A 288358-nucleotide genomic window follows, 5' to 3' on the forward strand; every position below is an offset into this window, starting at 1 on the left:
TTACACTTTTACTTATGACATCAATGAGACCTCTGATGATAGATTGATAATATATGGTATTTTTACAATGATTTTTTTATAGAAAAAGTATTAACACTGACCCTTCGCAACATTCGTACGTACGTATTTTACGAGGTGGCTAATTGCGGTTTTGGTAACATTTTTGCTAAATATTACGGATTTGACGAGTTGCCTAATTCGTATGATTTTGCAACACGGTCTCACTCCTATTCATCACATATTGACGCTTGGTCAGGACCCCTCTGCGTCACTTTTTAACGCACAGGGTACCCCTTTAGCGTCATTTTCTGACTCGCAGGGAACTCCGTTGACTTCACTGGTTAGCCCAATGCGTCAGATCAAAACGCATTTAATTCTTTGCATTTGTAAAAGTAGACATGGTTTTATGAATATTTATAGGCTACTTTTATATTTTGGAGCTACTAACCCCACTCCTACCTTAAACCTACCCACTTCCCAACAATAAAAAACACATAACAGGTACAGTCACAGGTATTTATTGCAAAAACTGACCAAAAACTGTATAAAAGTATGCAAAAGTCTTCTGAAGTCATACAATATCTTATGAAGTCAAACGTGTCTGAATAGCATAAATAAAAAAATTATGTAAATAAAATTGTGCTGGCTGATTAAATTGAGAATCACACTCCGGGCCCTATTTTAACGATCTGAAACGCAAGTGTCAACGCGCGAAGCGCAAGTAACTTTGTGGGCGGGTCTCGGCGCTGTTGCTATTTTCCCGGCGGGATAAATGGCTCTTGCGCCCGGCGCAAATCTAAAATGGGTTGGTCTGAAGTAGCTTCATTATTCATAGGTGTGGTTTGGGCGTAACGTGAATAAACCAATCCGAGCGTCATCCAACATTCCCTTTAAAAGCAGGTGCGCAAGTTCCATTATGGATTGCTATTATTATGGCGTATTTACCAGGCGCACGCCAGGAGCGGTTCACAGCCGAGGAGACTGATGCTCTTGTAAGAGCAGTGAAAGACAGAGAAGTGAAGTTGTAATGTTGTACATTATGGTAAAGGTGATTTCACAGTCTTTTTTTTTTCAGTCTTTCAGTTTTGTCAGTTTTTCAGTCGATTTTTTTTCCTGGTTCTTGACGGACAAACCAATTTGTCAGATGTCCTTATATACATATATGTCTTGCCACTATTGGGCAAACAGGTCTTATCCTTAATTATTACAATTAGCCTGAATCATTTGTAAGCTAGATTTATGCCTATTTTTTCACATCTTCGTGGCACACCACAATGATTTCCGTCATCTCATGTGTTAATATTTTTTTAGTGTAACAATTTATGATTTGCAAAAATAACTGTTTCATCTGTGTAGGTTACATGAGCAAAGTGTATGCGCGTTGTGCAGAATGTGCACGCTATACATTATGGTCAAGCATGCGCCCTTAAAATAGCATAATGAACAACGCGCAACGCGCCACTGACTTTAGACTAGGTTTTTTCTGGTCAGTGGCGTAATTGTTTAATGGAACAGCAAAATAGCACCAGGGATTGTTTGCGCCGGAACACGCCTCCTTTTTTGCGCTGAACCGCCCAGGTAGCGCAAGTTCATTCACTAGTTTAGCGACGTGATTCTGTGGAGGGAAAAGCGCGCTTTGCGCGGGTGCAAAATAGGAATGACACATGCGTCGGTGTACAAAGTCAATTGCGCTGGGTGCAAGATAGGGCCCTCCATGTCATAATGGCAAAATCATAACCCAAAATATAGTTTCATCATGACGATAACCATGCCCAACGCGTCTGTATATGACGCCAAAGGTTTCTCATTGAAATCAATGGAGCACCTGCAAGTCGAAAAATTACGCTATGGGGTACCTTTAGCATCTTCATTGTGATGCGGAAAGCAAGTGCTTCAGATTTCGACGCCTTTGGAGAAATCAATGGAGTACCCTGCGCGTCGAAAAATTACGCTAAAGGGGTACCCTGTGCGTTAAAAAGTGGGGGGAACTGATAAAGCGTCAATACGTGACGAGTTGAGTGTGAGACCGTGTTGGATTTTGTACGAATGACCTAACCTCAAACGCCGCCCCTAAACCTACCCATCACTGCGGTTTAGACAAATAAAAAATGTGTACGTATTTGTACGAGGTGGCTAATTCGTACGAATTAGCCACCTCGTACAAATACGTACAAATTGGTCGTGAGATAGCGTTGGATAATCACAGTTGCGAGAAACATTGAATCACACCCTTTGAAAGTCGATTGTTGTTTCTCGAGCACAGAAGAAAACAAGAAGCGCTCATTGTCATGGTAAACACAATGCGTTTCTGATACTTCTAATGTGCTAATTAAATATCTTATCTAATGTGCTAATTCAATATTTTATTTTAGCTTTACGCTTTCAGCAACCAATAAACGTGTAGTACTCTCTGCTAGTGTTGTAGTACTCGAGACCGGTCTTGAGACCATTTTTTGAAGGTCTTGTCTCAGTCTCAGACTAGGAGGACTCAGGATTTTATCTCAAGACCACTGAATTACTGGTACAGGTTTGAATGTACCAATCAAATTAGCTAGTACTACACCTCAACGCAAAAATCATGCGTGTTGTGGATGGTTGCCTTATGGTGCGTTCACACCGGACGCGATTCGTGTGAGTGATTTACATGTTAAGTCAATGCAGAGACGCGAAATGGCATTCTGCGGCGCGATTCGAGCGATTGAGGCGGCGCGAAGGACGCGAATTGAGTGTTTTGAACGCGCGATTCGCTCAAGTTGAAAAATCTGAGGCGGATATTTCGCGCCGCGTTAACCAATCAGGAGCTTGCTCTAGTAGTGACAACAATGAGGAGAAAATCTGTATATTAATATCTGGTTCAGACAATATGATTATCACTGTGATAACATTAAATGACATGAAACACAACCCAGTCTCTTTTTGTTAAATGCAAGTTTATGTATGATCAATAATACAAAAGTATAAGTAATGTATAACAAGCTATAAATGAAATAAAGCAAACAATGCAGTCAAACATTCAAAGTCAGTGCTAGTCGGCTAACGTTACAACTGCAACGTACAGTTATAGCCTAAAAATATAAAGTAATGAAACTTATCTTTGCCCTCAGCCTAAACGATTTGCCACGGAACAAATTATAGATCCATGAGACCAAAGATCGGCCGTTACAAGACGAATTATAGCTCGAGACACACCACAGAGCCATCAGCGGCAGACGGCAGAAGCACTGGCCGAGGAAAGGTTGCCCTCGCCGGCTTTGACGTGCGCTGAGCGCCGCTGTCCGCTGGAGCTCACAACTCCGACAACGGCAGATAAAATGTTCAAATAGGCACTCTTTATATAAATAAACCACAGATTTGAGCTTTAAACAACTACATTATCGACTGAAAAAGTCTTAAAACTACGTTTTGTCACACATTAACAGTAGATTTTAACAGAAAAAAGACATGTAAACACAGCCCATGTCAGCCATTTCTCAACGAGACGAGCTGCTGGCGGAAGCCCCGCCCATGACGCGAATTCACGTCTGTTGTGCAGAGAATTATTCGCGCAAATCGCGTCCGGTGTGAATGCCACATTAGAGTTGCTAGGGTATACTGGGGGGCTTGGCTACCAGCCCAAGTCAAATAAACCATTCCCAAACCTTTAAATATAGCTGGGATTGTTGGAAGCCTGTTTCTGCTTCAGAGTGAAACATGCTAATTGCAGAGGTGGACAAAGTACACAACTCCATTACTTGAGTGAAAGTAAAAGTACTACTAGTCAAATATTACTCTGTTACAAGTGAAAGTTGTTAAAAACTATTTTGACTTAAGTAAAAGTACAGAAGTACTTGCTTTTAAAAGTACTTAAGTATCAAAAGTAAATTTCCTTTTTTATGTCAATGCATTATTTTATTATTATTGCATTGTTGTATAAATGCACGATATGCCATGGTGGTTTAAGCCAGTCAGTGCTGCTCCATCTGACATGCTAGCATACAACCACCTTGAACTAATTTAAATACTTAAAAGTTAGAAAGCTTTTTACAAAGCTGCTGTCACTTTAAGGCAGAATGCACAAATCCTACACACTGATACACATCTGATATTCCCCCAACTGTTTACGTTCACTTAAGACATAATCAACTTTGTTTACGTGAATACTTCCCAAAATGAAAATTTTGACATTTTGTGTGTATTGGTCTGTTTGAGTGCGAAAAAAACACAAAATAAAGCTCTATTCAGTACTCGTGCTCTGGCATCTGAGAGGCACAAAAAAACTGACTGAACTGAGCTCTTTCATCATGCTTTTTCAGATTCATCCATATGTCTATGCTTCTCTTTCTCCCAGACATTTACATTTAGCAAAAAAGATCATCCACTGACTTGCAAAGCTGCTACAGAAACGACTTTTGACTTCGAGGACCTTGATAGAAATGTAGTGGAGTAAAAAGTACGATATTTGTCTTTCAAATGTAGTGAAGTTAAAGTAAAAGTTTCCCTAAAAAATAATACTTCAGTAAAGTACAGATACTCAAAAAGTGTACTTAAGTACAGTACTCAAGTAAATGTACTTCGTTACTGTCCACCTCTGGCTAATTGTGACTTTATTTCATTTAAATTGATTTATTCTGGGTCAACTGGTAATGGAGTGACTAATTCTCACAGTTGCGCCTTTGTTTTTTGTAATTTTGACATTTATTTGTATAGTGCTTTTCACAATACATACAGTTTCAAAGCAGCTTTACAGAAAATGCACGTATATCTCACAGTGTGCTTTATAATCTGCTATCTATCTCAATGTCTCACCATTGTGTTTGCATAAATCACAGTATGACTTCTTACAATGTGACTTAATTTCTAATAATTGTGACATTTAACTTAATGTATTGCTTTATGATTATTCTCAAAATGACATCTTATTATGTTTTACTCTAAGGCAAAACCAAGCTACAATATGGATCCCTTCTTCAATGCAAATCTTTTTTGTCCACCAATCACAATTACAGAATTTTTTGCAGCCCTTTATTTTACATTCCTGTTTAACGTGTACATACTATAATGAATTACAATAACTGGGTAATAACTAGGTACTAACAACCCTGAACCTACACCTAAACCTAACCCACCTTATATCACTGGGTACTTTCTTAGGTAAGTGCACTGTAAGTACTTTAAAATGCAACAATTTTTACATGATTCTTTGTTTTTGTTTTTTATAATTCATATATGTAATTTATGTTGTGTAATGATGTATTTTACCAACATATGACTGGTGTTCATTTCTTACTCTGAGTCTACTGGATTGTTTCCCTTGCTTTATTGTTCACCAAACAAAAACTGCACGTCCAAACCACAGCTCATGATTTGAGAGATATAGCACAAAATGATGCAGGGCAAGTGATGCACACAATCTTAAAATTTAGGGATCGGGGTTGTTCAAATAAACAAGAGCAATGCTCTAAAAGATTTTCATCTGTTAGTAACTCAGCAACATGTGACATGTCTCCAAAAGGCCATTACCTTCACCATTATATAAGTACTCTTGTCCTATTGGACTACAAGAGGGCTGTTTGAAAGTTGAGCACATGTTCCTCGGCTTTGTGGTCATCAGCAATTGATCCAAGCAATGCGCTTCTCCAAGCTTTTTGTTGACGTGTCAGTTGCACACTCCGGTGTCTCGTGAGAGTGGGGCACATACGCTGCGGATGATAGTCCTCTTTGTCTGCTGTCACAAGGCCTGCTTCCATCTCAATGGCCTCTGAATGGGTCTCGCCAGCTGTCATGCAAAATGAGTGCATTTCATTACAAATTAATTTATCTGATCTTGATGCTATTACTTTTGGTTTCCCCCCTTCTTTTCACGTCCCGCCCCTCCCTAATCATAATTATTTAACGCTCCAGGCAACAATCTATAGCTCACCAAAAACAAATAAACAGTGGGTGTTCTCGATCATTTGTGAGAGGGCAGAGATGTTTTAATAGAAACATTAATATCATGCATTTCTTATGCAGGATTTAATGTAGTTAGAGAAGTCTGTCTAACCATCTAAAATGTAAAAGGATACACTTGATTACCTGTCATTATATGACAACTGGAAATTTGATTACAGAAGGAATTATATATTTAACAGCCGTATGAAGACCCCATCCGGATTCTGCTTGCGGAAAAAATGTGCAATATCATTTTCATCTTTTAATCAAGCCTTCGGATCGTTTGTTTGTCTGTCTCCGTCAATGAATGTGACGCTTTGAATGAAAGCCTTCTAATAAATCGCAATTGACAACTTCACTATTTTCTGCCAGTGACGTACAGAATTCTTTTCGCTTTATGTAAGATTTCAGCCCCAAATATAGTTGAAGCCACAATCAACCTAAATGACTTTGTACGTGGCGGCAACATTAGCACGCCCTTTCTTCAAATGATCTTTGATTTTCAGGTGTACCAGGCAGGCGCACTACACAAAGTAAGGTCGCTATTTACGCCCACAGAAGTCTGTTCTTTAAGAGTCTTACTTAAAGAGTACTTCAACATCTCAGCAGCCAAAAAGGGCAACCTGAAGTGGAGCTCAATGCAGATCACACCGTTCAAGAGCTAAGACTCCTCTCAACACTGTGAGCACACTATTGTCTGTTTCAAATCCTACATAAAATGGTAAGAAGCCTGCCAACGATCCAAATCTGCTAAGGAGATCAAATATTACTTTTAATTTTGCCTGTGGTACGCAGAAAATTAAAGTATTAACAAAAGCTCTGGCTAATACAAACATTAGTGCACTTTTGTACAAACATGCTACAATCAAATATTTCACAGTAGATCTTTCCGCAAGCGTCTTCTATTAATGCGGTCCAGATTAAGCGCTCTCATGGTTCGCTAGGGCCCTCGTCACTTTAAAGCTGCTAATCTCTGGTTCCCAACTGCAGCAAATCCTATTAAAATCACCTTCAGTTTAACACTCACATTGTTACAAAATGCAAAACACGCAGCTTTCGCCTTACTCTGTTAATTGAGGGTAGCGCATCCCTGTAAAAGCGTGCCTGCGAGTGTGTTAAATAAGTCGTGTGAATTTCCGAACGTCTGTCAGGAGGACCTAGCACATCTCTGAGTCTGGCAATGCAGATCTCCGTCGAGTTCTCCCTTGGGTTCTCCCTAGGGTCCCGATCGAGGGAATGGAAGTCTCGTCAGCCCTTCAGTGTGAAAGTGTCAGCATTTGAGGATTTGACTGATTAGGTAATATTCCGACATGTTCTTGTGTAAGCAACATTTGAAAAACTCATTTGAAGGAATCTATCCCTACATAATTCTCCTTCCATCCGTCACTCCTTTTCACAAAACTTTCATCTCTAAGACCTCTTGTCACCGCTTAAGAGTCACCGGCGTTGATGGCGTTGGCAGGCGTCAGCTTTAGCAAAGCCACTTACTGAAGGGAGCGCGCCCCCGGTGGATGTGATGATGCTTAAATTGCCTGCACCTCTGCCATAGCAACCGAGCATCAGTTATAGAGCATGTCCTTGACAGGGCTACTCTGTCAATCACGAGGTAAAAACACCCTAAGAACTACTGTCACACTAATGACACAATATACTGGAGTTCATTGCCATTTTAACCTTAGTAACAGCCATACATTTGGAAAATGGTTGATGCAGACTCGGGTTGTGTTATAAAATTCTGCGTAATCATTTTCTTGACTAAATTCTAAAGCTGTCCAAAATTATAGTTTTGGCGATCACTTGCGAAGGAAATTGAGTAAATTTGTTGGCCATGAAAATTTCTGGTAACACTTTACTTAAAGCCTTTATATATAATGCATTATATTCAGGGTTGGGGAGTAACGAAATACATGTAACTTAGTTAAGTACTTAAAATACAAAATTTGAGTGAATGTAACAGTTACATTTTAAATGGGTGGTACAAAAATATTTTAAATTACCAAAGTGATTACTTAAAATGTTTATGTAATTTATCTAAATTATACATTAATGTAAACTGTAACAGACAATTCATGTAAACAGCAATGGTTGATTCTCAGACTCTGACAGTCTGCAAAAGCATCCAACGGTATAATTCTGCTCATAAATTTCATAACGCTTGCAGAATATACAACCTTTGAATAATTTTAACAAAATAAGAGGGATCTGGAATCATAAAAATCTGTTACCTGGAGGATCCACTACTGTTTTCATGTTTCATGTTAAGTAATTTGTTTAGGTAATTGCGAATTTTTCATCTCACAATTCTGACCTTTTTTCTTGCAATTGTTCTGATTTCTTTTCTGAGAATTGAGATATGAACTCGCAATTGCCAATTATTAATAATGTCCAATTATGAGGGGGAAAAAGACTTTAATAAAAATAAAAAAAGGTAATTGCGACTGACTTTATAACACGCAATTGCAAGAGAAAAAAGTCAGAATTGTGAGATAAAAAAGTCCCAATAACCTTTTAAATTTGTATATTTAATGGCGGAAACAAGCTTCCATGAAACACAATGAATTAAGAGCAGGGGGTGAAAACTTTTGAACAGGGTGTTGTGTAAATTTGTCTTATTTTGTCAAAAGATCATATTAATAACTACAAGTTTTCCAGAAGACAGCATAAGTATGATTACCCTGTTAATCCAATTTAAAGTTTACACACCCCAGATCTTAATGCATTGTGTTGCCTTTTTGAGCATCATATTTTTTCTTCATTCTAATATTGTCTGGATTTTTTTGCTTCAAGAAATATTGTGGAAAACTGATGTTGTTTAAGATAATATGCAGAGGAAAACCAAGCCCTATGTTTGGTGGTCCATTTGTGTTACATACCTTATTAGTTTTCCAAAGTATTCTAAAGTATTTAGATTAAGTTACAAAACTTGTGTAATCTAACAAAATACATTACAAATTACTTTTTAAAGCATGTATTTTGTAATCTGTAGTGAACTACATTTTAAAAGTAACCTTCTCAACCCTGATTATATTTCTGGATTATGGCCCGGTTTCACAGACAAGACTTAGATTAGGGCATTTAAGTAGCTTTTATAAACGTGTCTTAGAATAAAAACATTACTGGTGTGTATCTTGAGACAAAACAATGGCACTGCCATATTTTAAGATATGCATGCGCAAGTTGCTTTCAGTTAAAACAGCTCAAACATGCTTTTTAGTCTAGGACTAGTTTAAACCTTGTCTGTGAAACCGTTTATCTTAAAGTTGAAATGCTTTTCCAGATTCCTTGTTGGATTTGAAATGGGTTGTTTTTCATGTGTTTTAATGCATTATACTTTCTAAAGGTGAATATATAAGTATTATAATGTGGTAACACTTATTAATGAGATCATACAATGCATTATAAGGTGCATTACAAGGCATTAAAAATACTTTATATATGAAGGCTTTAAGTAAAGTGTTACCATTTTTCTTACTGGCCGAGAAACAGTATTTTGCATTTTTATATTCAAGTAAAAGTTGTTGTAGTATTATAGTTACGTAAGTTAAAATTGAGATGGGTAAACATGTAAAATGTTACTACATTGCAGTTTTTAATAAAGCAATTGGTCAGTTGCAATGAAGTCCCAAAGCCAATATTTTGGGGCTTATCGAGTATTAATTGAGTATTAAAACTGTCTTTTCATTGGTAAAAAGCTTTGAACAATTAGTGCCGCTGGTCTTGTGAAAACACAGGCTCATAAAAGCAGTAAAAAATTAATGACCACTTCACACAACATCAAACAAGTTCCCTCCCCTCCACTTTGATGGCCCCTGACAACCTTTTGATGGCAATTTCTAGCCAAGTATCCCAGTCTTCTTAAATAAATATGGATCGAAAGATTATATGAGCTCTCTATAACCGGCCTCCACCCCCATCATCTACCTCCCAAGACACAGTTTTATTAAGGTAGAATTACACGCCCCATCTCATATGCAATACCCAATCCACTTTCCCCTGCCATTCACCCACTGCCTGCCACTATCAAAATTAGATCATTTTTTGATGACTGTACATGTGAATGCTAAATCTGTGGGGATTTATAGACCAGTGAGCCTTCATAATTGAACAATAATCAGATTAGTAGATTATCTGTACTGTATTCTTGTGATGTGCGAATAACGTTACAGAAACATTATGTAAAGAAGCAGGTTGCAGACATGGGTATTATGAAAAGAGGCTTTAGATTCCCGCCCATGGGCTCACTGGAAGGCAAGTGCTTTGTTAACCTATACAAGCGGTTGCTTTTTTATTTCCGATGATTTGCAATTCATCGGTTTCAAGAGAGGAATCGTCCGACAGCGAAACGCTCTTTCAAATGAGCGTGTGTTGACATAAACAGCACAGTGGTCAACCATCTGTTTTAAAGATAAACGACTGATCAAAGGGCATAACCAAACGTGTAAGGGCTCTCTCCCTACTGTCTCTCGCTACCCTTTCTCTTTTTTTCTCCTTTTTTTTTTTTTGAAGGGGAGTTTAAAGAATGCAGAGCGGTTTCCAGGGGATACGAATGAAAAGCTCTCGGAAATGCGGGGAGGAATTGAGCTGAAGGGGTAGGTTCTGAGAGAAATTCCCCCATAGCGTTGGGACCCATGCTAGGAATCACCGGGGTTCTTCTGATCACAAAAAGGAAGGAAGAGACAGAGGAATTACCTGTCAGGAGGTTCCAGGAGACCCGTTTAATGAATTTTGTTTATTAAAAAAAAGAGAGCAAGCCAGAGTTAGACTGAGAGGCAGCGAGCAACAAAAGCCTGACGCCTCCATCTGACCTCTAACCTTAAAAAGCCCTCTCTCTGTGACTCTGGTGTTGTCTCAGTCTGCTCTAATAAACTCTGACACGTTGTTTGGATGTCTGGAGGGATTTCAGGTTAACGCTTTGCTTTAAAATGTATTTTCTATCCCTTGTTGGGGCCTGACAAAACTGAAACAGCTTACTTCATGAATTGCACAAAAGTAACTAGAGCTGTTCACAATGACAAACAATGCTGCAAACAGTCTTGCTATGTTGCATGAATCTGTACCAAAACCTAGTGAACTGGCATAAGGCTCTGATATACTTCATGCAAAACTTTGATCAAAATCTGACCAAAACGAGTGCATTACAGGATTGCTTTCACTGCAATGCTGAGTTTATATGGATTTTTGATGTGATTTATTTACTGCAACCAAGTTGATCAGTATGACACTGTGTCCTAACTACACATGGCACGATAAGATTCCAGCGACAGACAAGCAACTTGTCTGTCCACACCAGACGCGACACGACTACGAGATGCGCCAAATCAATTAAAAATCACAGCCGATCAGAACTGCGTGTGGGCGGGCTCTAGCGGCAAGTGTACGGCACCAGAGATTTATCCTGATGGCACTCGCAAGGAAATGGATAAGTACATAATCAAATTCACAAATATTACACCATTTAAACATTACTAAAATACACTCACCTAAAGGATTATTAGGAACACCTGTTCAATTTCTCATTAATGCAATTATCTAATCAACCAATCACATGGCAGTTGCTTTAATGCATTTAGGGGTGTGGTCCTGGTCAAGACAATCTCCAGAACTCCAAACTGAATGTCAGAATGGGAAAGAAAGGTGATTTAAGCAATTTTGAGCGTGGCATGGTTGTTGGTGCCAGACGGGCCAGTCTGAGTATTTCACAATCTGCTCAGTTACTGGGATTTTCACGCACAACCATTTCTAGGGTTTACAAAGAATGGTGTGAAAAGGGAAAAACATCCAGTCCTGTGGGCGAAAATGCCTTGTTGATGCTAGCGGTCAGAGGAGAATGGGCCGACTGATTCAAGCTGATAGAAGAGCAACTTTGACTGAAATAACCACTCGTTACAACCGAGGTATGCAGCAAAGCATTTGTGAAGCCACAACACGCAGAACCTTGAGGCGGATGGGCTACAACAGCAGAAGATCCCACCGGGTACCACAAATCTCCACTACAAATAGGAAAAAGAGGCTACAATTTGCACGAGCTCACCAAAATTGGACAGTTGAAGACTGGAAAGATGTTGCCTGGTCTGATGAGACTCGATTTCTGTTGAGACATTCAGATGGTAGAGTCAGAATTTGGCGTAAACAGAATGAGAACATGGATCCATCATGCCTTGTTACCACTGTGCAGGCTGGTGGTGGTGGTGTAATGGTGTGGGGGATGTTTTCTTGGCACACTTTAGGCCCCTTAGTGCCAATTGGGCATCGTTTAAATGCCACGGGCTACCTGAGCATTGTTTCTGACCATGTCCATCCCTTTATGACCACCATGTACCCATCCTCTGATGGCTACTTCCAGCAGGATAATGCACCATGTCACAAAGCTCGAATAATTTAAAATTGGTTTCTTGAACATGACAATGAGTTCACTGTACTAAAATGGCCCCCACAGTCACCAGATCTCAACCTAATAGAGCATCTTTGGGATGTGGTGGAACGGGAGCTTCGTGCCCTGGGTGTGCATCCCACAAATCTCCATCAACTGCAAGATGCTATTCTATCAATATGGGCCAACATTTCTAAAGAATGCTTTCAGCCCCTTGTTGAATCAATGCCACGTAGAATTAAGGCAGTTCTGAAGGCGAAAGGGGGTCAAACACAGTATTAGTATGGTGTTCCTAACAATCCTTTAGGTGAGTGTACATAATGAGTCACTAAAACAATCTTTATCATAGATTATACTTGTTTGTTTACAGTTTGAATGTTCTTGTTTCCATTTGTTTAATTTCAAGATCTGAGGTTAATTATCCATTGTTGCTTTTAGTACAACTACGTTACAAAGCTGAGAGCACTAAATGATATTCAAAGTCACATTACACGCTTTTAACATTAAATCAAGCTTAAAACTTAATTAACATGGAAAAGATGCCTTTTATCGTATGAAGTTAGGACACGGTGTGACACTACTGTACAATGGTAGAAATGTCACCATATTTTTTTCAGGTATATAAAAAAGCAGTAGAGCATGGTCATAAATTGCTGCGTTAATACAGAATTACACACAAATGAAGTATACTGTTATATACTATGGGCCAGATTTACTAAAAGCTTGCGCCAGTCTTGATTTACTAAAGACATGCAGTGAAAAATTGTCGCTGAAAACTCGTGGACAGGGTTATTTTCACAGCTGACCTTGCTGCATATGCATTTGTAGGAGTTTCCTATTCAGATGCAAAATTCATGGGAGGAAAGTATAGACCCTTTTCACACATCCAGGTTTCTCAGAGCGGAAGTCGTCATAGTTGAGTTAGTCTTAAACCAGATTTGCATGTCGTCAGTAGATCATTCGTAGATCTTTCCACTCACATCGGCACTTTTATGGGATTGCGCTCTCACACTAATATGCCCTGTTTAGGAAATCTGACCCTATTAGAAGCCCACTGTGTAATAATTAGAAGGATCTATTGACAGAGCGCTAGTCACTCTCTGCTGACTCAGACGACGACATCTTTGTCCTGTATCTGCTACCGTAGCATCTCTATGTGCTTCGAAAGGGAGGGGTGAGTGGTGGACGGTTGCAATTCACAACCTCACCACTAGATGCCGCTAAAATTTACACATTGAACCTTTAGGGCCCTATCATACACCCGCTGCAATGCGACGCCAGGCCCGACGCAAGTGTTTTTTGCTAGTTTCAGCCCGACGTAGTAATCATTTTCACGTCCTGTGCCACGTTGTTTAAATAGAAAATGCACTCGCGCCCATCTGTTCACACATGGGTCTGAAAAGAGGTTTGTTCAGGCGCATTGTTGGCGCATTGCTATTGAGGCAACAGAAAAGGACTGTGCCATTGATCAACAAAAACCTGGTCTAAAGTCAATAGCGCAGTGTTATTTAAAGGGTGCGTTAGTAATATGCGCCTATAGGGTGCACAATGCACATACACTCTGCTTATTACACACACAGGAACGTGTAGAACTAAACATTTTAAATATTAATAATAAAAGGATTCCTCTCTGGAGAAGCGTTCAGTCTTTCCTCTTGCAAATTCTACCATGTAAATAGCGAATCTGCCATGGCACAAGCACAACTGGCTTTTAAAGGGAATGGGAGATGAGACTCTGATTGGTTTAATGCATGTTATGCATAATACACACCCATTACTAATTAGGAGACTAGGTACAACCCTTTTAGATCATGCGCCTGGCACGCCAACCCTTTTTTTTCCATCGTTAAACTAGCAAAAGTGGATTCGGACAGGCCCTAAGTGCACCTGCGCCATGCGCTTCAGACCATGCGCTCAGATCATTAAAATAGGGCCCTTAATGTTATAGAAAATACTAATACATATTATTAGTAATACAATTTGATCATACCACCAAGCTCTAATCATCACATTGTGCAAAGATGACCAGGAAATGTATAAGCCATTAAAATAAATGTATTCGAAAAAGCGTTTACTTTTCAGTCCACAGGTCAGATATTAAAAACGACGTCTTAATATTACTAATGATTACACTGTAAAATAACAAGTATGAATACTGCAAGACAAGCAACAAAGAAAAGCAACAAAACAGCCATGAGATGGGTAAATGTGTAATTTTGCTCAACTCTTGCTTGAGTGGCCATAAATGCACTTATGATGCTTCTGCTAAAATAGTCTCCTCTTTTCTCTTCAAGAAAAGAAGGAGCTATTTTTCTCAGTTCTGTGCTCTGGGTAAACTTAGTCATTACTCAGTGCTGTAAAAGGCTTCTGAAGTAAAAAGTAAATGGAATAGCTTTGTGCCTGGCAGACATACAGATGAGGATAATGCACTTTTCCTTACCCTTTAGTATATAAAGACTAACAAATTCACTGAAACACACGACAGGTCGTTTTGCACCTTCAAGAAACTGTTCACTAAGATTTTATGACTGTTTATTACATTTGTTGAGGAAATGTATTTAATTCAGGTGTTTATGTGAAAGAAATTAAAAGAAGGATACATTCAATTCATCAAAGGTAAGTGAACAAAAAAAAAAATGTATCGCACAAAATAAAAAAATAAACTATACTGTTTTCAACATTGATAATAATGTTTCTAGAGCATCACCATATAGAATGATTTCTGAAGGATCATGTGAGACTGAAGACTGGAGTAATGATGCTGAAAATTCAGCTTTGATCACAGGAATAAATTATATTTTTCATACTAGAAAACTGTTATTTTAAATTGTGATAATATTCCACAATACTACTGGTTTTACTGTATTTTGGTCAAACATATACAGCCTTGGTCATCATAAGAGCCTTTTTTCAAAAACATAAAAATATCCAGAACTAGTTTCTATTAGTTAAATATGAACAAATATTAAAATGTAACAACTTGTATTGGGGTATAGACTAATAGAATTTAGAGTCTTTGTGCTGCATGTAGCCACTCAACTGCATCTGCTGTACACCTTTATATCACATAAACACCACTGACATCACTGAAGAGTGAAAAATGGGGCATTAATGGGCCTTTTCCCGCCGCCCCTGTTTTAATGCAACACATGGCAATGGCTTGAGCACATTTGGCCATCCATTTTTCGCCTCTAGTTTTCTTTCGAGACCTGATGAAATGGCGGTGCCATTATTGTTTGAGCAGCGAATTTGGTGAACCATTCAAACGCGATTGCCTCATGAGGCTATGATTGCGTGAGATGGTTTCAGAGAGGATTCTCTTCCCTGCGCTCGGAGAACATTCAGCATGTGAAGTGCATCTGACGAAGGCCGGATCCATTTGCGCCCGTGTGAAAATCTACGGCCGAACCGAAACGACCCTTTCTTCTGCCAGCTAATACAAAGGATATAACCTAAACAAAGTAGAAGACATTTCTCATCATTAGGTCAGATGGTGTGAAAAGAAGAGACCTGGAAATAACGTCCGAAACAGGAAATAATTGGCAGCTTGTGACACCCTCATTATTGGTATGCTGATAATTCTGTGCCTGCTGCCCTCATTAAAGCTGACAAGTCACGCAGCGAGTATAAATCGGAATGCTGCAACAACAGTGTAAGCATTAGGATCAGTGACTGCTTTAACTCCCAGTGACAAGGAAAGCCTGGCCAACGACTCCTCTCCAGTCAGTGGGGAAGCTTCAGCCTCACTGCGTAGCAGCGATCTAAACTGACAGCTCTCTCAAATCTGAGAAAGAGGGGCCGCGGGTCCGGCGAAGGGTTGTGGGGGCCAGGGGGTGCATCTCTGTGTCCATGCTATCATTTTGGCCTGGTCTGATCCTACCGCTTGGAGAAGAAGGAGGGGGTCGGCGGAAAAGAAAAGCGATTTGGCAAGCGAGGCTACATACCCTACTGAAGGACGCCATACCGACAACCTTGAGTGGAAAATACGAATATTTATGCCATATGTTGTTTTCTCAATCTGCTTCTTAACAAATATTAATGTAGACAGTGGAAAACAAGCCAGAAACAGCTTGGGAACATCACAGTTTCCTAAGCACCACCAGCTCTGCCTGGCAAAGTCACGGAAAAGAGACATTAAGGGTTTAGTGAAGTGATAAATGTCCAAGAAGAAAGAACTTGAATTAATCATCTTTGAAGGTGACGTGGTCTGGAAAGCATAAAGGATGCGAAAAATCTTTGCGGCGGTTGTAAATTCAAATGCTTAGCGAAGAAAACCAATCCAATTACTATTAAACGCCCCCAAAAAAAGCCTGTCACAACACTCAGAAAATCCAAAAGTGGCAAATGAAATATATCAACGGTGACTTAGTCGCTACGTGACAGCCTGGGTATTTCTTTTTTGTGTTTGTTTTTCGTGAGATGATAAACCGAGGGCTCGTCTCCTCTTTCCCCGTCACTCACAGTAAATCCTGATGGATCGGAGTCAGCGTGGCGCCAGGGTTGGCGTGCTGGGCACGTGGACCGAGGTGATGGATGGCTGGGGGAGCGCCAGTGGAGAGCAATCTCTCTGCCCATATGGGCCGGTGGCGGTAGCAGGAGGCGACAGGGCGATGGCACTTCGAACGCCAGCCGTGCTTTGGCCGGCCACCAGGCCCTGTCATCACCCTCGCACACTGAGCCTCATAAACCTTCACACCCGCTAGAGAAAAAGAGCAACCAACTGCCATCCTCCACTAACAAGGGCAATCAGTTCTGTTCTAAAAATATGAAACATGCTTAAAAAATAAATTGACTCATAGATACATACAGCACAGTGTTTATACAAAGATTTATACTATCTCTTTCTCCTGTCTGGGCAAACAGCACATATTTAAGCAGAGGCCAGAGGGTCTTGCGTCAGTTTGACGCGCTACTCAGGTCTGATATAACGTGAAACAAAAATAGAATGACGGCTTGGCTCTTTTTTGTTAAGAGATTTATGATTCCAGGCGCAACTCAGAGTTGCTTGTGCACAGATGATTCATTAGTTCACTTTACATCTGTGTTCACAGGAAGGCACTGGCAATCAGACTGAAAAACAGACCAGACCGATATGAAATTTCGACATGTTTAATATATCACAATATCAGCCATTGGCTTTGATGATATGGATGCCTCAGTCCTAAAGACACCACTACATCATCACAGCCCTTATATTCAAAGCGATTTGGAGAAGGACTGAGTCTTATGACTTGAGGACTTAGCGCTGAAGTGTGAAATTTCTGTGCCACTAGCATTGCCAAAAGAAATCATGACTGAACACTCACACTGTCTGCCATTGGCTGGGCAAACCGATAGCTCCTCCCCAAACTCAAGTCATTAGTTAAAACTAGGAATGCACCGAATCCAGGATTCGGTTTCAGATTTGGCCGAAAATTGGGCTTTTTGACGGGGTTTGGTTTCTGCCAAATCTTAGAATTTTTTTTCACCGAACCGAACCCTAGGCTTGCGCTACGCTGCTCGAAGTAATGACGCCGGCGTTGATTATGGGAAGGTGTTTACTAGTGTTTACCTTGCGAGCAGAGACTTTCAGAGGTGGAAATATTTACCCGGTACTTCATTTAGACCCTAGTTCCTGGGGTCGAAACACACCAAGTACCAGCCCAAAGTCCCTAGTTCCTGGGGAAGGTTCCTGCGGTGGAAACGGGGCTTGTTCAATTTGCAATGCCGATTTATCTCGTGTTGGCAAGGACCCTAAACAATAGCCACTGTTAAAACATTTGCGTATGAAACATCAAAACGAATACGAGTTGTGAATGAGGGAATCTACAGACAGCAGCCAAAATGCAGCAACTTCAGGTACGTCAAAGAAAGGACAGTCATCCTGGCATAATGTTGCCTATTCTTTGTTTTTCTTTTTTTTACAGTTAATTCTTTCCATTTGTAAAAGCAGACATGAATTTATGAAAACTTATAGGCTACTTTTATATTTTGGAGCAACTAACCCCACTCCTACCCTAAACCCACCCACTTCTAAACAATATAAAACACGTAACGGGCAAATAAAAGTACAGTCACAGGTATTTATTGCAAAAACTGACCAAAAACAGTATAAAAGTATTAACTCATGTTGCATTCCAAGTCTTCTGAAGTCATAAAGAACAGAGTTGATCTTAATGTTTTAATCGCTGAAATGATGATCCCGCCGCTCCGTGAACAGTTCATATCTCATTCAAATGATACACACGACTCTTTAGCATGACGTAATCAGTCAGAAGACACACAAGAGCCAATTACATTTTACAATCAAAGCTGACGTAATGACGCAATTGGTCACGAGTCATCTGAGAGCCAATGCAATTTCACTATGAAATCTGATGTAACGTTTCTTCGGGGCGGCAATTTTTTTAATTTGAATGTGTGCATGATCTTCGGTGGATGGAGACGCTGATCGCTTTTAGGGATTTTCTTCACACAAATCAATCGTTTGGCCTCGGAACACTTTCGGAATATTTCTACTTTTTGAATAAATTGTTCATGCAGTCATATCTGCCTGTTATATCCTGTGTTTTATATCATATAATACACAAATGGGTAGGTTAAGGGATGGGATGGCGTCGGGAAGTCAATGAAAAATGCTGTGAAGTGTTATGGCATAACAATTCCCAGTCTCTACATTATTACAGAGATTCTATAGGGACACTTTGCATTATTTTTGCTCTCCATGTCATCATTTTTAATTATATTTTGGGCAGAGCTCAAGATCTAATGAAATTGGTGGATTTCATTTTGACAGTTTGAGAGATAGCTAACTGTCAGTTCTCTTGTGTAGGTTATTATACATTTTATGCTTTATAATCCTGTGATTTTAAGTTCATTTCCCAAAGCACAGATTCCACTTCCCAACAAGATGTTCCTTGTCTCAGCTTTGCCACAGTAAATAGCAGAGGAGGGCTGCAGTTTAAAAGACAAAATGATGCACCAAGGTTCCCTAGAAAACTACCATTTGGTGTTGTATTTTCTCTTCCCCAGGGGTAGTGCTCAGCTGGAGTAAGGTGTGCTGTATTCCCTAATTATATTCAGTGAGTCTGTCAACAACAAAGTACTGTAAATTAAAGTATAAACAAAATATTATGTGTATGGGACATATTTTACAGTAAACCACAAAGGAGTGCAAAGGGGGAAAATAAGAGAAAAAGCAATTAAAAGAATCAAAGCAGATCCCACAACATCTGTCTGCCCTTATTAGAGCGTTTAGCAGCTTTGGACTTGAGGGACTGCCGGAGATTAAAGGGTTCAACTCATCAGGCCAAATTGAGTGTTCACCCTGAAATGACTGAGCACATTCAACAGCAAATTAGTTCACCTGGTATCGGCAGTGAGCATTGATTCGCTATGGCTGACTAGACTGTCGTAACAATGCATTTCCTCAGTCTTGAACCAGACCAAGCAATCGAAGTCCTAATCATGATACCTTGCGAGAGCCTTGTTATAAGTGGCTGTGATTTGTAATTAAAGATTACCTCTACAATTGCACATTCGGAGAGCATGTTTGGTTCCAATAGGGAATATTCACAAAACAAACAAAAAAATCTGAAGTGTCATTCCTTCTATACAATACATTTCCATGCACCAATTCTATATATTAATATGTGGGATAATTTTTAATTGAGACAACGACACATTGCAAAAAATTTAAATACAGTTAAAAGAAAGCACATTTATGATATATAAAGTTTCAATTATGAAGAAAAAAAGAGGCTGTTTGTTTCGAAGTATTCCAGATATATCTTCAGTTTATCCCTTCTCTTACAAAAATAATTGTTATATTGTTATATCTAGTAATCGTTTTAATATAATAATAGTCTTTTAACTGTGTCCTAAATTCCACTTTTTATTTGATTTGCCTTTTGTAAAATCAAAAGGCCAAAAGCCATTTCCTTAATGACATGTTCCAGAAAATGACATCATTTTGGAGGGAAAACAGCAGCACAGAAGTCGGAGAGTGTTAGCAGTGGCTTTTTGTGAATTATTTTGTGGTTATTAGTTATTAGTTATTATGAAATTACAGTATTATGAATGATAACTTACATACTTATAGAACTTAAATTTCACATCCCGCACTAAGCAATGACAATTTGTCAAACGCTACGTCTGGATTGGATTTAGAACGATGATCAAAACACAGATGGAGTAGACCGAGTCCATCAACACCCCAAAGCTTCACAGTCCTATAGCTCCACATTTCATTCAGTAACATTAGGCAGTTTTTTCAAAAGTTTCTATCAGAATCTTGTCAAATATATGCTTTGGATCACGCCAATTAATGAATTAATTTCTATGAAAGAGGACCTATTATGGCCCTTTTTACAAGATCTAATATAAGTCTGAGGTGTCCCCAGATTGCGTCTGTGAAGTTTTAGTTAAAAAATACCCCACAGATATGTTATTATATCCCACAGATCATTTATTATACCAGGTTGTAAATGCCCATTTTTGAGTGCAGGGAAAAACATGCTGTTTTCGTGCATGTATCTTTAAATGCAAATGAGCTGCTGCTCCCCACCCTGTTTTCCAGAAGGGGGTGGAGCCTTTACAGCTAGTGTCTCAAATACTCAAACAAAACCAAACCAATGTTTTAGTTTTTGTCAATCATCTCTATCGCGATCACACTCTTGCAGTTCATCAACATGAAAGTGTATTGTCTACATGCTTTTTAAACAAGCGGCAACCTCCCCCAGTTTCTCTTGAAGCCAATACGGAGGTGACTTAAACTGCAATTTATCGACTGGCCGCTAGAGACAAAAAAGAGAAAGGGAAAAGGGGGCAGAATCTCATTAAGCCCCATGTTAAAATGCCCAACTTTTAAAAAAACATGTTTACAGCCTGGTACAAATTGTGGTTTTGGTCTATATAGCTAATTTTGCCCTTCATGACAACTGTGAAGGGGGTGAATTTTTTTATAACTCATTCTTTGACATTATACAAAACCTTAAAGTTCTGCCTAATTAAGGTGGATTGTCATTTGTCTGCTGTCTGTTAGTCATCACGTCACTTCAGCTCCACCCACGTTTTTTTTTTTCTGCAGTAAAATTGGGCATTTTACAAGCGGTAAAAATTATGGTTTTGGTCTATACGGCTAATTTTGCCCTTCATCACATCTGTGACGGGGGTGCGTTTTTTTTTTATAACTTAACCTTAAAGTTCTGCATAATTAAGGGCATGTGGATAGCCATTTATCTGCTGTCTGTTAGTCATCGCGTCACGTCAGCTCCACCCACGTCCCGCCTCTTAGCCCAATTTCTATTACCCGGGAGTGACACGCTGCCAAGATGGCAACGGCCAGCTCAATCCTGCTCTTCAGAATCCTATAGGTGACGTCACGGACACTACGTCCATATTTTTTTTACAGTCTATGGCATTTTAGTATGGGGCTCAATGAGATTTTGCTCCCTTCTGGAGCCTGTAGCGGCCAGTCGATGAATTGCAGTTTAAGTCACTTCCGTATTGCCTTCAAGAGAAACTGCGGGAGGTTGCTGCTTGGAATAAACATGGCGGACTGTGTACAGTTCACTCAGGGCGTGGTCTTTGCTAACAGGGCAGAGTCTGTCAGCAGTCGTGGGTAGGGTCTATGCACATGTGACGTCACATTGCATAGAAACTGCAAACACTTGTTCTGAGAATTAAAAAAAAAGGATTGGGTTTTCTCACAAATAACGAACAATTCCGTGTTTGGTGGGGAAAGAGTTAAAGGTTTCTGAGTGATCTTTTAGTGTGTACTGATAGTTTGAAGGCTGTCAAGGAATCTCTACTTGAAATGTCAAAGGGAACCTATAAACCAGATCTTTCTTATGAGCACTTGTGAGACTGTTCATCTGGAAGTGGACCAATGTTTCTGTTTCTGGAAAGAGTATCGATAGAGAAGAGTCATTACTCACTTGTGCCAGTACTTCAAGGTTTTTGTGAAAGCATCCGACGCCGCAGTCAAAGATAGGAGATTAACTATTTCTAGTGCTTTGCAATAAAGTAGAAACTGCAGTGCAACCTGCTGTTTCTTGGATTTGAATAGGTCCTATCTCCAAGAGAGCAACTCCAATAACAATGTACCACAGTGCACTTTATAATCCCATAAACATTATTCTATCTGCACATGATATGGCACACAAAAGATGAGAGAAGAGCGATCCTGAATATCATGTCTTTGTATTCACTGCATTAATGAAATTCATTAGTAACAGTTAGCTAGCACTAATCTACTGAAATTGAAATATGAGGCCAGTATTGAGGGCAGAACGTAAGTAAAATGACAACTTCATTAGCATAACTACAACCGTGCATCATAAAAGTCTTATTAAAAATTGCTCCCTAAATTGCCATATTAGTTTCTTTATGAGGTAATTTCTACATACGGTAATAGAATCTTTCCTTTAGCCTCCAGTGCGTATTAAACTCACTCATCTTCTGCTACAAACTTATTTTAATCCACTCAAACTATAATGAGCAAATATGGCTAGTTCAACCATTTGCCAAATTGCAGAGACTTTTTTTTTCTTCAGTAGACATATTAAGCAAACAATAAAAAAGATTATTAAATAAATGAAAAAAAAAAACGTTTTATTTTTTTCCTCTTGACCACAGATGGCACACGATCTCAACACATTTAATAAATAGTTATGCTTATCTAAATTTTTTATTTTTTATTAGAAAACAAGCATTCGTGAGGTTTAGTTAGATGAAAAAGTTGTGAGGTTAACTGATATATTTTCTCTGAAAAAAATAGGGATTTATGTTATTGTATTATGTTGTATATCAAGGTTTTTTTGTGTCTATTAGTTAATGAGGGATTTGTGGACATATTCATGGTTTTATATATGTGTAAAGTAAAAATAAGATATTGCTTTTTGAAATTAATGAATATTGCTCTTAAAGGGTTAGTCCACCCAAAAATTTGAATTCTGTCATTAATTGCTCACCCTTATGTAGTTCAAAACCCATAAGACTTTCATTCATTTTCGGAACACAAATTAAGATAGTTTTGTTGAAATTTTTGAGAAATTTCTGACCCCTCCATAGACAACTATTTAATTAAAGGTCCCGTTTTTCCGCGTTTTTTTGAAGCTTTGATTGTGTTTACAGTGTGCAATATAACATGTGTTCATGTTTCACGTGTAAAAAAACACAGTATTTTTCACACAATTTACTTATCTGTATACTACTGTCCTCAAAACGGCTTGAAAGATTTCCCTGTTCTATGAAGTCCCTCCTTCAGAAATACGTAATGAGTTCTGATTGTGCCAGCGGTTCCCGTCTTGTGATTCGACAGCAGCTTAGCGCACGTTACCGGAAAGGTCACGCCTCTTACCGTAACGGCGATGCATGCCCTCAATGATCTCTAAGTACAGCGTCCCTGGGAAAGCCAAACAAAGGTGATTTGACTCCGGGATGAAAATAACAGCGTCTCGACGACATTTCGAAAACACTATACAAACGCAACAATTCCTCTTCTCCACGCGGGAGCAACAAGACCACGCCCCCTTTTTTTGCGTATTCTTGTGGGCGGAGGTTAGTCAACAAACTGATCTACTGACGTAATTAAAGCAGGGAGTACAGAGATGTAGTCCAAACCGGCCGTTCGCTGTAGGCTTTGAAAGGGAACTTCTGTTAAATAAAATATCTCGCTTGGCATTGAACTTTGAGCTTTATAATTTTACAGGTATTATTAATGCTCTAACAGCAACATTACACACTAACTAAAGTTTGAAAAATGGGATCACGAAGAACAGGACCTTTAACACTTTCAAGGCCCAGAAAGGTAGGAAAGACATTGTTAAAATAGTCCCTGGGTAAAGGGTTAGTTCCCCCAAAAAAGAAAATTAGACCATGATTTACTCACCCTCAAGTCATCCTAGGTGTATATGACATTCTTCTTTCAGACGAATACAATCTGAGTTGTATTAAAAAAGTCCTGGCTCTTCCAAGCTTTATAATGGCATTGACTTGTTGGGTCATTTTTGAAATCCATTAAAGTGCATCTGTCCATCATAAAACTGCTCCACACGGCTCTGGGGGGTTAATAAAGGCCTTTTGAAATGAAGTGGCGCATTTGTGTAAGAAAAATATCCATATTTAAGAGAATAGGAGCTTGAGTTTGTTGCCCAGCACTATCCACAAGAGGCGTCAAAGCTTGTAATGCTCCTGTACATTGCATCAAGGGTTACTCTTTTAGCGCAAGTCGACTTGCGTACCGCTGACCGCCGGAAGCTAGCTATTTTAGTCTATAAAGTTTTAAATAAGGATATTTTTCTTACTCAAACGCGCCACTTCGTTTCAAAAGGCCTTTATTACCCCCCCCGGAGCCGTGTGGAGCCCCGTGGATAATGGATAGATGCACTTTTATGGACTTCAAAAACGAAACAACAAAGTCACTGCCATTATAAAGCTTGGAAGAGCCAGGACTTTTTAAATATAACTCCAGTTGTATTTGTCTGAAAGAAGAATGTCATATACACCTAGGATGACTTGAGAGTGAGTAAATCATGGGCTAATTTTAATTTTTGGGTGAACCTTTGATGTTATAAAGCGACAAGAATACTTTTTGTGTGCAAAAACAAACACAAATAATGACTTTATTCAACAATTTCATAGTCTCCTACGCAGTTTACCCTGTAAAAACAGTGCAGGTCCCGCATCATCATCCCACGCATGCGTGGTGGTGCTCACATGAACAGCATCGGCTGCCGTAGAACTCGAAAGCGCTGCAATGTTTACAACAGAAACTGCAGCAGGGAATTCACACTGAACTGTCGCAACTCTGCCTATTTGAAAGATTTGTTGATTTGTCTGCCAAAGTACCCGGAACCACCACACCTCTGCCGTCATAATGTTAAGCCCGCCCACCGACTCTATACACGATGTGATTGGCCTGACTACAGTTTTTTTTTTCCAGCTCACAAGCCAACGGAGAGTTGCTAGACGCCCTGGCTGCAAATTATATTTGCTGCCGCTAGGGTGCGTATAGATTTCTAGGCTATTTGGAAACAGTATCCAAAATGAAAAACATAAAAGCGTTTATCATTGTAGTTATACTGATCCGAGTGCTGAGTCAAGTCTTGTCTTATTTGTTCATTCTGTTGCATATAATAATAATGCAACAAAATGCGTGGTTAAATAAAAAAAATGGTAACACTTTAGTTCTGGGTCAAATTCTCACTATTAACTAGCTGCTTATTAGCATGCAAAGGATATTGGCTGTTTATTAGTACTTATAACGCACACATTAATGCCTTATTCTGCATGACAAAATTCCACATCCCTTAATCCTACACAATACCTAAACTTAACAACTACCTTACTAACTATTAATAAGCAGTAATTAGGAGTTTGAGGCAAAGTCGTAGTTAATAGTTAGTTAGCACCCTAATCTAATGTGTGATGAAAAAACTAATTAAACCTCAGTAAATTGGACCAACATAAGGAAATTTAGTTAAACCAACTAAATTGTGTTAACCAAATTAAACCAACTTAGTTAGAAATAACTAACTTAAATGATGTGTAAAAACTTTATCCAATATTTTTTTTTATGAATCTACTAACTGACTAGCTGGCATAAATCCTCAACTAGTCAAAGTGATATACAGTGGTATAGACTGTATAGAGGTCATAGATCACAAAACTCACAACTTTCAAAACTGTTTTGCGGATTTTGTTTACTGAAAGTTTTTGGAAAGATGTTTCATCAGCTGAACAATCGGTATGCTGTGAAACAACAGTACAGCTCTGAACAGTCTGTCAGCCTTCAGTACGTCTATCCCTCTTCGTTTAATGTCCTGTCAAAAAATGAAATTCTGCAACCCTGACTAAAGTCTTTGCCCAAACTGGGATTCCTGAGTTGATGAAAAGCTAATAAATAAGTAATAAAAATGAAAAATGAAAATAAATCAATTTCAAAATAAAACAATTTAAATAAGATAAAATGTGTTTCATGAAAGGGGGTTGGTGGCAAAAAAAGTTTGAGAACCAGACTGTTACGGAACAGAGACAGAATCAATGATCGTTTCTTTATTAACACAGATGAGCAACCAGTAAATGCAGGTGAGTTTTTGCAGACAGACATGACATTTGGCAGATGATATATGATAATAGGAAGATACTGACAGTCTTTGTGTTGCAGGTGGATTGGAGAACATCGAAGAGAGATGATGGAGCACACACCTCGGTGAAGGAACAGGTAAGTAACAGATTTGCAGGAACAGGAGATGATGGAAACAACGAGGAACTTGAAGATGATGGAGGAACACAGGAGAGCAGTACAAAGGCCAGACAATAGCTAAATCCGAAATCGCCCCCTATACCCTCAAATAGGACATTTTTTGAGGGGACAGCCATTTGTAGTGGTGTCCGAAACCATAGTGGACATTATTAAGTGCCACATTAAACCGCAATAACGAGTGCACAGCCGATGTACACTCAACTGCTGTCCGAATTCACGCACTCGTTTTCATTCACTCCTTCAAGTGTACTATATTAGTGGTGGTTCAATCCCCAGTTCCACCTGACCAATGTTGAGGTGTCCATGAGCAAGACACCTAACCCCAGCTGCTCCCGACGAGCTGGATGGCGCTTTGCATGGCTGACACCACCGTCAGTGTCTGAATGGGTGAATGTGAGGCAATATGTGAAGCACTTTGGATGGCCATAGGTCTGTTGAAAGCGCTATATAAATGCCGTCCATTTACCATTTACCATAGTGGACTAACACAGAGAATAGTGAATGAGGGTTTAGGGGCAATTTCGGATTCAGCCAATGTGAGTGTTCGAAGTGTGTGCTTATATGCAGTGGCGATTGGTGAGGGAATGAGCTGCAAGTGCGAGTGATCAGTAGTCTGGTGATTGTGAGCATTGTGATTGGCTGACGGTGGAGCATGGCTGATCTGTGATATGCACTCAATGCATGTTATTGATGGATGTATTTATTTATTTATTTATTTATTTATCTTCTCTTAAAGTTAGTATTACGTTAAAATTCATCTACTTTTTAAATGCATGTTATATAGCTTATTGTGAACAAATCATTCATGCTATATTTCTTTGTTTTATGTTTTGACTGTTATGTTAAATCAAAATGTCAAAACTGGCACATATGCCATATACATCTGGTAACTAATTCTGGAGTTCTCCAATCATTTAGTCCGCTTAAACCCACCCCTGCAAGCTCACATATCTTCTTGAGATTAATGTCCACATCTCAAATTCCAATCAACAACCGATGCATTGAACCAAGTACCCGTCCTACTTTTTTTTTTCAATAATCCACTACAATCAGATGTGTCACAAATAGGGGAAATTATCTGTTGCTACTTCCAGTGGCCTTCTGGAGCGAAGCGATGCTTTTGTGTAAGAAAAATATCCATATTTAACACGTTATATAGTCAAATATCTAGCTTCTGTCAGACCGCCTTCCATATTCAACTTATGGAAAAAGTGTAACTGATGCAACGATGACGTCGGACGTAGCATAAGCTTTTCGAACTGCGAGAGGCGTTACACTTTCTTCATAAGTTGAATATGGAAGGCGGTTTTAAATATGGATACTTTTCTTACACAAACACATCACTTTGCCCCAGACGACCTTTATTAACCCCCCGGAGCCTTGTGGGTTACATTTATAATGGATATAATCACTTTTCTGGGCTTCAAATTTTGGGCAGGACATTTTTGAATATAACTTATTGTATTTGTCTGAAAGAAGAATGTCATATACACCTAGGAAGGCTTGAGGGTAAGTAAATTATTGGGTAATTTTCATTTTGGGTGAACTATCCCTTTAAGGCTTGTTAGTAACCAAGTGCAAGTGTTTTGAAAACATTATGCGTATAAAACCACCATTTACAGACAAAGATAAAACTGTTTACTTATGATTTGTGATGTACTGCTGTCAGATCCAAAAGAGCTGCCTGCTTCATCTGTCAACAAAGGCTTCTTTCGGAACTCTCCATTACATGGTGCCTCATTTACAAAACAATCTGCAGTCAAATTCTCTCAAACATATAATCCTACATATAATCATCTGATGTAGGCAAGTGTCAGCCGTTAAGGCCTACGGTACGCTGATGTAAAACTGCTTGTCGATGCCTTGCTCTGAAGGCAGGCATATTCAAATGAATCTGCCAGTGTGACGTCACAGATCCCACAATATCCAACCGAGCTGTTTTGGGGCTTCATTAAATAAATGCTTTGTTTATAATGATGATGATGTTTTAAAGACCTTGTATGTGTCAAAAGATCAAGGCCAATTTGATTTCTCATGTCATGACCCCTTTAATAGTTGATATTAATATAATATATGGATATTAATATACAGTAGATATTTGAAAAGGTATATCACAACATGACTGGAATGCTGTATTGACCAATCAGCATCTAGGATTGGAACCATCCATTAAAAAAGTAAATAAAAATGTGCATGACACATAAAATCTGCACTAAGTTGTAGATGCTATTTACTAATTGATAGCAGGTAGCATGTAAAAGTAGCAGTTCTTTGCAATAATGTGTAAATATGTGATGGGAAAAGGGAGAAAAGCGAGCTCTGCAAAAGGCAAATTCGAACCTGGGTCGATCGCTTATGGATTACTGACTACGCCACTTAAGTCTTTGAACTATGTGCACCTTTTTTAAATCTTGTTTGGCCCAACCAGGCATTGTTATGGTGCGTTCACACCGGACGTGAGTGATTTACATGTTAAAGGGGGGGTGAAATGCTGTTTCATGCATACTGATCTTTTTGCACTGTTAAAGACTTGGATTCCCATGCTAAACATGGACACAGTTTCAAAAGCTAAGGTGGACGTTTGATGGGAGTATTTCTTTGCCAAAATTAGTACTTCCTGTTAGTCATAAGTTTCGGAAAGTTTTTTTCGATCATGGGTCCGCTTGACGTCAACAGGGCGGAATTTCCTTGTATGGGCCGTACGGACAATTCTACCGGAAGAGCGCACGCGAGAGAGAGAGAGCACGTGAAAGCAATAGGCTACGCCCATCAAATCGCTGGCTCGTAGGCTGCGCTGCACAGGTGATGTGACTTCAAGTAATTAACAATGTCACCAAAAAAGTGTGTTTTTGGTTGCCAGGCCAAGACAGTCCTATACAGATTGCCAAATAACCCCGCGTTAAGGCAAAAGTGGATGGAATTTGCTTTTCCGGATCAGCAACTGAGTTGCGCAAATATTTATGTCTGTTCCCTGCATTTCGGTGCCGATTGTTTTATAAACAAGGCCCAGTTCGACGCCGGATTTTCAGATCGCCTAATACTGAAGGATGGAGCGGTCCCAACGATAAAGGTCCCAACGTTGGAACCGCAGGCGGTGAGTAAGACTGCTTCAAATGTCTGTTTTTGCCTATGCCCATCAAGTAGCCCAAACATGATCACGTATTGATCAATGGAGCATGCGATGTATAGTGTGTACATTTGTTTAGCTGGCCACTATATGTGTATGTTTGTGTATTGTAAAAGCACTCCAAACAACAATACACAAACAGTGGGGAAATATGTTGAACTAAATAAGCGCGCTTCTTCATTCAAATGCGGTACTTTTCCATGTCTTTCTATGTAAACACTAGCCTGACGCGCACACACACACGCATAAACACACACACACACGATATAATTAAAGTATAAATGTGTAAATAACACAAGCCGCTAAGCATATTATATAGTTAGTGTAACTTATACCACATAGAGATGTCCTGCTCTAGTCGTTTTTGCTGCTGCTCCTGTTAAACTTCAGCCTCTGGGTCTGATTCCGGATCATAGATGTATGGCTGTATCTGATTAAAAGCCATTTTTTATGTTGAATAAAGTTTTTTCCCGCTTTTAGGGATGACGCAGCTTTCAGACGCACTCAACACAGTAACAGCGGCGTGCGCTCGACATTCTTTAGCTCCGCCCATACGATACGCCCCCAGCCGCACAGCTTTTTTCGGAAAGACTCGGAACAGCGCATCTTCCTTTTATAATTATAATAAAAATAAAGACTTTTCGGAGATATGCAGGATGCAATGCTACTCTATAGGTACTTAAGATTGACATGAGACAGACTGAAACTGAGTGTTTCCCCCCCCCTTTAAGTCAATGCAAAGACGCGAATAGACATTTTGTGGTGTGATTCGCGCAAATCGCCCGAGTTGAAAAATCTGAACTTTGGCGGATATTCATGCCGTGTTAACCAATCAGGAGCTTGCTCTAGTAGTGACAACAATGAGGAGAAAATCTGTATATTAATATCTGGTTCAGACAATATGATTATCACTGTGATAACATTAAATGACATGAAACACAACCCAGTCTGTTTTTGTTAAATGCAAGTTTATGTTTGATCAATAATACAAAAGTATAAGTAAAAGGTATAATAAGCTATACATGAAATAAAGCAAACAATTCAGTCAAACATTCAAAGTCAGTGCTAATCGGCTACCACGGTAACGTAAAGTTATAGCCTAAAAATAAAAAAGTAATGAAACTTCACTTTGCCCTCAGCCTAAACGATTTGCCAGGGAACAAATTATAGATCCATGAGACCAAAGATCGGCAGTTACATATACACAAGACAAATTATAGCTCGAGACACCACAGAGACATCAGAGCCAGTGGCAGACGTCAGAAGGACTAGCCGAGGAAAGGCTGCTTTCGCCAGGGTAAACGAGCGCAGAGCGCCACTGATCCACTGGAGCTCACAACTCCAAAACGCCAGATAAAATGTTCAAATATACACTCTTTTTATAAATAAACCACAGATTTGAGCTTTAAACAACTACATTATCGCCTGAAAAAGTCTTAAAACTACGTTTTGTCACACATTAACAGTGGATTTTAACAAAAAATACATGGAAACACAGCCCATGTCAGCCATTTCTCAACGAGATGAGTCGGACTGGCAGAAGCCCCTCCCATGACACGAATTCGCATCTGTTGTGAAGTGAATGTTATTCACGTCATTAGCGTCTGGTGTGAACGCTACATTAGAATGAGCTAGTGCAAATAGCACTTGCCAACAAGTCACACTATTTGCTTTTGGTGTAAATAGACAACACTCCGAAAATGTAAAGAAAAAATATCATATTTCATAGCATGCTTAACAATGCATCCTGAACTATTCACTGACTCACGTTTTTATCCATTTACTTGTCCCATCTTAAACTGCAAAAATGGGGCTGGACAGGGTCATGACCTTCAGATTAATAATTAAAGCTGAACTTTAATAGACTTTGGTAAGAGTGAGAGGAGAGCAGAGGGATTGAAGCATCAATCTCTGCAGGATTTGGTTTCAGGGTGGCGTGAAAGTCAGGAAGAAGGAAAAGGTAGACACAAAGGGCATGTTCCGAAATGCCAATAAATGAATGATGAACGATTTTACCCTGATTAGAAATATTGCGATTTTTCACCGCTGTCACTGGAATAAAGGCATCAGCAACATTGCACTAGTTACTGGCTTTTTCATAATTGAGACTTTAGCTGCTAGCTGTGCCCACAGCTCATCATTAATCAAATGGGCTAAAGCTACGACACCGTGACAGCTTCAGACGGCATTAGATGAAGAAAGTGCTTTTCAGGTAGCCAGGCAAACATTACAAGTCATTTATCCACCACTGAAGTACTTAATTGTTTTCCCTCAGCATTATTATCTATTTATCTATTTCTACTTTTTTTCTTTCCTGGCTTCAGCATAGTTAATATTACCTTTCATCCAGTTCCATTAGGCAGAATCAAGTCGCCTGGATCATTTATATTCCCAAGACTGAATTTGTGTTGATGAAAAGCCTGGCTATTTAGCTTGCTTTGATAAGTATAAATGGCATTTTATTTCATGGAAGCTCAGAGGAAAATTCTATTCTATTGCTAAGAGGTTGTTTGATCCGTATAAAAGAGCTTGTTTCATTTAAGTATCAACTTTGTCTTTCTTAAAATTCTTTAGGAAACAATGTCCTTTCATCTTTTTCGTGGGTTTAAGTTCATAAAATGAGCAGATTTTTGTTAGTTTTCTTGGTTATGTAAATGTGCACTATATCTCGAAGAAACAATGAATAACCCTCATGTTCTATTTAGATGAATGTACACTATGTTTGGGTTCCCAGAGACCCGAATGCTTTGTGTGTTCATAATTAATTATTTGACCTTCAAGTTGTCTTAATATGTCCATCTGACCTAATCAATTCCCAGTATGTACATATCATTTTAGCTTTTTTTATTATACTGAAGTTTAATACAACAATCTTATCAGTTCTCATAAGATAAGTATCAAACTGATACTTTGGTATCTTTTTGGAGCTAGGACTTTATTTTCAGTTATGGAAACTATTTTTCATGTCCCAGACTTTAGTGTTTATGAGTAATACCATCTGGTCTCCCATAGGTCCTTGCTATACTGTGACGTACCACGGAGAGAGACTAAACATTTATGTTGTATCATTGCTGGTGTTCTAAACACCTGTCTGTTTCATTAATCATATATGATCTTACATATTCCACTGTAAACCCGAATACGTAAGTAAGTAAGTTAGCACTTGCAGATTTGTATTTTGTACTCATTAATTTGAATTGCTCTTAACTTCCAATATTTGAGTAAGCTAATTCATACATTTACCTTAAAATTATCAAATTTAATATTTAACAGTGGAAACTTGGCTATCTCTAACTAGGTAATTCAATAAATGCTACCTTGCATTTCGGTAACACAATGCTTTGATAGCATTAGCATAGCAATATAACACATTTAACATATATCTGTTCTTAAACTATCCAAAAAAACCAACATAGCATATCAAAACATTAAATACTAATAAATCTTGCTAAATAAACATTGTATAACACTTAATCTTAGCATTTACTCTCCCTTTTAAGTCTCAAAGCATGCTGGGAAATAGAAATTCCAGCCCAGTTTCAGTTAAAAAAAAAAATTCTAAATTAAAAGAAACAAATTCATAAAACTAAAAAAAAAATGAAACAATTCAGATTACTTAAAATGTGTCAGTTTTGTGAATTCAAAAGATAAAGAAAGTTCTAAATACTCAAAAAAGTTAATTTGATTGAACTAATTTGTTTAATTTGAGTTGGCTCTACTCAAACCAATTATTTATTTTGAGCGTTAGGGTTTACAGGAGATTTTATTATACTGTAATAAAAAAGCGTTTACACAACATAAGGTCTTTGCAAAGTTGTTGACCATCAAAAATTTATGGGCGGAATAGCTTGAATGGCAAATCCCATTATCGAAGTTAAGGATGTTCATTAATTATCTAGTTTAATTGGATGGATGCAGGCGTAGAGCATCTTGTCGAGTGGTCATTGCCGGTAGAGGACCAGCCTTGTGTTTCAGTGTTCCATTAGAAAGCAGCATGTCCCCCAAGTCCCTGTATTACACTGTGCTTTATTGATTAATGACTATAATTTATTATAGAGAGGAGGGCTGTGCATCCACTTAAATGTACAATTAATCAATGCTCTGTCATATTATGTGCTGAGGTAAAGGTATAGCAGCCACTACGGAAAAGGAGACGTCAAAACGTGCGGTTATATGGCCCGCGCTACTTCACAGTGACTTAACAGTGACTTAAGACTCTTTCATTGTGTTAATGCTACCTGTCCCATGTGACAAATGCTCTCCTCAGAAATTGAATATAACTGCTGTTGATGGACTCACCGCCATATCGTGGGTCTATCACTCAGTCAAGCCCACCAGAATAATGTAGCACCCTGTGCACCCTGCAAAACCATCTATTAAATGAAAATGTGCCCAAAGGTTCAAATAAATCATTGTTAAATCAACAGCATTATATTAAGCAGGGAACGGATGTAAGGAACCCAGGGCAATAGGAGGATAAATTTCAACTTTCTGAAATCCATTCAAAGTCATTATTTCCCAGAGAAGCGTGACATATATGACATGTTAAATCCAGCTTTAGAAAAGCCATAATTGATCATAAATTTTAGTGGCATGCCTCAAGAGTACCACGGCTGTTTCCATAGCTGACTTTCTGAAGAGTCAGGAGAGAATAGATAAGTATGAAATCTTTTTAAATTAATTTAGGCCTGTCGCGATTATTGATTAATCGCCTGATCGTGGTTATTCAATGTACTCATAATTATTTTAGATAACCATAATAATTAGGCAGTTTAAATTTAAATCACATTTGCCATCCAAAATTTAGGCGCTTCAATAAATGCCATCAAATGCGCAATATCGTCTTTCTTTTCCGGTGTGGTAGAGAGAAGCAGGAGAGTGAATCTTGCAGGGAGTAAAGAATAACAATTATATTATATTATATTATATTATATTATATTATATTATATTATATTATATTATATTATATTATATTAATTATATTATATTATATTATATTATATTATATTATATTATATTATATTATATTATATTATATTATATTAATTATATTATATTATATTATATTATATTATATTAATACTTTTTACAGTGTTAAGGTTTATCATATGGGCTTATTTTATTATAATGTATATTATTTCATACAATTTCAGGTTTAAAAAAAGTGTTAATTTACACTGTGAGTGACGAACAAAACAGGGTTAAATCGTTAATCGCAATTATTTGTATGTCAATTAATCATCAGCACAAATTAACATGATTTACTACAGATTCTAACAAAATGTTAATTGCTGCAGTCCATTTAAAATGTTTATTTTTTATCGATTTTTAATGAATGATTTAAATGCACAATATGTAAATATATATATATATATATATATTTTTTTTTTTTTTTTTTTTTTTTTTACATACATTATCCCAAATGTTTCCAATAATGTTTAAATCCAGAGAAATAAGCAAATTTAACTAGGACACAAACCGTGCGTCGCCTATCAATGACATCATACCCCTGTTTATTTTGTAGAAACTATGGAAACACTAAAGACGTTTTAATATAGTATGTGTTTTATTAGACAGGTAAGCAACTGTTTGCATACATTCATTGACATAAAATGTATCATTGTTATATAGCTCAACACAGTTAATCTTATTAATTATTCAATCTTGAGCGGTTGACCATAATAAAAGCTCTGCGAAACCCAGGCGTCATCAAGCTACGCCTTAGTTTTGAATGAGCGACCTCTAGCGGAATAATCCACTTTTTTGAACAAATCTCTTGAATTAATGAATCAATGACGCATTTTTTTTGCACCACCTACTGGTGTAATGATGTAATTGATACAATCGTTATTTGTAGAGTCAAGTTGCGTGCAAATGGTGATTTAGTCGCTTTCGTTTATATTCAAACTATTACCTTTTATCCAGTACTTCTGTGATAATTTAAATGATGGTATAATATTACTGTGTGGTTGAAAAGACTGTTTGTGAAGCGGTTTCATACATGTACATGACAACTGCTCTCTCTGCGTCAGAACGCAGATCTGGATGTCCATGGGTGTTTGAATCCAGATCACAATCTTTTAGCAATTAATCATGCAGCTCTAGTAGTAACTGTAACTGGATTTGTGTTTGTGTTTTTGTGTCTTTGGTTGACAATGTATTATTTGAAGTAGTGTACCTCAGTCTTTTGCCATTTTAAATCAATGAATATTCAAAAGCCTTTATCATAATGACATCATCGTTCTTTCTAGACTAGCTGTTAAAGTCTCTATCTTACGTTTTGTGTTTTTTAGCAAAAAGGGGGATAAAAAATGTCAGAAATTAAACTCAGGATGACCCAATTTTTAACACTGAAACACATTATTTGCCGTAAGTCTTTAAAGTCTTAAAAAAAAAAAAAAAAATTCATTGTTTTTTGCCCGAAACCCAAATCCCCTTGTCAAGCTGGAAAAAGCACCTGTTTCATACAATGACCCTTAAAATGATACATGCTACAGACCAGCGACTCTGCAGTCTACAAGCTGCAAGCAAGACCCATGTCACTCAAACATGCATGCCTGAAAACAATTAGTCCTGTTGTGGGGTGAGAGGTCTTTAAGAGAGATCTAAAGGGACATTCCCTGTGGGACCTTCAGAGCAGTGACATGGGGGCAGTGGGAACAGGCACAGAAATCACAGGGGAGTTGGAACTTCTCACCAAACTCTTTCTCGTACAAGATATTGTAGAACATAGTTTGCCCACTTACCCACAGAAAATGATGATAGAGGCATTCAGCAGTTTTTCACCATTGATTACCTTTATTTTCTGATTCTTATATTTGTCCAAAAATTGTGTAAGTCTGGACACTGGGTGATTATGAATAATCAATACTGCCATGAACACCCGGGACCCTGGTTGTCCAGACCACCATAGTTTCATATCGTAATTGGTATTTAGGGTCCAATTCTCACTAGTTGCTTATTGGCATGCATATTACTAGAATATTGGCTGTTTATTAGTACTTATAAAACACATATTAATGCCTTGCTCTGCATGACCATATTCTACATCCCTCATCCCTACCCAATTCCTCAACTTAACAACTACCTTACTAACTATTAATAAGCAGCAATGAGTTTATTGAGGCAAAAGTCGTAGGTAATATTTATAGTCAAACCAAAAAGTATTCAGACATCTTCAACATTTCTCACAGTTTATTCTCTATGTGTTGGGAAGGTTACTTTGGGAATGTAACAGGTTACAGATTACAAGTTACCCTATTTAAAATGTAATAGTGTAACTATTTCAATTTCGTTATTAAAGTAATGTAACTGATTACATTTGATTACTTCTTGATTACTTTTCTAAATTTCCAGCACTGAATGCATTTTTATCACTCGCCATGGTGGCAACTCTCAGAGAGTTGTAGCCTAAAGGGTTGTAGCCATGATGTGGATTGATGTGATTGGCAGATGGGTCGCTGCAAATTCAAGAGAGCCAATCGAAAGCATCAGAATAGCATCGCTTTACTAAACAGACTTTAAATGGCAGGAGTCATTGTACACATCAAAAACAGGAAAATCAACAAATTAATATTATTCAACATATCCTAGCTTTTTACAGAAAATATTCAGATGTAATCGTTAACATTTTCACAAGTAACTGTAATTTAATTGCACATTTTTTTAACTTTAATTACAGTTGCATTTATTTTGTAATTAGATTACGTAATCTAGGTACATGTAACTAGTTGTGTACATGTAACCCAAAACTGGCTATAGTTTAGAAAATGGTAATAAAATATGACAAGAACTCAGAGTTAAACTATGTCAGAACAAATTCATTTTGATAATGTCAGATAACTTTGATAGAAAGGTATGTAATGGATTACAATTAACCAATCATCTGTTAAATTTAAGCACACAATTAGATAATACTAATTTAGGTCAACCAATTACCAAGCAATTTTTTATGTTGTTCAGTCTGTTGTGTAAAAGGTCCCATTATCAATTTAAGAAAAATCACAAGCAAAACATGGTCAGGTCAAAGTGTCTGAATAATTTTGGTATATATTTTACTGACAGTCCACTGTATGAAGAATTTTTGGGTATAATATGTTACAGTTTATTTTATTTTGCTATCCTTACTTACATAAATGAATTATAGTGTCCTTCACCCACTAGTAAAAATTATATCTGGTGTCTGAATAATTTTTGGTTTGACTGTATGTAAACTGTATATTTCAGAACTTAAATCTTACATAGAACAAAGAAATTGATCATTCCAAAATGTATGATTTTCACAATGGGGAATTTACAATGAGGTATAGATTTTCCTAAACACCAGAAGATTGGACTATGATTCTAATTTTCAGGCCCTGTAGCAGCACCAAACAGAATTGCAAAAGCACAAATAAACATGTATGACTTTCTTCGATGCAACACAAAAGTAAATGTTAGGAGTAATGTACTAGTCCCTTTTTCATGTAATTATTATTTTACATTCATTGTTTAAAAAAAGGGTTGAACTTATTCTTCAAAATATGACTAATAATGCATGACCCCTGTAAGTGAATAACGCACCAGTTCTGTCTTTATGGTTCATGGCTTTCCTTTATTTTTACATTCAAAGAGCGTCAGTGTTTTTGGACTTTATGGTGGAAGAGTTTACAGCCGAAAAGCACTGCTCTGAGATCATCAGGGGCATCTTCAATCGTCCGCAATAGTCTGGCAGGACTGGTGGATACCTTGTTAGATTGAGGTGCTCAATCAAGGCAGCTGTAGAGTGCCAAGTCGGTGCAGAGAGAAAGAGTGGTGATTACAAGGCTATGGGAGCGCAGAGCAGGGGAAACGGACTAGCTCTCCGCAGGTGGCCCTCTGACATTCAAGCCTGCATTTTCTGAATCAGTCTTGAGTGATTAGGGCAGCGACAGGCAAAGGACAGATCAAACAATTATTTCCTCTCTTCCACCTTTTTTTTTTCTTGGCCTCATGAAAGCGGCAGGTCATTTTTTCCTCTCCCTTCACTCTGTGTCTTTTTCCACACATGACTTCTGCTTTTCTCTAAAAGTCAAAAGAAATATTTGGTGGTTAATGCTGCCATGTTGATCGTTTTGTAGCCAAACAATTTAATAAGATCAAGACAAGAGTGTATAATTAAAATCACACATTTGAGGAAAAATTTAGACACCGTTAAAGGAACAGTTCATTCAAAAATATAATTTACAAATATATTTTGATTATATATGAAAATGTAGACATGCTTTTTTTGTTGTTATGTTCTTTAATGCACTAATCAATGCATCAAGAAAGAGTGAAACATATTCTGAGCTAAAAGGAGAAACAAGCCATTTCGATTCCGTAGCATTATGTAAGCCAAAAGACACTGGATTAAATGCAGAGCATTATGCAATGTTGAAATTTCTACATGTTGTAAACATAATTTCACAACCCATAACACAGGCAGTGTAGAATCCAGCACAAGAGGGCAGCATTCAAACCCACAGCTGCTTTAGCCACGATCTCCACCTGAAACAACAACCATAAAACAGCAGCCAGTCTGTAGGCTTCACTCTCTCTCCATGGCTCCATGTGGAGCTGTGGAGGCATACATCCAGAGCCTGCTCTCTTTTCCTCGGCCTTCACACTGCCGCCTACCACTGATTCACATCACAGAACGCAGCTCAGGCTTGCCTGGCCACTGACAATGTTGTCCGGCAGTACAGCAGGGACTCCCTTTTGATGTGGTCTTAAGACATTTTCATTTCTTCCAGGGAAGCCTGGCAAGGCCTTGCAATTTAGGGGGAGCCCTTGTAAAAGTTTTAGAGATGCATTTTAGCTGAAAGAATCAGAAATGGCTTAGCTTTGTAAAATATCTGACATTGTTTAGTGTTGTTGTTATCAAAATTGACAATTTTTCTTAATAATATTATTAAAGAATAGTTTATCTGTAACACTTTAGAATACTGTTCCGTCATTAATGAATAACTACACAGGTGTAATGCACTATTAAAGGATTAGTTCACTTCAAAAGGAAATTTTCTTGATAATTTACTCACCCCCATCTCATCCAAGATGTTTATGTCTTTCTTCCTTCAGTCGAAAAGAAATTAAGTTTTCTTGAGGAAAGCATTCCAGGATTTTTCTCCACATAATGCACTTCTGTAGCAACCAATGGGTTGAAGGTCCAAATCCAGTGTTCGAACTATACCGTGGCCTTTGGGGGAGCCTCATAGGATACCATAATTCCTCCATTCAATTAGGCCTAAGACATCGAGAGTCACGCAGACCTATATCAACCCAGCCACAACATAATTGGGAATAACATGCCTTACCTTAACACAGAATCGACCACCGAGGCCTGGGGTCAGCTTCCTTTGCTGTTCGTCCAAAAATCCAAGAAGTGGATATTCATTTATATTTTTTTTCTACGAATCTTTGAGTTAACGTACTAAACATAAGTGGAATTTGCACCACAGCACCACCACACCTTGATGCTCATGACAAGAATAGCATGTATTATAGTTATCTTTATTGAAGTGAATTAGGTTTAAATCGGCGTCATGCATGAATGAATTATATTTTTGCAATTTTACACATAATAATCCACTGTGATCACATTACACAAAACCGAAATTTGTGAAATTCACAAATCACGTTTTCACCCTGCACCCTGTCCAAATCAATGCAGTTTCAAAGGGGTTCAAAGAGCTTCAGAGGCTCTGCGCGATCCCAGACGAGGAATAGGTGAGGACGAGGACAATATCTTGTCTAGCGAAATCATCTGTAATTTTAAATATTTTTAAAAAATGTATATACTTTTTTAACTTAAATTGCTCATCTTGCGCTGCTCTGAGGCGCACCATGGATTACGTAATCACATCGGAAAGGTCATGCTAGACGTAGGCAGAAGTCCCGCCCTGTGTTTACAAAGCGCACAAGCAAAAAAAGGTAAAACAACGATGTCGGACGATTTTGAAGTTGAAGATGGAGTGTGTTTTGGTAAAGGGCGTTTTTTATTAGTCTTCGCACTTTCTCTTGGGGCGGTGCTTCCGCCTACGTCTAGCGTGAGCTTTCTGATGTGATTACACAATCCGCGGCGCATCGCAGAGCAGCGCAAGATGAGCAATTTAGGTTAAAACATATATAAATATTAAATTGTTTTGGAAATGGCAGATGGGTTCGCTAGATAAGTCCCTAGTCCTTGTCTGGGATCGTGCAGAGCCCTCTGAAGCCCTTCAAAGCCCTTTGAAACTGCATTGATTTGGTAGAGTGTCTATTTACACCAAGTGCAAATAGTGTGCCTTGTTGGCAAGTGCTATTCGCACTAGCTCCACCTGACAATGCCTGTTTGGGAAAAACAAAATACAAAAATAACAGATATATTTCAATGTTTTCAGTGGTGTAGTCAGTAAAGCGTAAGGCTTAAAGATCTAGGTTTTTACGCGATCGATCCGGGTTCGAATCCACCTTTTGCAGAGCTTGCTCTTCTCCCTTTTCCAATCACATATCACATCGGAAAGGCATTTACTTTCAATAAAAATTAAGAAAATGTTCAAAAAATGGAAATAAAGTGCCTAATGAAATGTTTAATAATAATAAGAGCATTTATTAGGTAGAGTTAGGGATAGGTGCAGGTGTAGGGAGGGCTTTTTGTCCCATTAAGACGGCATCCATTTAATGATTTTAATAAATATAATAATTTACACTCTGTTATTTTAGCATCCTGTTAATGTACAACAATACTGAGGTGCAAATAGTATGTACAGTATCTGTCAAAATAAAGTATAAATAGCATCTACATTTACACATATTGCAAATAACTACTATTACATGGTGTAAATAGAATATATAACTTTTTTCACTTAGTATGCTATTTCACTTAGTGTAAATATCATCTATCGCTATGAAAATATGTTATTTTCACTTAGTGTAAATAGCATCTATTGCCGCTGCCTTGATTTGGACCCTCAACCCATTGGTTGCCATCAAAGTCCATTATGTGGAGAAAAATCCTGGAATGTTTTCCTCAAAAAACTTAATTCCTTTTGGACTGAAGAAAGAAAGACACAAACACCTTGGATGAGATGAAGGTGAGTAAAATGGACATTTTCATTTTGAAGTGAACCAATCCTTTAACATTAGTAACTACTATTATCTAACAAGAAACTCCAACAAATAGTGGTCAGTTCAATGAGGTTGTTCCCTATTAGCTAATCAGTAACAACATTCTTTCAACATTCTAACAACATTTTTCATACCTCCCAGAGAACTGCTAAGATCTACTATGTTACAGGTTCATAATTAATGTGAATAATCTGAAATGTATAATTAATGCTAAAGTTAAGATCATGGTAAACCACTATCAATGACTGAATGAATTCGTCTTCCTTATTACCAAATTTTGAGGTTTTTGTAAGGTTTTGGATTGTAATGGCTCAAATGTTACCAAATCCATTGGAAAGAATTAACATCCGCCTTACAAAAACCTCAAAAGCTTACAATGATTTCAGTCACTGCCAGGGAGTTATCCAAATAATTATTAATTCCTTCTGAAGGATTTCGTTACTAGAGAGTTAACATTGTGTACCCATTTGTTCCTGCAGTTATCCGTTAATGACGGAACAGTATTCTTAAATGTTACCGTTTATCTTAATTTCTAAATTATACTAAAGTGTGCGGTCTACTTGCTTTTATTTTGTTTTCTGAATGTGACTTATGACTAAAATGTTACCAAATGTTTACAAACTGAATAGTGTTTGGCCTCTTTTGTTTTGCATCTGTTTAATTAAATATCGTTCTTGACATTGCAAAAGTGTTGTGTGTGAGATGTCATGACAACACAACCTGAATGCTTACAAAAAAAAGAAAAGAAACTACTGAAATTCTTCCCTCGGAGGGATTTCTGTCTTTCCAATAACATTTTGCTATACAAAAAGCATCATTAATGCTGTAGTTTTAATATAATACACACCAGTACGGGATAATTAGAGGTTTATTTAGGGCTATACGGCAGAGCTGCAACCTAATGATACCTGGAGCTTAAAGCATGCAAAAGGGGGCACTTATCCTGGGATCAATTTATATGTAGGTTCTGTGAGTCCACAACTAGGGAACATCTTTACAAACTATAAAGCAACATGCAATATAGGGAAAATCCAGTTTGCTAGTTGAAGAGGGATCATGTCTACTATTGGTAGGGACTGAATAAGTCGGATAGGTCCTTTATTTGACCAAAGACACCAAATATCAAATGTATCACTGCAAAGTTTCTTCCTTATGCTGTGTTCACACCAAACGCGAATAGAGAGTCACATTCGCGTCTAGTTGGACGCTTGAAAATTTCGAAAATAAAACGCGCATACAAAGCGAGCGTTTAAAGCAACAATAGACGTGTGTTCGAGGCGCTCCAGGAGCGGAGCCTGGATGACGGCCGCTTTCAGCGGTACTTCCGCCTGTCATCTCGTGCCCATATAGCTCCGTATGACTGCTCACTGCCAATATCGTTCCTCCATGTTGAATGAGTGACTCCGGGCGGGCCTGCCCCAGTTTATCAACTTCACCACGCAAGCAGGTTCCTGATTGGTTAACGCAGCACGAACAGACGCCAAAATTTAGATGAGAGCACAAAAAGCACAAAATAAAATCACTTGCGCAAGACGCTCAATTCGCATCTTTCGAGCAAACTGGACGTGTGAATGGACGTCTATCGCACCGCAGGACCTCCAGACGCGCGTCCACACGTCTTTACATTGACTCAACATGGAAATCACTCGCTCCAGACACTCTATTTGCATTTGGTGTGAATGCAGCATTACAGTTTTAAGTACAATCAACTTGTAAGTTGTCATTTCAACTTAAATTGCATTATACTGACTTAAAAATCTTGCATAACTTATAAAAAGGGTTGTGTGGACGTATTCTGATGAGTTAAAGCAATGTAAAAACATATTGTCATAACCTACTGTTCATATAATTTCTTTTACAGTTTGTGCTGACCAATGTAGATGAAGGGTGAGGGAATTGTTAAAACCAGACCCAAGGAGAAAAATTAAAATGAAAGGAAATTAGTCTTTTTTCTCCCGTCTAAATCACACAGTCATATAGCATTCAATTTTTTGTGTGCTCCAAAGTCCAGCTTCAAAACCAGCCTGGTGCTTCAAAGGCAAAGGATTAGAGTCTTTATCCCATAATTAATATGGTGGAGGGGAGAGTGACAGCACCTGAGGACGGGCCAGAGCAGCCAGCTTCCTGCTGAGGCCACAGAGAGCCTGCTTACCCACAGTGCAATGCAGCCCAAACCCATCATCCAACACACAATAACCCACGTCTCCTTCTGTCTCTATTGATGGAGCATAATCTATTTCACAAGCCTTTTCTCCTTTTTCATTTAACGGACGCTGAAATACATGCTTCTGATTGTGAAGCACAAATGAAAGCGAGCCTCCTTTTCACTGTCCTGGTCGCCCTTGAAATGTATCCTGGGAAATTCTTGACATGTTTTTTGGCCTTTAACCCTACCAGGTCATTTTCATTTCCCACCAACTGTTAAGCAAAATAGGCAGGTCCTCTTCTGGCTCTCTCTCAGCTTCTCTTGCTCTCTTTTGCCTCCCACTCTCTCTTATCTGGCGTAGGGCTGTTGTCTTGGGCCACCGTGTTTTTATGACAAAACATAGCTAATTTCAAATAATTCATCATTAATAATAATTGTTTCTTGAATAACTGAATTATTGAATCACATTAATTTTGTTCGATCAGTTAAATAATAAAAAATTAAGAATGTTTTTGAGGCTGTATTCACTGTGACATTCTATGTTTTGGAAGGGGAAAAATACAGGAATTACATATCTGAAATAGTAAGTGGCACATGAATCATGGGGAAAATTGGAAGAGGAAATATTTTGGAATAGCAGTCTGAGAGAGGGGATGACTCAAAGGGTGGGTTGATTTGAAATTGCCAGCAGTTGTTTTTGGAGAATTCCCTTCTTGCTTTGAAGTCTGCACCCCACTGAGTGCCCTAACTTTGACACAGAGGGGCACGAACGGAGCTATTTTTATATCATGTGGGAGAGGGGCTTTCCTCTGGATTATTTATCTAGAAGTATTAGAAAAACATTGGCATATAGATTGTGTGTGTGTGTGTGTGTGTGTGTGTGTGTGTGTGTGTGTGTGTGTGTGTGTGTGTGTGTGTGTGTGTGTGTGTGTGTGTGTGTGTGTGTGTGTGTGTGTGTGTGTGTGTGTGTGTGTGTGTGTGTGTGTGTGTGTGTGTGTGTGTGTGTGTGTGTGTGTGTGTGGCTGTGTGTGGCTGTCACACAATGAATCGCGATGAATGAATCGCACCCAAAAAAAAAGTTTGTGTTTACATAGTATATGTGTGTGTTCTGTGTATAATTAATATGTATCTATACATTCACACACACATACATGTATATATTTAAGAAATATTTATAAAATATATGAAAAAAAATCTTAAATATATACATGCATGTGTGTGTTTTTATATATATACATAATAATTAGCACAAATACATACATACATACATACATACATTAGTGCTGGGAATGCTTTTGATATTGTAATAATTTCAGTTACTCTCCAAATTAATGTAGAAACAATTTAAAGACAGTATATTTTAAATATGTGTTGTAATGGCATCTTTTTATGAATGAAGGCCAGTATCACTGATATTTATGTCTCTATGAAACATTAATGACGTTACATTACAGTATAAATAATTTAAAAACTTTTAATTTAAGTGAACTTAAAACAATCTTTACATAACCCCATTATAATAAATGTTATTTTTACCTGTGGCCTTCCCTGTTAGATATATAGAGAAATGTAATAGTTATCAAACACCTTTTTTTAACTGCATAAATAATAAATGAAATATAGATTAATCATCATTAAAGCTACAGGGCCCTATTTTAACGATCTGAAACGCAAGTGTAAAAACGCGAAGCGCAAGTAACTTTGTGGGCGGGTCTCGGCGCTGTTGCTATTTTCCCGGCGGGATAAATGGCTCTTGCGCCCGGCGCAAATCTAAAATGGGTTGGTCTGAAGTAGCTTCATTATTCATAGGTGTGGTTTGGGCGTAACGTGAATAAACCAATCCGAGCGTCATCCAACATTCCCTTTAAAAGCAGGTGCGCAAGTTCCATTATGGATTGCTATTATTATGGCGTAAGGCGCACGCCAGGAGCGGTTCACAGCCGAGGAGACTGATGTGCTTGTAAGAGCAGTGAAAGACAGAGAAGTGAAGTTGTAATGTTGTACATTATGGTAAAGGTGATTTCACAGTCTTTTTTTTTTTTCAGTCTTTCAGTTTTTTCAGTTTTTCAGTCGATTTTTTTTTCCTGGTTCTTGACGGACAAACCAATTTGTCAGATGTCCTTATATACATATGTCTTGCCACTATTGGGCAAACAGGTCTTATCCTTAATTATTACAATTAGCCTGAATCATTTGTAAGCTAGATTTATGCCTATTTTTTCACATCTTCGTGGCACACCACAATGATTTCCGTCATCTCATGTGTTAATATTTTTTTAGTGTAACAATTTATTTATTGTTATTATTGTTATTATGAGATTTGCAAAAATAACTGTTGCATCTGTGTAGATTACATGAGCAAAGTGTATGCGCGTTGTGCACGCTATACATTATGGTCAAGCATGCGCCCTTAAAATAGCATAATGAACAACGCGCAACGCGCCACTGACTTTAGACTAGGTTTTTTCTGGTCAATGGCGCAATTGTTTAATGGAACAGCAAAATAGCACCAGGGATTGTTTGCGCCGGAACACGCCTCCTTTTTTGCGCTGAACCGCCCAGGGAGCGCAAGTTCATTCACTAGTTTAGAGACGTGCTTCTGTGGAGGGAAAAGCGCGCTTTGCGCGGGTGCAAAATAGGAATGACACATGCGTCGGTGTACAAAGTCAATTGCGCTGGGTGCAAGATAGGGCCCACAATTTATCTGTTCCCGTTGTTCTTTGATGAACATTAATGACAGGCATCATCAGTGCTCCTGTCACTTTAAGAGCGGCCGCTGATGAACATGACGCGGATCTGACTCGCTGTCCCGCGCATCTCATTTCCTCACAACTCTTTAAGTTCATTTAAGACGTTATTTAACTAATTTAAGACTCCTAATATGAGAATACTCAAAATTCTCTGTGTTGTTGTTATTGTTTGTTCAAGAGCAAAAGAGAACTCAATGTGAGCAGGAGACTGACGCAAGTTTGTCTGTGCGTCAAGTGTGTGTGTGTGTGTGTGTGTGTGTGTGTGTGTGTGTGTGTGTGTGTGTGTGTGTGTGTGTGTGTGTGTGTGTGTGTGTGTGTGTGTGTGTGTGTGTGTGTGTGTGTGTGTGTGTGTGTGTGTGTGTGTGTGGCTGTGTGTGGCTGTCACACAATGAATCGCGATGAATGAATCGCACCCAAAAAAAAAGTTTGTGTTTACATAGTATATGTGTGTGTTCTGTGTATAATTAATATGTATCTATACATTCACACACACATACATGTATATATTTAAGAAATATTTATAAAATATATGAAAAAAAAATCTTAAATATATACATGCATGTGTGTGTTTTTATATATATACATAATAATTAGCACAAATACATACATACATACATACATACATTAGTGCTGGGAATGCTTTTGATATTGTAATAATTTCAGTTACTCTCCAAATTAATGTAGAAACAATTTAAAGACAGTATATTTTAAATATGTGTTGTAATGGCATCTTTTTATGAATGAAGGCCAGTATCACTGATATTTATGTCTCTATGAAACATTAATGACGTTACATTACAGTATAAATAATTTAAAAACTTTTAATTTAAGTGAACTTAAAACAATCTTTACATAACCCCATTATAATAAATGTTATTTTTACCTGTGGCCTTCCCTGTTAGATATATAGAGAAATGTAATAGTTATCAAACACCTTTTTTTAACTGCATAAATAATAAATGAAATATAGATTAATCATCATTAAAGCTACAATTTATCTGTTCCCGTTGTTCTTTGATGAACATTAATGACAGGCATCATCAGTGCTCCTGTCACTTTAAGAGCGGCCGCTGATGAACATGACGCGGATCTGACTCGCTGTCCCGCGCATCTCATTTCCTCACAACTCTTTAAGTTCATTTAAGACGTTATTTAACTAATTTAAGACTCGTAATATGAGAATACTCAAAATTCTCTGTGTTGTTGTTATTGTTTGTTCAAGAGCAAAAGAGAACTCAATGTGAGCAGGAGACTGACGCAAGTTTGTCTGTGCGTCAAGTGTGTGTGTGTGTGTGTGTGTGTGTGTGTGTGTGTGTGTGTGTGTGTGTGTGTGTGTCAGAGTGTCCCTCAATTAGCTGACATGAGACGAAGCCACACAGAAAGGACATTGACATACAGCGCGTTCTCTTGTGTCTTGTCGCGCTTGGAAGCATTTACATTAATAGGAGTGTGATCATGTAACGCTAGACAAAAATGGATATAAAAACGGATGCTGCGTTAATTTGCCCAGCCCTAATATATATATATATATATATATATATATATATATTAGTGCTGTCAATCATTTAAAAAAGTAACTAATTAATCACATTTTCTTCTGTAATTAATCGCGATTAAATCGCACCTAACGTTACAAGTACACATTACATACACCTAACATGTTTGTAATATGTTTGTATTGTAATAATTTCACATTTAATCTTCAAATTAATGTAGAAACAATATAAAGACAGTATATTTTATATTTTAAATATATGATCTAACAGGTAGGAAATATATAGAAACTGAATAAAGTTATTAAACACTTCACAGTCTTCACTGCATAAATCAATTAAATATAGATTAAAGCTACAAAATTCCAGTCAAGAGCAGTGAGTGATTTTCTCTTTGTCTTTTACTTTTTTGATTCACCAATGACAGACATCACAGCAGCACATTTATTAGGCTGCTGTCACTTTAAGATCTGAAGCACATGATGCGGATCTGGATCTGACACGCATCAGATGTCCTCACAACAACTCTTTGTGTTGATTTAACACCTTTTAACTTGTTTAAGACTGCGCTTCAGAGGATACTCGACAAAGCGGACATTTTTGCATTCTTTTGCATGTTTTTGTCCGTTCAACTCATCGTGGCCGCTCAAGTTCAGATTTAAGATTGAATTTTTGTGTCTTATTACGCTTGAATGGTTTAATAGCACTTAAATGAATGATAGCGTCATCATATACAGCCTAAAGATGACAGAAAAAAAATGATGCTGCATATATATATATATATATATATATATATATATATATATATATATAATATATTCTCTCTCTCTCTATATATATCATTTTTTTTTTTTTTTTTGCTGCATTTATATGTCCTTCCATAACTTTCTCCATTGACAACCCCTTATGAAATGCATGTCTGTTTGCTGCGGACCCCCTGCGGTGACTCTTTTGGCAGTCTTATAGTGGGGTCAGTTGAGGAACAGAGCGGAGGGACTGATTCTGGCTGTTCCCAGCCCATGCACATCCACCCTTACATCTGCTCTCTTCCAAACACACACACACACACATGCCACTGCTACATCCCTGCATGCTGTTTGCCTTAAGGAGTCAAGCCTCGACAGTATTCAAGACAAAAGAGGAGAAATGAAAACGAGAGGTGAAAAGAATCACTCCAGCTGCACAACGCTTGTTTCTTTATCCATGCAAAAGCCGCTACGCTCTTTATGGGCATCAGTGTGAAGGAATAATGTGGCCTTTGATGTTGGTTTACAGTATCGCACTGGGGCATCACTAAGGCCACAACTAAACCCTAACAAAAATGTCTAAAGGAATTACAAAACGCACCGTGGGGACCACTAATAAATTGTAGGCATTTTAAATCAAACCGACGTGCCCAATGGAGAACGGTGACGCTCGAGGAAGACACTGTGACAATTTTCAAGTCACTGATCCAGCGGCAAGACGAGATGCACGTAAGAAGGTCAGACTTTAGAGGAAAGTGAGAAGGACAGGGGACTTGTTAAGGCTTTAATCTCCAAGCTCTGGGATCGAGATCCAGCCTTCTCTTCTCCCAGAGGGCACTGATCAATCAAGACCTGACTCACTCAAACTGTTTGCGCTGGGTTCTCCATCTATCACCAGGCCTGCTCCTCCACCACGTCCAAATATGTGGCTGTGGAAGAAGAAAGAAAAAAAATCGCTTTCAATTAAGCACCTTGAGATAGATTGATTCTGCTTGATTTATAGTGCATGAATAATTACGTAAACAGGATCTCTAATGAAATCGAAGGGTGGGATTAACGGTTTATTTTCCAAGCTTCTGCCAGCACGAGCCACGAACGCGAAGGAGAACGGCCCTGTCCCTCAGAAATGGGAGGATAATGAAAGAGTGACAGAATCTCTTAAGTGGCTTTCTCTGAAAACTGAATGAGTCGAAGAGAGAAATGCAGCTTTAATGGCAAATTCATTGAATTTGACAAACAAACTATTTACGGAGGGCAATGCATGAGGCATGTATTTCTCTTTATCTTTTATGTGTTCTCTCTTCATCAATGCTGAATTTGATTTCTAATATCATTTAGACTGGAAATAAACCTTTCTATAATGCAAAACTATCTTTCTGGCATGCATAGTTTGAAAATAACCGATAATATTATGCACACATTAGTCTTTCCATTTTTTGTTTGGTGGCTGATTACGAATGGATATTTTGTGTTTTGGAAGGGTTTTGGCTCATGAATACCTTTAACTGCATGCTGAATTTGTATTACACAACATATTCTGATAGCAGCGTTTTCCGGCCTAGCTATTCTTATGGAGATACAATTGCTGAAAATGTGCCCATAAAGTTGGCAAAAATACTCTAAAGGTCAGTGATTTTACCATGGATGGTTGCACTAGGCCTAACATCACCTCCTTTCTATGGTAAAATCATTGTTGTTCGGTCTTGACTGACCCATCGCTTTAGTTATTGTATATACTAAGACTCTATTTAAACACCTTCTTGTATGTCTCCTTTTCAAATTTGTATTAATTTCTTGACTGAAGCTACTAATAACTAACTTCTACTACAAATGATTTTGTTAATTGGGTAAAATACCTAGCCTAGCCTATATTGGTCATTCCGCTTCTGATCACTGTGGCTGTAGCTTGTAAGTCAGCATAAAATGAAAATGCATCTAATGTACTTTCTAATGCATGTCATGGATTTTATTTTGAGCAATTCATCTATGCATATATATATATATATATATATATATATATATATATATATATATATATATATATATATATATTTATTTATTTTCCCCTTTGTAATATTTAATCAAAATGTTGTAACTGGACCGTCTGGTTAAAACGCCAGACTTCTCTCTGGTGACGTATACAGGACTTCTCCAATCATTTGGTTGGCTTAAATCCTACAACTCCCACATCTCAAAAATCTATGCATAGAAATAAGCGGTATATGATACAATGCACATATAACGCACAAATCACTTGTGGTAGATGGAAGCTCAAGCATCATTGTTTGATGTGCAATAGCCAGTGAGGTTCATAACTGTGTTACGCAGCACGTTTGAGCTTCAGCAAGAACCAATGAGGTTCAATTTGTGTTACGCCGCACGTTTGAGCTTCTGCAAGAACCAATGAGGTTCATTCTCATGTTACGCAGCACGTTTGAGCTTCAGCAAGAACCAATGAGGTTAATTCTCATGTTACACAACACGTTTGAGCTTCAGCAAGAAGCAATAAGGTTCATTCTCGTGTTACACAGCACGTTTGAGCTTCAGCAAGAGCCAATGAGGTTCATTCTTATGTTACGCAGCACGTTTGAGCTTCAGCAAGAACCAATGAGGTTAATTCTCGTGTTACACAGCACGTTTGAGCTTCAGCAAGAACCAATAAGGTTCATTCTCGTGTTACACAGCACGTTTGAGCTTCAGCAAGAGCCAATGAGGTTCATTCTTGTGTTACGCAGCACGTTTGAGCTTCAGCAAGAGCCAATGAGGTTCATTCTCGTGTTAAGCAGCATGTTTGAGCTTCAGCAAGAGCCAATGAGGTTAATTCTTGTGTTACGCAGCACGTTTGAGCTTCAGCAAGAACCAATGAGGTTAATTCTCGTGTTACACAGCACGTTTGAGCTTCAGCAAGAACCAATAAGGTTCATTCTCGTGTTACACAGCACGTTTGAGCTTCAGCAAGAGCCAATGAGGTTCATTCTTGTGTTACGCAGCACGTTTGAGCTTCAGCAAGAGCCAATGAGGTTCATTCTCGTGTTAAGCAGCACGTTTGAGCTTCAGCAAGAGCCAATGAGGTTCATTCTTGTGTTACGCAGCAAGTTTGAGCTTCAGCAAGAGCCAATGAGGTTCTTTCTTGTGTTACGCAGCACGTTTGAGCTTCAGAAAGAACCAATGAGGTTCATTCTTATGTTACGCAGCACGTTTGAGCTTCTGCAAGAACAAATGAGGTTCATTCTTGTTTTTTATGTAGCATGTTTGACCTTACGCAAGAACCAATGAGGTTCTTTCTTGTGTTTTACGTCACATGTTTGACCTTTCTCAAGATTTATGTGTTACGCAGCGCGTTTGAGCTTCTCTCAGTTTTCATTAAAAATATTAATTTTAAAAATGTCTTTTGTGTTAGATAAATGAAAGTCTTATGGGTTTGGAATGGCATGAGGGTGAGTAAACTAGCCCTTTAACTCGCTACGAAAAAGAAGCTCCACAGAACCAGAAAGTCGCATTGAAGGAATGAGTCTTCAGTCAGGTTTGTTGACAATTAGCAACCATTTCTTCTGCTACAACTGATGCAAGCCAGCTAGCATGGTTGGTTAGCACAAAAATTAATGAAAAGGGTTTACATGCAAAGGGATTTCACACAGCTAACTTCCAGTTCACAGCTGTAGGTGTTATCTCAAGAGTGCGCGTCTGTGTATGTGTAAATATGGAGAGTACCAAGAGAAGGTGTTATCAGTTTACAATCTCACCCTTCTTCACAGCTACTCATTAAGCTGGTTTCCCTAGAAACAATACTTCCATCAAGTGACTACATTAGAGCGCCAGTGTGGCGGCTCCCAATCGAGATGGCTTCATGCTAATGAATGTCATGAATATTAATAAAATAGCCAGTGACAAGAAAAAAGAAAATCCTCCCATTGATTAGTGAGAGGGATGATGAAAGTCAAATCACCTGCTTGTGTTTGTGCTTTGCAGAATAAATCAAAAGTAATTGCATTTAAAAAGATATTTCACCCATTATGTCATACTTTATTCAGATCCATGCCATTCTAAACCTGTATCGCTTACTGTGGAACACAAAAGCTGAAGTTTCCACATAAAGAAAATGAATGGGGAACAAGATCGACAAGATGAAAAAGAAAACACCATAACAGAATCATATGATACACGCAATATATTCAAATTTTTCCTGAAGTCATAAACAGACAGACTCTTAAAGCTCTCAAATTTGGTATACGTTTTCTTAAGCTATTTGTAAATGCATATAAATGGTTTCATACATTCTATCTTGATTATGTATTTTGTCTTTTTGTTAATTTGTTCTCACTCTAACATTAAATTATGCACAATTGCAAGTAACTAACCCTAACCCTAAACCAAACCCCAACCCTAACCATAACTCAACTACAATTTTATATCTATGATTTTATAATAAATATACATTCGCTAAAAAAATTTAATGTCATGTAGCTTACTATTGCGTCCAACTCAACCTCATGAGAAAACTATTGTAACTTTGTTTAACTCAAGTTGTAACTCAAAAACAACTGTTTTATGAGTTTACGATTTTAAAAAGAATTTGCACAATGTGATTTGTATGCAAATTAGAGAATTAGACACCATTTTGCTAAAATATAAAATGGTTACAAATTGGGAGCATGTTGGTTGCTTTTCAAGTAAATGTATCTTGTTTTTTCAAAGTCATTGTCCATTAAATAAATACTTGCATGTTGATCGGACCATAAAGAAAAGCCACTAGTGTTGGGGAAAGTTACTTTGAAAAGTAATGCATTGCAATATTGCGTTACTCCCTTAAAAAGTAACTAATTGTGTTACTTAGTTACTTTTTAAGAAAAGTAATGCGTTGTATTACTTTTGCATTACTTTTTCTCACCTGGACCTGTTTTTTAATGACAACAAAGTTCTATTTTTGGTCAAATGTAAAGGCCCTTTCACACCAAAATTGAAATAAGGCTGAAGGAAAAACAAATTCATACGTGTTTAGATGTTGACGTTTTATTGAAAATATTTGGTCACCATTATGTGGATCGGTGTTTTAGTTGGGCAGTTTGACTCTTGGCTTTTTAGGTGAGTTTGCGGTGGAAAAAAATAATATTCACCAACAATACTTTCTTGCCACAGATCAGACATTCTGAATTTAGATTTTTAAATACATTGGGGGGGGGGGGGGGGGGTTAGACGCACGCAGATAATGAAGAATCAGCATATGAATCTCAACAATGGTGACATACTTAATGCTGCAATGCATGCTGGGAGCCATGAGTTTTATACTGTGGTGGCTTAGTAGGTTTGGAGTTAAACTCAGGACATCAGCTCTGTAGGACCGAACTTGCCTACCCCTGACTTAGAGGTATAAAAATGTACCCTTAAAGGTACCTACCACCCCAGTGATGGCCACTTGTACCTTAAAAGGTAAAATGTTTTACTCTTTTTTTTTTTCTGAGAGTGAATTTTTTTTGTCCAAGTGAAATTGGTAAATGCATGCTCACATTTAGCTGTCAATCAATAAATGGGAAAACACAGTAACTTGTGTTACTTATTTGAAAAAAATGCGTTACTTTATTAGTTACTTTAAACAAGAAATCTGATTACGAAACTCAAGTTATTTGTAATGCGTTACCCCCAACACTGGCCACTAATATAAGCTTTTGTATAAAAAGAGCGGTTTGTAAATACGGTTGTTTTTTATGTTAAAAGTCATACAGGTGTGGAACAACATAATGGTGAGTAAATGATGAACTGAACTACCCCTTTAATATCGATTTGACAATCCAATCCCCTAACCGCAACTAACACGAGATGATATGTTCGGGTAGGTAAGTCTTATGCCACATTTTAAAAGTGGTTCATAGGCTGACACGTCACAGGGTTGATTTCAAAGCCATTTAAGAAGTCGAGAATGAGACGGATTTCCTGCCCACGTTGTCTTGAGCGAGAGGATATGAGGGGAAGTCACGGATGTCTCCAAGGCACAGGTAATGAAGGTGCCTTAATCAGTTAGCTGGTTCTGCTTGTCTCGTTCTCTGCCACATATCCACTTAAATATGGTGTGATGGATAAAATCGCACTGCTTTATCAGGCTCAGTCACACTCCCAGGCCTCGGCCAGGCAAACGGGGCGAAAGATGACAGCTGTTTATCACATTGTAACTTTACAGAAGCCAAGTGTATAATCGCGGTGTTAATACTGTTTGAATGGTGTAAGTTTGAAACTCTTGGATTAAAATAAAGCTGAGAGGAGAAAATTGCATATTTTTGCATGCAGAATGTTATGGCAGTCATACAAGATCAAGTGGCTTAGCGGGTAACCTGCATTTATCCTCCCGACACTTACGGTAGATGCCTTCGTGCTTTCCCTGACCGGAGATGTGTCCGAAATCAGACTATATGGGATGTCGGCCAATTTGTATTGTTGTCTAAATTCTTAGTGAATCACCTTATACAGTGCATTCTGATTCATAATATTCTGTTGTACATTTTCCAACATATAATACCCATGATGTACTGCAATAACATATGACAATAATTCATTATTTATCAACAATTTTGTTTGCAGTAAAACTGTCTTTTACCTGAAAGCGGGACTTCTTCTACTTCTTGTCTTTGCTAACATATATCTAATTAAAACAACACAATAAACAATAAAATAAAAATGATTATTTGGTGAAGTAAATATTACAGGCAAAAATGTAAATGTAATGTCTACCTGAATAAGTTAGTTCAGGCAAAGATAATAAATAAAAAAAACCTAAGCAAATTATATTAGTACTCAAATTAAGCTTGTAGAAATCAAAGCGTAAATATCAATGTTAGAAAATTAAGTAAAACCTACTCAACTTTCTGATACTGGTGTTCCCATCAATTAGGTTACATTTTCACTGTTTTCCAGCTGTATTTACATTGTTTTATCATTGCTTTTAGGTTCAGTAATTTACTGTTTTGTGACATCTAGAGTTCAAAATTACACATTCATCCTCAAAAAAGATCCATTGACCGTTATTGAGTATTGTGTGTACCAAGTATTGAGGTCTCTGTGTTCGGGTGGGTGCCACATTACTTCTATTATGTAGATATGTTGTCTACACAATATCTACTGTATTATTTTCTTAGATGTTCTAAGTAAGCATTTAAAAGCATGGCTTAATTCAGTGTTATATTGTTTGAGTAAAATGTACTTGAAACAGTATTGCAAAGTAAACTTTAACTAAGTAGAAATGACTCAACTAACTGGCCAATTAAGTTAAAGCTACTCATTTTCTTTGTTGGTTTTACTTCGTTAAGTAGATTTTACGTAATTCCATATGTGAAATCTACTTTAAAATATACGTGCAAAAACTTGAAAAGGAAAAATTAAGTAGGCTACATTTTACTTATTGTTACACTTTATTTTGATGGTCCACTGCAGACATTCTAGAGTTGACATGTAGTTGCAAAGTTTCTTATAGTAAGTAGAATGTCTTTTGGGGAGCATAAAAATAAAGTATTAGTAGATCTTAAGCAGACAGTCTAATAATACTATAATGAGAGTTAGTAAGCATAGTTGCAACGTTACTTATAGTTAGTAGAATATCTAAAGTGGACTATCGAAATAAAGTGCTACCGTTTTTTTTCGTCTTCTTTTTTTAGTGAATTTGTTGATGTGGTCATTTTGTTTCTATATAAAAAATATTGATTAAAACAATAATACATTATTGATTTAATGTAGTATGGTATTTTATAAATTACTTTGATAAATAATTTATTTAAAGAGAATTAAAGAGAATCTGAGTAATGTGGCTCACTGAAGTGTTCACTCACTGAAAAGAAAAAGTGTGCTGGATTTACATGATTTAATCTTGTACATTGGTCCCACATGAATCAATTAAGTTAAACAAACATAATTTGTTCATGTAACTTCAACATAATGGATTCAACATGAAGTCAAAAAATAATATGAAGTGCTCAACAACACTACATATAAAATAACAACATTTACTCTCTCTTCAGCCCGCCCAGTTTCAGTTAATGCAACACATATCATTCATATAATCTCAACATGGATCAACTTCAATTTGACATATATTTAAGTGGATTGAATACAATCAAATTAAGGTCGGACAAAATGTATAGCAATTTTGTTGCTTTAGCTCATTTTTAACTAAGCAATTTGAACAAGCAGCAACAATCTTTTTTTTTCAATGCATTTGGAAACCTAAGGTTGGTCACAAGTGTCTCCCTCAGACTCCATTGATACCCCGACATATAGTGGAACTTATACTTTTGCTTACAATGCACTTGACAGTGTCTTCACTCCTTTTTCTCCTCAGAAAATAATCCATTGTAACACACTTTTTTACCCTTTCTTTTTCCCTTTTTTGTATTGAGACTGTCTCTCTCCCCGTGCATTTTATGAAAGACGCAACAGTGACTTGAATGTGTAATGCCCCTTTCAAAGGGGACGCTTGACAGGAAAAGAAGTTGGCAGAAATAAAGTGGCACTCTTTCCTTCCCCCTTCTTTGCTGCTGTCACACAAGCATCACAGACTCTCCCATAACCTCATGGCATCTCACTTGTCATGTTATCAAGTGCACACTTATACGTATTTCTCTTACATTAGCCTTGATAGGAAAGGCAGCCCAGGACTGACATGCGCTGGCCACTGTCCAATCATCAGCTGAATAAACACAGAGAACATTTGCTTGGCCAGGTTGGCAGCCACAGCCATGTTTGTCTTTCAGACCTTTTCCCCACACAATCCTCCTCCTCCTGGTTTCAGAAGGGTGAGGGGGGACCATACTAACTTACAAGTGTGTCAGCCTCCCAGTGTGTGCTGGGTAGGGCTGCCATGGCCTGATCTTTTCGAAACGTGCACTCTGTAAACGGGGAGGGCTTTGAAGTGTCAGAGAATTTATTGACAGTGAAATAATAATGGAGGGTTAGCAGTCGCTAAAGTGCACAAGAAGAGCTGCCGATTGATTGAGTGACTGTCTATGTCCCAATAAACGAATACTCGGTAAAGCTCCTTAAATGTATCAGATAATTATGAGTGATATATAAAATAAATTGTATATCAAACTTAAAATATATATTAAATACCAAGAAACGTCAATGCTTCCCTTCAATTTTTTTAATCAATCGTCTAATTTGTTTAATCTAAAATAAGATTTTTTTTTTTAAATAAGTAAACAAAAGTAACACATTTAACATGAAATTATTACTCCTAAAAAGACTTTAAAATAATTGTAGTTACAGATTTTGTTAATTGAATTTGATAGACTTTTGAAAACATTTGTCAAATTTAATAAATAAAAAATAACACCTTACAAATTTAGATTAAAGGGATAGTTCACCCAAAAATTAAAATTAGCCCATGGTTTTCTCACCCACAAGTCATCCTAGGTGTGTATGATATTCTTCTTTCAGACGAATACAATCGGAGTTATATTTTTTTATATAAGGCCTGGTTAATCCTAACTTTATAATAGCAGTAATTGTTGCTCTGTTTTTGAAGTCCATAAAAATGCATCTGTCCATCATATAACTGCTCCCCACGGCTCCGGGGGGTTAATAAAGGCCTTCTGAAGGGAAGTTTGTGTAAGAAAACTATCAATATTTAAAACTTTATAAAGTAAAGTTCCAGCCGATCGCCTTCCGTGAAAAAGTGTTGAAAATACTTACGCTACATCTGATGGGTGTAACTGGTAGCTTAAGCATTTTGAACTGCAGATGCACTTGAACTGCAGATGCACGTCGGTGTGTGAATGGATGAATGTGAGGCAAAATGTAAAGCGCTTTGGATGGCCGTAGGTCTGTTAAAAGCGCTATATAAATGCAGTCCATTTACCATTTACCATTTACCATTTTCAACACTTTTCCCATAAATTGAATACAGAAGGCGATCTGCCGGAACTTTACTTTATAAAGTTTTAAATATAGATATTTTTCTTACACAAACGCATCGATTAGCTTCAGAAGGCCTTTATTAACCCCCCAGAGCCGTGTGGAGCAGTTATTTGATGGACAGATGCATTTTTATGGACTTCAAAATCAGAGCAACAATTCACTGCTATTATAAAGCTTGGATTAGCCAGGACTTTTTTAATATAACTCCAATTTTATTCGTCTGAAAGAAGAATGTCATATACACCTAGGATGACTTGAGGGTGAGTAAATCATGGGCTAATTTTCATTTTTTGGGTGAACTATCCTTTTAAAAACTCTTTCAAAAGTCATACATGGTACATATAATGTTATTTTGCACTTACAATACCACTTAAGATGAGAGTTTAAATGCATAATGTCAACATTTTGTAATCAATGCCACACACAAGTATTTATGCATTTTTTTCCCTCCAGCAGAATATTTCTCTCTTTGATGCATCTTAAGTGTGACAATGTCTTGAAAACAATTTTAAACCAAATCTGTTTTTCTTTTTTTCTCATTGAATCAATCAAATAACAAAACATCATAAGCAATAAATACAACAGCTCTAAATATAAGATTGAACTATATTTAAAAAACGACAACAAAAAACATTTATATTAATGTATTTTCCCTTAAACGCATCTGATCCATTAAATGAAAGACCCGCTATAAGATTAAAACTACAATTTTGAACTCTTTCAAAAGCCAGGTCTTGCATCTTTAAAAAAAAACACATAAGTTTAAAGCTCTTTGAAATTATTTTCAAACAACATAAACACGTCTGCAACATATAATCGATCATTTGTGCATACAGATCACAACAGCAACTTATTTCGATTTATTTCTCTATCCTCAAACATTTTGCATCTCAAGTCCTTAAAACCAATAGAGACAAATGTGAATTACAAACTAAGTGGAGATTGAGTTGTGACGAACAATGTGACTTAACAAAGCTAATGTAAACATCTAAAGGAAGCCATGCCATCTTCTATTCACCCAGAGCTTCTTATTTGGAGATGCTCTTTCAGAGGCTCACAATGACACGCAAATTCTGCTGTTTCTGTCAATTTAAACAAATAACAATGATACAAAAGGACACTTCCAGCGAATGTAAAATGCAGTGTGAAGGAGCAATGGGCCCATCAATGGATCTCCTGCGCATCACAACAGCCACTGCAGGGCAGGACAGGCTCAATATTTACATTTCCTTTTTGAAATTTGGTGAAAGGTTTTCTTTAACCCACAGAGGCCCGAATGAGAATTGGTAGATAATAAGAGATTAAAAGGTGAAGGGGGACAGAGAGGAGAGAGAACGAGAGAGAAAGGCAAATACTGGCCTGGGGGGCTGATGTTAAAACACAATGGACACCAGAGCAGTAAAGCAGTCAACTGTTTTTTTTTTCTTTTTCACCCCCTTATACAAGTGCCACCTGCATTACAATTAACCTCATGGCAACCTTGAGGTCCCTGATTAGTGATGGCCTATTGTCTCAGCACCCATTAGAGCAATGGCCTCCTCTCTGCCCCTCAACATCCCCCCAATCGACAAATCAAACCTCAGTTGCTTGCTGGGCGCTCAAATCTGTGGTGTCAGGGAACTGGCCCTCGTCACAACAGAGCGAGTCAGTGCGTGGGGTCTTGTAGTGTGTGCATACTGCTACCTGTAAGGGTCACGACCTCTGACCTGTGTGGTCTGACACTAGTGGCCTTGAGTGTGATACGTGGACCTCAGGACAGATGCAGTATCGCTGCAGAGCGTTTAGCCTTGTAAAGGTGATTTATTTTTCAGTGGACATAAAATCAAAATGGATCCTAATTATATTCCCACCTATTGTGAACAATGTATTGCTGCACGTCATTCCAACGACTGTCCGCAAAACTGTTTCAAAGCAGCTTTACAGAAATTGATGTAGATTGATGTTCATAATATATAAATATTCCTCTTATAATTTCTTAATATATTCATGCCTTATAGTCGCATTTAGCAGATTAGAGCTGGACGATAATTAGGGTTGCAAAGGGGTGGAACGTTTCTGGTAAATTTACAGAAATTTTCCATGGGAAGTCAAGCAGGGGAATTTTGGAAATATTGTTGGAAACTTAACAGGAATTTATGGTAATTAAAGTGTTATATGAAATGTGTTATAATTCATACAAACTGTATCATATTCGGTTGTTTGGTCATAAACAGACATGAAAAATGACACAGTCCCATTAATTCCGAAATATTCCTGTTAATTCTCATGGAAAATGTCCAACTTTGAAAGTTTCAAAGCAGCTTTACAGAATGTGATGTTGATTGATGTTTATAATAATGATGTTTATAATCTTAATATATTCATGCCTTTTATAGTCGCATTTAGCAGATTAGAGCTGGACGATAATTAGTGTTGTAAAAGGCCGGATAATTTCTGGCAAATTTCTGGAAACTTTCCATGGGAAGTTAAGCTGGGGAATTTTGGAAATATTGTTGGAAACTTAACCGGAATTAAAGGGAATAATTTGGAAATGTGGGATAATTCATACAAATTGTATCATATACAGTTGTTTGGTCATAAACAGACATGAAAAAATGACATTTTTTACTTAGGTTTTTTCAATTCTTTCATTGAACAACAGACAATCCTATTAAAATGCTGTAAAAGTCCAGTTGCAGTAAATAGCGCAGATTTAAATTAAACTGAATTTGCAATCTGGTTGTTTTAACCATATTTATGCTGCAAGATGCTTTTTTTAAAAATACATTTAAGTTCCCTGTTAAAAACAAAATTCTGTTCATTCCCATTAAATTCCCAAATATTCCTGTTAATTCTCATGGAAAGTTTCCAACTTTCCCAGAATTTTGCAACCCTAGCGATTATATAATTTACAATTTGCGATGATATAAGCAATCAGGCCATTGATATTTGTTATATAGTATGTTTATATTGCTTTCTGTGTAGTATATGTACAGTGCTTCCGGAAAGTTTTCACTTCACTTTTTCCACATTTTGTTATGTTACAGCCTTATTCTGAAATTGATTAAATTCATGATTTTCCTCAAAATTCTACAAACAATACCCCATAATGACAACATGAAAGAAATTTGTTTGAAATCGCTGTGAATACTTTCCAGATGCACTGTATGTGTATAAAGTTAGACATACTTATACATCCAACTTTATATTAAGAGTTTATGTGACAAAATAAAAATCAGGCAAGTAAGATTTGCTATATAGTATTGCTTCACAATTTTACTATTGTATTGTATGTATGTGAATGAACTAGGATATAATATATAGCTGAGATTTGCAATATATTATATATAGCTTTACGTTATTATAGTGCAAATACCAAGTCAAGAATACTAGATTTGCAACTTTTAATATATATTGCTGGGTAATAATATAGGTTACATTTTCAATGATATAACAATAAAGCAGTTGAGATTTTCTACATACTGCGGGTTTTTCTTTGGATGCCACATTTCACTCAGAAAAAAAAAATTTGATTTCAAGTTGACTTTAATTAATTTTAATTAAATCTCTTATTTACATAACGCAGTCAAGCAACGTCAAATTAAATTTGAACTGCTAACTTTTTAAACTACAAAAACACAAAACTGCAAGAGTGAAATATGCCTGTTAAAACATCACCGGTGAATCCTCAAAGGGGACGGACCACCAAGTAACACCTCTGTCACCTCCGGTGCCGAAAGCTGAATGTGAACTGCTAAATAGTCTGACGTCAGTGTGAATACTGCCAACAAACATTCGGAATATAAAGAAACCTCAGTTAAGCCTGCTAACATAGAGCCACAATCACCAGAGCCTACAGACGACTTGCCGCTTTTATCCCTGCTCAAATCCTGTGAAAACCATTGAGCAATAAACAAGCTCTCGCATTAACTTCACGGCAGAAGTAACCGTGATGCATATATCAGAGGGATGCCTACAATGTGGGGGTAGATATACAAGTTGGCTGGAAAAGAGGGAAAGGGTTCTGGAGAACACCTGTCAGCTGTTTAGCCCAGCAATGCCATAAGGCCAACCAATGGGAGAGTACCAATCTCTCCTTGTCTTGCTTAAAGACAGTAGCAGACAGTCCCCAGGCAACCACCAGGTGCACAGATGTGGAGCGTCTTATACTATGGTGGATTGTTCTTTGGGTTTGAAGGCTTCCGAGGCTGTTTTGTAACTGTACTTTGCGATAATTTGAGACTTTTTATATGTCATGACCTTCTGAACCTCTAAAGTGGGTCTACTCTGACCAATGGTGTGTGTGTGTGCAATTGTATGCCCTTTAAAAGCTGTTAAACAATTGCATTATTTGGCAAAACTGTGTGTCTTGCCTATTAAGACACGAAGGGTTGCCCAGCACACTGCAAGCGCATATTACTGTTGAACTTACTTGCATGCACTACTTCGGTGGGGATAACAAATCTATGCATTCAAAGTACATGTTTTGAAGAGATACCATAAAGGGTTAGCCTGACAAGCCAGACCATCAAGATGTTGGGTCTGGGAACACACCATTGGCAGGGCTCAATCCGAGGGTCAGGATAAACGGAGTCTTTCAAATTCCCTCTGCACGCAATAGGATGGCGCTACAACCAACCAGAGCAACGAAGAAGGTGACGCAGAGCTAGTTGATAGATTAAACTTTTGCCGTATCCGGTCGGCAAAACTCAGAGCACATCTTCCTTTTTTAAGAATGACTTCAGTTCTTTTCTTAAAGAAAAGCTTAAATCTAAGTCTTCCAGAGTCGCGGCCAAAGCCAATTCGAAAGGCCGCTGTTCGCCAGCTTCTTTGTTTTCAAGTAGCATGCGGAACCACCGTAACTCTCCCGTCATTATGTTAAGTCCGCCCACCGACTCTATACACGATGTGATTGGCCTGACTAGAGTTTAGTTTTTCCAGCTCGCAAGCCAACGGAGACTTACTAGTTATATTTACTGCCACTAGGGTGTGTCTAGATTTCTAGGCTAGTAAAGGGTTAGTTCACCCAAAAATGTAAATTATGTCATTAATTACTCACTCTCGTGTTGTTCAAAACCCATAAGACATTTGTTCATCTTCAGAACACAAATTAAGATATTTTTAGTTTAGATTTATGTCCCTATATTGACAATCGACACAACTACCACTTTGGTGTTTCAAATAAGTTCAGAAAGAGTGCATAAAACTAATCCATAAATTGAATGGTTTAGCCCAAATTATTCAATTTTCTGAAGAGACATGATCACTAAATATTATGAACAGAATTATTTAGGCTTTTTTTCACACATAAGCATTAATCAACTCACACATCTGAAATGGTAAACGGAAGCTCAAGCTTGCTTGCTTGATGTGCAAGAACCAATGTTCTTTCTTTCAATGTTCAAGGTTCATTCTTGTGTTACGCAGCATGTTTAAGCTTCCGTAAGAACCAATGAGGTTCATTGTCGTGTTACGCAACACGTTTAAGCTTCTCCAAGAACCAATGAGGTTCATTCTTGTGTTACACAGCATGTTTAAGCTTCCGTAAGAACCAATGAGGTTCATTCTAGTGTTACGCAGCATGTTTAAGCTTCCGTAAGAACCAATGAGGTTCATTGTCGTGTTACGCAGCACGTTTAAGCTTCTGCAAGAACCAATGAGGTTCATTATTGTGTTACACAGCATGTTTAAGCTTCCGTAAGAACCAATGAGGTTCATTGTCGTGTTACGCAGCACGTTTAAGCTTCTGCAAGAACCAATGATGTTAATTATTGTGTTACGCAGCATGTTTAAGCTTCCGTGAGAACCAATGAGTTTCATTCTAGTGTTACGCAGCACGTTTAAGCTTCTGCAAGAACCAATGAGGTTAATTCTTGTGTTATGCAGCATGTTTAAGCTTCCATAAGAACCAATGAGGTTCATTCTTGTGTTACGCAGCATGTTTAAGCTTCTGCAAGAACCAATGAGGTTCATTGTCATGTTACGCAGCACGTTTGAGCTTCCGTAAGAACCAATGAGGTTCATTCTAGTGTTACACAGAATATTTAAGCTTCCGTAAGAACCAATGAGGTTCATTCTAGTGTTACGCAGAATATTTAAGCTTCCGTAAGAACCAATGAGGTTCATTCTAGTGTTACGCAGCATGTTTAAGCTTCCGTAAGAACCAATGAGGTTCATTCTAGTGTTACGCAGCATGTTTAAGCTTCTGCAAGAACCAATGAGGTTCATTCTAGTGTTACGCAGCATGTTTAAGCTTCTGCAAAAACCAATGAGGTTCATTCTAGTGTTACGCAGCATGTTTAAGCTTCCGTAAGAACCAATGAAGTTTGTTCTTGTGTGTCAAAGCAAACACGGTTGAGCTTTTGTTTTTGTTCGCTGATAAATGTGTATATATGAATAAAAGCATAAATTAAATTGTCTCTTCCAAAAAATCGATTTATTTTACAATCTTATGATTTTTTTAAAGCTCCAAAGTAGTAGATGTGTAGACAATGGAACAATAGAAATCTTGCATCACTATGTGAAACAGATTGAATTTAGGCTTTTATTCACATCTATTCATCACAAAGCATTCATGTCTCTTCAGAAAATTTGGATTAAACCACTCAATTCATATGGATTAGTTTTACTTTTTGAAGTGTCAACGTGGTAATTCTGCAGCTGAACTAAACCTTTAAGCCACTGAATGTTCATCTGTAGCATAAACTGAAATATGTCAATTTGTTGATTATTTAAATGAAAAGTTATGCTATAATCTGTTATTCTCTTACAGACAGATAAAGCATGTGTGCTTCATGTGCTATGTGCCCGCTATATTTTAACAGCAACACAATTGTAATTTCAAAATGTTCAATTTTCATGATTTTTTTGGGGGTGAAATTATTTGATTGGCACATTTTTTCACAAGTTGAAAGGGGGGCGTGACCAACAAAGTTTGAGAAGCTGCTTTAAACCTATAACCTTTTCAGTTTGCTGTTGGACAAGTTGAAAAAAAAAAAAAAAAAAAAAAGTTCAACATGCTGAAAGTTCTACGTCACAATTAATGTTATCATCAATGCTCATCTTAATAAAATAATACAAATAAATACAAAAAAAACTAAAGTTAAAAAATATGCTTTTTGAGTTTAAATATCTTATGATGAAAGAAAGCACTGCAAACCTTTAATTGGTAAGCTGATACAACAAGCTGTAACAGATTACCCACTGGAGGCAAGTTTTCAGAACCCAAGGGCAATTTATTTAACTCAAAACAACAAATTAAACAATAACTTGATCTTGACAACAACCAAAACATAAACTTGGACCAGACAAAGACTCCCCACCAACGGGTTACAACATCCTCCAATACTATACAAGAACACATGGCAAACATGAGGGCTTAAATACACAAGGACTAATGACTAGACAAGGGACATCTTTGAACAATGATTGAACAATGAACCAATGACAACATGACACAATAACACATGAGGGCATGGGAATCACATGACAAACCAGGAAACAAGACAGTGAACATGGCAAACTAAGAAACATGACAGTGGAAATGACAAACTAAGAACATGAAACAACACCAAAACACGCTGTGACACTGAAAAAAGAAACCTGAAGCTGGTTGCTACGAGGTTTTGAGTTTTTACATCTTCTGATTTATTAGTGTGTTTGCGTTCAACGTAGTATGTCTCGGCCTTCAGTCTTAAATATTACTTGACATTGTCTGAAGAAAACTTGCCACTAATTATTTCTTTCAAGTTAACACGAAAGTGTTCACAAACCTGTTTACATAATCTGAGTGATTTACAACAGGGAAAAATAAGATGGGGAAAATGAAAGTAATTTCAAAGACAGAGAAAATGAATACATAGTGATGAAAGACTGAAGACAAACATATAGTTTATTTCACAAAACATGCACTGATGAATTGTTCAAAAACAAGACCAAGTATATGCATTAAGAAAGTAAATAGGGTGCATTTTGATTTCATATTGCTTTTCAATTTTAATGGATGCTATATGAATTTTACTCGACGTTATTACTAAATGGGAATCTGAAGGAGATCATTCACCGAAGCGCTGAATAAAATGAAAATATTTCACCATGCCATACTCGTGATATATGGGGAAAAAATTGAAAGCACCTGGGAAGTATTTCACACATTTAATAAGAATTTGCTCTTTAATTTAAAAAAAGAAGCAAGCTGAATTTGACTCAATTATGTAAATCACAGGTGAGTGACGTTTAATAGGACAAGTGTGCGAAGCAAATGGGTAAAAGAAAATGGGGTTGGAAACGGCAATCCCAGGAGGTCTCTAATAAGGGGGTAGAGGAGCGAGCGCAAGTTTGCCATGCACTGAGAAGCACGTGCTATAGTAAACTAGGGGCTAATCCAACCCCCGCTGCGTGGCTTCCCTAGAGGTCTAATACTATGCACTCAGTGAAACAAAGCCCCCTGCTCCCTGCAGCCCCTGCCAAGCCCTACGACACCCCCCAGTCACTCCACCCCCGATGGCACACACCACATCTTTGACACCCTATCACTGCTCCAGCATGTGGCCACAAGACCAGTCTGTCTGTCAGTCAATGTAATACCCCCATCAGAAATTCATCTCTCCTATGTGCAATTTCCCATACTCGCAGAAAACAATCTGGGTAATTATAAAACAATTAGAGATTACATGTTTGAAAACCTCGGCTACACGCCGATAATTTCCACAGTGACTAATAAACCCGTACGAGCAAGAGGTGGAGGGATGAAATATCATTTGGCGTGCACAGAATTCAAAACTTCAGCCTTATTGAATTCAGGGCCATTGTGTTATGTTGTACGTTCATGCTTGTTGGTAGATATTCCCTGGACTCCCTCGGGCACTAATCTGTTTTCCCTGTCATCTTGGTAAACTGTGTTATTCAGTTAAGAGGGCATAATTCTGTTTCTTGTACACGAGGCTGTTACACAGAGGACAGAGTGCAGAAACTGTATCAAAGCGATTCCATGCCTGTATCGGCTTAGTGTGTTTAGGATGTATGAATACAAATGCGGCTGAAATACCCTGCTTGATCCCAGACATATGATGATTAGAAGCTGGATTTTCAAGGATTCAATCCCAGCCAGTCAGAGTCAAACACTAACAGTATTTGTTTGGAGCCGTTGAGATGTCAAATTGTGCTGGCTTTTAAAACTACAGTACATATATAATAAAACAAATCGTCCTACATTAAAAACAATCTTATATATATATATATATATATATATATATATATATATATATATATATATATATATATATATATATATATATATATATATATATATATATATATATATATATATATATTAGTTTTATTAATATTAACAATATTATTAACACAAAATCTGCTATGGGGTAATTAAATGTTACAATGTACAAATGTAACATAAACATTTATTGTCTTTTATTGGAAAATTAAACATTAAATCAAACTTTGATAATTGCCTTAATCTTTTAAACAACACAGAAGATACTGATATTCAATGTCAGAATCAGAATGTATAGTTTGTGCATAAAAAAAAGTCTGTCAAAATATAACGTGCAACTTCCTGTTCCAATATTCCAACTGACAGCTGTTTGACAGACGTGATAACATGCACAAGGGGTGAACTATGTTTGATTTTTGTGTAGTTATAAAACGTTATAAAACGTGATGGATCGATGTTATGTCGATGTTCTTGGTTCCAATGTTCCAACTGACAGCCAGTCTAAGTTTTTGACGGACATGATAAGGTGCGCGAGGGGTGAACTATGTTGGATTTTTGATTAGTTATACAACGTGATGGATCATATAAAACATGATGGATCAGCAGGTAATACTTATTTATTAGTGACGTGATTCACGACCGTGAGTGATATATCGATGTTCTTGGTCGCAATGTTCCAACCGACAGCCAGTCTAAGTTTTTGATGGACGTGATAACGTGCGTGAGGGGTGAACTATGTTTGATTTTTGATTAGTTATACAACGTGATGGATCATATAAAACATGATGGATCAGCAGGTAATAATTATTTATTTATTAGTGACGTGATTCACAACCATGAGTGCTATGTCGATGTTCTTGGTTCCAATGTGCCAACTGACAGCCAGCCTAAGTTTTTGACAGACATGATAGCGTGCGCGAGGGGTGAAATTTGATTTTTGGGTAGTTATAAAAAGTGTTGGATCAGCAGGTAATAATTATTTATTTATTAGTGATGTGATTCACGGCCATGAGTGTTATGTCGATGTTCTTGGTTCCAATGTTCCAACTGACAGCCAGCCAAAGTTTTTGACGGACGTGATAACGTGCGTGAGGGGTGAACTATGTTTGATTTTTGATTAGTTATAAAACGTGATGGATCATATAAAACGCGATGGATTAGCATGTAATAATTATTTATTTATTAGTGACTGAACTATGTTTGATTTTTGGGTAGTTATAAAACGTGATGGATCATATAAAACGTGATCATCTGGTAATAATTATTTATTTCTTAGTGATATTATTGAAGCTCATGAGTTTTATGTCAATGTTCTTGGTTCCAAAATTCCAACCGACAGCCAGTCTACGTTTTTTTGACGGACGTGAACTATGTTTGATTTTTGGGTAGTAATAAAACGTGCTGGTTTTGATGAACCAACACATCTTGAACAATGTTCACTAACCCGGCAAAGTTTTTCAATTGGATTGGTGGTTATTATATTTAGTACACTCTAAAAAATGCTGGCTTAAAAACAATCCAAGTTGGGTTGAAAATGGACTAACTCAGCAATTGGGTTGTTTTAAACCAGTGATTGGGTTGTTTTAAGCAAACATTTAACCCAACCGCTGGGTTTAAATGACCCATTCACTGGGTTAAAACAACCCAATTGCTGGGTTAGTCCATTTTCAACCCAACTTGGGTTGTTTTTAACCCAGCATTATTAGAGTGTATGCCATGTGAAGTATTTCGCTCAGTTCCCTGATTATTCCGGTTCAATTTCAGTGAGTGAAGAACAAATGTATACTCACGTGCACTATGTATTGTGCATGTAATCGTCTCTGATAGACAGCATGTTGAAGCCACTCATTTTCTGACTAGTCTGATGTCGTGATGATGTTCTCACTCGTCGCGATGATGTAGTCAAAACATCCGGTAGTGTTGGTTTTCCAGGAAATGCGTGACTCCCTGGACCTCTGCTTCTCGTAAATACTAAAGTGTATTGTACGTGTAATTTTTTTTGTCAGACATCAATGTTGTGATATTTAAATTATGTGTATTTGAAAACATATGGATCATCATGTAATAATAATTTATTTCTTAGTGACATGACGTCTTAGTGACGACAGCCAGCCTAAATTGTTGACGGACATCATAACGTGCATGAGGGGTGAACTATGTTCGATTTTTGAATAATTACAAAATGTGCTGGTTTTGATGCGCAAATTAGTTTTTATTGTCTCTTATACCAAAACAATATTTTATTTAAACTCATGAAAGTGCATATTCTGTTGAAAATAATAGTGAAAAATCACTTTTTTAAAACAATTGTTCCATGTTTTACCCCTTAGCAGATTTTGACTCGTGTATCTGTTCATGCATATTTTATTAAACATATAAATTAAATTGTTAACTGTACATCTGTTTTTATTATATTTTCAGCAATAGGCTACAGAGGGTTTTACACACAACTTTGCATTGTGCCGAAGTAGATTCCTTACCTCTGGTAAACTCACTCTATCGCATGACTATGAGTAGCTATTTCATTTTTATTGGCCTACATTTGCAGTAAGACATTTGGCAGCTATAATTTAAGTTTATGCTCATGTCTGTTGGTTTCAACCTTTTTTTTAGTTTACAGGCTTACATTTCTATGCCTGTCACTGAGTGAATCTATTGAATTGGAATAGAGTGGCATTTGTGAAGCATGCATTGAATGCAAGCCATACTTTAAGTTTGTAGTTTTCAAAGTATACTGCATCTTTAAGTGTATAAAACATTGAAAATACCTCCAGTACTCAGTCTGTAATTTAATACATTGACCTTTAGATATTAAATGCTTGAACGGCATTACCTTCCCTTTAGATGTATAATATTAATCTCTACAAATTCATTCAAAATCATTGCCAGAAAATTATTTTTTTTATTTTTTATTCCTGTGTAAAATATGAACGCAGGTGAAGTTGTATCTCGCAATTGGAGGCCAGGTTTTGTTTCACTAATTTGCTTCACTTGTAACGGCAGAAAGTCCCAGCACAGCGGCACAACAATTATATCCAGGTGCAAGAATTTGATTCAACAAATTCTAGGTGGATACATCCAGGTTTTTTCCCGGCATCCCTCCTGTTTTCTCTCTCCCATCGGAACAGCCAGAACCAGATGCCCTTGGAAAAAAAAGATTAAAAAAATTCTGCCCACATGTGACGGAGGACCTTGACGAAAAAGCTGAAGCTCTTCCAGTATCTTGAAAGTCATAAAGCATGTTGTTTATTATAATAATTAGAATGGCGGGAACCAGAGACTAGTCCGGAAGATAATGGGACATGCTAATGAGTGTGGAAGCGAGCCAATCAGAGGAGGATGAAGAGGTGGAGGGACTGTGATCTTTTGGCAGGGTGTACACTGGGAAAGCAATATGATCTGGAAGTCTAGAGACCCAGTTGGCCTGTCATTGTGGGAGGGGGGCATGATTAGGGAGCTTGAGTCTTTTTCAGAAGGTGTTGGGGAAGGCAGAGGTTCAAAACTGGTTTTGCTTGAGGGCCCAAATGTTACATTAGACATCAAGTAGCGATCCAATTTTGACAATATTACCAAAATAATGTATTGTACAAATGTAAATGCAACACCCTTAAAGGGTACATAACACACACACACACAGTTTCTGCCAATCTCATGTTAATCTCGAGTACCTATAGAGTAGTATTGCATCCTTCATATCTCAGAACAGTTTTTCGTTTTATCATATTTATGAAAGACAGATACGCTGTACCGATTCTTTCCGAAAACACCCGAGCTCGTGGAGGAGTGCAGTGGGCGTTGCTAAAGAGTCATGAACGCGCACACACACACCCACACACACAAAATACATGATTGCATAATCCCTGGTTAACTTTCTATTCACTATACGTTCGTGTTGTTGACATTATATACACTTACATGCCGATTGCCAACGAAACACAGACATTTGATGCAGTTTCACTCACTGCTTGCGGTTTCAACTCGTGACCGGGAACAAACAAACACACTTGCAGAACTCTGTTGCTGCTCCGGAAAAACAAACTGCATCCACTGTTCCCTTAACGCTGAGTTATTTGGGAAGCTGAACAAGGTTATCTTCCCCAAAAACACACTTCTTTAGTGACGTTGATTTTCGTGGTCTAAAAACAAAATGACAGCACTGCCGACGGCTTCCGTAACCTGAACAAAGCTTGTTGATAGCCGTGCTCTTGCTCTCGCTCTAGTTGATGTGCACACGCGCTCATCTGGGAGAAGTGCCCATACAAGGAATTCCGCTCTTTATGACGACATACGGGGCCATACTCGAAAAAAAAATCCTGAAGGAGTGTATTTGGCAGAGAAATACTCCAACTCGTTTTTTGACATTTTGGCCATGTTTAGCATGCGAATCCAACTCTTTAACAATGTTAATAATTTAGAATGCATGAAATTATGAAATAGCAGTAACTTTTAAACATTGAGCATTAACCCTTTTAAATCAAATTCTGAATGTATTATTTGGTTCATCATTGGTTACTAAGTGTCTCTTCAATTTAGATGGTTAGCTGATAATTCTCATCATAAAATACACTGTATTCTGCAAAAAAAAAAAAAAAAGTGAGCCTGAATTTAATATATTGTATCCTCCCTTTTAGAAGTGTTAAAGGAATAGCCTGGGTTCAATGCAAGTTTTGCTCAATCTGCAGCATTTGCAGCATATACTTTTATAAAAGCAAAAATCAAGGTTACACTGGGGCAGGTGTACAGTGGAAGTGAATGAGGACAATTTTTGGAGGATTTAAAAGCAGTTTCATTATTTAGCTCAAGTCCGTTTAGTGTTGATTGAAGTACAAAACAAGTTTAGTCTTTGGTTACACTTTATTTTAAGGTTTCCTTGGTACAGTGTAATTACACATTTAAATACTAAGTAATATTAATTAACTACATGTACTCACTATAGTGTATACTAAATTTCCCCGGCGATACTGATAGCCGATTATGTTATCGGATCGTGCCGATAATTAGTTTTTTCTTAAGGAAAGAAATTTCTCCCAAATAATGCTGCAAACTATATAGGGAACCCTCTCATTTGGTACATTAACATAATATTAGAGGTTAAAATTAACAACAGAGCTATTATATTCAACTGCTATTTATTTTTAGATATAATAATTACACTCAAATAAAACCTGAAATGTTTGTATACTCAGTTGCACATAAGGTAGTTTTCATTACTTCCTCATGCAAATTTATTCAAACACACATACATAATTAAAAGTAAATAAGCTCTTCTCAAGTGTTTTTATAGCTAACTTACGAACTGTGAACACTGGATAACTTTCCTGAGGTAAATTCTAAATTAATTGATATTGTTCGCAAGCTGTTTTATTGACATCTTTCTGTGGTTGAAACAGATTGGGTGATTACATGCTACAGATCTCGGTAAGTTGCACTGTATCTGGCAACCCTGGCTTGAACTATGGGTATTCATAGGGTCAAATAAAGCCTGCATTGCGATTTTGTTACTGATAAAGCTGCTGTATGTAAGAATTGCAGCTAGTGGTTGAAATGAGTACTGCAGTCCAAATTAAAAACATTTTTTGCCCCGCCCCCGCCCCCTCCTCCTCAGACTCACGCTCACATGGGTTGCCAGTTTGAGGACACACGCAAGCGCAATTGACAAGGGAAGGCAAGGATTCGTATTTATCCGCGTTTTAATTTGCTTTTTTAGATTGATGCAATGCTTTTTAGGTTGGGTAGAATCTGCGATCTCTGACCCAGTTTGTTTGCTGGCTTCCATGGCTTCATTACGATGTGTTTTCCGCCAACTGGCAACCTGTGGTGTCGAAATACTATTGGGTAAACTGGGAGCGTGCGGTATTGCACGGACCAAAACAAAAACAGACATTCCGACACAGAACACACATTTCAATGTAAAATAACTGGCTGTAGCATTGTTTTTCAGATAAATGATAATGTGAACTAAGCATGTTTCCTAAGTATCTGCAAACATATTTGTTATACTTTAGTACAGTCAAAAACGTACATACAGCACCTTTAAAACATTATTGTCACTTTAATTTTCCCTAAATTCAACACAAGAGATTTTCTTCAAACACTTTTGATTGACATGATATAATCTGCAATGATCATTGGCTGTTTTTAAACAATCGGCCAATACCGATTATTGGCTGATACATCAGTGCATCTCTAGTTATTGATATAGTAACTACATGTAACGCATAATAAGGGCACTGTAAAATAAGGTTTACTTATTTTAAAAGCCTGTAACACTTTACTTTAAGGTGACATAGTTACGTGTTTCATATACTTACTATAATAACAGTAAATTATGCATAATTGCAAGTAACCAACCCTAAAACCATAACCCTAACTGTAACTCTATAGTAAGTACATGTATTTTATTAATATTATTCAGTACTTATTTGAGTAAGTACAATGTAACTACGTCACATTAAAGTGTAAGTATTGTATGCTTCAATTTTGCATTCAGTTTTCTCGCCACTGTCCACGGTTGAACATACCTGCAACCCATTTTTTAGTCTGCAACTCTCCAGTTGAGAACCACTGGTTTATACTGGGCCAAAGATCTCCAGTCATGCCATGCTTAATTTAGAGCCCTGTTGCCCCTGTGGTCCTCCTGAAAATATGACAGGAGGGACATAAATAACTCTATTTGCTGCCCCTAAAAACCATACTACCCCCTTCCATCCATGAAGTGCCCTATCAAAGCTCACTCAGGGCCAAGAAAAGGCTCGTAAATCTTTAAGAACTGAGATAGTGCCTTCATTTGCTGGCGTCGCAGTTAGCAATTGTAACAGGGGATGTTGCTCATCCCTCGCTCTCTCTAAATGGTGGGAGACCCAGGTGGCAGAAGGGATGGGGAGGTTTGGATGCTGGTTTAATGAGGGTACCCTGGTAAACTGGGGCGACAGGAGGGGTGTGGAGCCAGATTGCGACCTCACTGCCAAGAACTCTACGCTGTGTATGTGTGTGTGCGTATGATTGTAGGAGACGGTCATGCTGTTGATGAGTAATTGATGTAAAAATCACACTGGTAAACGTGAGAGAGTAATCCATAATTGCTTGAAATGTTTACAGATGTGCATTAATTACTCAAGCGTAATTAGCTTTTAGAGATAATTACTACTTTGGCAAGGCCTTAAAGTGTAATGTATTATTTAACAAAAATCATTGGAGATATGTCATGATGAAGCTCGGTTATCAATGACATGTAGCGTCTCTATTCCACGGACAGCTGATTGGATTTGCTGGAGTCGCGGGTCGGCAGAAGAACATGCTGAGAGTATAAATTGACTCTGGCCCATAGTAGAAACAGGAATAAAGCCGTCCAGTCGAATAATGCTAGATACCCTTCCTCGCCACAGGTGCTCTACTCTGGCCATGTTATTACAGCATGTGTGCCAGCATTCACTTCATATGATGTCAACACACCATTCAGCTTTAGATATTACTATGGAAAATCATCACACCAAAAGTCAACAGACCATAGACCTGTAACTAAAGGTCTATTTTCATCATACACCATTAATAAGTCACAGAAAAACCCATTGAAATTGAATGAAACTAATGAGTAAATGAGATCATAATGACACACTTGCAGTACAAGAACCGCCTGTATTTAAACAATGCAACAACAAAAAAAGCATTTTAAAAAACATAATAATTTCATAATTTATATAAATTTCACTACTAGTGCAAAGTCTGAACACACAACTAAATTTACATAAGGTTTTTTTGAAATGACGATAAAGGGCTTAAATGAAAAATATCTGTCTTTTTTCATTATTAATACTATTATTTTTTTTATCATTATATTATCTTCAGTGTTGTTTAAAAAGCATCCCAGGATATATATATAACATTTTAATAATAATAATAATAATAATAGCAAAGAATGAGCAGATGTTTTCAAAATTTTGCCTGGTAGGGCACTTCAAACTACAGAAAATAAGATGTAGGATTTAAATTGTTATGCCACGCTTTTAAAAAGACTACAAAAATACAGAGGTTACATTGTTTCACTAAATCATTTAAATAATTGCATCACTATAATATTGAATTACTTTACTAATACCATTCTGACAAATTCTTTATAAAACTCATAAAGTGCTAATAAAAAGACAGTTGCAATAATCAACTCCCATTATGAATGATACAACATCTCTCATGCACTTATATGTTTGACAACCCAAATCAAATTTTATCTCTATAAAATGAGTCCAAATTGCATGTCGATGGGCTTGTATAATTATATAAAGGTATAAAAATGCAGATAGGTTAACATAGGGAGTCTTGTGTAATCTCATTCCCACACAAACCGCCACAGGGTTCCTGTCTGTTGGCCACGGCACGGTCTCTGGCTTTCATTTGATTTAGAGAGCTGAGCTGCTCACCTCCAACATGTCTTTATATCGCACCAAGTGTCTGCAGTTCTTCCAAAAATATTGACTGACAGTTCATTGATATTGTTTTGACAGCGAAAATTGAGTCAACTGATTAAAAAAAAAAAAAAAAAAAAACATAACAATGACCAGAATATATATAAACATGCTACATCTGTAATGAGGGTTTATACACATATGTGCTTTATCTAGCCTACAGTTTATGAAAAGCCACTAAATAATATCACATAACATTATTTATGAGGTAGTGACATCAAAGCATGTCATTGAGGAATGCCTTCGCAGTCCAGGCGATATAGTTTCTGTAGACCTGCAGTGAGTGAATAAAGCTGGTGTCCTCCATAACTTTAGGTCCAAATCCTTGGTAGTAGATGTCACTGTTTAATTCCAGTGAATTCATTGAGTAGTGACTTGTAGTGTCTGGTAAAATAGTGATTGTATGATTTGTATTGAATCCTTTGATAAATGAATAGGTATTACATGAAAGAATACCCAGTGACACTTTATTTTACAGTGTCCTTGTTATATATGTTACATGTAGTTACTGTAATAATAACTATAAAAGATGCATAATTACATGCAACTAACCCTAAACCAAACCCCAATCCCATAACCCTTACTCTATAGTAAGTACATGTAGTTCATTATTATTAATCAGTACTTAAATGTATAATTACACGGTAACATGACACCTTAAAATAAGGTGTTACCCGGATACTCTATGACAGTTACTTTCAATGGATTAGGGCTTAAGCCATGTACTCCGCAATTTCCATTTATTCCATTTGACCTACCGGTAAGCCACACCCCACTTAGTTACTGTTACTAACTCGGACAATTACCGAAAAAGAAAAGTAGGATGTGGCTTGATTTAATGTATGCTTGTTGACTGGATTGTGAAAAATTAGTGTTTTAACCAATAAGCAGAGATGAGTATCACAGGAAGAGCAAGACTTTAAAGTTAACTGCAAATCAAATCATGATTCACTGTAATTCATATGGAAGCTTGTTTCCGCCACAGAATAAAACATTTTAAAAGATAATTGGCACTTTTTCTCACAATTGTGATTTACATCTCGCAATTCTGACTTTTTTTTCGAGATATAAAAGCGCAAATGCGAGTTATAAGGTTAAACTTGCGTGTTATAAAGTCAGAATTGCGAGATATTAAGTCAGAATTGCGTGATATAAAGTCAGAATTACGAGATATTAAGTGAGAATTATTAGATATAAAGTCAGAATTGCGAGATATAAAGTCAGAATTGCTTCATAAAAAGTCAGAATTATTAGATATAAAGTCAGAATTGTGAGATATAAAGTCAGAATTATTAGATATAAAGTCTGAATTGCGTGATGTAAAGTCAGAATTGTGAGATATAAAGTCAGAATTGCAAGATATAAAGTCAGAATTGCGTGATATAAAGTCAGAATTGTGTGATATAAAGTCAGAATTGTGAGATGTAGTCAGAATTGCAAGATATAAAGTCAGAATTGTGTGATATAAAGTCAACTTTAGTTCTGACTTTATATCTCCCAATTCTAACTTTATATCACGCAATTCTCCCAATTCTTACTATATCTCCCAATTCTGACTATATCTCCCAATTCTGACTTTATATCTCGCAATTCTGACTTTATATCATGCGATTCTGACTATATCTCGCAATTTTGACTTTATATCTTGCAATTCTTGCAAATCTGACTATATCTCACAATTCTGACTTTATATCACGCGATTCTGACTACATATCGCAATTCTGACTTTATATCTCGCAAGTCTGACTTTATATCACGCGATTCTGACTACATATCGCAATTCTGACTTTATATCTCGCAAGTCTGACTTTATATCCCACAATTCTCGCAATTCTGACTATATCTCTCAATTTTTACTTTATATCTCGCAATTCTTGCAAATCTGACTATCTCACAATTCTTACTTTATATCACGCAATTCTGACTTTATATCACAATTCTGACTTTACATCTCGCAAGTCTGACTTTATATCCCGCAATTCTCGCAATTCTGACTATATCTCGCAATTCTGACTTTATATCACGCAATTCTCGCAATTCTGACTATATCTCGCAATTCTGACTTTATATCACGCAATTCTGACTTTATATCTTGCAGTTCTGAATCCTTTTCTCAGATTTGTGTGATATAAACTCGCAATTGTGAGTTATAAAGTCCAATTCTGAGGTAGAAATAAGACTCACTTTGTATATCTTCTTTATATCTTGACATTTGACTTTATAACTCGCAATTGTGACTTTATAAAAAATGGTCAAATTGCGAAATAAAAAGTTGCAATAACCTTTTTTATTTTTTTTTGTTCTGTGGCGGAAACAAGCTTCCATAGATTCATTGCTGCACTATATTACAAATCATTTTATAAAAAATGGTAGCCTTCATTCTGTATGTCACGTGTATGTTTCAGTTTGCCTGTTTGACCAAGTGCGTTTCATTGATAATCCCGTTCACCTGTTGTTTTATTAATTTATTCAATAGCTTTTTTTGTTTGCTCTGTGAATTTAAGTCATGTGTTCCTTGTCTGATCTCATTTAATTATAGTTGTTGTGTTTACCTCATCTCCCTCGTATCTTCTGCATGTATGAAATAAAGACTATTTGTATTGGATATTCTTTGTTGTGCGATCTTGATCACAGCAACACTTTACAGAATAATATTTGATCATAATATTATATATGCTTTTCACAATCCAACCAATTCCAGCGGACAAAAATATTTGAATGAGATTTTCATCTCACATTGACATTATACTACTACAAAACAAAGAACTAAATGAATAGCATAATAAAGTCATTACATATCATCAAACTTTACATAGTAGAATGTCTGACTGCTAACTGTCGATGCATTTCCTCCCAGTGAAGCACAGTGAACCGATCCAACCCGAGCAATGATAATCGTCACGTGACCTAGTCGCCCTTCAGTGGTTATGAAAAGAAGCTTGGAGTTTCTCCACTGCCTGTTGGAAAGATTCCTGGACTTTGTAGCTGCCAAGGTCTTGAGATTATCATGAATATGTTCCCAAGTTAGACAGAGAATACATTAAAGGATAAAAAAATTTGTAGTTTTTGAAAATGTACATATGGTTGCCTTGGTAGTGGATACACCAGATCGGTCCCTTAGACGCATCTGAATCTTGAGATGTCGGAAAGGAATGATGGACTTGAATTAAACTGGGAATCCTGGTGTCAAACCTGATGGACACGCTTATTGTTCTTTTTCAGAGACAGATGTTGATTGAAGCACACAAACATTGCAGAGAGAGAGATCAGTCAACCAACACCCCTAAGATTTTTCTTTGCTCATAAGCACTGTTTGTTTTTATGGCTAAACAGAGTAGCTCGTGAATAAAATATATTTAGATACATGAGATATATGAAACATAATAAGTACTGTATATATTTAAACAATGCAATAACAAAGTGAATAAAAAAAAACAGTGCTCAGGTGGACAGAGACAAGCAAGTTTGTAGTTTTGAGTGTTAAATAACGCCTCTGAGAAACAACAAAAAAAATGTCTGCTTTGCCAATGCAGGTGCTAAAATCAATTAGTAATTAATTAGAGCAAAGAAAAGAAGCGTAATAAATGGCAGCCACCTGGACCAAGCCAAGGTATTTGGGCTGATAATTATCAATCATGAGAAGGTAGCTGACTCCAAACGGCTAAGCTCCGGTCTGCTCGCACAAATGGTGTTATCTGCATAACTGTAGTCGCATCTGGCATGAAGGATCATCTTTCCTGCTGAATACAATGCGTGCGTCTTTTCTGGTTTATGTATGCATAAAATGCGCGTGTTTCTGTATAACACCACAGTTAGTTAAATGAAATGTTTGATGATGTTATAATTCCTTATGGTATCATATAAAAACACTGCTGTGTAGTGGTTACTTTTAGAGGGGGGAAATAAAATGACTATATTAACATATACAATTTAATGTTGTTTATGGTGAATGTGAACAGCCATGTTGCATGTTGACGCCAGCGAGTAACTATATTATCAGCTAGAGCACAGATAATTCTGAAACAAGCCAAGATTTTACTGCTTATGAATATATGTTTAATGCAAATAACTAAAATGGTATTGCCCATCCCAAAAGTTGAATATTGTAACTTTAAATAGAGTGTAACTACGACTATAACACGCACACAATATTAATTGACATTTGTTTTTGGTATGCAAAATGGATGGGAGATAATAGACATTTCATCAAATTACATCATCTCTTTCCTTTAAAAAATGAACAGCTGGACAACCTGGTGATTTTTACAAGAGGGAAACAGTTTAGATGAAAAAAATATGAAAAATCATGGCAGGTCAGCCGTCAGCATTAGCCATACAAAATAGCACTTGTTAATATGGCCCCCGTGTAATGCAGACTATGAATTGTGAAATTCCAATCCTTGTTATGCCAAATTATAGGGAAGTATTGTGGCATGTGCAGCGAGCAGAAATAAAACATCTCTATCCAGCTCGTCCTCTAGCTCTAGAACATGAGGAAATCATACAGGGGAGTAACTGAACAGTACATTTCTTGAACACTTGGGAAAAACGGCAAAACTAACGGTTGAATGGGTTCATAGCACTTACACGTACAGATCGCCAAAATAATGTTTCCTCCTTGGCTTGAAAGATTCGGTATATTGTCTCCTGTTACGAAAAGTATATATTACAACATTCAACACTTTGAAGACAATGGTTAAAGAATCCAAAGAACACAGAGCCATGCCAAAATGATTTATTGAGATTTTTTGACTTACCTTATTTGCCTCCTTCACTTACTCCGATATATGAGGTCACCAAAGGAACAGATGACTAAATTTTGACTTGCTACTCTGGAATTGAAGTCACTGATGATGATTTGTATGTGTTCTGCACTGAAGTTATTCTTCCTCCGGCACAGACTTGAAGGATTGTTGCTCTTTTAAAGCCAAGGCTTTTCTAAAGCCAACTTTTGCTCTTTTTTAAAGCCAATTTTTGAGGCTAAAACAAAAGCTCAATACATTTTTAGTAGTTTAATACCGAATTTGAATTATCGACCAGAACACACAGTATAAAGGGTTTCAAATGTTGTGAAATACACTATATACCGTTTACCATCTGCAATTGGAAATGGAAATTATCCTTTTATAGTCAACAAATATGCATGCGACAGCCACCAAACGCTATCATCAGCATATCTCATCAATGCCAGATTATTATGTTCCACTCATCTCTAGGTCATGAAAAAAGAGAGTTGCGCACTTCATTTCTGACCGCTAACGTTCATCATGTATTCTCTCAGATCAATCTCTCTGAGATTACGTAGCTATTTGTGCATTTCAATAACTTCAGTCTACAAACATTTTCCCTCTAAAATGAGCTTCTCTCTCTGTTATCTTTATGCCAAGGTGTGTTTGATGTTCTTAACAACTGTTTCCAAGATGCAAACATATCTCTGTATCTAATTACAAAGAGCCCAAACTTCCCTTCTTTGGTTCAATGCGCAATATTAATGAGGTCAACGATTATGTTAATTGGGGAGCATTCTACAGCATGTTTTAATTAGTTCTCTGTATTCTGATTTAATGAAGAGCCCGCAAACTTCACCGGATGCTTGAAATTCATACAGTTCTCTGCATATACTCTTTAAAAGGACATTTAAAGAACTTTGTACTCTGTATACTGTTTTTAAGTACAATGAACTTAAGTGGTTTCAACTTAAATTGCATTAAACTGACTTAAAAATTAGCTGAATCTTGAATCTTGTAAAAACGTTGACTTGGCTAAGCAATGTAAATACTTAGAAGAACTGTAAAGCAAACACACATCTTTTGAGGTGCAAGATAAAAGGGAAAAAAACCCTAATGCATATACAATATAATGCAAATGCACACTCTCTTAAGCCCATTTTATTCGTACCGTGACAAAAATGACTTGACTTGTGTCCAAGTGTTGGTAACCAATAAAATGGGCTTAAGAGAGTGTGCAGTTATATTTATGTATATTAAAGCAATGTAAAAACATATGTTGTCATAACGTATGAGACTTTGTGAAAATTATTTGAGAAAAATAATGTTATTATTAATTTGCTTATCAGATTTAGTTTTTTTTTTTTTTTTACACCCATCCACACACGATAACCCTTCTACTAAAATTTCCATCTTGCCGTTTACGAGCATGATACATCTGATATTAAAAAAGGGGGGGGGGGGGAGAAAAACATGTTTGCTCACAGTGTGCAGAGGGAATTTTCCAGGATGTTATGTTGTAGGTCTGACCATCTTGTTTTTAATTCAAGTATGTACACTCTTATTATCTGCCTCTAATGTCTGGCCCATGAAATGCAAAAAGACCCAATATTAAGCTATTTTATAAGTGCATTAAGTTTACAAATTACTTCTTTAATGAATAACCTTCCAAGACTCCATTTGAAGGGCCATTATCTGAGTGTTCCAATCTATTGCCTCACCTCCAGACTTTAACATTTATTATACTGATGAGATGCAATTAAAAGAGCAGATGTCCACAAGCTGCTCTCATCTGAGACGAGTAAATAAAATACCAATCCACACAATAACATTACCCATGAAAAGACTTTCCTTGGCGTCACGACAGGTAACCTAAAAAACAGGGTTTGTTCTGCACATTTTGTTTTCAATTTCATACCTTTAGTATTAGAATTATAGAATGTTTAATTTTTGAGATAGATAGAAACCAATGTTTTGCTGATTTTTTTTTTCATTAGATGTATTGTTTTTATGGACTTCCTATTTTGTTATTTTTCCCCTAGACACTGAATATCCCTGAAGAAGTCCAGCTCTGTCCCAAACAACTAATTGGAATGACCCCATTTAGCAACGTGTCAAGGGAACACGACAACATAGACAATGTCAGCGCCTCCACAAATCTTCTGTGGTCCAAACTTAATAGCGTGTCATGGTGTCCACAACTAATGCTGGAGGGGTCACAAAAACCCTTATGACTCATGTTAGTTGACGGCTCTTTCTTTAGCAGTGTGAATCCAAGCTGTGGGCAGAGTGAGACAACACGGTATGGAGTGTGCAAAGGGCCATACTCAATAAACATGTGCCTAGGTTCACCAGACTTCTCCAAGGTCCCGTTGGATATCTTAGAGGGTACATTTAAAGTTATTCAGTAACATTTTATCTTAAAGTGTCCATGCATGCGCAAATATAGGCTGATTGAAATAGTAATAATAGAGATAAAATAAGTGTATTTAAACATTTAAATAACTCAAAATTGTAATACTATCTGTATGTATATATGTTTATATATATATATATATATATATATATATATATATAAAGTCACAGTGTATTTACAATTGTTATTATTTAGTAATTAATAAGTAATAACAAATGTAATTACACTGTAAAATGATCAATGGAATATTGTTAATTTAACCATACATAAGACTGTGTTGTCTATGTAAGAAGACTAATATATATATATATATATATATATATATATATATATATATATATATATATATATATATATATATATATATATATATATATATATATATATATATATATATATATATATATATATATATAAGTCACAGTGTATTTACAATTGTTATTATTTAGTAATTAATAAGTAATAACAAATGTAATTACACTGTAAAATGATCAATGGAATATTGTTAATTTAACCATACATAAGACTGTGTTGTCTATGTAGGAAGACTAATATATATATATATATATATATATATATATATATATATATATATATATATATATATATATATATATATATATATATATATATATATATATATATATATATATATATATATATATATGTTTTTTTTTTTTTTATATTGACTTAAGCGTGCGGTCACACACACATTTTTTCATAATATTTTGCATTTCTCCGCATGCCCCCCTGACCTATCAAAACAAGAAAAATGACCTATTTGCATGTCTTTGCACTACCAATCTATACTGCTTTCTTTACAAAGCAATGATAAATACTCTGAAAATAATCATCCATCTCAATGCAGAATAACAGTCACCCTCCACAGACTCTCTGGCGCACTCTTGTCAATTTGCACTCTGCGTTCAAGTTTAAATGTCTTTTTTTCTCATCCTGCTCTCATTTCTACGTGTTCAACCGAACACGACGGCGCTGAAGTCAGAGAGAGGTCAAGCGCATATGAATGAGAGGAGAAAACTGTCAGCTACTTTTACATTACAGAGAAAGAACAGCGATGCATCCATCTCTAGACAACAGCTGCGCAACAATCACAGAAAGTTCATCGCTCAGTATCTGGATATGGAAAACATACTGGAGAGCCTTAAAAAACAGGCAACCAACGGTTATTTAGGACTGCACAAGTGCAGGTTAAGGTTAATGGTTACGTAAGGCTCGCCTTGACTGTTATGTAACTTGTTGGAAAGCCATTTTTCGTTCTTATGAAAATAAACAATTTGAACGGTAAAGTGATTTGTGTTTAATGTACGAATGTCCAAAAGCTTTGACTTATTTATTTGACATTTGCGTTTAGGCTGCATCTCAAAACTCGCACAAGTCTTCGCTCAAATTAAAGGGTAATTGTATTCTATATAGAACTATCACAGAAGCGTATTATCAAAATATGCGGTTCTTTTCTGAGAGAGTTTGGCGAAATATATTCTCAGAGAAACGCAAACGGCTTTCAGCCGGTCGACAAGGTCTAAGATTTAGGTATATTCATTTTTTTATGTTGTAAAATGTTCAATATCAGATTTTTGTATTGTTCATAAACGCATGACAATTATGACAATTCATATAGGCCTAATACTCTGTAGGCTGTTAAGTTAAGATTGTTTACGTTTTCCTTTTAGTGCGTTTTGAATCGAAGACAATGCAACAATATATTTACGTCTATGTTTATGAACTGTCATCTGTGCGCCTTTTATGTGGTGTTATTATGAATATTATGTGTGTAACATGCACCTAAATGTATTTTTGCATTTTTTTTTTTTTAAATAGCCATTTTGCCTAAATTTGGTTTAAATGTTGGGGGTACTACAACGGGAAACTAACAAACAAAAAAACAAGCACTGATATCTTAGTTAACAGTCATATCCATCAAATAATCTAACATAGCCATATTGTAATGGCGTTTGTCCATGGATATGATTGTTGTGCTTTTATTTTCTGGGGGAAAATAGGAGTAATGAGGATAACAGGCAAGCGAAACGACTTCCTTCAAAAATGTGCATTCCATTGTACGGATCAATACATAACACTTTCTACTGCTACTCTAACGGTGCATGAATGAAAATGTACCAGAACGTTTGAATAGATAGAGTGTTAAATAGAGTCGAACAATTCATTTTATTACCATCATTCACATATCTCAAAACCTAATAACCCGTGGAAGGAGAATATGAACATATTTCGAAAAAAATCACCTCCGACATAATGCATTTCGTATTCGCCCCTACTGTTTGATGTGCCAATATGTTTATATTTTCCCGAAGTCAGTATCTCCTCCTGTCGGTGGGCTATTTCTCACGCGCATGCACGCGCACGGCAGTCAACACTCGCGCCTGCACTTGTGCACACCCCCAAGAGGAATATGTAAACACTGTAGGGTATGTCGCGTTTTCCTTTAAGCGACTAAGCTCCGCTTTGCAACGAACATGTCGTCGGATCACATTTAAAAACAAAAATACATCCAAATGGCCACGAATTAGAAACACTGCAATGCTCGATTCATTAGTTTCATAGCCGTGGGGCACAGTTTAAATTTGCACATGCTAATGATCTTGTGTTATCTGAGACAAACACACAAAGTTGCATGCATGCATACTCCTAATAGTACAGACCGCGTGCTTGCCTGGACTTAGAAGCGCTCAGATTGCCCCCTCCCTCCATAGGTGTACATTCCCTCTCTTATTCCAGAAAACTTTGCACTTTCTGGCCGTGAAGAAATACGCAATGGTTAAACATTTGGTCATCTTATAGATTTTAATATCCACATAGCATCTTTTGTAGTTGGCAAAACCGCTCATTGAGAATTGTGCACTGGAGATATCAAGCGCGCGCATGATCTTGATGTGCTTAATGGGGCGATCAAGCAAGTTGCAACCAAGAACAAAAGCCCAACAGTGACTCTTTTCTTGGACTCAAGTCCTTCACTCCGACCATATACTGGTCCCAAACAAGCATAATTATGTAAGGCCATGACGAGAGTCAAGTAATGCAAACTATTTAAATATTAAAATTAAATTCGTCACGATTTAACGTTTTAATGCATTAAAACGTTACTCTGGGGACTTGGTTATATTTAATCTCTGTTAATAATGAGGGGAACCAAAGTGAAATTAAATTACTTAAACAATAATTCGTCCTGCTGAATTAGTGGTGCAAAATATAAAAGCAGACGGATTTTCCTTTTTTTTTTTTTTTGTTCCTCCTTTTTTTAAGGACTGAAATGTCATTTCCATTTTAAACGTTAAATCCTAAAGACTAACTCTTGTCCTCGTGATACTTAACACCAGTGGTTATTGTTGCAATTATTAATTTAGACTCAGTTTATTTAAAAATGATAGAAAAATAAATAGAAATAATATTTGTTGAGTTTCTCAACCTCCAATTCAATTGTTTAATGAACAGTCGAGAAATAAAATATTGAAGGCATTTTTGTTGTACGTTTAATTCTTTAATATTGTACGAAAAGTAACCAAACATTATTTTGTAAACTAAATTTTACATACCCTACGAACGCATTTTCCATAAATACCGATTATCTCTAACATGTGTTACCGGTCCTTTACATGCGGATAAATATGGAAAATTGAGTTATATACAAGTAATAATTTCTTGCAATTGCCAATGCAATAGACAGATAGGTTTATACTTTATCACTTACATAAACAAGATTGACACGGAGCTTCAGGCTTTCACTACACGGTTTATCGACATGACATTAAATAACAACAACTGTGTGCTACTCAGACTGGACTGGAGACGAAATGTTGCACTGGATACAAAAGCACATTAATACTAATCGGTTAGGTAAACGTGTAGACTGTGGTAATACTGGGTAATTCACATTTGGTACACATAAACTATAACATTCTTTTCAGTCAAGACTATTCATCGCAATATTCGTAAAACCATTTCATTTTCCATATATCTAGGGACCACATTTTTTCACAAATTCCCTTAAACTGTATTATGACTATTTACAAAATAAAATATTACATTTTAAACTAGGTGAATCTTTATGTACAAAACAAAACAGGCTGTGACCTGCTGGTAGCATGCAATTGAAGTTCTCTGTGCAGTCTTCCGAGAAAAAAAAATGAAAAAAGGAAGAAGAAGAAGAAGAAGGGGAAAAAATAGCAAAAGAAATGGAGGACAAAATCGGCTGTCAAGAGCGTTGCACACCCCGTCCATGCACTGCTCTCTCTAGACAACCTTTCAGATTCTTCACATTGTGTGTGTATGTAGGTCCACGCGAGAATAGGCTGACTTTTGAGTCTTGGTTCCAAAGCAGTCTTAATTCTGCAGTCTTTTGAAAATATTTACACGTACCATTCATTAAAATTTGACGAAAGGGTGCTGTGGCTGCTCGTGTGGTGAACTGTGGATGATGCTGGTGATATGGAACTGCTGCTCTGGTTTTCTGTGGAAGGGGACACGATGGTGGGCGGCGTGGAGGACTCGTAGCCGGAGCTTGCTGCCGGGGAGGGTTGGGATCCTTGAGACGACGCCTCGTGAACCTGCGCCGAAGGCAAACAGAGATCAGCGTGTGCATAAAGCTAATATACTGTCAAATGTGTATCATAATTATCTAAAAAAAAAAAAAAAAAACACGTAACAATGAAATAGATTCTATCAGAATGATGTCTAGATATTACATCGATATAACATTATAATTTCGGTGCACATTTTTCAACACCTTAAAAATATTCCATGAGAGGCCACATAAAAACAAACTGTAAAACAGCGTTCAGTAAACTGAAAAAAAAAGAATAAAACGTAGGTGAAAAATAATACAATGTAATGTTATCGTTACCTTCATGTGTTTCCGGAGGGAGCTGGGATGTGTGTAGGATTTATCACACATTTTGCAGAGATATGGTTTGTCAGAGGTATGGACGTGCATGTGTTTCTTACGATCACTGCTGTTCGCAAAGCGCCTGTCACAGCCTTCAAACTCACACTTGAACGGTTTTTCACCTAACAAAAACACAGAGCAAACATCTCTCAAAATACAATTTTATGACACGTGCATTTAAAAAAAATCTGTTTCATTTGTAGATGCATAAATAGACCAAATAAAAATGAGCAAATATGAAAAAGTTATTGTCCCTATATTTCACTACTGAACTCACAAAATTATTCCTTTAAATTTCGCCCTAATTATTTACGTTATTTTGCAACGATAATGTACTCTTACATGTTTAATTTGTTAGATATTATACAACCAATAACGAACACAAATACTAATTCGCGTCGTATATAATTATGCTTGGTGTGAACAATTTTTTTTATAGGACAAAGAAACAAATAATAATACCAACATTATTTGCTTGGCAATAAATGCTTATTTACGGTCCCTTAATTACAATTTTTTTTTTTAAAAAACGACATCAATTATAGAAATGTGTATATATATGAAAATAATGAATTTCTTACCGGTGTGTGTTCTTTTATGGATTTTCAGATTTTCCGATCGGGCAAATACTTTTCCACAGCCGGGGAATGGACACGGAAACGGTTTCTCTCCGGTGTGCACTCGGATATGATTCACAAGTTTATACTTTGCTTTAAACGGTTTCCCTTCCCGGGAACACTCTTCCCAAAAGCAAATGTGGTTCGACTGCTCTGGCCCCCCAACGTGCTCTACCGTCAGGTGGGTCACAAGCTCGTGCATGGTGCTGAAAGTTTTGTTGCAGGACTTTTTCGGATTCGTCAGCTGCTCTGGTTCGACCCATTTGCAGATGAGCTCTTGCTTAATGGGCTGTCTCATGTAGCGAAAGAAGGCCCCTGCCCCGTGATGAGCAGCCATATTCATGTTCATGGGGCCATAGCCGTGCAACTGAGTCGAGGCGTAATGCTCGGACCTCGGACTCGCGACGTGACCGTATTGCTCGGCCCTCCCGTACATGTCCCCGGAAAAGCCCAGGCGCATCTGACTGTTCACCACGTTGGAGGACGCGTGCGTGGCCGCTTGCTCGTGCAGTCCCGGGAAGAGCAGGTGCCCAGCGGCGTCAGAGTGTCCATGTGGTCCGGCGAAACTTCCAGCGGCAGAGGCGAAGAGACTGTGCTGCGCGCTCGTGGCGTCTCCGAAGCCCCGATTGCGAAAGAGAAAGTCCCGAGTGGAGTTGAACGCGGCGGTGGAGTACGAGCTGACATGAGTGGGGTGATGATGGTGTCCCAGGGCAGCGGCGGCGGCGTAACCGGGTGCCTGCGAGGAAAACGCCGTTTGCCCAGAGCCAAGATCGTGGGAGCTATGGTTGATTTTAAAAGCGCCCATACCGTCGGCGAACGGATTGATACCCAAAGCCACTTCTCTGTCTGTAACTTCGCCTGTTGAGTGATGTCTGGTGGAGCCGAAAGTAGTCACTCCAATGGTGGGATACTGTGGTCCTGCGTCCAAGAGCATCTTCAGTCTGCAGCGGTGGAGACTGCGAGAGGAAGAATCTCTAACAACTGTCTCTGCTTGCTATTTCTCTGACTTAAGTCTGTGCAAGGCAAACTCCGATCCCCTATTCCTATTTACTTTTAGTAGAGAGGAATTTCCCTCTCCTGCTCATCCGATGCACACGCAAATCATGTGCAATATTGTCTTTTGCGGTTTATCTTCCTGTGGCGCAACTTTCACCTCCTCAGTCAGGCGGTGAGCTTCAGACTGATAGTCGCAATCATTCCTGCAGATAAATGAATTGAAAAGACAACACAGTCCACCCCTGATGAATGGGGAAGGAGGGGGGCAGCACGTGACCCCGTGCTTGGACCATCATTGGAGAGGGCGCTCTCCCCCTACTAACATTCACTCACCAAATAACAGCCCGCCATGCCTCAGCATCGGTGCGATTGGTCGGTTTACATCATCAATCTATGGGATTGTCGGGAGGTTGCTGACTGTGATTTTGCTCTGGATGTTAAAATTCAGAAAACAGAGTTTAGCGAATGCATGGCCGAATAATAGCTTTTGTCCTAGACGGAGTGCTTCCACGTTTGGCCTACTTATGTGGCAGCCCGATGCTTTGAGAATAACCTGGCGCGCATCTAGTAAACACTCGCTGAAATGTGATACGGTGTATATTCTTACACGAATCTTGAAACTCATACTCATGAAAAACCAAATATCATACGGTCTTTCAATAAATGTGAAGTTAAAATTAAATGTTTATTAGTTATCAATATTTATGCCTCACGTTCATTTTTGAGCAATCTAATGCATACATTTAAGCTAATCCAATGCTTTTGTCAACAGTAGCTACAACATATTATCTATAAAGATAACTGTAATGCACCAACATCACGTTTTTGGTTACTTTAATAGTGGGCGTTGTGTAGTTAACTTTTTTTACAGGCATCACTTTGAGAGATCCCTGGGAAACTAGGCTATTCCTTCACTGGTTTTGCAATACGCAGTAAAAGTCATTTCTGCACAACACTTGTTTGATACTGTTGTTGGAATCTAGTTAGTGCTTTGATATCCACATTATGCCTTAAAAGCAGTGCGTTTTACGCCTCTGATTAGCTTAGTTTAAAAAAAGGCTATGTGCCTAAACTCAATAGGCCTTCCGTTGATAGGCTACCTTCAAACTTCAAATAATAGTTTCAAACCTGCGAACGAGGTGTCTTTTTTCTGTTATTCATATTTCTAACCTGTGTTTTTGAAAGAGCAAGGCCGTAATGTATCACCCTAGTGTGTGTAAAACTTGTGGGTTGTGGAAGTTGTGAAGTGGGATTTCTCTCTGCAGGAAACTCCGGCGGCTGGAGTTCAAAGCCGCATGAACAGACGAACCATTAAAATATCATCCAGACTGCAGCCTTCAGCTCCATACACTCTCAAACTCCTTCCAGAGAGAGAGAGAGAGAGAGAGAGAGAGAGAGAGGGAGAGAGAGGGCCAGGCGAAGCTGTTGAGTTGAATGTTTTGTCCAACGGACGTTATCTGTATAAAAGAAATCTGGACGGTGTCTTCAACAGGTGAAAAACGGTAAGACTCTAGCGTGGGGACGAAATAAGTTTTGGAGGATGGAATCATTTGGAAATATTTTAATAACGTGTGTTTTTTTATTTTATTTTTCTACATATGCAAGTACTGCTTGCAACAGTAAAATTAGATTTTAAAAAACTGTAATCATTGAAGTGTACTAGATACTATTATTATTGTTGAAGTTAAAGAATATCAAAAGGACAAGCACACCTATTCTGTTTGGCGCCATTCAATTTATTATTATTTTTGTTAATCTACTAAAAGTATCAATTAGCCAAAATGTGCCCTACGAGTGTAAAAAGCAACTTTATTGCATTTCCCCCGTTGTCTATGTGCTTGATTTTTTTTTTCTTAGAACGAATCTTTTTTGTTTTGTTTGTTTGTTTGATTGTTTGGCCTGCAGTAGAATTTTGTTAATCTCTATGATTTAGGAAAACTCAAGTTTTGTCAAATCAAAAACGTATTGTGTCTTTGCATATTGTCCCCTTTACCACACGAAAAGAAGCTGAAAAATAAACTTTGAGCTACGAGCTAAAGAAATTCCTGAAGAATGCAACTGCGATCCCTTCGACCCTAAGCCCCAGCCATTTGACTAACATATTCACTAGTCATAGTTCATACAATGTTTACTTATTGATGAGACGGATTGTGTGGGTTTTGTCACCAGAGGCCTGACAGATCAATTCATGACCTTTCTCAAGGGAATACCAATTTATTTGCATCAGTAATTGAATGCATCTTGACCTTGATTAAAATGAAGCCACCTAAAATTGAAGAAAGGTCACGCTTTTATTATTTTCAAAAATTACATTTGTGGATTTTAGACTCAGTTTTGGATTCACGTGATCATAATACGTGAACATGAAAACAATCACAATGGCCTTTAGATTAAGTAATGTTTCCGTGAAATGCGATTTTTCCGTCGTACAACCACAAATTAAAAGAAAAAAAATCTGAAAGAAAAAAAAAAACTTTGTTATGCCACGGCTGTTTTCTACGTTTTGCACTGATATGCTGTAATAACATAAACTATATACCTTTGAGTGAAGTTACTAAGCAATGACGGCTGGGGGTGGGGGATGTCAACTTTTTCCATTTTTCATCGAGACACATGAGCTCTAATACAATCTAAATGCTGTTTCTGTACCCTCACGTATAATCTGCCTAATTCCGGTGGAGCTTGAACATATGATATTTGACATATCTAATAGTAACTGTCTGACCTTTCTAGATCAGCTCACCCAACACCTCATGTCTGACCGGTTTGATTAAGGTACTCATTCTGTATCGGAGTTATGTATTTGCATTTTTATTGAGCAAGGAGGAAACATTCCATGCACCAAAACTTATTTCACTACATCATTGCACTTTTTATGGATTATTGCATTACATATTGGAAAATTAGATACATACAAACAATAAGATCAAACTTTTATTTTGTATTATAAGTTATGCTATTTTGGATTTTCCTCTTAAGTTCAATTTTTTTTCTCCTTGCGGCAAAATTGAAGCAAAGTATTTTAAAACAGTCTAAAATATCACTGTATTAAATGTGCACTTGATTTGTGTGTGTATTTGCATTAGATAGATAGACATTTATTTGTTTTATTTGTTACACCTTGTGGACATTTAAAACACCACTTAGATATACATTCAGATGAAGTCAGTTTTATATTTTGAAATATCAGCATTCGCTTAAAACGCCTTCCCTTTGGAAAAAGTTCAAAGAAGGCCATTAAAACTCTTGAGCTTGTTTTCATGAGGTGGATATAACTGTCCACTTGCTTTCAAGATAGGCTGCAACACAACAGCCGGTTGTTGATTCATGGTTACTTTATTCATAACAGGTGCACTGTCAAGAGTATCTTTATTAAACAACGATGAGATAAATTTTACGTTTCGGATAGACTGGCTTAAGTGTGTATTAGGATTTTTATTTAACAGCTACTCGAGCCATGTTGCCAAGACTTCTTTGCTTTGCTGCCCTGTACACTTTTGATGAAGCACCACCTCCTGCGTGCCTGATCCGCCGCCGCTGAACAACTGAGGCCGAAAATTACCCCCGATCATAACAACAGGTCTTTTGCGTTACTTTTTTCCCTCTGGACAATAGGCGACCTTCGCGCTTTTCACAAGACACCGATCCCATGACGACGCAGAAGCACCGTCAGAGGAAAAAAGGGGGTGTGAAAACTTTTTTCAACAAAATGGTTAATTACAGAAAAAACGGGGTCTAAGCAAGCAGCGTGCTACTGCAAACTTTGTAGCCTACTAACCGCCGTTTTCTATGTTTATTACGGAGCTTCTTCAAGATGTTTTCTATAACGGACTACCAGACGGAACATATATGTCGCTTTTTTATTGCATGCGAGTCCACCCTTTCTAGTTTACTTATTGCGGTGAGTAGCTACAACGCACTATTTTATAGCGCAGTCGCACATTTTCCACAGCTGTAATATAAAAAAAGGTTACGTTGCTTCGTTGCAACTTCTGGATTGCAGTTAAAAGTACAATAACCTTTGCATAACAAAAGCATTTTTTTTCATCCGCTGCCTGAGGCTCGGCGCATGCGTGCTCGCTGTTTGCTGTCACTAAAACATTTTTCTTCGCATTGGAAACTGTCACGAGTGACGTCAATCACGGAGCTCTGACCAATTAGAGCGCTCGGTGATTGTTTGGCTCCACGGGCTGCAGCGCCTACCATGAATCTCTATTCAGTATATCAAAGCGTCCTGCTGCTGCCTCTCAACCGAATGGGATTCCACGTAGGCACTGAGATAGCAACTAAACTTTAGGGGAAGTTTAATTTTTTTTTTCTTCTGTATTCTTCAAAGCGATTAAAATATATTTGTCATCATCATTATTATTATTTTGCCTGCTGTCAAGTTATTCTAAAATTAGGAGTAATGAGCGTGGATGCTTTGGGAAGCCCTGTGATGGACCCCGCGTTTTCCAAACGGAACACGACGCTGAGATTAGTTGACTTGGCAGGGGCTCACCACCATCACCATCATCACCACCATACCCCTCAGAGCGTGACAGGCTTCCCGGGGTTCAGCAGCCATCCACACTCAATGGCTCACTCGCACCCTGGGGAGATGACTGCGGAACCCCGCCTGGGGCCGAGTCCATTCGGGCCAGAACACATGGGGCACTCCGCGGCCCTCAAAATCAGCCCAACCCATCATTATCCCCACCACCATCACCACCACAATCATCATATTGCAGGCCACAGTGAAGTGGTCTCCAGTCAAACGGGAGCTTTTGGCCCGGTGCAGGCGGCAACGGTCCCGTACTCTATGTCTCACACGGCCCAGGCGCTATCCGCAGGTAGGGATTTCCTCATTCGCCGAGATTTGACAGCTCAAGCCATGCCCGTGCTGACCGACCAGACTTCTGGTTCAGCCTCTCACCACGGAATGTTTGTCTCAACAACAGGTAGCTATCCGGGACACTATGGTCATCACCCCGACCCTGGGAACCATACCCTCTTCCCTGGACTTCATCACGAGCAGCCATCTACCGGAGCACCAGGTGGCCAAGCCTTGAACGGACAAATAAGGTTAGGAATACCTGCCGAAATGTACGTTCGGTCTGATCATTTGAGTCAAGTAGCGAGCTCCAGGGCAGACCCGTTCGCTGCTTCTCCGCTGCACGGATACGGCGGGCTCAATCTGAACATGAATCTCAGCGCACACCACCACCACCACCACCACCACCACGGAGCTGGCGCTTTTTTCCGTTACATGAGGCAACCGATCAAGCAAGAGCTCATCTGCAAGTGGCTGGAGCCAGAGCACTCCGCCAAGAAACTTTGCTCTAAAACTTACAGCACCATGCACGAACTAGTGACACATGTGACTGTGGAGCACGTTGGAGGACCAGAGCAAGCGAACCATATCTGTTTTTGGGAAGAATGTCCGCGAGAAGGAAAGCCATTTAAAGCAAAGTACAAACTTGTGAATCACATCAGAGTGCACACCGGAGAGAAACCGTTTCCCTGTCCATTTCCCGGCTGTGGAAAAGTATTTGCCCGATCGGAAAACTTGAAAATCCACAAGAGGACACACACAGGTCAGTGACTTAATTTGCTGTCCCTCAGGACAATTTAGCTAAATACTAGCGACTCGCAATGCTAAAGTGTAAACAAATCGATGCACGGCAAGTAGTTATAATGAGGTGAGCTAGCTTGCAAGCTAATTAGATGCGCAGTCTGTCTAAAATTCTGCTTATTTAAGATGTTTTATAAAAATATAACATGCATTCACTTATCTAAGCTGTAAAGAGTTTTCGCATATCACTGGCAATTTTTTTTATTATTTCGCTGTTATTGAATTAATTTGATAATTCTATTTAGTTTACGCTAATAGAATATATTAGCTAGCCTACTACTCGTTTAGCAATACGTCGCTTTTAAAAGAAAAAAAAACAACCACAAAGGTGGAGCATTGTGGAAAGCTACCTTTTTTATTTGCTTGCTTTTTTGCCCCCCCCCAAAATAATGCATTCCTTACTTCATAACAGCTTCATGATGTCCCAACACATTCATATGTTTGGGGCCTACTGCGTCCAGTTTAGTCGTAAAAAAATAAGAGATAGGGTCCTGACTTTTTCCCCATAATAAATCGCTTATGGACACCGGCTGTTTATATTACAATTATTGTAAGTTGCACACAAGTTTATCCACGTTGCAAACTCTTATTCGCTACTTTTCACGACATTATGAAAACTACTAACAGTCTTTTATATATATATTAACGTAGGCCTATTTCCCTTTTTTCAGACAAATTTGTTGAAGTAATCTGTAAACCCTGCAGAACGTTACACAGGGTCATGGTAGCATTTTTAGAGAGCTAGTGTCTTGTTTTGCTTACGCTGCAGCTTGTGTGTGTGTGTGTGTGTGTGTGTGTGTGTGTGTGTGTGTGCGTGTGTGTGTGTGTGTGTGTGTGTGTGTGTGTGTGTGTGTGTGTGTGTGTGTGTGTGTGTGTGTGTGTGTGTGTGAATAGGCTTTAGAAAGAACTGTCTAAAACGACTGTCATTAATTGCACCAAGAGACACGATTTGTAATTATTTCCATTTGTCGGAAGTGACGATAAGAACGCATTTGCTGTTTACACATTGCAGATTGGCCGCATGCAACAAGTCGGTATCAAAGTTCTGAAAGAGTAAATCATACGTGACTTTACAGGATAAACTTTATATTTACTACTAAGTGGAACACATTGATGCAATCCATTTGGTTTAGTTATTTTTTCGTTTTAATGCTTTGTGGGCTCTGTGCAACTGGACTAATATTTTAGCAATGTTCGGCAGTGAGTTTCACTTTTCTTTTCTTTTTTAAAATCGCATTGGCATAATAAGGTTTTCAAAAGGAGGGATGCCTACGTGTAGCGTTTACCTGGAACTATAACAATCCTTCGGTTTTGATGTTTAACCAACGCTGTTTATTACTTCTGTGCGACGTTCCCGGGGGCAGCCACATTATTTTCTTGCTTGGGCGGTATTTGAATCTTTGGTTATGGATATGGTTTCCCAAGGGTCTCTTCCTTGCTGTTTTCTTGTAGTACACTAATATTCTTGATTGGCTTTCTCGGCCCAACAGCTGAAGGTCAAATTGATATTCAGCAAGCAACTGTAATTAGACAGCAGCAATTACGTAGTCTTATAAACTCCTGGAGCTTATGTCCTTCGGAAACAAGCGTGATGTGATTAAATGTAATTAATTCAAACATTTCTATTGCCTGGCCGCCTTTTCCAGCAGCTATTATTGTTACAGTGGGACAGGCCTAATAGCAGTTTAGATGGTGGATCAGATGTATTTTATGAGATCTCCATGCTCTACATTCCAAAGGTAAATGAAACTACTATGAGAGCGCGTGCACGCTTAAAAAACGGATGCCCAATAATCTGTAATTGTGAAAAGAAATCATTGCTGTCTGATTGTTTCAGTCACAAGGGGCTTGCCACGAGAGCAGACAGAGCAGTAAAAAGATAATCACGATATCATGGGGCTCATGTGACCTGATTTAGCCTACCCTGCACAGACTGACATGCGTTTGACTAATGCAAAGTGTATTTGGTTATGCGCTCGTTATAATGATGTGCTTCGTTATAATGAGTACACTTGTGATGCACTTTGCCTATAATGACCATTGTCACAACTGTTTTGTTGTTTTAGGTGAGAAGCCTTTCAAATGCGAGTTTGACGGCTGTGACAGACGGTTCGCCAACAGCAGTGACCGGAAAAAGCATTCCCACGTACACACTAGCGATAAGCCGTACAACTGCAAAGTCAGAGGTTGTGACAAATCGTACACGCATCCCAGCTCTTTGAGAAAACACATGAAGGTGCACTGCAAGTCTCCACCTCCGAGTTCGGGCTACGAATCATCGACTCCATCTCTTGTTTCTCCTTCATCGGACTTGGGACGGGAGCCAGCTCCCTCTGCGCTCTCCGAGCCACTCTCATCATCGTCCCAGCCGGCCAATTTAAGCGAATGGTACGTGTGTCACAGCTCCGGTGCCAGTGGCCCTCAGACCCCACCCAGCGGCTCCTCCACACCGGGCCATACGGAGGGGGCACCGTACGGCAATCCCGAACGGAGGGACGCCTTCTAACAAACTGCTAGCCCTGTAATATTCATTTGGCAAAGTGACTGAAATGACTTTGACATCTTTTCTTATTTGGACAGTCCATTTTGGACCGAATGGTCGCAGGTTCAAAGAGTAGGCTTGTCCACTGTTACTGCCTTACTGAAGGATGCACTGGCCCTTTGACAGCTAATGTCACTGCCTAACCACCAATCGATATAAAACATGTCCCGAGTGTCTATGTTTATAAATAGTGTACTGACCGTACGCATGTCACTGTATCATTTTGTAAATTCCGCTTTGATTTCAATATCTTAATTTATTTTTTAATCGGTAAAGAATTTCTTTTTGTATCATTGAACCAAAGTGCTTAATTATTAAACTTGTACAGTTGTAAATGACGACGTTTTAATGTCTATGTGTGAACAGTACTTTTGTAAGGTTTCGTCTTTCAGCGATTTTTAAATGTTTGCTACTCTACTTTGTACAAAATTAATATTTCGGATTATTTGAATTTCATAAAGACGTAGACTCTTTCCTCTTCTTGTGCTTTCTCCAGCCAGGCCAATTTGATGGAAACGGTGTTATTGTATTTGATATGACGTTTCATTTATGATTAGTCATTTATCAATGTGGTTATTTTGTGATTTTGTAAAACTTGTCAGCAATCCATTTTTATGAAAAATATCAATTATCAGAAGAGACCTTAAAATGTGTACCGAAATGCCTTGTACGTTGTCAGTATTTTGAATAAATTGTGTATGATGCAAAGCTAAAAGATCTCCTTACGCTTTATAGGAAAAAATAGACTATAATAATTAGTCATCTAACCCCTAAATAAAATTTAAAAAAATGTAAAAACCCTAAATGGTCAAAATATGCATTGTCCTCAAATAACGTCACAGTAGATACCAGCCAACTTAAAATAAATTTAATTATCTTAGCGAAACCTATTGCAATAACTTTTTATTTCCTTTTGTATTGCTTATACACACAAATATACCCTAGCTTTACACTCCAATTACATGGGCAGCAATTGATGAAAGAGTTGCATATTTTCACACAGACTTCAAAGAGGCTTTTATACAAAGAGACATTTTTTTTCCACGACGGTGAATCTTCATGGTGAGTTAAGATTTCAATAGCAAAAGCCCAGTCAAATTTAAATAATATGGGCGACGGGGCCGTAGAATATGTTCTGTCAGAAAGAATGCAATATTTGCTCTGAAGAAAAAAAACTACGAAATACGCTTTCGTTTACTCAAACGAATGTTTATTCTTTCGTTTATTAGTTTGGTTATTTTTTCCTGGTTTTAACCGATGTCCAGTCGAAAAACAAATATGTTAATTTCCATAATGTTCACTGGATTGTAATAACATAAACTAACAACTTACGATAGCCATTGCATATCTGAGTCAATTAACTATTTTTAATCAAAAATTTGCTCATTAAGTATCGATCAATATCAATATATATTTCTTCACGTTAGGAATCGCCATCCAACGAATGCAGAAATCTACAAATGTGAGCTTCTTTCTCAACTGGTCCCTTAATAACTTTATAACGACAAACCTGTTTGTGTGTGACTGTGTATAGCACGTTTGGCTTTAAAAATTCTCTGTTACACACAGTGTAAAAAAATACAGCAGGAAAAAGCCAAACAGTGGCGTAGTCTAGTGGTAGAGCTGCTGTATCAGAGGAGAAAGTGATAGTTCGGTCTCAATTGAAGCAAAGATCCTTTGAAGTGATGTTATTATCAAGGGGATTCTTGTATGTCGTCTAAACGACGGTGATGACATGGAAAAGGCCTTTCTGTGTCTCCATTTTATCGCGCAAATGTGTTTCAAGTTTTTCATTCCATTCAACAAAATAAGAGGACACGAAGTGACCAGAATCAAGTACTTCCAAGTAATACCAACTATCGAGAAGCTGCCTTTCTCGGACTCCTGGTGAGCCTGTGAGCGCGCGCGCTCGTCACGTCTGTCAAAATTGTGATTAAAGGGGACAGAACAATAAATGTTTCTTTTCAACAGTTTCTCGCTTTTGAATGTCGAATGCCCTTTCCATATTCTCCCTCAAAATAAGCCAACCATTCGTTAGTAACTTTTAGGAAACATTTCATGATCGTACGAGGAATTAACCATTCCAAATTAACAGCCAGCCATCTCCTGAAAGTAGCTACAAGTGAACAACAGCAAATAATAATCATAATAATAATTGACTTTTTCCAAATGCAAAGGAAGCTTAGAAACTTACACGTGTGAAGTGAAACACAACTGATAAACAAGACGCGCATCCATTTAACCTTTTAAATTCGTATAACAAAAGTTAAACGATAGTTGATTCACTTGTCACAATATGGTAGACTTGGCCTAACTATGAATTCGTATTCTGATTATATTAAGCAATAGCCTGCCTCTCTAAAGGAAGCAGGAAAAAACTTCTTTGTTAAATGCGGTCCAGGGCTCATTTGAGTGTGAAATATAATTTCTTTGTGAAATAATTGAGGCGATAATCACACTTCCGGAAACTGTCCTGCATTATTTAACAAAGCTCTTTTAATGGGGGATTAGCGGTTCTCTCCACACCATTCAACACTCTATTTAATGTCATAATTACATGACAAGGGCTGACTGGAATTCGCATGCAAAATGACAGGACAGGTGCAATGGCAAATAAATAAATATATAAACTAGTCAATAGCACAAAGCATGTTAAAACATAATAGGCTACTTTTAGACCTATTGGCCCCCTCCAACTCCAACCAACTAACTGGCGCTGATCTTGCCGTTCAAATAGTTCAATAAGTGAGTATTGTTAGCAATAAATTATGCTACTTTGCACTTAATTATACTGTATCCAATGCTTTGTCTATAAAAGCTGACTGTCAATCAATCAATCAATCAATCGATCAATCAATCAAGGTTGCATATTTTTATAATGCTCAACTTTGCCAGGGTTTTGATTTCTAAAATGTGTACACTTATACAAGTAAGGGTTATAAAAATGTGGTTTTGGTGAAATAAGAATTCAGTTCGAATTGACGTAAAGCCAAGAGTGTATTGAACATTATTTGAAGAAACAATGTGCAAGCCGAGTTAAAATAAGTACAACTACTTGCCAATTGTTTGTACATTTATAACGCTGTGATTGACAATGACATCCCAATTGTTTTTATTTTTTTTTGCAATAAAGTGTACATGACAAGTTCTGGTAACACTTTCTTTTGCAGTGTCCTTGTTATATATACTTACCATAATAATAACAACAACAACAGTAAATTATGCATAATTACATGCAACTAAATCTCAACCGAAACCTTAATCCTACCTTAAACCCATAAGTACATGTAGTTAATTAATATTACTCAGTACTTAAATATATAATTACACTGTAACAATAGTGGAATACACCATTTTAAGGTGCATTGTTACAGTTTAATTATATATTTAAGTACTGAGTAATAATAATTAACTATGTGTAGGGTTATGGTGGGTTTAGCATTTGGTTTAGGGTTAGTTGCATGCAATTCTGCATAATTTACTGTTATTACTATAACTACGTGTAAGGTGTGACAAGGACACTGTAAAATAAAGTGTTACCAAATAGTGTAACTCAAGTTTTATATATAACATGTGATTACATATTAACTACACCTCGTTTCACTTATACATGCTACTGTTATGAATTGTAAACTCTTTGCTAAAAGGAGCACCAACAGAAGTTTCGACATCTCGTTTTAGCACCTGTAAACACGGCAATAAAAATACGATTAAATTGTGTTTAACAACGTGAAACAAACTTGAACTTAACACATGATGACATCACTTCCTGCACCATTAGGTGTGGAGGTGGAACGGAGAAGAGAAATCTAACTGGCGTAGACTAAATTAAACGAAATAGCGAGAAATGACTAATAAATTGGTTAGCCTGATTGAATAAGCTCCTAAATAGTCAGATTACCACCATCATCTATTCGTTGGCGCTGAGTTATTGTACTTTCATGGATGAAGGAGTTTTTTTTTCTCCAGTGAGAATCAGCCCCTATAGTTAGCAGAGTGAACACTGATCTCTAACAACCTTCAGATAATGTAGCAGAATGTGCCGCACTACTTCGCACCTGCACTCTGAATGGGAACCTTCTTTCAATGTAAGATACGCTTGTTGGCCTTGAATCTCAAAGCAGCTGCATGAATGAGTCGAGCGACCCGTGCTTATTTCGCTTCCTTTGATCTCTGATCTCTCTCTCTCTAATTTGTTCGTATAGTCTGCAACAAGGACTTTCTATTTGCTATTAAAACGTTGGAGTCTATAAGGGGCACATGAACAGGATAGATGCCATGCAAAGCAGCGCGCTATGTGGGGAGCATCGTGCGTTCCCACTAAAAAACATTTAGTCGGTGAAAGCACATGTCATTGCTGTTTTATTCAAGCATTTAATAGAAGGCGGATTCCGCATTCTTTAAACATTAAAGCCATTGGAAAGGTGATCGTTTGCAGAATGTTTGACTGCTGATATGAGGGAAATGTTGCATTTTCATTCAAAATATATTATAGGTATCCATAAGTCAAGTTAAGATGCAATACAAACCCAGATGTGCACTCTGTGGGTCTATACGACATAGGTGAGTTGTCAAGTTGTACCTGCAGTTATTTTATGTCTGGTATTTATGCATATTCACCACTAACCGTATCATGTGACTTAAAAAGGAGAAGAAAAAAGAATACAAGCTTTTTAGTTCACTTTTGCCTAGTTGTGAAGGTTTTCTTTGAGATTCTGGTAAAATTGGTTATTTATTTATTTGTTTGTTTGTTCTGCATTTTCAGCTAAAACCTTTTTACTGATACTCCCAATGGAAATACCCATATCGTAAACATTGTTAACTCAGTTGGGTTTCCTTTAAGAACTCGCAGCTAATTCAATGTACAACCGCACAGACCGACACTTAAATGCAAACAAAAGTAACTAAATTAAGTGCATTTCCATATTTCCCGTGCTCCCTATGAAAGATCCACCTTAATCTCCAGATGCCTAAACTGAATGGTCAAAGCTGTGCTGGCAATAGGCCATGTGTAGTCTTCTAATACGACGATACAGGAGGCATCAATCAATGCAACTGCTCCAGCGTTAAGCGTGCGATACAATAGGGTAATGATGATAATGAAAAGTAAAAATAATGAAATCGTTTTTATGGGAGTATCAGATTTATTTAAGTGGCCCATACATCATCACCATGGGCAAATGATAATGAATTGCAGAATGTGCCCTTCAGCGATTAAGTATTTCTGAAATATAATTTATCATCTCGCGGTTCATATTTCATATTATGAGCAGCATATGAGGTGGTTGGTGTGGAGAAAGGGAAAGGGAGAGGGCGTTTTTTCTAGCTATGAAAGTTTGAGGCAGAAGAAGAAGTGTTGTCTTCAGATATCCGTATGACGGGGACGTCGAACTGCAAATATGTATTCTTCCGTCATTAAAGCATTACACTTATAGCCTCTGTGCAAAAGCAAATCTTTGGTTTCATTTCACTTGAACACACGGCGTAAATGTAGATCTTGAGAATGGTTGGTAATTCTATATGTTCAGTAAAGAGGCGGACTTAAAGGGTGTAAACCCGCTTCTATATGACACGCTGCCACATGCTTCCGTTTGAACATCTGCACTAACCCGACATGAACCTCTGGAAAACTTCCAATTTTAATACCATTGAATAATATAACAACAACAACAACAATAATAACAACAACTCATATATATATATATATATATATATATATATATATATATATTCAAAAATTATCAATAAGTCATATAACTCATCAAAATAACTTAACTTAACTCAATTTTCATTTTTTTAAAAATCAGTTTAAGTCAGTTTAATACAATTTAAGTTGACTTAAATATCCAAGTTAATTGTACTTAAAAATGTAAGGCATCAACTATTTTACAGTTTGCATTTAGTCAAAAAATATATGATCAATAAGTTATGACAACATAGCCTATGTTTTTACATTGCTTTAACTTATCAAAATAAGTTAAGCTATTTTCAAATAATTTTTAAATCAGTTTAAGACAGTTTAAGTACGTTTAATACAATTTAAGTTGACTTTAATATCCAATTGATTGTACTTAAAAAATGTAAGGCATCAACTTTTTTACAGTTTATATATAGTCAAAGATCAAATGATCAATAAGTAATCACAAAATATGTTTTTACATTGCTTTAACTCGTCAAAATAAGTTAAGCAATTTATATATATATATATTAAATGATTAATAAATTATCACGTTTTACATTGCTTTAACTCATCAAGTAATTTTAATACAATTTCAGTTGAATTAAATATCCATGTTGATTGTACACACAATTATTATTATTATTATTATTATTATTATTATTATTATTATTATTATTATTATTATTAATTAGCCTCAGCAACAGGTTGTGAATTGGTTTTGTACTGTGCCGCTTTCTGCAGGTGTCAGGTTTCAGACGTCTGAGAGTAACAGTGGAGATTGACCTCTGGCCACCTGAACGAGGCATGTTTCAGAACTCTGCTGTGCGAGGAAGCGCCTTCGCACAGAAACACTGACAACCGCCATGGAACAGATCAATTTACATTTAAGGTATAGTAGTGCATAGGGCAGCAAAATGCCTGGAATGAGAGCATGAATAGACTAGAATAGACTAGAATAGAATAGACTAGAATAGAATAGAATAGAATAGAATAGAATAGAATAGAATAGAATAGAATAGAATAGAATAGAAAATCCCACATATAGACTACGAGTTTTCAAAAAGGCGCAAATAGATGAGGCGTAAGATATCATGCATCATAGTAACGTGCGAAATGTTTCAGACATGCAAATGTGCACTGCCAACGTGACGTTTTAAGTCATTGGTTTATGTGCACTATTTCACACGACGGCTCGGAAATGTGCTGTGCATGGTGAAAGCACAGTTTGAGCAGGGGAATAATTCGTGTGATCACTCTAGCAGCAACACAGACTTTGGGTCATTTCTTCATCTCCCGCAGAAAAGACATTACGCCTCTCATATTTACATACCCTGTAATATTTGTCAAACATTCATAAATTAGAAATTAATGAAATGTTCCACGGTCCTCTGAGATCACTCTAATGAACATATGGAGTATTATGTGCATTTTGACACATCTTTGTTAACTTTAATGTCTTTTGCATCATCACGGTCTATTAAACAGCATTATATCTGTGCTGTCACAGTGACAGTATGACCTGCTGAAGGTATCGACACACAACCCGGAAACAAATGACCCACAGACAGAGAGGGGAACAAAGAAGACCTGAGATCTACCATGTATAATTCAAATGGATTTATTTATCGTACAATTAGTACGTTTTTACATCAGTCTGTGCCCCTTTACATCCTGAAATCGTGCAAAATAAAGATCTTATTTTTGAAAAACATATACCTTTTCCTTGTATTAAGATCATTAAGATATATTGTCTTTTTTCTCTCAATATTGCATTATTTTACTGTCTTCACATTATTGTAATTAAGCATATTGTTGTTGCTGATGACGAGAGTGGTGTTTTTTGTGTCTTTTTGATTACTAATAATTTGTGCACTGTTTTGATGTATTTATTTAGTGTACGTTATTAGTGTGTATGTGGATTTTTGGAGGTGAGATTTCGAGTGAAATGTCAACAGCCACCTGCGTGTTGTTAAAGCTCGGCGCTTGAAGGGGGTGTGGATCAATATTAATCACCGGCAAGTAAAGTGTCATTCAACCGCAGTTCATTTCCGCTCCGGCATTCTTTCTCTCTTTCTTTCTTTCTTAGAGCTACAGACGCGTGGCCAGGCTTCCAACATCGACTTTTCCAATTAGACACACACAAGACAAGTTATCTCGATATTTGCGCTCTCTTGACAAATGACACGTTTTCAAGTCTGTCTTGAAGGAAATTTAAAGGTGTAGATGAAGAAAATAAAAAATCCTGTTGAGTCCTGTTGTTTCTGATGTATGATGAAACAACTCATTCAATATTTTTTATTAATACGATTGTTTTTATTTGACAGCACCAAAACAAAAAAGTCAACTTGCCAAAAATATATAGGCTAATTAAAGTTTTGCACGTTAATCATTTTTATTGGTTGTTTCAAGATAACTATATCAATTCATAAACAGAGTTAAACACTACCTGTTTGCATTATAGTTTTAATTGTCGCCGACATTTCAAAAGCATTTCCGCTTGCACATTGATCCTGATACAAAGGCTGATGATCTTTCTTTTTAAGTCTCAAACCATCATAAAAAGGGCAGAATTATGTTCAGCGAGACTTTTCCCGTTGTGCACGAGTTAATTCATCAAAAGGAAAGTTTCTATAAGTTTTTTTCCCACCCCATATAATGAAAGATTTAAATAATAAGTCGACCACTGTGACATTCTTTGGACTTGGGCTATTTTTCATAATACTCTTTTGTGTGGCTGAGGAAACTCCACAGACGAGGGCTGAGGAATAGTCTGCGATTTCCCCCATTTTTTTTTTCTTTTTTCTTTTCTACACAGATTCAGTGTTAACAGCTAGTTAAAATGTGTAGATTCTGACGCTGGCTGACATAAAATTGATCTAAGAGGCAAGGTAAGAACTATTTAATTTTTTTTCTGAAAATAGAAAAAAGCCAAATCCAATCACAAACATGGCTGACCACATAAAATGCATGTATTTGCTTGCATGATACACGAAGGAAGAATAATATAAGCGTCTTTATGATGGACTCGAGACGATTTCCTTTTGAACATAATTAACTATATGCTTAAAATCAATTGTTTCCCGAGCTCAGTAAGGGTCCATGGCTGCAAGCAGAGAGAGGCCTATTTTTGCACGTGTGAAAGCAGGAAGTAGCTCTACCTGTCATTCATTAAGACGACACAAACTCAATAGAGAGAGGGGAAGCAAGATTGGACCTCCTCGTTATACCTGCCGCGCAATTAGTGTTACTTGTTTCTTTAATCCGTCTGTCTCCTCACAGTTATAATTGAACTTGCGGAGCGAGAGGGAAGCACGCAACCATCAAAAATGCATTGTATACTTGATTCATATTTCATCAAAGAGTAAAAGGTATTACTGTAGTTCGTAATTGTGTTATAGATAGTAAGAGGAGATTCACATTGAGCGATCTTAATTGTATGGCGTGCAAATATTAATCTCCAAAAGATGATAGATAGATAGATAGATAGATAGATAGATAGATAGATAGATAGATAGATAGATAGATAGATAGATAGATAGATAGATAGATAGATAGATAGATAGATAGATAGATAGATAGATAGATAGATGATAGATAGATTTTTTTCATTATCAGGAGATATAATAAAGTGGTGCCCCGTCGACCTGTAGGTGAATCAGCACACACTTGAACTGGAAAAGGACGTGACCTTTGCCTTTATGTTGTCTTCCAGTGTTTGTCTAAATGACAATCGGTCTTTATAAAGGACTTGCGCAGGCCTGACACCTCCTTTTCATCAGATGGATGTTCGCACTGAGAATGAATCCCGTTGATGTGAATGGCTTCTAGATGTTTGTAAACGTTTTTGTGTCTGGTCTCTGTTTTCAATCAATATTAAGACAGTGTGTGCTCATCGACAAGGATTTGTATGTGTGTGTGTGTGTGAAGAGGCAGCAGGGTTATATAATAAATTATATTAGAATGCATATATAAAAAAACAACGCCACTGGTATAACGGGAATCTCAATCATAGTTGATAGACTATATATTTCAGGGCATGGGATAGCCTACAATCATAAATTCCTGTCGATGTAGCCTACGCATTAAGACGTTTTTTTTTTTTTTTTTTTTTAAAGGGACATGTTGCTTAATCACAATTGCTGAAATCTTTAATTAGCCTACTACATTATCAAATTGTCGGGGCAAAAAGAAAAACCTACTTATCTGAAACATTTAATAAGGTGTCCTCTTAAACACCCTAAACGAAATTAAAGCAGCATAAGATAATTTATGAAAATAAAGAGAATCCACGTTTTTGAAGGGAACCGATAATAATATTACAGTCAAATCAACGTTAGTCTTGCTTTCGACTAATTTTAGAACACGCTAATTTGCAGGGATGAGCGAACAACACGAGAGAGAACATTTTGTTTTATTTATAGAATGTTTGGTCGTTTAAAAGTCAAATTTGAGTCCGTGTTCCTTTTGGAAATGAGTTTAGCAACAAGTCCAGTTGTGTTCGAGTACATTTAAACATTCTTAGGACTTGATTGAACGTTTGAGCTTCACGAAAAACGAATATTTTCTAGATTTGGTCAGTAGTTAAATGACAACAATGAGAGAGAGAGAGAGAGAGAGAGAGAGAGAGAGAGAGAGAGAGAGAGAGAGAGAGCGAGAGGGAAGGTGGATGGGTGGGGTGGGATGGTGGGAGGGGGGGGGGACTTGATGATTGCTCATGTAATTCAAACAGAGAGCCATGAAAGTTGACACTAGACACATAAAAGCCGCATCTCGGAATTAATGTATGGTCCATATTAAACAGTCTGGCCAACAGGGACCAGATGATTCTCTGGATTTCGGTATCAAATTAGTAACAATAAAAGTTCATTTTGACTTTACAATTACTTTTACGGCGACTTTGTATCATTTTACTCATGTATCTGTCTTCATCAGCTGGTTCATTTCATATGTGCATAATTTGAAACTCCGCTAAAAAAATTCTTAAACTGTATGACATCAATCATCAATTATCTGGTTTTCCACATTGTCCAGTAATATTAAGAACATCTAAAAGCCGGAACACAAAAGCCCCTTCTCTCCATAACTTTGTTCTTTTCACTCGGTAGATCAAAGAGCTCTAAAATTGGTGTCCAGGAGATGAACATTGTTGGGGTGACATGATGACAATGGGGAGTGAAAGTGTGCTGGAGCAGATATGTCAATGCTGGAAAGAAAGAAGACGGGAAAAGGGCTCTTTTTAATTCATAGAGCATATGAATTTGCCATGGCTTACTGAGTGAAATTAAGCGTTGCGCGCGCACATGTCACAATATGATTCCGCAACACATTGTTGATACAAGTGAAACATTTAGCCATATAGGGAAAATGAACGATTTTATGACGTGCTTGCATAGAGTTCGAAAAGAAAGAAAGAAAGAAAGAAAGAAAGAAAGAGGCCTCCTCCAAGTCTATATTCTCTCCAGTGTACAGAACCTGCTACTCCAACAAAGAGTTGAAACGTTGAAAAGCAGCTGAAGTGACTAGAACGTGGACATCAACAGAATAAACAATATTTGTATTCATTTGAGAAACGAGGGGTTTGAACAACAAGACAAAACCAGACAAAGACAAAAAGTGACCATGAATGCTGCCATTGTCCGTGGCTTTGAGATTCTGATTCACCATATCATAACCCCCGCGAGGAAGAAAACATCAATATTCCCAGGGAAAGGAGATGTTTCTATGGAAAAGCAAAGAATTTTAGCGCATAACAGATCTGGTGTAGAAACAGGAGGGAGAAAAAAAATGAAAGGGATCAAAGGGTGAGCTCTTGGGAGCGTGGATGCGTCTGTGAATCAAAGATAGACGATGTTGACTTCTAAGTACTTGGCAAGAATTGGAAAGGCGCCTGAGCCCCGTTTCCAGGACATTCTCCTAAGAAGAGCCAAAGCAGTTATAGACCCTCAATGGAGCGAGAGAGAGAGAGAGAGAGAGAGACCAAGTGCAACTGTATACAGATTTAAACTGAAAGCCTTTTAGGGTTACACTTGCACAATGCTTAACAGAGCAATTCTTAAATATTACTTTTCAAATATACATTTTAAAGTATGCTATAATAAGCATTACACAAACTGTCACCCTATCGCCATGGAGGCTTGGCACTTTTTTTCGTATCACACATTTTACTAATCATCATAAATTAGGTATCATTCGAAAGCTTACAAAGTCAAAATTAATCATGTGAAAAGCGTTTTGAAATTTGTTTGTCTCTTAACCATGGAAACGGTACTCTAAATTATTCTAATGGGCTCCTCCCATAGTGGGCGGTGTCAGGTTTCATATTACAAAATTAATTTGAACTACTTTATAATCGAAACCTTTTTTTTAATATTGACAAAACACATATCATCAGAAAGGTCTGAGTCTCGAGGTTTTATATTTGGTGACTGTTTTGTGATAAAAGTGATATTTGGACTGAAATTTACTAATTGTTACAGGCTATCTCACCCATAGCCTACTTATTTTACTTGGTGGCTAATTCGTAGAATTTGTATGACCTCACTGTACGAATTTGTACGTGCCGTGACGGGTAGGTTTGGGGGCGGGTTAGGGGGTGGCAATTCCTACGAATTCCTACGAATTGGGCAACTGGTCAAATACATATGATTTAGCAAAAATCGTACGAATTCGTACGAGTGAGGCCACCTCATAAAATATGTACAAATTGCTGTGAGATCGGTTTGGAAAACGCATACATTTTTTTTTTTTTTTAAATCAATGGAATGTAGGCCTAGATGACACCTGATGGCTATTTTTTGGTGCAGCGCCTAAACAAAATATCATGGGAACTTCAATTTTCGTGATATCAACTTCAAATTTGGAACACAACTTAGACATATGGCTTTGATTTTATAGTAGGCCTAATTTAGAGTAAAACATATTTTAATATATATATTCTATAAAATAGAAAAATATGTAATACCGTACATTTCATTTACAGTAGCTAAATTTAAACTTCCATAACTTTTCCATACTTTCATTCTTTGCCCATACTTTCATTCTTTGCAATCACTTCAGCAATTTAAAAACTCCAAACTTAGGTCAGCCATTTAAGGTTTTGACAGTGCATTTTCATGTCAAAAAGAGGGGTGACAGTATGCCAACTAATCATTTTAATCGTACATTTTATTGGCATATTTAATTGGCATATCTAATGGAGAGAAGAAGAAGAAGAAAAAAAAAACACTTATTGGAACTCATCTCGCATGGCAGCTTTTTCTCCAAGGCTTTTTCTCCTGCATGTGCAGGTTTGTAACACATGCGTCTTTAATTCGTTGCTAAGTAAACAGCGCTGAACCTTTTGTCGGGCCACAACAGCTGCCCGGCCCACCATTGTACCGAGATAGACTGACCGCGGCCAGCTCAGTGCACAAGAACAGAGCGGGATGTTCAGCCTTCACCTCCTCCAATGAAGAGACTGTCAGTGGCGTTCACAATGTCTTAGTAAAACAGCCCTCCAGGAGAACTCGAGTGACGGAGAGTCTCGAGTAAGAGGACGGATGTGCACACAAAGCAGGCCGTGTAATCTCTGGTCCAAGTCAACATGATTTGCGTGAATGACTTATTGGTAATGTCATGAAAGACTGAGTCGTCAATCTGCTAGACATCAAAAAAGTATGTGGGCTCGATCCTCTGTGTTTAAATAATAATTAATATGATAATATTGCAGCCCATGGATTAATAATGACATTTCATTAAGACTAATTTAAAAGAAGAAATAGAACTGAGCTAAATGTTGCACAATACAGCAATGCTCGTGTACATATAGGCCCATAAAATCCCTGTGGTTTGATGAAATACTGTAAATGACATATTAATTACTATATTAATTCATCTGTGTTTCTAAAGTTTCCCCCCAGATTTTCATTCACTCGGAACTTCGCGTCAATGCTTGATGAGGTACGAGAACACTTAGAATCAGTTAATGTGGTTGCGTACACCCGTAAACAAACACCAACAAATAAACAAACACAAAGTGTTTTCCATGCTCAATTTAACTGCCTGACACAGTTTCAAGAGTTTCACGGGGAGATAAAAAGAGTAAAACCCTCAGCTGCAGTCAACATGAAATATACGGAGAACTGGTCAGCTGTAAATTGAATGAATAATAATACAGTGCCTTATTTTAAATGGAACATCACAACATTTGTATGGAAATGATTATTATTTAACACTTTAATTAATCAGGACATTGTGTGTGTGTGTGTGTGTGTGTGTGTGTGTGTGTGTGTGTGTGTGTGTGTGTGTGTGTGTGTGTGTGTGTGTGTGTGTGTGAGTGTGTGTGTGTGTGTGTGTGTGTGTGTGTGTGTGTGTGTGTGTGTGTGTGTGTTTGAGAATCAGTCTTTGGACTAGACTAATGAAGATCTGTCATCCAAATGTCCTCATAAGTATAGCATAACCTGTAAATTTTGACTTTTTTTTTTTTTTGTCCCCATGAGGAAACAAGCTTATAAATCATACATAATGATCTTTTTTGAAAATCTAAAATAGTAGAAAGTTTTATGTGATGTGTAGGTTTAGGGGTAGGGTTAACGTACACTCTAAAAAATAACGTGTTGGCTCAACAACAACACAACAAAATGTACGCTACCAACAAGCTACATTGAGTTAGAGGAACTTAATTTGTAGCATAAACACACATTTTTAAGTTGATTACTCAAAAAAATAAGTCACTCCGACTACCTGAATTGTATCCTTGGAACCAATTAATCTGATCTATTTCAGTTAAAATCAACAGCTATCATAGCACACGCTAACATAACTTATTTAACATGTATATTTAATGAAAGTCAATGTAGTGTTTACCTTCATGTATCTACTCTCCAGCACAATGGTAACCACAAAAACTAACATTACTGAAACTCTTTTAAATGTCAAACATAACAGCATTAAACACTAACAGGTCTTTCCCTTCGCTAAAAACAAATAAATTAACACTTAATTTCAACAAGTATTATCCTAATCCAGTCCTATGCAAAGCATGAAATCCACTGCTTCCGAAGTTATCAAGACAATTTCATTAAGTTACTACAACCAAATTTTTTAAAAAGACAGTTAATGCAGATATTTGAGATATTAAGTTGATGTAATGATCAACATTATTATGGCAACAGAACCCTAAAAAATAATGTTTGCAACTTAAAATGTTTAATTCAAACAATAAATTATAATTTTTAACTTGCAACCATGCATTTATTTAAGTTGTGGTAACAGGTCCCCTGAATTACTTTTTAGAGTGGTGTAAAAATCATTATGTCTATGGAATGTCCCCATAAAATAGGCTAACCCAACGTGTGTGTGTGTGTGTGTGTCGGTGTGTATGGTTTTGGTAAACCCTACATTATAGGGACAAAGATGGCAATATCCGAAATCCTTGTCCCCATGAGGAAAACAGCTTATAAATCAAGTTAAGTTTTTTGAAAATGCAGAAAGTTGTCTGTGATGGGTATAGGGGTAGGGTTAGTGTAATGAGATAAAATATACAGTTTCTACGGTATAAAAATAATTATGTCTATGGAAAGTCCCCATAAACCATGCATGAGAATCAGTTTTTGGAGTAGGCTAGTGAAGCTCTCTTCCGTAACCCTGCTTCCACTCTGCAAACTTACACATTTTGTAAACTATACTTTTAAATAGACTTTTAAAAACGGTCATTTCAATTTCTCTTCTGAAATAAAATAATAATAATGTCATCAAAAAGGCATGCAGTCAATCTTCATGGCAGCAGTGGGCGTAGGAGCCGGTGGGTGTTTGAGACTTGTGGGCACAGTGAATAGCAACAATCGTGCACTCCCTGAACAGCAGTGACAGGTATACTAAAGCTGTGATGACTTGTTGAACGTTGTTGTGCAGGTTTTAGAATTTACACTGATGGAGGAGACGTGTGGTGCCTGGTTCCGTATGGCACTCCTCAGGCGCGCCCCGCTCCAGCCAGGCCTGGAATGGTGCCCCATGCAGGGACTGGAGGTCCAAGCACGACAGGGGAAGAATACGACCCTGTTGTTTCAGAATGGCCTCTTGATTTATGCTCGTCACAGTTTAAAGGGCTTGTCATGTCAGCAGACACATAGGTGTTGACAGCCATACTGAACTGACTCGCGCCCATACTGTTATAGTACTGTTATGCTATAGTAATCCTCATTGCAGGGTGTTGCTCAGGCCCAGTCTAACTCCCAGAAGGCCGATTTATTCAAAACACCACACCATCTAATGGAGAACACTGAGATTATGCTGCCACCCTTTCACAACACAAATTCGGATTGCGCTTTTGTTATTTAAATGATCAAAATAAATTAAACCGTAGATAGAGTCTTTATAAATCCATTAGAGTAAACCTGTTGAGACATGGGACATGTTGTTTTGTTGTGCAAAACCATTCCACCAGTTTTAAGAACGCTATGACTAAAATGATGCGCTGGAATTGAGATAAATTTCTCGCAGAAATATCTTGCACCGAAAATCTTTGTTGACTGTGCATTCCAAAGGTCATAGTTCGAGAAAGCTCACAGCATTTGGAGCTGCTGTCTCAGCCAAGTCAGCATTTGTATGACCCGTTCAGTTGCCTTGAGATACACATGCTAGTCCTGAAGCTTGTGGATAAATACAAAAGCGAGATTTCCAGTAACGGATTACGAAACCGTAGAAGCGAAGTTGGGCACGTAAGCAGAAGTGCAATAATCTTACATGATGTATACAAAGCATCATGGATGGAAGCTCATGCAGTGGATGGATTATTGTCTGACTTGTAAAGCTTGTGTTCACATTTTAAAGTGTTTCACATTTTACACATTATTTTCTCAAAATTGAATGTAATATATATATATATTATTGGTAACACTTTACAATAAGGTTTAATTTGTTAACATTGTTAACTACATTAGCAAGCAATGAATAATACTTCTACAGTATTGAATAACCTTTGTTAATTTTAATTCAACATTTAATAATACATTTTTTAATCAAAAGTTTTATCTGTTAATATTACATAATGTACTGTGAACTTACAAACAATGCACAATTGGGTTTTATTGACTGGCATTGACAAAGATTAATAAACTCTGTAAAAATGTACATTGCATATTGTCAGACAATGCATTTAATACTGGGACCCACTTTATATTAGGTGGCCTTAACTACTATGTACTACCATTTTAATTAATCATTTGATACAATGCACTTATTGTGTACATACATGTTTTTACATTGTACTTACATTTTAAAAAATACCTGCATGTAATTACGTCTGTAATTAATTTCTGTAGTTACATTTGTAATTACACAGTTGGCACTTCCCTTACACCTAACCCTACCCTAAAACTTACCCATATCATCACACCAGTTCCTAACTCTACCCGTATCCCACCTCAATATCAGCAAAGGTGTTTTGCAATACAATTTGAACACAGTAACTACACTGTACTTATTTTTTTGATGTAAGTACATAGTACTTAAGGCCACCTAATATAAAGTGGGGCCCTATTACCTAACAAGAAACTCTGATTAATGAATTAGTAAGTAATAGTGCTTACTTGTGAATGTGGTAGTTCACTATTAGTAACTATTTTTTTCACACATTCCAGAGGACTACTAAGAACTACGATATACAGATTCATAATTCATGTTAATAATGCATAATATATAATTAATTCTAATGTGAAGGTCATAGTAACCCATTAGTAATAATTCAAGTATTACCGAATCCTTCAGAAGGAATTATAAATTATTTAGATCAGTATTCTCAAGTGAAAAACACGATAACTCTCAAGTAATGACTAAAGTCATTGTACGTTTTTGAGGTTTTTGTAAAGTTTTGGATAGTAATGACTGAAGTGTTACTACATCCTTATAAAGTAATTACTAATCATTTGGATCAGTATTCTAAAGTGACGATCATGGTAACACACTAGTAATTACTCAAGTGTTACCAAATCCGTCAGAAGCCATTACTATCCAAAAACTTACAAAAAGCTCAAAAGCTCACAATGACTTCAGTCATTACTAGAGAGTTATGTTTTTCACTTTAGAATACTGATCCAAATAATAACTAATTCCTTCTGAAGGATTCGGTAATACTTGAGTTATTACTAATGGGTTACTATGACCTTCACTTTAGAATTAATAGTATATAAATATAATAATAAATAGTAGTTATTGATGAACTGATAGTGAACTACCCCATTCTACTAAGCACTATTACTTACTAATCCGTTAATCAGAGTTTCTTGTTAGTTAATAGTAGTTACTAGAGTGTTAGTAATGCATTACTCATTTGTTCTTGTGACGGAACAATGACGGAACAAGTGTTCTAAAGTGTTACCGCATTAACTAATGTTAACAAATGAGACCTTATTTTTGAAGTGTTACCATTCAATTTTTATGTCACATTAAAGAAATGCAAATTAAATATTAATTTGTCAAAGCCAAATTAAAAACAATTTGTTAATGTCACACGTTTGAAACTTCTTAAATTACACACTGTCTTATTCACTGCACAAAATGTAGTATGTGTAATTTGTAAGAACACCTACCACAGGCCTTTATGCATGTGAGCTTAAAGGATCTGAATGGCGCTATACAATTCCATGCATTTACAGCACAGGTCATGTTGGCATTGTGTCATTATGACACTGTCACTCCGGCTGTAAAAGTATGCACCCTGAGGTGGACACTATATCAAAGTGCTATGTTTGACATTTACAGAGCCATGATCGGTTAAGGTAGTATAATCGGGCCTTATGCGATTATGAGCACCAGTATTTATGCAGATATATAATGCCTCATATAACATAGACAAGTCGGGCTTGCAAATAATGCTTTACAGTTTGATCTGGCGGAGATGGCAATGAAAACGTAAGGGAATTACAGACCCTTGTGTTTGTGGGGACACAAATCATTTAAAGTATATCCCGAATCAATGATATTCACATTTGCTCAAACACTATGTATGTTTCTTGCACAGAAATTCAGTGTTTTGTCAGACAAAACAGCACTTCTAGCCAAGAATATCGATTCTTTAGTCTAAAATCCGTTGTTACTCTCTTAGTCTGTGTAAGAGGCCCACACTATTAGGTTTTCATTGATTTTGCTTTCACTTCCCAATGCCTCCTGAAGTCAGTAAGCGCTTTTTGGCGTATGAAGCATGAGATATGTAGTTTGTAAAGGGGGATTGGGGGGTTGGGAGTTGGGTTGGTTTGTATGGATGAGTAGTGAACACATGAGGGGGTCAGAAGGGGCCAGTCCTTCCTGCCCTCTTCTTTTCCCGCTCAAGGGCCCCCCTCGCTGGTGGGAACAGCGTGATGGGTATGCATGGCTGCCATGCGTGGGCCCCTGCATCTCACACATGTAAACCAACAGGCCGTGGACCGAGGCCTGAGAGAGGTTTGCTTTAAACGTGGTGCGCCAAACATGTGTTGCGGCCAAAGATGCATCAAAGGTCAGGGAGCTATGCTTTGAACACTTCAAAGCCTTAGGATGGGACTGTAGCTTTTAAGTTTTATGGCAGGTGTAAGCAGGGGTTGCTGACCAGCCCAGGGTGGTCCGTGCCCTGGTCTGGAAGAGTCAGTATGGAGGGGGGTAGGACAGCAGCCTGGCTGACCAGACTGTCCGAGACATCTCTGTGCGACAGGGCACATTTGGAGCGTCAGAGAGGCTGGAAGACATTGTGGACTGGCTTGACAGTGCATACGTTCACTTCAACAGTCTCTTGTTTCAGAAGGACCCAGCAGGGTACAGCCAAGGCCTGTGTCTCTCCCGCTCTGAAAGAGATACATTGGGCAGAGGGCAAGCCCCAATGCTCTTCTCTCGCACTGGCTCCAGTACTGTCGCCGCACAATTAGAGTCCGGCGAGTTTGGCGTTCCATGACACTTCTTCTTGTTCTGTGCCATCTAGAGGGAAGAAGCGTAAAAGACTGACTTTAAAACATTTGGAAAATGCTAAATCGTTTATGCCAGATTGACACTATAGACACATCGCATATTCCTTATCAATTATTATTGTTTTGTACCGCATATTCAAATCCTAAATTGGTTACTGAATGGGTAAAGTCTCTCAGACAGCTTTTTCAGCTGACTAAAGCTTCTCTGGTGAAAAAGCGTTCAGAGCAGGTGTGACTGAAGCCTTTTACAGATGGTGCTGGAGTTCAGATTAGTGACTAAGAATTTTTTTTTTAAATCAAGAAGTGAAAGAAAGAATTTTCTATGTCATGATCTACGTACACTATTAGTATTTACAAAAAAAAAAAAACAATTGAAGGCTCACACTTTGTTTGTATTGTCCTGCTTAAAATTTATACCTCAACACTGTCACAGAGGCAGACATTTAGCTGTCATGCTTTAAAATCACCCCATTAAGCATCCAGTTTTTGCAACATAAGAGATATTATCTTCCTCAAATGCAATGGCATTTTTTTTCCATTCATCTGTTGTGACATGAAAAGTATAATGTCACATAGAGATGATTAAAAGAACATTACCTGAGCCCTGTGATTCCCTGAATGAACAGCTCTTTGCTAAATTGGTTGTTTTCTGTTCTTGATTAATTGAACTTCCAGAATCACATTTCAGCATGTTTTTTTTTTTGTGTGTCCCCAGTCATCTCTTATTATTAAAGAGAAATTCTGAATCTCTCTCCTGGAGTCCAATTAAGGATTTGCATTGTGACTATATTTTTCACTTTAATTACTGAATATAAAGTGGAGCGTTGACTTATTTCCTTATTTATCAAGCAAGTGGAGTATAAAAGAGGATTCATCAAGTAAATAGATGGCTGCACCTATAATTGCTTGCGACAACACAAAGGAAATATGAACGCCTAAACGTCTTTATGTTCAGTATAATAAACATTAAAGTAATTAAATCTAGCATAAATGACTCAGATGTCAAATATTGGGAGAAGCAAGGTGTGCTTATTCCAATGTAGCCGTTCGGTATCGGACAATATCAACATTTTGAGAGTATAAAGGATCTAGAACAAAGAGCAATCATAATAAGCCCCCACACACTTAATCTGAAAAGGGCCATTGTTATCCAGATTGTCATGCAAACTAGCTGGCTGGAGCAATCGCAAAGTCAGTGTTCGGTATCATTAGATTCTCACAGCCTGTAAATCTTCCCCTCCGAACCCTTAGCATTACACTGCGGAGTTATAAAAATCTGCAAGGCCTCATGGGAATTCCAGGCAAATGCGCAGTCGACGTTATTAATTCCATTATACCCCACGTTGGGAAAACAGTAGGACTCGCTTTATAGTCATGGTAGCAATGTAAAATGGCTCTTTGTTGGGCTTGCCAGAGAGAGTGTTGAAAATATGGTTTACAATGATTCCTTGTGATAAATGCCTCGCGTAGCTTAGTAGGATCTAAACCGGACCAGGCCTCAAAGATTGCAAACAGAGAAACAGTGTAATGCCGTTAAATCTTAATGACCTGAAATTGTTACAATTTCCTCCGAGCCTCTCATTACTCTTTCTTTTCTCAGAGTCGCTGAATGTACAGCAGCCCGAACAGGGCTTTCTATGGGTCCGTGGCATAAGGTAAATAGTAAGAAAACAGCGATGAGACCCATCCCCTAGCCGAGCTGTTGTTGATGGGATGGGGAGCTCGTTTCGCTGATGACAGCAGATGAGGATGGCCTGCAGAATTTAGTTGCTTGGCTTCCTGCTGTACGCCCGATTTTCTTTGCCACTCCACACCAACTCCTTTGTGTGACCCTGCAAATATCCTCTGGGCCTGCTCATTACTCTATGCAGCCAGAGCATATCAGCACTCCGCTTAATTTGGCACCCCTGGATCTGGTCTCTTCAAAACGGGACTGTGGATGAATAAGGGAAGGCAAACTCCCTGGTGCTTATAATCACACAGTCTCCGATACATGCCAGTGTGCATGCGAGCGTATTGTTCTCGGTTTCCGCGTCCGGCTTGTCCATTTTAAGGATTAGGAAGTGGCTTGTTGTTGTTGATGAGCTGTTGAGAGTGATCGTGCAACACTCTGGATTGCTAGCACTGGAGCAGATTGCTGCAAATATGGCATTCGCAGGCCGGTTTGGCTTACCGTTTGCTGGTTCAGTTGACCAGAACAGCCACCGATGGGAATTCTGACTAATCCCAAGGGGAAATTGATAATGTAATCCCTAATATGTTGAGAATTAGTAGCTGTCGAGTCCCAACTTTATCGAATTGATTTTAATTTTGATATTACGCAAATTCAATTGAGCTTTTTGCTGCTGAGCTTCACTTTTTGCAATAGTAGTCATGGGCGCTGTGCCCTGGCCTCTCTGCTGGCGGCTGGCATGATGAGTCTGGGTGTGACATGTGCCTCCATCTGAAAGAGCGCAGCAGTGCCATCGCTAGACAAGAGGTGTCCATTCACGCCATTGAAAATGGAGAACCCTGCAGAGTCAATGCTCTCTTCCTGGCATCGTTCGTGGCACCAATCACTGCTGATGGTGTGGCAAGTCACTTCGGAGAACAAAGCCTTATGGGTTGTGCTTTGAAAGAGAGAGTAGGGGTGGGTTGGTTAGTAAAATGTAAGAACTCTATCTTTGATTTCTCTTGCCTACTGAAAATCGGTTTTTCGAATCAAAGACAGATGCTCATTTTCCGAAAGACAAATTTTCTCCCGGAACAATTGATTATGTGTCTTTGTCGGCGTTGGGTGAAAGGATTGCAGGTGGACTTCATCAGAATCGCTTTCAATACTGAATAACGATGCGACCATAAATGTATGGAATTTCCAGAATGGTCTTCAATGAAAAACTCCAAATCACAGAGCATTTCTCTTCTGCTTCCTGTACTGCGTCGCTCTGTAATTTTCTCGGTTATACCTGCTGTTTCTGGGTTTAGATCAAGGAGTGGATCCCATAAGAAACAATTAGGGAATGAATCCCAAAAAATGAATATCTCTTCAATAAATGCGAGTGGGTGTTTAAAGCACATTCGTAAATTTCTAATTGGTCTCACTCAATGGGAGACTGTGTCATTTCTTGTTGAAATGAACAGATTCACATTCTCTCTTAGTGTGAGAGAGAGCGAACCAGAGAGTGAGACACATTAAAAACAAGTTGATGTGACCCAACGTGTCAGATATAATTTTGGGCTTTCTGGCGTAGCTTACTCTCTGCATGGTATGGTCTATTTTTGCTGGAGGTGGGCCAAATCTGTCTGTTCACTGGAAAAGTTGCAGGGATTGGGATTCTCTCCAGACTCCCTGGAGGAAGTAATCTACATTGCAGAGTCCTGGGAGCGCATGAGCTTTAGAGGACAGGGACGTGGGTGTACATTCCTCCTTGACTGTGCTTACTCAAATGTCATGGCGCAGCCAACAAGTTTACGGAAACTGAAATTGAAATGCTGATGTTTTAATTAATAGGCAATGGGATCGTGCTGGTTTCAAAGTCATTGTTTCAATGTCAGCTTTATAAAACCTTGCAGTAAAATGTGTTAACAGTCTAAGAAGGAAGTAGTTCTAACTTCGACAGTCAGAAAAGCACAAGGACAGGTGTTAAGAAGGCTGACCTTTTGGAATCTCCACCAATTCTTGCCATCAGCACTTTCCAAGTTAGTCGATTCACAACAAGGTATTTGGTCAAGTACATGTTGTTGACCTCTACTAGCAAACAATGCTTGAAAGGATGTCATTAAACACGGTCTGGCTTATGACGACATTAGTCGTAGAGCAGAATACATTAGGTTGCTGTCCACTTGAGGGTAATGAACCTTACATTGCATCTACAGGCTTGGGTTGGAGGAGCAGATTGCTCATTTAGGACTCATATAAAGCATTGCTCATTAGGTTAGCCGCTAGACTCCCACAGCAAGGCAAAGATAGCTGGACGTTAACTCTCAAACAACACAGAGACGTTCATTACACAGACAAATAGAGGTAAAACAGCGTCAAGTTTCCTCCAAGTCGTTTTCATCAGATCGGATGGCGGAGTGTAACTTTTTAAACTGACCATTTTTCTTGCTCAGTGCTCTGAGACGCGGGGGGTTGGGGGTTTAATCGTCAGAGTGAAATCATAGGTCTACAGATGTTTTCAAGATGTTTTTCTGTCAGTAGCAGATTATCCCCTGTAGCAAAATCTCATTAAACTGCAATTTACGGAGCTGTGCTGATGTTGCCATCAACCAAAATTAAAGGCATTAATTTTTCAAAAAGAAGTTCACAGAAGTCCCCGCAATAAATGATATAACACTTCCAAAGACTGATTTGCCCAGGCATTATTTGTAAAAAATTAACCGGCATTAACAGAGTGAGGGAATTGGGTGTGAGCGGCTCAGGAAATGTGCAAATCCGTCCATTTAGTTGGAGAGGCGCTGCACAGAGATGTGTGTATTAGGGCTCCCATGCTGGGCCAGATGAGGGAGGAGAGGAATATGACACCCTGGCCGGGGTTATGACACAGACACATGCAGAAATGAGTCCCCATGCATTACTTTCCCCTCCATAACCAGGGGAGAGCAGCACTTCACAGACTGCCACTAAAACTAATGTAGCACAAGACTCTATGGCACAATGTAGGCTACATGGCCAAGCCAAGGTTAATGAGGAAACTATTCAAATATGTCCCGCTCTAGCCTCATCTTTGACTAATTACACTCTCATTTGTATATACAAAAGTGAATTCTCAGTAAATGCAATAGCAGTATGTTATCGTTAAATATTTACCAAAATCAAATGTTAATCTAGCCATACTATTATGATTTAACCAACATGGCTATATTTTAAAGACTTTACATTTTAAAGTCACTTGCATGTCAAAGGCAAGTCATGTCAGATCTTAAATTTAAAGAACTGAAATTAAATCCATTTAAATAACAAACATTTCAACATGTTCAACAAGATGGATAGACAAACAGACTGACTGACCAGGAAAACAACCAACCATCATAAATACATTTGTAGGAAGAAGAAGAAAAAAAATTGCTTATTGAACAAATTATTCTTTTTTTTTTTTAATCATAAGAAGTATATGAAAAAAACAGTAATTAAATTCGTCTAATGTTATACAGGCAAGAACAGATTTGATATCGAAAAATAATTACATTACAAATCTAATTATTTGAACATGTCTTGATGTTTGTTCAGTGAAAATCCACTTAAGCATCGTGCTGCCAGATGTTGTCTTTGAGTGTCATACTTGCTCATAATAATTCTCATCAATGTCCGGACACACCGGTTTTTTATTTATTTTTATATGCAGTATTTTGACGCATGCACGTGGGATTGATATGATGCATTTATATAATAGCTCATTCGACGAAAAGCAAGCGTTCACGTGTTACCATAACGAATTATTATCATGTTTTTGTATTTAGTGACCATATTTATTATTACATAATAAAGTAATATAGTGCAATATCATATTATATTATATTATTATTATGAACAAAAACTGTTACCATATCCGCCATTTTTAAGAGCAAAAAAGCAGACTTCTGGCACAAAGTAAAGCTACATACACAGCTTTAGAAGTGCATAAAATAACTTTGGAGACTGTGATGTCTTTAAACGCTTGATAATTTCAAACTGCTCCTGGCTTTCAGTAAGACACGGGGTCCTAATCTTCACCACAGAGCAGGAAGCTCCTGGGAAGTAAGTGCATGATTTATTGGAAAAGAGAGCTACTGCAGACCACGTTAGGAACGTAAAAATACAGAGAGAGTATTGTTATACATTGCTGTGATTTACACGCGCATTTATGATAGGGAAACGGCGCAATTAACATTCATAGACTCTGGATCTAATAAAATCACGCGTGCACTCATTTCACTCAAACGGACGTGCATTCGTGTTTAATTCAAATAATTTTGAAGATTCAGAATTTACGACTTTTTCCCCTTATGGTGCATTAAGAAGCGGGACAGGGAAACAACGAAAAGATTCGACTCCAGAAATAAATACATAATTCATAAATTACAATGAGTGCGTGTCCTTATAAGCTAAAATAATATTAAACGATCTAAATAAATAATAGCATAATAAAAAATAACGGAATAATATAAATTCATTTTTATTTTAAAATTACGTTTAATCATGTTTTCAGTAATACATATTATTAATGCATTATTATTATTGCAATAAAGTTAGCCGCTTATTATGTTCGAAGAAGAAAAAAAAAAACTCGAAGCATAATAAGAAAAGTATCAAGCCCTTGGGTTTAGAAGACAAAAGTTGATGTAAATAACAGCGCTTTACACTTGAGGGGCTGTTTGAAGACAGTTAACAAAAGCTAAACTGCTAGAGAATATGAGAACAGTCTCGGGTGGATATATGTTTAATTAAGTTAACTGATGAAAAAGATGGCACAGCATGGTGCTGGAGAACTCATGCAAGCCTCTCTCAAAGCAATGGCTCTTCTGGATTCCGTGGGCCCTTTTCGCCAGGGCATTATGCCAAATGTAATCAACTAAATATGATTGGAACCGAGCAGAATCCTTTCTGTTTTAAGTTGTTGTTTTTTCTCTCTCTCCCCCCTTTCCAAAACCACCTGCTGATGAGGGTTAACTTCTTCAAATCCCTCGTCTTTTAGGAGCTCGAAGGCACGCACACATCCCGAAGCAGCGCTTGCAACGGCATTGTCGTGTTTGTTTCATCCTCAAAACGGAAATCATTTGCAAAGAAAATTATAGGCCTCAAGAGAGTGGCTCTTTTGCATACTAATTTTGTTAGACTTATCTCCCGTGGACCCAAGTATACGGGGAAACCATTAGGGAGTGTGCGCGCATTCATTTGTTCCTTTTGTTCGTGAAGAATGAGTGGCCCCTGTCTCATCTCACCTTGACGGGCCCTCTGGAGAACAATGGACAAGCAATCTTACATATGAAAAGTCGTCAGTTTAAATAAACACATTCTTTTATCAATTAGGGCTGCAGACGACCAGCGGTGAATAATTCATTTCGATATATACATTTGTATATGGCAACCGTGCTGATCCGTGTTGAGGAAATCTCCAGACCCCACAGTCAATTTGAACAAGAGGTATACAGACACAGTTTTTTGGTGCACCATTGTCTGGTTTGAGCCCCCCTTTGCACCACTGAGGGCACTAATGCCACCTCCACCAGTCTGAGACCACCGCTCACCAGCATGTGTCCAGGCAGCTGTAGCCCTGTCAAAAAGATGGAGCCGGTTCGCGCTTTTTAAAAATCTACTGATTATGGTGGGAAAGCAACGTCGTACAAAACGCTTCTTCGATAAGAAGCAATATACATCCACATAATCTAGAAACATAATAAGCCGCTAATCGAAGGATTTATTTTTTATTATTAAATACATTTAGATTTTTGTTGAAAAGCCTACTAAAGTTTTCTAGTGTTGTACATGTTTTATCACAATGCCAACAGAACATTGATTTTACATAGACAATATCATAACAACTTAAAAAACAATTTCCATTTATGCTCATTTTTAGGCTTTCAGTTAAAGCTCAATTTTTGTCATGACATTTTGTCATTGCAATTAAATAATATAATAGGTTTTCACACTTTCACACAAAATCACATTTTGATTTTACTTTTCTTTTATAAATCCAATTTTTTTTTTTTACATTTTATATATTTATATACGTTTAAATTACGCTGGAAATGAAGACCAATCGCATGTCAAAATGCAAATATAATCAAGAAAGAAGACCAATCGAAATTCAGCATTCAACGTCATTGCAGCAGTCTGTCAATGTAATTTCGAATTTAATCTTAAAAGGTATTACAAAAATGGAAAATAAAATCATATGCAAAATAAAGTTGTAATATCTGTACATTAGTCGGTTTGTTCTGAAGTAATTCTGTACAGTAGTTTGGGTTGTACAATTCATTGCTGTTTTGCAAATAAATATCTTTAAAAAATATGCCCTAGCACTACGATAAGTGACTAATAAGCAGATTTATTAATTATTTTAATGAAGTACAATCTCTTATTTGTACACTTTAAAAATGCTGGGTGGTTTTAACCCATGGGTCAAATATGGACAAACCCAACGGTTGGGTTAATAAAAAAAGAATAATAATACAAAAAAAAAACTACAAAAAAAACGGATGGGTTTGTCCATATTTGAACCAAACATGCTTGAACCAACCAAGCACTGTTTAAAGTATAATTTAATTCGCAGGCGATATGGAATGTGAAGAAGAAATAAAACCTGTAAATTTCCCTTCACCACCGTCTCTGTTCTGAGGTTGTTGATGGTGGAGAGAGAGAGAGAGAGAGAGAGAGAGAGAGGCGGCTGGGGGTGTTTTTTAAGTGGCCACACAGGGGGAGAAATCAAAAGAGATTACCAGCAGGTGGCGGCAGCATAACGTTTCAGCTGCCCCACCCCTTCTGCCTTCCAGACCGCTGAAAGCTCATGGCATTTTCAAATGATTTATCATATTTACCTATCGAAATTATGCACATTTCATTGTTTAACATCTCTATAGCGAAATCAGAAGTGGCCAGGGCTAATTTGTGCACTCGCACGAACAAATGCTGATGGCGACTTGCAACAAGATTTCACCAGTTGGGCCCCATCAGACAGTCTGGGGTTAAACAGACAATTCAGGTCATATTTATTTGATAGATAACAAGATATCGCTATACGCCATCTTCATATACCTCCAGATGTTTTAGCGTGTTTAAATGCACAGAGGAGCAGTCATTGTTTTGTGACCTCGGTGGTGACTTCCCCCTATAGTGACGGCGGTCCTGATGCTGCGCGCAGGATGCACCTCATCTCCATCAGCCGGTCCAGCTCTCTGCAGGTCCAGCACACACAGGACGGCCAACCCGCAGCAGGTAAACGGTGTGGCATTTAAGACATGATGTATGAGGGTAATTAACAAGACAGGGCAAGAGGGAACTTAGGTCACTGCACATTTTAGAAAAGAAGAATCGATGACATTGGGCTTCCCAGACTGCACCGATTTGAGCCTTACAGTAGTACTACACACATCACACACACACACACACACACACACACACAGACAATTTCTGGATCTCTGCAAATCTGTATTTGACATATGTGCTGCTTATCAACACGTTTACAGACAACGCGGCAAATCACACGTCTATTTCAGTTTTGGGTCCCCTGATTAGTTGCAGAAGATATTAAACATATGTTAACGCTCTCCCCACCCTGACATGGTGTAACAACAGTAGAAGATCAGGGTTAATTACGGAGGTATGGTGTAATAACGAGTTCAAGCGCAGTCCTTTTGTTTCAGCACCTTCTGATGGATTGACAGGAAAGGTTGTCCTTATTCCTCCATTCTAATATTACAGTACAATATCCGTTCCATCTCCAGAGGTCAATTATCTCTAGACTAGCTGTACATCTCATATGGAGCCCGGAGGTTGAAAGCTCACCATATGTGGCCTGACAGTTAGGTTTTATGTCACAATATTTCCAAGATCGCAGATTTAAACAGATTGGAGCAAATGAAGGTGAGAGTGCAAATAATGCGGCGAGGACACTACAAAAGAGCAGTTTATTGAAAATTAAGCAAAAGCCTAATTGCGTCGAAAAGCCTGTTCGGTTGCCGCATCCCTGATGGACCGAGAGGACAGTGTGTCAAGAAGATTAAAAATGGAGAGTCGAGGAAAGAGTGGGAATGGGGGTGCCAAATGAAAGGAAATAACCCAAAATTTAATAATGTGCCGGACCACCTCTTGTGCGAGTACAAGCGTAGCATCTGTGTCAGATGTTGTTAATTAACGTCAGTATGTTCCTCACCCGCGCTCGGCTTCCTGTCGTCCACACGGGGCAGAGCCCAGTGTCGTGGCGCACTCGCACAGGGGTGATGTGTATGTGTGTGTTGGGGATAGGGGGGGTGCTGAGGTAATCCCACTCATTATAATTCCAATCTGTGACTCGTCGAGGGACCGCTTCTGTTGGGGACCACCACAGCAACTTATCAATATGTATTTTCTCTCAGAACCCCTCCCTGCAAGGCCACGATGCCAATGTGTGTGTGTGTGTGTGTGTGTGTGTGTTTTGCCATTTGTGCAATTACAGCTCCAACCCATGGCCATCAGAAGGATGACAGAGTGTACACAACCCAATTGCTGGGTTTGTTCATTTTCAACCCAACTTGGGTTGTTTTTAACCCAACATTTTTTAGAGTGCACATTTATGGTTAGTCTCTAGGTGGTGGCGTCTAATGTATATTTTCCTTTTTAGTATTTTTGTCTTCACACTTTCTGAATTGTATGCAGAATCTTTTAGTTAACACAATAAACAAACACATGGCCAATGCCGATATTGGCAAATATATATCAACAGTGCTGGGTAGATTACTTGCACATTGTAGTCTGTTACTGATTCCAAATTGCATAGTTAGTAACATAATCCATTACATTCTGGGTAATATAATCGGACTACTTTTAGATTACTTTTGACCTACCGTGTTTATCAAATTGAATTGAATAGGATAAAGAAATTAAATTTAACAAAACCAGAAGACTTTCTTGGCGTGGGGATATGCTTTTTTATAAAAGAAAATTTAAAACATGAAAAAGAAGAATTAGGGACAATCAAAAAATTATGAATGATTTACTGCCTTTGTGTGAATAATATTGAATCATGTAATCAATAAAGTAACTGTAATCTGATTACGAGCATTTACGACATAATTTATGGAATCTGATTATGTAATCCAGATTACATGTAATCAGTTACTACCCAGCACTCAAATAGTAACAGATTGTATATTAGTTTGTTATAAAAAATATATATGGACTATAACCATTTTTTATTGAAATTTTAAAAATATTTAACTACACTCTAAAAAATGCTTTAAGTAGTTAAGGCCACCTAATATAAATTGGGCCCGAAGTTTGAGTGTACATACACTCTAAAAAATGCTGGGTTAAAAACAACCCATGTTGGGTTGAAAATGGACTAACCCAGCAATTGGGTTGTTTTAACCCAGTGAATGGGTCGTTTTAACCCAGCGGTTGGGTTAAATTTTTGCTTTAAACTACCCAATCGCTGGGTTAAAACAACCCAATTGCTGGGTTAGTCCATTTTCAACCCAACATGGGTTGTTTTTAACCCAGCATTTTTTAGAGTGTATGTACACTCAAACTTCGGACCCAATTTATATTAGGTGGCCTTAACTACTATGTACTAAAATTTAAATTAATAATTTGATAAAATGCACTTATTGTGTACATACATGTTTTTACATTGTACTTAAATTTTAAAATTACCTGCTTGTAATTACATCTGTAATTAATTTCTGTAGTTACATTTATGATTACACTTCCCTTACACCTAACCCTACCCCTAAACTTACCCATCCCACCACACCTGTCCCTAACTTTATCCCACCTCAATATCAGCAAAAGTGTTTTACAATACAATATGAAAACAATAAGTACATTGTACTTATTGTTTGATGTAAGAACATGGTAGCTAAGGCCACCTTATATAAAGTTGGACCCAACATTTATGTAATTCAATAAAATTAATATACTCAAAACTTAATCACATTAAAAGTGTGCTAGTTGACAGGGTAAATGGGTTATTTTTTCTAACTGATAGTAGACTGCACACTTGTGTCAATCAACCAATCAAGCAAATTGATCAGAATAATCTCAAAATGATAGCCAATACATTTTTCAACTGAATTTATGTATTTAACCATTCACATAAATTATTTTTATATATAAGAGATTGAAAGCCTACCCAATCTTTTTTTTTTTGCTTTAAAATGAGATGAGAACCATCATTTATTGCCATATTTATCATGTCACTCATCCGAAAGTACTGACACTTGTATCATTTTTGCTAATACTGATTGATAACTTCTCACGCTGAGCCAAAGACAGTCAGTTATGAATTATTACTTCTGAACGAGTCAAACAGGTTTTGATGAAGCAAGAGTTTTCAGCGAACTCTAAAACAACCTAATTTATCCTGTCAATCATCGTGGTGATCAAATAAGAGACATTAGCCATGACAACACGCTCTTGATTGATCTATTTTAGAAGTTTATAAACCCTTATTATTCCCTCGCATTCACAATTGCTAGATCTCAATGATTAATCACCCATTTTTAAGAGAAAAACCAGCTCATCCGAGAGTAAGATTACAAGCCCAGAGACAGCAGCCAGGTGAAGAAGTTTTCCTTATTCCACACATTACAACCATCCTAACGTGCACCTCAGCTGGCGGTTTACTCCTTAAGTGTTTCTGGGTACAAATCAGGAGTCGAAAGTCAGTAAATTATCTTTAATGCTGGCAAAAAAGCTAGAAAAACGAATAGGCTATTTTCTAAATGATGTGGTGCGCAGTCCTGCGATCATCAGGATGTTGTAGTCGCCTCCCTGTTGATCTGATAATTTGCCGAGCTGTGCACCTGGTGAGTCTTATAGAACGGCAGACTCTGGAGGCAGCGCTAAGCTATGTTATATGCATGAGTCGGAACATCTAAAGACCTGCCGCTGACAGTGTTTGCATTAACATTCCATTTAGAGCGGAATAAAATCAGCGTGGAAATAGATCGAGGATGGTACAGGATCAAGATGGCTCCGCTGTACTGTCGGCCGTGGGCAGAGCGTGCTTTAATATGGATACACTCATGATGCAACGCTTTTGAATGGACTACTGTAGTTCCTCCTCGAGGGGCCTGTAACCCTCAGCCTGGGACTGATGATAAAAGCCGAATGGTTGTGGCTAGCAGATGGTGGATGGGTTCGAAACATCAACGAGAGTGAAGGGCCCCCAAAGCACATAAACGCGACTGCAAACTGGGTGCTTACGAGTCAGACTGGAGAGTTTATCGCCACTGCTTTTTTTTTTTCTTCTCCATGCGTCTGTCTTGTGTTAGTATATAGACATGGCGGAGGTGATCTCTCGCTTTTTTTGGGGTGGTTTTGGTGCAGCTTGCCAAATGGACGTCTGTCAAAGTGAGTCTGGAATGCGTTTTGGAGCCGCGCACCTCAGCTCTAATTTTAGGGTTGGGGACCACAGAGTGCGAGCGTGCTGTTGCCATGGCGACGGGCGGCTAACCGCGCGGTGCTCTCTGCACTGTCGGCCCCTCCCAATCATTAGCCAGACCGCCGCCGGTTCATACCATATATCTGTAATCCCCATCATGAGTGCCATCAACCTAATTGTACACTAAAAGTGATGCACTTATTTATGTCTAATTGCCGCGCTCGCCGTGCCTTCGCAATAATTAAAAGTTCAAGGTAAATGTATAACACTATTAATATCCTTTCCAGCCACGTGATTTCAGCTCATCAGCACACCTTCCCCCTGGGAGAATCTTTTTTTCTTTAGAGGAAAATCCAAATTCACCACAATAAGATGCTGATGTAACAGACAAGAGATGGCGTGAAGTTGACCGATCGTGGAATTTGTCCGATTTTTCAGAATTCAATGTAACAACGCGGAACAAATATGAAAATATGCTTTTGAGATGGAAAAATAAACCCTAGTGGGATGCAAGGAAACAGCTTTGAACTGAAGGGAACAGATTCTTCCATTAGAAGCCAGTCATTTCATGAGCAGCCCTGGTGATATTAGCAGTCAGGCTGCAGATAACCGCCTGAGCACTGTCTTTGCTCCCCATCATTCTCCTTTTGTATTTTTAGACGCTCCTTTATGTGAGAACAATGGCTTCCATATCAAACATTTTAAATGATGCTTGAAATACCAGTCACTTGACTTTGATGTCACAGGCAATTAAATCCGACCTTCCCCTTCCCTGTTAATAACAGCAATCTCGCCCAGTCTAGTACCTAATTAATATGTGCTATTTGTCACTTTGCAGTGACACGTGTATTTCAAAAAGAGAGAGCCGTGGAAGGATAGTGCTGTTGGAAGGGACCTCTTCTCTGTTATTAGAAGAAAGATGTCACTCGTTCTTGTCTTTCCTTCTGTCTTGCGCTGCCATTTTGTGGGAGAATGCCACAAGAAAAGCGTGTGGGCACGGATGTGTGACACATGATGTCTTCAGTCGTTTCTTCTGTCTGGTGTGTGCGCTACAGTGTTTGTAAACACATTTTTTAAAAATGGTATTTGTTCAATTAAATTTGATCTTTTAGTTATCAGTAGTTTGAGTTATTGCATTATTCTGTTGATGACAATAAAATATCCCTAGTTAAATGCTACATAATGTCTGACAAATCATTTCAACTGTACAGCCCTGTACAGAATCGCACTCACAATGGAAGTCTATGGGCCCTATAATTATTAGCTCAAAAAAGTTTAAAGATAATTGGTAATGTCACACTACTTGAAAAGAACTCGAGAAGGCTTTTGACACTTGAAATAGTTAACCCTGGGTCGTTCCCATCTAATCCTTGGTTAGCTTACTTCATGTTTCACACTGCTCATAATTAACCCTTGGTATATAAGCTGACGTTTCACACTTTACGTTCCTGGTGGTTAACCGGGTTGACGTTCTTATTTGCATATTTGCTGCGTCAGTATCACCGATTGGAGGAAGGCAGCACTCGACCTGTTTACAAAACGGCTCTAGCATTGCATCCTTATATTATATATTGCCGGTTGTACTATCAAGTTGTTCCTGATTTCTTTTCGGACTATAAATGTAAGAATGAAACTCCAATCGACATGCTTTCCGTCATTCAGCTTCCGGCGGACTGCCTTCCGTATTCAACTTACGGAAAAAGCGTAACTGGTGTGACGATGACGTTGGACGTAGGGTAAGTGTTTTGAACTGCTAGAGGCGTTAGACTTTCTGCGTAAATTGAATACGGAAGGCGGTCTGGCAGAAGCGAGATCTTTTACTTTAGAACGTGTTAAATATGGATACTTTTATTACAAAAACCCTTCGATTCACTTCAAAAGGCCTTTATTTACCCCCCGGAGACGTGTGGGTTACTTTTAGAATGGATGGATGCACTTTTTTGGGCTTAAAATTTTGGGCTGCCATTCACTGCAATTATAAAGCTTGGAAGAGCCAGGACATTTTTTTTATTTAACTCTGATTGTATTCGTCATATACTGTCATATACACCTAAGATGGCTTGAGGGTGAGTAAATTATAGGATCATTTTCATTTTTGGGTGAACTATCCCTTTAAAGTCACCATGAAATCAAAAGTGAAGTTGTTTGTCTTTTAGTATGAATATCTTAGCCTTACTGTTATCCGTAAGCTAGCGTGATCCAAAACAATGACAAAAATCACATTTAGGATATATAAGCATTACAAACTGACAGTCTCTCACTTCTGCCAATATGTATATATATTTACTACATGATGAAGGGCACATAGTGCACTATATAGGGGATAAGGAATGATTCAGACAGTGTAAACATGCTTTCCATTGGGGCGAATGAAGTCTGGTTTCACGTTAGTTACATTTACATTTATGCGTTTGGCAGACGCTTTTATCCAAAGCGACTTACAGTGCCCTTATTACAGGGACAATCCCCCTGGAGCAACATGGAGTAAAGTGCCTTACACACTGGTGGTGACCGCTGGGATCGAATCAGCAACCTTCTGCGTATCAGTTCCATGGTTTAACCCACTGGACCACCATCTCACATCGCATCACCATATTTTGATTACCGAAAACCCGGCCACTCGGCCCGGCAATGAGATACTCAAATGATACTCGAAGTTTACTCAAAGATTCCTTATTACTTTTAATACATTTAAAGTCCTTGTGAAATCAAAATTGACCATATTTACTTTGTTAGCGCAAATTGCTAGTTTTGTGCTGAACAATCCATCCGTGCAAGTCAATCCGCATCAAAAAATTATTTGGCTTCGTAATCTTTAATCAAAATCTGAAAATGCTCCTCCCCTCTACATTGGTAGGCCTTTTTTGATGACGTCTGTTTGACGGCTTGGGCTTCGACACCGACATGCCATCATTAAACACGCCCATCCAACTGACAGTCTGCTGCCCGCAAGCTAATAAACAGAGATGGTGAAGAGGTGCGTTTTTTTTAATGAAACGCCTACGATTCTATATCCAATCAGGTCACAGGGAGGAAAAAACAAACCACGCCCTCTGTTCTGCTCATTTAGTATTCCGTTTCTCTCGGAAATACGTCAAATCACTGAAATAAAGTCGGTTGCAACTTCCGGTTCACTGGGACTTTAAAGTATGCCCCCTCTGTATGGATAGAAAATAGTTATATTAGGGCCAGGACAGGACTTGAAAACAGGACATGTCCTGGGAAAACAGGACGTTTGGTCACCCTACGTTAGTGTCACGAGAACCACCACAGCACACACAGTCTGCTCCAGTCCAGAGACACTATAGCACAGAGCGGATCATATGCGTTAGTCAGCGCATACCAGAAAACGTATCGGACCCATGTGAATTCTGCAAATAATGTTTTAAAGTGATAATGGAGGTGATTAAGAGGAGAAACGCTTAGAGATTAGGAGGAAACTGCAGCTTTACCGAGCTCAACAGCTCTGACCGAACTGTGATGTAAACTAAACGCTATTGGCTTTTTTTAAAAAGGGGAGGAGTTGTTCGATATGTCCTGCCCTGTCTTCCTGTTTCAGTGGAAATTACATCAACACATTGAATAATGCTGTGCGTTTCAAGGCACTTCAGTGGGCCTTTAAAACGGTGGGTTTAGAACATTGATAACCCAGGGTTAAGTGCAGTGTGAAAAGGCCTAAGAAGTTATTGTAATGAATTGTTCATTTTTGAGTGGCAAATAGTTTAGAAATCATGTGGCAATTCTTAGAAATGTACTGTTTGTATGTTGGTTTCATATGGTTTAAAAAAAAGTTAAGAAAATAAATGTAAAAAAATTATACCACATGACATTTTATGAATGAACTCCTGAACCCCCCAAAAGACTAGACTAGACTAGACAGTCATGAGGCTCTGATATCCAGTCCCTTCAGAAAAACGCGATTATGCAATCGCTGAATTCAATGCATAATCAGCCAAAGTCATTTCAAATGACAGTCTTTTTTGACGGATTTTTCTCCGATTTCCGGCCGCAAAATATGCAGGCTTGAATGATTTCATAATCCCTGCATTTTCGTAGCTAAAAAAGTCACATATAGCTTAGCAGAAAGTTAAAAAATTTTGCGTTTACTTTACACAAGAGCAGCCATTTCCCCCTATTGCCATGGGAACGTTATGAAGTGACGTTATTATGCGACGTGAACATCATCGAAAAGCTGAAAACCCTGCCAGTGTTAGAGGCTACGCAGATATACGCTGAATTCGTAAATCGCCCCCTATACCCTCAAATAGGGCATTATTTGAAGGGACAGCCATTTGTAGTGGTGTCTGAAACCATAGTGGACGTTATCGAGTGCACTCATTCAATCCCACATTGCACCGCAATAATGAGTGTTCAACCAATGTACACGGCTGTCCGACTTCACACACTTGTTTTCATTCGGATTCAGCCCCTGTTTTCATTTTCACAGTGGACTGTTGTAGTTTCATTCAGGAGTTGATGCAACTTTACAGTTGTAAGATTGCACTTTTTTGTTACCAGTGGGTTAAATCATACTAGTTTCATAAACCTTACAGTTGTAAGTATAAGCTATTAGTAGTATGTACATTTACGTTACAGTAAGAGATTGCACTTTGTGCATTGGACGCACTTATTTTAACAGATGTCTGTTTTGTATAGCCTAGTGACTGTAAAACAGGAAGCACACATTTAAAAAAAAATAAAAAATTATTTATAATTTTTACAGAAGTTGTAGCATATTCCTTTTGTAAAGCTACAGAACTTGTTTCACTAATCAATGTTTTGTAAGTTTGAGCCATGTGTTTATTAAGGTCTGAAATAAAGCAAGATGAGAACTTAAATATTCCCAGCACTTTCTGTGATGTAGTGCTTGCTTATCACAGGAAGTCATAAGAAATGACTTTACATTAAGGTAGTATGTAATTTCATTGCATAAATATCTCGCATAATCCATCGTATTATTTAAGAAAACGTGCCGCATAATCAAGGATTTTTGCTCGCAACAATCACTAAAAAAAGCCGCCTTTTTCTGGAAGGACTGGATATCATTTTGTGTTTTATTTTTTTATCCCCTGCTTGTTGGTCACAACACACAACCTTTAATTTGTGGACAACGTCTTTTTTTTATATATTTTTTTTTATTATGCATTCAGTTTTTCTTTAAGCTAGCATTAGCATTGCTGTTTTAACTCTATCAAGTACTTCAAGTACCGTTTCCACAATGTCATTAGACACTAGACTGCCATCTATCGACGTGAATCAGCATGATCGTCTCTGAGTTAAATGATACTAGTTTTACAGAGCGCTTAACACAATAATAAGAAGTCACTTACCTGTCCAACAGAGATAAATGAAGCAACTTGGGCATCGCTACTCAGGGCATCGCTACTCAAATTGTTCCATATCGTGTTTGCTGTGCTGATGTTTACCTGTCTTTGGCGGGCTTTATATAGAATAGATGCAGCAGTCAATGAACGTGAGAATTTGTATCAACGTAGAAACACCAAAATGGCGAAATGACATCTTCTTCTTTGATTTTTTAACGGCGGTCGCAAACTGTTTTTGTGCATTACCGCCACCCTCAGGTTATGAATGATCTCTAATAGCTTACATGCTATGTCATTATATTAAGAGAGAGAAAAAAAACTGAAAAAACTCCATTCTTTTGTCCACCTTGGTAGCTCTCAGAAACTCAAATACCTATTTAATTATTTTATGGCATGATGATTTATTTAATATTTATTTTAGACTGAAAGTCTCTCATGTCCTCAATTTTCCCTTTGAATACTGCTCTTTCTCTGTCATATTTATTACACATCATAACAACATCCTCTGCTGACTGCTGACCTCTCTGAGGTACATCACAATTATTACATAAACCAGTATCATGCTTCCCTAGTAGATGCAGAGTTTAGTCCAGTGTGCCGTAACCATAATCTTGCAATGATGGTTTCCTTCTTTCTGCATCTACCCCCTTTGCATGTTACCCCAACCTGAGGATTTATAAAATATAGTTCCCTTGCCTTGTTTCCTCTATTCTATTGTTCCTGCCACATTCTCATAATTCTTTCTTTATAATTTGATTTAGCTTCTGGTTTTCCCACTTTACTGTATACTGAAATATTTTGTGCTCTAAAAGCCTGTTTTGCATATTTGTCTGCCAACTCATTCCCCACCATTCCCACATGAGCTGGTACCCACACAAATCTAACATGAATTCCAACATTATTCATTTTGTAAAGCATTATCATTATTTCACATATGAGGTCATGTCTCTCACTTGTGTTATACCTGTTTGCAAGTTTTTTAAAGTTTATAGCGAGTCTGTACATATTTCCTAGATGCCAGCCGAACATTGCCTCGCCCACAACATTTGAGGTCGGGAAGTTCGGTCTGGATTTGATTTGTTGTGGAGCAACTATGCTCGAACCAGAACTGTTCGGACCAATCAAATTGTCAGGGCGGGCTTTATCAATGATGGACAGATGATCAACAGTAACGTAATCATCCACGTCACCAAAGAGCACTTGGGTTGAATTCGTTCTAATCCTAAACTGAGAACTTGTTCGTACAGGCATTCACCTTTACTATTTCTCTCAAAAATGATGATCGTGTTGGTAAGTACTCCGTGTATCCTTAAATTATTTACAACACTGGTATGCGTGCAGTTGAGTTCTGTTGACAACTATGCGTCACTTACTCCGTTGCTCTGATTGGTTGTAGGTCTATCCAATTGAGTGCAGAGGCATTTTCTTTCCTGGTTCTGTTGAAACACGCCCCCATAATCACAGCCCAATGGAGCAGTATCAGACTTATATTCTGACTAGAATCTGAGTATGACGACGTCAGGCTACATATTTCCACCCTCAATGGCTTGACTTGCGAAACCCACTGTTGTGCCATTATAATTGCTATAAGTTCTGCTGAGAATACTGAAAGATGATCTGATGCTCTTGTTGCATATTTGATCTCAAATTCTGGCGAAATGACATCAATCTATAAAGCTATCTTTAATAAACTATGGAGCAGTTTTGTTGACCCCCCCCCCCCATCCCCACCAAAATAAATTATTTAAAAAAACATTTTTTCCCCCAATAATTATTATTATTTTTGAATGAGGCTTTCTTCATAATAATACCAGGAGGACCATATTCTTGCATCAACCTGACATTTTTTACTTTATACCCTCTATAAAGGATCAAAATTAGTTTAATTCAGAAAATAATTAATCATGATTATTATACAAGTGCATTCAAGTCATATAAATGTATGAATTACATTTTCTCAGTTAGATTACTAGAACAAAAAGTGTTAATTAATAAAATGACCCAAATATAAAAAAAACACATTATCATGACAAAAATGGATATGTTTTAACATAGCCAAATTAGATTATTTGACAACCTAAACCTGATATTCATATGTGATATTTTTCCTTGTAGAATGATCTGTCCTGCCTTTGATCATAACAGACATGAATTCAGAGGTCCAAGGCAAAGGATTTGTGTAAATTAAGTTGATATAAGCCTCTAGATGTATGGACAATTAGCATAATCCACCCATGTGACAAGGTCTATCACGACCGAGGGAAGTCAGACGCAGTAATGTGAAAAGCACGGGTGACATTCATCGGACTGTCTCTTTAATTAGAGCCACGTCGTGTGTGCGCGAGCGCGTATGTGTGCGTGTGTTGACAATAGCAATTTCAGCAGCGACGCAGCAGGTGGTAGAGCAACATTGTGGACAAAATCAGTGATACTCCATCTCTGAGATGTGACCAATAGACTCCCTCAAGTCCTCGCTTGAGTGGATCAAAAAAAGAGACATTATAGTTGGACACAGGGCTTTGAGATGATCAGTTTGAGGCAACAGTAGAATTTCAATGAGCAACACTTGTACTGCTTCCATACCAGATGTCATTGTGGTCACGGTCAAGAGAGTGTCTCATCTGTTCTAGCCTTTTCCCACTCACTTTTTCTCGCTATTTCGATCTCTTTTTGTCCCTTTCTTCCTTTGCACAACCCCGCTCACACATGCGACTCGCCCCATGCCGCGTTCCGCCAGAAACGGGCTGCAAAATGCTGCCAGACTCTCACATCTGTGCTGCAAATGAATAGTTTCCCTGAGCTCTGTGACTCAAGGATTCACTTGTAAAGAATGCGGTTTTTATTGGATGAACCGACTAATGTACCATGCAGTGTAGTAGCACTAGCATTTTATGCCACATTGGTAGAGCCAATTAATTTGCATAATTTGGTGTGCGGTTGCCATGACTCTAAGGAAGTCACGTCTGCTCCACGTGTTCTGATCGATTCATCATTCCCCGCCATTCAATTAATTACATTTATGACAAACTGAAGCCTCTGCCCACCCGTAGGCCTCTGTGGTCGTCCTGTGATATTGCGTCTTCGCCAGAGCCCTCTGATTTACGGAGCACCTTCGCACGGCTCCATGCCTTAGGCTGAATAAAATTAATATTTTGTTTCCCATCTGGAGGACTCGGTAAAATTAATGAGGGAAGGAGGCCCGTAGCTAGAGCAGGACCAGGGATCAATCTATCCGTGTGTGTGCTACTGGATGTGCATCTGTCTACACGCTTGTCTGTGTTTGAGCGTTTTGCTCAGTGAGTAACTTGGCTTGACTTTGGCTTTTGAAGACCATCAGTTGTTTCCTGCAAAAAGGAGAAGGTTTCGTAGATAACATCTAGAGTTTACAGCACTTCACACCATGTGAAGTGCTGAACGCTGAGATTGGCACAATGTACAGTGACACTAGGCTTTTATGTTGGGCCACATCATACTCTTTTTTTGCACTCTTAGCTATTGTGGAAAGAAAACATGAAAAAATAAATAAATGGCAGTTCTTCAGGGTCCAGATTTCACTTTAGATATCATGTGGTGACCCAAAGCCAGTACCAACATTCTTTATCATACAAAAGATTACTTTTTTTTTTAACTGAGATAAAACTGAGATATTTGAATTGGTTTGCTATCTAAATGTCCATTGAATTCCAATGGTTTCTTGCTCTTGGCTGTCATCAATTTACACATAAAGTGGTGCAGGTATGACGTCAGAACTTGACACTACTTTGACGTTTTGTTCTACAACGTACACTGCACACACACTCACACCCCAAGCTGTCTTATCTAGATACTTATTAAAAACGTACGCTTTCAAATATGAACATAACTGCTTCAAAATGTGCGTTTTCGTTATCGGTGTGTAATTCACGTTGTAGAGCAAAACGTCAAAGTATCGTCAAGTTATGTTTACCACAGGCTTTATTTTACACATAAATTGAAAAACCCCTTTATAAAACCCCATAGGAAAATCTCGAAAGAACCAGCGGCGAATAAGGGCCAGATTTACTAACAATTTGCGCGAGCAAAAACCCTCTTTTGGCGTTAAAAAAACTACTGCCAGGATTTACTAAAGATATGCAAAATTAGCGCTGAAAAGCCATGGACAGAATGTCTTTTTTTTTTACTGCCCAAAAAAAGCACGTCTTAAGCAAGGAACACACCAAGCCGACGCCGACCAACTATTGGTGACGAAAGCAGACTGTGGCTCACATCGGCAGCATCTGGGTCCAAAGTTGCCCTGACACACCAAGCCTACGCTCGACATCCGACGGCCAAGTAGCATATCCGTTTTCAATCGGCGTAAGAGGAAATACCTTTCCGTACCAGCTGGTGGAAGTAGTCGGTTTTCGTTATTCAAAGCGGGAAACCGGAAAAGTGTCGGAATGAGAAATGTAATGAGACCATAGACTGAAAAAAAATATGGACGTAGTGTCCGTGACGTCACCCATAGGATTCTGAAGAGCATTTCTGAAGCCTCAAGTGCGGTCGTTGTCATCTTAGCCGCAAATCACCCCCGGATAACTGAAAATGGGCAAAGAGGAGCTAACAGGCGGAGTGGGTGGAGCTAACAGACAGCAGTACGGCAAGTAGTGACAGCAGCGGCAATCCACCTGTCACTCAAGTGACCATGCCCTTAATTGTGCAGAACTTTAAGGCTCAATATAATTTAAACAAATGAATTATAATAAAATTCACCCCCTCACAGTTGTGAAAAAGGGCAAAATTAGCCATATAGACCAAAACCACAATTTGTACAAGGCTGTAAACATACCTGTAAACAGCCTGTTTTTATTCTGCTTTTAAGTTGGGCATTTTAACATGGGGCTCAATGAGATTGTGCTCCCTTTAGGAGCCTGTCTCTAGCGGCCAGTCGATGAATTGCAGTTAAAGTCACTTCTGTATTGGCTTCAAGAGAAACTGGGGGAGGTTGCCGCTTGAATGAGACGAGCGTTCTGTGTGTTCCCTCTTGACTCCGTTGTTTACTTGCTTCGTCACTTCTGTTTTTTTTTTCTCGTGCACTGGTTCGCTAGCTGAACAGCCAATCAGAATCATTAGATGGCCCAACTGACTGACGAGCGCCAACACCGATTCCACATGTCGAATTGGCCGAAAAATGGCCGACGAGGACCAACTTCAGCCAGAAAACTTAGTCGGCCAACGCACGAAAACTGCCCGAGTATTCTTGTCACTTCATAACATTAAGGTTGAACCACTGGAGTCACATGGACTATTTTAAAGATGTTTTTAATACCTTTCTGGGCCTTGAAAGTGTTAATTAAATAGCTGTCTATAGAGGGTCTGAGAGCACTCGGATTTCATCAAAAATATCTTCATTTGTGTTTTGGAGATGAACGAAGGTCTTACGGGTTTGGAACGACATGAGAGTGAGTAATTCATGACAGCATTTTCATTTTTAGGTGAACTTACCCTTTAAACCAGACGCTAACTGGTAGATTGTGTTGGTCATTATGCGAATGATCCGGCTGCGTCAGCGCACCTGTGTTCTTCAATGTGCGCGTTGTCAGTAGATCTCACACGGAACTTTCCATTCCCATCTGCACTTTTTTGGAATTGCGCTCTCAGGGCTAAGTTTAGTAAATCTGACTCTTAGTCTTCCAGGTCCTGACGTCATACCTGCACCAGTCAATTGGTAAATCTGTATTTAATGTAGTCTGAGACACATTTTTTTTCAACCATGTGCAGTTTTTTCATGGTTTTCGAGGATAAGGACATGTCACAACCTTTCCATGTTGGAATCTGCCTAATTTAACTAGCTTTTACCAAGTTAAAGATGAATTTGTACCAAAATAGAGTAGACTTTGACATCAACAAGAAAAAAATGTGGAAGCTATAAATGGTTAGTTGTATTTATTTAATTATATTTTCCTTTTGTCCTCTGCTGTGTGTCACATTATCAGACCCACTAATTTCAAGTATATAAAATAGATTTTAATTTCACAACAAAAAACAAAACAAATAGTTCCTCTGAAATTGGATTGAGTGGAAGTTGTTGTAAAATAGTACACACACCTGTGATCATATATATATATATATATATATATATATATATATATATATATATATATATATATATATATATATATATATATATACATATATATATATATATATATATATATATATATATATATATATATATATATATATATATATATATATATATATATATATATATATATTTTTTTTTTTTATTTTATTTTTTTTTTTTTACTTGAATGTGCTAAGTCTATACATGTCTACAGTATTACCTACAATTAAGTTTTTTTTTAATGAAAATGAACTACTTGTCTTGGTGGAGAAATGGTTTATAATAATGATCATAATAATAATAATAATAATTTGAACTATTAATTAAAAACTTGTTGTATCATATTGCTGTTGCAGCTATTAGGGTTGCTGTCTAGCATCACCCATTAACTGTAGTAAAATGACTGGAACACACGGCCTCTTGTGGCTTTATTGCAGTTGGTGATCATTTATTGATTTGTGCTTTTGTGTTTGACCGGGCCTCTGTGTGAAACGGCATGTTAAAAAGCTCTCTATATGCTAAACTCTTCTGTAAATCAGTGTCTGTAATGTTTTTGACACTTTGTATTGACCTCATTTACCCATCACGTCAGTCATAATAATTAGCCTTAAATGTTGATAAATGATGACAAATTCCCCCCAGTGACATCAATGAATATTAATGAAAAGGTGTTAGGTCTTCACTTCAACCGCAATCGCTTCTTTGTCAACACATTATTTTGTAGCGCTATTTCATTTTCACTGTGAGATTATCACGAAAGCACTTTTAGTATGGACAGCCCCATTTAAATATGGCCTACATTATTTACAAGTTAAACTTTTGTTTTAACATGCAGCGAAAAGCGTCATCATCTATATGCGTGTAGATTGGCAAAAAAGAAAAAAAAAGTCTATAAAATGTCATTGAAGACAGTCGTTCCACAACCAGGAAAATGACTCTCAATACACATTTGTGCAGTGGTGGAAAAGAATACATTACATCAGATCATTTGATTTTATTTATCCATTTGTGGCCTCGACACAACTTAATGTTGCATTTGTGTCACTCATTTAATGAGTGAGAGGAGATGAGAAAGAGGGACAGAGCGGGAAAAATGATGAGATGGATATAGAGAGAGCAGCTGTAGGGGAGATGAGACCTTCCCACAGAGCCATCCCTGTCCAATCAAACGGACACACACACACACACACACACACACACACACACACACACACACACACACACACACACACACACACACACACACACACACACTGGATGCTGGCCCTCTCAAATGGTCCCCTCTTTTTCCACACTCACACACACGGTATATGAAGGTGGTGGTCTTCGCTTTGAAGTATCACTTCAATTACGGGGTTTAACCCCACAGGTCAGCCCTTGATTATTTACACAAAGCCGGTGTAATTCTGTTGGAAAGCGTCGCTTTCAGGGCCATTACAAAGCAAGACCAAGCACTGGTGGAATAAGTGTCACGTCTTTCCCCTTCTGCTTTTGACCTGTGTGTGATAGGGTTAGACTGTGTCTGAAAAGCCGCGTTCCTTCCACCTGCCAAAGCACAAACACCAATTACACCCATAACATCTATACTTTAACAAAATAAACCTTGCAGAATTCTTGTTGACTGGTGTATAAGGCCGGAAACATACTCTACACCAGTATGTGAATTAAACTGACAAGCTATGCAAGCTTGATTTCACACATTATTGCGTTCTGAAATGTACCCGAACACAATTTGTAATTCAATGCAATATGCATTCTCAGTGTGGCCACAAGGGGCACTATAGTGAGCATTATAGGGTTAACTTCTAAATGAGTTAAACATTAAATAGCTAGCTTCTTGAAATGGGCCATTACTTGCAGAAAATATAAAATTAATAAAACAAAAGGCCACATAAGTGTACTTAAAGAGAGTATGCATCATGGTTATGTTTAAGTATTTTTTTTTAAAAAGTGCACTTTGTAATAGTCAAATTAAAAGTTTTACTTTAAATAATTTTGTTGTAATAATCTTTTGTTGTGCTTTAAAGCCCATATAAGCTTATTATAGCCTATATTTGTGAAGTAATTCATTCAAACTCTATGTAATACATTATTTTATTTAAAATATGCACATAAAATAGTGAAAAGTGAAAATATCACTCTTGTTTGTATGTCTAATATGTCAAAAAAGTTTCTTGTCACATTTAGTTATGAATGACGTCATTTAAATGATAGCATATTTTCAATTCAAACTGGCGAAATTACATAAAAAATGTTGAGTAGTTTGCATACTGTGGGTCGTTAAACACATCCATTGAAAAACAGTTGTCAAATATTAAATGTGTATCTACTTATATCTTATCACGCACACAATCTTGTGTGGAACGGAACGCCGTTTCTGGGTCCAAGCCTCAACTCGTTTCACTTGAGAATGCCATCGACGGCCGTTTATGAGCGCTATTTATTCATATTAAACATCAAACATTTTAAAAAGATAAACATTTTAAATACTTACAGTCTACACAACAGTATCCGTGCTCACAGGGTCACAGACATTAATATTTAAACGATTTATAAAAAATGAATCACTGTCTGGCCATCTGGAATTTTTGTATGGAGATAACAGTTATGATTATAATTTTTTTTGTAGTATAACACCACATTGTGTGTGTATATTAGCACTGTTTGTTGTTTTTCTTGTGGAATGAGATAGAGCATTTGGACCCGGAAGCGCTGCCACGTGACGTCAGACTTAACAACCGGATTGAGGGGGACACGTTCCAATTATTGTGGGGGACTTGTCTTTGATGTTTTGGATAAAATACTAATGCATAGTATTTTACTTGATTAATACATTTGTAGATGACTTGATTATAATTTTTACTGTAGTGTGTTCATCTATATGACATTTAAAGATAATATATTTTAAATGTACTAAATAAGTGTCGAAGGTTACAGGTTCTAATCCGCTCTAATATCGTTTTTTTTTTTCTTCATTAAAATCAAACATGTTCATCAATGATTGTATATTAAGAGCATAGAAACGTTTGTGTGCATTTTGTTTTGTGATAGATTTGACGCGCTTGTCTGTGTGAAGACTGTGAACGAGCCAAAAGAGCACGTAAACCCCGCCTACTTTGATTTGATTGGCCATCTCAATCATTTTGACATTGACGAGCGCCGTTAGACCTACGGCAGACCAGACTAAAAATGTTACCTTTTTGTCATTCTAACATACAGAGCGTTGCGTAATGAAGTGCTGGAGAGCAGTGCAATAATTTAAAATATGGGGTGGGCAATTTGACCATTTCTAATTATTGGGGGGGGGGGGGGGGGGGGCTTGTCGGGTTACGGCCCTGGTGTAAACTATTGTTTTTTTTGCAGTCAGTTTTTTCTTTCGTCAATTTCTCTCATGGCAGAGAAACAGGTTGAAGTGAATTATGCTAAGTTAGATAAAGCTAAGCTAAGTTTATTTAAACTGTAGACTTGTTTGTAGCTAGCCACTTTAGTTGTCTTCTTCTTTGGTCGGTTCTCATTTGTAGGAACAGTTTGAAGACCTATTTGAAGTTAGACAAACTGTCAGCTTGTCTAAAGCTAGCTACAAAGCAACTAAAAGGCAAGCCTGCAATCTTAAGCTGAAAAAGTGAAACGGCTAATACTAACGCTGCACCAGAGATATTTTTCTTTAATGGATGTCAGTGGAGAAGAGGCTTCACTGCACTGAATAAACCGCTTTTGTGAGGAAATAGCTTATCATTTAATGCTAGACAACACTTTTGTTGCGAACGATATGATTTTACTATGATAAAAAGGTTATTTTATAACAGAACGCAGAGAAGGGAATGTCGCAACAGGTAGGACTCATTTTCGGCATTACCATATTATTTAATACTAATATAGAGTGATATTGTTTATTGTCTGAAGAAAGTAAAAAATACAGATGTTCTCTTTCTTTGGCTTTCAGGTTTTAGGCTACCAGTTATGGTGATAAAACTTGAACTGTAATATTATAACTGGATGTATGCAAATTACGCCGATGAGAAAATGTATTATTTAATTATAAAGATTATGTTTTATTGTATGTAATGAAAATAAAAAAGGAAGTGTTCTTTCTATCTATGCCATAATCTTGTATTGGAATGATATATGGCTGCTGTGTGCCTAATGATGATGATGTCTCTTTTTAATGAATTAAATACGTATTAAATTACAATTATGTTTTCAGTGTACTCTTAAATGTCATTTTATATGCCCTGCAGTGACTAGTACTTGGCAGCTAGAGATATTCACGCTCTTTTTTCCCACTGTAAAGAACATTCCACAAACAATGCCGTTTTTCTGTATGTTTACTAGTGATATAACACCAACGTGCTAATAATCCACAAGAAAAGTAAACTGTAACTGACTGTCATAAAACTTTGAGCGGTGGGCACTGACGTCACTGCCATTACATGATAGGCTGAGGTGCCTCACGTGATTCAAGTAAGACGTTACGGTTTCTTCAATGGTAAGAGATACAGATCCTCTCATTTCCCTATAAGACAATCTCTGCTAGCCTAAACCTAATACCTAAATAATAGCACCTGGCGTAATGGCACAGACATTTGAAGGAAATCCTGTCGCCACCTTGAGTCCTGGAGTCAACTCCACAGTACAATACAATGAGTTTGTGCACTGACCAAGTATTTGCATTTGCGTACTCACTAAACATATGTTTCTAGCTTAATCCACATTCAGCGTGGTTTTTATCAGCACTCTTTAAAATTGATCTAGTGCATTTGTATTGAATAATGGACCAGCCTGGTGTGTACTTACCCTCACTATAATTTCTGAACATCTCCTCACAGCTGGGGGCAACCTATTCCCCATGTTTTTTAGTTTTTTTTCAAAAGGACGAGAGAGAGTATGTTGATGGCCTCCTACAATACATAAAAAAGAAAAAAAAGGAAATAAATGACTTTCTCAGTTAGTGTATTCTGTGTTAGCTCACCCGCATCAACTCAAGATGCGAGTCAAGCAAATGGACGGCGTCACCGAGCAGAGGGATCCGTCTTGTTCCCTCATCTCTCCTTCTTTTTCTCTTTATCTGCCTCTCTCTTCCATCTCTTCCTCTCTTCCACTCCCTCTTGCATGCTTTCATGGCCTCGGAAGTTGTAAGTGGCAGCTCAGGTGGAAAAATGTTTTTGGAGTAAAAAATGTATTCAATAAATAGCAGGAGCAGCATGGGGTCGGCCCAAGTGTGCATGAAACGGCAGTTTGGAGATTGGAATAATGGAACGGGAAGGGTGATGGAGCATGAGTGTACATTAAACAGTGGAGCTCCAGACCCGTGACAGCCAGGCATCCGCTGGGAATACAGCCACTAACTATCCTCATATTCTTTCAATTTCAAATAACGGCCTCCACTTTCATCAGGGTGCTTTTTTTTCTCCCCTTGCCCTCATCTCTTTCACTTTGTTCAATTGTATTGGTGTGAATATTGAGAGAAACCTCGTTGTCATCATGAAATCGGAATGGCTCCGTGCTGCTCTGGGTTATTCATGTTTCATGACCCCTGTTACAGTGTTGTGATGCGTTCAATGTTCTTCGCCATTGTGGAAGAAAAAAACACAGTTGTAAAGTCATTAAGACTGCGAATGCGAGCAGTGCGACGCAACAAAACAAGATCGCACGCATTAAAATCAGTGAAGTTCTCTACACTACAAGCGCCCTTTATGATGTGACGTAGGATACCATTTTCCTTCTCTTTTTTTTTTTTGCTCCCATTTTTTTTTATTTGTTCAACAACACAAATGGATGAAGTGTAACTTCTGGGATACTCATTTAAATAATGTTTTCGTTCTATCCTTTCCTTGTTTATCCACAGTTGGGGCTAATATTACATGTGAAATGTTTCACTACTCCAAGAATCTGTGCACATTTTTTTAAATAAAAAGTAAAGCAGGATACAAAGGTACTCTGATTAGACCCAATTCCTGTTGTTGTTGTTGTTGTTCTGCACACCTACTACAGCCATCTCATTTTTAATATTGTCTGCTTAAAATAAAACCAATTTTGTTTACAGATATGACATGTATTAACTGCTAGATAGGGATTTTATTAGTTATATATTTAACTCTAGAGTGTATAACCCACAAATAGCTACACATGTACATAAAGAGGGTCAAAATGGCCCGTACTGGATTTGGTACTTTTCTTCAAAGACAAAATGATATGGACATGTTTAATTGTTTGAGTAATATTAATTTGTTCGCTTCCTATGTACACATAGAATAATGAGTAAAATTTAACATGACTAATTATAACGTATATAATGATATATATATATATATATATATATATATATATGTGTTTAGGTGAACATTTTTAATTTGCTGGCACTTTTGCAGATTAAATAGCTATGATTCAGGCATTATCACCTTTCTGTCAATGCCTTTCGAGGTGACTTTTACACTGCTTCCTTCTAAGAAAATTACACCAGTCAATCCTGTCGGACCCAATTTATATTAGGTGTCTTTAACTATTATGTACTAACATTTTAATTAATCATTTGATACAATGCACTTATTATGTACATACATGTTTTTACATTGTACTTACATTTTTAAAAATACCTGCATGTAATTAAATCTGTAATTAAAGGGGCTATATGCAACTTTTTCCCCAAAATAAACGTAACAATAGCCTTTTTATTTTACCATTTATGACTCAAACATCTCCTGATGAGCATACTGACACCTTGTCCGCTCACAGTGGGTGCACCTATAAGCCTGTCTCCTATTTTTCCTATTTTCTGGCGGGTCGTCTTTTCCCGCGCTGTCTGCGGATGTGACGTCACCACCGCTGCGAGAGCGAGCAGAAAATGAGAGCAGTTCTGCTTTTTGGCCACAGGTGTCAGTCGCGAGTTTAAATTTCAGAAAAACGCATATACCCCCTTTAATTTCTGTAGTTACATTTGTAATTACACAGTTGACACTTCCCTTACACCTAACCCTACCCTTAAACTTACCCATACCACCACACCTGTCCCTAACCCTACCCGTATCCCACCTCAATATCAGCAAAAGTGTTTTGCAATACAATTTGAACACAGTACATTGTACTTATTTTTTGATGTAAGTACATAGTACTTAAGGCCACCTAATATAAAGTGGGGCCATCCTGTCCTTTTAGATCATGAGATTCCTTCTTTCAGGTGTACCCAAACTTTTGAAAGATAGAGGATTATTTAAAAATAAAAGGAAATCTTGTAGTAAATACCCTGAACCATTTCTGATAATACTGAATGCCAAAGAAATCCATCCATCATCTTCCGCTTATCCGGGGCCGGGTCGCGGGACCTGTCATTATTTATTATGACAAAGAAATAATAAATATTAAAAAATGTAGAGTTAAAACAGCTGTTTTAGTCGGTGCCAAAAGCCCAGTGGTTACGATGTCGAGATATAGGGCAACTGCATCGCCGGCAACCTGAGTTTGATTCCCAGCTTGAGGTCCTTTGCCGATCCCGTTTCCCTCTCTCTCCACCCCACGCTTTCCTGTCAAATTCTCTACTGTCCTAAAAGGCACAGAAACCCAGCTGATTTATTCTAGCTTAATGCATTTTTTGGTAACGCTTTAGATTACAGCCCAGAAAGTTGTGTAAGTAAAGCGAATTTACAGCGTGACTTTTGGTAATTATAGTGTAACTATAAAGTAAGTACGTGTAGGTACAATAAGTAATATTTGGGAAATAAAGGGGTAACTATCAGGAAAATTAACAAATTATTTATACTGTGAGTATTTTTTTTATTAAGAGGTAATTATCCATACAGGGTAAGTATGAATCTGAGGGCTGTAAATTAAAGTGGTGTTTGTTCCCCTCTTGTTTCATGTAGTTACAGGGTTAGTATGAATCTACGGGCTGTAAATTAAAGTGGTGCTTGTTCCCCTCTTGTTTCATGTAGTTAAAGGGTAAGTACAATAAAAACATGTACACAATCTGATATCACTCGGGCGGCATACCATATCTGCGTGACCAGAGTTTCTCGCCGCACTCACGTCAAGCTTCAAGTTACGTGAATCGTGAACTCAACCCTCTCATGCACGCACAGGTGACTGTTGCTCGGAAGCGATAGTCTACAATGTAAAAATGTTTAAATATTGATATAATTCTTACAAACACTTATCGTTTCACTTCAGAAGACATTGATTCATCCATTGGTATTGTATGGATTACTATAGTTTTTGCTGTATGTGCTGTTTGATGCTTCAACTTTTTGGAACCCAAATGAGTTTTCATTAGCAGAGATTATTTATTTTCAATGTGTTCATCTAAAGAAAGAAAGTCGTATACATCTTGGTTGGTCGAAGACAAGTACACGGTGAGGACATTTCTGGGTATACTGTATTTTCTTTTAACAGATAATACAGAATTACTAGAGACATGGGATTCCTTCTTAAGATTCATCTGTGGCATGGATGAAAAAGAAGAGGAACAAGAGGGGAATGAAGCTAAGCAAGAGAAGTGTTGTAAATCTGTTTTGAAAGTTGTTTTTCAAATAAAGGTTTCCGAATGATATCAGATTGTGTAAAAGTTTTTATTGTACTTATCCTGTAACTACATGGAACAAGAGGGTACCAAGCACCTCTTCAATTGGTAACACTTTATTTTACAATGACATTGTTACATGTTACATGTAGTTACTATAGTAATAATGATAAATTATGCATAGTTACATGCAACTAACCATGAACCAAACCTTAATCCTACCCTAACCCTATAGTAAGTACATGTAGTTACTTAATATTACTCAGAACTTAAATGTTCAGTTACAGTGTAATAAAGACACCTTAAAATAAAGTGTAACTCTTTAATTTTCAGACCCCAGATTTACACCCTGTAACTACATGGAATAACAAGCACCACTTACCCTGTAACTACATGGATAATTACCCCTTAATTAAAAAAATACTTACAGTATAAATAATTTGTTAATTTTCCTGATAGTAACCCTTTTATTCCCCAAATACTACATATTGTTCCCTTATATCTACACATACTTACTTTATAGTTACACTATAATTACCGAAAGTTACGCTGTAAATTAATTTTACTTACAGGGTACTTTCCGGGCTGTAATCTAAAGCATTACCCATTTTTTATCAACACTAGAATGAGGGTAAGTTTCATAAAAAAGCAACATTTTGAGCAAAGACTATAGCTGCATCCGAAATCGAATACTTCTCTACTATATAGTATGCGAAAAACAGTACGCCAACAGAGTAGTATGTCTGAATTCATAGTATTCGAAAAACAGTAGGCGAAAAGTACCCAGATGACCCACTACTTCCGGCGAGATTCTGAAGTGCGCATACGATGGACACTTTAGTTCGTTCAAAATCAAATATAGTACCTACTCACATAGTACGCGACTTCGGTCGCAGCATATGTCTGGATCAGATTCAGTACGATGAACACCCCCAAAGCTTGCATAGTCCTAACCACTTCCTGGGTCGACATTTCACTCGGTAACATGCATTATTTTTCATATGCATCTGCTTACATATGAGATTACAGGTTTCTGCTTCTTTTTTCCTGTGTTTTGATCTGGAGATACTGTACTCATTCAGGATATGCGCCCCCTACCGTACAACAATGATAACACAGAAAGCCGTAAAAACTTGTCAATGGTGAGGGAAAGATAACATTTTTTAGGATTAATTAAAATTCCATAGGAAATGCATAGAGGTAATTGTTGTTCCCTTTGGAGTAGTGATACAAAAATGCAAATGGTTCTAAAACTATGATCTATGACATGCTTAAGGCTCACATCTCATTCCCGAGAAATGAAATATCAAGAAATTAATTGATTTTTACTGATAAAATAAATCATTTTCTAGGGTTAAATCATTTTTGACCATTTCATGGCCTGATTCTGAGAGTGCGCGCATCAGCTCCTTCCTCTGGAACTCAATCAGAGATGCATACGTGTGTGGGTTAAAGAAACATTGTGTCAGACATCTCTCATTGGCTGCGACACACACACACACACACACACACACACACACACACACACACACACACACACACACACACACACACACAAAAGCCACATGTTCATTTAACACCTTCAAACAGAACGAATCTGCTGTATGACCCCCTCTCACGTTCTGAATGTTTATGCATAATTGAAAATCATTATGTAAAACATTTAGCATTTTCTAGAGCGCCCTTTGTATGTCTCGAGGAAGAAACACTTAGACAGGCATGAGTCCTTCATCTAATCATCCGTCTCTCTGTGGTCCTCACACTCTGTAATCTGACAGACACAATACAGGACATTTGGCCCGTACAAAGGCCTACCAGTCAGAGCGCCTGCCCTGCCTCCTTATCTCTCAAGTGCAGCCATTACCACGGCCTCTTCTTATTGGACACAAGGCATCATTTCAAGAGCATAAGTGTGGGATCGTCAGGCATAAAATACTGCCTTTCCACCTTGCGAATGTCCTATTTACATTGGAGGGTCAGGAGACATCACAACCAATCCTCTTTCCTTTCCTCTGAGAGGCAACTTTCTTTTAGGATGAATACATTTATTTAGATGTATATATTCAAATTGACTTACATATAGCATTTAAGCTATAGGTTACAACCGGACTAAAGGCACACCTTAAGGAAAATGTCCACTACTCCCAAAATGTATGATTGCAGAAAAAAAAATAATATTTGGATTGAACACATTTTGTGGGAAAATAAATTATAAAAGTGGTTTATTTAAAAATGTATGAGACGGCGAGGAGGTAAAACACTTGGGGTAAAAGGCTCACCATGCAAAAGGCCCCCAGTATTTCCGCATTGTGAAACGCGGATGTTTTGGAAAGTACTCTGGCAAGTTTTTGTGTCAAACCCAATCTACTGTTTGAACTACAGGAACTTCCCTCTATGCCACATTTCAGGATAGTACAGCAAATAAAATGCTGAGTTAAAAGAGAAAGACACAATAGTTACATGATGAATGGGGCCTTCCTGCTCAGAGAAACACAGCAAAGCTATTCAATTTGCCGCATCTGCACCGTTTCAATAATTCATGGCGTTTGGTGGCATTTTAATGTTTTATAAGTAAATTGTGTACTCTTATGGAACATGGAATGGCATTTCATTTGCAGCTGTTGGGTGTTCACTTTATCTTTCATAAACAAGCTAAACACGGATGCTGCCGTAATGTGTTTTTCCACAGCCTGTTAACCCTTCGTTGTGCCTGCCTGCATCAGTCGCCTCAGTGTGTTATTTCACAAGGAAAGCGATTCAAAACCATTTGCGTTCGCATCCTTGGTCAGTCTGCACGGCCATTAATGCGGTGATGACGTCATTTTTGACACGAGGCCACTCTGTGAGCAACTCCATATGAATGCTACAATTAGCAACTACCTCGCACGGTTTTAATAACTTATCATTTAGGACGTGGCTAAAGACTTTAAAAAAGCTACCAAGGGCACAATGTCTGCATCTCCGTCTTTGCGTACCACGATTCCATCATCTGTGTTTGCGTTCAGCTCGGTGACTGATTATCATTACCTTTTCTTGCAAATATCTGGCTCATTATGACTAGCTAGCTGCCAACGCGAGCGCACCAAGCCCATCTCTCTGGGAGAGGAGGAGAGATAGGCTCAGCCTAGCCTCCTGCATTTGGCTATTAAACACAATGAATGTGCTGCTTTGTTATTAACATCTGTTCATCAGGAATGGAGGCTGGATAATCACCCCTCACACCTTCTGTTTCTACACTCCAACTCCGGCAATCACGACCATCATTTGGCAGCTGGTTGAAGCCACTAATGTCTCTCTTTTCCCTACATTCTCCCATTTCTCTCTCTCTTTTGCTCATTTCCTACAGCTTGTTTTTCCCCTTCCAAACCCTTTTATCCTGAATTTCTGTTCTCACTGACAGTGTTTACATTCAACGATTTTCATCAATCCAAATTCAGTTCAATCTGATTGCAGATTCTTAACATATTATTTACCATTACGTTGCTGTGGGTGCCGCTGGGTCATGAAAGTTTTATACAATATGTTATTGTCATCCATTTTTCGTTTGCCAGTAGCGGACTTCACACCTGTGACATGGGCTCAGTTATCAGCCAGTGTCGGCACATTGCTATTGATTACAATTAGATGCTATTTGCACTATTTTCTTAGCAATAGCTTCTATTTACACCATATAAAAATAGCAGTATTTTCTATGCAAAAAGTGTAAATAGTAGTTAGATACTATTTGCACCTCAGTATTTTAGTACATTATAAAATAGTATGCAATTATGACACATTGAGTGTAAATTATTTTGTTTATTAAATAAATGTTGCCTTATTGGGACAATAAAGCGGTCCCTACACCTAACCCTAAACCTACCCTATAAACACTTTATTATTAAATAGCCGTTATTCACTTTAATTCCACTTTTCACATATTTTCTTCATTATTGAAAATAAATGCCATCCCAATCTGATATGTGATGGGGGAAAAGGAGAAGAACAAGTTCGGAAAAAGGTAGATTCAAACTCGGGTCGATCGGGTCAAAAGTATCTACAATGCACGTTACTCCCTACACCTGCTGGCAGATCACAGGTGTTTTTGTACTTTTATCTGGCCCAACCAGACATTTGTGGGCCGAGTTAATGTAAATAGTCTCTGCCAACAAGGCATAGACATAAATTATACGGGCTGTATTTCAATCATTTCAAAGTTTTGATGTACAAAACAGCTGATAGACCACTCGACTTTGAAGGTTTGCTTCATGCAACACAAAAATTTTGTTTTGATGCCATGTATACATCAGTGATACAAATAATTTCCGTCATCTTTAATTCAGATGTTGTAGTTATTTGATTTTATTGTTCACAATATATTGTTTCTTGTTTAGTTTAAGCTACTTCCATGTTATGTATTTGACTTGAATTTGTGGCATGTTGTAATAACGAATGCACAAGGCATGAATACTAAGAGCAAAAAACTGCGTTATTATAAACTTTACCATGGCAGCAAGAAGTCTTATCAGAGAAAGTGACTGATTCAGCAGTCTAAGGAAGTTAGGCATCTAAGCAAGGCATCCCGGAGTATAACTGAAAAAAAAAAATCCCTGTAAAATTTACGGTTAAAAAAAACTGTGTTTTTTAACAACATTAGATGTAACATAAAACCCTGATGTACATAACTGATTAGGAAAAAAATAAGAAGAAACAGTTATTTAAATGACAATACATCAAATCTGAAGTGTCACGCAGGGAATTTTGGGAATGTCAATTTACGGGTTTTCGCTGTAAATTACACAATGACTTGTTCTTATTCACTTTCAAAAACTGGAAATTGAATGGTATTTTACTGTAAAATGTAATTAAATGAATGATTAGATCCATTACAGTTATTCACCGTATATAGAACGGAAACTTTCTGTTAACCAATTAACTGTTTTTCACCGTAGCATTTTTACAGTCTTTTACTGTTAAAATCAAGATCTGACATATCAAAAAATAAGCCAATAAATATTTATTTTCATATTGCTAGCTTTAACAACTGCTTGCAAAAGACACAAGCATTGGAAACAGACTAGTGTACATTTATAAGCTTCATGCCCATTTTTTTCACTAATAACTAGGACTTTCTGGATTAGCGTTGAAGTGGTCTTGCATTGACTATATTAAGCCTTTCATTCAGATCAGTTGGATTGTATGCATAGATCTGTTATGATGGAAACATTGGCCTTCTCCATTCTGCAGTCCTTGACTGCCACATTTTTGGCACACTGAACCCATCTTACAGATGTTTTATGATCGTAATTGTTGTGTTGATGTGACATTTCAATTACTTTTTGGATTGTGTCAAGATTTGAGTTGAACATTCTTTGGCTGTAAAATTCTCACACAAACAGTGGTCGCTGCACACACAGTTGGCCTGACTGTAAGTAACTTGTCTTTCTGATGGTGGTAAGCCTTTAGATTTACTGATGGGGTCTATGCGCCTCTCGCTGGGTGGTAGAGCTAAACTTGCTCCGCTGCATCAGCCGCAGATGTTGTGAAGAGCAGAGCAGCTACAAGCATGTGCGCGACATTCAGAAATGGAGAGTGATTCCCTCTGAGACGCCAGATGACATTCAGGTCAATTTGGCAGTTAAATAAGAGTGAGTCTTCTGGGGGAGGCTTGTTATAGTTATTTCTGAGGTACCATTCACAGCATTTTCAGTGCAGTTCTGATACTAGCTAGCAGCAGTGAGTAACCTCACTCAAGATTGAGTCATCATGGGTTTGTAAATGTTTCAACGTTTCTGAGCTGCTTGAATCAATTAATGTGAAATGGAACATACATCCTCTGTGTGTTGTGTGTAGGTCTTTTTATGCATGTCTGTGGATGTTTTGTGTAACTTTTCTAAACGTAAAATACATTTTTGTGTGTACATGTGTTTCTGAGGTGGCGTTTACACACAGTTTTCAACTAAAAACGAATACGTTTTTGGTTGTGGCTGCTTATTTATATGACAACAGCGTTTTTGGGCCTGAAAACGCAAACTTTTTGAAAACTGGTTTCAAAGTGCAAGATTTTAAAACGACAGTTATCATCTCTATGTTAACTACCAACATTTGTGAAAACGTAACGTCATGTGCGTATCACATGTTCAGTTTATAGGCGTGTTGTATTTCTTTACAAAGTGACAATGGCAAATACTGGCAAAGGATAAATGCAAAGGAAAAACTTTTCACTTTTTAGTACATAATTGTTGTGTAAACGTACCCTGAGTGTGCATGCAGGTACCATGTTTTTTTTTTACATTATGGTATTTTTGTATGGCATTTTATTTATGTAGCACAATTAAAACCACACATTGACCAACTTATAAAAAACGGTGAGATACTAACTAGGGCTGGACCAGAATATTTGAATATTCGTTCGATGGGTTGGTTTTCGATTTGCAATTTTTGGATTCGAATATTCGTTTGTCTTTTTTTTGTTTTTTGTTTTTTTCACACACCTGGCATATGTTTACACTATAAAATCTGGCGAAATACAATACTCTTTTTTTTTTTACAATTATCTTATAGCCTTGCCGTTTTTAATAGGATGGATAGTTGAATAGGAACCCAACCTCGTTATACTTAATAAATATCTTAGCCTAAGTGTTCCCTGCAACTGGAGAATATTATCTGTCTAGAGTGCACAACTGCATGAGCTTATATGTAAGAAGCGCATGCTTGAGCTTGTATTTTGGGTTAAGCTGCGTTCGTTTGACATTGTAGAAAATAGAATAATATAGAATCAAAATGTATTAGCCTTTTTTACCCATTAGGGATGTGACGGTGAGAAAATGTTCCCTCACCAGCACATTACAGTGCTTGTGCACTATGTGGCCGTGAACGAATGACAGTGCGGCCATAATGCGGCCACATTTCACTTTCGGTTTGCCAATTCGGGGGCAGGTTGCTCGAATGGTGGGTTCATTAGCCTATTATTCTTAATGAAAGACACAACAACAAAACAGCACAATGACAAACTCCCTTAAATAGGCGCTTTTACTAAGACAGACGAAAAAATAAAAGTTGTGATTTTCTAGACCAATATGGCTAGGAGCTATACTCTCATTCCTGTGTAATGATCAAGGAACTTTGAGCCGTACCATGAGTGCAGCGCCACAATGATATTATGCTGCACCTGAAAATAGTCCCCAGCACGCTCTCTGTGCAAGCAGATTGTCACTTTGTGTAGCAGACCCTGTCCGAATGATGGCCAGACTTTACTGATGTTTAATGGAGTTAATTGAAACCTTTTGATCTCCAAAAAATCACTGTAAGAGCTGAACAAATAAAGTAAAGTAGTGCGCATTAACACCTCATACACAAACTCTCTCTCTTCATAGCATTATCATTAATATACAGCGAAATACACAAAAATACTCATTACAAATGGTAGTAAACAAGCACATACACACCTTATGCGTTTTCGGGGGGTGCTTAACAAACTGCAAACTTTAAATCTGCCTTACCACTCCGATGAACCGCAAGCTCTCACTATCTTTCCATAGACTACAAAATCCGTCAAAAAAAAAAGTCCCTACTTATTAAGACAGATAATGCAGACCTTAAACCTATTTAAACACACAGAAATGTCAAAAATGTACACAAAAAACTAATTATTAGATAAATCAGTTGAAGTCTGTTACACGTTGGTTATGTTGATGGAAGGTACGGCAGTAAAATTCCTTGATCATTACACAGGAATGAGAGTATAGTTCCTAGTCATATCGGTCTAGAAAAGCACAACTTTTAATTTCCGTCGGTCTTAGTACACAATGTAACTATACACATCACAACATGTAAATAGGAAAATGTTGGCGTTATTTTGTCACTTATTGAGCAGTAGGCTAGCTGGAGCCGTTTACCTCCAGTCTTTGTGCTAAGCTAGGCTAGCGGTGGGTGCGCCAGACAGAGTTATGGCACGCACGGAGATGAGAATGGTACGTATGGACTTATTTAACTCTGGGGGATACGGTGAATAAGCTAAAGTCCCAAAAAGTCTGCGTGTTCCTTTAAATTAATTTCGGACTACCAAAATCTGAAGAGTGCCTGCCCAAAGATCTACCAGCGATTTTTAAATTTTGCAAGCCCTGGACCAAGGACAGCCAAGTCCCCGTCGCCACCTCAGTCCCATGAGCCAGCAGCTCAACCTCTGGCTTCTAGGCCATTGATGTCACCCTGGTCCGTCAACTTCTCTGCTCCACCAGTTCCTCCACTCATCATGGTTCCGCCTCTGCTTATGGGGAGCTTATGTCAAGGTTATGTTCAGTTTAGTTCAGTTTCTGTCATGGCTGTATTAGTTCTCGTTTGTTTCTACGGCAACTCATTTGTTAATCACGTCCAGGTGTTACATTTACATGTTGAAGGAGTTGTTGTGATCATTGAGTTTATTAAAGTGTTTCTACATTTACGTCTTGTGAGTTTCTACTACAAAGCCTTTAAGCTTGTGACAAATATGGTGTACTAAAAAGAGAAAAACGTTTCATACAGACGACAATGTTGTCAAAACGATCCCCTGTAACGATGTTCATGTTCAGGAAAGAAGGAGTTGGGATAAGCGTAACTTTAATGATACAATAAACATAGACAACAAAATGATGACTGCCACATAAACTAAATCAAAACGGCAACGTAAAGTCCAGGCATGATTCTCTCTCATCTTCCACTGTCGTCACTCCTCCTTTTATCCTTCCACAGGTGAGACTCATAACAACCGCGCCACCGGCCTTACTCCGTTCCCACGGCTCTCTGTCCCACCCTGCTTGTCACATCCCCGTTCACAAAGATCTGCAAAAACTGCCAGGCCAGTAGTTGGCAATGTCATGTTTTTGTAGTTTAGACAATAACAGTATAATTTTTTAAAAACGTGCACTTTGAAACCCGTTTTAAAAAATGGGCATTTTCAGGCCCCCAAAAGTTACAAAAAATTGTGTTAACTGGTGTGTAAACACCCCATAAAGGAGTCATAACATAATCATTACAATTTGCTGCTCAATAAAGATTTCTTAACCTTATTAGTGTTAAAAACAGTTGCATTTGAAAACCTCATTTATTTAAATAACAAATGTCTTCAAGACTATCTTACTGGCCCCAAAATTTTGAATGGTAGTGTACAAAATGATAAATACATTATATATCATTTGTCAGTTTTTTCCCAAACTTTAACTAGCATATTTAATAGTTTTGATGACTTCGCTGTTGTTCTAAAATGTGGACAAAAATAATAATAACTGGTTGTGTAACAGTTTCTTGTGCCTATAGTTTTTTTTGTTTTTGAATTTTTTCAAAAACATACGATGCGTGTTGTGTGCTCATGCTCATGCCAGTGCTAGCAGATCGTGGGCAGGTCTGAGTATCGCCCAGCGTCAGCTCCGGCCGGGCTGCTTGGCGTTCTGCTCCTCCTTCTGTCATACACAGGAAGAGCTTGACTCCAGCATCTGTGTCTCCGTTCATTATGTCTAAATCAGCACTCTGCTCTCTGACAGAGGACTGGAACAGAACATAACGTCTTCTCCCTTTGTGAGGGGCCATGGCGGCCCAGCACCCCAATGAGTGGGGGAGCGAGAGAGGAAGACGTTCTCTTGAGGACGTCTTCAAACGGCTGTCAGATTCTTCCTCAACTGTTCGGGAAACCTGTGCCATGCACCATGCTGATGTGTCACTCAAAATGGCTGACATGGCTTCTGTTATTGTATGAAAGGTTGTTCTTTTTTGACTGTTTATTTTTTACTGGTTTAACTTTGCACCAGTCTTGCAGAGAAAGGCAAAGAGTGCATGAATCTCATGGGTGACCATATGCAGGATGACTGCAGCATTTTACCATATGTTCATAGCATACATGGCATGTGGGGGAGCTAGGGTAGTGCTGCATGATGGATCTAGTGCGTTTTAACTGTATATCCGCGCATATCTGGTTATGGATCATTCAATTCTTTCTAAAAACTGCTTTGCGTTGTGACACATGCATGTTTGTTCTTAGGATACATTTACATTAATCCATATACATTTGAAAACGCATCTTTTTTTTAACGTTTTGGCCTTCAATCACAATTTTTATCTCACAATTTTGACTTCTTTTTTCCCTCCGAATTGTGAGATATGAACTTGCAATTGAGAGTTATAAATTCAAAATTGTGAGACAAAATTCTGAATTGTGAGATCAAATGTTGCAATACAATTTTTTTTTTGTTCTGTGGCGGAAACAACCTTCCATTCCATTATCTTCCACATCAAGATGTTTGGTCTGGAAACTCACCATTAGCAGGGCTCAATCCGAGGGGCGGGATAAACGGTTGTCTATCAAATTCCCTCTGCACGCAATTGGATAGCGCCATGAGAGCCACAACCAACCAGAGCAAAGAAGAAGGTGAAGCGGAGCTAACGTTAGTTGATAGATTAAAGTATTAAACTTAGTATCCGGTCGGCAAAACTCAGAACACATCTTCTTTTCTTAAGAATGACTTCAGTGCCGTTCTTTGTTCTTTTCTCAAAGAAAAGCTTAATTCCAAGTTTTCCAGAGTCGCAGCCAAAGCCGATTCGAAAGACCGCACTTCGCCAGCTTCTTTGTTTACAAGTAGCACGTAGAACCTGTATAAGAACCTAAGAACGTAAGAACCTTTGTATTTTTGAGAGAAAATTTTTTTATGCACGGTTTTTGAAAAAACAAAACAATTTGTTTTAAAATTAAGGCCTCAAAACACACAAAAGATATGTGGTCACAAGACTTTTGACTCCAGGGTGTATTTGCATAGAGTTTTTTTCTTTAAACTGATGTGAGAATCATTGAGCCTACTCATTCACATAAAACAATATATTCATTTACAATTTGTAAGACAGTTTTTCTTCACAAAGCCAATATGCGAGGAGGCTTGATAGCCTAATGAATAATGCTGGAGATCACCTGAGAGGACAAAATAACCCAATAGCCTGCATAATGAGCTGCATAATGTGCTGCATAATGAATGAGCTTCAGATAGGCCTATGTGTCAGAGAGCAACAGAGCAAAGGAATATATATTTTTGTAGTTTATTTTATTTGGAATGTAGTCAACAAAGGCCTATTATATCTTAAATGATCAAAAGATTTGACTATACTGCAAAAAATGCTCTTCTTATTTGGTATTTTTTCTTGTTTCCAGTCCAAATATTTAAAATTCTTAAATCAAGATTAATTTACTAGATAAGTAAACATTTCTGGGGGGAAAATAAAAATGAAGTGAGTTTTTTCTTAAAACAATCTATATTATCTGCCACAACAATTTATGATTTATTAAACCATAATTTATGATTTATTACACCAATTTATTAAAACACAACAATTAATGAGATTGAAACTCCAAACTTACTTTCTATCACAGGTCAAATGTTTTAAATAACCTTGTGTGATCTCATTTGGCTTTGGATCAAAAAAGCCCATCACCGACTCTATACATGATGTGATTTGCCTGACCAGAGTTTGGTTTTTCCAGCTTGCAGGTCTACAGAGAGTTGCTAGTCTACACTCACGACAGATTCGATTTGCTGCCGCTAGGGTGTGTCTAGATTTCTAGGCTAACCTTCCATAACTCTAAGAACTTTTTTTCACCTGTGAAAACAACTTTTTGAAAATGCTCTCCCAAGTGGATAAATTTGATAACAGTGTTTCCGTGTTGTAGTGTGGACTGAAAACGGAGATATTCAAAAACGATGATGCATGTTTAGTCATGTGACACTTATTGTACCTATAGATGTCCTGATGTACCAGTATGTGCCAACTCTTGCACAGACGGTAAATTTACTGTTACAATCTTCATATTAAATTCCTGCAAAGATGACATCAAAATTGGTGGCACTTTATTTTACAGTCCTGTTCCACATGTACATACTATGCACTTAATATAGTAATTACATAACTTGGTAATAACTAATTACTAACTTACTAAGTTACTAAACCTAAACTTAACCCAAGTACACTGTAAGTACATTACAAATGTACATACTGTGAAAAAAAATGCAAAGGAGACAATTGTGTTTTAGACCATACATAGAATGGCGATTGAGTGCAACCTGTATGCAGTAGTAAGTGGTGGGATATTTTGCTAATAAAATTATTGCGTCAGAAGAATAGCATGATAACTTTATTACGACTCGTCTCCTCACCTCAGTGAGCTTTTATTATGTTTTATGCATGCAAAGTACGATGATTTAATTATTTTCTAATGATAAACTTTTGCAAAAATCTTGTAAACATTACTGTGGATAGAGAGCATTTTGAAATCAAAACACAGTTTACAAATGAACCCAAATTGATGTAGGTATAGACTTAGATTAATTCTGTTTAATTTATATCATCAGCCTAGGAAGACCAATGACCAGAGACCAGCTATACTGTAAATGTATAAAAAGGGATGTTGAGGTTTACAGTGTGTTAAAGCTGCAATATGTAAAATTTTTGCCGTAAAATATCCAAAAACCACTAGGCAGGTGTTATTTATTTTGTTCAGTTGAGTACTCACTACTGTGAGAAAAGGCTATAAATGATCCACTGCAGAACATGTGTTAGCCTACTAGCCGGACTCCTTCTTTATGTATACAGACATGACGTAATGACACAAAGACATGCTTGAATTTCCCGCGGAAATCCACCATAGCTCTCAAATTATAACACATTATTACAAGCTTACGGTTGTGAATGGGGCTAAGGTAAGGATATATTTTTGAATACTGGCTTGTTGTGTACTTGCTCCACTTTATTTTGGATAATTTTCAACCAAAAAAAGTTACGCACTGCAGCTTTAATGAAATTGAATTATACTTATTTTTATAGTAAATAAATTGCTGCATTACATTTATGCTAGAATGTATTTGTAAACAAAAGTCAGAGGAATTTGTTCTGCCCATGTGTATGACTAAGTACCCAGTGTGTGTAAAATAAGACTGCATTTTAGAAGTTAATTTACTGCTAACTGCAAACGTTTTTTTGTCGATTTTGATCTAAGAACAAATTGTTCAGATTAACACAATGTCATGTTTATAAGTTCACTAAAACTGAAAACAACTTTGTGTTGCAATAGGCCATAACTCATGTGATAATCACTCGCAATACAATCACAATCAAGCAGCAGTAATGCTTCAGCTAATAAAAGCATTTTCACAGGCAAAATACACTATCAAAATGATTATATATGCTATTCCATGCAGCCTTGCATGTATAAAAGAATGTTTGCACGTTGTATGACTATGTCTTCTCCTGTTGTTTGTGTTCCTTTTTCTAATTGAAAAATGTTGACTTAGATTGTCTCCATCTGTTTTGTGAAAAGCAGCGTGACCACAAATAAGTATGACCTTTTGGGAAATTATTCATTGGCACTGAGGAGATAGAACTGAATAGCAAATATACTTCAAATGTTTGACAGATGCTGGTATACAGCCAGTGAGGCTACAGCTATAAATACTTTGTACCTGAACAGGTACATTTTTTTTTTCTAAACAGACAGAAAGGCAGTATTATCATGAAAACAGAACTGGGTTTTGTGTATTTTCATTCCAAATGTGTCAGTTTATATTCTAGGGGCTACTTTTTTCCGGCTTTAAGATTATTTTGGTCTTCTTTATTTGGTGATATATCTTGTGTCAAAGCATGGAAGTTGCCAATTTTTTTTGTTTTTGTTTTCTGTTAATAACAAAATTAAGGAAGTGTCTTACAAAATACTTTACAGAATGAATTGTGCTAAGTATGTTTTGGAAAGATTTAACCTTAATATTTTATTTACCTGTGATTTTTTTGCACTTTTTTTGCACTGTATTTACTCAAGATTTTGGAAAAATTTATAAGCCTTTATTAATAGAAAACTGAATAGAAATTTGTATATTCAATGTGCTTTTTCATACTCAGAACAACAATTTGGAAAGTAAAGAACACATACAATTATTGGTTTTATTAGGAAAATACCATATACATAAAAAGAAGTGGGCTCAATGTAAACCAAGTTTTTCACATTTTGTAAATTACTTTAAATGATATGTAAATATTTTGGAACAAATTAAACGCAAAAAAAACCCCAGATGAAAACATGTAATGCTTTGAAAGCAATTTTTTTATTTTTTTTATTTATATGTGTGTTTTGTTTGTTTTCATTTGAATTTCATTCTAGATCGTCTATAAAATCACAACTTTTCATTTTCAGTCAATCTTAGTACACAATGTAACTACACATCACAACATGTAAATAGGAAAATGTTGGCGTTATTTTGTCACTTATTGAGCAGTAGGCTAGCTGGAGCCGTTTACCTCCAGTCTTTGTGCTAAGCTAGGCTAGCGGTGGTTGCGTCAGACAGAGTTATGGCACACACAGAGATGAGAAAGGGATGTATGGACTTAACTAACTCGGATACGAGGAATAAGCTAAAGTCCCAAAAAGTCGGCCTGTTCCTTTTATTGGAAACGCCATCATTTCGCAATAATATCGAAAATTTTTCGAAACAACCAGACACCCATCTCCACGGTGACCCCTGCTGGTAAGAACAGTGTAAATGCAATAAAAACCAGGCCAACCGTAAACCGTATGGCCCAAACATGCATAGAAATACCCTTTGACAAATCTATAGCAAATGTTTTATTGAAGGTAAAATCTTTGCAATTTAGTTAATGCAATTAACTAATAATCTAATAAAATTAATTATTTAGTGTCTTTATGTTCTTTTATACATTTTCAGGACTTGTTTTGTTTGTTCCATGGATGGCTCAGATAAACCGGCCTTTTAATTATACTAATGTATAATTAAAATGTCTACAAATGTATAAAACTGATCCGAGATCAGGTAAAACCAACAGACACTTGTTCAATTGTTCTCAGTGACTCTTGATTCATGGGTTCACAGAGATCATCGTCCCCTAGCGGTGAACCATTGACACTTCGAAGTGTTTCGTAATGTTTCGAAGCAGGGATGACGTAACGAAGCCTCGTTTACTGAAATCATGTGACTTTGGCAGTTTGATACACGCTCCGAACCAATTGATTCAAAGTAGAAGATTCATAAAGCTTCGAAGCTTCATGAAGCAGTGTTTTGAAATTGCTATCACTAGTTCTACTCTATCATTGTTGCTATTTTGTTTTGTTTTTCATCTAGTCTTATTCTAGTTAGTTATTGCCCTTGTTCTGTGAGCCTCTGCCTTGTAACAAAACTAGTGCTCCGTCTGAGAGATCAAGTCTCTGGTTTCTTGTGTTCCTGCCTGGTCTTCCTCACTATCATCCCACCTGGTGCTTGCCTCTTCCTCTGCAGTCCTCAAGCCCGTTGTTACCCAGGACTGGTCTCAGCGGTCATTCTCTCTGCCTGTAGTCATGTCGTCTGCCCTGCCCTACTGTTTCACGCCTCATTCTCCTTGTTGTGCCCTGCCTAGAGTCTTGTCAAACACCATCACTGCTCATTCTGCATCTGGGTCCTCTCTTTTGCAGATCTGTGACAACATAAACGGAAAAAAAAAAACTTAATTTTCACCACAGGGGTCTTTAGAATTCAAGAATTGCTCTTACAAACATTCTTACAAACTTCTTAGATTCAATCTTAGGACACTTCTTTCTTAAGAAGAATTCCTTGAATCTGTCCCCTGATTCTGATTCTTATCATGATTCAGGGGATCCGGCCGAGCAACTGTCTTCAAAATAACTGGAAATGCTAAAAAGGAGCATTCTCCAGATATTACAGACCTCTATATCTATCACTGACTAGCAACTAGTATCGGTTCATGGCTGTGATGTCAACTAAAGTGTATTTTGCTATCCAAAAAAGAGAAAGAAAACTGTTGTTGCTAGGCAATTTTATGGAGTCTCAAATGCTCTTTTGTTCCAGTATAATGCCCGGTATACAATGTGGAAATGTATAGATGACCAATCGTGGTGATTTCTGTGGTCGTGGCTCCAAAACGGTGGTCCTGCGGCATACAGTGATGCCGGTTTCAAAGACAGCCATTGTCACGGTCTTGCACCTGAAGGTAGCCTGCGATCATTTTCTGACAGTGTCAGAAATTTGGCATGATAATCTCACAGTGTGTTTTCTGCTACAACCTACGTCTTCTGACTAGCCAATACAAATGCAACTTGAAATCTGTATTGATCAATGTGACATGGCGCTAAAATTTAAAACTACTTAGCCTACCTCGAGTTCCATTTACAAAATTGGCAAACCAAGTTTGCCTCTTTTCCCTAGCCATGGCCTTGTCCATATTCTCTTATTTTGCTTCCTCCTCTCTTTTCAGCGCATATAAACGATTGCCAAAGTGTGGTTCATCTTTCTCTCTTTGTTTACAACTAGCGCATGCTGATGACGTTCCATTCTTCTGTACTAACTTGCGCCATAGCCTGCAATTCAATAGGTGTCATCATTGTACAGTCTACATACAGGTCTCCATGTCATACAGGGCCCTATTTTAACGATCTGAAACGCAAGTGTCAAAGCGCGAAGCGCAAGTAACTTTGTGGGCGGGTCTCGGCGCTGTTGCTATTTTCCCGGCGGGATAAATGGCTCTTGCGCCCGGCGCAAATCTAAAATGGGTTGGTCTGAAGTAGCTTCATTATTCATAGGTGTGGTTTGGGCGTAACGTGAATAAACCAATCAGAGCGTCATCCAACATTCCCTGTAAAAGCAGGTGCGCAAGTTCCATTATGGATTGCTATTATTATGGCGTATTTACCAGGCGCACGCCAGGAGCAGTTCACAGCCGAGGAGACTGATGTTCTTGTAAGAGCAGTGAAAGACAGAGAAGTTGTGTTGTATGGGGATGGGAGAAACCCACCCAAAATAGCGTCGGTTAAACAGGCGTGGGAGGAAATAGCCACAATTGTTTCATCAGCTGGCATCCCCAGGACGTCGCACCAGTGCCGCAAGCGCTACAATGACATCAGAAGACGGGGAAAGTCCAAGCTTGCCAGCATCAATCGGGCACGCCGTGAAACGGGAGGTGGATCTGCCTCTACTCAGGACCTGACGCCAGCAGAGGACATCGCTGCGTCCACCCTCACCGATTTTTTTTCCTGGTTCTTGACGGACAAACCAATTTGTTAGATGTCCTTATATACATATATGTCTTGCCAGAAATTGCCACTATTGGGCAAACAGGTCTCCTTAATTATTAGACTACAATTAGCCTGAATAATTTGTAAGCTAGATTTATGCCTATTTTTTCACATCTTCGTGGCACACCACAATGATTTCCGTCATCTCGTGTTAATATTTTTTAGTGTAACAATTTATGATTTGCAAAAATAACTGTTGCATCTGTGTAGATTACATGAGCAAAGTGTATGCGCGTTGTGCACGCTAAACATTATGGTCAAGCATGCGCCCTTAAAATAGCATAATGAACAACGCGCAACGCGCCACTGACTTTAGACTAGGTTTTTTCTGGTCAGTGGCGCAATTGTTTAATGGAACCGCAAAATAGCACCAGGGATTGTTTGCGCCGGAACACGCCTCCTTTTTTGCGCTGAACCGCCCAGGTAGCGCAAGTTCATTCACTAGTTTAGCGACGTGCTTCTGTGGAGGGAAAAGCGCGCTTTGCGCGGGTGCAAAATAGGAATGACACATGCGTCGGTGTACAAAGTCAATTGCGCTGGGTGCAAGATAGGGCCCACAGTGTGATCTGTAATGATCTTATAAGATTGTCGAAATCGCAGTCTGTAGCAAGCATAAAGCAACATTTTAACATCCTCTGGAAGTTTATTTCCACAGTGCTCTGCATTTCCATAAACAAGCAGCTCATGTTTGACTTTTACCTCCAAATGACCATTCTTTTTTTGACATGCTTCACAAGCTTCGAATTTCCCTCCACCTGTCCAGGCTGTAAATTAGATTGTTTAAAAGTCATTCTGCCCACCTTAATTGACATCGTTTCCCTCACATCTTGACCTAACTGCCCATGGCAATGTTCATTACCTCCGTTTCCCTCGCGTTCGCTCGCAGCCACTGCATTTCACATGTATTCACCTCACATCTCCCGTGAGTAGCACCCGAGAGAGGGAAAACCTCTCCATTACTTCTACATCTCATCTCAGGCTTAATGGACAGCATTCAGCATTTCACTCTATTCTTTTTTCCATAACATCAACATTTGCCTGCCTGATATGGATGCTAAATATAAAGATAAAGAAAACAAAGGCAGATGGTTCAATTTGCCTGTAGTGCTGCACTGAGGTGTTAAAGCAATGCCCTTATGTGTTTGCCTCCCAGTACCAAGAGGAAACACGGGCAAAGCCGTAAACACATAGACAGTCGGCCTCGGTCCAGTGTCACGTGGATAAACAGAGCCAGATGAGAGAGATGGATAGCAGGGACCAGATAGATTTACCTCAGGCACTGCAGTGGCCTGCTAAACTCAGGGGGGGTCCTAAAAGAGTGTGTCCTGTCTTCGACCAACCTGATAACAGCAAGGGGCTAAACATGTTCCACCTCAACGGTTCCTGCGTGCTAAGAGAGCCATTAGAGTCAAGACACAAGCGTGAGCTAAAGAGAAAAGAGACAGGACCTCGGGCTGGCGGTGATACAAGCCTGTGCTCGCCGAGAGCACCATGAGAGAGAACGACGTGGAGACTAAGAGACTCTGTGGCCTGCTTCAGTTGACCCCACCACAGGAGACTGCATAACAGGGGGGATGGAAGTCCAGTACATGCCATCAAAGAGAATGAGAGAAAATGAATACCTCAGCTGAGAACATACTTACACACACACACTCGGACATGTTACGTTTTAACACACATGTTGAATGAGTGTTACTGTGTGTTTGTCCATGAGCGATGCCTTCCTCTTCTCGGGGATTCAGCATGGGGCCAAATTCCATTGTCTGTTTGGATTTGATAGATGACTCCTTCCAAACAGGAAACAGGAAATAAAGCACAGCGCCGTCAAACCAATCATACCAAACATGTTGTTGCTTTTGGAATATACAGATGCATTTTCCATTTTTAAAAATATATTTGTTTTTTAGTAAGTTCAAGTTTAAAATTTTACAAGTAATGTTTTTTAGGAGTTTAAGAGTTCAATGTATTATCTTGATTATCTCAAGCTAAATTAATTAGTTGACTTCACATATAACTATGTATTCAGAAAGGTAACCAGGTTGACAGTATAACAGGCTGGACAGTTTTACAGTTAATTTAGACATTACCAGCCTTGTCATGACTAGAAGTTATTAGAGCGATATTGTAATATTAATATACTGAAATAAAAAACTTTCAATAAATAGTTATTAGTTAATTATAGACTCCCCCTGAAATTGCCTCACAGACATGGCATCCTCAATCAACCTGTCTCCGGTGTGATGACTCCGATCTTTCGAATATTGCAATTTAAAGATTGTTTAATCGATATGTCATCCTCAATAAACCCATGCCCGGCGTGATGACTCCGATCTTTCGAATATTGCAATTTAATAATTGTTTAATCGATATGTCATCCTCAATAAGCCCATGTCCGGCGTGATGACTCCGATCTTTCGAATATTGCAATTTAATAATTGTTTAATCGATATGTCATCCTCAGTAAACCCATGTCCGGCGTGATGACTCCGATCTTTCGAATATTGCAATTTAATAATTGTTTAATCGATATGTCATCCTCAATAAACCCGTCTCCGGCGAGATGACTCTGATCTTTCGAATATTGCAATTCAATAATTGTTTAATCGATACGTGATCCTCAATAAACCCGTCTCCGGCGTGATGACTCTGATCTTTCGAATATTCCAATCTGATATGACCCCTGATCTGTAAAGTTGCCAGAATAATAATCAAACAATGTTTGTTAATTGGCCAGAGGAGAACTGGCACCCCGACTGAGACTGGTTTCTCCCAAGGTTTATTTTTCTCCATTATGCCCCGATGGAGTTTTGGTTCCTTGCCACTGTCGCCTTTGGCTTGGCTTGCTCAGTTGGGGACACTCAATTTTCAACTAAATATCCAAATGAATCTAATTAGTAAACTAAATTACTGATCTGCCCACATTGTCACTGTATGATAATTGAAATGAGCTAGATGACATCACCGTTTTCTCCAGAGCGGCTGTACAGCCGAATACAATTTTGTTGCATTATTTTCCTGTTTAACACTGTGAAGCTGCTTTGAAACAATCTGCATTGTAAAAGCGCTATATAAATAAAGTCGACTTAACAATTAGGTAACACTTTATTTTACAGTATCTTTGTTACACATACTTAATATAGTAATTACAGTCAAGTATGCTTAATTACAAGCAACTAACCATGAAAAGTAAGTACATAAGTCCATTAACATCACTCAGTACAAGATTCAGCAAGGGCAGCATGCCACCTTTCAATTCTCACGATACTGAACATGCTAATTTGATTTAAAATAAACACCTGTCTGAGGCTTGATTATCTGTTATAAATAACCCTGCAACCAATACGTTCAGGTAACAGGGTTGACAGTTTTACAGTACAGTTCAGTAAGCAATTATGAGAATTGTTCTTTATGAAACCCCTTTTCAGTAATCGATTTTTAAGGTAACACAGTTGACAAGATAGATTCTTAAGGTAATGGGTAGGGATGCACCAAATCCAGATTTTTGGGGCTTGGCCGAATACCGAATCCCCTGGTTAAGATTCTGCCGAAACTGAATACCGGATCCTACACCCATCCTCAGTCCATAATCACAGTAAACACATGAATGAAGTAAACAACGTCCACAGCAGTGTATGTTTCATTTTATTTTATTTTATTTTATGTGTAAAAAAAAGAAAGAATAGTCAACATTATGCCAGGATGACTGTCCTTCCTTTGCTGTACCTGAACTTGCTGCATTTTGGCTGCTGTCTGTAGATTCCCTCATGCAAAACTCGTATTCTTTCGGATGTTTCATAGGCAAATGTTTTAACAGCGGCAATGTTGTGTATTGTTTAGGGACCTGGTCACAACGAGACAAATCGCCATTGCAATTTGAACATGTAGCTCGACTTGACTCGCCTTCTTTTGACTGAAAGTACTGCCAAACAACGCTTTTTCTGCTCTCAAGTTCCATTTTCACCTTCTCACAATCTACTGCATTCGAACGGTCCTCCTAGTAAACACCTTCCCATAATCAATGCTGGCGTCATTACGTCGACCAGTGTAGCGCAAGCCTAGGGTTCGGTTCGGTGGAAAAAAATCGGCAGAAACTGAACCCCTTCAAATAGCCCAATATTCGTCCGAATCCGAAGCCGAATTTTGGATTCGGTGCATCCCTAGTAATGGGGTTGACATTTTTAAGTTGTGAAAACAGTCACTCACTGACTCAAATGTTCACTGGTAGCCAAAGCAGTTCACTTAAACAGTGCAGAAAAAAACTTAAATTGGTAGAAAACTAGTTCTACAGTCGCTCTCACTAGGGTCACTGTCCTGAGCGTAATGTTGTAGTGTTGACCTGCCAAAGGTCAGCTTAAAAAACAAACATAAAAAAACTCACAAGCACAAAGACTTCTCTGATTCTGTGTTGTTGACTTTAACGCACAGCGGCCCCTGGCTCCTGAACCCGCTGGCCTCGAGGAGTCCAACAATGTTTCTTGAGTGAAGTTCTCTCAGCAGGTGGAACTTCAAACAGGTCTCAGGCCAGGGCCACCTCTGGAGGCCGGCCAGGGATAGGATGGCTGCAGTGGGGGCTGTCCTCGGTTTGACCTGCTGGAAAAAAAAGCAGGCTTGTTCCACGCAATTGCAGCTCCCTACGTTAAAATAACACCATAACGTCCGGGAGGGTGCGGTCTGAAACGATGCCCCCCCACACACAAATGGCCCGCTTCATTGGTTCCTGCCTTTGAAAAAGAAATGCTTGAGCTGCAACTGAATGTTTCGGAACATATGTAGACCAGGCCAGTGTGTGAAAGTGATGTTTGTGACGTCAAAGGTGTGAGACAGTGAAAGTGAACCATGCGTCTTTGATCTTAGAGGTGGTAGACTGTTCAGTTTAGTTAACTGTTTTTTATATACATCTCTGTCTCTTGACATTTCTTTAGTAGTCAATGCCTTACTTTAAGGAATGCAAATATATGCATATAGAAGATGACTATCTTAAAAAAGCCCATCTGTGTTCTTTTGGTCTCTGATTCATGACCCAAACTTGACCCTCCTTCTCTGACAGAGTCATCAGTTTGAAAACATCCTGCAGTGGGGATGGCTGATGCATGCCTGAAACATGCTCAGGAACAAGGCTTTCCATCTCACTGGCACAATTTCAAAAGGCCCAGCGGAATGCAAAACATGTCTCGAATGTGCTGAGCAGACCAGACAGAACAGCCTTGAATACCCACTAACTCATCACTGGAGCTTCTGAGGACTGGCTAAGAGTGAATGAATGTACAACTGAATTGAAATTGTGTGCCTAAATAGAGCAGTAAATTAAAGAATGGCCGAATGGGTTCAAGAGATAGCTGACCGAAAAATGTACTTACCCTCATGACATTCCATACCTGTATTCATTTATTTCTTCTAAGGAACGCAAATAGAAACAGATATTTTGAGGAATGTTGGCTGCCAAACCTTTTGGAGATTTGTATGTAAAACAAAAGTTCCACAGAAGAAAGTCAAATAGTCTTGGAATGACATGATGAGGTGATGTCAGAGCCCAAAATATGATGAAATCATCATGAGAAGGACCCCTTTGCTAAAATGTAATGGTAGTTCCTTGTTTTTATGTTTAATGCCCATTTTTAAAACATGTGTTACAATATTAACCATGATAATTGATAATTAATTTAAACCCTGGTTTTACAGGCAAGGCTTAAAGGGGGGTCTAATGCTTTTTAATGCATTCTGACTTATTTACACTGTTAAAGATTGATTAGCTCATGCTAAACATGGCCAAAGTTTCAAAAAATGAGTTGAACGTATGACGAGTATTTCTGTGCCAAATACACTCCTTCTGGTTTCTCACAAGTTTCGGAAAATACAAATACACTTCTCCCGGAAAAGCATGCACACACACAAACCAGAGAAGGAGCAAGAGCATGCCCTTCATTCGGGTAACGCAAGTCGATAAGGATTTTTTTAACAATGTCACCAAATAAGTGTGTTTTTGGTTGTGAGGGAAATATAAGCTTGTTCAGCTTCCCAAAGAACCCAGCGTTAAGGAAACCAAGGCCCGTTGGATTTGCAGTTGCAGGCGGTGAGTAAAATGCATCATGTCTGTGTTGTGTTGTGTTGGCAATTGGCGCGCAAGTGCATACAATGTAAACAACACGAATGTAAAGGGATTCAAAAGTTATCCATAATGCAGTGGCGTAACTTTGTTTTAAAAAGTGGGTGAGTGGGGGAAGTCATGTCTAACGTGATAGTTTCATCCTTAACGTTACCTTATCTCCTAACTATAGCATTATACAGTATTGTCAGTCCCGAGATTCTTCATATAGATTTGCATGAAATGCTTGTGTGCCTCGGAGTAGTCTAGTGGTAGAGATCATGTCTGGAGAGCATGTCTGAGGTTCGGTTCTGGGTTCACTGTAAAAAATGTAAGGCCTCTCCAATTAAAAATTTTCTAGTGACCGATCACATCTAAATTTTTCAATTGGCCAAATTGAATTTCTGTGAATTGAATTGTATCCATTGCGGCAACAGTCTGTTAACATGGGCTCAATTAGAAATATGTTGAGCCAATGGAAAAATGTAATTTACCAACACTGTAAAAAATGTCAGGCCTCTCCAATTTAAAATGTTCTAGTGACTTGTCACATCAAAATTTTTCAGTTGGCCAAATTCAATTTCTGTGAATTGATACAATTTAATTCTCAGAAATTAAATTTGGCCAACTAAAAAATTTAGATGTGATCGGTCACTAGAACATTTTGAATTGGAGAAATGTTTTACAGTGAAACTGTGAGGTTAGTCCAATTAAATATTTTAAATTGTAGTAACAATTGTTTATTTCTCACTGTCCCAAAAGACAAAAATGACTAAAAACATAGTATATTATTAAGACAAATATATTAAGCAAAATGAACACAGACAACAGGGTTGACATTATATCACATTACTTTATTAACAAGTCAATTCCAACACAGGATATTTGGTGAAAATACTGTATTTCAACAAGGAAAAACAAGAAGTCTTCTGCATAACAGGATGTCTTAATGTGGTGAAGAAAATGCGGCACTGCATAGGCTAAAAACTTTTTGCAAATAAAAATAAAAACTAACATTTAGGGCAAAGTTTCCCTGCATCACATCTGGCAAATGACAGAACAGAAGTTACTTCATTATATAATGAGGATGAGACGAATGAATGGACAAATAAGAAAATCACGAGCTTGATATTAAAAGGCAATAACTCAAGCCCTGAAAGAGGCTTGTGCCAATCTACGGCACCGTGTTCAACAGTCGCATGGCGCACATATCACACAAATGACTTAATTTACTTATTACCTATTATTTAGACATATAAGACATGTGGAAAATAAAACGATTGGCTACCATTAGACAATTATGTGGTAAACCAGAACACACTCATGAAACCAATGAATGCATGAACTCATGATTATACAAAATGTCTTTTAAACTTCATACCGGGTCATGAAGCAAAACACTGGAGAATAATTTCAGTGCTCAATACTCACCAACGTCTTGTGACGATGAATATCTCTATTCTCTTGGGAATGTTTGTTTCGGTCTTCAGTTCAGCAACGGCTTGTTTGGCTCTGTAGTCTGCTCGCACTCCCGCGCTCCGCATTTGAAATCTCCACACGAACGGTTCCCCTTCGAGGGAACTCGAACTGCGTCATCGTGATGACACTTCGGGGAACGCCCCTCGCGTAAAGCGTCTGAAGAAACCGTAGAATCAGCCCAATCCGATTGGTGTTGCGTGATGACGTCATATGTGACGGCATACCCGGAAGATACAAAGAGAAGTCTGAACGCAACAGAGATAGCTTTTTTGCTCTTCAGCTTGAGCGCTCTGTTTGTTCAGTCTGAAGGTGAAGTGTTCTTACAGTGTGAGAGAAGTGTGTAAATATGGCGAGCGAGCGATTCAGGCTGTGTGTGCACCCGTGTCCGCGCTACATTACGGGCACGGACACACATCAGCTTTGTGTGCAGTGTCTCGGCGTGCAGCACGCCCAGGCCGCTCTCGAGGGGGCGGCCTGTGGTGATTGTGAACTGCTGCCGCTGAGGGTGCTGCGCTCGCGGCTGGCTGTCTTTGAGGAGACCGGTCAGCCTCGTGAGCCCCGCGGTTCTGGGCCTGCGTCTGTTGAGGCAGCGCGGCGCCGTAGATCGTGGGGCTCACAGCGGGATCTGTCAAGAGGATATGGGACTGCTGAGGCATCTTCCCTATCCTCCTCTGACGATTCCGATATCCTCCCGCCCCGTGTGGAAGCCCGCGATGCGGCTTCTTCCCACTGGGCGGAGGGTCCGGTTCTCAGGCTGTCTGACTCTGAGGAGTCAGACACTTTGAGGATCGAGGTGGATGATGCCCACTATGGAGGAGCTTGTGGAGGTTTTAACCCACACTGTGGCCAAGCTGAGTTTGGATTGGCCACAGGAAATAGTGGACATCCAGCCGCCATCTAAGCTGGATGAACGCTTTTTCAGGCGTCGGGTTCAGCCTCCACGGCGGGGCCTTCCTTTTTTCCCCGATCTGCATAACGAGTTGTGTAGATCGTGGGAAAAACCCTTCTCAGCCCGTTTATCAAATCCCCCAGTGCTCGATTTTTCTAATGTGCTGGGGACGGCTGAGTTGGGGTATGCAGCGTTGCCTCAGGTTGAAGAGGCGCTTGCGGGCCACCTCTCGCCCGGGGCCGCTGCATCATTGAAGGCTCCGTCGCTGCCCACTAAACCTTGCCACGATACGTCTAATCTAGTCGGCAGGGCTTTTAGTGCGGCAGGTCGTGCTGCTGGTTGTCTGCACACCATGGTGGTCCTGCAGGCATACCAAGTGGACCTCCTCAAAGAGCTGGATGAGGGCGAGGGACCATCTCCGGATGACGTCACTGAACTCAGGAAGGCAACAGATTTGTCTCTCCGCATTACCATGGAGACGGCCCGCGCTGTGGCTGGTATGGTGTGCGTTGAGAGGCATCTCTGGCTGACGCTGTCGGGAATCAAGGAGAGAGAGAAACACTTTCTCCTTGATGCCCCGATCTCGCCTTCTGGCCTCTTCGGCGGTGCAGTTGATACTGTCGTCGAGAGGTTTCAGGAGGCGAGGAAGCAGTCAGCCGCTTTCCAGAGGTTCATCCCTCGCCGCTCGGGCTCTGCAGTTACTCAGCGCGCACTGAACCAGTCGCCTCTAATAGGACCTGCGACAGTTCACCCTGCCGGTCAGCCGCTTCAGGGAGTTGGGGAAGAGGCTCGATTAACACCCGAGGCTGGCCTCGAGAGGCTAGTTCTTTTAGTAGATTATCTCGGCGCATGGTCATGCCTTCCGGGTATATCTACGTGGGCCCTGCTTACTGTGGAACGGGGTTACAGACTGCAGTTCGGTTTCCCTCCCCCGAAATTCAACGGGGTGGTCCGGACTGTGGTCGGTCCCGAGCAGGTGCGGGTAATGGAGCAGGAAGTACGCTCCCTGCTGGTCAAGGAGGCTATAGAACATATTCCTCCACCAGAGAGGGAGTCCGGGTTCTACAGCCGGTACTTCATAGTTCCCAAGAAGGATGGGGGGTTGCGTCCAATATTAGATCTCAGGCATCTGAACCGGTCTCTGAGGAGATACAGGTTCAGGATGCTCACAATTCCAGCCATCGTGAGCAGATACAGTTCGAGGACTGGTTCGTCACGATAGATCTGAAGGACGCATACTTCCATATCTCCATCCTTCCAGCTCACAGGAGGTTCCTGCGGTTCGCTTTCGGGGGCGAAGCATACCAGTATCGGGTTCTTCCATTCGGCCTAGCTCTCTCCCCTCGCACCTTCACGAAGTTTATGGATGCAGCACTGGCTCCGTTGAGACTCCAGGGCATCCGTATACTCAATTATATCGACGACTGGCTTATTTTGGCTCAGTCGCGCGATATGGCGGTTCGACATCGAGATGTCATTCTAGCCCACATAGGGTGCTTGGGTCTGAGACTCAACACGAAGAAGAGCGTGTTGACGCCCTCCCAGAGAACTATGTTCCTGGGGGTTGTATGGGATTCAACGCTGATGCGGGCACAGCTGTCCCCCGCACGCGTGGAGTCCATACTGGCGATGGTCTCGATAGTGAAACTGGGCCTCAGCCTCACTGTGAAGCAGTTTTAGAGACTGCTGGGTCTCATGGCAGCAGCATCCAACGTGATTCCGTTTGGTCTGCTCTACATGAGACCCCTCCAGTGGTGGCTGAGAACCAAGGGGTTTTCCCCCAGGGGGAATCCTTTCCGTATGATCAGGGTAACGCGCAGATGCCTTCGTTCCCTTGTCATGTGGAAAAGACCTTGGTTCCTGTCCCAAGGGCCAGTGTTGGGAGCATAGTGTTGCCGGAAGTCCGTTTCAACAGACGCTTCCCTCACTCGTTGGGGCGCGGTCATGGAAGGCCGCTTTTCCAGGCATTTCCAGGCTTTTCTTCCTGGCATATCAATTTCCTGGAAATGCTGGCGGTCTACAAGGCTCTGAGGAGCTTTCTCCCGGACCTCCGCGGCCACCATGTCCTGATACGATCCGACAGCATATCGGCAGTATCGTATCTGAACCACCAGGGGGGCCTGAGGTCGCGCCCTCTTTGCAGACTGGCGCATCAGGTCCTTCTGTGGTCTCAGGGGAAGTTATCATCCCTCAGGGCGATATACATCCCCGGGGACCAAAATCAGGGAGCAGACATCCTGTCGAGGCAGGGGCTGAGGCCCGGGGAATGGCGACTCCACCCCGAGGTGGTGGAGGCTATGTGCGAGCGGTTGGGCCCGGTGGAAGTGGATCTATTTGGGTCTCAAGAGACGTCCCACTGCCCGCTGTGGTTCTCCCTCACTCATCCGGCCCCACTGGGGCTGGATGCCATGGCACAGACGTGGCCGCGGCTGCGTCTGTACGCTTTTCCTCCGATCGCTCGGCTCCCGGGAGTTCTGGAACGTGTCCGCTGGGAGGGCGTCAGCCTTCTCTTAGTAGCACCCCGGTGGCCCACTCGAGTATGGTTCTCCGACATCATCGACCTGCTGGACGGTCACCCGTGGCAGGTCCCTCTGAGGCCAGGCTGTCTCAGGCCAGGGGTTCAATTTTCTACCCCCGGCCAGAGGTATGGGATCTCTGGGTCTGGCCCCTGAGGGGGCTCAGTTCCTAGGAGAGGGCCTGTCGGCGGGTGTTGTGGAGACCCTACTCAGTTCCAGAGCTCCATCCACCAGGAGGTTGTACAGCCTAAAGTGGAATGTATTTTCCACTTGGTGTAGAGAGCGGGAGGTACACCCAGTTAACTGCCCGGTGGCTTCAGTGCTGGAGTTCCTTCAAGACCGCATTTCCCCTCGGCTGGTCTTTCCCCGTCCACACTTAAGGTGTATGTGGCTGCCATTGGGGCTTTCCACGCACCTTTAGGTGATGGGACACTGGGAAGGCACCATCTGGTTGTACGATTCCTCCGTGGTGCTCGGAGGATGAGGCCTGCGGCTCATTCCAGAGTCCCAACCTGGGACCTGGCAGTGGTGCTCAAGGGGTTGGCTGAGGCCCCCTTTGAGCCGCTGGAGTCTGGTAGCTTTTCTCCTTGCCATCACTTCTCTGAGGAGAGTGGGGGACCTCCAGGCCTTGGTGATCACGCCGACCTGCCTGGAGTTTGCCTCTGGCATGGTAAAAGCCATCTTGCATCCCAGTCAGGGCTACGTGCCCAAAGTGCCATCCAACAGGGCACGGTCAGTGGTTCTCCAGGCATTCCATCCTCCACCTCATGTGACGGCGGAAGAGAGCCGACTTCACCTCCTCTGCCCCGTGCAGGCATTGAGGATTTACTTGGAGAAGTCTGCTCAGTGGAGAAGGTCAGACCAGCTGTTGGTGTGTTTTGGTTCACCCAAGAAAGGGCTGCCTGCGTCAAAGCAGACGATCAGTAACTGGATCGTCCAGGCTATAGCCATGGCTTATCGGGTGCGCAACTTGCCTTCACCTTTAGCCGTGAGGCCCCATTCTACCATGAGCATGGCCTCCTCGGTGGCCCTCCTTTCTGGAGCCTCTATGCAGGAGATCTGCAGGGCGGCAGGGTGGGCCACCCCTCACACCTTCATTCGTTTTTACAGTCTGCATCTCCCTGAGACGCCTGGCGCGAGAGTGCTCGCCCCCTAGTTGTGCCTGGGGTCCAGCTCACACTGGGGTGGGTATGATTGGTGCGGGATAGTTGGTACTCGTTCCCCGAAGTGTCATCACGATGACACAGTTCGAGTTCCCTCGAAGGGGAACGTCTCGGGTTATGACTATAACCCTTGTTCCCCGAGAAGGGAACGAGACACTGCGTCTCGTGTCCACCCAATCATCAGAGCGCCTGCTTCATCGCAAAGAACGCTATCTCTGTTGCGTTCAGACGTCTCTTTGTATCTTCCGGGTATGCCGTCACATATGACGTCATCACGCAACACCAATAGGATTGGGCTGATTCTACGGTTTCTTCAGACGCTTTACGCGAGGGGCGTTCCCCGAAGTGTCATCACGATGACGCAGTGTCTCGTTCCCTTCTCGGGGAACAAGGGTTATAGTCATAACCCGAGACGTTTTCCTCAAGCGCATTTCGCGCATGTGTATACAGTTTTTCGGACATAGTACTTGTTCATCCAACATGGATTTTTCCCTTCGACATCATAGATTGACTGAGCACAATTAAATATGTTCGGTGAATATACAATTTTTATTTTGAGTGAGGACCTTAAGCTATGATTAGTACAATGCATATTTTTGCATGGGGATAATTATATGGAAGTCATTTATTGGGCCAATATGTAATGATCAATTTTCAAAATGTTTCCTCCAAAAAAAAATGTACAGTGTAGGAGCTTGGCTTTTTTCGTAAAGAGTCGGTACAGCTTATCTGTCTTTTATAAATCTAATAAAACTGAAGAGCTTTTAAAGAATCATTCAATGGAACAATCTTTAATGACAATGATAAGATTGGAAAAAGAACCGAACAAGGCAAGGGGTATAAATACACAGACTATATGAGATAATTAATCAAACGACAAGTGAACTGAATGATTCATCAAGTGAACAAAACTGGAAACTAGGGCTGAATCCGAAATCACTCCCTATACTCTTAAATGCGGCATTATTTGAGGGGATAGCAATTTGTAGTGGTGTCCAAAATAGTGGACGTTATCAAGCACTCATTCTATCCCACATTGCACTCCAATAACGAGTGTACAGCCGATGTACACTCAATGACTGTCCAAATTTGCTCACTTGTTTTCATTCATTCACAGGCAAACAGGAACAAAACACAATGGGTCTCATTCACAAAGCATGCATACACAGACATTTGTGCGTGAAATGTGTGTTTGACTGTTTTTAAGAACAAATCGCTGTCTGTCATGATCCCAGCCTGTGTTTCCCTGTCTTGTGAGGACTTTTATTGTAGAATCAAGGCAGACAGGGAACTCAGGGATGACCTCCGTGGTCGTATCCTCACAAGACAGGGAAACACAGGTTGGGATCATAACACTGCCATTGTTTTGTCTCGAGATGCAAGTACGGTTTTTAATGCCTAATCCTGGCTTAATTTAAGCCCTGTCTGTGAAACCAGGCTTTAATTTGTTTAAATTCATTCATAGTTTATTTCAACTGAAAATGTATTTTACAGATATACACATAAACATTTAATTTATCAAATTAACCACTTATGTTAGAAAAAAGTTGTGTAAAAGTTTTTATTTTTTATTTCTTGCTGTTAAAAACTAGGGTCTTTAGCGCACAAAATGAAATGGCAATAATACAAAATTCTGGAAATTAGCTAGAAATCACTGTTAAATATATTCACCTCCAAAAACATTTTGTAAAAAAAAAATATATATTTCCTGTCACTTTTTTTTTTGCCGATCCCCAACATCCCCATGCGGACCCCAATATGTAAACCACTGAAGTAGACCTTCCCAAGATAACTGCTTCATCTGATTTGCTAATTGATAACTGGTGTATGAGTTTAGATTTGAAAGTTCACTGACCCTTTTTTCATGTACTAGAGCAGAAGTGCCCAAATGTTTTCCTATGCAGGGCCAAAAATCAAACTTGATTGAGGGCAGCAGGCCAAAGGTAAACCTTATATTACCAAACTGTATTATATTAAAATGAAAATTGTCATGGGCTCCCCTCATTCATTTCATAATATGTAAAAAATAAATAAATAAAAAAAACTTTGTAATCTGCTTAACTGATGCAGTTTTATACGAAATGAAAACTCATGAAAATCTCATTTATAGCACAATGCAGTTCAATGCCTAATACTTTTTCAAGCTATAAAACTACCATATGCTTGCAATTTCAGTGAACTCTAATGAGAGACATGAAGCTGGTACTTATTTTTCAAAAGTTTTTTTCCAAATTGGGCTGCCGCTGACTTATAAAGTCAGGATATTATGTTGGTGAGAGTCGGTTTGCTTCACAGTTTACACTTCCTCAGAGACAAAATCACTTGTGCCTGCTTGCACATCTTTGGGTACCTGTTTGCTGGGACACATTTTTGTAGAAGTCTGTCAAGGGAAGGGACCTGAACTTGTGTTTCAGCTCTGAATCACACTGAAACTCAATTAGTTCCATCTGAAGATCGTCACTGACTGTGTCCACACTGATGTGAAGGAAGTCAGTGGCATTGTGTCTGAAGTCCTCAAAACGACTGTCAAACTCCTGGATAAGGTTGCTGAGAACAGCATCATACTTTGGAACCTCCTCTTTCATCATCCCTGCCTCTCTAAGACAGAGAAAAGGGGCTAAATTCCCTGAATGTGGGGTGAGAGAGAGAACGAGAGGGGAACAAGGGAGTGAAAGAAGATAAAAGCAGGCATGTAAAAACAGAGGGAGGCAAATAACTGAATAAACAACTGACAAAAAAAGGAAATTAATCTATTAATCCATGATCATTTATGAAACTTAAACACAGATGTTATCAGCTTGATGAACAAAAAATACCAGAGCTGACACCACTGGATATAAATGCAAACTAAATCACTGATTCTTGGGATTAGGGACAAAACATGTCCTAAACACAAAAGCGCTTTTTAATGTTAAAAAGTAAGAATATAAACACACTAAAATACTTAAAAAGTTACATCTAAATGAAATTTGTATACTCAGGACATTCATTGCTTAAACTTTTAAATAATTTCTTTAGTATTATTTTTAAATCCCTCACTATACTTGGAAACACGTGTAATTTAACCTGTCCTCAGCATGATGTGAAACTGCCAAACAAAGTGTTTAAAAATGCAACAAATGAAAAAAATACACAGTTACATTAAAAGGCGGAGATAATATTAAAATATCAAACAATACAAAAAGTAAATATTGAATTATATTTCCATAAAAAAATAGCTATGAAAGTTGTGTCCTCACTTTGCGTCAACTCCGTCAGGATTTTTTTATAATTCTGAATAAATCAGGCAGTGTCATGTGCAGCTTTAGCTCTGAGGAGCACTTACTATTTCCTGCTTATTGTGGATCTCACAGAAGGACACATAGTCCTGGAAGTTTTATACAACTGAGGGAGAAAAAAAATGCTCCACTCACTGTACAACACAAAATATGTATTTTGTCAGACGTCAACTCCGTCAGGTTATGAATGATGGTTGACAAGTGCCCTCAAAAAAACTGTATAATGTGATGTAATGTTTTTTTGTTGTTGTTGTTGTTTTTTTACATATGGGGAATTCTTCTAATGCTGTTTTTATGATTATATTTACATATACTGTATATTTGGCCTCAGCTGGACCTTTGTCAACTCCATCAGTATTTCACACCGTCAGGTGGAGGTTTGTGTTATTTTAGAAAGAAATGTAATTCTTTTTTCAATTTATTGTGTAAAAATGTTAAAACATCAATGGAACTACATGATATTGTGTCTTAATTACTGAAGAACATTGGTGATATATGTTTAACATTAAAAGGAGGGAGGAGAATGAAGAAATTTAGAAACCAAGGCCCGTATTCATAAAGAATCTTAATGCAAAGAGTAGCTCCTAGTGACAAAATTCTAAGAAAATTCTTAGAAATGTGGGCGTTTACTCTTAAAATTAACTAAAAAATCCTAGTAAAGAAAAAAGTAATTCAGAAAGCATCTTAACCCTTAAAAGAGGTCTTAAGGTCAAATTTGTTAGGAGCACGGACGAGGACTTTTAAGAGGCTTAAAAGTTTCTTTAGCAGTGGAGAAAATGGCAGAAAGACGAAGAGGGAGAAGAAATGTGTTGCAGACAATGGATAACAGTGACTTAATAAGACGCTATAGATTAGATCGTGCAGGGATCATGTTTGTTGCATTAAATCCGACTTTCAAACCACCAATTAAATAGACATGCCAGCAATCAGTGTAATTGGAAAGAGTGGAACAATGTTTATAATTCTAAGCCAATCAAATACCTTATAGGAAATTAACAGCATGGTAAATAATAAAAGGATTTATATACACTGAAACTTACATTTACTACATTTTTTTATCGTAAGTGGTCACAATCAAATTATTTGATCTCAATTTGAGCAAAAACACATGCAATTCCCATAAAACCAATTCATTTTTTTAAATTAAAATAAAAAAAACTAAATTTAAATTAATTAAACGAGCACAAATTAATTATGCCTAATTTAATCGGGCCATAATAATTTTTTTCAGTGTACATATATATAATGTGTGTGTGTGTGTGTGTGTGTGTGTGAGTGAGAGAGAACGGTAATATAGGACAATTTGCGCTTGTAATTTCAAAGTGAAGGCTTAGAATAGACCCTATACTTAAAAGCGCTCCTTTTTCCCCTTTTTGGACAACCAACCAATCACAGTCTTCAAAAGACTGTGTCATAAGCCGCGTTTCCACCGAAATTACCCGGAACTATTTGTACCAGGAACTTTTTTTCCCCCAGACCTGCTACAATCTGCGTTTCCACCGCGGTCTAAAGTACCGGGGAGATTAGGCAAATTAGTCCGGTGACGTGGGAATGCGCGCGACTGCTTCTCCCAGTTACCGACGGACAGTAATCACTTTTGCGCGATACTGTCTGCAACAATAACAAGTGTAGGTGATGCAAGCAGCGCTGCTTTTGCTGATTATGTACACACATTACCAACACTGTTTATTTAAACGTGCAGTTTCACCTGGTTTGACCATTTTAATGCAAAATGGGATGATGGGCAATCCAAAATCTGAATGTGTTGTAATAGCTCAATTCCAAAACAAAACATTTTCTATAAAAGGATAATGAGGTTTCAGTCATGACAGATGTGTGAAAAGTTAATTGAATGAAAACAATAGACTGAATTAAGCAGTTGAAAGATTAGGTACTAGACTGCAAGTATTTTATTTTTTATCACAATAACATCTCTTAACATTCACAAAAAAAAAAAATTCACATGACTAGTATTACAATATGCTTCATTAAATGCATAATTTTAGAGACTTCTTCCTCAAATTTGAAATGAAGCAGGACCACACTTATGGCTTCACTTAAGTTGTGGTTATAAGTTATTATACTACATTCACATAGTTATACATTTAAAAATATAATATTTGGGTTTTCTAGATATGTTTATGTGCATATTCAGAAAGACTTGCGAGCAGCAGCCCTTTTATTTGCTTCCTACACTATATGAATACAATTAGAATGTGGTTATATAGTTAGAATGTGGAAATTAAAGACACAGTGACATTTTACACATTTTACTTTATTTTAGACAGATTCGTTCTTACAAAATTAAAATAAAAGTGTGCAAAGACAAATAAATTACTAGAACAATAAAATGAAAATATAAAATGTGAAAACAACAATATAAAAAAAAGTGTATTTTTCAGTAACCTGTCCAAGAGCTGTGCCAACACGTACAATATATAAAGTACAAGTGTGGTAGAGCAAATGCTTCATTCAAGCGGCTGGTCATTGTGGCTACTTCTTGAACGACTGGACAAACTGTCCAAGAACAGACAGAAACCCGGTCTGAAAGTCCCTCTGCTTTCTTCCGCTTCTGACTGGTGGAATGCCAGCTCTTGCCTCCTCATCTCTCCTCGGCCTGGCTATCCAGTAACAGCTGCATATATTGGTCAGTTCTTGTCCATGCTGCAGGACGGCCCGGTTAGCATCCTCCATGTCCCTCAGTGCATCAAAAAAGTCACAGTCCCTTTTCCTTTTCTCTAAGTAGAAAAATTGCACAGAAACACATGGAAATTAATACACAAGGCAACCATGAAACAATAGAAACCATCAATTAATTATTTAAAGTGTTTTCACTACAAATAATGAACAATTGTTTGCCCAGCTTGAACAATGCCCAGTGTGCAAATTTTATCATGGGCAATTTAAGTTTACAATTAAAAACAACAAAACCATTAAGGATTACACATCAGTTTTTAAATACATACACATTTTTGTCAGCTTTATAACGTACTGGTGACCGCGGGGGAAAACACGCTGGTCTCCGTTGCCTGCGATTCATCAGGGCCACTCGTTACGTCTGGAAAAGCACGTTGAAAAAAGTTACTGCAACGTGTTTAAACACTGCAACGAGTTTAATAGATGATACCAAGATGATATATTTACCTTCAACCCACTCGGATTCCTGGATGGTTTCCAACAACGCACTAGCCGAGTCTTTCGTTACCGCTGCCCTAGAAAAGGACGGTCTGTGTCCCAGCAACGCGTCCAGGCGGTCATACCACTTGTTGATACGCCGGTCGGAACCGCTCCGGTTGTTATGATCCTTTAATTTCTTGTAATCTTGTCTTGATTTCTTCAACTTCTCTCTGCACTGTTTTCCAGTGTGACTGGAACCGAGTCGATATCTTCAGGTATACCTTTTCATTACGGGTCGCCGTTTCCAGTTCCCGCTGGATGTCCTCCTCCGCATATATGCTCAATAAAGCCTGAACCTCGTCGTCGGTCCATCGGTCGAATTTTTTGTTGAACTCCATTGTTGCAAAAAAAATATTTACTGAACGCAAAACCCACGGAACCCACCTCGCAAAAGACTTGTAAATATGGCGGTGGAAAAAAAAAATAGCTGCGAGAGCTCAACCAATCAGCATGTTCAGCGCCCAAGTCCCACCCCCGAAAGTTCGCGAACTTTTGAAAAGTCCCACCTCGCAAGCAGGGCAGTTTGGAGGGGAAATATTTACCCGGAACTTCATTTAGACCCTGGTTCCTGCGGTCGAAACACACCGAGGCTGTTTCCGAAATCGCCCCCTATACCCTCATTCACTATTCCCTACATTAGTCCACTGATATAGTCCACTTCGAAAACGAGTGAGTGATTTCGGACACTAAGTGCGCCGGAAAGGCTGCCCAGTAATAATTAAAAGATTTATCCTGAACTCTGCTACGGAAACTAGCATGTAACCTTAATCTAACAATATAATAATCATCTTAAAAAGGATCATTTATACCTGTATGCATGATATTGGGCTGGACCAGTGCGGTTCGGAAGATGGATGGATGATTGATTCAGCTGTGGGCACTATTTAAGGGAACAGCCATTTAGTGGTGTCCGAAACCATAGTGGAAGTTATTAAGTACACTCATTCAATCCCACAATGCACCACAATAACGAGTTTGCAACCGATGTATGCTCGACGGCTAGAGAATACCCATAATGCACTGTGAGAGTCGCGCCGTGCATTGAATGAATTCCCGCGTTTCGCCAGGAGATGGCATCGACTCACTTGTATCGTCTCTAATTGAGCACGTCTGTTTACATACCCTGATAAACACTGATTAAACGCGTTAGAAGCTTTATTTTCACTTTTCTAATATTTTCTTCATATTCATAGAAAATAAATTCCTTTCCGATCTGATGGAAAAAAGGATCAGTGTGAGTTTGGCAAAAGACGGATTCGAATCTCTGATCAATTTGCGTCAAATTTTAACGCCATGCGTCTTACCCCTACACTATTGCTGCTGATGAAGATTGTGTATTTCGTAGGTGTGTCTGCCTCAACCAGACGTTTAAACAAGCCGATATATTTAAATATATTTTTATGTAAATTGCATCTACTCCAGTAAAATGTTTCTGTTAAAGGACCCACCGACATTTTTTTTGCTTCTGACGCCCATAATATAAATAGTAGCCTACTATAAAGTATGAAATATATAGGCCTACTATACTATATATATATATATATATATATATATATATATATATATATATATATATATATATATATATATATTATACTATATACATATATATATATATATATATATATATATATATATATATATATATATATATATATATTATACTATATACATATTATTGTTATTTTTTTAATTAAATGCTTATTAGTTACTTTATTATTCCCCTTTCCAAGTAAGTTCAGTGCCACACAAGTAAAGAGTTATAGGGTTAACTTTAATCTTGTTGACTCGTTTTTGGAGTAGTGGAGTAATGGAGAATGGTACATAGGGCGAATCGGACTGCGGTAAGTTCATTCATCAGGGCGCGGCTCTCACAGTGCGTTGAGAGTACACTACACCGCCTGGTTGAGTGAGAGAACGATTCAAAAGCATAAGCAGTTGTTTCTCGTTTGCTCTCGAAATGCTCTCGCGGGACTTTGATCGGATACGCCGATCGGGCATCGAACAAGCATATTCTCCAGCGCGTAAGTCTACTGTACACTCGTTATTGTGGTGCATGGTGGGATTGAATGAGTGCACTCAAAAACGTCCACTATTGTTTCGGACACCACTACAAATGGATGTTCACTCAAAAAGTGCCCTATTTAAGGGTATAGGGGGCGATTTCGAACACAGCCCGAGTTCCCCCCCAAAGTTCCTGGTTCCGGGGTAAAGTTCCTGCGGTGGAAACGCGGCTATACGTAGCAACGGGGTCAGCCCCGCCTCTTCACTAAGATAAAAGTTTTTGTATTTTCCTTGCTCAGAGTTGCTCTCAGATCGGTCCCGAATAGCTCTTAAGCTAAGACTCCTACGTAAACGTTTTTAAGCTAAATAAGGAGTTTTCTGAGAGGACTCTTAGAATCTTTATGAATATGGGCCCAGGTTGTTTATAATAGTGTGAAAACCCACCCCCCAAAAACCAGAGAATGTATTTTATTACTTGGATCCTTAACTGAACACCAATATTACATAACTGAAGACTTTACACTGTTTTTGGGTAGATTAAATTAAATTAGCATGCTTTTAAGTTTGTCTTAGAGTTGACACAAATTCAATTATGAATGTGAATAAATATGATTCTTTTGAAAAAAATATTTAGAAATAAGCCTGTTCCCTTACATGGTTCATTATCTGAGACATTTGTCTACAAAAATACCAATTTTGAATAAAGTAGTGTTGTTATTTTTTTACATCTAAAACGTGTGTTGTCCCTTATTTCAAGAATCAGTGAAATATAATTATTAATAATAATAACTGCACATATACTATTGTGAATATTATAACTGTGAATGTTACCTGCTGAGATATGTCTTCTGAGCAGCAGTATTGTTTGAAGGCTCTGACATGATCAAAAAGATGGGTGATAATCTGGGCCCGTATTCATAAAGATTCTAAGAGTCCTCTCAGAAAACTCCTAATTTAGCTTAAAAACTTTTACGTAGGAGTCTTAGCCTAAGAGCTATTCGGGACCGATCTGAGAGCAACTCTGAGCAAGGAAAATACAAAAACTTTTATCTTAGTGAAGAGGCGGGGCTGACCCCGTTGCTACATATGACACAGTCTTTTGAAGACTGTGATTGGTTGGTTGTCCAAAAAGGGGAAAAAAGGAGTGCTTTTAAGTATAGGGTCTATTCTAAGCCTCCACTTTGAATTTACAAGCGCAAATTGTCCTATTTTACCGTTCTCTCCCACACACACACACACACACACACACACACACACACACACACACACACTATATATATGTACACTGAAAAATTAAATTAAGCATAATTAATTTGTGCTCGTTTAAATAATTTAAATTTAGTTTTTTGATTTTAATTTAAAAAAATGAATTGGTTTTATGGGAATTGCATGTGATTTTGTTTAAATTGAGATCAAATAAATTGATTGCGACCACTTACGATACATTTTTTTAGTAAATTCAACAAATATTTTTTTTCAGTGTATATAAATCCTTTTATTATTTACCATGCTGTTAATTTCCTATAAGGTATTTGATTGGCTTAGAACTATAAACATTGTTCCACTCTTTCCAATTACACTGATTGCTGGCATGTCTATTTAATTGGTGGTTTGAAAGTTGGATTTAATGCAACAAACATGATCCCTGCACGATCTAATCTATAGCGTCTTATTAAGTCACTGTTATCCATTGTCTGCAATACATTTCTTCTTCCTCTTCGTCTTTCTGCCATTTTCTCCGCTGCTAAAGAAACTCTTAAGCCTCTTAAAAGTCCTCATCCGTGCTCCTAACAAATTTGACCTTAAGACCTCTTTTAAGGGTTAAGATGCTTTCTGAATTACTTTTTTCTTTACTAGGATTTTTTAGTTAATTTTAAGGGTAAACGCCCACATTTCTAAGAATTTTCTTAGAATTTTGTCACTAGGAGCTACTCTTTGCATTAAGATTCTTTATGAATACGGGCCCTGGTCTTTTCCCTAGAACATTCAAAACATTGAGGATCACTGTGATGTCCACAAGGAAAGACAAGTCAGAAATACTTTTGTTTATTTTTTTATCTATGTGCATTTGAATATTACCATACTTGCATTCCTGAAAAACTATGATCTCATCACACAGATTACAAAAATCTCCTGAGAACTTTGTCCTTGCCTCAGCCATCTAACCTCCTGGTGGTACACATCACCATATTGCACATCAATCTCATCCAAAAGTACCTTGAACCGCCGGTGAGACAGCACCTTGGAGCGTGCATTGTTGACAATTTTATCAACGTCATGCATCACACCCACAAGCCTGATGGATTTGGCACATAGCTGTTCTTGATGTAAAGTACAGTGGTACTTAACCACTTTCCCCCACATTCAATGACTTTCTGAATGTAGCACGGCCAGATTTCCTCTCCTTTAGTAGTACCAGAAAGGTTCTCAATGCCAGCAAGCTCTTGTCGTTTCAAAATTCTCATTTATTACACATAGACATACCAACAGCAATGCAGAATCAGATATATCAGTGTTCTCTTTGCAAGCTAAAGGCACCTGTCTTTGCAATGATTGGCTCTTGCCATTATAACCCCTCCTGTTCGAACCGCCTCGCTCCAAGCAGGACTCGAACCCGGGTCCGCCGGCATGAGAGTCGGAAGCTCTAACAAGGAGGCTAAAGGCTGCAACCTCTAGCGTCAGTCGCTAGAGCGTCTCTTGAGATCAGAGGAGTGAGGTTTACTCGCACAGCAACTACTAGCTGGCCTCCTTTACACCATGTCCTCTATGTGTCGTGAAACAGTATTCCTTGACAAGCTGATTTGCGAGAACATTCGCATCTGAGAAGGACGCACACGCACTGCTTCTGCAGTCACAGCAAGGCATTCTTTGACAAACTCTCCAGTAGCGAAGACTCTTCCACTTTTAGCAATTAGTGCGGAAATCTGATAGCTGGCCCGTGTGGCACTTTCTTGGGCTGATGAAGGACATAGCAGCAGACTCTGCTCAGATCGAAGTTTAGCAAGCAACTCGTTAGCCTTCTGTTTTCACGCCTTGCCACCATACTTTTAAAAAGCTTGATAATGTTTCATTTCAGAACTAGATATACTGCCTTTGAATTGACATCGTTGGCAACACCTTATTTTGATGGTCCCTTTTGAAAATTCTGTTGCTGTTGTTCCCAATTGCTTCCACTTTGTTATAATACCACTAACAGTTAACGTTGGAATATTTAGTAGATAGGGCACGAATGGACTTATTCCACTGGTGGCAACCTATCACAGCACCACACTTGAATTCTCTGAGCTCCTGAGAGCAACTCATTCTTTCACAAATGTTTGTGAAAGCTTCTGCATGCCTGGGTGCTTGATTTTATACACCTGTGGCTATGGAAATAATTGAAACACCTGAATTCAATTATTTGGAGGGGTGTCACAATACTTTTGGTAATATAGTGTAATTATAAAGCCCCGTTTACACGTACATGGTTATTTTGAAAAACGGAGACATTTCCCTTCGTTTGCGCCCTTCGTTTACACGCAAACGGAGAATTCGCCTCTGAAAACGAGTCTTTCTAAAAACTCCAGCCAGAGTGGAGATTTTGAAATATTCGTTTGCACGTTTGTATGTAAACTGAGACAAATGGGTGTTTAGGCAGCCAACGTCACAGTATGTGCCAGAGCTCGCACCTACGTCAAAAGTGCGATGTTTACATGTGATCATGGAACCGTTCAGAGTAGCAGTCGCATTTATGTTGGTGCAAACTCTTTTTGTGTGTTTGCATTTGCAAATACAGCTGCTCCATTATGTTGAGGAGCAGAAACGAATGAGTGCTCGGAGGTCAGCAATTTTGCAACAACTTCTCCCTCCAACACGAAGAATCAGTCCGCGTCACCGCCAGCGCCGCCGGTTTTTGGGATTCTGATTGGCTTACGTGGGCTTGAGCATCTCGTTACACCGCCACCTACAGGTTTGGCATGCACTTGACAGCATATATACATGGGTATGTGTAAATGAACACTTTTCTGACATGTGTGCACAATGTTATTTTTGAAACCGGAGTGTTTGAAATGTCTGTTTATGAAAATAGCCGCCCACGTATAAACGTAGCCTAAGCTTCTGACAACTCTTTCAGTCTTTTAAAAAAATATGTTTTCCCCAGAGTAGATGAGTTTACCTGCACAGCTGATGATGTTTAATGTCTCTGACAACCTCAGACGTACCATTTAGCCACTTGTTAGCAAGCCTTTTACAAGACACGTAAAAGTTTTAAAAATCAAGAGAGAGTTTTACAGATTTATACTTCATACCATACAAACCTGGAAATATATTGTGCTAACCACAGACCTTTTTTCAGGCATTTAACCAAAAACCCATTGACTTCTGGGAGATGGAAATGGGAGTGCTAAAATGTTAACTTGATTCTGGGTTCTGGCCTATAAACATATTTCATCCCTGCAGCACTTTTAAGATTTCGTGTGCATTCATTTTAAAGGAAATTTACCCTGAGTGAAGTCCAAAAACTATATTGAAAGATGCGCAGATGAAACATTCAGGCCATACTTTTAAAGGGGTCCTATTATGCCCTTTAACAAAGCCTTGATTTTGTTTTTGGGGTGTACTAGAATATGTTTTCATTGATTGTTTAAAAAAACTATGTCTTGAACGCGCTGTAAAGTTCATGTTTCGATTTACGCCCCACGTTCCAAAATACGAAATGTGCTGTGATTGGTTAACTGTAATTGGCACTGCTTAGCACGTGTTCAGGAAATGCCACTCCCCTTCATAACAGCGAGCTCTACTCAGATGTAAATATTAATGATGCTGTCAATTTCAAACCAATTCAAGCCTGATTCGTTTTAACGAATAAGAGGACTGTGCAGAACGGATTTCGCGCACGGAATTTGCAAGCACAGATTTCACAGACTTTTCAGAGTGGTATGGTTTTGTAATTTTCTTATACATTATAGATACGGTGTTATCCACGATTTAATTGTGATATTTGTCAGAAAACTAAGCTAATACAAACAGTAATTGATCATAAAACCATGGTTAATTTTCCTAAGGAGCGGTGATCCGTCTTACAAAAGCGCGATCTTCCAAAAGCAACAGATAACAAGCTGTTCTCCATAAAATGTGCAGCGCACAGATGGGGTTACAATGTTCAGGAACATGTTTACCTTAAAGGGTTAGTTCACCCAGAAATGAAAATTGTGTCATTAATTACTCACCGCCATGTCGTTCCAAACCGTAGGACCTTCGTACATCTCTGAAGCACAAATTAAGAGCTCTCTGACCCCTCCATAGACAGCAACGTAATTTCATCTTTCCCAGAAAGATAGTAAAAACATTGTTAAAATAGTCCATGTGACTCCAGTGGTCCAACCTTAATGTTAATAAGTGACAAGAATACTTTTTGTGCACAAAAACAAACAAAAATAACGACTTTATTCAACATTTATATCACTCTCTTACGCTATTCACTTTGTTGGGCTATTCAGTACAGCGCAAAACAACACAAAACGTATTCTCGTCGCTTCATGACATTACGGTCACTCACGTTATCTCACCACTGTAGTCACAGACTATTTTAACAATGTCTTTACTACCTTTCTGGGACTTGAAAGTTGAAATAATGCTGCAGTCTATGGAGGCGTCAGAAAGCTCTCGGATTTCATCAAAAATATCTTAATTTGTGTTCCGAAGATGATCTTACGGGTTTGGAACGACATAAGGGTGAGTAATTCATGACAGGAATTTAATTTTTGGGTGAACTAACCCTTTAAAAAGGCCAAACAAAGGGGTTTGGGAACCGGGGTGGGAGAAAAAAAGCGTCTCTTTGACAGAGCAGTAACACTCTTCATCTTTTCTAGCGCAGCTCAACCAGGCCTCTGCCCCCTTTTCTACATATTCCGTGGGCAGTGATTACTTAAATGAGTAACATTGAGACTTCATATAAGATCTGGAAAAATAGCGTTGTAGTCCAAACGAGCTGTTCATTGTAGTTCTTGAAAATGATTCTGCTCAGTTTGGAGTGGACTTTGTAACCTTTCAGATCTTTTTTATGCTCGAACAGCAACATTTCACAATAGCTAAAGTTGAAAAAGTTGAAACCCCTTTAATATGTATTGCATATTGTGTATTTTAAGTGTACAGTACAGTTGTGTAGAATCCGTCACAGTTGTGTTTGGTGTACTGCTATGATGAAGGAAATTCCATTAAACATTGTCTAATGCCTTTCTAATTCAGCCAGATTGTGTGCGTATTTTCGGGCACACAAAATCCATTTAAAAGTGTGCTGATATCAAAGGCCTTGTACAAATGTTCTCATCAAAGCAGCCAGACAAAGAGAAAAAGACTCGGGCGTCCTGACTGTGATAGTGCGTTTCATCAATACAGCAAAAGAGGACGCACACACTCATACATGCATGTTCTTTATGTTAGCAAATTGCATATTTTCTTGGAAAAAGGAATATGAAGAGAGATAATGACTGTGAAGAATAAAGACACAATAAAAGGCCATTTCATTGTGATCGACAAGGAACCCATTTGAGATGATGCAGTGAGGAAACGAGGAAAGGGAGTGAATGCTATTTGATCTGATGCTGATTATCCAGCAATTTGAATTGGTGATATGAACTCAAGATAATCTTCGGGGGGGCTATTTGAAACTGGGAAGAGGGGGCGTAGTCCCCGCTGAAAAATGTCTGGGTTTCAAAAAAACACAGCAGGTACGTAGGTCACCCTGACTACCATCTCCGGTCCTGAAAGGCCTCGGCATTGTGAAGGACACCGGTTAGTGAGCAAAGCACTGGTCATTACGGCCGGCCGTTCTAATCCAATCCTTGAAAAGTCACCAGGCCTGCTCCAGTCTAGGTTGTCATTTGAAGTCCCGCTTGCGCGCGCCAGAGGAGTGCCGAGTGCTCAATTGACCAAAATTGCTCCTCTGAAGGCTTGTGACTTCTGATTTTGAGTTCTTTTAGAGCCCCAAGGTCATTCAGCTGCACCGGTGACTCATTTTTAGGAAACTTCTGAAGCAGTCTCGGCTAAAGAAGACCAGTTTAAACTGGCATGAATTTATGCAGGTCCACCATAGACTTGGTGTTCGCCAGCACGGTCTTTCTGGTTGACCAAGGAAGTCTTGGATGTCCAAGAACACGCTGCTAAGTCTATAAAACATTTGGTGTGGTAGAAGATACTGCAGCCCATACTGAAACCACGCAAAAAAACAGGAACCTGAGGTGGTCAAAGTCTACTTTTGTCTTTCTACAAATAGAATGGCTGATGGTATCATGCAAATATGGCTTCAGTGTTGCTGCTTCCTATGGGTTTCGCCACCCTGGTGAGTGTTTATGGCGTTGTGGTTGTGTGGTGCTAGTTAGCTAGCAAGTTTCATCTGTATCCGCATGTCAAGAGCAGACAATGGTTGTGGAGGCAGCGGTCTGATTATTTTTGCAAAGTAGATGGTGTTGGAACCAATCAAATGTGCCAGACAAAGACAGAGCTACATCCTCACCTTCTCGTCCTATCGCCAGTTCAAAGAAAATGCCAGATTTTTCCTTTCAGTGCTCTTTTAACCATGGGAAAATTGGTACAACACATTTTTTCGTGTGTGAAATCTGGTTGTTGGATTTAAAGCTGAATTTAAAAAAAAAAGAAGAAAAAAAAGGTAGCTGTCAGACCCACATTATTTTATCCATCCATAAATTCAAGAGGCAAATTATCACTTGATAGCGAGCATGTGGCTATTGAAGGACAGTGCTCTTTTTAATCGCCCGGCAGAACAAGCAGTCCATAAAGATGTCAAGACATTGTTAAATATTCATGGAGACAAATGAAGTAATGAATTAATGGACACATGAGTAATGGCCGGCTAATGTGATTAGAACAGACAAGTAATGCCCTTTGCCAGATCAATCTAACTCAGAGCATTAACCTGCAATACATCTTCTCCCACATTGCTGTGACTTACACTGTGCGCTGGAACGCTCCATTGAGAAATGATTCAGGTTTTCTGCAAAAAAACACATGCTACTTTGTTTACTCTGCCTTGTTAAGAGAGCTATTTGAGATATACATTTGATCTGCAGTGTAAGAATAAACTGTGGTGCTTGATAAGGTTTTCCCCCTTATTCTTAAGTTGCATGCTACTCTAATTGTGCAACTTATCAAGGAGAAGTGGACTATTACTTTTCTAAATAGATAGATAGATAGATAGATAGATAGATAGATAGATAGATAGATAGATAGATAGATAGATAGATAGATAGATAGATAGATAGATAGATAGATAGATAGATAGATAGATAGATAGATAGATAGATAGATAGATAGATAGATAGATAGATAGATAGATAGATAGATAGATAGATAGATAGATAGATAGATAGATAGATAGATAGATAGATAGATAGATAGATAGATAGATAGATAATGTATTTTGTTGGTATATATAAAAAATAGTATTTAGGTTGATTCAGTGATGTTACATAATATTTCTGACTTGAATAAAACTACAATATTAGGGTTACTATTGTTTTTTAGCATTATGGCAGTGAAGCACAACACACATTTTCTTCCAAAATGTAATAATAATGATAATAATAAGTGTTATTATTATTATTATTATTATTATTATTATTATTATTATTATTATTATTGTTATTATTATTATTATTATTATGGTTCAAAGTACTAATGTTTAATTAATGGGGTAATATGCTATTCAGTTTTTAGGTTTTTATAATTTGTTGAATGTTCAGTAGAGTGCTATAATGTTTTATTTTAAAAAAAAATATTAGATGGTAGAGTAAATAAGTAAATGTACATTTATTATAATATAGTGTAATATATATACAAGAAAAACGTTAAGTAAAAAAATCTGTCTATTTTTTCCTTCATTTGTAATGTTTTTATTTTTTTTTCCTCCCACATGGGAATATAGGACCTTTAGACAATATGCTGCTCTCAAACGCACTCTAGAGGTCAATGGTGGTATTACAGACAAGCATTTTTTCCTTGAAATGCTATCCCATAACCCCACAAAGGGGTTTGGCCAACGATACCCTGGAGATACGTATGTTTATGAGTTTGTAGTGTGCTAAAGTAAGCTGAAAGTGATGTGATACATGATGAGTGTTAGAATTACACGGAGGCTGCAGCGAACGAGATAAATACGAGCAGGATCGTTTTATTAGGGAGCGTCTATGGCTTTGATATAGTGTGTCTACGTTTGTCTCTCGGTTTAAACCCCCCGTTCCCCTGTAGCTTTATTAAGCTGGGCAGCTGAGCGCTGTCTGTTCCTCATGCAGACCTCGACGACACCCCCCAACACACACACACACACACACACACACACTGAGCAGCTGCACACACTATCTCAGTTTTGCTTTGAAGTTCACTTTGTGTCCCACACTGATCAGGGCCACAGGCAAAATATCAACTCCAGTAATGACACAAGCAAACAGTGAGAGAGTTTATTTACATGGGTAAAGGGAAAGACACTTGTTTGAAGGCTTCAGAGAAAACAACATCCCTGCATTTGGACACAGCGGGGTTTCCGTCTGATTGACTGAGTGGACAAAGTTCTCGTAGTCCTCTTTTTGTTCGAAGGCTTTTGAAATTCTCCCGGTCTGGGAATGGAACGCCTGTGGCAGAGGATGATAAATTAGAGGTACATACATTTTCCAAAAATCAGTCAGCGCACAGCTCTGTATGACAAGATCCTCAGAGGTTGTATAAAGATGGACAGCTCGGATTCATTTCCCAAAAAATGAAAGGACAAAGAAAGTGTCACGCTCCAGAATCATATATTCATAGGCAAAACTGCACGCTATTGATATGGCTCATCATGTCTGCATTGGCAACGTAATATATAGCTTTATTTCAGTCCCATCGCTGAGCTAATTCATGGGGAAAGACATATTTTATGTTGTAAACAATTCAAACCGCTATAATGTGTTATGCTACTGTTTATTGAAAAAGCAATCACAGTCAATATGAATTTCCTTCATTCGTTTTGATCATATCAGCCTGATGATGAAACTAAATCATGAATATTGTGTCAAATTTTGTGCTGCTGCATGAAACGTAAATGAAAATGCGACATTATTCAAATGATGGCACTTTAATGTACTTACTCTAAATTACCAGATTTCTCAGTTCCTCAAATGCTGTCATCACGATATAAATGGCTCGAAATGTACCTCTATATTTATCCATGTTTATTTACCTCTTCTTAGTTCCACAAATTAACTAGTTTCAAAAACAGAATTTACATGTAGTCATGTAAATAGCAAAGCAAGTCATTACCCTTCATTTAATATTCTTTTTAAAATATTAACACTGTTCGTGCTAAGAACTTATTGTTTATTACTGTTAAGGTATTTATTGCATATTAACCTCCTTTGGATTCAGAACCAGAACCATAAAATGTATTCTCTGCTATACACATTGTTCAAATGCTCTTCAAATGGCTTGTTGTAAATGGGATCGGGGATGACACATGCTCCGAGAGCCCTCTTAACCTCTGCTTATGTGAAGTTACTTATAGAATGTCCTGAAGGTAAGGGCACAACAGTGCAGAACACCACCACAGTCGACTACACTTGAGTAATCTCTGCACTCGACGCCTACCACTGACAGGAGCAAGACCCCAGTAAGACCTCTGGACCTTTAGACACGCAGAGAGAAAAACTCTGAGGAGAAGAAAGTGTTTCTTACAGTGTAGATGCATACTCTGTTATTTAAAGGAATATTATCCCCTGGTTTCACAAACAAGGTTTGGATTAGGCCAGAATTAGGCCCAAGTTCAATTAGGATATTTTAGTAGCTTTTATAAACATGTCTTACAAAAAAACATTGCTGGTGTGCGTCTTAAAACAATGGCATTGACATATTTTGAGATTTGTCAGTGCAACTTTCTTTCAGCTCAAACATGCATTTTAGGCCATGTAGTTTACACCTGGGGCCCTATTATACACCTGTGCAATGTATTTCTTTGCTAATTTCAACCCGACACAGTTATTACTTTCACGTCAAGCGCCACATTGTTTAAATAGGAAATGCATTTGCGCCCATTTGTGCGCCCATGGGTGTGCTGGTCTGAAGACGAGGTGTGTTCAGGTGCATTGTTGGAGCATTGCTGTTTTGAGCAACCTGGTCTCATTGGCAAAACGTACCCGTGGCAACATATTTGCAAACCCCAAAATACGCACCAATACGTACATATCACTGCAGTTTCCAACAGAAATGAACACTAGAGGCAGTAAAACAGCAAGCACTTTTTATCATTTATTTTTTATTTTTACCATAGTCCATGATTTGTAAACAAATACATTTTGGAGTTTGCATCACATAACCAGCTCCATATGTTCGGCTTTTCTGATATACCAAGCTTGCTCAGTAGCACAGCTGGTACAGAATTGTACTTGCAATGCTGAAAACTTGCGTACGAATCCCGTGAAAGACGAGCCATGATAAAAGAGCTCAAAGATGAGTTCAAAACACAAGCTAAAATTACATGGTTACAATTGTATTTTTGTCACATTTGCTTTTGTTAACAGTAGGTTTAGGGTTTAGTGTAGGTGTACGTACGGTGGCCCAGTAGTGCACAACACAACGAAATTTAAAAAGCATACATAAGTTCACAACACAACAGAATAAATCCACAACACAACGGAATGAAGCCACAACACAACGAAATCAAGCCACAACACAACAGAATGAAGCCACAACACAACGAAATCAAGTCACAACACAACGAAATCAAGCCACAACACAACGAAAAATCCACAACACAATGAAATCAAGCCACAACACAACGGAATGAAGCCACAACACAACGAAATCAAGCCACAACACAACGGAATGAAGCCACAACACAACGAAATCAAGCCACAACACAACGAAATCAAGTGGAAAAATCCACAACACAACGAAAAATCCACAACACAACGAAAAATCCACAACACAACGAAATAGCCTCAACACAACGGAAATGCTCCCGCTCACTAGGGGACTCTCGGAGTGTGGTAAAGTTAGTTTTCCTTGCATTGTTCTATAGATTCGTCAATCTTACAAATATTTAAACACTACGATCAGTTTTAAGTGCAGTTGTATATCGACATGAAATATCAATTCAAAATCACCTACGTGCATAATAGCTGCATATTTATACTCGAGAATGCTTTGACCCGCTGCCACGGCGCTAAGGGAGCGTCTGCCAATTCCACCAAGTTAAAACATATAATTTGTATGAATTAAATTAACTTTTTTTTAATTTTCAAATTCCAATGTTGTGTTGTGCATTATTAAGTCAGTTTTACCAATACAATCAAGCTGTGGAATTTTAACATGTCTGTTTTTAAATGTTAAAAGCAAATTTAATTCATACAAATTATACATTTCAACCAATTGGTGGAATTGGCAGACGTTCCCTTAGCGCGGTATCGGGTCAAAGCATTCTCGAGCATAAATATGCAGCTATAATGCATGTGGGTGATTTTAAATTAATATTTCATATCGATAAACAATGGTTAGCCTACATACTGTTAAAACGACTTGTGGTATTGATTTCTTTGTAAGATTGCCGACTCTATAGAACAGTGGCAACTTTACCACGCTCCGAGTGCCCCCGAGTGGTTGGGAGCATTTCCATTGTGTTGTGGCTTGATTTCGTTGTGTTGTGGCTTTTTCGTTGAGTTGTGGCTTGATTTATTTGTGTTGTGGCTTTTTCGTTGTGTTGTGGCTTTTTCGTTGTGTTGTGGCTTTTTCGTTGTGTTGTGGCTTGATTTATTTGTGTTGTGGCTTTTTCGTTGTGTTGTGGCTTGATTTATTTGTGTTGTGGCTTTTTCGTTGTGTTGTGGCTTGTTTTCGTTGTGTTGTGAACTTATGTTTGCATTTTATATTTCATTGTGTTGTGCACTACTGGGCCACCGTATGTACGTTATTTAATGTGATGGGGTATTAAGCTTTTAGCACCACTCACCGGACATTTCAAGCCGGAATTGCAGTGATATGTACAAAAACCAACTTAACAAAACGTTGCCAGATTCATGCTCATCATGCTCAAACTTTTAGCACAACCCAGTGGACATTTAACTTTGAAGCTGTCACGAAACGTGCACAGCGCAACGTATTTTGGGGTTTGCAAAAATGTTGCCACAGGTACGTTTTTCTAATGAGACCAGGCTGATTTTGAGACAACTGAAAACGACTGTTTGTGCGACAGGGATGTGCAGCAGCATACAAACATTTTTAAATATGAAAAATGAAAGGATTACAAATGTAAAAGATTATTATTGTGTACATACATGCCTACATGTCATAATGGATGGGCATTTTATGTATCAGAATTAGCCTGCCACAGTAATGACGAGCAAGTAGGCGTCATTGGGTTTCCTCGCTAGGGAAGCATTCAGTTATTCCATATACAAGTTCTGCCATGTAAATAGCCAATCCGCCATGGCGCGAGCGCAATTGGCTTTTAAAGGGAATGGGAAATGAGACTCTGATTAGTTTATTGCACGTTACGCCCAAAAACACACCCATTACTCTTTAAGAGACTAGGTACAACCCTTTTAGACCATGCGCCACAGTGGCATGCACAGACCTCCACAGGGGCAGGGGCAAGTCATGCTCCTGGGTGCCCCTTGGTAGAAACTGTGTTCCGGGAGGGTCCCCCTCGGTAGAAATCATAAATTACGTTCATCGTTCAATGCAATTTTTGTACAAGTTAATATGATTCTTTAGAGTCTAAATGAAAAGTTTGTAGTATACTTTAATTAAAAATTCTCATTAGTATTGTAAGAAAACACTCATTTTACCTGGTCAAAAACAGCTCTGTTTTCAGCAAGCCATTTCAGTGCATGTGACTTTAAATGATAATGAGCTTTGCTCACCCCGCCCTGCTGTTCTGTGGGGCATTCGACACAACACACGTGGAGTGTTGCCTTGACAACAGTTGAGGGTATATTTTCGAGAAAGAATGGCAACGGTAGTCTCTGAGGACACATCTGTGCAACCGTATCAATTTGAACCGGAGTCGGACACGGAACAAGATGAAGGCCCCAACGAAGTTCGAACAGGACGTTTCTGAATGGTTGGTTAACGTAATGCCGCTTTGATCTATCTTTCTATACCCCTTTAAACTAGCAAAAGTGGATTCAGACACAAAAGTGCACTTGTGCTTGTGCTTTAGACCATGCGCTTAGACCGTTAAAATAGGGCCCCTGATATAAAGATGCGTTTGGGTCGATCGGATCACAAGTGGACGACGCTAAATACAGGTGTAAACAGGGTCTAAAACTTTTCAGCTTGTCCACTTTTGACCACTTCCAGAAGTAGTCGAAAACGCATTTGACCGGATTGCTTTCATAGTGTAAATGCTCATGTGGTCGAATCAGTTCAAAAAGCCATAAAAGACTGCCTTCTTACTAAGCACTAGCGCACCAGCCAGATGGAAATAAACTTTGTCGGCTGGAGACCCAAGTTTGGTTTGAAGATGAAAAAACATACCAAGCACAATGTTCTCTCACCATTCCTGATTTCTAATACACACTCACAGCGTTCGGCTGGTCTTGCGGCAGATACAAATAAGAGCAGATACAAACTCTGTTTTCCGTCATCTCCAGTGCGTTCATGTGTAAATTGCGTGAGCTTATTTTGTCCATTAGATCTAAAGATCTGAAAAAGCCAATACATTTAACCACCCATAGACCCTCCCCTCGAAGAAATCAGGACAGAAGTGGTTGAAAGTGGACAAAAGAGACTTTTATTGAGACACCAGGTGTGAACAGGTATGTGTCTCCCTCATACTTGTGATCCGGTCGACCAAAACACTTATTAATACTAGGTGTAAATAGGGCCTTAGTCTTGGGCTAGGCTTAAAGGGTTTGTTCACCCAAAAATGAAAATTATGTCATTAATTACTCACCCTCATGTTGTTCCAAACCTGTAAGACCATTGTTCATCTCCGGAACACAAATTAAGATGTTTTTTAATGAAACGTTCTGCCATAGAACTAGGAAGATCTGGACTGTATTTACAATGTCAACAGCGTCTGAGAATGACACAGACAAGAAGAGATTATTGAATAGAGTCGTTATTTTTTTATTTTTCGCACAAAAAAGTATTCTCTTCGCTTCATAGCCTACAATTAAGGTTGCACCACTGGAGTCACAAGGACTATTTTACAGTCCCTCCAGAAAAATGCGATTATGCGATCGCATGATTTAATGCATAATCAGCCAAAGTCTGCATATTTATGAGGGGGCCGCATTTTTTCAAATACGCCGCGCTTTCGCGTGTAAATTGCCTATTTCCGCATGCAAAATATGCGTGGCTAGCATGATTTCATAATCCCCACATTTTCGTTGCAAAAATATATATTCGCTGAAAGTTGAAAAATGTTTGTTTACTTCACACAAGAGCCGCCATTTCCCCCTATTGCCATGGGAACGTTTTGAAGTGACGTAATTACCCGACGTGAACATCATCGAAAAGCTGCAAACTCTGTGGTGAAAACATAGATATCGGTGAAACCATGATGAAGTATGCAAATTCCCATTTGCCAACAAAAATAACAGCAAAAGAACGCTCAAAGCAGTTTCCCCGTGTGTTGACCGATTAAAAAAAACAGCATCATGAAGCTTCGAAACGTTATGAATCAGTGAGTCGATTCAGCGGTTTGGATTGCCAAAGTCACGTGATTTCAGCAGTTTGACACGCGATCCGAATCATGAATCGACTCGCTGATTCATAGCGCTTCGAAGCTTCATGATGCTGTTTTTTGAAATCGGTCATCACTATATAAGTTGTTATTTAGGTTTTTTTTGCGCACAAAAACTATTCTTATCGCTTCATAAAGTTATTGTAGAACCACTGTAGTGAGATGGACTTTGTAACAATGTCTTTAGTACCTTTTATGGGTCTTGAGAGTGCACAGTGCATTGTGCCAATGGAGGCCTTTCTGAGCCATCGGATTTCAACTAAAATATCTTAATTTGTGTTCCGAAGATGAACGGAGGTCTTACGGTTGTCCAACGACATGAGGGGAAGTCATTAATAACAGAATTTTCATTTTTGGGTGAACTAACCCTTTAAGAGATTGCACTGTGTGTATTGGAAGCACTCAAATGTCTGTTTTGTATAGCTACCTCTGTAAAACAGGAAGTGATTTATTCATTTTTTCAGAAGTTGAAGCATATTCCTTTTTTAAAGCTACAGAACTTGTTTGACTCAATGTTTTGTCAATTTGAGCCATGTGTTTATTAAGGTCTTCAATAAAACAAGATGAGAACTTAAATATTCCCAGCACTTTCTGTGATGTAGTCCTTTTTTTCTCTTTTTCATCAAACCACAGTTTTTGCAAGTTCCCGCAATTTTATTGCATAAAATTGCATAAATATTTCGCATTTTCCATCGCATTTTTTAAGAAAACGTGCCACATAATCAAGGATTTTTGCCCGCAACAATCACAAAAAAGCAGCATTTTTCTGGAAGGACTGATTTTAACAATGTCTTTCCTACCTTTCTGGGCCTTGAAAGTGTTAATTAAATAGCTGTCTATGGAGGGGTCAGAGAGCTCTCCAATTTCATCAAAAACCTCTTAATTTGTGTTTTGAAGATGAACGAAGGTCTTACGGGTTTTGAACGACAGAGGGTGAGTAATTGATGACAGAAATTTCATTTTTAGGTGAACTAACCCTTTAAGCCCTGTCTGTGAAACCAGGGGTAGGAATCATAATTTAACCTGCAGAACACATAGAAAAATTCATTTTGTTGAATATCCATAGAACTTCACAAAGACATGACTTGAGAGACACAATCTGCTCATCCTCCCTCTCCGTAGCAGAAGGACAAAAGCTCTGAGAAGCCCCTCATCTTCAGCATTGAACTTAAAGCCCTTGCTCAAGCAATCCTCCGCCCGGGCCTAATGGCTTTTATCATAAATATCAAAGCTGGAAAGGTTATGTTTAGATGGATACTTCCTTTTGTCCTTTTTAGAGTGTGTTTGACTGATACTGCTCTCGGGCTAATAGACGCCGCCTGATGGAGGAGGGTTTGGTGCCACTGCGTTAACAAGCAGGTTACATGTGGAGGTAATGCAGTGCACATGAAATATCAGTGCTCATGTAAAGGTTACTTCAATATAACTTTCCACTAATGCAGCTTTGTCTATGTGAGAGAGAGAGAGAGAGAGAGAGAGAGAGAGAGCTTGCTGGTCCGGTGAAGGTGGGAACTATACATGGATTTCATGTGTACACTTGCAGTTTATTCCAGTTAGGGCAATGTGACTGTTTTCTCATGTGATCTATGACGTGTCATAAAAATCATTGGTAATCCATTATTAGGCCTTCATCGCCTTAGCATGATACCCATCAGCGCTGAAGTACGACTGTCAAACCTATGTACATAATGACTTTATTACATAGCAATAATAAAGCAAGCCGTTCCCTCAGGGAAGTGCTCCAAATTAAATCAATACTTGACCCCATGGCTATTTTTCACGCGATACAAGAGAAATCCACGCTCTGATGACTGCTGCGTGCGTGTTCTGAGAACCGGATCGCAGAGCGACAATTTTTTTGCAGGTTGAATTGCCAACAATACCTGTCCCTGCATTCCGACTCCCAGGTGCCCATTAGCGGAGACCTTTGGGGACGTAGTAAAGTCTCCCGGGCAGGTCTTTCTGCCGCATCGAGTAAATGGGTCATTAGAGATGACACTAATGCATGATGCTGATTATCGGCCACACGCTTCCCTGCCCACCGATCCTGACCACATGACACCTGACCCCTCCACTACTCCGGCTGCATTAGGGGTAAATGATGAGGAAAAAGACGTGACCTTTCGGTGTGCGGCAGAGACTGACGACGTCGAGAGGACGGGATGCACGAGTCCCTGCTGCACGATGAATGACTCGTTCTGAGAGTTAGAGCAGGACTTTAATCTAAAAGTAGTCAACCACTGCTTTAAGAAAGTCATTTCGAAACAAAACAATGCCTACGTCCAAAAGTGCATACTCTCAGAGTAGGTTCTTCTTTTGAATTAGTACTACTTTGCAACCATTGAAAAAGTATGTTCTGTATAGTATGACTATAATCCGGATATACTATATCTGCCTTGTTGGCCATCCGCCATTCTGCTCTTCCGTGGCCTCATGGGATAGTAAAGTGTAGAATTTCGCCGGAAGTAGTAAGTCAACCAGTTTTTGCGTACTGTTTTATGAGCACTGAAAATTCTAACATATACATTATGTTTTTCACCAACTAAACTATAGGGAAGGGCATATTCAGACGCAGCCAATGAGAAGGTTTCCAGAACACTGGTCAGTTAGTCATTGGTCGGTCAAATAGACAATCCCGCCACAAACTCACGCCAATGGTTGAATAAACGTTGCTGTGTGGGGTGGTTTGGATGCCCAAAAAGATCAATGTTCAGTGTTTTATTTTAACTACAATTAAAATATTATTTTGGTTCATTTGAAATGAAGCTGAAGTAAATTAAAATATACATATAATTATAAAATATATAAAAAATTTAATTTAACCTTTGTAAATAAAATAAGTTTAAGATAAAGTACTGAAATTACTTTAAATAACATGGAATTAAAAATAAAGCTAAATATAAATATAAAATAAATCTATAAATGGCAAAAGCACATAACAGAATTACGAAAAACCAACAAAATAATTTTAAATATAAAAATAAAATGTTATTTAAAATATTAATAAATACTATACTAGTATATAAATAATTCTAAAATAACAGTGTTTGAGATATTAAACCATGTATTGGCTTACGTTTAGATAGGGGCACATATAAAAAAAAACTGAACAAAAAAAAAAGTGTAATGAAATATTCCAGGTTCAGTGCAAGTTAACCTCAATCCAGGTTTAATGTTAATTAGCTACCACAAAAATTGTATTTATTATATTTTGTTTCGTTAAAAAAGGGGGAAAAAATCTGGATTGCAGGCACTTAATCACAGAAGTGAAGTGAATGGGGCCAATCTGTAAACGATCTGTAGTTTATAAACTACAAGTAGCTACCTCATTTACTTTCATTAGCTGACTAACAAACTAGCGCACAAATAGGTTTTGTGTTAGCGAGTTATTTAGTGTGTTAATTGTGTTCATTTTAACACTAGTATTAAGATGCATTATGGCCGATTGTATCACAAGTGGATGACACTAAATACAGGTGTAAACGGGGTCTAAAGCGTTCTGAGCTTGTCCCCTTTCGACCACTTCCAGAGGCATTCGGCTGGATTGCTTTCGTAGTGTGGACGCTCATGTGGTCGAATGCGTTCAAGCAGCCACAAAAGATTGCATGCTGACCTAATGCTAAAACATTATGGGAAGCGCGCTAGCCGGACGGGATTTAAACTTTGTTGGCTGGAGACCCAAGTTCGGTTTGAAAACGCATCTTAATTAACTTTGTTACCCAGACAATGTAACATCCAAACAACCAAAACAACTGTACAGCTCCAATATTACAGAACAAATTAGTATTATATGTGCTTTCATAAAATTATAAGCTTCAATTTTTTTTGCTCTTAAATACTCAAAAAATTACCCCAATTCACTTATGTGTGTTTGGAGTAAAACATGTCCCAAACACAAAAGCCCTATTTATGTTAAAAAGTGAGAATGTCAACACAATAAAAATACTTAAAAAGTTACATCTAAGGGAAATTTGTATAGTCAGGACATTGATTTCTTATTCTTTTCAATCATTTCTTTCATATTATTTTAAAAGCACACTCTATACTTGGAAACTCAGCATGAGGTCACAATGTAAAACTGCCGAACAAAGTGTTTAAAAATGCAACAAATTAAAAAAATACACAGTTAGGCCTACATTTAAAGGCGGAGATCTTTAAGATATCAAACAATACACAAAGTAGATTATATTTCCATTAAAAAATAGCTATAAAAGTTGGGTCCTCACTTTGCGCCAACTCCGTCAGGATTTTTTATAATAAATAATAATTTATAATAAAAATAAATCAGGCAGTGTCATGGGCAGCTTTAACTCTGAGGAGCACTTACTATTTCCTGCTTATTGTGGATCGCACATAGAACACATAGTCCTGAAAGTTATAGATTTTTAAAAATATTTTAAACAAACAATATTGAAGTCCCTGCAGTCACAGCCTTAACATGAAAACTCCATTGCTTAATCGCAGTGTAATAGTTTCTGTAAATAGTTGTGGGATAAATCTTGCCATTTTGATATGTTTATTAAGGCAGCTACAACAGAGGAAAAACACTAAATGACTCCACTTTACAACGTGGTTAAGGTGGAATTTTTTTTTAATTTTGTCAGACATCAACTACGTCAGGTTATGAATGATGGTTGACAAGTGCTCTCAAAAAGTCTGTATAATGTGATTTAATATGTTTTTTGTTTTGTTTTTTGCATATGGGGAATTCTTCTAATGCTGTTTTTATGATTCTATTTACATATACTGTATATTTGGCCCCAGCTGGACCTTTGTCAACTCCATCGGTATTTTACACTGTCAGGTGAAGGTTTTTGTTAATTTTGAAATAAATGTCTTATTCTTTTTTTAATTTATTGTGCAAAAATGTTAAAACATCAATGGAACTATATGATATTGTGTCTTAATTACCTAAGAACATTGATAATATATGTTTAATATTTAAAGGAAAATTTTGAAACCGGGTTGTTCATAATAGTGTGAAAAAACAAAAAAACAAAACAGAGAATGTATTTTATGACTTTGATCCTTTACTGAACACCAATGTTACTTAACTGAAGACTTTACACTGTTTTTGGATGGATTAAATTAAGTTAGCATGCTTTTAAGTGTGTCTGACACAGTCAGAGTTGACACAGATTAAGTTATGGAGTGAATAAATAGAATTTTTTTGAAAAGAAAAAAAAAAGCAATCTAAAAGATGTGTATATATATATATATATATAAGAAAATGAGGAACGAGTGGAAATTGCTGTTTGTGGTAATTAACATCATGCTACGAATGATGTGTACGAGTGAATTTAACTTATATTGAATCTGAAATATTCCTTCACCATCCAAAAAATTACACACACCTTTAATTTAGAAATATAATAATTTTTTTTCTTTAAGTGTGTGTTTTTGTGAGGTGTGTGAAGTGGGTTTCTGTTGATGCTTGTCACACCTACTGTGCGGTGGGCTGCTCGACTTGGCTGTGAATGTGCAAATGTGCGTTTGTGTGAATGAGTGTGTATTCATCTGTCAGGAGAATGCAGTCGGACAGGTGATGTGGGTGAGTATTCCATTAAGCTGATACAGAATACCTTCCCAGCATGCCTCTGCCTGTGTTCCAGGATCAGGCCTGTCAAAGCCAGGGGCCGGAGTGATGGAGCGCTCCCACTATGGTGCATGCCGCCCTGGTTTTCACCCATGCTCGACCGCTGGTGCACCACCACTGGAGGCCAACGGACCTCACAATGTAGTCCAGATGTAGGTGTGTGTGTGTGTATAGTAGTATCTTGGGAGCACGGCAGCTTCTACCTCTGGGTCAGGGGAGTGGTTGAAAGCAGATTATGATATTATTTCCCCTTTGTCCTTGACTGACGGTCTCTGGGGTTTGCCGTATTTCCATTACAGCTCCAGCACTTACACCAATTTTTCAAGTCTGTCAAACAGTAACATGTTGTGGCCAAAACTTCCCCAGCGGAGGCCTGGACTGACCACTCGGCATAAAGAAACATCATTTCAAATCCTAACGGAGGTCGTTGGGTTGTAGTTTTTATACATCTTGCAAATCACGACTGCGGCAAATGTTGACTCCAAAACGGTTTATTGAAATGCAAAGTGTATTTATCTTTTGTGAGTTTAAAAGCTCCCAAGTTTATTTTGTGCAATTATTGTGATATTAGCGCATGCATTTCCCTACTAAATGAGGTGGAGCAGTTTTGTTTATGCTAAGGGAGAAATATTAATCTTTAATACTTCGCGTGGGATGGGGTTGGCAGATTGACCCAGTAAGAGTCATGTTCGGGTGGGGGTGGGGGGTCTCCATGAGAGATAGAGCTGTGCTTTCTGACAGATGTAATAGTCGAAGTGATTTAGCCGCTAAGAAGACAACATACTCATTAGAGAGCCATCCCTCGAGACCGATTAGAGGAAGAGAGACACAATTGCAACTTCGGTAATTGATACCAACTTTGAGCTATGACACTTATTTAATGATTTTCCAGACAGTCACGAAAAAAAGAAACAGGTATCAAATGAACGGCGCAGTGAGATGTTTTTCCTCGCAGATGTTTGGAAATGAATTTTATAGAATTAATACTATCAAAGAGATTGTCTTATCAGAGGGGTGTACCCTGGGAGAATATTGCATCTTAAAAATCATATTAGCCCCATTGTTAGCCTCATATTTGCATATCGCTGAATAAATGAGGAGGAAATAGACAAGCTGTCATCTTGAGATGTTTTTTTTATGATGCTGTAGACGTGATTTTATGATATATGGTCATGAGATGGATGCAAACTCTGAAACAATTACGACGGTTCACCACAATCATTGCGTGTAATTGCTGATATAGGCTATAATAAAGTTGGGAAACATGAAAGCACTTTTACTCTCATTACACTATCAATACATATATGATTTCTTGTTATGTTTCGCTCTGTTAAAAAAACATATTTAGGGCATCTTAAAAAGACAACCTTTTACGGACAATGTTTTAATCAAATACTAAGGCAGTATCACTTGTTATATGATGAAAAGTATGAACAAAATGTACAAATTAGTGACTATAGTGACAATTGCAGAATGTTAGATCAAAATGAATCCCTTATTACTTTTTTAAAAAGTATGTTAGATTGCACTTATTTTTCACAAGTACTTAAGCAAATAACATACTTAAGAATAAACTTAAGTGCGAACTAAATGTAATAAATTGTATAAAATAATAAATTAAGTTTATATCAAATTGATTCATTTCAGTTTTTCAGTCATTTTTATAACTTGCTTAAGTAGGACTTAAGTACATCTTTAAATGTAATATCATAATTATTTCTATTATAGTTTTTGACATTTTCTTTATGGAATCTTTATGGTGAACTACACTAACACTTTATTTTACAGCATCCGTTACGTTACATGTAGTTACACATTATTAATAACCATAAAATATGCATAGTTACATGCAACTAACTACTATTTACATGTAGTTCATTATTATTACTCAGTACTTAAATGTATAATTATACTCTAACACGGACGCCCTAAAATAAAGTCTAACCGTCGTCTTCTATTTGTCTTGTATTTGTACTCATTTGTGATTTGGTACATTTCAAATATATGAACTTTAAAACAACATTGAATTAAACAAATTATAATCAAGTATTTTACATGTGCTTTAGTATGTTATATAAAGATTCAAACATCATGGTTTAAAATGTACTTTAAAGTAAACCTTTAAGGTAACACTTTATTTTACGTCCTTGTTACATTTGTTACATATACTTACCTTAGTAATAACAGTAAATTATGCATACTTACATTCAACTAACCCTCAACCAAATCCTACTCTTACCCTAACCCTATAGTAAGTACATGGAAATAATTAATATTTCTCAGTACTTAAATAAATAATTACAGTGTAACAATGACAGCTTAAAATAAAGTGTAACCACTTTTAATTTGACATATAAGTTGCACTTAAAAGTGAATAATAAACTTTAATAAAACTTTTCCATGTTTTTTTTTTCTTTCTTTCTTTTTTAACCTGTGCATTGAAATTATTGAAAAAATGCATGAGACTTCAACCTAAACAGTGCACTTGATTGCCTCAACTCGACCATACACAATACAAGGTCACATAAAAAAAAAAAATGGTGCGTGAGCTGAGCTACTGTCGAACTGTTGATAAATGTAGTTAAATGTGTGCCATTACTACTTTTAGTTAACTACTTCTTAACACTCCAGGACAGATTAGCACAAATGACTGTCCTTGTAAACAGGCTAATCTTTGGCTACTTGCGTCCTACCATGAACCGTTATGGTCCAGTCGATCTTCCTTCCTGTGCCAAAAGTGAGCTCATCCTGCAGCATGTTCTTCTCAATGTAAATAAATATATTAATACTTGCATTCTCCAAATCTACCCATACCATGTGTTCCCCTGGCAGGGTAAGTGTTGGAGCTCATGCTTTGGGATTTGGGTTTGGTACAGTTCTCACCGCAGCGGGAGACTGTGGCAATCCGGCTGGGTGGGTAATGATATCAGATGCCTCTCTTCACAACAACAGGTGCCTTGGCATGGCCAGTCTCCACCTCCACGCTGGGGTAATGACATCAGCAGCAAGCTCTGTTTAATTATAGTTCTCTAGAGCTCAACTCTATAACACCCCGACATCTCAAGTGCAGCAATATCAACTTGTAGACTTTAGCATGTGCTAAATTGTTAGCAAGCCTGGATTTTTGCATTTGCACTTCCCTATAAATCAAATATCTTTCCGCTATACACATAACTGAAAGGGTTTTTTTTACTATATAAATACATTTAACAAAATTTTAACATTTAAACTACAGCCAAGATACCTGTTTCAAAAAGGATTTATGCTGCGTTCACACCATGTCGTAATTACCGTAATTACTAGGTGACAACCTGGGACGTTCTACTCAGAGCTGTTCTCGGACTCGGAATTATGTGTTTCTATGGCAACAGTACACTGAAAAAAAATGGTGTAGGATTAACTTTGACACCATTTCACTCAGAAATTGCTAGTACAATTCTCACACACACGCAATTTTTTTTTAAAGTAGAACCAAATTAGTGAAATAGAATTAAGTTGTTTATTCGGTCACACTTTAGTTTAGGGTCAAATTCTCACTATTAACTAAAACTTCTGCTTCAATAAACTCCTTATTACTGCTTATTAATAGTTAGTAAGGTAGTTAAGTTAAGTTTAGGTATTGGATTGAGGGATGTAGAATATGGTCATGGAGAATAATTAATATGTGCTTTATATGTACTAATAAACACCTAATATCCTAGCTAATAAGCAACTAAACTACAGTGTTACTGTATCTTGTAAAACATTTACAGTTTTTTAACTTCATAATTTGAGTAATCCGTAGACAACACCACTATACAAGTAATGAAAATGTCTTATTAATAAACATATGGTTTATTCCTCGGGACATACATTATAATATTGATCAAATTTGCAACTTAAGTGTACTTAAATAGCAAAAAGCAATTAACTCTTTCCCCACCAAACACGGAATATTCTGTTATTTGCAAGGAAACGCTTCCCCGCCAAACACAGAATTTTCAGTGTTTTCACTGTTATACGCTAGGTGGCGCTATTACGCATCTTTTGAATGAGTACAGAATCTCCTGATCAAAACGCAGGTGAAGAAGACGCAAAAAAAACAAGCGATCGTATTTAAGCAGATGCATATGTACAATAACGTGATCATCAACATTAAACATCATATAAATCAAAACTGCCTAATGTTATTGAATTAAATGTCGACTCGGAAAGAGCTTCAGGACTGTGAAGCTTTGGGGGTGTTGATGGACTCGATCTACTCCATCTCTGTTTGAATCGTTCTGAATCTGATCTGGATATAGTCTTTTACAAAAACGTGATTTTCTCAGCTTTTTGTTCAAAATGTTGCTTTTTTATGAAACTTGCCCTTATATTTAAGTGTTGGTAAAAAAGGAATGCATGAAGCTAGAATAAAACATGGTCTGCTCTTTTTTTTGTTATTGCATGCTCAGATATTCATTCAACAAAATATTCCATGGGCCATTACATTTTTGTGAAAATTATCAGAAAAAACGCTGGCGCTGGCTGGCAATTTTTTTTTACAAACGCTGGCGGGGAAAGAGTTAAATATCAATTAATCAACTCTTTGCTAGTGTAACCTGTATCTTCTGAACAAGATAGAAGGACATAGGGTATTGGAACAACAACATTCCAATTTACATGACTTTATTTTAAGTTCAGGGTGAACTATCCCTTTAACAAATTATTAGGATATATAGAAACATTTAGCATTGGTGCATGTTGATTCAGAGTTTGCGTCATCTGAAGTTCTCACAGGAGTTGGAGTCCTCTTGAGTCATTTCTTCATAGGTGTTGGAGCATCTGAAGTCTTCATAAGAGGCTAGATCCAAACTGGAGCTGACATACTCTCAAGTTACCTCAGGATAGGCATCCTGGGATAAAACTGAAAAATAAATAGAAAAGAATTAGCATAGCTGATGTTCATAACATTGAGCAAAGATAATCATGTGCATTCGATCTGATGGAGTACAAGGTTATGAGATGCATTATGTGAATGCTTGGCTAATCATCTTTAGGGTGCTTTCACACTTGGTTCGATTGCCTGGACCGAACCCAAGTTCGATTGCTCCCCCCTCCCCGTGCCCCCGCTGGACTGTGTTCATATTATATTATTTGGTTCCGAACCTTTCTAAAGCTTCAGTACCTAATGGCACTTGCGTCTATATGCCGTAAATGTACTGCAAATGCTCTAAAAAACGCTGAAGACGAGCAGAAAGGAGGTTTACAGCTCTCTGCTTGCAGTATGTCAGTCATGCTCGTCAGGAAAATGAGTGAAACACACATAAACACACATTTTTATCAAATCATACGTCATTAATAGCGGTTCACTTCCGCGATTTAGTACGATTGCGTTCACATCAGCAGCGAACCGTACCGGAGTTCACATGAACCGTGTCCCAGACCACCCTATTTAAGCGGACTCTGTTACGGTTCGCGGGTGCGCATCGCATCCGCGTTCACATCATCCAAACGTACCGAACTCTGACGTCAATCGAACCCGGGTGCGCACCAAAACTGCTAGTGTGAAAGCACCCTTAACCTCTTCCCTGTCACCGTCCCGCTGGCGGGACACCTGGCACTCTTTTTTTGATCGGCTTTTTTTTGTATCATATATATGAGTAATTATCATAAATTAGGTATCATTCGAAAGCTTACGAACTCAAAATTCATCCTGTGAAAACCGTTTTGAAATTGGACATTGCGTTACCATGGAAACGGTACTTTAAATTATTCTAGCGGGCTCCTCCCCTAGTGGGCATTGTCATGTTTTATATTACAACATTTATTTTAACTACTTTATAATAAAAATCTTTTCTAATCTTGACAAAACACATATCGTCGGAAAGGTCTGAGTCTCAGGGTTCCATATTTGGTGACCATTTTGTGATGGAAGGGATATTTGGACAGAAATGTACAGAAAAATGCATCAAAAAAACAATCAATGGAATATGTGTGACACCCGGTGGCTATTTGTGGTACAGCGCCTAAACAAAATCTCATGGGAACTTCAATTTTTGTGATATCAACTTCAAATTTGGAACACAACTTGGTTAGACATATGGCTTTGATTTTATAGTAATTTTAGATTAAAACATTTTTTTTAAATATATATTTTATATAAAATAAAAATATTTAGTACAGTATTTTTTATTTACAGTAAATTTAAATTTCCATAACTTTTTCATACTTTCATAATTTGAATTGTGTTCACTTCAGCAATAATCTGCCGAGTAAACTTAGGTCTATATTCCAAAGCATTCTTGAATTACAGCCCTTTAAGTTTGGATAGTGCATTTTCATGTGTATTCTCAAAAAGGGGGGTGACAGGTAAGGGGTTAATAGATTTAAACTGGGCGAGTGAGTCTGAGCCCCAAACATTATCGGGAAGGCTATTCCAGAGTTTAGGAGCCAAATGTGAAAACCCTCTCCATCCTTTAGTGGACTTAGATATCCTAGGTACTATCAGAAGCCCAGAGTTTTGTGATCTTAAAGAGCGAGATGGATTATCATTATAGAACATCTTTAAATACACAGGAGCTAAACCGTTTAGGGCCTTATAGATCAGTAGCAATATGTTATAATTGATACAGAACTTAATATATAGGATGCAGGACAATAATTCATTACAGTAATCTATTCTAGAAGTCATGAATGCATGAACTAACTTTTCTGCATCAGAAACAGATTAGCAATAGTTTAGCGATGTTTCTGAGGTGGAAGAAGGCTGTTGAAATATGATTTTCAAAAGACATGTTGCTGTCTAAAATAACACCCGGGTCTTTAACTGTAGAGGATGAAGTAACAGTACATCCTTCTAAATGCAAATTGTATTCTAAGAGATTCTGTGTACAGGTATTTTGTCCAGTAAATAATAACTCAGTCTTTTAAAAGTACACAGTCTTTTCCTTTAAAGGATTAGTTCACTTCAGAATTAAAATTTGCTGATAATTTACTCACATCTATGTCATCCAAAATGTTCATGTCTTTCTTTCTTCAATCGAAAAGGAATTTAGTTTTTTGAGGAAAGCATTCAAGGATTTTTCTCCATATAGTGGTCTTCAACGACAACCAACAGGTTGAAGGTCCATATTGCAGTTTCAATGGAGCTTCAAAGAGCTCTGCACAGTTGGAAGTATAGAGTGTTAACAAAGCGAATGTGCAAAAACAAAATCAAACGGCCTTTACAAAAAAAGGTCAAAACAACGATGTCGGACGATTTGAAGTTGGAGGAGAAAATTTGAGTTCCCTTTCAGTCGGTCACGTTCGACGTACGTCGGAACTGACCAACGAATTGGGATCTGTTTCAGAGACCAATCTACTTCGAGTGTATTAAAAACGAGCCAATGGACATTGGCATGCGGTGCACGCATTCCACGCACCGCCCCGCATTGCGGGTATAAATACGGAAGTGGAAGTACCGCATATTGCTTTCAACTTCGGAGCCGAGCTTTCATGCTTCCTGCGAAGAGTGTGTTCTACGAACGAGTTTCAAGACATTACGAGAGAAGATCAGCTTACCTGTTCCTGTGTCGGTGTGACGGTGCTGTACAGCGGTGGTCGCGACCAGAAGTGAAACTGTTGGTTCGCTGGGCGTTTCCCTCTGAGTGCTTACAGCGGGCTTGCACCTTTAAACCGCTGTAAGCCGCGGCTATTCCCCTGTGTGCCTCGGCACGTTCGGAGCGGTTTTCTCTTCTCTCTGTCACTAAAAGAGCAACACGGTTTGACCCTGCGTCTTTTTCAAGATGTCATTCAAACCGTGTGTTTCTGGATGCGGTTGTTTCCTGTCCTCATTTGACGGCCACGATCTCTCTCACATATAAACATGTGTGATTGCGTTCGTGGGTGATCCATGCTCTCTCAGGAGAGCATGGTCACGTCGGCGCGTTGTTCGTCTCACCTTTCTCGTAAGGGTTGAGCGTTCAGCGCGCCGTGTGCCGTCTCGCGCCGGCTGATAGCGGGGGTTGTCACGGCAACCCAGCGCGTCACTCGGCGCTCTGATGCGCGGTCGAGACTATGAAACCTCAAACGGGGTTGAGTCCCTTCACTTATTCCCCGATCTAGTTTCTTTTCTGGGGCTCCAGAAAAGGATTACTTTGGCTAATAAGCGCTGGTGACCTGAGGATTACAGTGGGGCTTCCCCGCCGAGTACATCTCTTCTGGCCCCCACTCCTCTATCGCATCACGAGCGTGCTGAGACTTTGTTTGTGGGTGGTTCATGTTCTCTCACGAGAACATGACCACGTCGGCGCGTTGTTCACCTTGCTCTTTCATATGGGCTGGATTGTTCAGCGCGCCGTGTGCCGTCAAGTCTGACGGCCACGCTCATTGTCTCACATGCCTGCTGGTAGCTTACAGATGGGATTGCTGGTCCTTTAAAAAAAAAAAAAAAAGACAAAAAAAAAAAAAAAGGGGATCTAGCGTTTCATTTGGCGCTCTGGCGGAGGACAGATGTCAATTGCTGCATCGGAGAGAGGGCTGTTATGCGCTGGAAATGATAATGCTGAATTTCCCACTATAATGGTGTGTGCTCATGCTGAATCAGATTCAGAGTTGACAGCAATGCTTTCCGGGGTGGCTGCCCGGATGTGCATTGGAAAAATTTAACAGCATGGAACTATTTGGTGTCAAAATATGGAACACCAAAAGGGCCATAACCTGTATAAGTTTTTCCCTCTCTCACTGCCCTCTGTCCTGCATGCATGAGGGTAGTCCCGACCCAGGGGTTATGCAGGAACTGCGTGCGGTGATGGACCTCGCTCTCCGGAGTGACGAAAGTCACTGCACGCTCCCTGGGTCAGGCGATGTCCACACCAGTGGTCCAGGAAGCTGGGGCTAAACCTGGCAGATATGCGTGAGCCCGACGAAGTTCGGTTCCTCATTGCCCCTGTCTGTCAGGCTGGCCTCTTCGGCGACGCCGACGAGAACTTCGCCCAGCAGTTCTTGGTGGCCCAGAAGCAGACAGAGGTGGCTAAAAAAATAATAATAATAATAATAATAATAAAAAAAAAAAAAAAAAAAATCTGCCCCGACGACCAGCTGCTGCCTACACCCAGTCGTCGGCCGCAGCACCTCCATCTGCTTGTCGCCGAGGGCGCCACCCTGCGTCCGCCTCCACCCAGGCAGCAGGTGGCCGGGCGCAAGGGAGGTGCCCAACCCGTCCAGGGTCCCGCGAGCCTGCTAGCAAGCACAAGGGCAAGCGACCCTGAAACGGGCAGCCCAGCGAGAGAGGAATTGCTCGGGGAGACGGTGTCCGCACCCCTCCCTCCCCCGGACGAGGACCGGGGGGGAGAATATTTTTTTGGTTTCGGTCCTGCCGCTGGCTCCCCGGAGTCCAGCGGTACCCACATTCTCAGAGCAGTTCTTCCCTCCCTGAGCCCAGAGAGGGACAGGTTGGCAGTGTGCGACGCCCCCGGGCCTTGCCACTCCTTTCCTCCCCTCTCACCCCTCGCCAGGGGGCAGCAGATTGGGCACCGAGGACGCCCCCGGGCCTTCTCACCCACTCTCTGCCCCACCTGGAGTATTCAGGCAACACTCCGGGCCGCCTCCGGGCCTCCCGAGTCGGGTCTGAATACTCCACCTCGCTGCCTCACCCCGGGTACGTCTGTGGTGCCGTTGATCCCGCTAGTTCGGTCTCTGGGGGCCTGGCTAGGTCTCCCCAGGCCGTCTCGCTGGCTCATCCGTACCATCAGACTCGGCTATGCGATTCAATTCGCACGCCGGCCTCCCAAGTACAGGGGCATCCTCTTCACCTCCGTGCGGAGCAGCGATGCCCATGTCTTGCGGTCCGAGATCGATGTCCTGCTGGCGAAGGGCGCGGTCGAGCCGGTTCCTCCTGCCGATATGAGGTCGGGGTTCTACAGCCCCTACTTCATTGTACCCAAGAAAGGGGGTGGGTTAAGGCCAATCTTGGACCTGCGCATTTTGAATCGGGCCCTGCACAAGCTCCCGTTCAAGATGTTAATGCAGAAACGCAATTTTCAGTGCATCCGTCCCCAAGATTGGTTCGCAGCGATCGACCTGAAGCCCTTCGGGCTGTCCCTGTCGCCTCGCCTCTCCACGAAAGGCGTAGAGGCAGCCATTGTTCCGCTCAGAGAACGCGGCGTTCGCTTACTCAACTATCTTGACGACTGGCTTATTCTCGCCCAGTCTCGGGAGCAGTTGTGCGAACACAGAGACATGGTGCTCAGTCACCTCAGCCTGTTGGGACTTCGGGTCAACCGAGAGAAGAGCAAACTCTGTCCCACGCAGAGGATCTCTTGTCTCGGTATGGAGCTGGATTCGGTCAGCCGGACGGCGCGCCTCACTCCGGAGCGCGTCCGGTCAGTGTTGAACTGCTTGAATACGTTCAAAGGCAGGACAGCGGTCCCACTGAAATTATTTCAGAGGCTCCTGGGGCATATGGCATCTGCAGCCGCGGTAACGCCGCTCGGATTGCTTCATATGAGACCGCTTCAACGCTGGTTGCACGACCGAGTCCCGAGATGGGCGTGGCAGAGCGGTCAGTACCGGGTCCTAGTTACTCCTTACTGTCGCCAAACCTTCAGTCCGTGGTCAGACCCCTCGTTTCTCCGGGCCGGAGTGTCCCTAGAACAGGTGTCGAGGCATGCTGTGGCCTTCACGGATGCCTCATCCACGGGCTGGGGGGCCACGTACAACGGGCACGCAGTTTCGGGTCTGTGGACGGGGCCCCAACTGCGTTGGCATATCAATTGCCTAGAGTTACTGGCGGTACGTCTTGCCCTGGCCCGGTTCAAGAAACCGCTTCGGGGCAAGCACGTACTGGTCCGTTCGGACAGCACTGCGGCCGTTGCGTACATCAACCGTCAGGGTGGTCTACGCTCCCGTTGCATGCTCCGGCTCGCCCGCCATCTCCTCCTGTGGAGCCAGAAGTTTGTGAGGTCACTTCGTGCCATTCACATCCCAGGTGCGCTGAACCAGACAGCCGACGAGCTCTCTCGCCAGTCGACACCTCCGGGCGAATGGCGACTCCACCCCCGGAGCGTCCAGCTGATATGGGACCACTTCGGAGTTGCACAGGTAGACCTGTTCGCTTCTCCGGACTCGACCCATTGCCAGTGGTACTACTCCCTGACCGGAGGTACCTTAGGCATAGATGCACTGGCGCACAGCTGGCCCCGGGACCTACGCAAGTATGCGTTCCCCCCAGTGAGCCTTCTCGCACAGACACTGTGCAAGGTCAGGGAGGACGAGGAGCAGGTCTTGTTAGTTGCGCCCTACTGGCCCAACCGGACCTGGTTCCCAGAACTCACACTCCTCGCGACAGCCCCTCCCTGGCCGATCCCCCTGAGGAAGGACCTGCTTTCTCAGGGGCGGGGCACTCTATGGCACCCGCGTCCAGACCTCTGGAATCTCCATGTCTGGTCCCTGGACGGGACGCGGAGGTTCTAGGTGGCCTACCACAAGCAGTGGTAGACACCATCGCTTCAGCTAGAGCCCCCTCTACGAGGCGCCTCTACTCTCTGAAGTGGAACCTGTTCGTCGAGTGGTGCTCTTCCCGCCGGGAAGACCCCCGAAAGTGTTCGATTAACGTTGTGCTTTCCTTCCTGCAGGATGGGTTGGATCGAAGGCTGTCTCCCTCCACCCTCAAAGTGTACGTCGCAGCAATAGCGGCGTATCATGATGCAGTAGACGGTAAATCCTTAGGTAAGCACGACTTAATCGTCAGGTTCCTCAGAGGTGCGAGGAGACTAAATCCTCCTCGTTCTACCTCGATACCCTCTTGGGACTTAGCCCTGGTGCTCAGAGCACTTCAGGGTCCCCCATTTGAGCCTTTGCAGTCTGTTGAGATAAAAATCCTGTCCATGAAGACAGTTCTCCTGATTGCATTGGCTTCAAGAGGGTAGGGGACCTGCATGCACTCTCGGTCGACGAATCGTGCCTAGAATTCGGGACGGCCAACTCTCACGTTGTCCTGAGACCCCGGCCTGGATATGTGCCCAAGGTTCCTACCACTCCCTTCCGGGACCAGGTAGTGAACCTGCAAGCGCTGCCTTCGGAGGAGGCAGACCCAGCCCTAGCTTTATGTCCCGTCCGCGCTCTTCGCGCTTACGTTGACCGGACTCAAAGCTTCAGATCCTCACAGCAGCTCTTCGTCTGTTACGGAGGTCAGCAGAAGGGAAAGGCTGTCTCCAAGCAGAGGTTGGCCCACTGGATAGTGGATGCCATTGTCTTGGCTTACCAGTCCCAAGACGTACCTTGCCCGTTCGGGGTGCGAGCACACTCAACAAGGAGTGTTGCTTCATCCTGGCCGCTGGCTCAAGGTGCCTCGCTGACAGACATTTGTAGAGCTGCGGGCTGGGCGACACCTAACACGTTCGCTAGATTCTATAGCCTCCGTGTAGAGCCGGTATCTTCCCGCATCCTCGCCCCCAGTGGCCAGTAGCGCTAAGTGCCCGTTCTAAGTGTCGGCTTGCAACGCCACTCCCGCCCTCTGGGCCGGATACGTGCGTCTATCTTCTCCAGTTGTGTTCCCCGGAAACGGCTAACCCTGTCGAGCTCCTCCGTCACCCCTGCAGTGCCAGACGTCGCGGCCGTCTGGCGCCAGGCCTGCACCCGTATGCTTGTGGAACGTGTGTGTAGGCTGGGTTCCATATGTTGCGGTCCCCTCACGGCTACCCCATATGTGTATTCTCCACGGTATCTGCTACCCTGCTCGGTTAGCCCCGTGTCTTCCCTCGACAGAGCCCGCTCTGTCATCTCTGGGATGTGTTCTTCCCCCCCTGGGATCAGGTTGGGTCCACCCCAGAGATTTTCCATAGTTGCACTACCCTAGGTTAGGTTAGTCCTGATGCGTATTTCCACCTCTCCTTCCATTGAAGGATGTGGCTCCGCAGCGTGCCATCTCCCGAGACGGGCACGCTTTCCCAGCGTTATCCTATAGTCACGCTGAGTGGGTCTTGCAGGAACAGCAGTGACTGTCCTTCCCTGCCGGGAGCCCTGACTCCCACTCCAACTTAGGAGTGGTCCAGCGAGCTCAGGCAGGGCGCTGGAAGGGCCAGCATCCCTGGCGTTTTGGTAGGGATCCCAATTCGTCGGTCAGTTCCGACGTACGTCGAACGTGACCGACTGAAAGGGAACGTCTCGGTTACGTATGTAACCCTCGTTCCCTGAAGGAGGGAACGGAGACGTACGTCCCGTCGCCAGGTGCTGTGCTTCAGCTGAAGGCCCGAGCCACTCTTCTCGGCTCCTCAGTTGAAAACAATATGCGGTACTTCCACTTCCGTATTTATACCCGCAATGCGGGGCGGTGCGTGGAATGCGTGCACCGCATGCCAATGTCCATTGGCTCGTTTTTAATACACTCGAAGTAGATTGGTCTCTGAAACAGATCCCAATTCGTCGGTCAGTTCCGACGTACGTCTCCGTTCCCTCCTTCAGGGAACGAGGGTTACATACGTAACCGAGACGTTTTTCGGCACTGGGTCAGCACCACCAACGCGGAGAAATATCTCTATATGGAGAAAAATCCTGGAATATTTTCCTCAAAAGATGTAATTTCTTTTCGAAAAGAAAGAAAGACATGAACATCTTAGATGACATGGGCATGAGTAAATTATCAGGAAATTTTTATTCTGAAGTGAACTAATCCTGTAACAGAAGAAAATGAAAGGTCATCCAATATTTTATATATTTTTATATAATTTAGAGATTTCATCTGGTCGTGAAGAATATATTTAACTGAGTATCATCGGCATAACTGACATAACATTCCATAACATGGAAACTAATTCCATATTTTTTTATAATATTACCAAGCGCAAGCATATACTGTATATATATATAAAATAGCAGAGGGCCTAACACAAATCCCTGCGGCACTCCATAATTTACTGACGTTATCTTAAATTTTTCACCATTTAAATAGACAAAATGTTCATTTTAAAACTAACTTAATGCCTGTCCCTCATTACCAGTGTAATTCTGCAGTCAGTCTAAGAGTATTTTATGATCTATAGCAGGGGTGTCCAAAATCGGTCCTGGAGGACCACTGTCCTGCAGAGTTTAGCTCTTACTTGCCTCAACACCTGTCTGGAAGTTTCTAGTATGCCTAATAAGACCTTGATAAGCTGGTTCAGGTGTGTTTAATTGGGGTTGGAGCTAAACTCTGCAGGACAGTGGCCCTCCAGGAGCAGGATTGGACACCCCTAATTTATAGTGTCGAATGCAGCACTAAGATCAAGTAAAACTGAGATACAGCCTTGGTCTTTTCATAGATATCATTTTTTTTTTCCCATGAAGAAGCACAATTGAGCAGACACATCTTTTTCTAGTATTTTAGACATAAATGGAAGATTTGAATTGGGTCTGTAATTTTCATATATATATATATATATATATATATATATATATTTATATATATATATATATATATATATATATATATATACACTCTAAAAAAAAAGGCTCGTAATCATAGGGGAACCTTTTTTAGTGCTATATAGCACCAATTTTGGTGCTTCAGTGGTTCTTCAGTGGTTCTTCCTATGATTACGAGCCAAGAACCATTTTTGGTGCAATATAGAACCTTTTTTTTTTTAGAGTGTATATATATATATATATATATATATATATATATATATATATATATATATATATATATATATATATATATATATATATATATATACATATATATATATATATTTTTTTTTTTTTTTTGATAACCCCAGCATCAATAAGAATCAGCACCAAAACAAGAACAAAAACCGCACTTGTCAATTTCCTTGACAAACCAAATGGCCTCCTTCAGTGTTAGCGATTAAATCTACAGTTTTTTGCCCTCTTTCCACCCCAGCTCCATTTTGTTTCTGCGTTTTCTCTCCAATATTAGCTGGAAAAGCGGGAGGTTGTTGTCCGGATGCGCAGGGGGTCGTGTGACTGTGTCTGTCTCTACGCTGATGGCTGCTAATCCCTTCAAACAGGCCGGCATGGGCCAGACATGGCTGAGGGCTACGACGGAGCCGTAATTACACACGACCTTCCATTATTGCAGCGATGCAAGCAATTACAGTAGCTGTGCCTTTTTACATGCAAAACAGCCCAAATGAGGGACACAATGACAGCGGATGAGGCAGGCTAACGGCAAGACTGGACTGCCGCCATGCCCATATACAGCATCAAGATGTGGAGCAAATGCATTGTAAACAAATCTAAAAACAAGCTCTTCATTTCGGGGAGAGAGGATCATGGTAATTATAAAACAATTGCTACATATAGTTGTGTACATAACTTTTGTTACTTGAAATTAAATGCACTTTAACTATGTAAAAAATATCAAAGCAACACTTTTAGTACATTTTCATGTTATAAAATAACTAAAACTTGAATTAACAAAACTTTAAGTAAAATTAAAATGAAAGTAATGCAAAATATTATTAAAATCTATGTAATAGTATTGGTTACACTTTATTTTAGTGTCCTTGTTAAACATATATATATTGAAAATAGCAGAGGGCCTAACACAGATCCTTGTGGCACTCCATAATTTACTGATGTTATTTTAGGTTTTTTTACCATTTAAATAGACAAAATGTTAATGATCTGAACTAACTTAATGCCTGTCCGTCAATACCAGTGTAATTTTGTAGTCGATCTAAGAGTATTTTATGATCTATAGTGTCAAACGCAGAACTAAGAAGTAAACTAGTATTGAGGTACAGCCTTGGTCAGAAGCTAGAACTAGGTCATTTGTAATTTTAACGCGTGCAATTTCTGTGCTACGATGGGGCCTGAATCCGGACTGAAATTTTTCATAGATAACTTAAGGAGGAGCACAATTGAGTGAGTTTTTTATAATAGCATATAAATGTCTAGCATTTTAGACATAAATGGGGAAAAAAAAACGTAAAATAAACTAAATTAACAACACATCAAGTAAAATTTTAATTAAACAAATTCAAAATATGAATAAAATATATAATAGTATCAGTAATACTTTATTTTAGTGTCCTTGTTGCACTCTGAATGTACTTACTATAGCAATAATAACAGTCAATTATGCATAATTGCATGCAACTAACCTTAAACCAAACCCCAATCCAAATTCAGATATTAATTTTAACAAATGTAAATATTTGCATATTCCATTTCCAGTGTTTTATTAAAGCTATATGGCCGGGTGGCTGCGCATTACCCCTTACCTGAGATAAAATCACATTAACAAAGAGCCTCAATTAGCTTAAGAACCTAATTTTGATTTATTATATGCTAAAAGAGAGACTAAAGCTAATTTCCTCACTACTAAAACTAAAGAGGTATTACTGAGAAGCAAAATGACTTGATTTAGTAAATTTGCTGCAGAGAGGAGGGAAGCGCATGTGTCTGTGTGTGTTTATGTGAATGTGCATGCGTGTGTATGTTTGTGTACGTGTGTATTTAGGCGCAGCATTTGGATGACCATATGGAACTCTTCGTGGCGCCAGGAGACCATGCGGCTTGGAAACCTGATCACCATCTCCCTGGTGACAGCTGGAGTCTTTACACTATCAGAACATTTGTAGACTTCTAATTTGTCATAACCACCTCCTGTGGCAAAGAAATATGCTGCAGAATTAGGTAAGAGAGGCTGAAATTTAGAGCAGAAAGAAGGGTACAGTGAAATAAAGAAAAGTTAGACAGACAAGTGCGTGGTTGCACGGAAAGAGAATATAAATATGACGGAAGAAAGAAAGATATATTATGATTTTCTTTATTTGTCTGTTCTGCTTCGGTTGACATCAGATTTGTTGGCATATCCAACTTATGTATGCATTATGCTCTGAAGAGCAAATCAAAATCATTTTTTCATGTTTAGAACATGATTTGAGTGTAACGTCATAAAATGTGTGTTGTCTAGGGCTGTGTCTCACACTCTTTCCTCAAATAGTGAACTATTCACTATGTAGAGAATGTGTAAATGAGTTGTTTTGGACCCAGTTTACGTATGATTACGTACATTCTTCTCTCATGTGCTTTGTGAACACAGGACCAAAACAAGATTTCACGATGGACATGAGCAGAGACAAATTTTCCAATTTTCCATCCTTTCTTTCCAAAATGACAGCTAGTATTAGTTATATCGGCTAGTCTCGCCACTTTACCCTTTTTTACACAAATTAAATACACTTTAGCTTACTTTTTTTTACAGAAATAATATACTTTAAAACCATTAAGTACAAACTGAATGTAATGTTGTCGGACACTCAATTGCATGTTAATTGCAATTACATAAACATGTAGGCTTGAATGTATTTTTTAAGGTGTAGGTGTTACAGTGTAATTATGTATTTAAGTACTGAGTAATATTAAGTAACTACATACAGTAACTACTTACTATAGGGTTAGGATTAGGAATAGGGGTCGGTTTCGGGTTTGTTGCATGTTATTATTCATCATCTATAGTTATTACTAAAGTAGCTACATATGACACGTGTAACAAGCACACTGTAAAATAAAGTGCTGCCAAAATGTATTATAGTTTGTGTGATGCCGAATGTACTGACAAGCATTTATAACTAAAATAAGCAAAAACTGTAAATTACATTAAAACTCGTATGGCATGTACTAAATATATATTTGTAATTACACATTTGTTTGAAGTTGCAATTTAGTACATTTAAGATATAGTAATATTAAATAACACAACTACAGTTAAAATTTTAATCAAATACTTTACATGAGCTTTGGTATGTTCATCAATGTAAGTGTACTTCTTTAAAGCAAGACAAAAAATATTAGCATCATATCAACATAATAACTTAAAATATACTTTAAATGTGATTATAAAGTGCACTTTTTAAAAGTGTACTTAGTAACACTATTTTACAGTGTCTACATGTAGTTACTCTAGTAATAACTATAAATTATGCATTATCCTTATCCTAACTCTAACCCTAAAGTAAGTGCATGTAGTTACTTAATATTACTCAGTACTTAAATGTTTAGTTAAACTGTAACAATGACACCTTAAAACAAGGGTACACTGTTACATTGTTACAGTGTAATTATATATTTCAGTACTGAGTAATATGTAGTAACTACATGTATGTACTATAGTTATTAATATAGTAAGTACATGTAACATGTTAGAAGGACACTGTAAAATATAGTGTACCAATAAAGTGTAACCGTGTACTTAAGTGTGTTAAGAAACATGTTAGTATACTCTATTTAAGTACACTTAAGTGACCTTTTTCATCAATATTATATGATCTGCAAATACAGGTTTTTTTTTATATGCTTTTAAGATTTGAAGGACACTACAAGTGCATATTCAACACAATTAAGTTCACTTCTTTTTCACAAGGGTTGGCATCGTGTTGACACTTAACATTACTTTAGTAATTAGCAACACGGTCTCACTCCTATTCGTCACATATTGACACTTTTCCACGCAAGGGTACCCCTTTAGCGTTGTTTTTTGACGCGCAGAACTCCATTGATTCCAATGAGAAACCTTTGGCGTCATATACAGGTTATGGTTATCATCTTGATTAAACTATATATTGGGTTATGATTTTGCCATTATGACATGGAGTGTGATTCTCAATTTAATCAGCCAGCATAATTGTATTTACATTTATTTTCTTTTTTTATTTACACTATTCAGACATGTTTGAACACGTAACACAACCCCATTCCTAAACCTACCCATTTTTGTATTTTATGATATAAAACACTAGATATAATTGTCAGATATGACTGCAGCCTCAATTTATTAAAGAAAAAGTACAAATATTCCAAGTGTTCCGAGGCCAAACGATTGATTTGTGTGAAGAAAATACCAACAGCGATTAGCATCGAGTCCATCCGCCGAAGATCATGAACACATTTCAAAAATTGCCGTCCGAAGAAACGTTACGTCAGCTTTGACAGTATTGGCTGTCGTATGTCTAGTGACCAATTGCGTCATTACGTCAGCTTTGATTGTAAAATGTCATTGGCTCTCGTGTGTCTCGTGACCAATCGCGTCATGGTAAAGAGTCGGGTGTATCATTTGAATGAGATATGACTGAGTGGAGTGTGTGTGTTCACGGAGCGGCGGGTTAGATCATTTCAGCGATTAAAACATTAAGATCAACTCTGTTCTTCACATAAAGACATCAGTTTTTGCAATAAATACCTGTGATTGTACTTTTATTTGCCTGGTACGTGCTTTATATTGTTGAGAAGTGGGTAGGTTTAGGGTAGGAGTTGGGTTAGTTGCTCCAAAATATAAAAGTAGCCTATAAATATTCATAAAATCATGTCTACTTTTACAAATGCAAAGCATTAAATGCGTCTTGATCTGACGCATTGGGTAAACAACTGAAATCAAATGGAGTACCCTGTGCATCGGAAAACGACTCTAAAGGGGTACCCTGTGCGTTAAAAAGTGACACTGAAAGGTCCCGACCCAGTGTCAATACTTGACGAATAGGGACCATGTTGCAATTAGATACACCAAGTATTTACTGAAGAAACGGATCTGACTGAGAAATGACAGTGAGCTCAGTTAGTCCTTAAGATCGGAAAGGAAAAACAATTCTATTTATGTGCAATGTGAACAAAGCGTTTCAAGTGTGATAAAAACAACAAGCACTAAAATATGAAATTAATTATTTAGCCACTGACACAAACCAACAAAGGTAACATGAAACAAAAAAAACTCACTGGCCCATAGTCTGAAATCTAAAGCATGTTAACATACCATATGCCAAACAAAGAGCCGAGTCGAGTGTCCCCTAGAGAAAGCTGTTTCTCAAGGGAAGACAGCGCTCACCTTTTTGCCAGCTGGAATATTTAGCCAGAAAGCAGGTCTTGGCCTGGTCCTAATTTTACCCCATGCTTCCAAACATATCCCCCCCTCCCATCCCATTCAATCATCCATTCACACGCACAAACTGTACACACACACACACAAACACTTCCTGCCATACGTCAATCACATGTAAGCGTTCTCCCAGTGCCCCTAAGACTGTTTTGAGATGACATGTCTGTGAGTAAATATCTGATTAATATTTCATGCGGCTGTGTTTTTTTCCTGAGCGTAACATCATGTTCTTGCCTTTCCATTTGTCTGAATAGAGCGTGTAGCTCTTATTGCTCATCAGACAAAACACGTCTCCTTACTTCATGTTGCAAACTCCTGAAAGCTTGGGGACACAATGCTTTTGACATTATTTTAAAGCTAATGTCAGAGAGGAAAGTACGGCTATGTTTGGAAACAGAATATGTATTCACAATATACTGTGCAGTATATTATTAGCATATACTATATAAAACAGAATGCATCATGTTGTTTGTATTTGGGGCAGTTTTATTTTATTTTTAGATAATTATTCATAACAAATGTTTTAATTCTTGTCTGGTCAGTTAATGAGTAAAGAAAGAGTTAAACATGTTGAAAATGGCAGATGATGTTACACAAGGTTCATTTGGTTACACTTATTTTACGGTGTCATTGTTACAGTGTAATTATATATTTAAGTACTAAGTAATATTAATTAATATCTAAGGTTAGGGTAGGATTAGGATTTGGTTAAGGGTTAGTTGCATGTAATTATGCATAATTTACTGTTATTACTATGGTAACATGTAACATATGTAACAAGGACACAGTAAAATAAAGTGCTACCGGTTCATTCATTACACTGGAAATAGGAGATCTATAGCCTCATTGAATTGCATTGTGGGATAACAATATTCTATGCATACAGAATCTACACATGCCCAATATACAAACTATATACAAAATAAAGGTTCTTTATTGGAATCTATGGTTGCATAAAAAAGCCTTTATCTATGATGCATTATAAAAGTATTTGAATGCATTAATTATGCCTTGCAATGCACCTCATAATGCCTTATATAGTCTTATGAATACTTGTACCCACAGTTATAATACATTATAATACCAACATGATCACATGAGAATGCATATCAATAGTGCGATCAATAGTATCAATAGTTTGTGCGTAATATGCCATAAAGTGCATATTTCATTGCGAAGCATATGCACGGCAAAACTCATTTTGGCGTATACATTCCACGACATTGCACACTTGTATTATTTATACGCATTTTCGTGAGATCGGGCTCTATAATATACCTTTACAAAGTAGTATGCATTAAAACTAGCGCTGGACAATTAAACGCATCCAAAATAAAAGTTTACGTTTATATAATAATTTTACACAGTATATATTATGTATACAGTATATATGTATTTAAGAAACATGAAGGAGTGTGTAACATTCTTATATATATATATATATATATATATATATATATATATATATATATATATATATATATATATATATATATATATATAATATATAATATATATATATATATATATATATATATATATATATATATATATATATATATATATATATATATATATACACATCTAAGCAGCCATAAAAAAACATTACATGAAAAACGTTATATAGTATGTGTACAGTCAGAGCAACAACAACTAGATTGCTTTCATTTTAGACGTCAAGCTGCGATACCAAACAGGACAGCACGGAGACGCCAAAAAAAACTCCTTAATCAACCGTTTTGACTGAATAAACCTACGATTACTAATCACAACAACGTACAGATGACAAATCAAACATTATCCTCCCTGTATGTGTGTGGAAGCAACGCAAATGTACTGTGTGTCTGTACATGAATGCAGCGTGAGATCAGTGATCTGGAGCGCGCACATACACGGTTTGTTGCATCAGACACTCATGCGCTTACTGTAACGACGAAAGTTGCACTCTTCAGAAACAATCACAGAATACGACAGAGTTGTGTATTTCAAAGCAAAGCACACACTGGAATGAATAATTCACTAAAAACGCAATAAGAGTCTCTATTCTCTCTTATATGTCTGATGTAATCACCCTGGGGAGCGTTTCCCATACATCGACGTAACTCACTGCTGAACTACCATAGTACGATGTATCATTGAAGAAATCAACTAGCTACTGATGACTGTTTCTGAAACCGAATTGTCGCAAATCATACATTCATCAGTCGTTGATTAATGATGTCGCGCAGGTGGTGGAATATTAAAGGTCCCGTTCTTCGTGTTTTTTTGAAGCTTTGATTGTGTTTACAGTGTGCAATATAACATGTGTTCATGTTTCGCGTGTAAAAAAACACAGTATTTTTCACACTATTTACTTATCTGTATACCGCTGTTTCCACTGTCCTAAAAACGGCTGGTGATTTCCTTGTTCTATAAAGTCCCTCCTTCAGAAACACGTAACGAGTTCTGATTGTGCAAGCGGTTCCTGTGCTGTGATTCGACCACAGCTTAGCGCACGTGACAGCGGTTCCTGTGTTGTAATTTGACAGCAGCTTAGCGCACGTTGGAAAGGTCACGCCTCTTAACGGAGAGATGCGTTCAATAATCTCTACAGCGTCCCTGGGAAAGCCAAACAAAGGTGATTTGACTCCTGGATGAAAATAACAGCGTCTCGATGACATGGCGATAAACACACTCAACGCAACAGTTCCTTTTCTCCACGCGACCGTCCGCTTCTCCACGTGGGACAGCAACAAGACCGCGCCCCCTTTTTCGCGTTTCTTTGTGGGCGGAGGTAAGTCTGTTCTATTGCTCTACTGACGTAATTAAAGAAGGAAGTACCAGGATGTAGTCCAAGCCAGCCGTTCGCTGTAGGCTTTGAAAGGGAACTTCTGTTAAATAAAATCTCTCGCTTGGCATTGAACTTTGAGCTTTATAATTTTACAGGTATTATTTATGCTCTAACAGCAACATTACACACTAACTAAAGTTTGAACAATGGAATCGCGAAGAAGGGGACCTTTAACTTATTTTATTGAATTCATTTGAGATCGAATTATCGAATTTTTTTCTATAGATTTCTTGTTATACCTGGCATTTGAGGACTAATTCTTTTTTTTCTCAGTTATTTTGCTTTATTTCCAGATTCAATCATTGGCTTGTCCTTATGTACTAGAGCACGTACGCATATGCGCATTCTTCAAAAACGGTGCTTTAAATCTCTTGACAAACTAAAAGACGTAAATGCCATTTGCATGTATTCTAAATTAAAGATATAGATTGTACTGAATGTCAGCTTGCTTATTTTGCTCAAGGTAAAGATTTATTAAGTCCACATGTCATTTCGGACTTGCTGTCGTTCCAACCACGCAAGTTTGCGATGCTGTTTGCGAATGTTCGTTGGAACTATGGTTTCGGGAAACACAGACTGGTTGAACTATGCTGGTAATGACGGAACTTGTGACCACAGTTGGCTAACGATGCTTGTGGGAAACACACCCCTGGCCGTCTTTACATTAGCACTGTTTTGGACTGTTTGAATGAATTCGATTACTGGATCGCTGAACACTTTCCCAGAGTTTAACAGCTTTAAATGTCCTGATCACAAACAGAAGCAAAATCGGGTTAAAGAGTTACAATGGAAATTCCCTCTAACCAGGGTTTTTAGATCATCTAACTGCTTGACGGTAATTATTTTAATGATGCAGCTTCACGTAGCCTACTTCTGTAATTTATTTGAGTGAATTGCGTTAAATTATTTTATTGCGTTAAAGACTTTAAATGAATCGCATGCGTTAACGTTGACAGTTGATATATATATATATATATATATATATATATATATATATATATATATATATATATATATATATATATATATATATATTTATATATATATATATATATGCATGTGTGTGTATTTATATATACATAATAATTATACACAGTGAACACACATATATTATGTGAACACAAAATTATTTTGGATGCGATTAATCGATTGCCCAGCATTAATTAAAACACAATAAACAACAAATTTCAGATGCGACAAGGAATCTGTGTATTTTATAATGCCTTTTAACTTAAGATATAATGCATTATAGAGGGTCCTAATAGCTGCGGCATATAGCCTACATTATGAATACCTTTATAAGTAAAGTGGTACCGAACCTTTAACTTCCATGGAAGCTTAAAAGTTTCTTTGAATTGTTATATTCTTCACACTAAGGGGGAAAAAAATAAAATTTATGGCGCTGAGATGAAAACCCCCTTTCGGAACCTTTATGTTTAAAGGTAAGCGTAGCATGCTATTATGCTATTCTAAGCAACCAATAACTGGCAAGGCATTGCAACTAATGATATCAGACATTGTTTCTTACAGGACATTTTATTATCCCCAGGTTTGCATCTAAATGCAAGTCCAAAAGCTCACAATTCTTGAATAATTGTAGAACAAAAATAGGGGGCTGTTTTCAAGCACTTCAAATAATCAACACCTAGAACTTGCAACATATAATAGAAATGACTCGGAGACATTTGCTTTAATGGACATTAGCTCAAAATGCTTTTGCTGAGGGAATTTTCTGAGGACGTTTTCTCTCGTGTTCAGGGGGGAAATGGCTGAATTGCACTGGTAATGCTCTTTAATTCTGATGGCCTGAGCTCTGCGGGCAGTCCCTGTATTCTCTGGACGACTCTTTCCTAGTATTGGCTGAATTAAGTGCTGGAGAGCCATCAGTGACGTCTGGCTTACTGTGCCATTACCTCAAAGGAAGCTTTGGTTTTTTTCAATGTTCTCTAACATTTATTATTGCGTATTTGTATCTTTATTCATCCTAAAATTGCATGCAGAAACTGAAAGAACAAGGGCACAGATAGTGGTCCAAAGTGACCCGGATTCAGGCAACTAAGCGACACATGACTACCTCCCGGAAGTACCTTATGAGATATAGGAGAGGGTCCTAATAGCTGCGGCATCTAGCCAAAGTGCTATGCAGAGAAAGAGATAAAGAAAACTCGCCATTCGTCGTCGGTTATCCGCAGAGATAACTGACTTATTTGTGCTATTTTCTCCACAAGCCTTTTTTTTTTTTTACCTTAGACTCCCACAAGGCTTCAAAGCTGAAATAAGGAAAGTTAGGTACTTATGTTTTCTTCAACAGAGATAAATGCAGTGAAACTTCACCAAAACGTCTTTTCATTAAAGAGTCTGTGCTTAAATCTTCAAGCACGGTGGGAACTGTTCTTCAGATGCTGTTTTTGTACTTGAATTTTCTATTTCCAGGGTGTTATCATTTGAGTTTTGTGTTCGGTAGGTATTCATATGTAAAGCGTACATGCACGACTGACGCTGAAACTTGAATTCAACACATTATTATGTATTTATGCCAAAATATTATCATAAACCGTTTTGCAACTTTACAGAACATCTTTATGAATCCTCTGACAACTAATAGGAGCTGAAATTGCAGAAACCTTTCTGTAGGCAACGCTAGCTGGGTTGAATATTTGGATATAACAACTCTAATTTTACAATTAATTTAATTTAATTTCACACGTTTGTTTTAGAAAGACATTTTTAATGTTACTTTTATGTATTAGATAATGTATTATTCAGAACCCTTGCTATAGTTTTTATCGTCAAAAATATAAATGAAAATGTGTGACGTCTAATATATAAATCTAATATAATGTAATATATATATATATTGATACATATAATATGCACATACACTGTTAAAAAATATTGTTGGTTTAACTTAAAAAAGTTAGTTACCTGGTTGCCTTAATTTTGAGTTCATTGAAGGAAATTGGTTTAATAAATAGAAACTCAAAAATGTATGCTATTTGAACCACATTAATTAATCTATACATTAATCTAAGTTGATTTGTCAAAATATAAAAAGTTGTGATAAATCATGAACATATTTTTTTCCAGTCTATGTACAACTTTTTTTATGAATCTTTTTAAGTTCAAAGAACTTATACACATTTATGTGTTTGTGTGACATCTAATGGCATTAAAATATAACATATATAATGCATTAGATTTCATAAAATTAAAGTTATTGAAATTCATATCTTTATTGTATTTGTAATAAATCAGTTTTATATATACAGCTCTGGAAAAATAAGAGACCACTTAACATTGAGAAATCTATATATATATATATATATATATATATATATATATATATATATATATATATATATATATATATATATATATATATATATATATGTATGTATCAGTGTTTATCTAAGTCAGACTTATGCACAAATACTAATAAGATCATATTGATATTTCACAGTCCATTGTGACTTTGTGTTTGTGGCATCTTGGTTTAATCTTTCAGACTTCTGGGAATAACTGACGCCGGCGCTCTGTTGCTGGGTAGAGTGCATTGTCATAGTTTCTTAAAGAAAATGAAAAAAGAAAAAAAAAATACTAATGCTTCACTTTAGCTGTGCTGCACAAAAGCCAGAAGGAAAAAGTATGAAAGAACGGCTTTGAAAGGAAAACATTCGGCATTAAGGGAAAAGCCGGGCTGACTGTACCCGTGATATGTAGTAGTGTAAGGGGAGAGAAAGACAGCTATGGATTTTAATCCATTCGTCGATAAAGGTCACTACTCCAAAGGGTTTTATTTCTCTGCCACACATCAAAGTGTAAATCCGCTGATTGCCACCACTGAATGGGGAGACAACAAGGCCGGGTTTGTGGGTTGTTTCTATGGCGCAGTGTGTGAGGAGAGAGCCCATAATGTGCAGGTTTTCTATCAGGGGCCCCCAGATCAATGGGCAGCCTGACCTTTGCATTGTGTTCCCGGCTTTGCCCGTGATGTCATGCCATCTATCCGCCGCTCTTCTTAAAGGGCCGAGAGAAAGGGAGGCACGGTCCCACACTGTCATCCCACCACGAGATTGAAAAGATGGCCACAAGGCATTATCTGCAAATATAACCACCTGAAACTGGCAGATTAAATGCGTTGGATTATACGCTGCGTCTCGAAAAGATGCGTCGGATGAGACCGCGTCCCGTTCGGAAGTGCGACGTCAAAACATTCCACCCTAACGATATGACAAGCATTGTGATATTAAGATGCAAAGTAAGCGTTTGAAAGCGCCTCGGCACAAGTCGTTAATCAAATAAGGCCAATGGCCTTTTTAAGATGTTTGTCAGGGATTGATCTGCCTTTTGAGTTAATATACGCCGGAGCAGAACTTAAGAGGATAAAAGGGGTGAGCTTCTCATTGTTCCTCTCTGAAAGCTCTTCTTTGTAGTGGAGAGGGCCGATGGCAGCTGGTAGGGTCCTCTCCGCTCATTGAACATCGAGAACTTTCTCAGAGTGGCCAAGTGCATTGGAATGGAAATCTAAAGAGGTAGGCGTGAACCATTTGTTTAGGCATGTTTGTGTTTGCTGTCAACATGCCTGTCTGTTTTGTGGGGCTGCCGCTTTTGGCTTCACAAAACCAATGTGTGTGTGTGTCCACCCTTTTCAGTCGCGGACATAATCGAGGGGGATCCGGTGAGAAGGAAAGACTCGCCCGAGCCATCCGCGACAGATGTTGTAATTGCCAGCTGATGGATGGGCCGTGGAGGAGGTCATTACGGATGGAGATGACTTGAAAAAGAAGGGAAGGGCCTGTGCCACGGCTGGACAACCGGCCCTCTGCCACCTCTAGAAGATGAGAGATCTGTAATGGGTTCGGGACCCTGGTCACGGGACGGGGAAGGTGCAGGATATGGTCAACCCTTAAATTAGACACACCCTCCCCCTATTGTGTGCGGAAAACACACTACTTATGCAGTCCTTTATGTAGACAACAATTATCACGCTCAAGACTGCACTGACTGAAAGAGACAGTTAGTTACCCATGAAACTTAAAGAGGTATTTTAGACACTTAACTCACACTTAAAACTGTCTGAATGTCATTGAGTTGGACATCCAACCAATTGCAATCTGCAAACAAATGCGTCAGGAACTTCTATTTTCTGAGCTATTTATTTATTTAAAATCAACTGTTGCTTTGATGTTCACTATTTTTTAACATCCAACAAGTGTCACAATGCTTATTTAAAACCTAATAAAAAAGATTTTTTTCTGAAATGTTATGCTTGAAAAGTGTACTAGTGCTGTCTTACATCAAAATACAGTGCAATGGCATTCAAATATTTTGGTAACACTTTAGTATGGGGAAAATGTTCACTATTAACTACAATTTGGACCTCAGTAAACTTCTAATTTGCTGCTTATTAATAGTCAGTAGGGTAGTTTTTGTAGAGCATAGATATTGGGTAGGATTAAGGGATGTAGAATATAGTCATGCAGAATAAGGCATTAATATGTGCTTTATAAGTAACAGACAGCCAATTGAACCCTAAAATAAAGTGTTACCAATATTTTTATGTCAACAAGTGTGGCTTAAAAAAATATTCTAGGTTCTAGCTGAAACAATAACCTTTGATGGTAACACTTTATTTTAGTGTTCAAGTCCCACTTTTAACAAGTTAGCATGCATATTACTAGGATATTGGCTGTTTGCTACTTATAAAGCACATATTAATGCCTTATTCTGCATGACCTTATTCTACATCCCTTAATCCTACCCAATACCTAAACTTAACAATACCTAATAACTATCAATAAGCAGTAATTAGGAGTTTATCAGTCACAGTTATTTAATCAACAGTAACAGTTAACTAATTAATAGTTAATAGTGAGAATTAGACCCTAAACTAAAGTGTGACCCATTTGGTTGCTAAAAAAATTGATTTAGGCTTTGTACTTTTCTTTAAAACAAAGACAATTTGGGTTACATTTAGGTACTCACAAACAGTGTTGGGGATAACGCAACTCGAGTTATGTAATCCGATTACTTTTTTCAAGTAACTAGGAAAGTAATGCATTACTTTTAAATTTAAATGTTGCATGTTGAGAAAAATCGGGAGTAAGTGAGGTTGTGTGCGAACATGAGGGTTATTGTAGTTCTAGACAAAATGTGAGCAAGCTCACTTGCACACAAAAAAATGATTCCTTTGATGATTCAGTTAAACCATAAGCAAAAATTACTTTAGATATTTTTTGTTTTTATTGATGGTGTTAAACTTTCTTCATCCTATTCTTCTGCAATCCAGAATTGCAGCAGCTGAAAGGTTTGTTTGAGCTGCACCCACTACTGTAAAGGTGTGTATTTGCATTTCCTTCAGCCTTCAATTTTGGTGTGAAAGGGTCTTTACATTTGCCCGAAAATAGTACTTTTTTTGTTATTAAAAAACAAACAAACAAGCCCAGCACAGGTGAGAAAATGTAACACAAGTAACGTCTTTTCTTAAAAAGTAACTAAGTAACACAATTAGATACTTTTTAACCCTCTATGGTAAGGTGTTGCCTCCAGGCAACATAGTCTATTTTAGTTTATTTTTGATCAAATTAAACACCAATTTATTGGTCAAACCTATCTCAGGGAAGAAGAACTCAAATACTAATCAATGAAAGTGCAAAAAATTGGTCGCATGACCCACAGGGCTCCATTTTGTGCCCTGTTTCAGCACATGTGCACAGGTCACATGGCTCCATATTTTCTCCAATGAAAAGTGTATTTTTCACTAGTTTCCGTCCAGTAAATAACCCACAAAAAATATGAGTCGCCTTCACTGGTAAGAAAATATTTCTAAAGTATTTTCAAGAACTTTACATTATATATCATCAAATGTTTTAGAATAAATAAAAAAAAACTGTTTGTTGCCGCAAGGCAACATTGTACCATAATGGAATCGCATAAGGCCATACCAGACACACTGGGTTGGGTACAAATATATTTGTAAGGAAAAGAGTTAGAATTCTCTAAATTTATACAAATGTATTAAATTTTGTTATGCACGTATAAGATTAGTAATTCACATACTACTGTATAACTGCACATATTAGAATCTGCAAATTTTTTTATAGTACTTAAAAAAAGGGATAAAACACAACTGATGAGGGTGAGGATGAGGATGAGGTGTCATGTGATGAGGAAGATGAGGTCATAGTGACAATCCGGCAGGGAGAGATCAAAGATGGAGATGAGGTTGAAGATGGATATGATAACTTGACACGATAACTTGATATGATAACTTGACATTATAATTTGATGAGATGGTTTGGTAATACTTGTGTTCCACGATGGTACAATGTTGCCTGAGAGCAACAGCTGAATTTGAAATGTTACTTTTTATTAAATATGACATTTCTAATGCATTATAAACTGGATAAATGTGTTTGTTCAGGTGTCTGGTTAAAGAAATTGATGTTTTCAAAAAATATATTTATTTTTTCTACATGAAAATGTAAAATGTTTCCATTTGTCCGTTGTGGTACAATGTTGCCTCGAGGCAACAAACTTTAAAAAAACATTTTTTATGAAAATTGTTATTGCTATTGTTATAGTGTCCTATTTTAAGCAGGAAAAACACCACAAATATGCTTTTCCTCACTGAAATCATATTCGTACCATATTAAGAAAGTAACGCAATATTGTAATGCATTACTTTTCAAAGTAACATTCCCCAACACTGCTTACCATTGAAGTGAATGGGGCTAATCTACAAACACTTTAATGATCACTGATTCAATAGCCACAAGACACAAATAATATGCGGTTTAACATTATCTTAATATGAAAAATCCCCAACTAACTTTTTTCTGTGTAAATCTACATCCAGTTTTATAACTTTGCTGCATAATAACACAATGCCAACTACCCTAAAATATGACTAGAACATCTTTACAGCTGCACAGCTCAAACAATACACAAGTTTCAACAGAAGTAATGTTAATCTTACAAAATTTTAAGCATCCCATTTTTTATTTTAAATCCTCCAAAAATCGTCCCCAATCCCTTGAACCCATAATATTCTTTGTGTCCAAATACTTTCGGGGCCCCTGCATATTTCAGATATGGTTAAACACAAAATATCCAAGTACAAAATGGATACGCATGACAAATTGATAGCAAAACAAAGCTCCTTCTCAATTGTCTCTCAGACTAGAGTGAATTTCCATTTATCCGAACTGGACATTGTTCCCAATGAACAAAAAGCACAGTAAACCAGACCTAGACTTAACCAGTTGTACTCTTAACTCTTCATCTCAAAAAGAGCGAGAGAGTCAAAGAGAGACGGGGAGGTGTATTCTCTGGGGGCACATTCAGGGTCATTTGAGTTTGTGTCACACTTACACAGGGTGTCACTCCACACCAAAGTGAATTGTCAGTTTGTTTATACAAGCTGTGGGATTGCGTAAGATGTTTGCTCCCCCTGAACGCTCCCCAGAGGTCAATTAGGACAGATGAGCTTTTCTCCACACAAAGGAAACTGGTGGCCTTACAGCAGTTAGGGGAGGCACATAATTAACAGTTATAAAGTACTTTGGTTTGTTAATTGAATTAGTTAATCCTTTTTTCAGTGATCTTCAGCTGAAGGGGGGCATTATGGGAGCTCTCTTTTACTGTCACACACGTGGCGGCTCGTCTTCGGCGTAAAGCTCTCCAAGGAAAACAGAGGTTTCTAGAATGCCATTCAAGGAAAAAGAAAGAAAACGAGAAAGGAGATGACGCGCAATTCTCCGACAACCTTAGATAATCAAGAACACAATGCTATTGCGCAAAAATTGCTCTTTCATAGCTCAGTAGACTTAATGGAGTTCTCAAGTATTTTCCAATAGGACACATTTAAATGTATACAAACGAGAAGAGTACAGAACAATATCATTTGGTGTTCTGGTCTCTGATCTCTGAGTTTCACTGCAAATCTGAGAAATAGAGAAATGATTCGTGTGCAATGACTGCTGTTTTTTCCCAGGAGAAACTGCAGTTTTTTTACAGAAGCTGGAGACTTGTGGCCATCCACTTGTGACCTCCATGTGGCCGTCATTGCAGAAACAATTGAGATATTACAGATTTACATGTTCAATTGAGTTCAATTCACATTTATTTGTATAGCGCCTTTCATAATACATATCGTCTCAGAGCAGCTTTACAAAAAATGCATGTGTCTACATTACAATTTAGAACGGTCTGTTATCAGAAGAGACCGTGTCCAAAGTAATGTCCATATTTCAGAAATGTGCAGTTCTAAGATAATAAAAATCAGTATAGGTAACATCATGTAGGCTATTCATTTAAGGAAGAAACAATGAGCTCAATAAAGTAAAATAAAGGGTAACGCTTTATTTTGATGGTCCCTTTTGAACACTCTGTTGACTATAAGCGACTTTGCAACTACATGTCAACTAACTCTCATTAGAGACTTATTGTGATGGTCCGCCAACAGACATTCTACTGACTTTAACTTTGCAAGTACATGTCAACTATTCTAACCCTAAACCACTCTAATGAGAGCTAGTTGACGTGTAGGTGCAACGTTACTTATAGTCAACAGAATGTGTTAAAGAGACCGTCAAAATAAAGTGGATCCAAAGAAAGTAACATGTTCAAGATGAAAGCGTTGGTCAGTAAGATTTTTGAAATTTTTTAAAAGAAGTCTGTTATGTCAAACATACAGTAAAAACCGCAACAAAATTATTGCAATTATTTAAAATAACTGTTATCTATTGTAATACATTATAAAATGTAATTTATTGCTGTGTTGCAAAGCTGAATTTTCAGCAGCCATTACTTCAGTCTTTAGTGCCACATGATCTTTCACAAATCAATCTTTTTGTACAACGATACATGTCTTTTCTGTCACTTTTGATCAATTTGATTGAATAAAAGTATTCATTTGTTTCCAAAAAAATGAAATATCTTACTGATCCTAAACATTTCAATGATAGGAGAAATAAAAACTGATACAAATATATAGTTAGTACACTGTAAAATCGAATTAGACGTAAAAAGCATGTAAACCGATTGCCTTAAAAAAACAAGAAAAGTGAAATAGAAAAAGTATGTTGTGCTAACAAATGGTTAGTTGGAATAGTTCACTTACACAAGAGTTCTAGTAGCTTAAAAAGTACAGTAGAGAGTTCTTGATCATTTAATTTAGATTTACTCTTGACCTAGTATAGCTACCATTATTGTTACCATGTGTTTTGCAAGTCTGTGTGTGACTCAAGCATGATCAGCTGCAAGATATTGTTACAAAATATAGATGGATTATATCAACCCAGTTACAAGTTTCACAAGGTGTTTATGACATAAGCATTAGCAATACAATTGTAAACGATCATTATACGACATAAAGGGAAGAATTACATTGCTTTTAAAAGTTACTTAATTTTTGACTAAATCATTAACTATAATTAATTATTCAGTCAGAATCTAGGTCAAATTTTAAAAGCAAACTATTTATTATCTTCCTTTGAAACCAAATAACTGTGATTTATTGTTGCATCGCTGCATCAGAAGAGAATTATAATAATATAAATGTTCCAACTGGCCAACCAAATGAAACACTGATCACCATAATGGTGAGAATCTTTTTTTTTTTTTTTTGCTTGACAAAATGTCACTCAAATCAATTAATTAATCTTAGCTTGGGTTTTCTGATTACACAAATCATAGCATGTGAATAGTACAGAGTACAGACTACTAGATTTTTACAATTAAGACATTAAGTAAAGTTAACTCAAAAGTATTAGTTAGAATCAATGTTGGATTTGAGTAGAGCTCTAACATTAATCACTCATTTTAGTTCTGTAATGTGAAACATGATTTCAACAAGGACAATATAGTGCAGGACTTGTTTTCATGCATCAGAAATTGATCATGAAAAGTGGATGTTTTATATCAGAATTGGATGGGACGTCAGCTGAAGTTGTTCCTGAGCAAGTTATCACGGTAACACTATTTTAGGGTTCAATTCTCGCTATTAACTAGCTGCTTATTAGCATGCATATTACTAGGATATTGGCTGTTTATTATTTATAAAGCACATATTAATGCCTTATTCTGCATGACCTTATTCTACATCCCTTATTCCTACCCCATAAACTCTACAAAAACTACCTTACTGACTATTAATAAGCAGTAAATTATAAATTAAAAGTCATAGTTAATAGTCAGTATTTTATTAAGATAAAATAGGTCAATTATCTATTTTCAGTGGTGTAGTGATGTATGAAACACAGCTCACACACAAAAGTCACTTTCAAACCAGACTTCTGTTGGCCTTGAACCTGTTGCAAAATCTGTGTGAAATTTCAAATTGAGTGGATCAGGATTATTATCTTTAACTAAAATTAAAACCATAAAAAACGATGTTCTTTAATGTTTTGTTAACATTAAGTAAAATAAAATGTATATACATTTATTATTATTTTTATTACTATTCTTTTAGTTGGTTGCCGAGGAACATTTCATATTTTAATTTAGTTTAAGATTGTTTTTGCCACAGAGTAGAACAAAAAGGTTTTTTTCCCCCCACAATTCGGACTTTTTCCCACCTGAATTGCGTAATATAAACTCACAATTTTGAGAAATTTCCTCAGAATTTAAAAAAGAAAGCATTTATTAATGAAAATGTGAACCTTATTGTAGCGTACACTATTTCAACATTAACTAATGTGTTACTAACATTTGTAGACACTTTATTAACATGACTTGCCATAACAAAGCATTTATTATTATTTACTGCTTTGTATTGAACCTACAAATGTTAAAACATCAGGTAATGTTGAAATAGTGTACACTTGATCATAAGGTTCTCAAAAAACATTAATGCTTTGTTTAATAATGTTGATAAGGTACACAAAAGCATTTTTACCTTTAGAGTGAGATGGTGAGTTAGAAATGCTCATCAGTGTGTGTCAACTGTTACAATAATGTTGTATTAGTTAACATTAGTTAATATATGTGTGAGTTAAGATTAATGCTGAACAGAGGTGTTGTTCATGGTTAGTTCATGTTAACTAATGCATTAACTAATGTTAACTAATACAACCTTATTGTAAAGTGTTACCGAAATAAGTATATAAAAGAGTTTACCAGTTGTGATTTGTCCTTCTTACCAGTTTGTATATTGTTTTATGCTGCTTTTAGCAATCAGATCATTTAAAAAATTTCTGTCTAGTCCTTAGTTACTCTTTGTGGGTTAGAACATCCAATAAACCATTTGTGTAAATGCATACAATTCAGAAACTGTGCAAAAAAAGAGTTTTTCAAGCACCCTATCAGATTTCCCCCTCGTATCACAAAAGGAACTTTGAAGCTGTCGGGCCCTCATGTGATGCCGTGTCCTCTTCCCGGCACCCCTCGGCCCCTGTCTAGTGCGCACTATCCCATCACCTCGTCTTCAAAAGCATATCTCTGCGATCCCTTGACAAATTATTCAAATGTGCCCGGCTAGCAGCACCCTTATTTCACAGCTCCACTTGAAGCGCAGGATCGAACATGTGCATGAAATCCTCTGTAATTTGGACGGTGGCCCCGTTTCACCGCCGCACACCTTCTGAACCTCAAACGCGCGCAGTCGTAATCAACTTGCCACACGTTTGTACCTGGATCCCATTACAAGAGCGTTCACTGCGAGGCCGTGAGTCGGGTGTCCATAGAGACCTCCGTCTTCCATCTGTCTATCGGGTGATTTCATGGATGCCTTGGGAGGTGAGGTGCAATCTATGAATAAAAAATAAAAATATAAATAAATAATTTTGAGCGTGCATTCAAAATATTCAGTCAACAGCGTGGTAGGGCTCCACGGGTCACCCTTGGCCATTTTACATGGCTGAAATTTACAGGGGGGTTTAAACAAAATATCAACACCATTAGGTATGTCTTGCACTGTCTTTGTGGTTATGTAAATATTTGCTCATGGTATTCTTAGCACCTTTATATTAGTTTTTCAGCACATTAAACGCGCATCACGAGCCCAATTCACCGTGTCTGACAATTGAGTGGCAGGGGAATTTGACTTCTTCACACTTCCTGTGCTGCTACACCTCTGACAATGGCTATGATTACGAAGTGTAATTTCAGGTTTGTTCCTATCAGAGAATGTGCTGATGCTGTTAGCCATGTTATTTACCATTCTGTGCATCATGACTTGTTGAGTAACGGTTGAGGAACTTGGAAAGGTGTTACATGATCAGGATACAAAAGCCGTGACTGTATTGTGTGTAATTTACATTAAAGGGATAGTTCACCCAAAAATGAAAATTAGCCCATAATTTACTCACCCTCAAGTCATCCTAGGTGTATGTGACATTCTTCTTTCAGACGAATAAAATCTGAGTTACAGTATATTACAAAAGTCCAGGCTAATCCAAGCGTTAGAATTTGATTCATAGTTGCTCTGTTTTTGAAGTCCATAAAAAGTGCATCTGTCCGTCAAATAACGTGCTCCACGCGGCTCTGGGGTGTTAATAAAGGCCTTCTGAAGCGAATTGATGCGTTTGTGTAAGAAAAATATCCATATTTAAAACTTTATCAAGTAAACTTTCGACCGACCGCCTTCCCTGTTCAATTTATGGAAAAATTGTTGAAAGTTCCCCTGCTGATCGAAAGACTAACGCGGCCAGGTAGGCTCGTCATTACGTCACGTACGCATCTTGAGTTTCACTTTCAACATTCAACACTTTTCCATGGAAGGCGGTCGGTCGAAAGTTTACGTGATAAAGTTTTAAATATGAATATTTTTCTAACACAAACGCGTTGATTCATTTCAGAAGGCCTTTATTAACACCCCGGAGCCTCGTGGATCATGCTATTTGATGGACAGATGCACTTTTTATGGACTTCAAAAACAGAGCAACTATGAATCAAATTCTAAAGCTTGGATTAGTCTGGACTTTTGTAATATAACTCAGATTTTATTAGTCTGAAAGAAGAATGTCATATACACCTCGGATGGGGGTGAGTAAATTATGGGCTAATTTTCATTTTTGGGTTAACTATCCCTTTAATAAATAGTCCAAAACTCACGCACCTTAAAAACTGTCCATATGAGTTGCATAGAACAAAAAAAACTCTGAGGGAAGTTATATTTTTTAAAAGCCTGCACTCGATCAATAAAGAAAAGGGCAAAAAAAACACTGTTTTACCTGTTGAAAATATTACAATGAATGTCCACTACATGAATTTAATAAATATATTTGGAAAGAATGAATCATTCTAGAAAGATTGGGATGATTTTGTTCTTTTTTTGAATGTGAATCAACTTTTTATGGTTAATTTGGGAAAAATTTGGGTGTTCACACTTGAGTATACTGTTAATAAGACTCAACTGAAACATCTTTCAATATTTACAAATATAACAAAATTGTACCGTTTAAGGTACAAGTGCCCGTCACTGGGGTGGTACCCTTAAGGCATTCAGACATTCTGAATTCTGATTTTTGGGTGGAGTTAGTGTAAATAGCCTCTAACAACAAGGCGGGCTATTTGCACTTAGTGTAAATAGAAGCTATTGCTATTTGCTCTTTTTGTGCGGATGAATATGATTATTTATCATTACAAAAAAGAGAGAGATTATCCAACTGCTGATAAAACATTCACTATAGGCTTAAGAGACATAACCAGTTTAGATGGAAATGATCTTAAGCTGACTAGCTGAAGACGTTACTGTAGCTATACCCATTAATAGGTAGGCTTACTTCCTTGAAAATAAATTCCAGCATAGCGCTACACTAAATATAATGAAATACAACTTTTCACAATAGATCATTGTTATGGGATATGTTGTTATGGGAAGAAGGAGGTGGAAACCAGTGAACGTTTAAAGACTTTAATAAATAAATAAACACAAAATGAAAGTAAAACGCAGACAGCCCCTCACGGACGGCAGCCGCGCACACACATAATAAAACATAACATAACATAATATCCAGGCCTGCTCCTCTCTCGTCCTTCACTGTCATCGCTCCTCCTTTTATGCTCCCGTCACTCCTCCGTGAGAGATCCGAGACCGGTGTGATGCGCAGCTGGTGCTCATCATCCAATCACTCACTGGCCTCGCGTCGGTCTCTCATGGCTCTCGCTCGCCCTGCTCGTCACAATCATGTTTTACAATGAACTCTGTTAGAGAGCTCCATATGTATATACATTTCTTTGGTAATTTCCAAAATTGATGTGCGATTAATTTGCGACTAATTTGATTAACTAATTGGCACATCACATAATTAATAAGATTTAGCCCTAATACAATTTTTGGAGTATGTAATTTTCATCACCCGAGTAAGCAGTTTTGATACCTAAAAAAGGCTATATTAGCAAAGTGCTTTACATTAAATAAAATGCTAAATTGAAATAATGATCTGCAGCACATACTTACAATAATGTTTTTAAAATGATTAAAGAAAATGAAAGTCACCAGAATGTAATGCGGGTTGTTTTTGCAAAAAATAGAAATAAATAATTGCATGCTCCGGGCAATTTTTACGTACTTTGGTAACTTTTTTGGGGGCCTGTTCCCCAGGGATAATCATCTCTAGAAACATCCCGACTGAAACTAAAAGGGGTTTGATTCACAGTAAATGAACAAAGCCACTCTGAAACGCTGAAACACTTTATCATGAGCTGTGCACGTGTAAATAAACACAGTGCCTTGCTTCACTGAAATCGGTAGAGCATGTACAGTATTTATTTAGTTAAAAACAGATCGAGATTTGACTACTCTGCTGCATTGTCTCATTGCCAAGACGTTCTCATGAAATGCGTATATATAGCACGAATTGTATTTATCGTGCGATTTACACGCCAAAATTAGTTTTTACGTGCATATGATACGCATTGTCACCCCATTGGGTAGGTTTAGTGTTGTGGGTTACGTGCATATAACACGTTATAAAGTGTGTATCATATGCATGCTCATTTTGGCTGATAAAGCACTAAATACAATTTGTGCTATAGATACTCATTTTCATGAGATCAGGCTGCCCATTGCATACATCTATCAATGCAAAGAATACTAAAAATGTTCTAAAAATGGTCTTGAAGTAATCTAAAAGTAATTAAAAGTAATCCGATTTAGTTACTGTCACTGTACGATATTTTAATCTAATTACAGTTACATTTTTAGCAAGTAATTATTTTTTATTATGAAATTAGTCATTAGCACTTGAATACATTTTTAAAGTAACCCCTTGCCTCATGCCAGAGTGATGTTCCTAGCATAAAACGCTCCAGAAAGTGCAATCACCGACATTCTCCTGTATTTGATCAGCTGGCAGGTTGTTTATTTGCTCAAAAAGAGCGAGAGGGGGAAAAATAGACTATTTCTGATTGCATGGTAATCATGAGATTTTTCCCCACTCTCTCCTTGGCAGAACGGGTTAATTAGGCTGAGCGTAAATCACTGGCACACCTGTTATGCTGCTCGTGTTAATCTGGACTACACACACACATGTATACATGCACACGCATTGACACATACACACGTTCCTCTAACAGGCCCAAATTAGACATCACGCAATTAAACCCACCTGTCTCGCTGCACAGAATCTGCCTTTGCGTCTTCAAATGAAAGACTCAAGAGCACTCAAGTGTCGCCTTGTTTATCAATGTCATTTTTTTTTCTCAAGACTGTACACAGATTGTACATTAGAGGTGTACAAGTCATTACTCACTATGAATCTTCTGTAAATTCTGTTCACTTAACACAACTTCAGAGTGAAACATGGCATTTCTGATTCCATTTTTTAATAAGGATCTCTATGTTTTTTAAAGGGTTCTTTTAAATGAATTGGTCAAAAAGATTCAAATCAGTCTAATGACAAGTTTGTTCATGGAATCAGTCAGGTTTTCTGAATGAATATGCTACACACTTGAAGCAGAACCACACATCTCATTTGAAGTTAACTGGTAAACACTGTTAGATGTAACCCTGGAGCACAAAACCAGTCATAAGTCGCACGGGTTGTGGCAATAGCCAACAATACATTGTGTGAGTCAAAATTATAGATTTTTCTTTCAAAAATCATTAGGATATTAAAGATCATATTCCATGAAGATATTCTGTCAATTTTCTACTGTAAATATATTTTTCAAAAAAATATCAGTAGTAGTAATATGCGTTGCTAAGAACTTCATTTGGACAACTTTAAAGATTTTCTCAATAGTTAGACTTTTTTGCACCCTAAGATTCCAGATGTTCAAATAGTTGTATCTCGGCCAATTATTGTCCACTTGTAACAAACCATACATCAATGGAAAGCGTATTTATTCCGAAAAATTCATTATTTATTTAAAGAAATGACTCTTATGACTGGTTTTGTGATCCGGGGTTACATATGTTTATGTGATACTTAAATCAGTGTAGATACTGATTGGTTGTTTATAGGTTTGTAGCTAAATTAAATGTTCAGGGAAGAAGGAGGCGGGAACCAGCAAATGTTCAACGTAACTTTAATATCAAAATAAACAAACAACAAAAGTAAAGCGGCAGCCCCTCATGGAGAACTGCTGACTATAAACATAATTCAAAACAAATAGTCCAGGCCTGGTCCTCTCTCGTCTTGCACTGTCGTCACTCCCCGTTTTATCCTTCCGGACCTCCTTCCTTGAGACTCGATGCCGGTGTGGTGCGCAGGTAACCTGCATTAGCATTCATTAGCATTCACATCACTAGGCCCCACCCTGCTTGCCACAAGGTTGTAACTTGTAGTGTGTGTGTGTGTGTATTTACTAACCATATTTTGAGGACAACAGAAAGGGGAAGACCCAGATGACCCCAGAGGACAGATACTCCCATACAGGGATGCGTTTCCCAAAAGCATCGTTAGCCAACTATGGTCGCAAGTTCCGTCGTTATCAACATAGTTCAACCAGTCAGTGTTTCCTGAAACCATGGTTCAAACAAACATTCGCAAACAGCATTGCAAACTTGTGTGGTTGGAACGACAGCTCTCGACCTGTGGTTAGAAGCATAGTTTCTTGTTTGCATGACATGTGGACTTAAAGGGTTAGTTCACCCAAAAATGAAAATTCTGTCATTAATTACTTACCCTCATGTCGTTCGACACCCGTAAGACCTCCGTTCATCTTCGGAACACAAATGAAGATATTTTAGTTGAAATCCGAGGGCTCAGAAAGGCCTCCATTGGCGCAATGCACTTTACACTCTCAAGACCCATCAAAGGTACTAAAGACGTCGTTACAAAGTCCATCTCACTACAGTGGTTCTACAATAACTTTATGAATCGGCGAGAATAGTTTTTGTGCACAAAAAAAACCTAAATAACGACTTATATTGTGATGACCGATTTTAAAACAATGCATCATGAAGCTTCGAAGCGTTATGAATCAGTGAGTTGATTCAGCGGTTTGAATCGCCAAAGTCACGTGATTTCAGCAGTTTGGCGGTTTGACACACGATCCGAATCATGATTTGACTCGCTGATTCATAACGCTTCGAAGCTTCATGACGCATTGTTTTGAAATCGGTCATCACTATGTAAGTCGTTATTTAGATTTTTTTTGCGCACAAAAACTATTCTCGTTGATTCATAAAGTTATTGTAGAACCACTGTAGTGAGATGGACTTTGTAACGACGTCTTTAGTAGCTTTTATGGGTCTTGAGAGTGTAAAGTGCATTGTGCCAATGGAGGCCTTTCTGAGCCATCAGTTTACAACTAAAATATTTTCATTTGTGTTCCGAAGATGAACGGAGGTCTTACGGGTGTCGAACGACATGAGGGTAAGTAATTAATGACAGAATTTTCATTTTTGGGTGAACTAACCCTTTAATAAATCCTTATCTTGACCAAAATAAGCAAGCTGACATTTAGTACAATCTATATCTTTTATTTAGAATATATACAAATGTCATTTATGTCTTTTATTTTGTCAAGAGATTTATAGCACCTTTTTTGAAGAGTGCGCATGTGCGTACGTGCTCTTGTATGTAAGAACGAGCCTATTTGAATCTGGAAATAAAGCAAAATAACTGAGAAAAATAACTCGTCAGGTGCCATGTCCATAATTTATAAAAAAAAAAAAAAATCTAGCATTAATTCGATCTCAGAATAATTAATTAAACGCAGTTATTACTCAACCACCTGCGTGACATCGTTAACCAATGTGGTTGAACGACAGATTTGCGACAATACGGTTTCGGGAAACAGTCGTGACTAGCTAGTTGATTTCTTCAACGATGCATCGCACTATGGTAGTTCAGCAGTGAGTTACGTCATTTTATGGGAAACGCACCCCAGGCTGGCTCCTGAAATACTGAGAAAAGAATAATAATTCCTTAAAAAAAAAAAAAAAATCCCACAAAATAACAATAACACAAAATAAACCTCAGTGGTTGGCTCTTATCTCAGGTATTAAAATCACACTCTTAAATCAAATACAAGAGTAAGACAAAACACTGATTTAACACAAAACCAACGAACAATACAAAACTAAACAAAGTATACATAAAAAATAGACCATAAGCAAAAACAGCTGGGCCTAAAAATCAGAGGTCTATACGTACACAGATCCACAAGAAAACATCTGTCATATGTAATAATAAAAAAAACAAGATTACAAAATACAGGCTTCTTTAATAATTGCAATCTTTAACAACCCAACTGAATTACTGTGTGTAAAATACAAAACCTCAACATGCATAATGTAATGGACTTGCATCACTATGCATGTTGACATGAATACACAGTCCTTTGAATAAATCAATGGCTAACCGCATAACTTTATCACACTTGAAATGTAATGAAACAAAACTCCCCACTGCTAAAAATGGCGTCCACAACACCCAAAACTAACCACATTAACAGATGTCACAGGTCATCCAGTATCAAAATTAGCTGTTTTTGGAGTTTGATTAAATAAATGCTTTTTTTATAATGAGGATATATTTTTGTAACTTGTTAAAGGATCAGGAAAGAAGGAGGCCGGAACCGGCGAACTTTTCACACAAATTTAAAATCCAAAATAAACAAACACAAAACAAAAATAGAAGCCACACACATAACCAAAACATAACATAAATAGACCAGGCCTGGTCCTCTCTTGTCCTCTCCTACTTGAGCTTCTGGAGAAAGCTTCTGGAGAAACTGGAGACCGTGTCCCATTCTCATAGCCCTCGTCCTGCTTGCCATATACCTCCATCGCCCCTCGCAAACAGGGGGGTACTCACGAGACTCAGCCAGTCATGGTGGCTGCGGCACCTGGGGGTAAGGACAGACGAGGCAAGAGAAAAGGAGACGGAAGCATAAGGAGTGGCAGAGACGAGAGAGGGGAGAGAGGAAAATAAAATTCTTGGTTCTGTTCCTGGACACACTGACACTTGGTCCTCAACCAGCCGAGAGGCTCTCATGCGCGGTGCCATTCAATGGTACTGGACAATCCGAGGTGGACGGCTCGATCCTCCTCCCCCTGGCTGACGCCCATGGCTCCTCCGGTTGAAGGCAGCCGGCAGCTAGTCCCCCGTTCCCTGCTCCTCCCTAAACATGGCGGACAGCAGCAGGCTCCAGCCTCAGCAAACATGAGGGACTCCCCCGCTCCCTCTAAGACGGCAACCCTCCTCAACCCAGGAGCACGGCAGCAAGCTCTCTGTCCCACCTGGTATCACCGCACCTTCGTGCGGCCCGACCTCCTCAGCACCGCATTCCCTCTCAGCAGTGAGTGCTCTCTGACAGCATGTCCCTCCTTCCTCCCGGGATTCGGCACCAATGTAACACTATTAAAGGATCAGGGAAGAAGGAGGCGGTAACCGACGAACGTTTCACACAAATTTTAGATCCAAAATAAACAAACACAAAACTAAAGCTAAAGCGGCAGCCCCTAACAGACGACTGCAGCACACACATAACCAAACTTATAACTTATAACCATAACCTGTCCACATTGTGTTTCGTACCTGTTCAGATCTGGTTTGTGTGTCCCATGTCCCTCTTTCGTTTTCTGGAATATCTGCATTGGTTTCTGGCAATGACATTGCATTGGTAGGTATCATAGGCCGTAAAAAATATTGATGACGCCTCTTCATTGCCTTCCACTGAAGAAAAGTGAAGCCTCCAACGTCCGAAGATGGCGCTGACATCTTGCGTAGATTTGGGAACAGTGGCAGAGCCGTAGGAGGCTGGTATGAGTGGCTTTATTCCGTGCTGTCATCTCCACTGGTTTTAAAGCATGTCTCCTTTATATTGTAATTTTCTGCTTGTCCAGCACTTTGCCTTGTTTCTGCAGCAACTTTCTGTTACGTCAGGTGATAAGGAGAGACAGAAGATCCAATTGCGAGTTGAACAAGGTGATTTATTATACTCAGATTCACAATAGCTCAGATAGTTCGGTGGACAAAGAACAGTGGCTCAAGATCAGACTGGAAGCAGACCAGGGCGGCAGAAACCCGGACGACACTCAGGCGACGACGCAGGGATGCAATGGGCATACGGATACGGTGGAATCCAGGAATCCGGAAGCGAAGGACACAAAAACCAGGAACCCACGAACAGACAGGTACCACCGGACAACTGCAAACAATCTGACAACAAGGCAGAGTGAGACACACGTATAAATAGCCCAGGTGATGAGTGCAGCAGGTGGCCATGATCAGAGTGATCCGTAATCAGACACCACACCTCCAACACAACCACACACACATAGAGCAAGAGAGACTGTGCATTCATGAACCGTGACACTTTCAGCATATTTCATATAATGTCTAATGTTATGTTTTACATGGCATCAGAAATCACGCAAAATCCAATCAGAGTAGTCAGAATGAAACGGATTTCGAGTAATGCGAATAGGATTTGAATAGGATTTAAAACCATATACTATACATGTAGCTCGCAATTTTTTTGCCGTTCACACTTGCTAAATCTGATCAGATTTCAATTGGATATGCAAAAAAATGGGATTTGGATTGACAGTGTGAACAAAGCCAAAATCTCCTTTTGGGGTGTTTACTGTACACTTGTAGTTCAGTTCTCTTGGTTCTTTTGGTCCGGACCAAAAAAAGAAAATGATACATTTAGTTCTGGTTCGCTGAGAACTCACAAAGAGTTTGTTAAATGTGTGAAATCAAAACAGCGTCAGGAAGTCCTCCGTTGCACACAAATGAAGATCTGCTGCAAAGCTTTTTCAGACGCCTGTACTGAACTGTGACAGGCAACGTAGCTCCTGTGATGAGAAAAACCTGGTAACCACAAGTATTCTGTCCTTTTTAAGGTTGCATCTTGTGACATCACATCCTGTCTTTGGTTTCTTTAGACGTCTTTGGTCTGTGTTGCATTCATATTTTAGCCGAACCGCACCAGAGTTTGTTTGGTGTGCACCAGGGTTCGGATGGCAGCGCTCACACTTATTCAAATGAACCGAACAGAGCAATCGCACCAGAGTTCATTTTAATCAAACCAAACATGCCAAGTGTGAACACATCCTTGGGGACGTCCTCATTTGTAAACATTAAAAAAAAATTCAACAAAGGTTTTGTTGTAAAAATGCAGAATATTATAGATTATAGAATAGTTAGAGTGTGGGTTAAGGTTAGGTTATAATATTTACATATAATCATTTAGCTGCGACTTACAAATGAGGAATACCACAAGCGGTTCATCTTAAGGTGGCAATAAACAGGAGAAGTGTGAGTAATACAAAGTTCAGACATCATTCAGAATAGGACAAGCTAGAACAAGCAGGGATTAAGGAATAGCAGGATGCAGTTAGTGTGCACGGAAGAGAGTTTTCAGCTTTTTCTTGAACATTGTAAGGGATTCGGCTGTGAGATTGGGTTAGGAAGATCCTTCCACTAACAAGAATCAGTGAACGGAAACATTCTAGAAAGTGATTTTATGCCTCTCTGAGATGTAACCACAAGGCTCTGCTTATTTACCGGTCACAGGCTTCTAGGGGGAATAAAGACTTGTAATGTAGACTCAATATAGATAAGCTAAATATATAAAAACAATATAAATGTATGCAATGTCCCCATTTAGATGGTGAAAATATGCAGCATGACCATTACAATTAAATAGAAAAAACTGTGATGGATGGCTGGATGGATGAATAGATAGATTATTAAAATAACTGTTTATGGAATTGTTGTGGAATGGGAATCATTCCAAAGAAATTCCCTAATGATTCCCATTTCTAAAATGTTTGTGTGTAAACATGAAAAGTTTTGTGTTCAACTTCACATGTTTAATAAATCACTTTTTTCCCATCTTCCACAGTGAGGTCGGGTGCCTTGCGTCAGGGATTTTTGAACCCAAATGAGATGGCATGTGAAATGAGGGCCTCTCGGTGACTCCCACTGCGAGCAAAGATGGCAGACGGCAAGAGTCCTGAAAAATGTAATTAAACGGAGATAAGATTAATACAATCAGCATGTGGAATGACAGAAAGGTGGTGTTGTTGCAGAGGCATTGGAGGGCCCCAGGCCTGAGTGGAGCTTGGGCCCAGTAAAGGGTGAGGGGCTGTGGGGTAGTGGAGGGCTGCTGGGATTGAGCGCTTTCAGGTTGAGGCAGTCCCGTGGTTTGAGGGTTTAAATTAGCGGTGAAAAGACAATCCCCATTAGGAAGGATTAGGGGCCTGCTGGCAGCTGACGGGGCCCAGGCACCAAAACTGGCAGGGGCATCTGTCGCACTGCACCCATGGCTACATAGCAAAAGTCAGTCAGTAGTCAGTAACCTTCAGACACACAAACAAAAAATCAATGATATCTTTACACTTTACTTTCCTATGACCTCCATCATTTTCATTAGAAGTCACTGACTGTTATCATGTTGTTATTGTTATTTTTAACAAGGAATACGAAAGGAGAATTCTTAACAAATAGTTCATAAAATCAGTTTCGGTCACATTACCGGTGAACTGATGAAACCTGCTACCTATCAGATTGTGCTACCAACAATATATTTGCATTGTTTTAATAGGGGTAGGTATGGCTTTTAAAAAAGCCCCAAACCACATGAATATGATGCTGGTTGCATTTTTACCTATCGATTTGTACTACCTACCTATCTGTTTTAATAAGAGGAAGCACAATCTGAGCGGGTAGCACAAATCATCACAACACTGTCAACATGTGAGGAGTTCCAGTACGCAAGACAAAGTGAGGGTACGCTATAGATTCAAATATAGAAGTACTGGGGCACTTTGAGCACTGCTATAAACAATTTATCCGTACCCATAATTATTTTTATTATTTTAATGTGTGATTTTTTCCATTCAATACTCACAACGTAACAAATACAGAAACGCTCTGCAAATACTCACAACGCAACAAATACAGAAACACACTGCGAATACTCACAACACAACCAAATACAGAAACACGCTGCAAATACTCAAAACACAACCAAATACAGAAATGCGCTGCAAATACTCACAACACAAAAAAATACAGAAACACGCTGCAAATACTCACAACACAACCAAATGCAGAAACATGCTGCAAATACTCATAAAACAACAAAATACAGAAACACACTGCAAATACTCACAACGCCACCAAATACAGAAACTCACTGCAAATACACACAACACAACAAATACAGAAACAAACTGCAAATACTCACATCACATCCAAATACAGAAACACGCTGCAAATACTCACAACACAACAAAATACAGAAACACGCTGCAAATACTCACAACACAACCAAATGCAGAAACACGCTGCAAATACTCACAACACAACCATATGCAGAAACACACTGCAAATACTCACAACACAACAAAATACAGAAACACGCTGCAAATACTCACAACACAACAAAATGCAGAAACACGCTGCAAATACTCAAAACACAACCAAATACAGAAATACGCTGCAAATACTCACAACGCAACCAAATACAGAAACATGCTGCAAATACTCACAACACAACCAAATGCAGAAACATGCTGCACATACTCACAACACAACAAAATACAGAAACACGCTGGAAATACTCACAACACAACCAAATGCAGAAACACGCTGCAAATACTCACAACACAACAAAATACAGAAACACGCTGCAAATACTCACAACAAAATGCAGAAACACGCTGCAAATACTCACAACATAACAAAATGCAGAAACACGCTGCAAATACTCAAAACACAACCAAATACAGAAACACACTGCAAATACTCACAACACAACAAAATACAGAAACACGCTGCAAATACTCACAACACAACAAAATACAGAAACAGGCTGCAAATACTCACAACACAACAAAATACAGAAACGCTGCAAAAACTTACAACACAACAAAATGCAGAAACACGCTGCAAATACACAAAACACAACCAAATACAGAAACACACTGCAAATACTCACAACACAACCAAATACAGAAACACACTGCAAATACTCACAACACATCCAAATACAGAAACACGCTGCAAATACTTACAACAAAATATAGAAACACGCTGCAAATACTCACAACATAACAAAATGCAGAAACACGCTGCAAGTACTCACAACATAACAAAATGCAGAAACACGCTGCAAATACTCAAAACACAACCAAATACAGAAACACACTGCAAGTACTCACAACACAACAAAATACAGAAACACGCTGCAAATACTCACAACACAACAAAATACAGAAACGCTGCAAAAACTTACAACACAACAAAATGCAGAAACACGCAAATACTCAAAACACAACCAAATACAGAAACACACTGCAAATACTCACAACACAACAAAATACAGAAACACGCTGCAAATACTCACAACACAACAAAATACAGAAACATGCTGCAAATACTCACAACGCAACCAAATACAGAAACATGCTGCAAATACTCACTACACCACCAAATGCAGAAACATGCTGCACATACTCACAACGTAACAAAATACAGAAACACGCTGCAAATACTCACAACGCAACCAAATGCAGAAACATGCTGCACATACTCACAACACAAAAAAATACAGAAACACACTGCAAATACTCACAACACAACAAAATACAGAAACACACTGCAAATACTCACAACGCAACCAAATGCATAAACATGCTGCAAATACTCACAACACAACCAAATACAGAAACACGCTGCAAATACTCACAACACAACTAAAAACAGAAAAGCGCTGCAAATACTCACAACACAACCAAATACAGAAACGCGCTGCAAATACTCACAACAATACTCTCAAAGTTTGCCACTGTTGTGCTTAAAGTATACTTAAAAGTATACTTTCACACACTAAAAAGTGGGACAATTAAGTAGTATTGAAATAGTATATTATATATTGATATTGGTATACTTCCGACATAAAGTATACTTAAAGTATACTTGACAGAAGCTTTTCCAATTAGTAGTAAGGTAGTAGAAGTGTAGCATGACAAAACAAAAACTGCTACAGGTTTATTCTTTTAACATATTCTGTTATTGATAAATGAAAAAAAAACATTCCAACAAATTCTGGCAACATTAGCAGTATGGCAACACCAAATTATCCAAACACTCTTCTAGTAGCGTTGGGGAGTCGAATTTATGTTAGCAAGTCGGTTTGATCAGATGTTTTATTTCATCAAAGCAGTCAAAAAAGAATTGACTAATTAACTCCCTGTTGAAACTGTCTTTTTTTTTTTTTTTGGTATATATTTAGTTAAATACTGCTATTTATCGCTGTTTATAATATTACTTACTCAAAAATGTATTTTCACAGGTTTGACACTGTCACCCTAAATGACATTCTCATTATTTTGAAGGCAGAAAATTCTGAATTATAGCATACTAATTTATATATTACTCATTAAAATAATGCACTTAATTTTAGCTTTACTTTTGTTACTATTTGCAAACAACTTTCTAGTCTATCTGAGCTGAACGGCTTGTGTTTTGGCAGTCTGTGGTTTCAAAGCAGCTCCCCTACACTGTTATAGACATATTGTAGATTGATGCTGTGCGTTTTCTATACGTTTATTTATATATATTCTCAGCTCCCTGCTGGATCATTTGCTTCTTTTAATTACTGTGGATGCTCTGACAATAAACAGCGAGCACTAATCCACAATCCTCACCCGCTTTATCATGTTGTTTTAGTGGGGCTAAAAAGTTCATTTTTTCGTTTCATCTCCTATAGGGTTCTGCTTGTCAGGGGCAACAGACAGAGACCCACTGATTGTCATTAGCGTCCCCTCCCACCCGGCTAATTTAAAGAGACAGCGTTCAGGTCTGGAGGTGAGCTGTTACGGTGGAGCCGTGCCCCGTCGTGAGATTCTCTCGCAGGCACGACACTAGAGAAAACCGCCTGGAGTTTCTCAGACCCACCGCTAGCTTTTTGTTCCTGGCGTTGTCCCGGGTTCGAAAGGCAGCGGTGAACAAAAACAGCCCCGAAAAGTGCAATCCGATTAAAACAATCTCCTTGTCTTTTGATTAACGTTTATTTGCATGATAATAAGCGCAAGATGATAAGGCCGCTGCAGCCTTTATTTTTTTTTCACAGCGATGCTGTGTTTCATGTCCAGGATTTTCTTGGTTCTTTTTTTTTGTCAGTATCCAGCGGCCTGTCTCTCCATCCAGCTGTGTGGATTGTCTTAAATGTGTTGTCTCTTGCACGGTAACTCGCTAACAGGAACTTTAAGAGGCACCTCCTGCCGTAGCAGAAACCAAGATCAACGCAGGAGGAGACAACAATATCTCCGCGGAAACAGACCGATGACAGCCTCAATGTCATGGGGAGATGGCGTGGAGCATTAAAGATCACGGCGTGCATCCAGCTCTGCCGTCTACCCAACATGCATCTGTGTGCTAGAGTCCATCTCGAGCACTCCTAATGAAATGAACCAAAACCTCCACTTCATACCGTAGTTCGTTATCACCGCGGTTGCATTATAGTGTTGCGAGTTTGTGTAGCTATCAGAACAAAGCGCTTGTGGCACATCGAGAACGTGTATGTGTGTGTGTTGTGAGCTGAGAGGCAAGCGACAGGGGATTTCACCGCTTGGTATTTCTGCAAAGCTCCAGAGAGAAACATGCCTCAAGCTATCGTCATGTTACAGACAAATGAAGAAGGGGCAATGTGTGATCTCTGCAAATTTGCTCTCTATCTCACTTTCTCTTTTTTTCTTTCGCTCTCTTTCCTCCGCTCCCTCACCATAATGCTTGACTCTCAAGTGGCACAGAAATCAAACAATTAGCAGGAGGGAAATAAAGGTCCTGCTTTGCCCTCTGGCACTTGTAAACATGGCAACCATGTTTGAAAATGGTGCCTTTAATATACAGGTTTTGCTCCTCTCTCTCTCTCTCTCTCTCTCTCTCTCTCTCTCTCTCTCTCTCTCTCTCTCTCTCTCTCTCTCCCTCTCTCTCTCTCTCTCTGTTCCTCTTAAGGTTTTTCTTATTTCTCTTTCACATTTTGTTTTCTAATTGCTGTAGTTTTAATATATTTGACTTAAAACCAAAAAGAAAAGCACTGTGTTCTTATAAGTATTCTTAAACTCAGTGTGTGTGTTTATATGATAATGTCCTATTTTAACTTTCCCTCCTATGGTTGAAAATTTGGTCCCACTTTATATTACGTACTTACGCTTAAATTAATAATTTGATGCAATGCATATATTATGCACATAAACGTTTTTACATCATACTTAAATACCTGCATCTAATTACATCTTTAATTAATTTTTGTAATTACATTGTAATTACACTGTTGACCGGCCCCTTACCCCTTAACTCAAAATTAAACCTAACCAAACCACTAAACCTTTCCCTAACCTACCCGTATCCCAGCTCAATAGCAGCAAAAGTGTTTGTATTATTATTACAATTTGTATTATTTTGTTTGGTAACACTTTATTTTACAGTGTTCTTGTTACATATGTTACATGCACTTACTATAGTAATAACAGTAAGTTATGAATAATTACATGCAACTAACCCTCAACCAATCCCTAACCCTATAGTAAGTACATGTAGTTACTTAATATTACTCCGTACTTAATATATATAATTACACTGTAACAATGACACCTTAAAATAAAGTGTAACCCTTTATTTGATTGTGTCCTTGTTACAGTGTAATTAATTATACATTTAAGTACTGAGAAATATTAATTAACTACATGTACTTACTATAGACTTAGGGTTAGGATGGGGTTTGGTTTATGGTTAGTTGCATGTAAGTATGCATAATTTACTGTTATTACAAAGTACATGTAACATACGAGAACACTGTAAAATAAAGTGTTACCTTATTTAATTTTTTTATGTATGTAGCCTACATAGTTAAATACACCTAAGAAGTGTCAAATAAAGCCAAATTAATGTATTTAATTATTTATTGCATTGTATTGTCCCCGTAAATCTACACTCTAAAAATGCCGGGTTGTTTCAACCTATGTTTGGGTCATATATAGACAAACACAATCTTTGGTGTCAATTTTTTTAATTACATTTTTAAACCCAACAGTTGGTTTGCCCATATTTGACCCTAACATGGCATTTTTTTAGAGTGTAAACTGACTAAAGTAAATAAAATCAATATCTAAGAATAACAACTAAACCTCCCAACAAACAGCTGAATATTGTGCGGCTGGGCTTTGGGACAGTGTATTCTGGCTATAAAGTGTTCTGTTAAAGTGTACAGAAGTCTAAGTGAGTTTCTTAACTCTGGGACCCCCTCACAGCGAGGAGTTAGCGTGTACATAAAAGAGCAGGTCAGCTCTGAAACATTGCACTCGGGACTTTGAACGGGCCGCAGCTTAATGCTACACGCTACGAAATGAACTGAGACGAAAATATATACAGGAGCAGACAACATCTTTTACTTGAAAATGAAATTTAAGTGAAGTTGTTTTATTATAAAATGCTTTTGTTTATTTATGCCTATCACTCTAAGCTCACATTGAGAGACATGAACGTTTTGCAAAATATATTTTTCTTTTAGTGTTCTTACATTGTTGAAATAAAATTAAAGTTTTATAGTTTTGAAAAAAGAGGTTTTCGTTTTAGCAAATATTAAATCACAAATATATTAACTAATATGTAATAACTATGTAATAACTTTTGTATTACAAAATACAAACATATACTTTATAGGAGGTGACAAATAAACAATGAAAGCTCAAAATGTCAATATTGAACACAATTCATAGTCAAATGATAAACAGCTACAGATTGAATTCAGGAATTGTTTTATTTCAACATTTTATTTTTAAAAATGTTATAAAATGCTGAAATAAAAAAATAACAGATAGATAGATAGATAGATAGATAGATAGATAGATAGATAGATAGATAGATAGATAGATAGATAGATAGATAGATAGATAGATAGATAGATAGATAGATAGATAGATAGATAGATAGATAGATAGATAGATAGATAGATAGATAGATAGATAGATAGAAATAATCGCAATGTAGGCGATATGATATGCTAACTACTATTCATTTTTTTAGTTTTCTCATGAATGCGAAAGGAAGGACGTTTCAGGATCACAGTATCTCTATTAATGATCCGTACTAAACACATATATTGCTGAATGAAATTAGATTTGCCATTAAAACACATATATTATCCGATAAAGGACAAAGATTGGAGATTTACCACCATGGCCGTGTACAAGTAATCCAATTCCGAACAGAGATAAACTAGGATTTATTTCTCAATTTGTAAAATAATATATTATCAGCCCAATGAATATAAGGGGATTTTCAGAGAAGGTTTTAGAGCAGAGAGGTGTCAGGCTTATTGAATCATTGATCAGGGACAGCAGCGCTTTGAATCCAGCGTGTACGCGTGTGTCCGTCTGCACTCGCACGGTTAGTTCGTCTCTGGGAGGTTTTGAGGGATTGTCTATATTACATTCCGACTGGAGTAATAAACTGCACGCACCTCCGCTGTGTTAGGTTCATTTTGTAATAGCTTTGATCTTTCCAAGTGCCATCGCAGAAAATACAGTTGGTCATAAAATTAGCATTTTCTGATTGCAGTTGGAGCTGCGGGAAATGCCATAAAAATGCAGATCCATCCAATTCAAACAAAACTAACGCTCTTCCATAAATTTCAAGGAAGAACAATTGCAGAGTTGTTTCGTAATGTATGTAAAAACGAGGTCTTAATCTTGTGCTAACACACGTAAGAACGTCTCTAAAACCTGGGAGATGAAGCTGCAATGCTAAAGAATATTTCCTTTTTTTTCACAGAATATCTCTAGTTTCGTCAGCCGCTACCAACCCATCCACCGACCTGACCTCTCCGCAGTCCTTCCAGGCTTTGGCTCCGCTGTGAGCGGCCCCTAGTCAGAGCACAACGTGTGAGACTACAGTGAAGAAAGGCACACTGATAGATGCTCTGTGTTCTACTGCCCTCCAATGGCGGACGCTGTGTGCGTTTAGCCCCGTCCCGCATGTTCTGCAGCAGGACAGTTAGTTAGTTTGGTCAGCGGCAGGCCTGGGAGAGCTGCCCGTGGCCGGCCCCATGGCCCCTTGCAGCTGGTTAGGGAGCTGAACAGCAGACCTTGATGCCAAATACTGGGGTTCCTAATGAACGTCAGCTGTAGTCTTCAGCTATGATGTCACGTCCATCCTAGAAGTGCCATGAATGAGCGTGAAGTGAATGTTTCACAGACGTGAAAACCTGTGTGCAATGGTGGTAACTGTCATAAACCCCTCTATTCATTTAGTTACACATGCAGATACACACACACACACACACTCACTGAAGCTAACACAGACAGTATGCAGAGGCCCAGATGGCTGGTTCACAATGGCGGGGCAGGGCAGCCTTTGATAGGTTTGAGTGATTGATTTCAGGCTTGACTGGCTCTGATAGAGTCACCTCAGGAGGTGCCTGGCAACCACAGCTTCTCTCCACAACTTTCCATTGAGGGCCCGGGGCCGGCAATCACACTGGATGCCCAGCTGACTCAGAGCCGTCCCCCTTTAAACCCAAAATGTGTCCAATCCTACAACCGCTGGTCACAAACCTCTATGTTGCATACTGCGAGAATTAAAAAAAAAAAGATTCTTTGTCACGGTTGGCACAAAAGATTTCATTCTCTGTTTATTAAATTATTTATTTATTTAAATGAAGCAAATATACATGCTAACTAAAAAGTATGTTTACAATATGGAATTATTTGAAGCGTTTTGAAATACCACGTAAATGCCATGGCATATATCATATATGTTTTGAACATTTTACCATGGTATGTAAATGTGGTAATCGTTCAGTACCAATGTACTGAAAGTTTGTTTTGACTATAGTACCATGGTAACACCATGGTATTTTTGGAATTATCTTCCAGCAGGCCTTTAAAGTTAACAAATATAGAAATGATCAAAATACCATGGTACAATATTTCTTTCTTCCTTTTTTTTTTTTTGACATACTATTGCAAAACCATGATATTCTTCCAGTTACATTGGGGTAGGCCTAGTATGTAAATACCTTATTATATACATGTGGTAAATATTTGGTACTATAGTAATTTTTTTAATTACTAAGCCTACATGTGTATTTTTTGAAATGGGACCATGTAAGTACTATGGAATTTTTTTAATCTAGTATCATGATATTACCTTTTTTTTAACATGGTACTATGGTATATAAAATAGTTTTGCCATGGTATATAAATATGGTAAATATTCAGTTTAATAACTAATGGGCCTTCCGTGTAGATCCAATGGTATATGTGACCCTAGACCACAAAACCAGTCATAAGGGTCCATGTTTTGAAATTGAGGTTGAGATTGTGAAACAAATCTGGAATCTGAGGGTGCAAAGACATATAAAAATTGAGAAAATCGCCTTTAAAGTTGTCCAGATTAAGTCCTTAGCAAGGAATATTACTAATAATAATACATTTTTTTATATATTTACAGTAGGAAATTTACAAAATATCTTCATGGAACATGATCTTTGCTTAATATCCTAATTATTTTTGGCATAAAAAAACATTTGATAATTTTGACCCATACAATGTGTTGTTGGCTATTGCCACAAATATACCTGTGCGACTTACGACTGGTTTTGTGGTCCATGGTCACATATATCAAAGTATTAGGTATATTTTTTTTACATGATACCAGTACGACATATATGCCATTCTAGATATGCTAAACGTTTAATAACATGGCATTTTTGTAAAATTACCTAAGAATGTGTCTTCCATGTAGATGCAATGATAGCTGTGATATTCAAAGTACCTCGGAGTATCCTGTAAATACCCATGATATTACCTTCTCCAGCAACTGTACTGTTTCATAAGGGCCAAATGAAGCTTTGCAAACAATCCAGGTCCACAGTGTTTTAATTAAGGCCGGGTAAATGAGTGAAAACATTGATTCGTCGTCTCCTCAGGTTGCTGCACCTCTGAGGTGGTAATTGAAATGACATGGAGGCGGTTGGCGTCTGCTCTAACACAGGGGTGTCATATCCAGCGTGGTGCCGCGGTGGGTTTCACCTGCCCGTATCCAGTCATGGCTAACCGCGGCGAGGGCAATACGTGCGGCGGACGCAATTCCCCCCGCAGCTATCTCTCCCACGCTTTCATATCGCTCTCTTTCTGTCTCTGTGACACTCTGACAAGACTGTACAATCAATTAAGCGGCACGAAGCGGCTCTCTGATCCTCGTTCAAGGCGACGCTTGCGAGTCGTCTTCCGCCACTAACAGGGGTTAAACTCAGCCTTCACCCAGTAGCCCGTCAGCTCAGATCACAAAGGAAGATGCATTGCCGCTCTAATTACATGCGTACGGGTCTTGAAAATCCAATTATGTTTGCACTCCTAATCACATAGCCTAATTGTACAAAGTAAATAAATCAAGGCCGTCCCTTGCCACTGCAATGGGATCACCGTACTAATAGCGCCATATTAATCACCTTGATCACATCAATGGCAGGCAGGTAGAGTTGAGCTCCGTCCCTCATTTGAATAATTAACATCTTAAAACTGTTTCCCTCTCTCTCCATTTCCCTCTACATAATGCTGCTTTTAATTGCCCGTTTATTTATGCGTTGAAGTTGAAGCCATGCATAATTTATCAGATAGTTTTACACACGTTTATGAAATTGTCTCGCCGAATTACAAATGTTAAGTTTATTTAGGATTAAATTTTAATGGCTCCTGCAATAGCGGAGTTTGTTGCCGAAATTGATTTAGATAATTGTGTCCTCCAGCTACCACCGGCGTCGGAAGTGTGATTTTCCTCCAACTCTGCCGTAGACGTGATACCCGAGGCAGTTAACCTCTTCATCAGAAACTCTCTACCAATGCGCTTTTGCAATCTCATATTTAAGGTTATTCAAGATCATGATGGCACCGTGCTTGTTAGTCCAGCGGTGCTCATAGACATTTCAAACTTAACTGAAACTAGGCTGGGATTTCTATTTCCCAGCATGCTTTGCCATCACACTTGAAAGGGAGAGTAAATGCTAAAACGAATAGATTTTTTTTTTGTTGTTGGTGCAACATTAATGTTAAGTGTGATATTTAGTAGTGTTTAATGTTTTGCTAATTTAGAAAAGTTTCTGTTATATGTGTGTGTGTGTGTGTGTGTGTGTGTGTGTGTGTGTGTGTGTGTGTGTGTGTGTGTGTGTGTGTGTGTGTGTGTGTGTGTGTGTGTGTGTGTGTGTGTGTGTGTGTGTGTGTGTGTGTGTGTGTGTGTGTGTGTGTGTGTGTGTGTGTGTGTGTGTGTGTGGGCATGTTTTCGTGAAATATCAGGACACAAATGTGTATAATGACATGGGTATGACATAGGTATTACAAAAAGAGGGTGAAATATGAGGACGTTCCCCATGTCCTCACTTTTCAAAATGCTTATAAATCACACAGAATGAGTTTTTTTTCACAGAAAGTGAACTGCACAGTCTCCTGTGAGGGCTAGGTTTAGGGGCAGGGGCAGTGTAAGGGGATAGAAAATACGGTTTGTACGGTATAAAAACCATTACGCCTATGGAATGTCCTCACATTTCACAAAAACAAACATGTGTGTGTGTGTGTGTGTGTGTGTGTGTGTGTGTGTGTGTGTGTGTGTGTGTGTGTGTGTGTGTGTGTGTGTGTGTGTGTGTGTGTGTGTGCGCGCATTTTGGAGGGTTACTATCATGGTGACGAGTGGAGCATGAGTATATCATTTAAATTGAGATTACATGACACTTTTAAATGAAAAGAATCTGAATTATCTTACTCAAATATTTCAAGTTAGGAGTAATTAAATTGTATGAGTACAACATAAAAATCCGCCAGTTCTGCTTAAACTTTGAATTTCTCAACTTAAAAATGTTGATGTAAATGATTACCTCAAATTTTTTGAGTTTTACCAACTTATCTGGTTACTAACTAATCTGGTTTACAGTGTATTATAAATTAATAAATTAGATAAATCCAAACAATAATGAATCAATAATAACTTGTTTTTCAAATAAAATAAAATACAAATACATACATACATAAAATACAATTTTATTAAGCCCAAAAAAAAAAAAAAAGTATTGCCTTGGTTTTACCAAAAAAGTTAAGGCAACTATTTTGAACTCATCTAATTTGTGTTTGACCAAATAGACTTTGCATGTCTTCAACATGCAAGTAATTTCAACTCAATTTTCCTCGTAAACACAACTCAAATACTTTGTGTAGCAAAAGCATAATTCAGCTGAGTAAGCAATAAAATTAGACGTAAAAATAACTCAAGTAAATACACTTATGCGACATGCATTAGTTCTATTTCACTATATTTAATAAGCAGTATGCAGTAGAGACAAACCACAATACTGCTATAAACAGTTGCTCATTGAGCAAAGCAATTCATACGATGCACTGCGCCTACCTGTCATCAGCTTGACGTCAGGCTCAAACAGTGTTAATTTCGTTGAGTAATAATTTTCGTCATAATTTTCGTCAACGACCTTTTTTCACTGACGAAAACGAGACGATAACTAAATAAAAAACTAGTGTTGGATGACAAAAACTATGACGAAAATCAACTGTCATTTTCGTCAACAAATAAAAACGAGACGAAAATGTTAGGGAGGTACGATTAGGGAAGAGATCCAGTCAGAACTGATATCCTGTGTAACACATAGGGTGTAACAGATGCACGTACTGTTGAACGTACTGATCTCTAACCGCTGGAAAACACGGCGCTGTTGCGCGTTCTACAAGCTCACGCATCCCCAATACAGTGCTCCAGAGCGGCTCACAATCAATGAATAGAGCACATTTATGCCAGGCAATTGTTTATGAACTAATGCTGATGAATAATGACAATGTTTACTTTACGATGTTTATATAGTAATATGTTTTAGACGGTTGTAACAATGCATATTTTATCTCCCTCATCTGAACTTGAATGAGCAGCTGCAACTGCAATAGTAAGGCGCGGACATTTCAAAATAAGAGTCAATGTGTATTTCGAGCTTGTTTATAATTTAAAGTCACGCATTATATATTCGTTTTTGGTTACACAAACTGTATTTAATTTAATTCACATTTAATTCATAGTCAGGAGGAAAGACCAGTATTTGACACCTATTCAATAAAGTATCATAGTGTTATAATAACTAAAACCAACATACTTGAAATTATATAAATGTTAACTGAAATTTAAAAAATTAATAAACAAACTTATTTGAAGCTTTAGCTTAACCTGATATGGCCTACTAACTAAACAGAAATACAAAGTTTTAAAAACTATATAGATGTTTTTAAAAAAGAAACAAAAAAGTGAATTGATTTAATGATTATGCATTAATGATACATTTTTATCAGTGTAGCAAACGACATTGGCTAATGCTACACATTGTGGTGCTGTTTTAAGGAATAAAAACTACAATAATTACTGAAACAAAATACAAACAAAACTAAAAGTGGTCATTTTGCATGATACAAAAAACCTCTTTATGAACAATTAAAACTAAAATTGAAAATACAAAACAAAGAAAAAGTGAATTTTTCAACTACGATAACCCTTGTATCTGTCTGCAGATCCCAAGTTCAAAATAAGGGGACTTTTATACCTCACATCCACCCTGTTCCTTCCCATCAACCCTGTACCTATAATTCATACAGCAAATATCAATCGTTGTACTACAGACCGTCACTGAAGCGATTTCTGCGTGAGGTATTATAAGGAGTTGTAAATGTGTTTGAGATTGAAACATGCATGTCGAGGTGAAGGAAGGGCCAGAGCAGCTCCGCCCGCCTGGGGAGTTTGGCATGTGCCCTGCGAGTACACCCCGTTGATTGAGGGTCAAAGTAAATAACTGGGGCCGAAGGTACCGCCCCCCTCCCCGTTCTCTCTCATGGGGCTCATTTCAATACCCCGCCCCTTCCCTTGGCCCCACCCACTGACAGACAGCCTCTCCATTCGACCAGTGCTCCTCCTGCTTCAATGGCTCCTCTACTCCTTCAAACATACAGACATATTCTTTTTCTGGTCTCTACAAATTCAACAACATGTAATCCGCAGATCAAAGCCATTGTAATATGAAATGCAAGTGATATCCCATTCAAAAAGAAATCCTAAAATGGAGGCGATGATGGACAAAGCAGCTATATATCCCACATATGTTGGGAGGGTGGCGAAAATTTTACGGACAATAAAAAAACAACGGGTAACGGTGGTCCTCGCTGAGCAGAGCAAAAGAGGAACACATGATTTGCGATAGCAAAGTCAAGCAGCTCAGCAATTTCAAAGAAGTGCCCACTGATATTAACTCATAAAGCCACATGTGTGTTTGTATGTATGTATGTGTTTACATAATATATGTGTGTACTGTGTATAATTATATATATATATATATATATATATATATATATATATATATATATATATATATATATATATATATATATATATATATATATATATATATATATATATATATATATATATATATATATATATATATATATATATATATATTTTTGTAAATATTCGGTACTATGGTATTTATTGTACTTTTTGACATGGTCTCATGTAAGTATTTCTGAAACATGATATTACAATTGTTCCCTTTTTTTATGGTACTATGGTATATAAAATGGCACATGTCATGGTACATAAATATGATAAATATTCAGTACCATGTTTATATAAAAAATAGAAAATATATAAAATGAGAGTTTGCAAAAGAATGAAAACTAAACAAAAATGTGTCATTTAGAAACAAAAACTGCATAAATGAATCACTAAATATTTAATAAATTATAATATGACTTTAGTTTTCTTTAAAATAAAATTAATTTAAAGCTATTAGACATTTGATAATGGTATAATTTGTGTTGATATTATAAAGAACGAAAACTATAACTAAGAGTGAAGTAAAATAAAACTAAATTGAGTTATTTTCCCAAGAAAATAAATAAATAAATAAAACAGTTAAATTGAGAGTTTATAAGTGAAAACTATGAAAGTGAAAAAATGCTAAGTAAATTAAAACTAAACTTGCATAAACAAAAACGGCATAAAACTTTTATAAATAAATAAATTTGATAAATGGACATATATAAAAAAGCAATTCAAACTAAACTAAAATTCAAAAATCTGAATATGAAACAAAATAAAAAGTGAAACTTTCAAAACTATAATAACCCTTGTATTTATCTAGATCCCAAGATCAAAATAAGAGGACTTTGTTAACATTTCTGAAATGATATATGGTGTGTATGATCCCACATCTCCATCCTGTTCCTTCCCATCAACCCTGTTCCTATAATTCATACAGCAAATATCAATTAAATGGCAGTGACGGGTTGAGCTCAGGGTGAAAAGCTGTTGTAGAAATGTGCATCCGTGTATTTCTCGCACATACACACACACAGACACACTAATGGCTACCCAGCGAGCGGTAGGGATAGCGTTCCTCTTCCTCTGCAACCCCCTTGGCCTCCCGCTGGAGGAATTCCCAGCCCTCTCTGCAGGTAGCCAGCCACAGTCGAGCCGGAGAACATGTGTTTTCCTCCCCTGGTTGGGTCAACGTGGGGTTGTTCATTCAGTGCCGGTGATATAGTGGCCGAGACCCGGCGCTGATCACTTATCTAAAGTCTGGCCCGGACTGGGTCGAGCTCGCTCCAGTTAGGCCCCTCCACACATGATGGATTCCACTCAAGTATGAGAGCAGATCCAGCCAACAGACTCCTGATGGGCCAGACGCCTCCTCCCTTTGACTGTGCAACTCAATCAGTGACATATGCCAACTCCAGCTTCTGAACTCCAATACAGTGTTGTTCCACTTTTTTTTTTTTCTCCCTTCATCGTCTTCTTTTTCCAAAGGGTTTGAACTTTAACCACAAAGTTATGAATTTGGGCTTTGAAGCAACAGGAGAATGTGGAGAACGTCTGAAGAGGACCAACAGATACTTGATATTCTTGTTTTTATATTTCACACCGAACAAGGGAAATTGCCTCTTTCCAAACGGCGTTAGGAGGTTGTTTTAAGAGAAAAACATTTTCACTGTGAAATGTAAAGACTAGCACGATTGAAACAACACTAGAAATGAGCTGGTCGTTATGGCCTCTCTTGTGGGTTTTAGCTGAAATCGGTTCGAATTCAAATATTAATTCAGAATTTTTTGCAGAAATGTAATCACACCTCTAAAGGATCTCTGGAAACTGAATTCCAGTTACATGAAAATCAGATTTCATGAAAGTATAACAAATAATACTTTTCTGACAGTCGTTTTTTTTTTGTCAAAAATAAGATTATTGAATTATTTACTAATTATAAGAGGGAAACATTTCCTGAAAACTTTGAATTTCTGGAAGTTAATCTAAGATTTTTGTGTCATGATATCTAGATTATCGATGCATTTATATCGAGTAATTATATTTAGTTGCTGGAAAAGTTTCAGGTTTGCAAGAAAAGCCATCAAAAATTAGAATATCTTGATTGACCGAAAAATTCTTGATGAAGAGTTTTGTCATATATTATCATTCAAAAAATGTGGGGTTAGTTAATATTTTAGCAAGGATGCATTAAATGGATCAAAAACAGCAAAAAAAAAAAAGTATTTGTTACAAAAATCTGTAACACTTTATTTTAAGTTGACGTAAGTAGGTTATGCATAATAAATTATGCATAATTTCAAATAACTAACCCTAAACCAAGCCCTAATCCTAAGTGTAACTCTATAGTAAGAACATGTTGTTACTTAATGTTGCAACCCGGTCTCACTTCTATTCGTCACATATTGACGCTTGGTCAGTTCCCTTTGGTGTCACTTTTTAATGCACAGGGTACCCCTTTAGCATCATTTTTCGACATGCAGTACTCCATTGATTTCAATGAGAAACCTTTGGGGCATGGTTATCATCATGATGAAACTATATATTGGGTTATGATTTTGCCATTATGACATGGAGTGTGATTCTCAATTTATTCAGCCAGCATCATTTTATTTACTTCTATATTTATATTCTTTTCTTTTTTTATTTACGCTATTCAGACACGTTTTGAACATGTAACCCAACCCCATCCCTAAATCAACCAATTGATGTATTATAAAACACTGGATATAACTGGCAGATACGACTGCAGCCACAATTTATTCAAAAAGTACAAATATTCCAAGTGTTCTGAGGCCAAACGATTGATTTGTTTGAAAAAAATCCCCAAAAGCGATCAGCGTTGAGTCCATCCGCCGAAGATCATGAACACATTTCAAAAATTGCCGCCCAAAGAAACGTTAAGTCAGTTTTGACAGCATTGGCTGTCATATGTCTCGTCACCAATTGCGTCATTATGTCAGCTTTGATTGTAAAATGCCATTGGCTCTTTTGTGTCTTGTGACCAATCGCGTCATGGTAAAGAGTCGGGTGTATTATTTGAATGAGATGGAGTGTGTGTGTTCACGGAGCGGCAGGATCATCATTTCAGCGATTAAAACATTAAGATCAACTCTGTTCTTCACATAAAGATTTCGGATGACTTCAGAAGACTTGGAATGCGAGTTCCAATATTAAATATGAGTTATAGGGGTGTAACGGTACACAAAACTGACGGTTCGGTACGTACCTCGGTTTTGAAGTCACGGTTCGGTACGGGTTCGGTACAGCAGTTTTACAAAATTGCTTTTTATTTATTTTTATTAAACAGTGGTTTACTGAAAAAAATTGTGTCCGTCCTTAAATTAATTCAATTATAACTTAAAGTTTCTTAAAGATAATGCTGTAAAGTTAAACTATAGGGAGCCTACCCTTGCACATTACTATAATATTAAAGGTTAACAGCAGAGCCAATTAGCCTAAATTCAGTTGCTATTTCATTTTAGATATAATAATCAACACTCATAACATATTGCATGCAAACATGTAAACTTCACATAAGGCAGTTTTTGCAGACATCACTAACAGATTAAGTAGGCTTAATATATATAGGCTAATATAGTGCATATATTTAGCTAAAGAGTTGATTTCTCTAGTGAACTAACAGCTGTGGACACTGAATGAGTGCCTGAGGTAAATGTAGGGCCCTATGAAATCCGTTTTATTTTTTCCCAAATTCCGTTTTTTCCGTTTAAATTTTTGCTGATTCCTTTTTTTTCCGTTTTAATTTTTCGGAATTCATTTTTTTTTGCCCTTAACTGTTATTTTAGTTGTAAAAAGAGTGTGTTTTTAATGTTAATATAATAGAACATAAAACATAAAATAGGAATGACCTTAAATTTAATGAGGTAACAAACATCACATTTACTTTTCAGGACAAATACTGCATGATGCAACATAACACTGCACTCTAAGTACTTCAAGTCACAACAAAATATTAGTGCTGTGAATTGATAATTGATAATTTCCATGATCACAGAAATTATAGGGCCCTATAAATGTGATGCTACGTGACATTGTTTACAAGCCGTTTTATTATTGACGTCTTTCCGCGGTTGAAACACTGATTAACCCATGATACAAGTGTTAAAGGGTTAGTTCACCCAAAAATGAAAATTCTGTCATTAATTACTCACCCTCATGTCGTTGGACACCCGTAAGACCTCCGTTCATATTCGGAACACAAATGAAGATATTTTAGTTGAAAGCTGATGGCTGAGAAAGGCTTCACACAGGCCTCCATTGGCATTCAGTACATTGACACTTCCAAGATCCATGAAAGGCACTTAAAACGTCGTTACAAAGTCTATCTCACCACAGTGGCTCTACAATAATCTTACAATGCGACGACAATAGTTTTTGTGCGCAAAAAAAAAATCAAAATAACACCTTTATCCAACTTGTTCTCGACTTCCGTGTGTGCCTCCACGACGCATGCGCGAGAATATGACGTAGCGCCGGTGTTCGGGAATCCATGAAATACACACTTTAACCCCATTTTGAGCACTACGCCAGGACCTAAAGCACGATCAATGTAGAATCCAACAGCTTAGACACGCGCGTCTTCCTCTGCTCGTAAACAAATCGCTTCTGGGTCATCTGTCCGAACGCCGGATCTGCGTCATATTCTCGCGCATGCGTCGTGGAGGCATACACGGAAGTCGAGAACAAGTTGGATAAAGGTGTTATTTTGATTTTTTTTTGCGCACAAAAACTATTGTCGTCGCATCGTAAGATTATTGTAGAGCCACTGTGGTGAGATAGACTTTGTAACGACGTTTTAAGTGCCTTTCATGGATCTTGGAAGTGTCAATGTACTGAATGCCAATGGAGGCCTGTGTGAAGCCTTTCTCAGCATCAGCTTTCAACTAAAATATCTCCATTTGTGTTCCGAATATGAACGGAGGACTTACGGGTGTCCAACGACATGAGGGTGAGTAATTAATGACAGAATTTTCATTTTTGGGTGAACTAACCCTTTAATGTATCCGCATCAACATACCCTAAGATATTATTTCATGTTTATTCTTTAGGAAGAGATGATCGCGTTCACACACGCGTGCGCGCTGCGGACGCTTGAACTGACGTGCCTACAGTGATCAGTCATCACCCTGGAGATGGTGGTCCAGTGGGTTAAACCATGGAACTGATATACAGAAGGTTGCTGGTTCGATCCCAGCAGTCACCACCAGTGTGTCCTTGAGTAAGGCACTTTACTCCATGTTGCTCCAGGGGGATTGTCCCTGTAATAAGTCGCTTTGGATAAAAGCGTCTGCCAAATGCATAAATGTAAATGTTGTCACATTAAAGAGCGTCAAAACGGCATTTATCTATTGAAAATAGACAGAATACTTAATATGTCCGTGTGGGAACGAGGATTGAAGTGTGTTGGTGCTTAAAACAAGCTGAGTGTTAACTGTTAAAGATTCCATTCGTAACCGTTGCGCAACGAACCGAAACACCTGTACCGAAACGGTTCGGTACGAATACGAGTACCGTTACACCCCTAATGAGTTAATAATTTTATACTGTTTTTACTCAGTTTTTGAAATAAATACCTGTGACTGTAATTTTATTTACCTGTTTTATTTACCTGTTTACCTGTATTTAAAAATGGAGTACCCTGTGCGTTAAAAAGTGACGCCGAGAGGTCCTGACCAAGCATCAATGTGATGAAGGAGTGAGACAGTGTTGTAATATTACTCAGTACTTATTTGAGTAAGTATAATGTAACTATGTAACCTTAAAATAGTGGGTTACACTTTATTTTAAGGTGTTTTTTTTACAGTGTAATTATATATATATATTCTGTTCTGATTAATAATAATTAACAACATGTATTTACTATAGGGCTAGAGTAGGATTAGGTTGGTTTTGGTTGAGGGTTAGTTCCATGTAATTATGCTTAATTTACTGTTATTACATGTAACAGGGACACTGTAAAATAAAATGTTACCAAATAGTGTAACCCAAAAATAAATGCTGCACTTTTGAACTTTCGATTCATCAAAAAAATCCTGAAGAAAAGAGGCATCACAGTTTCCACAAAATATGAAGCAGCACAACACAAGACATGTTTCTTGAGCATCAAATCAGCATATTAAAATGATTTCTGAAGGATCAGGTGACACTGAAGACTGGAGTAATGATGCTGAAAATTCAGCTTTGCCAGCACTGGAATAAATTGCATTTTAAAATATATTATATATACGAGTTGGTTCATTTGGTGAACATAAGAGACTTCTTTCAACGGTACAGCCACCTTATTTACACAACTATTTGTGTTCTGTATATTTTCTTAGCAGAAACTCATCAAATGTGTATCAAAAGATGGCGATAACCAACATAACTGGGCGTTTATCCCGATGCACAGTGTGGACGAGCACATTTGGCATTTTAAAGAACTGATTCGTGTGTCTCGATCACGATGGAAGATCATTGTAATTTGTTCTTGTATCAGAAGAGCTTAAATCCTATGATCTGAAACAGGAACCAGACCAAACCTTGTACTTTAATAAGAAATCTGCATGTAAAGACTTATGCAAGATTACCAGCCCGAAGAGATGTCTCAGATAAAGCACATTAGAAGCAACACGGATCACCACTGCGAGGATCTCAAAGTCTTTTATAACTGTGACGGTACAAAGCAACCCCGCGCCGCACGGCACCGGCGACCAGCACGGCTTTACACGGCCGCCGCCGGTGTCGTTGTGTCCGAGGGGTGATGAAACCCAGAGGGACATGTCAGAACGCCTGCGGAGAGAGAAAGAAAAAGTGGAACAGCTAATGCTCTCGCACAATGGTCCTGGCTATACAATGGAGCCGTGTGACATTTCTGTACCTGCAGCACCCTTAAAACCTGAAATGTGGCAAACACTGTCTCGCACACACGGGGACTCTCTTGTGACGGTGCCTATTTAGAGTTTATCAGGCGCCGCAGTGGGCCTGACGCCGCGCTGAGTAAGATTCCCAGCGGGTGGGCATCCTCTCGGGCCGCCACGACGCGGGGCACCCGCCGTCACTGAAAAGCCGAGACAAGAGATTAAGGGGGACGAGTTGCATCTCGCCCCATAAAGAGACACTCTACGGTTTTTCGTTCATTACCACTAAAGGAATAAAAAGGGAGAAGGGGAAGACAAAGTACTAATGGAGTTGCGAAAGCCACCCCTGCTCTCGGATGCACTCAGCCCTGATTGTGGTGTGCCACTGATATGGTGCGACGTCCCGGTCTGGCGAGGCATTTGCTCGTATTCTGGTGCCGTCTGTGAAATGTGAGATAATAGGAAAAGAGGTGTATAAAGGCTAGAGCCCTGCCCGCGAGGATTTAGGATGGCAGCGTGGTATCCAGGGCTACTCAACGAGTGCCACCCCACACTGTGAAAAGCGTATTTATCAACTTAATAGCAGGTGTCTGATTGAACAAGAGCACTGAGGCGAGTTTGATTAGAGAATGGTGTAATCCCCCACTCTTCTCGTCCTCTTCCTTCCTTCTCCTCTCCACCCCCAAATGCCACTTACTGGTGATGTCTTGAATTTTGAAAGATAAGGCATCAAAGTGATGGGGTAATAGCTGTTAAAGCCACCCTGAAACTGTAGCTTCCTAAAGGCTGGAATACACTACATGACTTTTATAATCTGAACAGATACTTTAAAAACATTAGGGATCATCACACTTGCCGACATTGTAAATGGTTACAGAGGAAAAACAGTAGTGTTGTAGTACTCAAGACAGGTCTTGATTTCTTAAGACCATTTTTTGAAGGTTTTGGTCTTGTCTCGGTCTCGACTGCATTTCTCCTCGGCCTAGTCTTGGTCTCAGACTTAGAAGACTCAGGATTTTTTCTCAAGACCAGTCAAGACCACAAATGCAAGGAAAACACTAAATTGCCGGTGCATTGTCTGATTTAACATCAATGATGTGATTTGATGTAAAACTTACTGTTTAAAATGAAATGATTTATTTTGTTACTGTGCTGCCGGCTTCAAAATCAATGCAGCATTGTCGCAAAAATTCCCCAAATTAATATAAATGCCCCCAAAATTTTGAGATTTAGGTTTTTTTTATATAACATAGAATAGAATTAAACTAAATCACAAGAGCAAGAGAGCTGCTTTCATGAATATAAGCGTGATTGCAAATGATATTGATTTATACAAACGTTCAAGAAACAAGTTAATATTAAATTACACATTTTAAACTGTGTCTTTGCTAATTCTGCAACATTTTGTTATTAAATGAATCAGCTGCTTTGAACAAATCGGTTGAATAAATGATCCGGTGACTGTTAAATAATGTTAATGTTTAATGTTAAACTATTCTGAACTATTTATGCAGATGTAATTGTACCAATTAAGATGCAACTTCTGTCCATGAATTTTATTGTTATTGATTTGATTGTTAACAGCGCTATAGTGTCTTACTATTCTAATTGTAATTATTTATTAAATATAAGACATTTCTCAGACAGTATATGGATCTTTTACAAGAATTTAAAGAGTGCTGGTCTGGTCTTGGTCTTGACTCAGTCTCGCCCTGCCTTGGTCTTGGTCTTATCTTGGTCTCCACCCCACAAAGTCTTGGTCTTGTCTTGGCCTCAGCACACACTGGTCTTGGTCTCGACTTGATCTTGGTTTAGTGGTCTTTACCACAACACTAAAAAACAGGGGCTCATGCACTAAACGACTGAGGATCACATCCTACCAGACGTTCAAGTCATTCCGAAACACAACTAACTCACACAGAAATACTCGCCTTGTTGCTAAAAGTTGCATGGTAAATTAAAACGAGTCTGTGACCATCATACATTACACAAATTTCTGTGAAATCTGTCAACTTACACTGTCCAGAATCTGCGGACTGATTCTGACTTCATCCAGACGTCCAGACTGCAAATCGGGGACCATTTGTGTAGTGTAGTCGAGTCTTGAGTAGAAATGACAGAGGAAATAACATATTTTACTTCCGTAATTATATGTTCGTAGGAATGATATTCAATGAAAAAAGAAAAAAAAAACATATGACAAAACTTTTAATTCATCAGGAATTTATTGGATTGTGGTGAAGTCATATATATATACCGGAATGAATCCAGGCAGAGAAACGAGAATGGTTTGGTGAAAAGCAAAAAGGAAAGTTGTTTCTGAGGCATTGCAAACTACTCAGTTTTGATTAAAGATATGCCACAAAAAGTCTGGGATTAACTCTTTCCCCACCATTGACAGTTTTTTCATCATTTATGACACAACACTCTCTAGCCATTGACGGAATTTCCATGTTTTCACTGTTATATGGTAGGGGGCGCTTTTATGCATCTTCTGAAAGAGTACAGAATCTCCAGATCAAAACACAGGCGAAGAAGAAGCAGAAACAGAAATTGCCCCCTATACCCTCAAATAAGGCATTATTTAAGGGAACAGCCATTTGAAGTGGTGTTCGAAACCATAGTGGACGTTATCAAGTGCACTCATTCTAACCCACAATGCACCTCAATAACAACAAGTATACAGCCGATGTATACTCAACGGATGTCTGAATTCGCTCACTTGTTTTCATTCACTCCTTCAAGTAAACTGTATTAGTGGACCAACGTAGGGAATAGTCATTGAGGATTTAGGGGGCGGTTTCAAATTCACCAAGTAGTGATGGAAGAAACTAAGCTATTCAAAGCTTCAAATCAATGTAACCAATTGATTCGCAAAATGATTCACTGTTTCGAAGCGTTCAAAACGCCACACGCTGATGACCCCTGCTGGTCAGAACTGTAAATACAACAAAAACTCAGGCCAAACAAAAATGATTGTCTCTGATATACACTATTTTGTCAAAAGTATTGGGACACCCCTCCAAATCACTGAATTCAGGTGTTCCAATCCCTTCCATGGCCACAGGTGTATACAATGAAGCACCTAGGCATGCAGATGCTCCTACAAACATTTGTGAAAGAATGGGTCACTCTCAGGAGCTTAGTGGATTCAAGTGTGGTACCGTGATCGGTTGCCACCTGTGCAATAAGTCCATTCGTGAAATTCCCTCACTACTAAATATTCCACGGTCAACTGTTAGTGGTGTTATAACAAAGTGGAAGCAATTGGGAACAACAGCAACTCAGCCATGTAAAATCACAGAGCGGGGTCAGCACATGCTGAGGCGTATAGTGCGCAGAAGTCACCAACTTTCTGCAGAGTCAATAGCTACAAACCTCCAAACTTCGTGTGGCCTTCAGATTAGCTCAAGAACAGTGCATAGAGAGCTTCATGGAATGGGTTTCCATGGCCTAGCAGCTGCATCCAAGCCTTACATCACCATGTAAAGTGTCAGATGACTCTAGTGCGGTGGAGATGTGTTCTCTGGAGTGACGAATGCTTCTCTGTCTGGCAATCCGATGGACAAGACTGGGTCTGGCAGTTGCCAGGAGAACGGTACTTGCCTGACTGCATTGTGCCATGTGTAAAGTTTGGTGGAGGGGGGGATTATGGTGTGTGGTTGTTTTTTCAAGGGTTGGGCTTGGCCCCTTAGTTCAAGTGAAAGGAACTCTTAATGCTTCAGCATTCCAAGACATTTTGGACAATTTCATTCTGTCAAATTTGTGGTAAGAGTTTAGGGATGGCCCCTTCCTGTTCCAACATGACTGCGCACCAGTGCACAAAGTAAGGTCCATAAAGACATGGATGAGGGAGTTTGGTGTTTTGTACAGCACTTTGGTGTAACTCTGTTGCTTTTAAATGTGCTATAGAAATAAAATTTGACTTTGACTTGACTTGGTGTGGAGGAACTGACCTGCACAGAGTCCTGACCTCAACCTGATAGAACACCTTTGGGATGAATTAGAGCAGAGACTGCGAGCCAGGCCTTCTCGTCCAACATCAGTGCCTGACCTCCCAAATGCGCTTCTAGAAGAATGGTGAAAAATTCCCATAAACACACTCCTAAACCTTGTGGAAAGCCTTCCCAGAAGAGTTGAAGCTGTTATAGCTGCAAAGGGTTTGCCACCTATTAAACCCTACAGATTAAGAAGGGGATGTCATTAAAGTTCATATGCATGTAAAGGCAGGCGTCCCAAAACTTTTGGCAATATAGTATATGTATTGATCATCATTCTGAATCCAATCCGGACGAAGTCTTTCAGAAAAACACGATTTTCTCAGCTTTTTGTTCAAAATGTAGCTTTTTTTATGAAACTCGCCCATATTCAAGTGTTGATTAAAAACTTTTTTTCTTTGTTTGTTTAAAAGCAGAGGTTCTGTTCTTTCTTTTGATATATTGCATGTTCAGATATTTATATTCTGGGGGCCATGAAAATTATTATATAATTTTTTTAATGCCGCTGGCATTTAGTTTAAAAAAACAAAAATGGCACACAAGGGCATGATAGGTGTAATACTTTAAAGTTTTTATAAAGATAACCTATCTGCAACCATAATGCAATATTGTGAAATGTTTTGAGCTTGCTGAGACACTTCCCTCACTCTGCTGCATAATCCCTGGCCATGTGCTTTCCATCAAAGAAACACGATGTTGAACCAAGAGCTGCACACATAAAGAATGAATCAACGGAGAAACGAAGGAAGAAATCATGGAAAAGATGTGAGGAAACAGCGGAAATGCCGGACTGATGAATAAGTCAGGTGACTCTATCCTCGCCACTGTGTAAATGAGGGCCAATTAAACCGGCAGCTCTGAACGGGCGCTCCCTACGGCTGCACACATACTGAGAGACCGGCCCACTGGCAACCGCAGACGTACACTGAGAAAGAGAGAGACGGAGAGAAAGAGACCCTTGCCGAGTTTATCTCAGCAGTGCCCCATCGAGTTGCAGACAACAGTAGAGGGGAGATGGTGTGAGGGGCCGAAACTCCTTGGGGCCACCCGTGAAATTCTGACCTTTGTCTTTTCCCTAGCATTATTTCGACCACTAAGTTTAGAAGAATATTATTTTACTCCGTTTTTTTCTCGTATTGTTAAAGCTGGTTCTAATGAATTGTAGGGCACTTCATCAATAGCCTTTGCAAAACATGTTATTTGTGTTCTGACCTTCAATTACACAGACCCAACCTTGTGTGAAAGCCCTTCGTTAAACTACAGGCGCAGCACAGAGTTTGGATTAGGCCGACAGGTTCGAGCTTTGTCGCAGCTGGGGTGCAGAGGCACTGACTAATTTAGCCAATTAGACAAGGGCATGATTAAGGTGGCCAGATTGAGAAAGAGCCTCCGTTGGACTATAGCCAGGACTCTGGGGTTAGCACCCCTGCTACAGAGCTTAAAGAACTCAGAGATTCTCTAATGACCAGCAGGCGCAAGAGCAGTAATGACCCCAGAGAGAAAGAGAGAGAGAGCGAGAGAGCGAGCATCACAATCCATGTGCCTATTGTTCTTTACATATCTGATTGTGATCCGCTCATGGGCCATCATTAGGTACAGATCAGTACAGTAAGATTCATTTCTGTATTTAATTTTAGTTTTTTTTAAGGGTCCAATGTTATTTTAGTTTCAACGATATACTATTATATTTTTTGGAATTAGATTATCTTCTGTTATAATTGTAATGTAATTAAACTTCCAGATTAGCTGGAAGGTGTGCAATAAAACTGTTTAATGTCTAAAGTCTAAAATGCTAAAACGTACAGTATGAACATATCTGCAACATTTAAACATAGCATTATTATGTTTTTACAGCTACAAAACGTTTAATATTTCATATCCTAAAGATATCTTTATAATTTCCCTTTTACCATTTTATAGATAAATGTAAGATCCTTTAACCCAGGGGTTTTCAAACTTTATGATGCCAGGGACCCCCAAATATGATGAACCTTTTATGAGGGACCCCCTTCTTAAAATGTATCTATATATTTGTATGTATGAAAAAAAACATTTAAACCATTGGATAAATAGTAAGTGTGACATAATGAATACAACATATTGTTTCCAAATTTAAATTGGCTATACTTAATGTTGGATGTATAAACCTGGAGAAGAACATTTCCAATTAAAAATTAAGCAACTTTCACAATAAATGTATATAAGCATCTTACGTACTGGATTAAGAATACTGCCTTACAACCCCAGTGAGCAAGATAGAGGACTATAGTGAGAAAAACTCACTAGAAAGATACAAAGCAAACGTATATTATTCTGGAAAGTATGTATACGGTTAGAATGTTCGGTAGACTTTAAACATTATTGCTTTGTCTTTTTATTCTCTAAAATCTTCTGGGGACCCCTTAGAACCTTCTGGAGGACCCTTAGTTTGAAAACCCCTGTTTTAACCCACCTCCCAAACCTAAACATACCCATTTTATACAGAATATGGAAGAACATTTAAAATTTTAGCCCTAATCCCCTACCCCTAAACCTACACATAACCATTTCTTAAAACTACATACAGTTATAAAGAAAAAAAGAGCAGACAAAATAATGTAATCACAATAATTTATTTACTGCTCAAAAGTCATTAATATGATGATGTGTTGCAGTCGCAGTCCTCTCTGGCGGTATATAATAGTTTTGTATGAGGTACAGAGCACAATTTTAAATCATTTATCCATGTAAATGTTAATCCGGCTTTACTCACCTGCATTTCCCATTGTCAAATGTACATCAACTGAAACACGGCATGTCGCAATCTGTGATGAAGCAGGCGAGAGCCAATGAGCGTTTGATATCACTGCTGTAAATCATGTCATGACGCATCTTCAGGGCGCAATGTTTTCATTTGAATTCATCCTAAGGAGCGCAGGATTTGGCGTTTAGAATGGTGATGAAGATTGATTGTTAAACGGCTGAATTTTGATCTGTTCCTCACAATCGTATGGATTCTAAAGATGTGGATTACAGCGAGCAAATACAATTGATGTCTTTGTGAATTTATGTTGTGTTTTGGTGTATTTTATAGTTCTATTGGCAGTCGCTGTGTAGGAGAAAACGCCTTTTGTGTCTCACGGCAACCAAACTAAATATTACAAAATGGTTAAATGATTAAAGAAAAGTTATTCACTTTAAGTTTTTAAAGTGTAGTCTTGTAGTTGAATCACTGTTCTATATTAATGCACTGTTTTCATTGAAAGGCACATACACATCACCCGCACAGACAGATCACACTGCTTACACACAGAACCATTCAGGAGCACAGAAACTTATCAACACTGCCCACGACTTTTAGTCACAAAACTCTCTCTCTGTTGTCATGGAGAGAGAGGCGCAGAACAGACACAGATACGAATCTCCCTCTCTCTCTTAAGGCCTGTACACACCTGGACGAATATTGCGCACACTTATCGCCAGCGTTTTTCGTGACGTTTTTCGGCGCGTCTTGAGTGTTCACACCCAATCGATTTTCACTGGCGATGCGCCGAGTGAACGTGCACATTCAGTAGATAGCGCTCCCGGTACACAAGGTGGTGCTGCGGCACTTTACGCTTCTGACACTCGCTCATCACACAGAAGAAGAAGAGAGACAGTATTTACGTGCTTGCCAAAACCACAGATATATTATGTCTATGGCCAAAACCATTCACACACTTTTTTGCTAAATGGCAAGCAGCATTAGCTGCTCATCTTCTTCTTTGTCTACTTACTACTTCTTCGTCGTATCAATGTGTGCTCGGCAAGACCGATTTTGTGCTTGAGCGCCACCAAGTCGTGTTTTACAGTCACTTCAGCAGCTTGAGCCACGTGAACAAAAGCGCTGATCTCATTGGTCGGCCAGTTTTTAACGCGCTGCGTCAAAATAAAAAAACGAACCCGAGGCTTTTTCTTTTAGTGACGCTTTTACGCCTGCCGTTTTGCGCGTCGGTGTGCACACTCACATTGGCGCCCATAGTTCAACGTGAAGCAGAGGGCTAGCCGTCGGTTATCCCTTACATATAGTATGTATTACATTTTAGTTTTAGTTTATTAAACATAAAAATAAACTTTGTTTTGTTTTGTTGATTTCCTGTGTTTTATTTTTTTCTGATTTGTTGCTATGGTTTTATAGGCTGCCCACTTTTGGTTACTAGGTAATGATTTGTTTTCCCTTGTTAATGATTACGTTCACCTGTGTCTTGGTTGGTTCTCCATTTCCCTCTGTATATGTATTTTCACCGATCAGGCATAACATTATGACCTAACATTGTGTTGGTTTCCCTTTTGCTGCCAAAACAGCCCTGACCTGTCGTGGCATGGACTACACTAGACCCCTGAAGGTGAGCTGTGGTATCTGGCACCAATAGCAGCAGATCTCAGCTAGGGCCTCCATGGATCGGACTTGTTTGTTCAGCACATCCCACAGATGCTCGATTGGATTGAGATCTGGGGAATTTGGAGGCCAAGTCAACACCTCAAAACTCATTGTTGTGCTCCTGTGTGTCAGGGCGCATTATCCTGCTGAAAGAGCCACAGCCACCAGGGAATACCGTTTCCATGAAAGGGTGTACGTGGTCTGCAACAATGCTTAGGTAGGTGGTACATGTCAAAGTAACATCCACATGGATGGCAGGACCCAAGGTTTCCCAGCAGAACATTCCCCAAAGCATCACACTGCCCCTGCCGGCTTGCCTTCTTCCCATAGTGCATCCTGGTGCCATGTGTTCCCCAGGTAAGCGACGCACACGCACCCGGCCATCCATGTGATGTAAAAGAAAGGATGATTCATCAGACCAGGCCACCTTCTGCCATTGCTCTGTGGTCCAGTTCTGATGCTCACTGTTGGCGCTTTCGCTGGTGGACAGGGGTCAGCATGGGCACCCTGAGTGGTCTGCGGCTATGTATGTGTATTCTCACACCTTTCTGTCAGAACTAGCATTAACTTCTTGAGCAATTTGAGCTACAGTAGCTCGTCTGTTTGATTGGACCACACGGGCCAGCCTTTGGTCCCCACGTGCATCAATGAGCCTTGGCCACCCATGACCCTGTCGCCAGTTCACCACTTTTGATAGATACTGACCACTGAAGACTGGGAACACCCCACAAGAGCTGCAGTTTTGGAGATGCTTGCCCATTTCTCCTGCTTCTAACACATCACCTTTGAGGACAAAATGTTGACTTGCTGCCTAATATATCCCATCCACTAACAGGTGCCGTGATGAAGAGATAATCAGTGTTATTCACTTCACCTGATTGGTGTATATGTTCATTTTAACTTAATTACTTAGTTTCTCCATCTAGCATTTTGAGTTATCTAAATAAAACAAAGACTGCTGTAATTGGATTCCTCTCTTTCCTTGGAATGAAGCAAAAAGTAAAATTAAAATAATTAAATACTTGAAAAGAAAATCTTATCAAGCTGTTTTTTTTATAATTATGCTTATATAATAGAAATAATGCTTATATTAATAATAAAAAACTCTTGAATTACCTGCCAAATCAAGGTAATTCAACGCGACTCAAAAGAAACATGCAAAAAAATAAAACTATAATAAAAATGAGCATATGCCAGGTAAAAATGTTCCCTTAAAATATGATAATTTGTAAAATGTCATATGTGTCAGTTATGTTCTGTTCCAAGGACTTCCTGTTTTCATTTGTCACATGTTTCTTTGTTCAGTTTCCCGCCACTCATCTGTCCCTATGGTTATGCTCGATAGTTTAGTTCTGTTCAGCTGTGTCCTGTTTATTAACTTGTTTCTGTTTGGTATTTAGATCTCTCGTTTTTTGTGTGTGTGTGATCGGTCTCGTCAATGTATAGAGTGTGTCGCTATTCTGCCTGTTCAAACTCAACCGAGTATCCTTGTTCATTAAACCGTCATTTGAGAATTGTAAGTCTTCCGTTGTGTAACATTGTGTGTAGCCTACCTACCTGTTCCTGAGATTAAACTCCTTTTTGCATTTCATGCTTCTCCCATCGTCTTCCTATCGGCACACACCGTGACAACATGATTCAAGTAACCCAAAATGTAATAATTATGAATGAAACATGATATTTTTAAATAATACATTGGGGGAAAAAATGTAAGGAAAATATGTTCTTACTTTTTTAGTTGATGGTTACACCACTTGGCATTTTAGAGCCATTCAATTGAATTAAATTTGTAATGGTATAAATGTATTTCACATTAAATCATCAGGAAAACACTTTTCCCAAGATTTCCTCTTTTAATTAGTCAGAAACTGATTACAATGTATTTATACTTTCCACTATATGTTTGCCATGCACACTTACTGTACCTGCACTGATTATTTATACTTTTTACATTTTATATCTTATACTGTTTTATTACACAGCTCTCTTGAATGCTTGATTGTGATTGGTGAATTGCAACATTCCGTGTTCAATTCTTGTTGCATAATGAGCGCTATTGTCGTATAATGACCACTATGAACCATTGTCCCATGCAGGCAACCAGTTTCCATGCATGTTAGTTTCACGTCTCTCGCATTACTCCCTGCTCTCCTTTTCCTCAAATAAAAAAAAACACGTTCAAACCAACGTTTCATGTCCACCTATTTATTCATTGGATACTTAGCTGTATAATAATGGTATGATATACAGTCTGCCAGTAAATAAAGCTTCATTGCCCGGTTTATTTTACTGTAATGACCGGCTTGCTGTACATCATCCTTATGTATCTGTCTACGGTGTATATGTGGCGGTGACAGTGAATGGAGGCAGGACTGAATGGAGTCTCTGCGTTATTGATTATCCCCTACCACCTCGGTGGATAGCACAATTACCTGTTCCTGTCGGAGCGTTCCCGTTCTGTCAGCGAGCCCTCATGAATAATGAAAGGCTGACATTCTGTTACTCTTACCTGCCGCTTGTAACCAGTCAAACTGTAAAAGGTGTTTATCTGCGCGCGCTGCCACTCCAAATGTTAGATATTAAAAATTAATGGGCATGATTAAGGTACTTTGAAACTCTGGCAAATGGTATATTTAAATATTAAGTCACATGTAATTAAAAGCAGAGAAATATTCTTCCCTGTAGTTAGGGGCAATTATAACAATTTCCATCGAGGGATTTCCCAGCTTGACTTTTTTGTTCTGAGCTATGGTGATTAACATTATGGCTAATTGAAGTCATTTTCTTAGACCGGGGTAGTTTGCTCCCTCTTTTGTCCTGGAGGGAAACTTAGCACTCAGGGCGCTCCAAGCTGAATTTCAATGGAAGATTTCCATTTTCAAGCACAC

The 288358-nt window shown here is 38.4% G+C and overlaps 2 protein-coding genes across 3 annotated transcripts; one reads left to right on the forward strand and one right to left on the reverse strand.

Moving 5' to 3' along the window:
* Window positions 1-86884: 86884 nt before the first annotated feature.
* On the reverse strand, window positions 86885-90346 carry zic1 (zic family member 1 (odd-paired homolog, Drosophila)). The gene is made up of 3 exons (XM_079806035.1): window positions 89108-90346; window positions 88485-88648; window positions 86885-88188 (listed from the first exon to the last, which is right to left on the reverse strand). The coding sequence occupies exons 1-3, from the start codon at window positions 90075-90077 to the stop codon at window positions 87991-87993; spliced, it is 1332 nt and encodes a 443-aa protein (XP_079662161.1). The 5' UTR covers window positions 90078-90346; the 3' UTR covers window positions 86885-87990.
* Window positions 90347-93664: 3318 nt separating this feature from the next.
* zic4 (zic family member 4) lies at window positions 93665-99006 on the forward strand. 2 transcript variants are annotated; one of them, XM_079805481.1, is made up of 3 exons: window positions 93676-94971; window positions 95080-95715; window positions 97820-99006. In XM_079805481.1, the coding sequence occupies exons 1-3, from the start codon at window positions 94548-94550 to the stop codon at window positions 98257-98259; spliced, it is 1500 nt and encodes a 499-aa protein (XP_079661607.1). In that variant the 5' UTR covers window positions 93676-94547; the 3' UTR covers window positions 98260-99006. The 2 variants fall into 2 exon arrangements, with proteins under 2 accessions (XP_079661606.1, XP_079661607.1); XM_079805480.1 differs by having other exon boundaries at window positions 93665-95715.
* The last annotated feature ends 189352 nt before the right edge of the window (window positions 99007-288358 follow it).

This window comes from Gobio gobio (assembly GCF_949357685.1).
Source record: "Gobio gobio genome assembly, chromosome: 23".
NCBI classification, from domain to species: domain Eukaryota; kingdom Metazoa; phylum Chordata; class Actinopteri; order Cypriniformes; family Gobionidae; genus Gobio; species Gobio gobio.

Excerpts from the sequence above, each read along its gene's own strand:
- zic1 (XM_079806035.1), bottom strand. The coding sequence starts at position 90,077 with ATGCTCTTGGACGCAGGACCACAGTATCCCACCATTGGAGTGACTACT. Across the intron at positions 88,649-89,107 it reads CCATAAAAGAACACACACCG|GTGAAAAACCGTTCAAGTGT; the intron begins GTAAGAAATTCA and ends TGTTTTTGTTAG. Across the intron at positions 88,189-88,484 it reads CCCTCCGGAAACACATGAAG|GTTCACGAGGCGTCGTCTCA; the intron begins GTAACGATAACA and ends CCTTCGGCGCAG.
- zic4 (XM_079805480.1), top strand. The coding sequence starts at position 94,548 with ATGAGCGTGGATGCTTTGGGAAGCCCTGTGATGGACCCCGCGTTTTCC. Across the intron at positions 95,716-97,819 it reads CCACAAGAGGACACACACAG|GTGAGAAGCCTTTCAAATGC; the intron begins GTCAGTGACTTA and ends TTGTTGTTTTAG.